Below are 288,358 nucleotides of genomic sequence, written 5' to 3'. Positions count from 1 at the left end.
ATCACCAAAATGTACCTGATGAACACGGACGTTAAAAATAACACCATTTGACAGCAGTTTAACAGCGCCACAGTGGGTCACGCCCATGTAGAACACATTTCAAAAAAAATTTAAAAATAGTTGTAGTCTTCGGAATTGAATGAATTATATATCTATTAAAAGGTAGTAGTCTGCAGATTCAGAAAACGCAAAAAAGTAAAAATTGAATTTTTCATGATTTTGAGCCTTTCCGGAGCCCCTTAAGGGTGTACGCAATTCTCAGTTCGCGAGTTCCATTCGCACCCGCCAATTTTATTTTATTTTCTTTTATTTTATTTTTTATCAGAGGTGAGCACATCGTTGCTCCCACGCGTTCTATGGATGCCTGCCACAGTATTCGTCGCAGCCCACACGTACAGAACATCTGCGGACTACGCATTTAGCACAGACAGTTTGGCAGCGGTGAAAGCTAACCGCTGCGGGACGCGACTGAGACACTTCTGCTGGCGTAACGGACCCTCTGAAAACTCTGTGCCGCAGCATTCGCACTGGTGAACGTGACGATAAACCGTCTGATCCGCTGTCCCGCGTCAGGTGGACTTTCGCCTGTGTCGTAAGAAGAGAATCATGTTCCACGGTCCAGTCAAAACTTCCTTGTATTGTGTTGAAATCATCTCAAGTTATCGGCCGCAAAACAATGTCTTATTGATACAACATTTCGGGAAGCTTCCCACTCGATAAACCGACGAATACAAAATGTGTCCAAACGCTGCCTCAATAGGACGCCTCGACACCGTTAATAATCTTAGAGGATTTCGTGGGTGAAATTCACAGAGGAAGGCTTCATTCTCGTATTCATAAACTGTGAATGGCAGATCTTGGCGTCTGAATAAAAACTTACCCGTTTCGGGCAGACAGCGTGGTATGGAAAGAATACATGTTTTTCCAGGAGGAGTGGTCAATACTCAGGAATATGACAGGAACGATCAATCGAGGAAAAAAATCTAGTAAAAGTGGGCTCTAAAAGCCGGCCGCTGTGACCGAGCGGTTCTACGCGCTTCAGTCCGGAACCGCGTTTAGCTACCGTCGCAGGTTCGAATCTTGCCTCGGGCATAGATGTGTGTGATGTCCTTAGGTTAGTTAGGTTTAAGTAGTTCTACGTCTAGGGGACTGATGACATCAGATGTTAAGTCACATTGTTCTCAGAGCCATTTGAACCATTTTGGGCTCTAAAATGGGTGCCTTAAGAGCAATGAGCACTTGTTCATTTTCAGTACTGTGAAACAAATCTCTTTTACTACAAGCTCTTTGCTGTCTATATTTTCTTATGAGGCAGTATGGACGAAAACAATAAACAATAATCTTGTAAACGTGGGCTGTAAAACCTTAAGAGCTATGGGCGCTTATTCAGTAGAAGAGATGTGTTCACAATAGTGAAGATGAACAGGTGCCCATGCACTTTGGAATCCTTGTTTACTAGACTTTTTTTCGTGTGTCTGTCCATACTATCACCTCTTAAAACACGGAAAGCAAAGAGCTTGCAGTAGAAGAGATTTGTTCAAATGGTTCAAATGAATCTGAGCACTATGGGATTTAACATCTGATGCCATCAGTTCCCTAGGCTTAGAAACTACTTAAACCTAACTAACCTAAGGACATCACACACCTCCAAGCCCGAGGCAGGAGTCGAACCTGCGACCGTGGCAGCGGCGCGGTTCCGGACTGAAGCTCCTAGAACCGCTCGGCCACAACGGCCGGTAAGAGATTTGTTTCACAGTATCGAAGATGAACAAGTGCTCATAGTTCTTAAGATATGCATTTTAGGGCCCATGTTTACTAGAATTTTTTGCTTCGAATGATCGTTCCTGTCGTATCCCTTTCTCCTAGAACACCCTGTATAAGCGGACCTTAGACGAATGGAAAATCATTCCAGAGACAATTGGTAAAATAAACTGGAAAAGGTAACACTATTGTGGTTCTGGGCTCAGAAACGAGCATCTCGGAAATAACGAAGCTGGTCGGCTGTTATCGCGCCAATGTCGTTAGCATTTATGGAAAGTGATTGAGGACGATGAAACTATGATTAGGTGACAAGGTGTTGGATGTCCACGCCTCATCACAGAACGTGGAGGTCGGAAGCTTACCCGTTCTGTATCAGTCCTGTGCACACTGGAGATCCAAGATTCGACCATGGATCAATGGAAACGTCTCTCTTGATCGGATGAATCACGTTTTTTGTTACATCAGGCCGATGGTCGTGTCCGTATTCGCGAACTGCTAGGGACTTCAGAAAGGAAGTTAGAATGTCGTCCCATGCTAAGAACATGGGGCAGTAACAGTGGAGCAACATCGGAATAGAGTATATTTCCGTGTTACCTGCAGACAGGGCTCTGCTGCAGTACGGGTAACAGTTGCATCACCGTGTGAGAGTGAAATGGCACGGCTACTGGAAAACGAACTCCAAAGTTGATGTACGCAGGACAGTACGGTTCTTCTGCGCAAAACGTCTAAATTGCACACTCATTCACCGTGAAATTCTGGCTGAATATTGACCAAATGCGATGTTGCTCCCAGCCGTAGCCAAATCATGTCAACAATTTGACCAGGTGTGCACGTATGTTGGTGATGCTGATCGGAAAATCGAGATGTTCCACCATGTGATTTCCATCTTTTCTGTAAGATGAAAGAACGTCTGGGGCGAATGAGAATTCCCTGCAGTGAGGATGTTCACACAACGGTTCTTGAATGGCTCCGTGAAAGAGGAGCCTATTATTATCATCGAGGAACTGAACTATTGGCGAAACGCTCCGGTTGTTGTTTACAGAGACCGGAGACTCTCTTGAAAAATAGTGTCACGTATCTGTGTCTCCTTGAAGTATAGTGCTGCATTCAGTGAAAGTTCCAAGGCCTGCCACAATAATGTGTAATTTATTTTTTGAAGACACCCTCGTACCTGCATCTCAGTGGTCAATAATATTACTGAAACACTTTTTTCGATGTTTTATGAAGCCAGAAGGACTGTCTGGCAAAGTAAAAATAATCAAAATCTTTACAGGATCAAATAGTTTCTATAATAAACCTATATGTGGTTCTCGAGGAAACGACATTACTCCGAACCACGCAAATAAGCTGTTTAAAAATTTTTCATTCCCTGTTCAGCACGAACGATCCTGGGGCTACGAATGAAATGACATGAAAGCTCAGCTTTCGAAAAATGAAAACGCTCCGTGAGCAGCAATAATTTCTGCACCTCGTAAGCCCGGTGAGAAGTTTGCTAATAAATAGGCAGCGGAATTAAGAAGCTGGCCGCCGAAGAGGATTCATACTGAATAATTACTTTGATCTCTTGAGGTTTACGACATTCACACATTGTACATCCAACGTAAAATCTCCGTCATCTTCTGCAAGTTTCTTGCGCTATTGTTCCATCAACTGCAACACTAGGTAGATCCTAGACTTGAATAGATGTCCCAACAATGGACCTGCCCCTACTCTTCTAAAACTGCCCTATAAACAACTTTCTTCGTCTTCCTCATGTTCTTCACCTGTCTAATCAGTTTCTAACGTCCGTGCAATAGAATACATTTGAAATATACACACATCAAAAATGTTTTGCGTCACTCCGGTTCCCAGAAATCCTGAACAATGAAGATGACTGTGGATGTTGTATCACAGACACAGTCCCTTTGACTGTTCAGAGATGTCACTGAACCCGTCCAAAGATGTAAACAACCATGCATGAGCAGCACCTCTTAGACGGAGGGATTCCAGCAGCCAGTCAGTTACAGTCATTCCATCAGGTAGGAGGTGCACGGCTTGTGTTGTCTGTAGTTCAATCGTGTCTATACAATTCGGTTGCATCCGCATTGTTACTTTGTGCCAGGAAGGTTCAAATGGTTCAAATGACTCGAAGCACTATGGGACTTAATATCTGAGGTCGTCAGTCCACTAGACTTAGAACTACTTAAACCTAACTAACTTGAGGACATCACACACATCAATGTGCGAGGCAGGATTCGAACCTGTGACAGTAGCAGCAGCGCGGTTCCGGACTGAAGCGCATAGAACCGCTCGGCCACAACGGCTGGCTGCCAGGAAGGGCTCTCAACAAGAGAAGTGTCCAGGCGTCTCGGAGTGAACGAAACCGACGTTGTTCGTACATGGAGGAGATACAGAGAGACAGGAACTGTCGATGACTTGCCTCGTTCAGGCCGCCCAAGGGCTACTACTGTAGTGGATGGCCGCTACCTACGGATTATGGCTCGGAGGAACCCTGACAGCAACGCCACCATGTTGATTAATGCTTTTCGTGCAGCCACAAGACGTCGTGTTACGACTCAAACAGTGCGCAGTAGGCTGCATGATGCGCAACTTCACTCCCGACGTCCATGGCGAGGTCCATCTTTGCAACCACGACATCATACAGCACGGTACTGATGGGCCAAACAACATACCGAATGGACCGCTCAGGATTGGCATCACGTTCTCTTCACCGATGAGTGTCGCATATGCCTCCAAGCAGACAATCTGCGGAGACGTGTCTGGAGGCAACCCGGTGAGGCTGAATGCCTTAGGCACACTGTCCAGCAAGTTCAGCAAGGTGGACGTTCCCTGCTGTTTTGGGGTGGCATTATGTGGGGCCGACGTACACAGCTGGTGGTCATGGAAGGCGCCGTAACGGCTGTATGATACCTGAATGCCATCCTCCGACCGATAGTGCAACCATATCGGCAGCATATTGGTGAGGCAATCGTCTTTATGGGCGACAATTGGCGCCTCCATCGTGCACATCTTGTAAATGATTTCCTTCAGGATAACAACATCGGTCGACTAGAGTGCACAGCATGTTCTCCAGACATGAATCCTATCGAACATGGCTGGGACAGATTGAAAAGGGCTGTTTATGCACGACGTGACCCACCAACCAGTCTAAGAGATCTACGCCGAATCGCCGTTGAGGAGTGGGACAGATGGTTCAGATGGTTCAAATGGCTCTGAGCACTATGGGACTTAACACCTGTGGTCATCAGTCCCCTAGAACTTAGAACTACTTAAACCTAACTAATCTAAGGACATCACACACATCCATGCCCGAGGCAGGATTCGAACCTGCGACCGTAGCAGTCGCGCGGTTCCGGACTGAGCGCCTAGAACCGCTAGACCACCGCGGCCGGCTGAGGAGTGGGACAATCTGGACCAACAGTGCCTTGATGAACTTGTGGATAGTGTGCCACGACGAATACAGGCATGCATCAACGCAAGAGGACGTGCTACTGGGTATTAGAGGTACCGTTGTGTACAGCAATCTGGACCACGACCTCTGAAGGTCTCGCTATGGCGATACAACATGCAATGTGTGGTTTTCATGAGCAATAAAAAGTTCGAAAATGATTTTTAAGTTGATCTCTATTCCAGTTTTCTGTAGGGGTCTTGAACTCTCGGAACCGAGGTGATGCAAACCTTGTTTTGATGTGTGTATATAGACATCATGTTTCACTCATGTACAGCGTCCTTACCTAGATGTACAGAACCTTGTTTTTCATGTTTGGTAATCCAGTACGTCGGACGGTTCAGACAGCCTCTCCAATTATCTGGAAACTAATTTATTTTTGTTTGTGTACTGTTACGGGAACGCTCTCAGCTTAACGGGACATGTGGGCATTGCACCAGTAATGTAGTAAAAACACAAGGGGATGGTATAATTAGTGTCTATTCTTCGTCGAAGAGTGTTCCGGAACGTTATGAGAAAGTGTGTGTTAGCAGCTGCCAAGTCTCATTAACGATTCAGCGTTCTAAGAGGCGGACGCATATGCATTACGTTTAGGTTAGGCGCCGCATATGAAATACGACGCATCCGCTGAGACCTTGACGACTTGCCCTTTCTAACACTTTCTTTCGCTTTCCTCCGAGTGAGTCGTATCGTTCGCAGAAATCTAGACGTCTGCTGGTCACACTGCTGCGTCTGCGTGTGCCTTCCGGTTGTAAATTAGTGGAAACTCTTTCGCAACCTTCCGCGATAGCACAAAGCAGTAAGCATAACGAAAAACTTCTGATATGATGCGCCAGTGTGTGCACCTTTTTGCAAGCGTCTTGGGCGATATGAGCCGGAAGTCTAATCTCTGTTCCCGTCTTTAGCGTCTCTTACAGATCCCGATACCTGTCCGTGCATGGCAGTGCATGGTACCAATATGTTCCTATTAGCCGTGCGTGAAAATGCGATTTTTCAGGTCATATCTCGAGGCTCTATTGATTACAGAAATAAGGGTTTAACTATTTTGGATATCCCTTGGCCTGGTGATCACTTGTACACCTATGGAAGAACAGGCATACTGTAGCTATTCTACAGTGCCGTCTCAAAATTTAAACATTACACTCTATCTCCAAACCAGGAAAATCGAGCAAATCAGTTCGTCTTTTTGCATTAGGTGTGCAGATGTGGTGTAGGATGACCTTAGGCGGCATATAAAAGCACAATCTCTCCAAGGGCTGTTCCTGAGAAAACCTCTAAAAACCATGATTTTTAGGTAAGAAAAGTACCAATTGTGGGGATGGCCACTTCCACAATCGCTATTCATGATAGAGTATCGAAATCCTTACCGTATGTTCTTAAGATGATATTCTCAGAAACTTCGAAACTTTTTTCGGTGTCATTTTCCGCTACCGAAATGCAGAGGTTTAGTGTTACCGTACTTATGCAGGAAGCAGCAAAAGTCGATTTTTAACTGTTTTGCCCCGTGCGCCGCAATTATTTAAATAACTAACCACATAAAATGGCTCAAATTTTAACAGTGTATTCTTTAGATATTTACTGGAAACGTCATAACCAAAAATCTATATGCGTTATCAAGATACAACCAAAAAGCTGTGATTATTGGGTACCAAAAGTACCAGTTGCGGGATGCCCACTTTTATAATTTCTGTTCATGGCAGACAGGCGGAAATTTTACGTGTGTTCGAAAGAAGATGTTCTTGGGGAACTTTGAAACTTTATTCGACATCATTATTCATTACCGAGATCCAGAGGTTCAAAGTTACCGTATTTATGCACATAATAGACGATCTCACGCGTGATTGTAGTTTTAACCGACATAGAGAATACATGAGAAGGATTCCATGGTAATCGCAAGGGTTCTAAGATCACAAATCTATATCTTTATTCAGCATTTTTTCCACCAATAAAATTTTGTGGCCCACTAGCTCTATATAATGCGCACGTCACGCTTGTAAAAATATTCTCGAAGTGTTGCTGCAGAGGCCAAGAATGGGTTGAAAAGGTTCTCAACATGCCTGGAAATAACTTTAAACGACAGCCAAAAATTATGTAAAACCGGAAAGATTGTAAATTCAGCAAAATATTTCTACTAACATTTTTACTCTTTTAAGACACAAACCATATGCTGAGCGTTTTCGATCTATTGTGATCGATGAGCGAAGTATCCACAAAAAATTTAAAGCAAACGGTTTTGTGTTAACGCTACACTATGCATACTTATTTGTTGTTTCTACGTGTCAAAGTACATAAATGTAAAAGAAGGGCACCAGCGGAAAACGCTCCTATCGGAGAACAAGAAAGGCGAATATTTTCTTCTTTAAAATACGCTGACGGAAAACCTGGGAACTAGCAGCGAACATATTCGCCCTTTTTTGTGCTGAAAGAGAGTAGCAGAAAGACAATGACGATGGAAGAGAGTGCTAATTTTTTTGGTAGATGAAACATCTCTTACGTCTCTAAAGGATTATGGGGCTCGCGTTTTGCCAGTTTAACGTCTCCTGGCTTCTTCTTGTGGCGCTACCTCAAAAAATGGGTTTATAAGATCAGGCCACAGACAACCATAGAACTAAGGAATAATATAACAACTAAGATTAACAACACCAGTGTTAACGCGCTCCGCAAATTGTGTCTCTCACGTACTAAAACGAGCTCGTGCATACGTTACTGAAAAGGGCAATCATTTCGGACATGTGATATAAGGAATTTGTGTGAGGTAATAAAATAATATACGTACCATAACCAGATACAAAGTGTCAAAAAAGTATTCCATATTTTGAGAGATGCTAATGTGGATCAAAATAAAGAAAAAAAGTCCAGAACCATGAGCTCTAACATGCATACCTTAAGGGCTATTAGCACTTGTTCATCTCCACTACACAAGTATTTTATTAAACAAATGCTCACAGCTCTTAAGGTATGCATGTTAGAGCCCACGGTTACTGGACATTTTTTTCCTCATATTGGTCTGTAGTATCATCTCTCAAAATATGGAATGCGTTTTTTAATGCCATGTATGTAGGTATCTCCATTCTGTACTTGCAGGGTGGTAAACGACGATATGGTAGTTACTTTCAGGTTGTAGTAACTGTTTACATATCGATAAGTTTCAGCGAAGGACAGCCAGTGGCTATAATAAGCGACGATGACCGATACCCGCTGTTGTGGACTCGAAAGTCAGCCATTCCTGAAGCTGGCAGAAAATTATCATGGAGTGCCGTTCGCATGAGGTTTCCTCTCTTTCACGGAGACCAGGTAATAATTCTACCTCTTATCTAAGAAGTCCCCTTGGCTATCTGTACACAGTTGCCAACGTTTCCGTAGGTCTTGGAATCAAGCAGGGAAATTTTCAACTCCGATGCTGGTAAACTCATTTGCCACAACTCGATGGATGTCTGCGATATCTTGATGAAGCTTTCCTTTCAGTCGCCTTTTCACTCGCGGAACAAGGAAAAATAACGAGACGAGAGGCTGGGCGAATATGGCGCATGTGGGATGGCAATAACAGAATATCCGGCTACATACTCGGTAACAGATAACGCAATACGGGATCTTGCATTGTCATGTAATAAGAGCCATCTCCGAGAATGCCACAAATCAGGGCGGTGAGGTCGAATTGCCTGTCGCAAACGTTTCAAGACTTCGATGTAAAGAGTTTGGTCCACTGTTTCACCTGGAGGAACATATTCATGGTGAACTTATCCCTTACTATCAAAGAATACGATGAACATTGTCTTTGTTCTCTAAAATTGTCGTTTGACTTTTTTCGAGGCTGAAATGATAATTAAATCAAAACCCTACACTGCCGACAGGCGTTGGTATACATCAACTGGGACAGTTGAAAGCGTGTGCCCGGCTGGGACTCGAACCCGGGATCTCCTGCTTACATGGCAGACGCTCTATCCATCTGAGCCACCGAGGGCAGAGGACAGTGCGACTGCAGGGACTTATCTCTTACACGCTCCCCGTGAGGCCCACATTCCCAACTTAATGTCCACACACTACATTTGTAGTGCCCCTGCCCACTACATTCATTACTCGCGGCAGACTATCTTACCGAGTCCCGTAAGTGTTCGGACAATCCGTGTGCATCCGCACAAAAGAAGGTCAATGGCCGGTTAGTCTTAACTATATGAAGATGGTATCTATTCTCTCGGACATGTCATATTTTTCGAGGCTGGTGATCCAGGACTTCGCCATTCAGTAATTTGACGCTTCGTGTGGGGATCATACTAACAGTACCAACTTTCATTCCCAGAAATAATCTTTGTCAGAAATATTGGATTACGTCTGGCTCTGTCCAGTAACTCAGCAGAAATTCTTCGTCTCTCATTTTTCTCTTCGTCCGTTAGTGTATGAGGGACGAGTTCTGCATTAAATTTCTGTTTCCCTAAATCTTCCCGTAAAATCTTATGACACACGTCACGGTTCATATTAAGTTCTTCTGATACCGCAGCACAATTACAACATGACGCTCTGGTCGCAGTAACCGCCTCACAAGCTCCAAGTTTGCATCGGTATGCGCTGTAGATGTGCGACCAGCTCTGAGATCGTCTTGCACTGAATCTCTGACTTCACGAGACCTTTTGTGCCACTCGGAAACACGACTCCTTGAAAGTGCCTCGCCTGCATATGCTTGCTTAATCGTTATCCATGTTTCACTAGGGGTTTTCTCGAGCTTAACGCAAAATTTAATGTTTACTCTTTGCTCACAATCACTGTGTCACCGTAATTAACGTGAATAGAATCGAAACAGTGACCTTCTAAGCACAGCCCTGTTGCCTGGTGAGTTTGCAGAGAGACATGACCAAGGTCATTTCAAGGAATCACACAAATGGCTTAAATGGCTCTGATCACTAAGGGACTTAACTTCTGAGGTCATCAGTCCCCTAGAACTTAGAACTACTTAAACCTAACTAATATAAGGACATCTCACACATCCATGCCCGAGGCAGGATTCGAACCTGCGACCGTAGCGGTCACACGGTTCCAGACTGCAGCGCCTAGAATCGCTTGATCCTCCGGCCGGCGACGCACACATACCACGTAACTTAAAAGCTTTTTTTTTTCTTTTTAGTGTTGCAAACTCGGAAAATAAAAAAAACTTTCCTGGAAATTTTCTGAAAAATAGGATTATTTACAACGTAACCAGTCACTCGTGTACCACTCGGAGTTTGCAATTCGACGATTTATTTAAAAGCATAACTCCATTATCGAGGAGAAATGGGCGCTCTACTGACTTGGTGTCTCTAATTCATTTGGTCACGATTAGCTGCCATACCTACTCTATGATATTTTTATGTACACATGGAATTGGGATATGAGAGATATAAATCGTAAAAAAAAGCTTTCAAAATTGATTAAGTACTGTGTAAAAGGGATGAAAAAGCTATTGCTTAATACTGTTACTTTGTAACGTTTCATTCATGTATTGTGGACGTCAGAGACATAAGCCACTCTAAGGTAACAGAATCCCTTTACTAATATGTTACAAGCTCAGGCCCTCATCTGGCGGCAGCTGGAAGGTAGGACTCGATCCATGGAGCTGGTGTCAGCGAAGTGTTGCAGTAAGACGTTGGCCGCTGCTACGATCAGTTGTTAAGTAGGCTGTTTAGGTTTTTATGTTGGTAACGCCACGTAGCGCTCTATATGAAAATCACTGACTGTGCTGTGTGAAGGCTGTGGTTGGTTTGCATTGTTGGAGTACATGCTACTGTAGTGTTGGGCAGTTGGCTGTTAACAGCGCGTAGCGTTGCGCAGTTGGAGGTGAGCCGCTAGCACTGGTGGATGTGGGGAGAGAAATGGCGGAGTTTTGAGAGCGGATAATCTGGACGTGTGTCCATCACTGACAGTAAATTTGTAAGACTGGATGTCATGAACTGATATATACATCATGACTTTTGAACACTATTAAGGTAAATACATTGTTTGTTCTCTATCAAAATCTTTCATTTGCTAACCATGCCTATCAGTAGTTAGTGCCTTCAGTAGTTTGAATCTTTTATTTAGCTGGCAGTAGTGGCGCTCGCTGTATTGCAGTAGTTCGAGTAACGAAGATTTTTGTGAGGTAAGTGATTGATGAAAGGTATAGATTATTGTTAGTCAGGGCCATTCTTTTGTAGGGATTTTTGAAAGTCAGATTGCGTTGCGCTAAAAATATTGTGTGTCAGTTTAGGATTGATCAGAATAGGCAAAGAGCGAAATGTGTGACTACGTTCAGTTCTACTCAGCTGTTTGATAATCAAATAACGTTAAGAGGTTTATCAGCACAGTAATTCATAAATTTTTCTAAGGGGACGTTTCACAGTTCGTCCAAGGTGTGGTACGGCCCAATATTGTAGACAATCTCAGCCAAAGGTCAACCAGCTTCAGAGCTGATGCAGCGCGCTTGCATTGCCCGCACAGTGCGGTAGGCTAAGTCCTGTCTGGTCATAGGCAAGTAATGGGCGCAGACGTCGTAGGCGCAAACCCTGGACCGTCAGTTGGCTGGCAGCGACGTGAGCTGGAGAGTACCCGAGTGGCTAGGTTTCTAGGAGGTCCGAAGTTCGACTCCTGACCTATCAGGCGGTTATTGGACCCTCTTTGCAGGCAGTTCTGGCATCATAATGAGAGCGCAGCAGTGACCTCAAAGCGGCGACCGACATTATGACAGTTGATGAGCCAGTACTTCCATGAACTTCCAGCCTGGCTGGATGGCAAGTATTTATTGACACCAGAGCAAGATTGTTGCGAGGTCGTGGCTGCACAAGTCAAGCACGCTCCGTGGCCAAGTGTAGGTTTTGCTGCGGGTCGGGGTCGATCGTTTGCGTTTTTTGTTATCGCTATCATTTAGTCCACCTACCTCGATAGCGATATCTCGTCACTCTTGCCGATATCTCTTCACTCTGTGGTAGCAGATACGTGCTAGGCAGTATAAAGCAGCGTTGATGAAACCACCACCTAATACGTACCACACACAGGCCGCATAACTCTAGTTGAAAGTCATTTCCTGAAAGTTCGTGATTAAAAATCGGGCGTTCGGGATCTTCAATCAACTTGCAGAAAAGCGTTTAAAATTAGATTAACTCTGTATTTTATTCATATTGAAACACATTAAATGGCTACTAAGTCCGTATTTAATACAGCAAAACGTTGTCATTCAAAGCTCACTGTCTGCATAACAACTATTCACACGAAAAGCAGTCAGAATTTTAGTAAGTCCGATCCGACTAATTTTCACGTTCTACCAGTCACAGACCCACAACTATTCACGAGTTAAACATTCGGTCGTTTCAGTAGTCTTCTTCGTAAGAGGTTCTCGCCAAAATATTCCGTACAGAACACGAAACACGCCACGCGGAGTTGTTACTACGACCAGAAAGTTCACATGCTCATATCTCTCAAACTATTTAATTTATAAACACCAAACTTTCATTAAAATGTTCGTAACTCCAATCGCTTCAGATACGATGTTCTCGGACGGAAATTAGCTCACAAGTTCCTCATCTTATAGAGCATTTTTAAGGAGCGATCTGACATCGCGTTATGCGTAGACCGGATAGCAAGCGACTCTTCTCGAGGTATGCTCCTATATGCCCAATCCTCTTTACGCGTTGTAACAGCTTAATTTTGATTGGCTGCTGATCTAAACGACCAGTCAGAACGTTCCTTCCAGATCATTCTCGCGGCACATCTTGCCTTGTCCAATCACTAATTTGATAATAATTAATGTCAGCAAAACTTCAAATTCTTGTATTTCGTTTAATCAAAATAAACGAACTGCGAAATATTGTTCAAATTGATAAAGTTATTCCGCCTCTAACTTCCATTCTGTCTACTTTTGTACAAAAGCAAGCACACACCGACATACGTCACCTGAATCGTGGTTGCAGCATAACTTTCCCACGGTTCGTTTGTACAAGGTTTTACGTAAAATGAAATATTAAATTTTAACGTATGTCCCACATACACTCTCTCAGTCATTCTCACGCACTCACACGGCAAAATATAATCGAACAATAATTTTGACCGATTTTTGTATTACGTAATGCACAGGGACTGTTGTTGTTGTCTGTTGTAGTCTTCAGTCCAGAGACTGGTTTGATGCAGCTCTCCATGCTACTCTATCCTGTGCAAGGTTCTTCATCTCCCAGTACCTACTGCAACCAACATTCTTCTGAATCTGTTTAGTGTATTCATCTGTTGGTCTCCCACTACAATTTTTACCCTCCACACTGCCCTCCAATACTAAATAGTGATCCCTTGATGCCTCAGAATATGCCCTACCATCCGATCCTTTCTTCTAGTCAACCTGTGCCACAAATTTCTCTTCTCTCCAATTCTATTCAATAACTCCTCATTAGTTATGTGATCTACCCATCTAATCTTCAACATTCTCATGTAGCACCACATTTCGAAAGCTTCTATTCTCTTCTCGTTTAAACTATTTATCGTCTATGTTTCACTTCCATACATGGCTACACTCCAAGTCTACAAATGCTAGAAAGTTAGGTTTGCCTTTCCTTAATCTATTTTCTAAGATAAGTCGTAGGGTCAGCATTGCATCACGTGTTCAACATTTCTACGGAATCCAAACTGATCTTCCCCGAGGTCGGCTTCTACCAGTTGTTCCACTCGTCTGTAAAGAATTCGTGTTAGTATTTTGCAGCAGTGGCTTGTTAAACTGATAGTTCGGTAATTTTCACATCTGTCAACACATGCTTTCTTTGGGATTGGAATTATTATATTCTTCTTGAAGTCTGAGGGTATTTCGCCTGTCTCATACATCTTGCTCACCAGATGGTAGAGTTTGTAAGGACTGGCTCTTGGGGCTGTCAGTAGTTCTAATGAGATGTTGTCTACTCCGGGGGCCTTGTTTCGACTTAGATTTGTCAGTGCTCTGTCAAACTCTTCACGCAGTATCATAGCTCTCATTTCATCTTCATCTACATTCTCTTCCATTTCTATGATGTCCGTAAGAACATCGCCCTTGTATAGACCCTCTACAGACTAGTTCCACCTTTCTGCTTTCCCTTCTTTGCTTAGAACTGGGTTTCCATCTGAGCTCTTGGTATTTATATAAGTGGTTCTCTTTTCTCCAAAGATCTCTTCAATTTTCCTGTAGGCAGTTTCTATCTTACCCCTAGTGAGATAAGCCTCTACATCCTTACATTTGTCCTCTTGCCATCCCTGCTTAGCCATTTTGCACTTCCTGTCGATCTCATTTTTGAGACGTTTGAATTCATTTTTGCCTGTTTCATTTACTGCATTTAAATATTTTCTCCTTTCATCAATTAAACCAAGGATTTCTATTAGACCTCGTCTTTTTACCTATTGATCCTCTGCTACCTTCACTATTTCGTCTCTCAAAGCTACCCATTCATCTTCTACTGTGTTTCTTTCCCCCATTCTTGTCAATCGTTCCCTAATGCTATCCCTTAAGCTCTCTACAACATCTGGTTCTTTCAGTTTATCCAGGTCCCATCTCCTCAAATTCCCACCTTTTTGCAGTTTCTTCAGTTTTAATCTACAGTTCATAACCAATAGATTGTGGTCAGAGTGCACATCTGCCCCTGGAACACATTCAAATGGCTCTGAGCACTATGGGACTTAACTTCTGAGGTCATCAGTCCCCTAGAACTTAGAACTACTTTAACCTAATTAACCTAAAGACATCACACACACCCATGTCCGAGGGAGGATTCGAACCTGCGACCGTAGCGGTCGCGGTTCCAGACTGTAGCGCTTAGAACCGCTCGGTCACCCCGCCCGGAAAAGTCTTACATTTTAAAACCTAGTTCCTGAATCACTGTCTTACCATTATATAATCTATCTGAAACCTGTCAGTATCTCCAGGCTTCTTCCAGGTATACAACCTTCTTTTATGATTCTTGAACCAAGTGTTAGCTGTGATTAAGTTATGCACGGGAACTAAAGTTTTTAAACGAATATTATAATTAATTGATTTTTATTCACTAATAACTTTGGAATGGCTTCAAATGATAATGAAAGTCAATCTGTTGTTGTTCATAACTTGGTTTTTTAAAAAAAACAAGCCTAGGTTTTTGGAGTTTTAGGTAATTCTCTTTATTTCCAGAACTACAATACATAAAAATCTGAAATTTTGACAGCATCATTCCATTAGTAACAAAAGGCTGTGTACCAAATTTGAACAAAATCGGATAATAACTAATATGGATTATTTAGATTCGTAGAGGGTATGAATCTTCGTATTGACTGAATGTTACGTCATGCAGTTCTCACGGCAGGCAGCGTCAGCAGTGCTGTGAGCAAAGCAAGAAAAAACATAGCCATCCTGCAGCCACTGTACTAGACGGCTGCGTGCCTTACTGTAACTAATGTCGTCTCGTCATAACTTGCTGTGTTACAGTTTCAGTAATCGTCTGGTCATTAACTGGCAAAAATACTGCAATGCCCAGTGAACAATGGGTTAGCGTTATTGCTGTAAGTGGCCCACTTTATGGCGTCAAGCCCATGGTCATTCTGCAAATTTTATAAATTGGTTGTGGTTAGGCCTGCTGTCGTTGCATAATGGCTAGTGATATTCCTATGCTGAGAGGTGATTTCCAGCATTTGTCGGAAGCATGAAGCAGCACTTTACAGAGGAGTGCTGTTACTGGGAGCAGGAAATGCAAAATAGAAGTGCCAGCAGTCCACTTATGAGGTTGATTGGCTGAAAGGCATGGATGTTAAAACAGTTTAGTTGATCAGCCAAGAACTCTTATAATTAGAAGTCAGCCAAAAGCTATCACTGGTGAAGGAGGTAAGTAGTGGGCCCTGTCGAGTGTAGACGTTGTTTTAAGAGCGCTGATTGCACACTATCGGATCAGAAGTATCTGGACACCTATTACTGGACATTAATAAGATGTGTATGCTCCCTTCACCTTCATGATGGCTTGGATTCTGCTGGGGCACTTTGAGTGATGTGTCTGAATATCTGTGGAGCTCATTCTCCCTCAGGAGTGAAAGCCGGGGAAGGTCGTGGTGTTGGATGCTCGGGTTAGGAGCGAAGTAATGTTCTAATTTATCCCAAAGGCGTTCTCATGGGTTCAGGTCGGGCGTTTGGGGAAGACAGTCCATTTCAGGAATGTTATTATCCACAAGAGATCGACTCACAGATGCTGTTTATCGTAGGGGGCTTTGTCATGGTGATAAAACAATCATCGTCTCCGAAGTGTTCCTCTGCTGTACACGACACACAATGCTGTAAATTGTGTTCGTATCCTTCCGCATTCAGCGTTATCTTAAGCTAGGTAAGAGGACCGCCACCTAACTATGAAAAACACACGCCCACACCTAACACAAATACCTTAGTACGTAACTGTTCACACTACACGGAGTATAGGGTGGTTGATCACTCGAAATTATCTGTTTCCAGTCATCCACTGACCAAGGGCGTCGTTCTTTACATCACGTCAAGCGTCACCTAGTATTCCTGTAGAAATTTGTGACTTGAAAGGAGCTGCTCAACTCATGAATCCCATTCTTTTAAACACCTCACGAACAGTCGTTGTCCTAGCTGTATAACTGATAGCACTGTGGAACTCACTAGTGATTCCTTCCGCATATTTTAAGCGATTTTTATGATGACCTTGCGCAATGCTAATCGGTCTTTGTCCGTTAGTACATGGAGTCTGGCTAGTCTTGGTTTAGCTTTGGTTGTTCTTCGCGTTCCCACTTCACAAACACATCACGAACAGTTCAGCTTTAGAGGGGTTCAAATGTCCCTTTAGTTTTTTTACACAAGGTATCCAATGACTAGTACCAGTTGGAAGTCACTGAACTCTTCTGACCGACCCGTCTGCTGACACTACCTCTGTATTGGAAACACGATACTTTCCTCGCCTTCTTTTATACTGGCGGCTCCGCCTCCATTTAGCGTTCATTTCCCGAATGACAGGATAATTTTGATCGGATTTATCAAGTCCGGAGTGAGTGTTCCTCAGAGACTAGTAATGTTTTCAGCCGGTACGAAAAGCTTTGAAAGAGTTCGCAAGTGCGTTAACGCGCCTACGCGTGGAATTCGTGTTATTTCCAGGCTTACAGGTCCGGTGTTACGATTTAGTGATGGAACACGTATTCGGTGGGAAGAGGCCTCCTATCAGACCATGGAGACACTTTTTAGCTGCAGGTGGTGTAAGTGAAGGCAATGATTTACATTTGTGCCGTTGGAAACACAAGGCTGTTGTTTTTTGTGTAATTCTAATACATTTTTGTACAGTTTTTAGGGTATTCCTGAGGTAGTTGCTAGTAACCAGCTGGAGTCAGTGCAGTGGATGTTATCACTGTACGTTTTACAGTCCAGTAGCATTGTCTGAGAGTGTTTCTGACAGTACTTGGGATGCTACACGGTATTTACTAATGATATAAGAGTAGCAACAATTTTAATCTTGTCTCGTGAGCCAAAATGAAGGTTTCTGCACTATTTAGGATTTCGTACCTCAGTGGTAAGAACGGAACGCTTACAGGATCACTTTATTGTCCATTCGACGGTATGTTTGACTGTCCGATTGTTAAGACCTCTTTTTCTCATGAACAGGTATAGGTATATTTTTTTTTTTTTTTTTTTTTTTTGGTCATCAGTCTACTGACTGGTTTGATGCGGCCCGCCACGAATTTCTTTCCTGTGCTAAACTCTTCATCTCAGAGTAGCACTTGCAACCTACGTCCTCAATTATTTGCTTGACGTATTCCAATCTCTGTCTACCTCTACAGTTTTTGCCCTCTACAGCTCCCTCTAGTACCATGGAAGTCATTCCCTCATGCCATTCTTTTCCATTCTTCTGTATATTATTCTTGTAAGCAGCTTCGATGCATGAGCTGTTAAGCTGATTGTGCGATAATTGTCGCACTTGTCAGCTCTTGTCGTCTTCGGAATTGTGTGGATCATGCTTTTCCGAAAGTCGGATGGAATATCGCCATACTCATATATTCTACACACCAACGTGAATAGTCGTTTTGTTGCCACTTCCCCCAATGATTTTAGAAATTCTGATGGAATGTTATCTATCCCTTCTGCCTTATTTGACCGTAAGTCCTCCAAAGCTCTTTTAAATTCCGATTCTAATACTGGATCCCCTATCTCTTCTAAATAGACTCCTGTTTCTTCTTCTATCACATCAGACAAATCTTCACCCTCATAGAGGCTTTCAATGTATTCTTTCCACCTATCTATAGGTATTAACCTGAAATAAATCACAAATACTAAAGTGTACGGTCCCTCGGCGGTGTGAAAAACTTAGTCTTCTAAGTCAATTCAGTTAAAACATAAGACCATTCATATCACTTTTTTGATGCAGACTCACACATCAAAAGCTATACGGTACTTTCCGTGGCTCTAGAATCATTATATTTGGAAAGAAGGAAGATTTGCAGTGCAAGTAAAGAAAAAGTCTGAAAATTGGTAATTTATAATTATACTACACACAAAATATTTTTTTGTCCGTCTGTTAAGACCCCTTTTCTCAGGTACGAGTAGAGGTATCACACTGAAATTTATGTCAGGTACTACAGTCTACGGTGTCTTGGCGGTATAAAGAATTTAAGCTTGTAAGTCAATGCAATCAAAAAATACGGCTACATACATCACATATTTTGATACCTGCAAACTCACTCATCAAAATCTGTAGATAAACTACCTATATATGACGGTACGATATAGCAGAGCCTTTCGTATTCCAGATTACGATGCAGTGTTCCTTCAGACAAGTGTCTACAACCTGCACCGTAATTTGGAATAACACAGGCACCGCAATATCGAATTTATCCACCGACAGAGGCAACCAACTCTCAAGTGAAGCGTCTCCCTTGTAAGGGAATATACACATGGTTGACGACATATGGGAGTACGGGTCTGGGCGTGAGTAGTGCTCGGATAGCCAAAAGCTAAGGCGACCGCCCGCTATAAGCGTGCGGCAAAATTTGTCGCTATCACCATCCCATTATACAGCTGGTGGTCATCCATATTCGAAACTGCGAATACATTTCATGCCTCTACGTATTTGTCGGTTCTGGTGGTCTAGCGGTAAGCGCTGAAACCGAAAGGTCGCGAGACCGAAACTCGGCCTGGCTACGGAGTTTTCAGTCTTCGTTTTGACCCAGCCTTCTCCTGTCAACGATGTGAGAAGTCAGCAGAAACAACACGGGTGTCGGATTCCATTATAAACTGTAAGACTCCTTTACCCGTTTGGATAACTGTGGTAGGTTAGGGACAGCCAAGTCGCGGAAGTGGCGTCCAATAGGAAGACGAGCACCAGGCAATTGAGCCACACGAACTCATTTTATTATCTACATACAAAATTAAGTTTGTACGGAGCCCAGAGAGTGCTAGACTAACTTACACTTCTCCGTTTTTTTTAAGAGTGATTTAATAGTGTAACAATGCAGAGAATCAATGACGTAACGAACGTTTAAACTTCTACTAGAATCTCCCGCTCAAATTCTGCCTTGTTTGTATTATAGCTTTTTTTTGTAAGGGCGCAGACGAAATGATGTGCCCTTTTCTGCTCCGTGTCTGCAGGTTAGACAGATGGATTTCCCTACAAAACCAGCTAGAAGCTGCAAGCCCAAGGCCAGGTAAAAGTTGTGACCGTCAGAGCAAGAGGTGTAAACTTCCCTAAGGAGACCGTGTGAACGTAGCGCCTGGCAGTTCACAAACTTATGCGGACAGCAGGTGTGCCATCTGGCGCCGAATTTTTTAGTAGAAGCTTCGCTGCCGCTTTAACTTTGAAACAGAGCCCACGCCGGCTATATATTTGTTTGTCTCCTCGGCAGCCCAGCTCCAAATCCTACATTAACACCCGTTTAACGATTGAGGAACGTTTCGGAGATTTGTGGTTGCTCTCAGTCGTTAGTTACAGACATTTCAGGAGAACCTCACTCTCCCAACATCGGGAATGGCCTACAAGCCGCTGTTGTAATGAAACGAGTTCCACTGGAGAATTTACGGGATGATACAGATGGGTTCTAACAGCTCCGGAAAGTTGTTCGCCTTTGAGAAATCAACATCGCACATAAAACGCTTACGGGATATCAGGTGCTACTTTAAATGTATGGTTACCTCACTCTTGGAGCTGTAAGATATACCTTCCGCCTGCAAGGACATATGTTTATGTATAAAAATGTTTCATAGAAATATTACTTCCGGGAAACTTGTCAGCCAAATGTCAGTGTTACGTCTTGCCACATTTGCTGACCGCTCTACACTCATGCTGTCTTTATTTGTAGACATTCCTTTATCAAGCCACCTGCCCTAATTGGTCTGACAGAATCAGCCATCAGATGGACCTATATGCAAATACGCGCCGGCCGAGGTGGCCGAGCGGTTCTAGGCGATACAGTCTTGAACCGCGCGACAGCTGCGGTCGCAGGTTCGAATCCTGCCTCGGGCATGGATGTGTGTGATGTCCTTAGGTTAGTTAGCTTTAAGTAGTTCTAAGTCTAGGGGACTGATCATCTCAGAAGTTAAGTCCCATAGTGCTCAGAGCCATTTGAACCATTTTGCAAATACGCTACGAAAAAGGCACAATTGCCGTTGTAGTATGTCATCTCTATCAAATGCCGTCATCAAAGTACCGAAGGAAAACATATATAGTTGCGTACATGCTACTAATATGGTGCTGCCTAAATCGGGAAGAATGACGTCACCCAGTCTCTTTCCATATGATGTACTGCGCTTGATTTCACGGAAGAGATTTGACGTTTACTGATCGTGTGGAACATCGCATGGTTAGATGTCGTGGTTGTTTACTTAAGGAGGTAACTGCCTTGGTTTTTGAGGTCATATAACTTTTATTGACTATCTTGTACAAAGAAGTGCCTTTGAAAATGACTCTGTTTTCGAACAGTGGTATAAATAATCAGCATTCTCAGTAAATATGCAGACTTTATTGAAATTATGTCTTCTTTCAAACAATTATGAATGCCTGCAGAACCAGACCGGAAAAAAATTTGATCGATCTTTCCAAAATATTGAATGGGTTTCGAGGCGTCCTACGGGCTCCACCACACGAGCAGTGGCTCAGCTGTGAAAGGGGCAATATCTCATTGGCTTGTTCCACTGCCGCACCACAGTTTTCACAATTAGTTACTTCCCGCCCGTTTTTTAGAACGGTGTTAGCTTACTTCCTCTCCAGTTATCAGTCGTTCTCCCTTCTCTCGAGACACGATTAAATACCATGGTGAGCCATAATATACTGAAATCTCCGAACGTGTTTAGAAGTACTACCGGTGTTTCGTCGGACCGAGTTCCTATATCGTTTCTCACATTTTTAGGGGCGATTTTTTCTCCTTCTTATAATTGACGTTGAGCTGATGGGAAATCATATAATGTTTTTTGAGGGACCCCTCAGTTTAACAATTTTTATAATATTCGTGCCGTATTTCATCAATATCCTTATTGCAAGTTAACAGTGTTCCAGAATTGGGGTTGGGTTGTTTTGGGGGAAGAGACCAAACTGCGAGGTCATCGGTCTCATCGGTTTAGGGATGGACGGGGAAGAAGGTCGGCCGTGCCCTTTCAAAGGAACCATCCCGGCATTTGCCTGGAGCGATTTAGGGAAATCACGGAAAACCGAAATCAGGATGTTTTATAGCCACAGCCTGGGGGATGTTTCTAGAATGAAATTTTCACCCTACAGCGGAGTGTGCGCTGATATGAAACTTCCTACCAATTTAAAACTGTGTGCCGAACCGAGACTCCGCAATATCCTTTCTTCCAGGAGTGCTAGTTCTGTAAGGTTCGCAGGAGAGCTTCTGTGAAGTTTGGAAGGTAGGAGACGAGGTACTGGCGGAATTAAAGCTGCGAGGACGGGGCGTGAGTCGTGCTTGGGTAGCTCAGTCGGTAGAGCACTTGCCCGCGAAAGGCAAAGGTTCCGAGTTCGAGTCTCGGTCCGGCACACAGTTTTAATCTGCCAGGAAGTTTCAACTCGCACAATGTTTCAGCTGTTGCAAGATGGAGGCACTGCTCGACTATCCTGCCTATCGCAAGCTAAGAGAGGATCCGACTGGCAAAATCCAGCCAACAGGCTGCAGATTCCCCAAGGCTGTACGGCGTACCCAAGATACACAAGGATGGGACTCCTCTTCGTCCAATAGTTGGGAACATTGGAGCTCCTACCTTTTTTTCTGGCCAAACATCTCATTACACTGTTGGGACCTCTCATAGGCAAGCGTGATCACCATATCAGGAATTCAGAGACTTCATAGGACGCCTTAAGACACTTAATCTACAAGTGTCGGATGTTTTGGTTAACTTTGACGCTGTATCTTTATTTACGAAAGTACCTCTGCAGGACTTGTTAGAGTTTGTCAGCAGCCAGTCTCAAAAAGACATTGTGACATTATTTAAACATGTGCTCATCTCAACTTATTTCTTATGCAGAGACCAGTATTTTGAACAAGCCATGGGAAGTCCTGTGTCTCCCATGGTGGCCAACTATATTATGAAAGACTCTGAGGAAAAAGCACTTCAGTCGGCAAGTGTCAAACCTTCCTGCTTCTATCGGTATGTAGACGATACTTTTGTGGTGTGGTCCCACGGGATAGAGACATTACCTGTGTTTCTCCGTCATCTGAACTCGCTCCATCCTAACATACAATTTACAATGGAAATGGAGAAGGATGGCATTTTACCATTCCTGGTAGTCATAGTCAGAGGAAAAGCTGATGGTACACTGGGACACAGCGTCTATAGCGCATTATCTCATACGGAACTAAATTTGCAGGCCACAAGTTGTCATCACCCTGCGCAATGCAGTACTGTCTTACGCTCTTTAGTTCAAACAGCACATGTGGTCTTAGATGCCGGCAGCCTGCCTGGTGATCTACAACACCTAAGAACTGAATTCCAACAGAATGGCTATTCCGATAGGCAGATACCCCATGCATTCCGTTCCAAGCAAATTCGGAGCAGGGATGGAAACGAAGATGCGGAGGCATCCACTCCAACACCGTCCTTGCCCTATTTTGAAGGCATGTCTTCAGGAATAGAACAAATCCTCAAAAGGCACGATATCAAGTGTGTTTCCGGCCACCAGCAAAACTGAGGAATTTATTATGCTCGGTCAAAGACGACCTTGGCTTCAGGAAATGTGGCATGTATGAAATCCCACGCCAATGTAGAAAATCTTATATTGGGCAGACATGCCGAACCATGCAAGAACGTTGCGTCGAACACCATCGTCATACACGCCTGGAACAACCTGATAAATCTGCAGTAACGGAGCATTGCCTGGATAAGGGATATCGTATGTTTTTCGAAAAGACTGAAATTTTATCCCCAGTGTCGTCTTTCTGGGACTGTGTTGTTAAGGAGGCCATACGTATACGTACGGCGTACAATCTTATTAACAGGGATGCAGGTTTTCAACTAAGTGCCGCCTGGAATCCAGCACTGGCTGCCATTAAATCAAAACATGGAAAATAAAAACTTCCGATTCGTCACGCGACGCAACGCACTAATGAGATTTGATTCAGCCTTTAATCGCAGGAGCGTCCGGCAGCACAGTCATTGCCCATAGCGCACGCGCGGATGCCCTTTCTGCGGCTCCCAGCAGGGGGCACCAGGAGCGCCGCTTTTTTCCAACTACGAGCGACTTCCCGCGCACGCGTATTACCCGCTCCTGGCATCATAAATTTCGACGCTGCCGCGCGATCATCATCAGTCGCGCCTTGCAGTAGTGACAGCAGCAGCTACCACCACCAGCTGATGTCGAGCAGCTACATCGATGAAATATTGTGCGAGTTAGACAATACGATACGGCGGCAAACCCGAGATGTGATTTTGCAACAGATACATCGGGAAAGCATGAAAAGTCACAAGTTTTTTCAAAGTTGAAGCTAATGATAATTACAACACAGGGTGAAAATTATTTCAACCGGCAGACTCTGGGAGGTTTCACGGGACATCAAAACAATTATTTCTCTCTAATGAACTTTTTTTAACCGGTAGTAGGAGTTTTCTCTAGATGGAAATTAATTAAACTCAAAAATCCTGGAATGTTCCGTAACACTTTTTCTAATGTGTTTTTCTGTGAGGCACTGTTTTATGAGGACATCAAATCTTACTTACAGGAGTAAAAAGTAACACAAACAATTTTTAAAACTTTGGTGCCAAGCAACAACAACATTAACACAACACATTTACTTCGTTTCAAAAACGCCTCCACTGACTTGTAAACGAAGATTACACCGGTGGGGCATGTTCTGTCTAACACGGTCAAAGACTGCAGCAGTGTCCTTAATTTCTCGTCCTGCTGCTACTATTTGAGCAACCAGATCCTCTTCTGATTCAACGGCGGTTTTGTAAACAAGGTTACACATTACCCCTTCCTCCTCCCCCTTAAAGTGTCCACAGTATGCCACGGGACAGGACCACCTCTGCCAAACCGCTTTTCTGGAAAGTGTCGGTTGAAGAATCGACGCACAAGACGACTGAAATGTGCCGACGCTTAATGATACTGGAACCCCAGGCTCTGTCTGTAGCGAGTGGCACACTATCCATCAATTCTGGCAATGCTCTGCCAAGGAACTTGCAATCCTAGACATGCACCTAGAACCGCATTTGATGAGCGCAGGTAAATGTGGCAGGTGTATTAGACTCACTCCAGAGATGTGAGCTGTGCGTGAGGTAGTCACCACCGCAACATACAGGGTGGAGAAAATAGAAGTGGCCCTGAGAACAGAGTTCCAGGGTACAAAGAAACATAGCAGAGGAAAGGAAATAGGAGTACAAACCTGGCTAAAGCATATGCTGAAAGTGACCACTGTTAATTTCTGGGCCCCAGCCAGCAAGTTGTTGAACGTGGACCAAAGCGGGACTGCTGTAATTGCTGCAGTCTCAACCGAGATGTTCTGCTTCAGTTCTTGAAGACTGTGCGGGTTGTTGCGATACACCTTATACTTGAGGGCTCCCCACACAAAGTAATCGCAAGCTGGTAGATCAAGTGCCCTGGGTGGCCACCTAAGGCCGCCACAAGACTGACCTCTGCTAACAATTCTGTCAGGCGTGAAGATTGTGTAAATGTTCTCCAAGGTTCGGTCAGCGCTGTAGGCAGTTGCTCCGTCCCGTTGAAGGTAACTGTAGATCTTTTCCTCCTCCGTCAGCGCTGTAACAAATGGTTTCGAAATGTTGGCAATGTAACGCGCTCATGTCAGCGTCTGACGAAAGAAGATGGGTCCAATAATGTAGCGTGCAGACACTGCACACCAAACGCGTAACCTTCTGATCATGCAATGGTGTTTCGTGGAAGTTATGCGGAGTCTCCGCTGCTCAGAACCTGTCATTCTGTGAGTTAAAATAACCACTCAGGTGAAACCAGGCTTCATCAGACATAAAGAACAGCTCCATGTCCAAGCCATTCTTCGTTATCTCTGTGAATAGCCATTCACAAAACTGGAGGCGACGAGGAGCATCTGCTGGTTTTAATGCATCACCAACAACCACTCGGCAGGGATGAGTGTACAGGTTCAGATGGAGTATTCGTCCGCAAGATCTACGTGATACGCTGGTCTCTTGCGACAGGTGTGGGTTGATTTGGTAGGATTATGAAACATTTTCTAGTGAACTGCAGCGTTTTCAGGTATGCGGGCATGTTTTAGAATGTTTTTTGACTTGCTCAAGACAGATTCTGTGAGTCACCATTTTCGTATGAAGCGTTGCATGGCACTCTTTGCTAGCAGTTTCAGCTTGTCAGCAAACAACTGCCCACATCGTTTCCACAACTTTGTTGTCATGTAGCTTTCCACAACGAACACCCTTCTGCTTCAATGTAAGTCGCATCGTTCCCTTAGCACTACTTCACATACACTGACACAGCCCGCACTACGGTCTGAACCCGTGTGGATCACGCCGCTGGCGTACACATAGTGTGCGCGTCATGGAGTGTCGTTGTATGCATACATTCACATCCAGTCGTATCCACTCGTCCGGGCCACTTTTCTTTGCCCCACCCTGTAGTGAGCACCAACCACAGCAGTGTACTCACCCCAGCTGTATCGCTCCATTAGTAAATAAGAACTATACTGGGGCAAGACGTACAAACTGAATGTGAATGTGAAACAGGTACCACAACTAAACAGTGAATTATGCCCTCTACCGGTGCAACAGTAACCGTTAAAACAGCAAATGAATCATGACGACTGAAGAGTGAATATGCCCTGTACCAGATTAAACTATGCTAACAGGAAATTATGACATTAGAGAAAAATATTTGTTTTTGTGTCCCGTGCAAGGTCTAGAGTTCAACCTGCGAATGTGCCCGTCAGAGAACTCTACATGTTCGAGGGGGGACCCAAAAGAAACCGGATTGTTGTCATAAAAAATTTATTGACGAACCTTTTTGCAAAATACTTCAGTCACCTTCAAAATACTCTCCATTATATGCGATGCACTTGTCAAGTCTCTTTTCCCACTGTTGGAAGCATGTTTGGAACTCTTCAAGTTTGATATTGTCCAGTGCCCTTTGCGAAGCTGTTTTTACGCTCCCCTTTTAGCCTTTTTTTTTTCATTCGTGGAAATAGGAAAAAGTCGCACGGGGCTAGGTCCGGCGGAAACGAAGCGTGGGAAACGACAGACCACCTCTGAGATGCCAGACAGTGGCTCAATCGTAAGGCCGTGTGCGCTGGAGCGTTGTCGTGATGCAGAAACCAGTCACCTGATCGCCAAAGTTCCGGGCGTTTCCTCCTCGCATCCTCTCGCAGACGCCTTAAAACATCCAAGTAAAAGTGCTGGTTAATAGTCTGGCCAGGGGGTACGAATTTCCAATGCACAATTCCACGAACACCAAAAAAGACAATGATCATCGTCTTCACATTTGACCTCACTTGCCTTGCTTTTTTTGGTGTGAGAGAGTTGAGAGTCCTTCACTGGCTTGACGCTTGCTTGGTTTCTGGGTCATACACGTAACACCAACTCTCATCCTCTGCAACGACTTTGTTCAAGAAGTTTGGATCATGTGCAATCTCTGGTTTCAAGTCCCGACACACATTTATGCGGATGGTGTTTTGCTGCTGTGTGAGAAGGCGCGGAACAAATTTAGCAGCAACACGTCTCACGTGCAAATCCCCGCTCAAAATCCACTGGCACGAGCTCCAACTGATTCCTGTCTCTGCTGAAATTTGGTTGATCGTTTGGCGACGATCCTCGTTGATCTTTTGGCGGACCTTTTCAATGTTCTCCTCATTTTGCGATGTTGAAAGGCGTCCAGAACGAGCTTGGTCTTCAACACACATCTCACCACGTTTAAAGCTCCCAAACCACTCGAAAACCTGTGTGCGGCTCATAGCGTCCTCCTGGAAAGCTTCCTGAAGCATTTGGTGTGTCTCCGTTGCAGTTTTTTCAAGCAGGAAACAAAATTTCACACACACTCTTTGTGTACCGTAACGACTTTGCAGAGGTGACACGCCAACAGTCAGAGAAACACAATACCACACTTGCACTTCAGCTCTACACTGACGCCGTCTGCACAGCTGTTTCATGTAGGTCTCTACTAACACCATAGCGTGAGAACACTGCACTACGCCTACGAGTGGTAGCGCCCTAGGAGTCCGGTTTCTTTTGGGTCCCCCCTCGTATGTGAAAGTTTCAAGGACCGCAGCCTCCTGTCATAGCTGAGTAGTGGCGTCAGTGCTGAGGACGTGTGACACGGTCCAGAACTGACAGAGCGAGGGGGGGAGGGGGGGTCTACGTGTCGACCACTCCCTGTCCACTGCCGCCGTTGTGAGAGGCCAGCCGGAGAAAGCCGCGGAAATTTCCGCGCAGGAGCACTTTTCAGTAACAGCCTTACGTAACAACTTTTACTCGGCATTTAATTGACGTCTGACGAGGTAGAATGCTGTCTGCTCTGATTAACTGCGATTGCCAACAGATAATTTGTGGGGCCGCTGTGCCTGTCTTGAGAAGTGGCTTGCTTCCCGCGTCTCACTCTCCACGCAGCGATGCTACGAAGTGTGCCCAGATGTCTCACGGGGTAAAATATTTGTCATCACCTTGAGCACCTCAGACACTGTAGAACTGGTGACCCTCCACCACTGACCCAGGTCATGACAATGAAGCTGTGTGTGTATGTGCCAGTCGCTTGTACATTGAAAGTTGTATGTAAGTTGTGTGCTGAAACTGTGCGTGACTGAATTTCTGGCTAATAATCTGAAAACTGTCTGGCTCCTAAATTCCGATTACAGATTCTGGTCTAGAATCGGCGTAGCTACCCTACTTATGAACATGAAGTTATTTGTGCCAATTACTTTTTATGAATGTGGCCGGCCAGTGTGGCCGAGCGGTTCTAGGCTCTTCAGCCTGGAACCGCGCGACCGTTACGGTCGCAGGTTCGAATCCAGCCTTGGGCATGGGTGTGTGTGATGTCCTTAGGTTACTTAGGTTTATGTAGTTCTAAGTTCTAGGGGACTGATGACCTCAGAAGTTAAGTCCCATAGTGCTCAGAGCCATTTGAACCATTTTTTTTAGGAATGTGATTTTAATTAATCTGAAATACATCTGACTGTCTGCAAATTAGATTCTATAAAAAGAATTATTCACAAAAATACTCAGACAGACTATCCGTTCGTAATTTAAATGTTCCCTTTTACAAAAACGCATCCGTTTAATTCACACGAAATGTCACCAGTTGAAAACTTTTCCCAGTATTCTTTCAAAATGTTCATTTAGGCCATACAATAACTTCATACCTTGCAGCAGATAATTTGACTCTGCTCTGGTCCCACAGCGAGAATGATGGTTTGAAATAAATCACTGCGTGGCAGTTTCTGCTTTTAAATTGCTGTTTTAGTAAATTAGTTTTTGATTCTCTTTTCAATATTATTAATTACTGTTCACAGAAGAGTAAGGTATGACAACACAAACTTTATCAAACACATTTTTCTCTAAATAGTTGGGATATGCTTTGTGAAATATTTATAAATTACACAAGGAAGTACTTTGAAATTATATTCAAAATGTAATCTGACATTAATATTTACTGCCAGCATGGTCTTTCCCTGCATTGCCATACACCATAATGTTTGCCTTTACGACAAATTTCCATACCAAAATTTCTTTTCTTGTATTCCAAATGCAATAGTATTTAACTAATCTTTGGTAAGAATAATTAGATTAGTGAACACATGACTGATAGTGCTCCCCGATTACAAGCATGCAGATATTACTGGACACAATGAAATCCTTGCACAGCAAAAATTATTGAACTTACGCTTGCAGCTAACAAACTCAAAATACATTGAAAAGCCAAAACATTATTAGCACAGCCCACCACGACGTTGGATGCCGCCTGGTGGCGTTGCGGGAACGTGACGCGGTAACAGAAATATGTAAACGGAGCAGACAAGGACAGGGGATCACATTAGCGAAGATATGGTCTGCAAATGGGGAAATCTATTGAGACAAGCGACTCTGACAAAGGGCAGATTATTGTTACGCAGAGCCTGTGAACAGGTAACTCGATAACGCCGAAGCTGGTAAAATGTTCACGTGCTACTGTCGTGAGCGTCCACGGAAAGAGGTAGGACAGTGAAGCTACCACAGGGCCCCAAATGGTTGGATGCCCACTACTCTTCACAGAAAGTGGGGTTCGGTGGCTCGTCTGCTCTGTAAAGAAGGCTAGATGGTGATCTGCGGCATTTCTGCCGAAAGAGCACAATGATGGTGCACAAGTGTTTCGGAGCACACCGTTCATTGTACTTTGTTGAACGTGGAGCTCCGCAGCAGACCACTCCTGCGAGTTTACACCTTGACCCAACGACAACGCCAGTTTCGTTTGCAGTGGGCACGGGACTATCGGGATTCGACCGATCAATGGAAACGTGTCGGCTCTTCGAGTGAATCAAAATTTTGGTACACTAATCCTAGAACTCTTCTTCAACTCTTCTTCAGTAAAGCATCTTAGCTTCTCTCTTACACCCCGTTAATCCATAATTTCATACCAGCCTCGTCCATCGAACTCTTGTGATGTACGTGAGCAACACCTGCAGGCATTTCAGAAGGTTTTGCACTTGAAAATGATTAATGAATTTAGTGCCGCCAGCATAAAATAAAGGACAAGAGCGCATTTTTTTTATTTTCCGATTGTTGTAAATTTACAACTTTAGCCCCTTTCATGGCAACGGCTCTGTTACTCGATACATCACATGTCAGAGGAGTTTCATCCATATTTGCTATTCGGCTTAGTTCCACACTGGTCTTCTTTCGATGTTGAATAATAAAGCGATGGAAAGATAGTATTTTCTCTTCACACTCTTGTGGCGCATTCTGAAATATTTCGAGTTTGGATCGCATGTTAAGTCAATGACGCTTCATAAACCTGAGCACCAACCTGCTACACCCTTCACGTCTGTTAATTTCCACAGCAGCGTTAGCTTAAGAGAGTACATTTGAATAATTTTTGTGTTAATTCTAATGCCATTTTGACGATCACCTTGAATCCATTTCTAGTTCTGATGATTTTGCATTCAGTCCTCTTTTTGCACATTTGGTCTTCTCATTTTTTTCAGTTTTTCTTTACTAGTTCTCCGATCGCGAATGCTTTTCCTGGTATCGGAGGGCCTAAATGCCGCACAGCTGCTCTGTTTCCAAGTTCTTCTGTGTGTGCTATTACTTTCAATTTATAACCCGCGTTATATGAATAACTTTTATGTTTTTCCATTACTAAACTACCTACTAAAAAAATATTGCACTGTTACCGATAACACAAATCACTTTCAACTCAAGTTCACTGGCACCGTAGACTGCAGTGAAGCATCATAGGCTAGGCCAGTGGGTCTCAACCTGGGGGTAATAATCCCCTGAGGGGTAAAATGAAATTTTGCAAAAGGTAAAAATTAATAAAAATTCGATTCTGTTTCAGTCACGAAACTAAATTATTTTCAAAAAATCATTACTTTTTTCACAATTTTGTAAGATTCTAATATTGATTATATAAGAATCAAGAATTACTTTTTCTCAGTTAGTACGAGGGTGAGTCAAATAGAAACCTTAAATTTGTAATAACAAATCGAAATTTCACGCCGTTATCCTGTAAGTTGGTAAGCGTGCTACAAATAGCGTGCAGAATGGCCTGTAGGTGGCAGAATAGTGCAGATGCACACATACCGTCGCAGTATCAGTATAAAGGTGGCCGCCCGACTTGCGGCTTGCACCAGGGAAGAACAGCGTTCTGTTATTCGGTTTTTGCGTAGTGAAGGTATGAAACCTATTGAATTTCGTCGACGAATGTAGGTTCAGTATGGTGATGCATGTTTGCCACTGCAGCAAGTCTACGAATGGAGTAGGAAGTTCGCAAATGGTGTGACTTCAGTGGAAGATGCTCCTCGTCCAGGTCAGGCACAACGAGTTGTGACTCCACAGAACATTGCAGCAGTTGAAGCCATAGTGAAGGAAAACCTCCGAGTGACACTGAATGACATTGAAGCATGTTTATAGATTAGTCATGGGTCAGCACACCACAGTGCTCCAGATTCACAAAGTGTCTGCAAGATGGGTGCCACGGTAGCTGATTCCTGAAATGAGAGAACGACGTGTTGATGGCTTGTGAAGAACTTCTTCGGCGCTTTGAACGAGAAGGTGATGGCTTCCTTGCAAGATGTGCTAAACGAAACTTCGTTTTGTAAAATGGTAAACGTCTCAGTTTTCCAGTTTTAACTGAAATATGCAGTTAATTTCTAACTCTTTAAATTAAGTTGGAAGCTACATGTTTGGTGACGCAACGATCGAGCGTCTTAAGCACTCTTCAGTTAATTATTTTATCATTGACAAAAAATCGAGACTGCGTGTTAATTCGAAGTCCGATTAACTTTCTACAAAGTTGTTTCCTTTGTCCGAATATTAGCTACGTACATGGTCATTCGTCACCAAGTACTTCATTACAGAGTCCGCATGGTTAGCTGGGTGGTAACGTGTTTGCCTCCCATGCAGGGGGCCCGGGTTGGAGATTTTCTCCGCTCGTGGACTGGGTGTTGTCACGTCCTCATCATCATTTCATCCTCATCACCGGCACACAAATCGGCCCAATGTGGCGTCGATTGAAATAAGACCGCTCGCATAGGGCTTCCCGGCCAACAATGCCGTACGATCATTTCATTTTTCACGTCTTTAACCAAATATGGCTATTTGATCAGAAGCTCATTTTTATCCATGTTTTAAGTCAATTACTATTATTTCATTTAAAGTAAAAACAACCAGAATTTACAACAGTTTTAGTTACAAATGAGAATAATTACACTTCTCTTTTTTAAGGTTTTTCGAGTGGATCCTTCAATTAAAAAATAAAAATTTGGTAGTGCAAAAAATTGTTAATGCCTAGACCGCAATTTTCATTATATAATTAAAGCTTGTTGATGGTCTCTGTTACTTTCAGCAACCAACTTCAGATTTGTCAACAGGTAGAGAGAAGTAGCATACGAAAGTTTTGTACAATACAGTAGGATACAAATGAATGTACGAGGGTTGTTCGTAAAATAAGGAACGATCGGTCACGAAATGGAAACCACAGTGAAAATCCGATGAAGTTTTGCACATGTGTGTTGGGCAGTGTCTCTAGTATGCCTATCGGTGACGCTACGTCGTTCTTTTCAGTTCTGAGCACACAGGGAGCACATAAAGATGCCTAGAACAATAGTCTCCCGCCAAGTACGAGGGCCTGGTGAGACATTTCTCCTGAAGTTATGCAGCCAATATTACATAACTGTCGTGCATTTTCTTCTTCAAGACAATTCCCAGCAGCATTCTGCAAGGGCAATGAAGGTGCTCCTCCATCGTTTTCAATTGGAAATGTTTGATTACGCACAATACAGCCCGTAATTGTCTCCCTCTGGGTTTCATCTCTGCTCACATGAACCGTTCGCTATGAAGACAACATTTTGGCACAGACAACGAACTATACACCCGCGTAGAGAATAGGCGGAAAGCACTGGTGGCTGCTTTCTATAACGAGAGGATTGGAAAGTTGGTAAACGCTACGACAAACGTCTAAGTCCACCGGCGACTATGGAGTAGCTCGAAGTTGTAGGTAACTGTTGCAAATAAAACGGTTCTGATTTTCACTGTGGTTTCCATTTCGCGACCGATAGTTCCTTACTCTCCGAATAACCCTCGTGTAACAGCTGAACAAAATATGGAAGGAGAACAAACTCCAATAGTAAAGGCTAACATGTAACAAATCCATTTAGTAGTGTTGTATAAGCAATATGTCATTGTTTTTGAGATCACTTACCATTCAGATAGCAAAAACGAGTCGTTTTCTTATTGTAGAGTGAGGGCCACAGGGTGTTTATAAATTAGGTATACAAAAGTAACCCTTAATTAAGATAACGGTCAGTAACTTACACAAGTGTTAATACAGCGTTGAATGCAGTATATCTTCAAGTTTTATTTATATATGTTCATTGCGGCTACCTTTTGTAACACGACAAATGCCCCACTGTAATCCGTTTCCTGCCAAACCCTATGAATCAAGTCTTGATGTATCGTGGTAGCTGGTTGTTTTATCCCTTGTTGCAGGTCCTCGACGTTCCCGGAAGCAGAGGAACAAACGCTCTTCTCTTTAATGTAGCCCCATATACAGAATTCCACTGCGGTTAAACCAGGTGATAGCGATAACCAGGATATTGTTCCACCACGTCAAATTCAAGTCGGCACATTCCTATGGAGAAAAGCAACGACTTCGTGGTGATAATCTGGTGGCACACGATCTTGCTATAAAATAAACTTCGTGCCCTTATCCTGTTGTAATTGAAGCATTACATAATGTTCATGCACGTCTAGGTATAATACGCCAGTTACAGTTGACTCGGAAAAAAAGAAAGGACCGTAAATCTTACTATGCTGAGCCGGCGTCCTATGTGATACGCAGGCAGCGTCGGTGAAACGATTGTACAAACTAATAACAGTTTGTCTTAGAGGTGGTGAATTGCAATATTTAATGCTTAACTGTCTCTAAACTGTAATGGAGGATTTCGATTCATTAAACGATAAACAACATTGTGTGCGCTCTGCATCGTTATGTTACTGCTTGATGAGTGTTGGAATAGCTCATTCGCGCGTGCCACCTGGCAGGAACGTCGGTAACAAACAGTGTTAGCTGGGAATAAAACTTTAAGGTATATTGAAGTCACGGCTGCAACAAACATTTCTGTAAGTTATTCACATTTTTCTCATTTGGAGGCTACTTTTGTGTAACTAATTTATAATCACAGTGTATTAATGTAGACGAGGAAAAAAAGTGGTTCTGATGTGGAAACCTAGCCGGAAGCCAATCAGTTTCTGCTAGGTAACAGCGTAAAAGATTTCTGCATTCTACTCTTTAAATAACATTAATAACCGAATGCCTTGTCCCTATTTACACGTTACTCTGTTGTACGAATAGGTGCATGCTTCTCAGTTTCTCCTCCGAAACCTGCAATATTAGATTCCAAAAAAGCTAAGCCAACAATCAAAGAGCTATCGACTGTGCTATTTTACTATCGAACATCGGAACAACGTTCATCCAACAACAGCTGTGCCTCCTGGCCTAGTGATAAAGTTCGCCAGGAACGAAACGCGATTCGGATGCCACGTCAAGCTGTAGGTCCCCTGGCCCCAGTAGGATCACTGGATTAGGTAAGGGACACGCAAATTGCCTAAGAGGCGTCCTGTTGAAAGAGATGCACCATGTTGACAGGCCACATGGAATTTTTATAATCCGACAACAACTCTCTAGATCTCCGACTGAGCAGGGAGATTTCTTCACGTTACATATACCTCGTTGCTCAAGTCCCGCAACCACGCGTTGCTACGTGCGTGTCATTGTGTCCACCATGGGAAAGGAAGAGCCCTAGTCTCAGTGGTCAGCGTGCTCCTCCGAAGCTGTCCATGGAGGGAGGAAGAGAACGATCTCCACATACCGAGCGGAACCGAAGGAAGCCACGTTTCACTTAGAAATCCAAAAGCGGAGGACGGGTATTGCCTGTTTCTGGGGAAAGCGTTTCTAGAGCGTGGCGCTATTGCGATCAGAAGGTTTCGGTCCAATAACAGACTTTTAGAAATCTGCGGCGGAATCACAACGGTCTCAAACCATCACTGCCTTCAGTTTTCTAATAGCATGTTTCGAGTTTGTAACGGACGTACCCCGGTTCGTAAGAGAAAGTGTTGAAAATATGTACTTCAGAAGGTAAGACACAAGGAACTTCGTTTGGTAGTATGCAGGATGACAATTAATTAGCACATTTACATTGAAAGGTTTGTGGTACTTTTTTTTCAGTTGTAGATACAAACCTACATTTGCGAAATTTATATGAGTAAGGTGCAAAAGTGGTCTACACAACAGCGAGCAGCAGTAGTGGAACTGCATTTCGCTAGCAATTACTCAGATATCTCTGCTCGAAGAAGATTTAGCGCTACGTTTGGTGAGCCTGCATGTTCTTCTCGAATTCATTTTTGTATTATTCTGAATCCCATAGAACCAGTGGTAGTGAAAATGCTGCTAAACATAAGCGTAGACACAGATCCGTTGTAGCTTTTTTTAAATTATTATTATTGCTTGTTGTTGTATGTAAACTGATTCCCCATTCTTGACTTTCGTTTGTGTCTGCGATGTAACGTGAACCTGAACAACACAAGTGGTGTGCGTAAGTAAACGGCATCTGAGAAAGGGAGTCACAAAACTCTTCTGAAACTGCAGAACTGAATCCCAATTCCACTTTCGCCAATAATAATTAGAAAGGATGTATTTGAAATTAGCTATTGTGTGAAATTCTGTATTGTACAATGGAGTGAATAGTGCTACAATACGTGACTACACAGTACTTGCCTTAAAATTCCAACACACAAAACTAACAGAATAAAAATTCTACATTTAATTACAAATCGAATTTTTGAAAGAATAAATGCTCAAAATTATTTTATTAAAATGCCCTGGAATTTCACCTACGAGGACTAAATAAAATCCTGAACACTAAACGACACTTACACGCTTACGTAACGCTGCATTGTAAGAATAAGATGGTCTGGCAAATTAAACTTTGCTGCTCGGAACCCGATAGTAATTTTGAAATGCAAATTTCGGCTGTGAATGATCTTACAGTGCCCTGATTGTGACGTTAAACGGGCCCTTTGTGACGATAAACGGGCCCTACAAATTTTTTATGACTGACCTTGTGGTAACGGAAACTCGGTACTGCTCGAACAGCGCAGCGGCAAACCATCTAAAGAAAAACCTTGTCATGTGTATTGCAAGGAAAAACAGCAGTGCAAAGCACGTCACGCTCTACTTTGAGTGACTGTGTTCTGCTCGGTGCAACGTGGCGGCACACAATAACAACAACAAAAAATTTTTTTTAGCAAATGGTGAAAGAAACTAAACTTACTGAATGATTGAAAAGAGGCTAGCATTCAAAACTGTATTATGAACCTCATTCCTTAACAATTACAACCATTTTCACAAAAATAACTTCTTATAAAAAAATGACGTTGCCATGAAATTACACTCATGTTCAGAAAAATCAGAGCATCTTGAACAACTAGAGACACGATATTCATATTCACCCAAAATGTGCAATACTATGTTCTGCAGAAATGATCAGCATTTGAACCATGTTGGCCCGCGGATCAAGATGGACATGGATATCACGGCGCAACTCCATCCACCGGTAAAATGTGCCTGCGGATCTCGTTGTCACCATTAACCGAAGGTAATGGATTAGTGTGTCTTGAGCAGGCGTGCAGGATGCCCTGCAGACGTATGCGCGGACCGTACCGTGATATCAGTGGGTTTGAAAGAGGGCGCATTACTGGCACGAGAGAATGTGACGCATCCATTCGGGAGATTGCTGCTCGTGTGGGACGAAGTGTTTCGGCAGTGCACGGGTGTATGCAGAATGCTTCACGGAAGGTCGTAGAATACGAGAGATGGATCAGGTCACACCATGCAGACGACTTGCCGAGAATATCCACACCTCATCCGAATGGTATTGCAGGACACAACTGTATTCTCCTCCTGGCGCGCAACAGTGGAACAGTGTAAGACATCGCACACCATCACGGGCGACAGTCCGTTTATTAGGGCATTGGTTATTTGCGCGTCGTCCACTTCTCCTCCTATCTTTGACGAATATGCAGAAACATGCTAGACGCCAATGGTGTCCCGAACGACGTCACTGGGAACGAGAACGGCATCAGATAGTGTTTAAGGACCAATTCAATTTCTGTTTGTCTGAAAATGATGACTGCATTTTGGCCCGCCGCAGTAACTGCATTCGCAAAAGACATACAGTGATACCAACACCGACTCAAAGGAAGGCCTCGGCGCTTGCTGGTGACGTCACGTCAGCTAGGCACGGCGAACGCCAGGTCTGTTGCAGGCATACTCATAATGTTGGTGTCTCCCTCCCTGAGACAGGAAAATGTGAAACTATTGCCCAACACACATTGTTCTGAGAGATTTCTGCAATCAATTAATTGTGCAATTCATTACACTTCTTAACAAATAGTGTTTTAAGGATTGACATACAAAAACAACTTAATGGTCCAGCAGCAACAGAATTCGTGCTTCTTTAGCTTATTTGTAAATCTGAGGAAGTTACGTTTGTACTGGGTTGCTTTTACAAGAAACTGTGAACATATTGGTGCTCTTCTTTAGGTATCTTGGTTGACTACGGGGTAAGGAGCACTGAATGTTAATGAAACATCTTGCGATTGTACACGTTGGGGGAGGGGATGGGGGACAGAAGAAGAAGCAAAAGAGAGATGCTTGTTTCATCAAATAAATTTTTTTTTATCTTATAAAGTTTCTCCTTTCAGTTGCAAGAGGGGAATATGTATCTTTTCTAATGTGCCTGTTTGAAAAAGTTTAAGCTCAGCGGTATTTTCGATGTATGAAGCTATTTTGTTTCCTGTTTAGAATTCCTTTAGTTGAAAACGACTGTAATCTAATGACTTGCAACAGTTGGACTTTTACACATATAAATTATTTCACATTTCCAGTGACGATGTCAAACGAAAATAAATAAATAAATAAAAGAAACGGGTTAATTGTAAGGGGGTTGGGGTAAGTTTCGATAACAAAATCGATCGAGTAAATATAGTTACTCGAATGTAAAATTTCCGAAGCTTGCAATGGGGCAAAGCATCTTCTCATATTGATCTACGTTTGTTTCGACAGGATTCAGTAATAGAGAACTATGATCTTCATTTGTAGCTTTACGATAGTAAGAAAAACTTTCATCTAAATAAAACTGCAGAATCCAAAACAATACGAAACATTTTGTCCAAAAATAAGAGATTTATAGTGATAAGCACGCCCAGGCGTTTCTGCCTGCAACAGACCTGGCGTTCGCCGTGCCTAGCTGACGTGACGTCACCAACAAGCGCCGAGGCCTTCCTTTGAGTCGGTGTTGGTGATACTCAACGGATTATGCTGTGGGGTACTACTGGGTACAACCACAAATCACAGATGATGCGTATCCAGGGCACTGTGACAATTGTGACCTACGTGAATGATATCCTGCGACCCGTAGCCATACGCTTTCTGCACAACGCCCCAGACGCCATTTTTCAGCAAGACAATGCACGACCACGTATTACTACACGAACACGTGCCTTCTTGGTATCAAAGTATGTCAGCCTTTTGCACTGGCCCACATGATCACCAGAACTGTCGCGAATCGAAAACGTGTGGAGTATGTTGGAACGACGGGTGCGACGCTGCAACCCATTGCTAGCCACGCAAATGAACTTTGGAACCAGGTGAAAGCAGCATGGACGGCTATACCACAGGACGCCATTCGCGCATAAACGCGTCATGCCATCACGCATGGTACAAGTTAGCGGGGCCCATGGCGGACCCTCTGCCTCCTAGACAGCAGGACACATACTGAACCGAGAGGAAAGAAATGCTAATCATTTCTGCAGAAAATACTAATGTACATATCCTGTGAATATGAGCATCATATCTCTAGTCGTTGAAGATGTTCTGATTTTTTTCTGAACAAGAGTGTAGTTAATGAAATTGTAAAGAGTGGCGATTCTGTAACTTTGAGACGAGTTATGTAAGCAGAGAACTTAGTTTAATCACGACTCAACAATCAAACTGACTGACCCGAACCAATAAAGGAAAAATGGTGCTAAATATTTGCCTATCTATTTCATTACAAATTTTGCGCGATCAAGCAATGTAAAGAGAACATTTCCTGCATGTTTTCACACTTGTCAAATCAATCTTTACAATATCATATTTCCAAAAAGCTACATCCCCTGCGTTTGCATCTCTGTGTTCTGCGGGTTACTTCTAGACCGCTCAGCCGCGTGACCAACACACCACTCTCTCACGTACTTCTCCCTGAATACTGCTACTGACAACCAAAGATCACATTGCTTGTAATCAGAATCTCTGTGGCGTAACGTATCGATTATTGAAGTTTTCTATCTGAAGAGTATCCATTCTACAGATATGAAGTATGCCACATCGAATACAAGGAGCGCTCAGATAGTTTTCATTGAATACCAAAAATAAGCTTGGAACCTTACACAGTACGCAATGAAGAAACCATTGAAAGGGTGAGAGATATAATCAGAAACAGCCAAAACAAATCCAAGAAGGCTGCCACAAGAAATTAGTGGCAACGGAGAAACAGAATGCGATATCCTGATACAAGATCTGAACTTGTTCCCTTATAAACTTTCGGTATCGCACAAGTTGAAACGAGCTGATTTTCACAATCGCTCTGCGCTGTGCAACACTTTGATTGGATATAATTTAGGCAGTCAGAATTTTGGAGTGAGTCATGTAATGACTGATGAAACAGACTTCCATTTAACCGGTTACGTGAATAAACAGAATGTGAAATTATGGACAGACCAACACTCATGGGCGATTCATGAAAGCCTTTTACACAGTACAAAAGCCACTGTACGGGGAGCATTAGCAAGGTCATGGATAATAGCTACACGTTTATTTTGGAAATGAGAATGGTGTTATTGTAAACGTTAATGGCGATCGTTATTGATAAATTGGATTGGACTGTTTGGGGGAAGAGACCTAACAGCGAGTTCATCGGTCTCATCGGATTAGGGAAGGACGCCGAAGGAAGTCGGCCGTGCCCTTTCATAGGAACCATCCCGTCATCTGCCTGGAGTGATTTAGGGAAATCACGGAAAACCTAAATCAGGATGGCTGGGCGCGGGATTGAACCGTCGTCCTCCAGAATGCGAGTCCAGTGTGCTAACCACTGCGCCACCTCGCCTGCTTAGAGAATTTGTTATTCCTGAATTACAACATCGGAATCCCAGTTTTGGGGACAACAAGTCACGCAAGTCTTGAAACAAGAAAATTCTTGTAATAGGCGCCTCCCAACCGAGTGATTTCGAGGTCTGGTGAAAATGAACGGCCTCCCCGTTCCCCACACTGAAATTCTCAAGTTGTTTTGAGGGGTTTATTTAAAGTCTATAGTCTATGGCACTAAACCAAGCAACTTTGAGAATGTGAAAGCAGCCAAGTAATGAATTTTACTTGGTGTCAAATGAAAAACTTGTAAAAGTTGTGGATGAAGAGTGAGTTCGCAGTCAGGAATGCATACAATTCACTGTAGAATACCTAATGTCTGTGTTTTCCAGAAAGTAGGAAATGTTTGTGATTTTTCTGCTTTTAGTGTCTCATATTACTAACCACTTATGTATTACAGCTGGAAGTTTAACACGGATAAAATTACTCTAAATATAAATGTGGTCATTAAATAATTTCCGCCCTGTATTAGTTTGAAACTTCATTTCACCTGGGTAAATGCATCTAACCATACATCTGTTACCGAGTTAACACTACAATTTGCTCAGTACATGACCTGTACATGATAATAATAAGGGAAGAAATAGGGTAACTCTCATTAATCACGAGATCCATCGTGGTAAATCAGGTTTTGGATGGCTGACTACTCCACGTGGCAAAGGAGGCAGGCATCTAACAGATGTTAAGCAGCCGCACGGACAACAACTTCAGAATCTGAAGCAGTATGTTAACAACAGCAACCCATCAATCCATAATAAACCAGTAGTAGCCGGAGACATTAATTACACACCAGAACAGTCCAATGGTCTACGGGAGAAAGCACTGACACCAAGATAACGGGGTGGGAAAGAAAACAACTCCACAGGAAACGTGCGAGTGACGTCGGACAGTATAATGTCGATCTGCGAGTATGGAACAACTGCTTGACGAAGATGGGGTTGCATGCAGAAGCTGGAGGATTTCTGATGGCGATACATCAGGTCACTGCGCTGAGGAACGGCCGAAAGGACACTCCAAAACAAAAAAAATTGAGAATAGCTTGTAAATATGTACATGTCCTGCACATGTACAGAGAAACAAAAGATTACAATTTCTGAATACTTGGATGGTTTATTGAAGACAAAGAGCTTCACGAACTGGGCAAGTCAATAACGTGTCCGTCCACCTCTGGCCCTTATTCAGGCAGTTATTGAAAGAGTTGCTGGATATTCTCCTGAGGGATGTAGTACCAAATTCTGTCCAATTGCGTATTTGATCGTCAAAATTCAGAGCTGATTGCAGGGACCTGTCCATCATCCCCTAAACGTTCTCTACTGGGGAGATTACTGGCGACCTCGTTAGCCAGCTTAGGGTATGGCAACCAAGAAGACAAGCAGTAGAAATCTCGCCGTGTGCGGGCAGGTATTATCTTGCTGCAATGTACATTCAGGTTGGCTTGTCATGAAGGGCAACGAAACGGGGCGTAGAATATCGTTGACATAAAGCTGTGCTATAAGAGTGCCGCGGATGACAGCCAAAGAGGTCCTCCGGTGAAAAGAAATGGCACCTTAGACCATCTCTCACAGTTGTCGGGTCGCAAGGAGGGCTACAGACAGCTTGGTATCCCACCATCGTCCAGGATGTCTCCAGACGCGTCTTCGGTTTGGAATCTCATTAGTGGAGTAGAACTTTCTTCAGTAATGAGTCCCACTTCGAACAGAGACCCGTGAATACGTGTCTGGAGGCCTTCCAGACCACGGTGGGATACCAACCTGAATATCGTCCGCCATACTGCCTGACAACCAGGAGTGTTGGTCTAGGGTGCCATTTATTTTCATACCGTTTGGTTGTATCGTTTGTTATTCTCCTAGGTTCACGATATCCACTGCTTTAGTTGTTTCAGTTATGTTCGTGGTTCATGCTCACTTCATTCTGTGTTTTACTTACCTTCATGATAACTCGCCTTCCACAGCTTGCTGCGTAGGTCATACCTATTAAATAAAAACAGTGTGTGCTACAGCTGAGCTCTTATCGTGCTGCTACATATACTTATGATTGTTCATTCGTTTCTGTGCGCCTGTCAGTGCTCCAGTAATGCTAAAAATGTATAAACCTATGGGTCCTGCTAGTCACTATAAACAAAAGTCCCTCGCTGGTTCTTCTCAAGTGGTTTTTCTTCTTCTCTTCACTAGGTTAGTCCTGAGCACTCATATAATTCACTCATCAATTAAGATAAAATTAAACTACTCTCTTTATTAGTATTCATACTTTTCCATGTGCCCCGAATACTTAGCTCTTATTGGCGTCAAGAATAATATTAGCAGTTTATCGATTCCTATTTCCATTCCTTTAAGGAGGCCCATTTTTTTCCCATCCTTTGTCCACTCATCTTGATCAACCCTTAGTAAAATACTTTGGAGGCCATAGACTCCTGATTCCTCTATTACTTAACCCAATCTGCAATAATCCCTGTACTATCTTGCCTGACAATTACATTTCCTCGTTTCTTATCTGCTAGTCATAAATGTATCGCAGTACCGTTTCCTTTTTATAACCCAGCGCCATTTGACACATAGATGTACTAATTTTTTCTTTAGTTTTGTGCTCCGACCTATAGTCTTACTTCCTTCTTACAATTTTTTTTCTTAGTATTACCTACACAAACATTGCTTCTGCTGTTGATTTTCTTCACGCTTTCCAACTGGAAGTACTTCTTCAGGTCACGATGTGCGTACAAACCTCGTAGCGAGATTGAATATTGTAACCCCCAAATACTCTAAAAATAAACAAAAAGTATACTCATACAAAAAAGCAGATAAAAATTTGCTTGACACCGTCCTGAGACACAATATCCACTACCTCCACTCCTTCCAAATTAACAATGTAAGTGTAGACCAAATGTGGCTTGAATTCAAAGAAATACTATCGACAGCAGTTGAGACATTTATACCAAAAAAATTAACATATACGGTGCTGATCATTCTCGGTACACAAAACGGGTCAGTACACCGCTGCAGAAACAACGAAAAAAAACGTGCCAAATCTAAACGAAAGCAAAATCTCCAAGATTGGCGAAGCTCGAAATTTAGCGCGAACTTCAGTTTGAGATGTTTATAATAGTTTCCACAACGAAACTTTGTCTCGAAACCTGGCAGAAAATCCAAAGAGATTCTTGTCGTATGTGGAGTATGCTAGTGGCAAAACATAATCAATGCATTCTCTGAGCAATAGCATACTCGAAGAGAGTGCTGCCGTAGTAGTTACTAAACACAGCCTTCCCATATGCGTTCACCAAAGAAGACGAAGTAACTATTCCAGAATTTGAATCAAGAACAGCTGCCAACATGAATAACGTAGAAGTAAATATCTTCGAAGGAGTGAAAGAACTTAAATCACTAAACAAAAGCAAGTCTCCCGGTCCAGATTTTATACTAGGTAAGTTTCTTTCAGGGTATGCTGATACAATAACTCCATACTTTACAATCATATTCAACCGTTCGCTGGAGGAAAGATCCGTACCCAAGGTAGTAGGAGTAATCCACTAAATTATCGTCGATATGCAGCAGGATTTTAGAACATATTTTGAGTTCGAACATTATAAATTACCTCGAAGAAAACGGTCCATTGACACACAGTCAACACGGATTTAGAAAACATCATTCTTGTGAAACACAACTAGCTCTTTAGTCACACGAAATGTTGAGTGCTATTGACAAGGGATTGTAAATTGATACTGTATTTCTGGATTTCCGGATGGCTTTTGACACTGTACTACACAAGCGGCTTGTAGTGAAATTCCGTGCCGGTTGGTGGCCGAGCGGTTCTAGGCGCTACAGTCTGGAACCACGAGACCGCTACCGTCGCAGGTTCCAATTCTGCCTTGGGCATGGATGTGTGTGATGTCCTTAGGTTAGTTAGGTTTAAGTAGTTCTAAGTTCTAGGGGACTGATGACCTCAGAAGTTAAGTCCCATAGTGCTAAGAGCCATTTGAACCATTTTTTTTGAAATTCCGTGGTTATGGAATATCGCCTCAGTTATGGTACTGGATTAATGTTTCCCGTCATAGAAGTCACAGTTCGTAGTAATTGCCGGAAAATCATCGAGTAAAACATAAGTGATTTCTGGTGTTCCCTAATGAAGTATTATAGGCCTATTGTTGTTCCTCATATATGTAAACGATTTGGGAGACAGTCTGAGCAGCCGTCATAGGCTGTTTGCAGATGACGCTGGGCTTTATCGACTAGTAAAGTCATCAGCGAACCAAAACAAATTGCAGAACGTTTCAGAAATGATATCCGTATGGTGCAAAAATTGGCTATTGACCCTAAATAGCTAAAAGTGTGAGGTCATCCACATGAATGCTAAAAGGAATCCGTTAAGTTTCGGTTACACGTAAATCAGTCAAATCTAAAGGCCGTAAATTCAACTAAATACCTTGGAATTATAATTACGAACAAATTCAATTGGAAGGAACACATAGAAAATGTTGTGGGGAAGGCTAACCAAAGACTGCGTTTTATTGGAAGGACACTTAGAAAATGTAACAGATCTACTAAAGAGACTGCCTACACTACACTTGTCCGTCCTCTTTTAGAGTACTGTTGCCGCGTTGTAGCATCCTTACCAGATAGAATTAACGGAGTACATCGAGAAAGTTCAAAGAAGAGCAGCACGTTTTGTACTATCGTGAAATAGGGGGGAGAGTGTCACTGAAATGATACAGGATTTGGGGTGGACGTCATTATTTATATATTATACTATTTTATACAGGCGTTGCCGACCGCAGCGACGTATTCTGCCTGTTTACGTATCTCTGTATTTTAATACACATGATTATACTAGTTTCTTTGTAAAAACAACACACACACAACAAACATGAAGCTCGAAAGCCAGTTAGCCAAAACACATAAATACTAATCACATCAACAATACAGAGAAGCTACCGAAAAGCAATTTGCTGGAAAACACAAATGAGCCTTCTGCTGGTGAATTACGACGAAACTAAACTCATCCCGCCACCAACAAACTCAACGACGTTACAGGATAGCTATATTAATGCGTTAGAATATATAGACGACATGACAGTCGGTGGCTCCATCCACTACGAGGTGGCAAAGTAAATCAAAAGAGATATATTCCATTGGATAAACTTCCAAGTAACATTATCACAGAGGATAGATGAGTTGGAAGACGAGCTTACATATAGTGCACACATGAAACTGTACAAACAAAACCGACATACACATTCAGAGTTTCACTTAACTGAAGTACATCACATCACACTACACAAGGGGCACACAAACCGGAATCATCATCACATGGAAAGCCCTAGGGCACACGTAAATGTCAGCAGTGCATCAGACCGTCATATTTGCATTAAGGAGCCACTTTCAATCCTGGCCAAAAGAAAACAAGGAATAGGTAAATACTTAGGGCCTGAATCAATAGACGCCGAAACATTCAGGCCACAACCAATGCAAAAACCATAATTACCAGAATCCAGGGCTATAAAAATAGCCAAATTAGATAAGGAAAAATTTGAGGAAAACATATGTGACATTTGCAATGAGGTCAACATTGCAACTAGAAATAAGCACAACTCCAAACATCAACTTAGAAGGAATAAGAAAAGAAAAGTTAAATAATCTTCTCTATTCTTAAGCAATGCGCGTTTTCAGTCAATCTGACACAAATCACCATCATCGCCCCACCACGCCTGCAAATATCTCCAACACCAGTGAAAAACATGTAAAAGCAAAAAGCATTCAAGAGCCGCGTGACAAAATAAAGCGTAACCGTGTGACGTCCCAAAGCGGTCTTAAAATGTCTCCCAATCAGCGACCAGTACCAAACCACAATCCATCTTGCATCACCTGAGAAACTGCAACAGAGTACAGCACCGGCAAGATGACAGCTACGCCTAATTATGATAATTTAGAATTTAACTTACTTTTAAGTAGACTAAAGAAAAAAGAGATACTGCAGACAGCACAGTGGTTGCTACCCAGGTTGCACCATCCAGAGGGTGATTCTCTCTGTGTGCCAGTAACAGAGCGGATAGACAGATTCTTCCTAAGGGCAGAAACACTCCTACAACAGCAAAGCCGCTGCTCGACTTCATGCTCCAGGTCTGCCTCCGCAGGTCAGAATCATTTGACTTGGACAAAATATATACAGAACATATAAGAGCACACGGACGAACATATTTCGATTACTCACAGACAGACAGTGAAACACCCAGAACACATAGACAGAAAATGAATATCTTACAACATAATACAAAAAATAGTACCACAGTTAGAGCGGAAATCCCTAAAACAGTACAAGACTTGCTGGCAGATAATGTAACTAACAGTGACCACAATGTCCTAACGAAAGCGTACTGTAACAAATTAACGGAAATTATCCAACAACACAACTTAGAAAACATCAATGGAGGTATCGATTACAGAGCACACGAACTAACACAGGTAATACAACATGCACAAAACACATCAATACCGACAGCAAAGAACAAAAAACGCACGCCAATATCATGGACCAACGAAATCACGGGACTCAAACAAGATGCCAGACGTAAACGAACGGAACCGGTCGCATCTTCTGACTTCCACATGTTCGGCCCAGTGAAGGATGGACTCAGGGAAGCAGAACGCGCATGATGTGGAGATTATTGTTGCAGCAAGACATTGGCTCCCATATCGAGCCACAGAGTGGTACCATGCGTGCAAAGTGGCGTAAGGCCGTGGCATTCAATAGAGGTTAGGTTGAAAAATAGGGTCTTGAAGCTAAAAGGATGGTGGAAAATATGGCGTGCTGGAATATTCGATATAAACAATCTGCTTCCAGAAAAACATGTGTTGATTACTTACTGAATGCCCGTCTTATTTTGTGAATTGCATTACACATAATGTATTGTCTAAGTCACATTGCATCTCGTTTCTTGTCAAACATAGTTTATTTTCTGTATTTTCAACCTTTTATTACATATGTGTGTTTATACTATCCTCCATGTAATACTCTTCATTTTACTTCGTTTTAATAAGAAAAACATTTGTGAATGCTTTCTCATTTTTACGGTAAGTTGCAGTTCCTATTCGTTTTGGTTGTGGGCGTTGTAATTATTTCAGTAGTAATCTATTCTCACAAATTTGAAAATTTGTTCAAATGGCTCTGAGGACTATGGGACTTAACTTTTGACGTCATTAGTCCCCTAGAACTTAGAACTACTTAAGCCCAACTAACCTAAGGACATCACATACGTCCATGCCCGAGGCAGGATTCGAACCTGCGACCGTAGCGGTCGTGCGGTTCTAGGCTGAAGCGCCTAGAACCGCTCGGCTACACCGGCCGGCCACAAACTTCAATCGTATTCTTTAATACACGAATCTCCCATAATATTTAACCTTTTTTGACAAAATTAATACAAACCATTACAAAACATTGTGTTACTCATTGGATTTGACACAGATAATATAAACTCACTCAAAAGGAATAGCAGACTCACTGTAGCCATTAGACATAAACACGAGTGTTACATTGTGACCTTTCTTTCAAACTATTCTGCTAGTTTAGTTTTCAGTAGGTAAAACTCTTTTTAAAATCAAACCCCAAGGCATCACAGCGGCACATTCTTTTCATTATATGCATTAGTTCTTCACAGTACGTTGGAGTGTTTCTTCGTTATATTGTTCTTTTACTCAACTAGCGATCAGCCACTTTACACAATAAACACTACAAAATACGCTCCAGGAAAGACTTAAAATGTAGCTAGCTGAAGGAAAAGAATATACCAGACTGAGATTCACTGGAATAAACCTTTGAAGACGTAATTCACTCACGAAAGAAGTAACTTTTAAAACAAATTATATGTAGAAGTGGAAAACGTTCACCGAAAGATCTCAAGTTTGTCGGGAGAAGCAATAGACAACATATCTCTTTTTGTATATAACTTATTTGTACCCAACATTTGAGAAGGTGGCCCACCTCACCTCTGTTAAAAATAATGAGAAAAATTAGAAAGGAAATAGTGTGTTAAGAAAGTTCTAAGTGCCAGATGAGGAAACTGATTGGTTCTAAGCGATAATAAGAAAGTTTTTGCTCCAAGTGCCGTTAGTACGAAGAAACTATGTTTTACTTGTGGTAATACATACAAGGGGCGATCGAAAAGTTACTGTTTGACGAAGTCGCTGCGGGGTATATGCAATGTAGAGCGACTCCAATGCGGATTCGTAAGTACACACGTGTAGGCAAAGGATTAGTGTGTCATTTGTATCTTTCCGACGTTCGTGCGGTAAAAACAGAAACGTTAACTACACTCATGCTCATAAATTAAGAATAATGCTGATACATGGTGAAACAACGCTCTGGTGGGCGGTTTGCGGGTTTAAATCACCTCGGGCTATGACCATGCGGTGCATTTGACCTGCTGTCGTCGCACGGTGGCGGTGGCAGCAGTCCGCATACGCAGAGGTGTGTTGGAGCCTGTCAGAGCACTGTGGAGCGAGTATGTGTGCAGACGTTTTCAGACGTGTTAATGGTGACTGTGTGTTGAAAATGGCTCAAAGAATACATATTGATGACGTTATGAGGGATAGAATACTACGGCGACTGGAGGCTGGTCAAACACAGCAGGTCGTAGCACGGGCCCTCCGTGTGCCACGAAGTGTGATTTCAAGATTATGGCAATGATTCCAGCAGACAGGAAACGTGTCCAGGCGCTACAGTACGGACGTCTACAGTGTACAACAACACAAGAAGACCGACATCTCACCATCAGTGCCCACAAAAGGCCAAGCAGTACGGCAGGTAGACTTGCTTGTGACCTTACCGTAGCCACTGGAACAGCTATCTCCAGACACACAGTCTACAGACAACTGAACAGACATGGTTTGTACATGGTCATTGGAACAGTGGTCCAAGATTATTTTCACGGACGAGTCCAGGTATAGTCTGAACAGTGATTTTCGCCAGGTTTTCATCTGGCTTGAATCAGTAACCAGATACCAACCCCTTAGTGTCCTCGAAAGGGACCTGTATGGAGATCGTGGTTTGATAGTGTCAAGTGGGATTATGATTGATGCACGTACACCCCTGCATGTCTTTGACAGAGGAACTGTAACAGGTCAGGTGTATCGGGACGTCATTTTGCACCAGTATGTCCGCCTTTTCAGGGGTGCCGTGGGTTCCACCTTCCTCCTGACGGATGCTAATGCACGGCCCCACCGAGCTGCCATCATGGAGGAATACCTTGAAACAAAAGATATCAGGCGAATGGCCTACCTGATCTCCAGACCTAAACCGCATCGAGCACGTCTGGGATGCTCTCTGTCGACGTATCGATGCACGTCTTCAAACCCCTACGAGACTTCAGGAGCTTCAGGAGGTACTGGTGCAAGAATAGGAGGCTATACCCCAGCAGCTGCTCGACCACCTGATCCAGAGTATGCCAACCCGTTGTGCAGCTTATGTACGTGTGCATGGTGATTATATCCCATATTGATGTCGGGGTACATGCGTAGTAAACAGTGGCGTTTTGTAGCACATGCGTTTCGGGTCGGTTTTCTCAACTTATCACCAATACCGTGGACTTACAGATTTGTGTCGTGTGTGTTCCCTTTGTGCCTACGCTCTTAGCGCCTGTTTTGTGTAGTGCAACGTTGTGTCGCACCACATTCTGCAATTATCCTTAATTTATGAGCAAAAGTGTATAACGACGTTATTACTAAATGCGTCCAAACAGGACCAACGTGTTGTTATTCTTTTCTTGGCTGCTGAAGAACGAACACCGGTAAGACACCCATCGGATAATGAATAATATGTAAGGGCAAAGAATTAAGGTGAATTGTCCGGCGAAACTGCGCCAGCGGGTGCTGCTGCTTTATTATAATGCACATCTCCGTATCACAAGTGTCGTAACGGAGAAGTTACACCAACATGGCACTCGAGCAACCGCCATATAGTCCCGATCTCTCCCAGTACCATTATTACGCGATTTGTCCCTTAAAATGGCCTTGAAGGGTCGACAATTCCTGTCGGACAAGGATTTGCGGTAGACAGTTACTGACCCGTACACACAGCAGGACTCGGTGTTTTTCCTCAACCTGGTGCTTCGGTGGGATGATTGCCTTAATGGTGACGGCAGTTCTGCCTGACTGGCAGGCCGATTTTAGAATGTACGGCTTTCGAACGGAGACTTCCTGATCGCCCCTTATACATGTACAGAAATAAGGTAATAACATTTTAACTTGTATAACGGTAGTCAACAAAAACCATTTCTCATTTTTAAAATTTTTTTTACAGGAGAATAAAAAATTAAATTCACGAAAAAAATCATTTCTGTTACTTACGCAACTCCATTCTTGGGCCAGATGTTGCAAAATTTACTCTGCAGTTCCCTGTACTGTTGAGGAAGAAATCACAACATTGTCAACAGGTTTTTCTATAAAAATTGATAGACACGATTGCTTTTTCAGAAGAAGAACGGCGTGGTATACATCGTCTACGGTCTTTCCTCTTTTGAATACGCTGTCATTTTTTCAATACTCTCTTTCAGAATGAGAACTTTTAATAGCTATTTGAGGAGAAGGGAGGAGGAGATTAATGTTTAACGTCCCGTCGACAACGAGGTCATTAGAAACGGAGCGCAAGCTCAGATTAGTGAAGGATGGGGAGGGAAATCAGCCGTGCCCTTTCAAAGTACCTCCCGGCATTCGCCTGAAGCGATTTAGGGAAATCTCGTAAAACCTACGTCACGATGGCCGGGCGCAGGGTTGAACCGTTGTCCTTCCCGAAAATAGCTTATTTAGATGGATGAGTGTGACACACTTTGATCGTACTGCATTTGGAGATCTTACACGCCTACATTAACAATCTTTAAAATGAAACTGCATTGGAATTATACGGAATGTGTTCATAGCTTTAGCTAACAAAACTCCTAAGGGAAGCACAGCCTGGCACAAAGACAGTGCACCTTCTAGTAATGCGTCTTTGAAGCATTTCTTCGTGATTTGACACCTGAAACAAGTCTAGGGACATGCAGAAGAGTATACGAGAACACAATATCTCTGAAAACACGTCTTTGAAAGAAAAAAAAAGCCCTTAGAACGTTTTTCATTCCATTCTGCAATTGTTCAACTGTCTCCGTACTGTTGGTAACCAATCTGGGATCCTTACCAGGAAGAAATTAACAGACGAACTAGAGAAGATATAAAGATTATGTTCATTTCCTCGCGGTCTCATTCCAATGCTAGAGCGTCCCGGAAAGGCCCCACGTAATTCAGAGGTGGACACTGCAACACTGACATTGAACATCACGGAGGAGATTAGTGTTAAAATTACAGGAGCTTACGTTTCAAGAAGAGTCGGACGATATATTATTTCGTCCCTAGCACATTTTGCAAATGGCCATCACGGTAAAATTAGAGAAACTGAGGCTCACCAGTGGCTTACCGTTAGTTGTTCCTCCCGCTCGCCATTCACAAATGGAGTAAGGAACGGACGCAACGACAGTGTTAGGTACAGTGCCCTCTGCAACACGCCATAAGTTGGGTTTGTGAAATATATACACTCTAAGACAAAAAATAAATAAATAAATAAAAATAAATAAAAAACGACGCACCAGGAAGGAATTATCTGGATAGAACGGAAATCTGCATCTACATCTACATCCATGCTCCGCAAGCCACCTGTCGGTGTGTAGCTGAGAGTACCTTGAGTACCTCTATCGGTTCTTCCTTCTATTCCAGTCTCGTATTGTCCGTGGAATAAAAGATCGTCGGTATGCATCTGTGTGGGCTCTAATCTCTCTGATTTTATCCTCATGTTCTCTTCGCGAGATATACGTAGGAGGAAGCAATATACTGCTTGAATCCTCGGTCAAGGTATGTTCCCGAAACTTCAACAAAAGCCTGTACCGAGCTACTGAGCGTCTCTCTTGCAGAGTCTTCCACTGGAGTTTATCTATCATCTCCGTAACGCTTTCGCGATTACTAAATGATCCTGTAACGAAGCGCGCTGCTCTCCGTTGGCTCTTCTCTATCTCTTCTATCAACCCTATCTGGTACGGATGCCACACCGGTGAGCTGTATTCAAAAAGTGGGCGAACAAGTGTACTGTAACCTACTTCCTTTGCTTTCGGACTGCATTTCCTTAGGGTTCTTCCAATGAATCTCAGTCTGGCATCTGCTTTACCGACGATTAATTTTATATGGTCATTCCATTTTAAATCACTCCTAATGCCTACTCCCAAATAATTTATGGAATTAACTGCTTCCAGTTGCTGACTTGCTATATTGTAGCTAAATGATAAAGGATCTTTCTTTCTACGTATTCGCAGCACATTACACTTGTCTACATTGAGAATCAATTGCCATTCCCTGCACCATGCGTCAATTCGTTGCAGATCCTCCTGCATTTCAGTACAATTTTCCTTTGCTAAAACCTCTCGATATACTACGGCATCATCCGTAAAAAGCCTCAGTGAACTGCTGATGTTATCCACAAGGTCATCGGTAGTTGTGTACATGTACAGACAAACAAATGATTACAATTTCAGGAAAACTGGAAAATTTGTTCAAGAGAGAGAGTCTTGCAAATTGAGCAAGTGAATAAAGCGTCGGTCCACCTCTGGCCTTTATGCAACGCCCACGCCTTATGGCGTGCGGCCGTCAGGTTGGTATCCCACTGCTGTCCGGGGCGTCTGCAGATTCATCTTCACTGGACATCGGAGCTCAGTTCGAACCGGGACCCATCACTGAAGACAGTTCTACTCGAGTCAATGAGATTCCAGGGCAAAGACGTATCTGGAGACGTCCTGGGCAGCAATTGGATGCCAACGGTCCCTCAACCAGGAGTGATGGTCTGGGGTGCAACTTCTTTTCAGACGAGTACCCTTATGGTTGCCATCTGCGGCACCTTTCAGCTCGTCGGTTCGTCAACGATATTCTACGTCTCGCTTTGTTTCCCTTCATGGCAAGCCACCCTGGACTTACACTTCAGCAAGATAATGTCCGCTTGCTGATGTCCAGAGTTTCTATTGCTTGTATTCGTGCTCTCTGGACATCAAGGTCGGATCTCTGTCCAGTTGAGTTCGGAGCAGTATGGACAGCGCCCTCCAACCACCTCAGGATTTTGACCATCTTACGCTACAGTTGGGCACAATTTGCGACGACATCCCGCAGGAGGATGTCCAGCAACTCTGCTAATCAATGCCAAGCCGAATAAGTGGCATACGGGCCAGAGGTGCACCAATGCGTTATTGACTTCCTAAATTTGTGAAGATCTTCCTCTTAAAATGTCGTGTGACTAGGGCCTCCCGCCAGGTAGACCGTTCGTCGGGTGCAAGTCTTTCGATTTGACGCCACTTCGGCGACTTGCGCGTCGATGGAGATGAGGGATGAAAATGATGATGCTCAGGACAACACAACACCCAGCCCCTGAGCGGAGAAAATCTCCGACCCAGCCGGAAATCGAGCCCGGGCCCTTAGGATTGACATTCTGTCGCGCTGACCACTCAGCTACCACAGGCGGGCCTCGTCTTCTCGAATAAAACTGATACTGTAATCATTTTGTTTGTCTACACATGGACTGTGCGGCTGGTCCCGGCGGAGGTTCGAGTCCTCCCTCGGGCATGGGTGTGTGTGTGTTTGTCCTTAGGATAATTTAGGTTCAGTAGTGTGTAAGCTTAGAGACTGATGACCTTAGCAGTTAAGTGCCAATAGATTTCACACACATTTGAACATTTTTGTCTGCACATGTAAATCGCTTCTAACAATTTCCGTCCTGTTGAGATAGTTTCTTTGTGCTGCTTTATTTTTTGTCTTAGAGCAAAGTAGGTGCAGATATGCACGTAACGTGGTATTAGAATGGGAAACTTATTGTATCCCTTATTTTAATCATTTGCCGTTCCGTGAACTATTGTTGTAGACATTCTTTCCATGAACAAATAACTTGGTATCCAATGTTCGTTAAGTGGATGAGAAAATAAACAAATTCCTTAACATAATTGATTTTTATGCACGGTGCTGGGTTGTTGTGGACTATATTCTGTGTTTTCTTTACTAAACTTTAGGAAATTGATAGAAACTAAACAATGCTCTTCTTTGGAAACGCCCTGCTCGGAATTTTTAAATGCCACACCACTCTCAGTTCAAAAATGGTTCAGATGGATCTAAGCACTATGGGACTTAACATCTGAGATCATCAGTCCCCCAGACTTAGAACTACTTAAACCTAAATAACATAAGGACATCACACACATCCATGCCCGAGGAAGGATTCGAACCTGCGACCGTAGCAGCAGCGCGGTTCCGGACTGAAGCGGTTAGAACGGCTCGGTTACAACGGCCGGCCACTTGCAGTTGTTAGTCAACAGGTATCTTTCTTTAAGGCTAAGAATACTAAAAGATTTCCTTCGTGGTTTTGCTCAGTGGGGTAGATGCAAGCGTAAAGAATTCCATCAAAGCACTGCGACTTAAGGGTGTTCAAATGGTTCAAATGGCTCTGGGCACTATGGGACTTAACAGCTATGGTCATCAGTCCCCTAGAACTTAGAACTACTTAAACCTAACTAACCTAAGGACATCACACAACACCCAGTCATCACGAGGCAGAGAAAATACCTGACCCTAAGGATGTCAGAACCTGTTTTTCATGTTGTAGCGTCTATTCCCGTTTTATGTATCTTTTGGTGTTCCGTGGCGTACTTTAATTGCTGCCAGCGTTCGCTATGTGCCCATAGTGATAGAAGAGCTGCCCGCTCTCCTCCTGGTTGCTTGAAGGGTGCCGTTATTTCCTACAAGTGGAATCGTGTACTTCGTCGTGTATCGTCTGAAAATTTGCTGACGGGGTTTGTGTACGATATTCTTTTGCTTTTCTTGCACTGTTGAAGGTTTGACCGGGTATGTTGAAAACCTACAGTATCAATATCGAAAAATATTTTTGTTTAGCAACAGTTGTGAAAATGTAATTTTTTTAGGCTATGTATGTGTTACACTTTCTGAATGACAAGTGGTGCATGCAGTAGAAAAGTTTCTGAAGAATAAACACTTTCCGTCTGCTTTTAAAGCTACGTTGCTGATTACTAAGTCTGTCAGTGGCCCAGGAAGGACTTCGACTTACACCCAGAAAAACATTGATCATACCCTGTATCCTCAAGGATCGTGCTCAGTGGCACCAGGGTGTAGTACTATGTGCACGAAGAGAGGCTATAGTGTTAGTGATTCATTTGTCATGATCATCGGCGAACAGATGGAGATCAGGAGACCTGCATGTGTACTCTCTGTTTTGGCTTTGTAAGCAGTAACTGTATTGACTGCAGAGGTGAACGGTATTTGCAAAATTCTTTCCAGGGTACAATCGGGCCCGCCGATGAGTTCATAATCATGCTGAATACCTTCAGCCATTTGAATACCGACGCCTCGTGGGCCAGAGGGAAGCTGGATGGGTTTATAGCAACACATGCTACACATATTGGGCACAATGTATCGTTAGTGTGTCGCCGCTTTCAATTATGGAATATTCCTACACCTGTAGACCAGGTTCTGGATATCTACACATCTGGCCATTAAAATTGCTACACCAAGAAGAAATGCAGATGATAAACGGGTATTCATTGAACAAATATATTATACCAGAACTCACATGTGATTGCATTTTCATGCACTTTGGGTGCATAGATCCTGAGAAATCAGTACCCAGAACAACCACCTCTGGCCGTAATAACGGCCTCGATACGCTTGGGCATTGAGTCAAACAGAGCTTGGATGGAATGTACAGGTACAGCTGCCCATGCAGCTTCAACACGACACCACAGTTCATCAGGAGTAGTGACTGGCGTATTATGACGAGCCAGTTGCTCGGCCACCATTGACTAGACGTTTTCAATTGGTAAGAGATCTGGAGAATGCGCTGGTCAGGGCAGCAGTCGAACATTTTCTGTATTCAGAAAGGCCCGTGCAGGACCTTCAACATGCGGTCGTGCATTGTCCTGCTGAAATGTAGGGTTTCGCAGGGATCGAATGAAGGGTAGAGCCACGGGTCGTAACACATCTGAGATGTAACGTCCACTGTTCAAAGTACCGTCAATGCGAACAAGAGGTGACCGAGACGTATAACCAATGTCACCTCATACCCTAACGCCGGGTGATACGCCAGTATGGCGATGACGAACACACGCTTCCAATGTGCGTTCACCGCGATGTCGCCAAACACGGATGCGACCATCATGATGCTGTAAACAGAACCTGGATTCATCTGAAAAAATGACGTTTTGCCATTCGTGCACCCAGGTTCGTCCTTGAGTACACCATCGCAGGCGCTCCTGCCTGTGATGCCGCGTCAAGGGCAACCGAGCCATGGTCTCCGAGCTGATAGTCCATGCTGCTGCAAACGTCGTCGAACTGTTCGTGCAGATGGTTGTTGTCTTGCAAACGTCCCCATCTGTTGACTCTGGGATCGAGGCGTGGCTGCACGATCCGTTACAGCCATGCGGATAAGATGCCTGTCGTCTCGACTGCTAGTGATACGAGGCCGTTGGGATCCATTCCGTATTACACTCCTGAACCCACCGATTCCATATTCTGCTAACAGTCATTGGATCTCGACCAACGCGAGCAGCAACGTCGCGATACGATAAACCGCAATCGCGACAGGCTACAATCCGACCTTTATCAAAGTCGGAAATGTGATGGTACGCATTTCTCCTCCTTACACGAGGCATCACAACAACGTTTCATCAGGCAACGCCGGTCATCTGCTGTTTTCGTGTGAATGCTCTCCCACGCCCGGGTTCCCGGGTTCGATTCCCGGCGGGGTCAGGGATGTTCTCTGCCTCGTGATGACTGGGTGTTGTGTGCTGTCCTTAGGTTAGTTAGGTTTAAGTAGTTCTAAGTTCTAGGGGACTGATGACCATAGATGTTAAGTCCCATAGTGCTCAGAGCCATTTGAATCATTTTTTTTTGTGAATGCTCTGAAAAGCTAATCATTTGCTATCACAGCATCTTCTTCCTATTGGTTAGATTTCGCGTCTGTATAACGTAATTTTCGTGGTGTCGCAATTTTAATGGCCGGTAGTGTACATGCTACAAAAACACATCAAAATCGACGCACTGTGCAAACAGCGGTGGTCGACCGAACATCATCGAGGGTGTCATCTGGGAGCACCTTCACACGTCTTGTGTCAACTGGACCACTGGGAACCGTCTACATGCAGAAGGACTAAGAACACTCTTGAATGTGGGCGGGCTACCACTGGCACCTCGACACCACCAATCATGGATACTCTGGTGTCGTAAAAGAGTTAACTGGAGATTGGAATGTCGCTATTTTGTCTTCAGTAAAGAGAGCAGGTTCTGTCCCTATGCGACTGATGGACGTATACGGGTACAGTGTGAACTTAATGAGCTGCCTATTGCAGTGTACATCGCACACGACACGCAGGTCCCATCCCAGTTTTCATGGTGGGCTGGCGGGTGGCATCAATTACAACTCGCGGTCACATTTCGTGATTCTGATGGACGAAGTAACCAGTGCTCGCTACATTACACAGGCTGTTATCACGGTGCCACTACCATTTATTTGACAGGAAGCTGATATGATTTTTCAGCAGGAAAACACACGACCACATACGACTACTACGACCCAATGTGCCCTTCGTGCTGTAAAACAACAACCGAAGCCAGCAGGATCACCAGATTTAGACATGTGAGTTCCATTTGGTCTGAATTTCTCATCATATCCTCCTACAATGATCAGTACCATGGAAGTTATTCCCTGATGTCTTAACACATACCCCATCACTCTGTCTGTTCGAATAGTCAGAGCTTTCCAGATATTCTTTTCCTCACACATTCTGCAGGTGACCTCCTCATTTCCAATCTTATCAGTCCACTTAATCAGCTGTGTGCTTCTATAATGTCACATCTCAGACATTTCGATTCTCTTTTATTCCGATTGTCCCACAGTCCATGCTGCACTTGCATACATTTCTGTTTTCCAGACGAAAATTTTCATATATTTCTACTTCAAATGAAGGCCTCTGTTTCATATTAATATTTATCGAGGAAGTCCCCTTTTCCTGTGCTAGACTGTTTCTTACATACTTCTAGCTCCGATCATCATGCGATATTTTGCTTCCAAGTTAGCAGAATTCCTTCACTTCTTGTACTAAGTGGTGCGTAATATTGGCATTACTTTTAATGCTGTTGTTGTGTCTGCTGCTCCTCATTACTTTAGTCTTTTTTTGATTTTCTGTCAGTCCATAAAACGTCCTTATTAGACTGTTCACTTCATTTTACATTTCCTGTAATTATTTCTTAATTTCACTCAGAATAATCAGTGTCATCAACGATTGTAATCATTGATATCGTTTCACCTCGGCTTTGACTTCCTCTCCTGTATCCTTGTTTTAGACTTTGTTTCTTTGATATACGGATTGAACAGCAAGGAGAGAAGGGCTGCATCTTCGCCTTATACCTTTTTTAATAGAGTGCTTCCCACTTGGTCTTCAGTTGTTACTGTTTGCTCTTGGTTCTTAAATCTGTTGTACAGTACATCTACTTCTTTGAGAATTTCGAAAATCTTACATCATTTTATTTTTCATAAACTTTTTCTACGTCGACAGATCCTGGGAAGGTGTCCTGACTTTTTTAAAGTCTTGCCTCCAGCAACGCCAGAACCTCGCCTCTGGTCATTTTACCATTCCTACAGCCAAACTGTATGACAGTTATGGGATGTTATTATAGTACTGATCGTGACCAAGAATAATCGATGCCGCAAAGCTATGGCCGCAATGTTCAAATAAAAGATACTAATTAATCTTATACTTGGATGTTTATAGCTAATCTTACTGCTGGACTGGTGTTACCAACTGCTTACAGTGTCTCTTGTGATAGTTTACTATATGCTTAATAGGAAACTGCTTGTGACTCTCTTGCGGAAGGGAAGTAATACGTACATAAAATTCAGTTCGGTGGTGCTTCTGGGCCAACCCGAGTTATTCCACGCAACTGCAAATACTGTGAATGACTTTAATATTAACAATAACAATGGTCTGTATTAGACGTTTCGCAGTCAGGTGACACGACAGGAGGTGCAGATGTCCTTGCTTTTCTCGTGAAATCTGAAATTTAAAACACAAAACAATCACGTTATATATAAAATGATTTACCACTAGCTCTCTCTGCATCACCAACTGCTGGCTTACCTTCTGGCCTGAAGAAAGATACGTGATAGTTCAGGAAAATTGGTATCCGTGCTGTAGTCATAAAAAGTGCAACATTACATGACATTACTCTCCCTAATCATAACGACTGCAAAGTGCAAACTCAGTCTTAAAAGTATTAGGATCTTAAAGCAGTGACAAGGATCCCAGGAACACAGCTTAGAATCTTCGATCAAGAAAATATAATTTCATTTAAACGATAATGATGCTCACAGTAACACCTCGAACATCCGTGAGTCGAACATGTCGTACAATAAAACGATCACCCAGTTCTAATTACAGGTTTCCTAATCAATAGCTGCCAGGGGCAACGAAAGATTGATTTTCAGTGTTTTTTGAAACGGTCCTACTGATTACTAGTTGGACCGTTACACTGAGAGCAACCAATACTTCAGTATCTTCTTTAATTTCCTACTCTGTAATAGAAAGGAAATGGGCAAGGGAACACTAATGAGTAGAAACAATTACGGAAGATCAGAGTATGAGACTTCCCTCATAATATCCTCTGATTTTAGTGCAGCTTGTGTCTGTCACGAAACTACATTATTTCTGAAAGATCATTATTGTTTTTACCACATAATTTTCTAAGGCTCTAATAACGATTACATGAATTTATCAGTAATTACTTTTTTTCCAGTGCCACCATTAAGGCATAACACGATATGGTGGAAGTTACGCTTGTGAAACGTGAGTATGGACAAAATCTTTTTCACTTAGTCTACCCACTACACAAGTGCTTTGTTTTTTTATGGCGGATCTATGACTAAAAGTGGAACAGACAGGTACCTATGCTAAGTACCTCATATGATAAATATCTCATGAAAATCTCTGCATTGTTTGAACTTCCTGCGTTGGACCGGAAATTGCTTCATTACTCACTTTGAAAGAGATAAATGAAAACAACAGTCTAATACAACAGAAACTACATAACGGCTACTGTAGTGCTGTAGAAATTATTGTTATTATTATTGTTATTGCTACTGACAGTGTCCAGACACAAAGCATTAGCAGCCTGAAATCTTCCAATTTCTAGCAATTCATATATAAGGAGTCCAGCACTCAAGTGATTTATGAACAGTAATTATAGCCCACATATTTTAACTTGGTTGATTTTAAACAGGGTGGAAGTTTTGGTTGAAACAAGTGTCGCTATGGAGGTGCATGGTGCAACTTTCTGTTCTGAGGAGTTGAAGGTAGTACTCGCAATGCACTGGAAGTTGCTTCAGCGCTTATTGTATCACAACAAATGAAACAGAAACACTCCAGTAAATATTTAAATATGTGGAAATAGAAGTTTTCCTATCATATCAGTGAAACAAGTAAGGACTGGAATGCACTCGTAGCATGTTTCTGACGTGCACTGTCAGCGAACGAACCAAATATAAAAGCGCTTGTTAGAAATAAGTTCAACCAGCCTTCTCACTCACTCATTAATTCTTGCTTTAACACGAGGGTTATTCAGAAAGTAAGGAACGATCGGTCGCGAAATAAAAAAAAAAAAAACAGTGAAAATCTCATGAAGCTTTGCACAGATGCATTTGGCACTGTGTCTCGTACACCCGTCGATCGCATCATGTCGCTCTTTCAGTTACGAACACACAGTGAGAAAGTAAATATGGCTAGAAATTAGCGTCTCCCACCAAGTATGACGGCCTGCCGAAGGATTTCGCCTGAAGCTATGCAATCCACATAACATAACTGTCATGCAGTTCGTTCTACGCGACAATTGTCGGCCGCACTCTGCAGGGGCAATGAAGATGCTGCTGCAACGTTTTCGATGGGGAGTGTTCGATCACCTACAATATAACCCGTAATTGGCTACCCCTGAAGTTCGTCTCTGCTCAAATGAACCACTGGCTATGACGACAATATTTTGACACAGAAAACGAGCTGCAGTCCAGAGTAGAAGAGTAGAAAACTGTCGAAAAGCACTGGCGGCTGTCTTCTATACCGAAGGAATTGAAAAGTTGGTACATCGCTACAACAGATGTCTAAGCCTGAGCGGCGACTGTGTAGAGAAGTAGCTGGAACGTGTAGCTAACCGTTGCAGGTAAAACAGTTTTGATTTTCAGTGTGGTTTTCATTTCGCGACCTATCGTTCCTTACTTTCCGAAAAGCCCTCGTAAAATACGTGCAAAACATAAAATTCATTTAGCTTCACTCATTTTAAACATGAAGCTATTCAAATAGAATCATTTTCCATGCTTAAGTTTAGATCAGCATTAATGTTGAGCTGGTGGTAGTATTAGCTAATATGTGACTGCACCCGTGAGTAATGGTCTCAGAAGGTTGGGAATCACTGCCCTAAGTGGTGCTAAGAAGGGAAGTACAAAAGGATATTCTAGTGTTAGGCGCAGAAGAGGGAACACGTACCAGGCTTCAAGAGAAGTAGACGCAAGTCTCTGATGTTAGCAGACTTCCGACTACTGCTGTTGGAGGAAATCAGCTGCTCATGGGCAACAGCGCTGACTCAGAGGCGCTGATCTGCGAGTTGTGTGTTAGTTTCGGTTAGGTATTGTTCATTCTGAGACCACGGTCTCGAAATGCAAACTTTTGTTCAAACAGTTTCGGTGGTATCATTAAATCCCTCATCTTAGAAAAAATATTCAAATGTGTGCGAGAGCTTAAGGGACCAAACTGCAGAGGTCATCGGTCGCTAGACTTACGCACTACTTAAACTAACCTGTGCTAAGAACAACACACACGCCCATGCCCGAAGGAGGACTCGAACCTCCGGCAGGAGAGGCCGCGCAGTCAGTGAAATGGTGCCTCTAACCGCGCGGCCACTACGAGCGGCTCCCTCATCTTGAGTTTTAGAATGAATTGAAAATTAGTTTTTTGTTTCCAGATACTTGCTATCGAAGAACTGCTGATGGGTGGCTTTGCATTCATGATTAACGTTCTCTTAGCTATAATACGGGTAACGGCCTTGCCACAGTGGATACACCGGTTCCCGTGAGATCACCGAAGTTAAGCGCTGTCGGGCGTGGCCGGCAATTGGATGGGTGACCATCCAGCCGCCATGCGCTGTTGCCATTTTTCGGGGTGTACTCAGCCTCGTGATGCCAATTGAGGAGCTACTCGAATAGTAGCGGCTCCGGTCAAAGAAAACCATCATAACGACCAGGAGAGCGGTGTGCTGACCACACGCCCCTCCTATCCGCATCCTCACCTGAGGATGATACGGCGGTCGGATGTTCCCGATGGGCCGCTTGCGGCCTGAAGACGGAGTGCTTTAGCTATAATACGATGATCCATCCAATTGTTTTTGGTTCTATCGGATTGTATGAGCCTTGTGCCCCCATTTATTAGACACGACGCACTTCAGTTACATTTGTCTCACCCTTTCGCCTTGTGGCCCATACACATCAGATTTTTGTGTGTTATATTAGTGGCCCCATTAGGAGATTAACGATAAATTGATTTTGTTTTATGCGTATGTCATTGCTACCTAAACTGTTACGACATCTGAAAAGGGATGAAAAACATTAGATGAGTGGAAGTAATATGAATGATGATGAATGATGATGATGTTTAGTTTGTGGGGCGCTCAACTGTGCGGTCATTAACGCCCATACAAAGCCCAAATTTTACAAGTCAAATTTTTATACAACCCAATCTAGCCACTGTGACGAATGATGATGATGATGATGATGATGAAATGATGAGGACAACACAAACACCCAGTCCCCAGGCAGAGAAAATCCCCAACCCGGCTGGGAATCGAACCTGGGACCCCGTGATCCAGAGGCAGCAACACCATAATATGAATGAGTCGTTTCCTTTTTGGAGGATGTATATTCCTCCTCCTGATCACTTAACTGAGTTGAAGAGTACCGGCACTTGCAATGGTATTTAGCTGCCAACATCAGATCAATTTTCGTTCAAATGGTTCAAATGACTCTGAGCACTATGGGACTTAATATCTAAGGTCATCAGTCCCCTAGAACTTAGAACTACTTAAACCTAACTAGCCTAAGGACATCAATCCATGCCCGAGGCAGGATTCGAACCTGCGACCGTAGCGGTCACGCGGTTTCAGACTGGAGCGTCTAGAACCGCTCGGCCACATGGCCGGCAGATCAATTTTACTCCTTGTAATTCAGAGCGTAGTAACCGACCCTGTCAGGATAGTTCACTTATACCGGTTGTCGCTCGTATGGGTCGTCAGGTGCATTTTCTCTTCACAGCTGCAGTCAGCCAACATACGACGCCCAGAATTGGCGGGAAGCGTCTGTTTGTTTCCAATTACAAACAACATGATTTTTGAAATGTAATTTTACGTGCTCGTTCGATAGAGCGTTCCGAAATTAGTCTAGTGGCTTATTCGCTTTGTCTGTATGTGCTAACAGGAACAGTAAAACGCGAAGAATTATCACTGCTCCAGCAGCAGCGACTGAGCAGCGCTGCTGCATTGCAGTAGCAGTCATAGTGGGCCAGGGCGGTGTTGTCGCTACTGGAGTACGCGTTTTACTGTCTCTCTTAATATACAGCGATGAAGGGAATATCGCACTAGACTAAAATGGGACCGCTCTGTCGAATGTGCTAGTAAAATTACACTTTAAAAATAATTTTGTTTCTAACAGGGAAAAACCGAAGCTTTCCATTGACGCTGCGTGAAAGACTTTACGACCTGTATTTGTTTGGGCTGAGTCCAGCTACACGATGCAAAAAAGAAACTGCAAATATCTGTCAAAATACTAGAGAAAATGCGTCTAACGACTCTTAGAACAGACACCTTGTATACAGCCCCCAACCCTCATGTTAAATATACGTTATACTTCATGTAAGTATTGGCTAAATTTAAAAATTTAAAATGCTGTCATAATCTAATGATTAATAGGTATAACACCAAGTTAAATGTTTCGCACAGTGGACAGTTGCTTTTTCTTAAAAGTGTGTATTTGTCTTCAGACAGGGTAACTCACAGCTTGCAAATCCCCAGACCATATTTATCCAGTATTTGAGAATGAGAGCATTTGGGGACTTCCAACAAACTTTTGCCATTTTTTGAAACTAGAAGGATATTTTCATGTGGTAAATGAGCTTTTAAAGAGTTAAAGTTTGCCGTATCTGGATATGTCAGATTAACTTTATTTGTCAAAACAAATTTGTCAGACTTTACTTGTACGTTTATCAAGGAAAATATCCAGCAACGCTACAGTATGTAATCTACTTTGCATGGGAGTGTTTGTGCGGAGTTAACTATCCTAAGGTCACTGATATATGCAAAACTTCTTTCTGACCGAACTACTGAGCTATCTGATCGGGAGTGGCAGAGAGGTACTTCCATACTGAAGGTACGGTACGAAAAAGGATTTAAGGTTGTTGAGATTAGCTCAGTTAACAACTCAGTTCGCTCGGATGGGAGGAGAAGCCTCACCTCCCACCACTCAACTCCACTGTACTCTGGTTTGAATTTCTGTACTAGTATGCATGGATTGGACAAAAATTTGGAACCGGCACATACTTGCATACTTGAAGATAAATGCAGATGCTAGCCGAGCCTGCATGTTGTACTGTTGTATTTGACAACGAACGGCACCCGTGGAACGACCTCAGTCGTGGCCAAAACAGTGTTCTGCGTAGTTGTGAGTGCGTTATGTTGGAGCTAAGAGAATTCCAACGAGGGCACATTTTTGGTGCTGGTGTGGTGGGCGCTCCGGTAACCAAGGTCTCCGAAGTGTTTGGTGTTTCAAGAGGCACCGTGTCGAAGATTCATACCACATACAGGAAAAGTGGAAAAACATAACCAAGCGGACAAAAATGTGTGTAGAGTGGTCGTGACAAGCGTTCACTGAAGAGGGCTGTGACGAAAAACAAAGGGACGCCAAACGCTAAAGTTACTGCAGAACTGAATGTTGTACACGCGAAATCTGTCGGCATCAAAACAACACGCAGAGTGCTTTAAAAGGTGGAAATTGAAGGGCAAGCTGGAATTTATAAACCACTCATTAGTTTCGGAAATGACTATAACGGAAAAAGAGAGCCAGAGTTGTAAAAGCTGCCCTCTAGAACAATGAAGTATGCCGTTTAGTCGGATGAGTCTCGTTTCACACTGTTTCCAACTTCTATCCGAGTTTACGTCCCAAGAGTGAAACATGGCTGGGTTTAGGTGATGATTTTGGCAGCTATACTGTGTCATCAAAAGTATCCGGACACCACCAAGCCGGCCGAAGTGGCCGTGCGGTTCTAGGCGCTGCAGTCTGGAACCGCGAGACCGCTACGGTCGCAGGTTCGAATCCTGCCTCGGGCATGGATGTGTGTGATGTCCTTAGGTTAGTTAGGTTTAAGTAGTTCTAAGTTCTAGGGGACTGATGACCACAGAAGTTGAGTCCCATAGTGCTCAGAGCCATTTGACACCCCCAAAACATATGTTTTTCATATTAGGTGCATTGTGCTGCCAGGTACTCCATATCAGCGACCTCAGTAGTCATTAGACATTGTGAGAGAGCAGAATGGGGCGCTCCGAGGAACTCACGGACTTCGAACGTAGTCAGGTGATTGGGTGTCACTTGTGTCATACGTCTGTACGCGAGATTTCCACACTCCTAAACATCCCTAGGTCCACTGTTTCCGATGTGATAGTGAAGTGCAAACGTGAAGTGACACGTACAGCACAAAAGCGTACAGGCCGAACTAGTCTGTGACTGACAGAGACTGCCGACAGCTGCAGAGAGTCGTCATGTGTAATAGCCAGACATCTGTCCGGACCATCACGCAAGAATTCGAAACTGCATCAGGATCCATTGCAAGTACTATGAAAGCTAGGCAGGTGGTGAGAAAACTTGAATTACATGGTCGAGTGGCTGTTTATAAGGCACACATCACGCCGATAAATACCAAACGACGCCTCGATGGTGTAAGGAGCGTAAACATTGGACAACTGAACAGTGGAAAAACGTTGTGTGGAGTGACGAATCACGGTACACAATGCGGCGATCCGATGCCATGGTATGGGTATGGCGAACGGCCAGTGAACGTCATCTGCCAGCGTGTGTAGTGCCAACAGCAAAATTCGGAGGCGGTGGTGTTATGTTGTGGTCGTGTTTTTCGTGGAGGGGGCTTGCACCCCTTGTTGTTTTGCGTGCCACTATCACAGCACAGGCCTGCATTGATGTTTTAAGCACCTTCTTGCTTCCCACTGTTAAAGAGCAATTCGGGGATGGCGATTGCATCTTTCAACACTATCGAGCACCTGTTCATAATGCACAGTCTGTGGCGGAGTGGTTACACGACAATAACATTAGTGTAATGGGCTGGCCTGCACGGAATCCTGACCTGAATCTAATAGAACACTTTTGGGATGTTTTGGAACGCCGACTTCGTGCCAGGCCTCACCGATCGACATCGATACCTATCCTCAGTGCAGCACTCCGTGAAGAATGATGTGCCATTTCCCAAGAAACCTCCCAACACCTGACTGAACGTAAGCCTGCGTAAGTGGAAGCTGTGATCAAGGCTAAGCCTGGGCCAACACCATACAGAATCCCAGCGTTACCGGTGGAGGGCGCCACGAAATTGTAAGTCATTTTCAGCCAGGTGTCCGGATACTTTTGATGACACAGTGTATTTCGTGGTATTCCTTGAGGATCATGATTACTCTGCAAGGCCGCATTACTGTCAAGGATTATGTGACTTTTTGTCAAATCAGGTCCATCCCATGGTACAATGGTTGTTCTCCAATGGCGGTGCTGTTTTCCAATAATATGGGGTCGCTGTTCACGTAGATTGCTTCGTCCAGGACTGGTTTTGTGAGCAAGAGAATGAAACATCTCAACTCCCCTGGCTTTGCAGTCTATCTGAACTTGCCATTATTTTACAGGGAGAATAGTACCAGATTCCCTTGAAAACCATGCAGGACCTGTATTTATCCATTCCGAGACGACTGGAAGACGTTTTGAGTGCCACACCGTATTACGTATGGTAATGGGTCGTGTTTTCGTTGTTTACATGTTTCTGTCCACCCCCTGTGGAACCTACCAGATGACTCACATTAGGTACTACTAGAGTCTCTAAATTCTTAACTACTGACTGTCAAGTACTTTATCTACACGGTACAACATTGCACTGCCACACAGAGACCTAATTGTGTGACATATGTGTCCTGTTTTAGGAGAACAATATGTATTTCAAGTAAAGTGTTATTGTTAATCTCTTGTTTTGTTTATTCTTTGGCGTGTATAATTTGTATTCCAGTTCTATACCGGTGACTAGGTCTGGTCATACTTTGGCACGACGTCTCCGTATTGTGTGTTAGAGACTTTGTTTGGTCAGTCTGTAAGCACCCATACAGCAAGTATGTTTCCCCACTGAAGTTTACATTCTCATATTTGGGTTGCGAAGTAAAGATATACAGTGCTGCATATTGGACATTCGATAAAGATTCGCAGATTCGATATTTTATCTACGAGGTTTGGAACTTAAATAGTGGCAACTATTTATTCACAACCGATACGGAAGAATTACATGTTTGCACCTGTTACTGTCCTTCAAAATAGTTTCCAGCGTTGTACTGAACCCGTTGCCAGCGATGTGGAAGGCGTGGTATACCGTTAGCAAAGCCTGTTCTGTTGGTGGTGCGAATGGGGCGGTCTAAAGTCATGGTGATTCTCGTGTACGACTGTGATGGTGTTATCCTAACGCAGTACGTTCCTCCACTGCAGACCGTCAATGCACAATATTACTATTCGTTTTTGGAGCATCACCTTCGACCAGCTTTGCGAAAGAAGCGGCGACACTTTCTGAGCAACCCACACATCATTTTGCACGACAATGCGCGGACGCATACAGTGCAAGCTGTGGCTCTCTGTTCGGTCGATGGGTGTGGATAGTACTGTACCATCCACCATACTCCCCGGACTTAGGTCCTTGTGACTTTGATTTGATTCCGAAGATGAAGGAACCACTTCGTGGCATTCGCTTCAGAACTGTTCCAGAGATTCTACAGGCAGTAGACAGCTCCATTTGCACCATCGACAGAACAGACTCTGCTAACGGTATACTACGCTTTCCACTTCGCTGGCAACGGGTTCTACACAGTGCTGGTGACTACTTTGAAGGACAGTAACAGGTGCAAACATGTAACTCTTTTGTATCGCTTGTGAATAAATAGTTGCCATTTTTTACGTTCCAATCCTCGTATTTTCTTATTTTTGTTTAGGGCTCAGTTTTGACTTATGAATATCAGAAAAGAATCTATTTGTGCTTTGGGACATTTTCGTGCAGTTTCTTCCCTAGCTTTTTAGTATTCCATAAAAGTCTCTTAATTATTATTATTCAAGTATGGACCCAGTAGCACCATGCAAATTACAATCCATCAATGCGAAGTTTGATGGTTGGCCTTTCTTTGTATCCAAATTTTTTTCATCCTTTCTGAATGAAATCTATTTCTTTCATCAGACCACGGTGTTCCAGACCGTTTTCTAATTTCCCTCTGACCAACTTTCCAATCAAATATCTTTTGTCTGAATGTTTTCCTATCTGAAAGGTCTGCCTGAGTTATACCGGCTGCTTTAATATCCTCCTTAATCGCAGCAATCCATATCATTGGCTCCGTTTTGGCCTTACTTCTATTTTCGTAGAGTTCTACTATTTGTTTTGTCAACCTAGTTTGTGCTTTTCTTTTAATGTGCCCGTAAAATTTAAGTCTTCATTTTCTCATGTCACGATGTACCGGGTGATCAAAAAATCAGTATAAATTTGAAAACTGAATAAATCACGGAATAATGTAGATAGAGAAGTAGAAATTGACTCACATGCTTGGAATGACATGGGGTTTTATTAGAACCAAAAAAATACAAAAGTTCCAAAAATGTCCGTAGATGGCACTTCATCTGATCAGAATAGCAATAATTAGCATAACAAAGTAAGATAAAGCAAAGATGATGTTCTTTACAGGAAATGCTCAATATGTCCACCATCATTCCTCAACAATAGCAGCAGTCGAGGAATAATGTTGTGAACAGCACTGTAAAGCATGTCCAGAGTTATGGTGAGGCATTGGCGTCGGATGTTGTCTTTCAGCATTCCTAAAGATGCCGGTGGATCACGATACACTTGCGACTTCAGGTAACCCCAAAGCCAATAATCGCACGGACTGAGGTCTGGGGACCCGGGATGCCAAGCATGACGAAAGTGGCGGCTGAGCACACGATCATCACCAAACGACGCGCGCAAGAGATCTTTCACGCGTCTAGCAATATGGGGTGGAACGCCATCCTGCATAAACATCGTACGTTCCAGTAGGTGTTTATCAGCCAGGCTGGGGATGATGCAATTCTGTAACATATCGGCGTACCTCTCACCCGTCACGGTAGCAGTTTTGCTGTCCAGCGCCATCTGTCGGACATTTTGTGAACTTCGTTTTTTTTTTTGGTTCGAATAAAACCCCATGTCATTCCAAGCATGTGTGTCAATTTTTACCTCTCTATCTACATTATTCCGTGGTTTATTAAGTTTTCAAATTTATACTGACTTTTTGATCACCCGTTATATCTGTGTATTCTTTTACTTCCTTATCACTTCTTAGCCTGTAAGATTCTCCATCAGTAACTTTAGGGCCTACTATTTTCCTAATAATATTTCTTTCTTAGTTTTGAATTTCTTCAATATCCCTCTTCCTATTTAAAATTAAATTTTCTGCTCCATAAAGACATTCAGGTTTGATTACCGTGTTGTACTGTGTAAGTTTACTGAATTTAGGAAGTGATTTTTTATTATAAATATTTTGTGTTAATCTGAATGCAGTTGCCATCTTTTGACAGCGAACTTTATTTGCAGCTTTTTCCAGACCGTTTTCTTGTATGATTTCTCCCAAGAATTTAAACTGAGATACTCTTTTTATTTTTCCATATTTCGTGTTCAAAAACTTTGGTGCCTGTTTGTTGCATGCCATGTATTTCGTTTTTTCGAATGATATTTGTGGTCCCACCTTTTCCGAGACTTCTTTAAGAATTTCAATGTTTTTTTGAGCTGTGGTAACATCCTTAGTTAAAAGTGCCAGATCATCTGCACCCCAAAGGCGAGCCATTCTACTCCAATATCACTTGTACCTAACCTGTTTGACTGGTCTATATTTTGAATCGACTTTGCTCTTAAATCTAATGATATTTTACCTCTTTGTGTTAGTACTAATAAGTTACAGTTGTAGCCTACAGCTTTCTTTATTACACTACCAGAAGATATTTGCACTTTCATTCTGTTAATTTCTATCCAGATAAATGAGTAATGTCTTTGAAACTTGCATTAGGAGTATGTGGTTTAAATAAAAAGACGAAAGTATTTTGTACATTACGTTTAATATGACAAATTCAAAACTATTACAACTACAACGTGAGTAATAAAATAATGAATAAATTCTTAACAATGCATGTAAAAGTTATTTACAATAAAAGGTACTCGTAAAATACTTGATACAGTATGTTTGGTATAGTAATACCACGTGAGACAGGAAAACTGTCCCTTATCAATACTCTACTTCCCGCAGTTCGAGACGAAATACGGAAATCCTCCTTGGCGATTACTGCTACAACAGAGGGGGAGAGTGGCGGGAGCGGAAAGGGTAGACTTTGTTATCTCAATCACCGGTGCCTGCGAATGCAGAATCAATAAATAAATAGTGGACAGAGGATAGTGAAAAGACGAGGGAGCTTACATCCTTGCTTTCCTGGCTCTATACAGGAAGAGTATGGGTAGTAAAGACAAAGAGGTGTGTTAGTTCCACTTGAAGAGTTACGGTTATTTGATGTTATGGGGCTGGCCGTATTCCTGAATTATAAGTTGTCTTCTTGAACTGCAGTACGTGCTCAAATTTGTTTCATTTTATTTCACAAAGAAACCGAGTGATAGTGAGGGATTAAGGAACCGTGTGGATTCAACTAGTGCCAGCAGCGGGCGATCTGGGGTAGACGACCGGAGTGAAACCAAAACAAGTGGAGTCGCCGGGCGTAGCGGAACAATACACGACCGCGGGCGCGGTGCGTGACATAACGCGCGGCCACTTTCTTCTGTGGCTTTCCTGGCGCTCCAGGCAGACCGCGACTCTAGAAGGCTGTGGGCTGGTCCGCCCAGCCCCCACGTGGTGGTCAGCGATGTAGCCGCTAGAAAGCGGACACACTTTCCGCTCACGAGCTGCCTATAGCGAACAGGTATCACGCGAATTGATGCTGGTACTTAGGTGCAGTGGACTGGTTGTTAGCTACCGTTAGTGGTGACTGTAGCCGCGGGTGCTACGCTTGCCCCGAAGAAGACGACAAGTGCCTTCGCAGAAACATTTAATGCCCCAGAAGAACTGCATAGAGTCTATAGACTGGGATGCTCCCTTAGGGAAACGCAGTCACCGTCTTGTCCTTCTTATTAGATATATATTTCAGCTTCATGTCACACTAGTCGTATCATCACCTGGTGCAATTCATTACCAACTCACCATATGATCCGTGACGAAAGAAAGAGAGGCGGAAAACATACCTAACTTTTATCCATTCCGGATGTAGAAACTGCAGCTGTGATGAATAAATCAATGATTTCTGAAAGCCATTATTAATCACAGTCGCAGTATTCCACATTCATTATGGATAAACGTTTTATTTCGCTACCTAACTAGGCCAGAGGAACAGTGAAAACTTACAGGAAGTGTAAACTGACGGCAATGAGAACAGTTCTCGTAATTAAATTCAATAAGCTATGTATCTTAGATAACGTTCCTCATAATTATGTTAGAGTTGTATTAGAGACCACAGTGAATCAATACAAGCAACCAGAAATGCAAATATGAAACCACATAGGTAAATGAAACTAAGTCCCACGACAAACAAAGAGCCTTACTCAACAAAGAATTTTGTGGCCTGAACCTAGATTTAAGAACTTGACAACTTTGAAAATTCTTAGCATAGTTCGGCAATCTATGCATAACGAAAAGCTAAAAATTTCACCCATTCGAAACATAAAGCTCTCACTACTGATCTGTTTGAAAAAAATCCACTAGATTTCAGCCAGTTTTTCCTGCTCAACAACATACATTACTTGTCAGCGTGGTTAATACAATAACCATTAATTTCCACAATAGGGAAGTAAGTTGCTAATTAAAGGGCGAGAACAACATCTAAAGGTGACTGGTTGCAGTCGTCACTGAAAATCTTCGGAAACAGGTCATTTAATGATGACTTGGCAGTGAATCGAAACAGGGAATTATACAGCCTTTGTGACCTACACCTGAAATATACAGAGAAATTATTTCTCTGAGGCTACTCACACGCAGATACGTTATTAGGCAATATTTTCACGGTCACGTGAAAAGCTTTCATCTGCCTTAGTTTATAAAGCTATCATCTGAAGGTACTTCGCACTGCTTTTGCAATTTGGTTGTGAAGGAGAGATGTTGTAAATGGCAATCTGCGGTTAGTAACACCAACAACCCTACGGAAGCCACTGCATCGAAATAGACTTTTTTTGGATGGGTCTTTTCTATTGTGAGACGAAATTCCATTTCGCAGTACTTGCAGCGTACTGTTTTCCAAATGGGATATTTTAACAAACAGTGTTTTTTATTTTCGAGTGAGACGTCAGTCATTGCATTTCACGCGGAACAGCTCTCCGGTGATATGAAGAATGTGCCATCCAAATTTACTATAGTCTAATTAAAATTAATTGTTAATCTACGCTTTACATCACGGACCTGAGAACTCAAGGTCGCGCACAAACTACCTTCTGTTGCCTACGCGCTACTACAAAATATTAGTTTATGCGTAGGGTTCGAGAAGTGCACAACGGTTGACACGCACTACATCCACGACTTGTTTCGATGTCCCCAAGCACCGATGTGAACCGTGAGTTTTGAAGGTGCAGGGAATTACTATGACTAAGCCTTAAGCGAATTCGAGCTGAAATGCTTCGTGACAACGCTACAGCGGCACTTGGAGGACGTAAATTAACAAATTTTAATTAGACTATAATACGGAGCTTCGGATGGGTGTCCAGTGATAATTCCCGTTGAAATTACATATTAGCCTATAATACGGTGTGCAACAGGCTAATTACGTTTAATTGCCCAATTTCGAAGAACGATATAAAGAATATACCAATTTTGCGCAATGTAGCTGGCCACTAGAGTGTTAAGACTGTGTTAACAAGTAACCTGACAGGTTGGAATCCACATCGGTTTCTTAAAGTGTTGATATTTGACGCTGTCATGGTTGGCCAGGGTATTTGGAGGATTTAAAGCTAAATTACAGAGGAGGGACTAGGTCGGGATGAGAATCAGGGAGGCTCTCTATACAAAGTAGCGCTGCTTTTCCCAGCTGACGTTCGCCGCTGTAGCCAGACGTTCTACTGACAGGATCCCTGGGCACCTTGAGAACGGAGCTCCAAACTGCGACCGCTGCCAGTCTGGAACAAATAAAAAGGAAAAAGTAAGCCAAATTTCTAAATTTTTGTCGTTTGAGTATTGAGCTGTCAAATTATTGAAACGCAAGGTGGTAAGATTTAGAAAAGTTTTGGCGCCGATGGTTACACAGGTTGAACCATTAATCTCGGTATCCGTATGCATAAAAAACCGGACAAATGCCAGTCGGACTCGCACTCGGAGTGTTCTGTACAAACTTAATTACGTATATAGATAATAGTAATAATAATGATAGTAGTAATAATTTCACGAGGCTCACTCAGTGGTCTGGTGCAGATCTTTCTACTGGACGCTAGTTGTGTGTCCATAAAAATGTTCAAATGTGCGTGAAATCTTAAGGGACTTAACTGCGAAGGTCATCAGTTCCTAAGCTTACACACTACTTAACCTAATTTATCCTAAGGACAAACACACACACCCATGCCCGAGGGAGGACTCGAACCTCTGCTGGGACCAGCCGCACAGTCCATGACTGCAGCGCCTTAGATGTGTGTCCCTACCTTATTCCAGTTATCCAACAGGGTAAAGGGGCCCTACAATTCGACGTGGAATCCGAAACCAGGTGTTGTTTCTGGCGACTCATCGAATAGTTGAGAGGTGAAGGCTAGGTTAAAATGAACACTGGAAAATCCCGCGTCCTTATAGTTTTCAGGCAGATCCATCACCGCTAGACCACCAGGCTCGACACGTATGTAGGTAGTTCATCCATAGGTTCTGATGAGTGAGTTTGCGAGTATCAAAATAATATGTGACAGTCATTGCCGTATTTATTGACTTGACGTAGAAGCTTAAATTATTTACACCACTGTAAACCTTGGTTCAAAATGGTTCAAATGGCTCTGAGCACTATGGGACTTAACATCTATGGTCATCAGTCCCCTAGAACTTGGAACTACTTAAACCTAACTAACCTAAGGACATCACACAACACCCAGCCATCACGAGGCAGAGAAAATCCCTGACCCCGCCGGGAATCGAACCCGGGAACCCGGGCGTGGGAAACGAGAACGCTACCGCACGACCACGAGATGCGGGCAGTAAACCTTGGTATTTGACATAAATTGCAGCTCGATAACTCTAACCATTACTGAGAAAAATGTGTATTCAGATACGACAATATCTTTTGATTGCATTGATTTATAAATTTAAATTTTGTACATCGCCAAAGAACAGCAGACGTTAATATTTGGCACAAATTTAAAAACGATGCCTGTAGCCGTTCCTGAGAAAAAGGAGTCTTAACAGTCGGAGAGACAGACAGACATACAGACAATAAAGTGATCCTATAATAATTCCGTTTTTATCGACTGAGGTACAGAAACCTAAAAATGGGCCGGCCGGGGTGGCCTAGCGGTTCTAGGCGCTTCAGTCTGGAACCGCGCGACCACTACGGTCGCAGGCTCGAATCCTGCCCCTGGCATGGATGTCTGTCATGTCCTTAGGTTAGTTAGGTATAAGTAGTTCTAAGTTCTAGGGGACTGATGACCTCAGCAGTTAAGTCCCATAGTGCTCAGAGCCATTTGAACCTAAAAATGGATGTACGTGCGCTTTTCCAGCATTGCTCTGCAACGGGTGGAACAATTTCAGCCAAACATTGTAGACAGCTGACTTAACACGAAAGACAATTAATTTTACATATATCTGTGCCGACGCTCGAATTAAGAGGTACGTGGCATGTAATCTATAACTCTGCAACGCTTTTAGTATCTTCAGGCAAATCAGTCGTCAGACTGGTTTGATGCGGCCCACCACAATTTCCGCTCCTTTGTCAACCTCTTCATCTTATAGTAGCAGTTATTCCCAGCATGCTCGATTATTTGTTGGATGCATTCCAATCTCTGTCTCCACGCACCTCTTTGCCCTCTACGGCTCCCTGATGTCATAACACAAGTCCTATCGTCATATCCTTTCTTCCAATAAATGTTTTCCAGGTATACCTTTCTCGTCAGTTCTACAGAGAACCTCCTGGTTTCTTATCAGTCGACTTAATTTTCAGCAACCTTCTGTAACACCACAATTCAAACGCTTCAGTTCTCTTCTGCAACTGCGTTTACATTTACATCTACATATCGAGGGAGATGACACAGTAGTTACCAGAATCGTCTCACGTTCGTGAGGACGACGGTTCAGATCCCCGTCCGGGCATCCACATTTAGCTTTCCCATGATTTCCCGAAATCGCTCGAAGCAAATGCCGGTATGGTTCCTTTGGAAAGAACATAGCGAATTTCCTTCGCCGTCCTGTCGTAATCCGATTTTGTGCTCCGTCTCCAATGATCTCACAGTCGACATGACGTTAAATTCTGATCTTCGTTCCTCCCATCTACGTATATACTCTACAAGCCGCCTGATGATGTGTGGCGAAGGATGTTTTGCTCTCCACTGTCACTTCCCCGATTCCCTGTTCCAGAGTCGAATAGTTCGCGGAAAGAACGATTTTTGGAAAGCCGCTATCTGAACCCGAATCTCTTTAATTTTACCTTCATGGTCTTTTCGTGAGGTATACGTAAGAGGAAGCAATTCTTCTAGGAATGTACGCTCTTGGAATTTTCGGAGTATACTATAGCATGACGCCCAACGCCTCCGTTGTAGTGCCTGCCACTGGAGTTGGATGAGGATTTCCGTGTTGCTTCCGTGGGGCAAAAATTGTACAGGCAAGCAGTGGCTTGACTTCAAGTGGATATTAGTTGCTGTAGGTATGCAGAGATAAAGAGACTTACACAGAATAAACTAGTGTGCAGAGCTGCATGACACTAGATTACAGACTAATGAACAGAACAGTAACATAGTTGATTCTTACCCATGACCGTCAAGTGTCGTTTTCTTTTGTGTACCTAAGGTATGACAACAAACACGTGGAAACAGATACTGGCGCGTAGAACGGCGGGAGTAACAGGTCCACTGTTGATATCAGACCTTCGTATTATCATAAACAATGGCTTGAGCTCTGACACCAAGTGAACGATGTACAGCTAGGCTTCAGTTCAAGACTCGGCCGCACTATCTGCTAGTGGCGAACGAAACCCCATTCCAAGCTCTACGCTCCTCTCCTCTCCCCACCCCTCTCCATCCGCTCAGCGGTCTTCGAACCAGCGACCACTGCGACGGCTGGAACTCATTACAGCACGTTAGTTAAATGCGAATCACCAGGACTAACTACACCATTCGACTGCGACTTGCGAATTTATATCGTAAGCTTAGCGGAAAATTTCGTAATTTAAGGCAGGACAACTTGGTTCTAGCAGCATTAAGGTTTCTCACATGCTGGCTGTGAATTCGTGGTAACGAAACTTTATATAGGCTAGTATCAGGAATGTTGCCACTACGCAGTCCAGTCACATTAATGTGACCAACACCTATGTTCGACGTCAACATGCAGTAACCACTCATAGACGACAGGTGGCAGCACTGCGACTTGAGGGTATAAAGGCTGTTACAAAAAGGTACGGCCAAAGTTTCAGGAAACATTCCTCACACACAAAGAAAGAAAATATGTTATGTGGACATGTGTCCGGAAACGCTTACTTTCCATGTTAGAGCTCATTTTATTACTTCTCTTCAAATCACATTAATCATAGAATGGAAACACACAGCAACAGAACGTATCAGCGTGACTTCAAACACTTTGTTATAGGAAATGTTCAAAATGTCCTCCGTTAGCGAGGATACATGCATCCACCCTCCGTCGCATGGAATCCCTGATGCGCTGATGCAGCCCTGGAGAATGGCGTATTGTATCACAGCCGTCCACAATACGAGCACGAAGAGTCTCTACATTTAGTACCGGGGTTGCGTAGACAAGAGCTTTCAAATGCCCCCATAAATGAAAGTCAAGAGGGTTGAGGTTAGGAGAGCGTGGAGGCCATGGAATTGGTCCGCCTCTACCAATCCATCGGTCATCGAATCTGTTGTTGAGAAGCGTACGAACACTTCGACTGACATGTGCAGGCGCTCCATCGTGCATGAACCACATGTTGTGTCTTACTTGTAAAGGCACATGTTCTAGCAGCACAGGTAGAGTATCCCGTACGAAATCATGGCGGTGAATCGAGGAGGTACAGCACATACTGACGAAACTAAAATGAGCTCTAACATGGATATTAAGCGTTTACGGACACATGTCCACATAAAATCTTTTCTTCATTTGTGTATGAGGAATGTTACCTGAAAGTTTGGCCGTACCTTTTTGTAACACCCTGTATACAGCGTGTCGGTGGGACACGGAAGACAGTGCAGTCCTTGTAATGTGGTAACTGTGCGATGTATCTGACGTCCAAAAGGATATGATCATTGGCTTTCGAGCGAAGGGAGAAAACATTTCCGACACGGCTAAGTCTGTAAATTGTTCGCTTGCTGCTGTGATTAAAGTACTCGTATACTGTGTGTGGCAAAACGGCGCTATCCAAAAACAGCGCCGAGTTAACTGTGGTGCACCACGGGTCATAGGTGACAGGGGTGAACGACGGCTGCGGTGATGGGTACGGGTGAACAGACGTGCAAATGTTGAAATACTAATCGTCAAGATGAACCAAGGGGCTACCTACAGTGGCTCCTCAAGGACCGTTTATCGAACGTTGCTGCGTATGGGCCTCTGCAGCGGACGCTTGGTTCATGCACGCATGCTGACTGCTGTTCATAAGCGACGAAGGCTGGAATTTGCATGCCAATACCGCAACTGAACGTCCACTGAGTGGTAATAGGTAGCCTTTAAGATGAATCACGTTTTATGCTTCATCGGACCGATGGTTGTTTGCGTGTAGAGCGTGAAACGTCTGAAGGCAAACACCCTGCAACCTGGAGTGAGTGTTGCAGGCATTCCCGGGGTGACCTCGTCGTTTTGGAAGACACAATGTATCAGCAAAGAACGCAACTATCCTTGGAAACCATGTCCACCCCTACACGCAGTTTCCTTTCCCTCGGCACCGGTATCTATCAGCAGGACAATGCAACGTGCCACGGAGCTCACAGTACCTGTGGTTCGAGGAGCACCAGCATGAGTTTACCGTACACCACTGGCCACGACACTTCCCGGATTAATACCCAATCGAGAATCTGTGTGGCTACCTCGATCAAGCTGTTCGCGCCATGGATCCTCAGCCGAGAAACACAGCGCAGATTTCTACGGCATTAGAGTCGACGTGGCCCCATATCCCTGTAGGTATCTTCCAGAATTCATTGACTTCTTCCTGACCCTCTTGCGCTGCAAAAGGTGGTTATCCAGGCTTGTGACAGGTGGCACCCCTGACCACGAAACTTCCCGGATCAGTGCCCAATCGAGACTCCGTGTGGCTGCCTCGATCAGGCTGTTCGCACCATGGATCCTCAGGCGAGAAACATAGCGTAGATTTTCGCAGCCCTGGAGTCGACGGGGCCCCATATCCCAGAAGATACCTTCAAGAAGGAATTCATTGACCTCCTTCCTACACCTCCCGCTCTGCAAAAGGTGATTATTCAGGTTTTTGACAGGTGGTCACATTAATGTCACTAGACTATATATAACATGGAGATCTGTCACGAAGGCGGGCAGCGTAGCGTTGCCAAGGAAATGTTGCTAGGCGTAGGACTGGTTCTCGAAGAGAGACAGTTGTGAGCCGACCGCAGTCGCCGTGCGGTTCTAGGAGCTTCAGTCTGGACTCGTGCGACCGCTACGGTCGCAGGTTCGTACCCGGCCTCGGGCATGGATGTGTGTGATGCCCTTAGGTTAGTTAGATTTAAGTAGTTCTAAGTTCTTGGGGACTGATGACCCAAGATGTTAAGTCCCATAGTACTCAGAGCCAGAGCCAGACAGCTGTGAATTGTTGCGGCGCTTCCCAGACTGCAGCAAGGAGTTGGTCACAAAAACAGCGCAAGGGCACATATTCCCCACATAAAACGTACTTTTGACTGCAAGTGAACGTTCTCTCTGCTCGTGACTAGTCTCTAGTGATTTGTGCAGTGCGTACCTGAATCGGTCCAGAAACAGCTGATGCGACTGGCGTAGTGACTAAGACTTTACGGAACAGTTCTCTCCGGCGACCTTGTATCGAGGTCACATTGGTCGAACTGTTGCGCAGCTCTGAATCATTCACGAGGAATGCTTTACATTTTAGCCCCCTGTCACCTTCGCCAAGGCCGTCCGTTCTTTACACATTTCGTTTTTTGTAGCTTTCACCGTTTTCACGGAAAACATCCGTAGCTGCAAGTGACCTCACAGAGAAGTAGGTAATCACTATAATGGTCGGATCTCAAAAATAAAAATGGTTTGTAAGGAGGTGCGACATAATATTACCAGCTTGTTTCTAGTTTGTTGCTTTTCTGATACCTTTAAAAGACTTGTACGACCCACAGTGTCCTTCTTCATGTAAATTATTATTTACATCACATGTTTGTCAAAAAATTTCTGTTCTAGCGAAACTTTCACTTGAACGACGCTCATCTTGCCGTCCTCCGTTTCTTATTGTATCGCGCATCAACATCTGCATGTCTGTAGTTTGCATTTGCAGTACCATAGCACTTCATTACTGTCGCTTCAGTAACCTATTTCTGTTCCTTCAACTACGATCCGCAACCTCACAGGATTTCGCATTCAAGAAAGTAACGTACCAAGTAAAAAAATTCACAAGCAAATTTGTTACCAGAGCAGGCAGTTGATTTTCTGCACACTTTATCCCATTAACTGTAAACCAAGGGTATTATAAAGCACCTACACTTTTTTGTTACCGGTTTCTTGCCGCCTATACTGCTCAGAATTTTTGTGTCATTAACAAAACCATCGGAACTGCTTTTAGTAACAGCCTCCGATCCACCGAAGCATTTTTCATCGATTTCCTCTGTAAACCAACAAACTGAGATTAGGTGTTTAACATAGGCCTATCTGTACATTATTTCTTACACTCTTATGTTGATTTTATTCCTGTACAGAGTCCGACTGCCCATTTCATGGTCCAATAGCCCTATTATCCAGAGCCGTCAGTACCTTAGATGGTATGTTGACGTAGCTTATAGACCGGAAAGAACATTCGTCAACATAATTAAGGAATCAGACGAGGTGACATTCACCCTGTAAAACGTTGTATCGTCGCAGAATCGGCATTTACGACGGACTTGCAGAATTATCCTACTGCCACGAACATACACCCGGTGTACGAATCACGAAGACAAAATACGAGAAGTAAGGGTTTGTACGGAAGCAGATACACAGTGCGTTTTGATTGACTACTTAACAGATGGGAGGAATGTTTATCACGACCGAAATGCCTCAGAACCAAGTGACACGACAACAAATGAGTCTGAAGTTTGAAGAAGGGAACAAGCGCCAAAAAACTGATTTTTTTCCACCGAACTTGTGTTAGCATACAGATGCGCATTGTGAGCTATAGAAAGGGAATGAAAACGATTTATGTGCCGCCTTAATAGGACTTAGAAATATTCGTTGGTTTGAAGAAGGGAACATACTCGTATCCCAATTTCGAGTGCGTCCACCCTTAACTCTTTGGTCACTCTAATATCTGATGTTGGTATCTGCTGCTCAGTTGCTTGAAACATTGTGTTTCCAGCACACAAGGATATTGTTTTGTGTTTCATGCCTGACGTCTGAGTCTAGATATTCTTCACTAAAAGTAAATGAACGATAGCTATAGATACAGTAACTATTCTAGCTGTTTTAAAAGCGTCTTAGTTTGGCGTTTCTAATATGATGCTGTGTCTTTTTGTCGTGGGCCTACACATAAGTTGTGTTGTGATCTTATTGCTAAAACGTCTTTATCCGCCTATGGAAGTGATATTGACTCCACAACAGTAAAAAATAAGAAAGACATATACACACATAAAAAAAAGCTTTGCCTCACCTCGTAACAACCTGTACGGAAAATTGGAATAGGAATCAACATAAGCATCATTTCCACCCTTTTTGTTGCTCATGAAAACCACACATTTCATCTTGTCCCACCATACAGCGAGACCTTCAGAGGTGGTGGTCCAGATTGCTGTACTGACCGATACCTCTAATACCCAGTAGCACGTCATCTTCCATTCATGCATGCCTGTATTCGTCGTGGCATACTATCCACAGGTTCATCAAGGCACTGTTGGTCCAGATCGTCCCACTCCTCAACGGCGATTCGGCGTAGATCACTCAGAGTGACGTTGTCCATAAACAGCTCTTTTCATTCTACCCGAGGCATGTTCGATATGGTTCATGTCTCGAGAACATGCTCGCCATTCTAGTCGAGCGATGTCGTTATCCTGAAGGAAGTCATTCACAAGATGCGCACGATGAGGGCGCGAATTGACGTCCATGAAGACGAATCCCTCGGCAATATGCTGCTGATACGATTGCACTAGCCGGCCGGTGTGGCCGTGCGGTTCTAGGCGCTTCAGTCTGGAACCGCCTGATCGCTATGGTCGCAGGTTCGAATCCTGCCTCTTGCATGGATGTGTGTGATGTCCTTAGGTTAGTTAGGTTTAAGTAGTTCTAAGTTCTAGGGGACTGATGACCATAGATGTTAAGACCCATAGTGCTCAGAGTCATTTGAACGGTTGCACTATCGGTCGGAGGACGGCATTCACTTATCGTACAGCCGACCACCAGCGATGTACGTCGGCCCCACATAATGCCACCCGAGAACAGCAGGGAACCTCCACCTTGCTGCACTCGCTGGAGAGTGTGTCTAAGGCATTCAGCCTCACCGGGTTACCTCCAAACACTTCTTCGACGACTGTCTGGTTGATGGCATATGCGACACTCATCGGTGAAGAGAACATGATGCCAATCCTGAGCGGTCCATTCGGCATTTTGTTGGGCCCAACTGTACTGCGCTGCATGGTGTCATGATTGCAAAGATGGACCTCGCCATGGACGTCGGGAGTGAAGTTGCGCATCATGCAGCTTATTGTGCACAGTCTGAGGCGTAACAAGACGACCTGTGGCTGCACGAAAAGCATTATTCAACATGGTGGGTTTGCTGTCAGGGTTCCTGCGAGCCATAATCTGTAGGTAGCGGTCATCACTGAAGTAGCAGCCGCTGGGCGGCCTCAGCGAGACATGTCATCGACAGTTCCTATCGCTCTGTATCTCCTCCATGTCCGAACAACATCGCTTTGGTTCACTCCGAGACGCTCGAACACTTCCGTTGTTGAGAACCCTTCCTGGCACAGAGTAACAATGCGGACGCGATCGAACCGCGGTATTGACCGTCTAGGCATGGTTGAATTACAGACAACGCGAGCCGTGTACCTTCTTCCTTGTGGAACGACAGTAACTGATCGTCTGTCGGGCCCCTCCGTCTAATCGGCGCTGTTCATGCACGGTTGTTTACATCTTTGGGCGGGTTTCGTGACATCTTTAAACAGTCAAAGAGACTGTGTCTGTGATACAAAATCCACAGTCAACGTTTACCTTCAGATATTCTGGGAACCAGAGTGATGCATAACTTTTTTTGATGTGTGTAGTTACAGTGGCACCCACAGGGAGTGGTGAGAGGGAGAGTGGAGGGTGAGGGAAGGGGCAATGAAGACATTTGTCCCTAGAATTAGTCAGTTCATTACTGGACCCTGTTTGCCAACTACTTGCGTGGTGTATTCATGTCCCCATCGCTCACTTAGGGCGTCATGGGAGATGTTTCCACTCCACACCTATGACGTCTCCTCCCGCTCTTCTCGCTGCACCAGCATCTTCGGTCCACGCCTTCTGAGGAAGTCGCAAAGGCTAGCGCATCTTTCACGGAACAAGGCAGCCCACATAAGACAGCATCATGACATTTTACCCTCTACTCCCATTTCGCCGGAACTGTGATCACTCCACCCTAACTACCACAAACCCTCCCTTTCTAGGCACCCGACTGCGGAGAGGTCTGGAGGCACAGTGGCCAGGCCTCAGTTACGACCCCTGTCCTCCGTGCCCTCGGGCTCCGCCGATGGACCGATGTATAGCCCCCATTGTTTCTTCTCTCTTCTTCCTTCCGTTATTTAAAAAAAAAAAAAACAAAAAAAAAACGTAATGCATATTTTTGTGATTTATGGAGTTGAAAGATGTAGATTCGCATCCCACTACATGTTAATAATTTTTTTCATCTTAACTTTGTTAACATATTTTGGAACTCTGTTATGAACATATGTTCCGCAACAGTAGATGTTATTCGAGATTTTCGTCTGATTAGAGAATGAAAGATGAAATAAACATTTGATTGTTTCTTTCTGAACGTGTGGTGATTTCTGAGTGTGGTTTTAGTTGGAAATCTAAGAGGTCAGCTTAAATTTCTGCAAGCGAAATGATGAGAAATAACAGTCGTATTCTTTCTCGTGACAAATATTTCAAGGTAGCATTTCATAAGTCTTCCTGCAAACCAACGGCAGTCGCGGTTGACATATCTCTTTCGCTAACGGCATACGTGAGCTGTTACCCATATTAGAGATGCCCGCATCGAACGCTGAAGAAAGTCGATAACAGTTCTTGGATCTGTCGATATTGCGTGTGACGTCAAAATGACGTTTTCAGAAAGTCTTGTGAAATGAAAGCTACTCTTTTCCGAATTACAGCTATCATAGGCACGTCACGAAACCACGGAACTTCCAAATGATACCAGAGATATGTCGTTGTCTATAATGGAAGAACTTTGGCAGCGGTGCTATATCCTCGGTGGTGCTCTTGATGCTGAAAGACAACACAGAAATAAACTGAGTCATCCGCCACCAAACGAAATAAGCATCACTGCCAATCTCCTTCCGCGATAGGCAGCGGTGAATGTATGGAATGTACTGAATGTATTCGGAAAACTAAAGTATCACACGGCCTTCAGAAAACTCCTAACGATGACGTCGCAGGAAGTCGTCGAATGCTTGAGGTTACATTGAAACCTGACGCAGTAAGAAATCCGTGAAGCATTTATTGAAGAATGTCGGTGCTAAAATTCCTCATAAACTAGCTCCTTTCAATACGCAGTTCTAACCACCTGTCGCTCCCGGAACCATGACTCATCGCTGAACCCTTAAGTCTGCCCTTCCTTGTAAACATAACCAACCGTATCTACCCGATCTCAAATGAATGCTCCATTTCGTCCTTTACTTGCCCAACTGGCATCCCACTTATATAACACCTACATCCCCCCTATCATTTCCTTCTCACGAAGACAATCCCTATACCTTTCTATGTAACCTTCTCTCCAACACTTCTTACATCCCAGTTCTTAAAGTTACTGGGAGCTCCCATCATACCATGCTCTTAATCAAGATAATGTTCGTCAGATTCCATCATCTCGTCATAAATATCAACACTTATTTTATCTTCTTGATTTTTTTGTGTTAATGTAAATGTTATAGTTCAGCGACTAAAGAGCGACAATTACACCGCTGGCAGTCTTCTTCCATCAGGGCACTGTACGTAACTGTTATGAAAAGAGCATTACATACCAAAGATCTGAAGGTCATGATCTTGAATCGCTTCGTGTGCATGGAATAAGAAGATTTGCCATCAAAACATTCCTACACAGTATTGAGGGCAAGTATGCAATGGTCGGTTACCTCTATAGGAAGTTTCATTATTATGTCATGAGGATGAAATGCTTGGATTATAAAGCTGATATTAATTCCGTGGACAGTGGTGAATTTGGAGCAGGCCCCTACGTACTGCTATCGAATGACACAATACTTCAATGGAAGAACCAACGATTTTTCGGGATAGCACTGGTATCTGTAGGGGAAATAATTTTTGTGCTATTTTAGGACAAGTGTTTTTGTGTTTATTTGCCGATCGTGATTCATTGCCACCAAAATCCAACAGGCTGGGCTAGATTAATAGTAACGATGAGGAAACATGAAACTTTGGAACAGAGTGTAACAGGTGAAAAAAGGGTGAAAGCTTTGTACTGTTTAACGTCTTAGAGGAAGTTCTGAATAAACGTTGCCTAGACCTATAACAGGTTACGAAAGCCATGCATGAAAAGGAAGAGGGTTGTTCTGTCAACATGGAGCACATATTAGCTGGTGCACAGAACGTACCTCCAGTCTTTCCTCCTGACGTCGGAAGCGCCTACCTGCAGTAGACACGCCACTCGCTAATGGGAGGGAAGTCACTAGATAGACAACAGGAATTAGAGATAACGAGATGTCCGCTAACGGTAAACGGTGTACGCGACGCAATCTGCAGGGGACAGCGTTGCGACAGCTTTGCGACGCCGCGTCCTTGCCGTGGCAGCGGCAGTACCAGCCTGCGGTTTCCGCCAGCCAGCCGCGCCTTGCTGGGCCGCCAGCTCCCCGCCTACGTCACCGCTGTGCAAGAAACAGGTTTCACGGCATTGCAGTCGTAACTAGAGCAGGACTACTGCAGCAGTTATTAAAGCACAACGCATACTATGCTATACGTTCCTTCAATTCTTGACACTGTGCAGAAAAACGAGCTCTGGCATGGAAGTGTGCTGGCTACAATTCTGTTCAAAATACACACGAATAAAAGAAATATATTCATACAGGTATCGACGAAAAACGCAAAACTGTAAACTATGGTGGCCGATAGATGAATGTATAACACTGCAGTGCAATTTGACCACTCAGCTGTTAAGGGTAGCTAACAGGGTTCAAATGGTTCAAATGGCTCTGAGCACTCTTGGACTTAACATCTGTGGTCATCAGTCCCTTAGAACTTAGAACTACTTAAACCTAACTAACCTAAGGACATCACAAACATCCATGCCCGAGGCAGGATTCGAACTTGCGACCGTAGCAGTCGCGCAGTTGCGGACTGATCGCCGAGAACCGCTAGAGTTAACAGGGGACACGTCGATACCATACCAGGGCATAAAGTCTTTTGCGACTTTCATTCCGTCTACTCAGCTGAAAAGTAATTATACCTCGCAGTCTGGTGCGTGAACAACATACGCAGATGTCAGCACTTGAGAGAGGACGTGTAGTTGGGCTCAAAAAAGTCGGTTGAAGTAATTAGCGAATCGCTCGACATTTTAATAGGAGCGATGCAATTATCCGTCGATCTGGCGGGAATGGGTGAACCATGGCCGAACACAGCGTCAAGAAGGAAGCGGTCGACCTAGAGACCGACAGAACGTGATGTCCGAGCAGTCATCAAAGAGGCACTCAGAGCCCCGGATTAATTATTATCATGGGGCCGACGTGCAACTACTGCGCGAGGTGGCGCAGTGGCTAGCACACTGGACTCGCATTCGGGAGGACGACGGTTCAATCCCGCGTCCGGCCATCCTGATTTAGGTTTTCCGTGATTTCCCTAAATCGCTCCAGGCAAATGCAGGGATGGTTTCTTTGAAAGGGCACGGCCGACTTCCTTCCCCGTCCTTCCCTAATCCGATGAGACCGATGACTTCGCTGTCTGGTCTCCTCCCCCAAATGACCCAACCCAACCCGACGTGCAACTGGTGCTCCTGTGATCACAAGGACCATTAAGAGCCGGCCCACAGAACGAGGGCTCCTTGCGCCGATTACCATTGACCTCGGTACGCCAATAAGCCAGTTTGCAGTGGCGTCAGCCACATTCGGCCTGTAATCTTATCGACTGGAGTAGAACTATCTTCAATGATGAGTCCCGCTTCGAACTGAGCCCCGACGACCAGCAAAGATGTGTCTGGAGACGCTCTGGGCAGCCGTGGCATATGACTCTGTCGTCCGCTATCCGGGCGGGCAGCTAGGAGTGATGGTCTGGGAGACCATTTCTTTTTGTAGCAGGACTCCTTTGGTTTTCATCCAAGGCATCCTTACAGCACAGCGGCACGATGACGATATTCTACGGTCTATTTGGCTAGCAAGGTCACCGGATCTCTCCTCAGTTATGAATGTTTCGAGCACTCCAACTAGCTCGGGATTTCGACTGTCTAACGCAGGACTTCCCAACCTTTTCAGCTTGCGGACCCCTTCTTCAGTCGAAAATCCATGGCGGACGCCTAGTCAGTCAAGAGCACAGTAACTTTAAATTTCAGAGCGAAACCCATGGAAACTGAAAGCTTCTTAATGCAAGTGCCATGTTCCCAATGTTCCCCCCCCCCCCCCCCCCCACCCCCCGAAGTATCAATAGTCTTTGGTTTATAGATGAATGAAAGCAACTTGAAATTAATGATCCAATTTGAATTCCCACTGTATCCAGACACTTACTAGTGGATTTACTCACTTTGTTCAAAACACTATAGTCTGATTAAAATTATGTAAAGTATTTCTTTGGTCGTCCTCCCTCCTCATTCATTTCAACTGGAAACCCTCCCTTGTTGTGAAGGCGATGGAGAAACTGCACCCTTCTTCAATGATCCTGACTTCAGCCACTGATCCATGTTAGAAGTAATAAACTGGTCAAAAATCGACTTATGAAATAGGTAGTGCACTGACAAAGCAAGTTTAACATTTAATGATGCCTGGGGCCGCATACGTGTCAGCGAGCGCTGTAATTGGTCGACAAAGCTCGCTCCGCGCATGCGTAAAAGGTTTCAGCGCATCTAGCGCCGTGAGCCGGAGCACAAACGACCCCCATATTGTTGCGAAACAGTCGATCAGAGAGGCCGCATTCTCCGGCACTAAACTGTGTATACGTTCTCACTTTTGAACCCCAAAGGCTGCTTGGGGATACGACCTGAAGTAAAAGTACACATGTTTTTCACTCGAAAAAAAATAGTGATGATTTTGATTTTCACATTTTTATTCAATAATTTTACTCATTTTTTTAGAGGATTTGGTGAAAGGTGGCCGCGGACCCCCTAGAATGAGCCGGCGGACCCCTAAGGGGTCCGTGGACCACAGGTTGGGAAGCCCTGATCTAACGCATCAGTTGGACAGAATTTAGCACGATATCCCTTAGGAGAACAAAATGGTTCAAATGGCTCTGAGCACTGTGGGACTCAACAGCTGTGGTCATAAGTCCCCTAGAACTTAGAACTACTTAAACCTAACTAACCTAGGGACATCACACACATCCATGCCCGAGGCAGGATTCGAACCTGCGACCGTAGCAGTCGCGCGGTTCCTGACTGAGGGCCTAGAACCGCTAGACCACCGCGGCCGGCTTTAGGAGAACATCCAACAGCTCTATCAATCAGTGCGAAGCCGAATTTTCATAGGGACAACAGGTGAATCAACGCGTTATCGACTCGCTGAAATTGTGAAGTTCTTCCTTTTGAATAAATCATTCAATTTTTCTGAAATTGTAATCACTTGTTTACTTCTACATGTACACTAGACCTACCGATTTCCGTTCCATACGGATAATTCCTTCGTCGAGCGCCGTGTTTTTTTTCTATTTAATTCTCGTCTTAGAATGTATAAATGAATGAGTAACCCATAACACCATATAGTAGGCACTTATTGTACGCCGATTACCTTGTTATAGCCACCCAGAGCACATATTTTGAATTGTGGAGAACACCCACACAAATACCCTTGAACATTTTTTCAGATACACAGAACAACTTAAACCAAATGGTAAGCTAGTCGCAAATTAAAGGTACTATGATCAGGTGTCGAACTGGATCCCTGTCAGACCACAAAGTATCTAGGAGTGACACTTGATAGATTCTTAATTTCAAGAAGCACTGCATGAACTAAACGTCAGAGGTTTCCACCAGGAACAATCTTCTACGGAAACTGAACGGATCACAATTGGGGGGGGGGGGGGGGGGGAGGTTGGGTGTAGCTAACTGGCAAGTATACGAAATTGTGCAGTGATTCTATGCTCTTTTGCGGCACAGCATGTAGGCCCAGTTTGGTATAATTCAGCACATGCCGAACAGGTGGAAGTAGCTCCCAATGGCACCTACAGAATCATAATAGGTTTCCTGAAATTCACTACAGTCGAATGGCTTTACCACCTCGCAGGAATAACACCACTTCCTCTTCGAAGAGAAATAGCTGCCACTGGCGTCAATAGGTTTATTTGGCAAGATGGGGCTACATTGATCTACATGACATTCAGTGAGATTGAAGAAGACCAGACTCGTCATCATATGCTTCAACGCCGACTGTGTCTAGCATCATGCACAGAAAATGAACTTCATCAACGAAGAGAAAGTGCATTGGAAGTGGCCAAGTTTTGGGAAAAAGTAATACACTGGTAGCTGTGTATAGTATGTATGTTTTTGATATGAGAAATAATAAAACTTAAATCTACATATACAGTAGCTCTTTGTTTAGTATTGTTTACAAAAGGCGAGCTCCCATCAGCATATTCTCAAAAACACAACTCCAATGGATTGTAGGTCTATGGCTCCATTATATACTTGACGCAATATGTACTTTATAGCCGGCCGCTGGTGGCCGAGCGGTTCTGGCGCTACAGTCTGGAACCGCGCGACCGCTACGGTCGCAGGTTCGAATCCTGCCTCGGGCATGGATGTGTGTGTTGTCCTTAGGTTAGTTAGGTTTAAGTAGTTCTACGTTCTAGGGGACTTATGACCTCAGCAGTTGTGTCCCATAGTGCTCAGAGCCATTTGAACCATTTTGTACTTTATAAACAAAACAAAAACATAGAATAATATTTGTTTACTTTTTTCAGTACGAACACTGTTACACGAGTGCGGTGCACTGAAATATCTCGCTGTCTCACTGTTGCCAACTCCACCCAAGACACAAACAATACAAAACACGCACTTCTGTAACTGTCAAAGCGTCTGCTAGATACACACGTCGATGTCGCTTTTAAGACTGTCGCAACAACTGCCCGAGTGCTGGCCTTCACCTGTGGCTGCTGTATTTATTCCAATGACTTGTGACGTCATTCCCATGACGACGAACAATACCTACGCCATAATTACGGTATGTCTTGGGATCAAATTAAGTTTTATGTAATTTTAAGCTATGTTGATGCCCAGCTATGCAGATTGTTCGGTGCTTCCAAAAGACATTGTGAATACCTCACAAAATGGCGATTCTGTTCGTATGAAAATCATGTTTATAACATATTTATTAATCCGGGATTTCGACTAAAAATATACAAAACAAAAATCACTATAAAAATGTCGATAGAAAAATCAAATATTGTTATCGTAATGTACGAGGGCCGTTCAGAAAGTAACCTCCGGTTGATTTAAAAAAATACACCAAGTTAAATAAAAATATTTTAATATATACATCTTACAACTACATCTTTGCACTATTTTTCTACATAGTCTCCATAGCGATTGAGGCACTTATCGTATCTCTTCACAAGCTTTGAAATTCCTTCTGCATAAAAATCACCCGCTTGTGCCTGGAGCCAGCCTGTGACCGCATCTTTGAGCTCTTCGTCGTCATCAAACCGCTGTGACCCGAGCCATTTCTTCAAATGCATGAAGAGGTGATAATCACTTGGCGCCAGGTCTGGGCTGTAAGGTGCATGGTTGATAACGTCCCACTTGAAGGACTCAAGAAGGGCCGTTGTTCTGCGAGCAGAGTGAGGACGGGCGTTATCGTGCAAAAAAACGATACCGGAAGTCAGCATACCACGGCGTTTGTTCTGTATAGCCCGTCGGAACTTTTTTATTGTTTCACAGTACACGTCTTGATTAATGGTCGTACCACGTTCCATGAATTCAACCAACAACACCCCTTTGGCATCCCAAAACACCGTTGCCATCAGTTTTCTGGCAGAAAAATCTTGCGAGGCTTTTCTTGGTTTGGTAGGCGAATTTGAATGTGCCCACATCTTTGATTGTTCTTTTGTCTCAGGGTTCACGTACTTAATCCAGGTTTCGTCACCGGTCACGATTCTGTTTAACAATGGTTCTCCTTCGTCCTCAAAATGTGACAGAAAGTCTAATGCAGAGGCCATTCTTTGAGTTTTGTGGTGGTCGGTAAGAATTTTGGGCACCCATCGTGCACAGAACTTACGGTAACCCAATCTTGCTGTCACTATCTCGTACAAGAGAGTCTTAGAAATCTGTGGAAAACCAGTAGACAACTCCGACATTGAGAAACGTCGATTTTCACAGACTTTTGCATCAACTGTCTGAACGAGTTCGTCAGTCACCAATGATGGTCTACCACTCCTCTCTTCATCATGAACGTTTTCTCGTCCACTTTTAAATAAACGTACCCATTCACGGACAACTCCTTCACTCATAACTCTTGGTCCGTACACGGCACAAAGCTCACGATGAATAGCTGCTGCAGAATATCCTTTGGCTGTAAAAAGCCTTATGACAGCACGCACTTCACATTTGGCGGGGTTTTCTATTGCAGCACACATTTCAAACTGCCACAAAAACTAAACTAGCGCAGGTACGACGTTCACTCGACCACGGCTTGATGCCGACTGACCTGTTGAGTGCGTGAACGCACAGATGGCGTCGCTACTCCCCCCACAACCCGCACTGTGACCAATCGGAGGTTACTTTCTGAACCGCCCTCGTATATCAAACTATTTCGTACGATCAGTGGATGACGAAACTTACGGAGGATTTTGTACAGGCGAAGTATTACGAAAGCGACGTGATGGGAGTTTGACAATCTATTTCGGAGGTTTTTATCGTCTTAATATCAATAAATCTTAAAGCACGTACTCAAAATTGTATTTCAAGAAGAACTAAATAAACCAAAGGTGTAGGAAAATCTATGTCTGACGTGTTTTCAGCGTTTTTAATCAAACAGCACTTTTATGCTCCAAAGAATGACTGGTGAACGAGATTAATATCAACATAACCTAAATTGGTCTGGAACAATTAAATGACTTTTTGTACTATCTCAAGTGAAGTGTTTATATGCTCCGCCCTGGTCGAGTTATGGTAGAAGTGAAAAAAGAAACAAACATAAGAAAAAACTTGTTTGAAAAGCGAAGACATTAATTTGAAAATTAGAAAATAACATTTTACGTATCAGATTACTCATATGTTTTCGTAAAGTTTGCTGCTAGAATGCAATGAATCTGGAATGTAATTGAAAAAAACCAACATCTACCACTTTTGTAATAAAAAGAAAATAATACGGAACTTGTAAAACTTTTTTCGTTTGTCTTGGATTTCACAATAGCAGATACTGCGCTGAGTTCCAGGAGTAGTAATTTCCCGTTCAAAGTACTAAAAAGTAGTCGTAGTTATACTGTGCAGAATGTTGTAGATAATGGTGAACTTGATTTTCTAATAATGACTTGCTACTGACGTTGAGGTATGTAATGTCAGCCATCTATTGTTGTACACAAGGACACGCGATTATTTTCATAGACTGAGGAACAATTGTTGCATGCAGATATCATCGTAATAAGATTCTTTTGCATTTTTCTAGGAAAATAATTAATTTGAAATAGGGGAATTATTTTTAAAAGTGGGAGACTGATTTGTGAAGTGGAACCAAATCTCAATCGGAAGTCGACGAGACACCGGCTATCGAAACTGAGATTTAACCGGGAAGCCAAACTGCGGAGGTTTCCCGGGATAAGAGTACTAACATGCTGTCGAAATTAGAGTAAACACATGGCCCAGTAATAGCTGTCGTTCAAAAAATGGCTCTGATCACTATGGGGCTTAACAGCTGAGGTCATCAGTCCCCCAGAACTTAGAACTACTTAAACCTAACTAACCTAAGGACATCACACACACATCCATGCCCGAGGCAGGATTCGAACCTGCGACCGTAGCGGACGCGTGGTTCCAGACTAAAGCGCCTAGAACCGCTCGGCCACTCTGGCCGGCATAGTTATCGTCCATGAACAGTAAGGTACTATAGAAAAGTTGAGAAAATTGATGTAATCGTCGCTGAGCAAATAAATTGGCTGTAGAACAAGCTTCGATTAACCAATAATATATGTCTATTTCGTCCATTGGACAAGATTTCGGGCGATATAGACATATATTGACAGCAAACGTGAAAGACATTTTTCGGAAGTCAAGTTTGAAGAGAAACATAAAGAAACAGTAAAAACGATCGATGATAAAACAGCCATTTCTGAACGAGTGCAAAACACGCTCATTTCGAAATGGTGTCGCGATCAGAAAGAACAAATCCATAGCGAATTCGGAACGACTTTGCATATTCATTTTTGTGGCACCAAGGCGCTTCATTGATAATAGTGAGAAGTGAGTGTTTCATTCGGGTTGTAATGTATTTGTAATTCGAAGAAATTGATGTTGTCACATGACTATTTGAGCAGATTATTTTTATAGCTATGAGAATTCTATGAAAAGTCGTAAACTGTATGTCCCGAGTCTTGTCAAAGAGTAATGAAAACCTGATTGTCTTCAACCATGTGCTGATGTTCTTAAAGAGTTTATTAGCTGCATTATCTGTATGGGGACTAGTGCTACTTTTTATTGTTATACTCGTATCGTCTGCTAAATGGACAAAATGTTCATATTCTGGCAATGCAAATGTCAACATGAAGTCCATGAAACGTCATAGCAACTGAGAATTATAGTTTCCTTGTCATATGTATGATGTACGAAAACTAATGATAAATTCTGTTGTCATTGGTAATACTTTCGTTAAAGTTCTGTCTGTATGACCTTTCATTAAGGTATGCTGAAATACGCGAATGGATAGCTCTTCTGCTTATTTATTCTTTTTGTACTGTCTGGTTTATTCAAGGTATTTAACTATCCTCCTCATGCGAGTTAATATACAATAAAATACTAATAATATTTTGATAATATATTCGTATGACTATTTCGAACTTCGGTTTTATACACTTCGTTTCTAAGAGTGCATGTTTTTTGAAAAACTTTAAAATACGTATCAGAGATAGAGCTGAATCCAATAATAACTCTGAAGTAGTACTTGATTTAGCTTCACAAGATTGTTGATTAAATTAAGACATAAAACAATATGGAGGCAATGCTGTTGAACATACTGCACGTTTATCAGCTTCTGAACTAGTGCACTTACGAGACAAGAGAGAGGTTAAAATGTGGCGGGCAATACCTTTTACATTCTACACTAAAGCCGGAAGAATGAAAACGGTGACCAGCGATTTTCATAATTCACGCGTGTAATTCTTTGGATATTATGGATCTGTGCGATTCTTACAATGCAAATTCCCGATTTAATATTTACGTGATACTACAAGCATTAATAATTCCGCGAAGCGATGTCAGTTAAAAGCAGCTCCGAATTTCACAAGACACTGTGCGGTCAGTTCCAATTCAGGGCGTAGGGGAGAAAATTTTAATTACAGGCAGTGCAGGAGACAGCTCGGTAATTTAGGCCCGTAAAGACAGAGTTAGGCGTGATGTAGGCCTGCGAAAAGCTCCCACGGCCAATTCTGGGCTTTCTCCACAACCTTCCCACTGAGCTTGCGCACGCTAATTTCTGCTTTTATGCCGTCTTCTCTGTCACATGTTTTTTTATTGCAAGACATATTGTGCCAGAGTTACTTATTCACTCATAATTTCCTGTACTGTCAGGTGATATAACATCAGTCTGCGTGGTTATCAGGTGACTGAAAATAAATATGTGCCCTTAACTTACGTTTTCAGGGTGATTTTAAAACTGTGTTAGTTCCTTATTCAAGAAGAATATAATGATTCCAATCCCAAAGAAAGCAGGTGTTGTCAGCTGTGAAAATTACAGACCTATCGGTTTAATAAGTCACGCTTGCAAAATACCAATACGAATTCTTTACAGGCGAATGGAAAAACTGGTAGAAGCCGACCTCGGAGAAGGTCAGTTTGGATTCCATAGAAATGTTGGAACACGCGAGGCAGTACTGACCCTACGACTTACCTTAAAAGATAAGTTAAGGAAAGGCAAACCTACGTTTCTAGCATTTGTAGACTTAGAGAAAACTTTTGACAATGTTGACTGGAATACTCTCTTTCAAATTCTGAAGGTGGTAGGGGTAAAATACAGGGAGCTTAAGGCTATTTACAATTTGTACAGAAACCAGATGGCAGTTGTAAGAGTCGAGTGGCACGAAAGGGAAGCAGTGGTTGAGAAGGGAATGAGACAGGGCTGCAGCCTACCCCGATGTTATTCAAGCTGTTTATTGAGCAAGCAGGAAAGAAAAATTTGAAGTAGGAATTAAAATCCCTGGAGAAGAAATAAAAACTTGGAGGTTTGCCGGCGACTCTGTAATTATGTCAGAGACAGCAAAGGGTCTGGAAGAACAGCCGAACGGAATGAACAGTGTTTTGAAAGGACGATATATGATGAGCATCTACAAAAGCAAAAGGAGGTTAGTGGAATGTAGTCGAACTAATCAGTGATGCTAAGGGTATTAGATTAGGAAATGGGACACCTGAAATAGTAAATGAGTTTTGCTACTTGGGGAACAAAATAACTGATGATGGTCGAAGTAGAGCGGATATAAAATGTTGATTAGTTATGGCAAGGTAAGCCTTTCAGAAGAACAGAAATTTGTTAACTTCGAGTATAGATTTAAGTGTCAGGAAGTCTTTTCTGAAAGTGTTTGTATGGAGTGTAGCCATGCATGGAAGTGAAACATCGACGATAAACAGTTTAGACAAGAAGAGAACAGAAACTTTCGAAATATGGTGCTATAGAAGGACGCTAAAGATAAGACGGGAAGATCACATAACTAATGAGGTGGTACTAAACAGAACAGGGGAGACGAGAAATTTGTGGCACAACCTGACTAGAAGAAGGGATCGGTTGGTAGGTCACGTTCCGAGGCAACAAGGGACCACCAAAAATGGTTCAACTGGCTCTAAACATTATGGGACTTAACATCTGAGGTCATCAGTCCCCTAGACTTAGAACTACTTAAACCTAACTAACCTAAGGAAATCGCACACGTCCATGCCCGAGGCAGGATTAGAACCTGCAACCGCAGCAGCCGCGTGGTTCCGGACTGAAGCGCCTAGAACCACTCGGTCACAGCGGCCGGCCAAGGGACCACCAATTTAGTACTGGAGGGAAGCGTGGAGGGAGACCAAGAGATGAATACACTAAGCACATTCAGAAGAAGTTGCAGTAGTTATTCGGAGATTAAGAGGCTTGCGCAGGATTAGAGTAGCATGGAGAGATGCATCAAAACCAGTCTCTGGGCTGAAGACCACAACAACAAATACAATAGTTTTCTTCTGTCACGTACACTTTATTCATAATAAAAATAAGGTTTCTTTTAATTGTAGTTGTAGGAATTTTATTCGGGCAGCAAGTTGGTTACACGAAGTGGCTTGCTTTTTATGTGAGTTGGTAAGCTTGGCATAGCAAAAGTATTTCATTTTAGTGTAAAGCTTTGGCCAAATCGAAAGCATTTTGTGGTTTAGAGTTAAAATATCTTGCACGAACCGCTTGTAGACCACAAAAAGTTATTGCTTCCACCTCTACATATCAGACTGCTTGATGAAGCAGTTTGTAAAGGTTCTTCCACAAGATGGATTCTTCTTTAAGTAGCTTTGTATGAAGACTTTCGTTCATTAGTCAATAAAATTTTAAACCTGGAATTTTTGTTGATCCCTTAAATTTAGATAAAGGAATTCCGTTTTGAGAATACAACGAACGTTAAAGAAAAAGATGCATTGACTGCCTTCAGGTCTGATGCTGAATACTTTCTAGGGATTAAAAACCGGACAAGTGCTAGTAGGACTCGCACTCTAAGGGTTCCGTACAAACTTAATTATGTACTGGGTGATCAAAAAGTCAGTATAAATTTGAAAACTGAGTAAATCACGGAATAATGTAGATAGAGAGGTACAAATTGAAACACATGCTTGGACTGACATGGGGTTTTATTAGAACCAAAAACATACAAAAGTTCCAAAAATGTCCGATAGATGGCGCTTCATCTGATCAGAATAGCAATAATTAGCATAACAAAGTAAGACAAAGCAAAGATGATGTTCTTTACAGGAAATGCTCAATATGTCCCCCATCATTCCTCAACAATAGCTGTAGTCGAGGAATAATGTTGTGAACAGCACTGTAAAGCATGTCTGGAGTTAAGGTGAGGCATTGGCTTCGGATGGTCTTTCAGCATCCCTAGAGATGTCGGTCGATCACGATACACTTGCGACTTCAGGTAACCCCAAAGCCAATAATCGCACTGACTGAGGTCTGGGGACTTTGGAGGCCAAGCAAGACGAAAGAGGCGGCTGAGGACACGATCATCACCAAACGACGCCATCTGTCGGAGGGGGTGAAGGAGATGGACAGAAACAGGGGTGAAAGGGGGGGGGGAAGGAATTAGACGTATATCCAATTCCCATACATGACAAAAACGTGTGGTTTCTATCTTCTTTCTTTTCCATATAACCAGACTGCGCCACATGGACATGTAAGCACGCGTACGCAAGCACGCACGCGCACGCACGCACACACACACACACACACACACACACACACACACACACACACAAGCTCCTCACGATGCTTACTGTTTCATAAGCTCTTTTCGGTTACCTCACTGGCTCGTCTCGCTTCTTTTTGTTCCTGCGGTTGTGGTTCTCCTGCTCCAAGACTCCACTTTTCCGCTTAATGTGTGAGGGACAGTTTTTTCCTTCCGCTGGCGGCGCGTCTGTGTTTACAACGAATCACGAAATTATCTGCCTCAGAGAACTCTCCGGCCACGGGCGTTTTCACCGGTCCAGCACCGTCAGCGGCCACCCACCGTGGTAACAGCAGCCCGCGCAAGCGAGACGGAGAGCGTGAAAAATGTTGCCGTCTTTCCGATCTGTCGCACTGTGGCTTGGCGAATTACAGCGAAAGGATTGTGCGTGGAGCACTAGTTAGCAGGAAACGGCAGTCGCGTCCTGTCTGCCTCATCTGTCTCGTATTACAATGTGGAAGGAAAAAAAGGACAAAATTAGGTTTCAACGTCGCGTCGACGACGAGATCATTAGGGTCAGAGGAACATTTTACAGTAGACAAGAATGGGGCAGATAAACGGCCGTGATCGAGTCAAAGTAATGATTCCTTAATTCGCCTTAGGTAATTTAGGGAAGCCTGAATTCTCGATGACGTTACGGAAATTTGTAGCGTATGTGATTTACCATTTGTTTTGATGCGAAAGGAACGAATGCTCCGTGAAGGACTTACTACTTCGGTTATGGGGGTGACGATGGTGACCAAAGGACTGTGTGACAAGCAATGTTCGATCAGTAGCGTGGTAGGAGATTTATTTACAGAAAAGGTTCAAATGGTTCAAATGGCTCCGAGCACTATTGGACTTCACTTCTGAGGTTATCAGTCCCCTAGAACTTAGAACTACTTCAGCCTAACTAACCTAAGGACATCACACATATCCATGCCCGAGGCAGGATTCGAACCTGCGACCGTAGCGGTCGCGCGGTTCCCGACTGTAGCGCCTAGAACCGCTCGGCCACTCGGGCCGGCTACAGGAAAGGAAAATTATATGAAGTCCAGTACGGAAGAAGCAGGTGAAAGAATGTGCGAGTCTCGAAACTTGTAATTGCAAGTTTCTGCTTCTAGATTTTATTCTACAGCTTGGCAAAACTACATGAGTCGGTCACATTAATGTGACCACCGCCTATGTTCGATACCAACGTGCAGTAATTACTCAGAGAGCGCAAGTGGCAGCACTAGAAGTGGAGGGTATACAAAGCTTGTCGTGGGGAGACGCTGCAGTCGTTGTCACAGTGTGGAATCGGAAAGATTTATCTGACGTCCAAAAGGGCATGATCACTGGCTTTCGGACCAATGGTGGAAGCATTTCCGAAACGGCTAAGGTTGTAAACTGTTCTCGCGCTGCCGTGCTTAAAAGTATACCACGCATGGCAAAATGGCGCTATTCAAAACCGACGCCGAGGTAAGTGTGGTTGTTGTGTACATAGTTTCGCGTAGTCAGCGCGTACATAACTTTCCCACTAGAGCGCACCCCGCTAAGCGGAACAGCGCAGGCGCAGCGCTCGTCCGTCTCCGCACTACGAGATGACGCTGTCTTAGAGACGGACCAAATTCTGCTTCCGCCGATCCGCGTACTAATACGTAACGCAGCCAATGAGATTGCTGCTATCGTAGAACCTTTTCTCCTCGCGGATCACACTCGCGCAGTGATACCTGAACGCTCGAGGTATTATAACGAGCGTACAGACCTTCGATTAGTCAGTCTGCATTAGTCTGCAGTCAAGTTTCAGTCTGCGCCTAATTAGATTATCATATTCCTGTACATAGCCATGAAGATAAATGTATAGACATTTTGTCAAGTATCAGAGATATGTGAGAATAAGATTAACGCACCAAGACCAAAGGAACTTCAGATTGTCAATTGTAAATAGCATCCAGAACCAAGTTAAGTTATTTTTATGCTTGTTATTATTTTAATAAATGTGTTTGAAAATTAATCAAGTTCTGTTTAAAGTTGGTCACCGTCAATCTGCTACTCTAAGCGTGCAAGTGGCATTTCTATCGTCTGACCTAAAGTCAAACACGCCACGATAAGACCACAAGACATATTGGCTCTGAGCACTATGGGACTCAACTGCTGTGGTCATCAGTCCCCTAGAACTTAGAACTACTTAAACCTAACTAACCTAAGACAGCACACACACCCATGCCCGAGGCAGGATTCGAACCTGCGACCATAGCAGCAGCGCGGCTCCGGACTGGAGCGCCTAGAACCGCACGACCACCGCGGCCGGCCGAGACATATTGCTGACACTCGCCTGCTTCGTTAGAGTGACAAGTCAAATAACCTGATGGTGTGTGTACCGAAGGTCTTACAGTAGACACACCACAGTGGTGCACCATGGTCGATAGATGACAGGGGTGAACGACAGCTGCGTTGATGTGTAAGGGCCATACACGTGTAGCTGTAGAGCAGATGAACTGAGGGGCTCCCAACAGTGTCTCTTCAACGATCATTCAACAACAGTGCTGTGGTATGGGCCTCTGCAACAGGTACCTAGTTCAGGCATCTATGCTGACTGCTCTTCGTCGGCGACAGTGGATGGAATTTTCACACCAGTACCTCAACCGGACGTCCACTGAGTAGCGAGAAATGGTCTTTTCAGGAGAACCACGTTTTATGCTTCATCGGAAGTGTCCATACCGGAGGAAGGAGCGTCATGGTCTCGGAAATGTTTTCGTGCATTCTCTGGCTGACCTCGTCATTGTTGAAGGAACAGTGGATTAACAAAGTATTTGTCTATCCTTGGGGAGCGCGTCTATCCCTATAAGCAGTTTGTCCTCGGCGCAATGGTATCTGACTACAGGACAATTGAATGGGTCACACAACTAGTAGGATGAATTACCATACTCTAACTCCCCTGGCCCGCATCTCGTGATCGTGCGGTAGCGTTCTCGCTTCCCACGCCCGGGTTCCCGGGTTCGATTCCCGGCGGGGTCAGGGATTTTCCCTGCCTCGTGATGGCTGGGTGTTGTGTGATGTCCTTCGGTTAGTTAGGTTTAAGTAGTTCTAAGTTCTAGGGGACTGATGACCACAGATGTTAAGTCCCGTAGTGCTCAGAGTCATAACTCCCCTGACTGGATTTAAATTCAGTCGAGAATCTGGAGGAACACATCAGTCGGGCTGTTTGCGCCATGGATCCATCTCAACGGGGAAACCTAGCGCAGCTGGCCAGAGCACTGGATGATGATGATGATGATGATGATGATGTTTGGTTTGTGGAGCGCTCAACTGCGTGGTTATCAGCGCCTGTACAAATGCCGAACCTTTGCTCAGCCCAATCTCGCCACTTGCATGATGATGATGAAATGATGAGGACAACACAGACACCCAGTCATCTCGAAACAAAGCACTGGAGTCAGCATGGCTCGACGTCCTTGTCAGTATCTTCCAGAACCTCAATGACTCTCTTCCTGCACGTCTCACAGTGGTTCGCGTAGCAGAAGGTGATGATTCAGGCTTTTGAATGGCGGTCACGTCAGTGTGACTGGACAATGTAAAACTAGCCCAGAAACTATTTCATGCACCCTAAGATAGGCAACACGATTTACGTCATATGGATCTGGTTCAAAATGGTTCAAATGGCTCTGAGCACTATGGGACTTAACATCTGAGGTCATCAGTCCCCTAGAACTTAGAACTACTTAAACCTAACTAATCTAAGGACATCACACACATCCTTGACCGAGGCAGGATTCGAACCTACGACCGTAGCAGCCGTGTGGTTCCAGACTGAAGCGCCTAGAACCGCTCGGCCACCGCGGCCGGCTATGGATCTGGGCAGATGATGTTACTTAGGTTGCCTACCTAAAGATGCGTGACGTATTTTCTGGGTCAGTTATGCCCATCTCTATTGAAGTAAGCGACTATTTATTAAATGATTGTGTTAAGGAAACTGAAACGCCTTTGGTTGTGAGCAGAAACAGAAATATGCTGAGCGTGGTACTTGACTTCCGGCATCTATAGAGCGTAGACGCAAGACGGGGTTTGCGGAACTTATGCTGAAAATGTACTTTACCCGCAGTTCAAATTGCAACACTTGGAAGGATAGAAATAACGAAATCTTACTTATTGTGGGAGAAACACATGATTAAATCTCTGTGCGGTTTGGCGGTTTGGCGGTTCTGGTATAGAGAGTTGCCACCTCTGGCAGCAAGACTTGCTTTAACCCAGCTGGGCATCGAGTCAAACTCATCTCGAGAGTCACGCTGGGCACTATAATTGACGAACGTATACCGGCATGTGATTCCATGCAGATTCAACTCCAGAGTCCATCAATAGTAGCGCGTGGCTTGTCTCTCGATAACTCGTGCCCAGATGTTTGCAATAGATGATCTGGAGAATGCCAAGGGAATATCTGAACGACCTCTGCATCGAGATAAGCTAGGACAGCACGTACAACATGTAGTCTTCCATTATCTCGTTGAAAGTTAGTGTTACAGAGTCCTCGAAGATACAACATAGCCATCAGAAGTGTAACGTTTGTTGTTCAAATTATCGGCTGTGCGAACCTGAAGTTACAGTATAGCGTAGCCACAGGCTCCCTATACCACAGAGTAAGGTGCTGGCTGCGAACGTAAATGTCGAATGCAATTTGGTGACGCTTGTACTCCTAGGAATCTCCACATGTGGATATGAAGGGCTTATTTCAATAGTGGTACAAGTCCATTACCGCCACTTTTCTGCTCATAATGCTTCTGCAATTAATGATTCAAACAAACAGAAAGAAAGGTTCATCTCTAGCAACAAGCCATATGATTGGATATTTCTGGTATCTCAACTTCATATTTTTCAGCGCCCATTTAACTTTAGGACTCTGTATCTCACAATGAACAAAAATGGACTTGTACCACTATTGAAATAAGCCCTTCATATATTCTTTTTACTGTAATACGCAGAAACGGAAGTCGTCTGAAAGGACGATTGCCACTCCTCTGACCATTGTCGTTGGGCACAATGCTGTCAGCACGCCTCACTAGCCGCGTCTGGGATTGACGCAACAATGATCGCCAGTCAGCGATGCTCCAGATGCCATCGCATTGACCATGCGGATAATTGTCATACTGAAAACAAGTCCATTTCCTGAGCCAAGATACTTGACAAGGCTGTACGAACCAACAAGGCCGGACAGACAACATGCATCTCCTCTGGGGTGCTGGTCACTGGGATCGTTGGAATACTGCATGGCACTGAGTAACGTTCTCATGAACCCTTGGATTAACATTAACATGACAATCGTGGGATCCCGAGCAACGCGAGAATCGACATCACGGAGCGATAAACTGCAGTCTCCATAGGCCAAGATCCTGCCGCTGTAGATTTCCGACGTAAGTTGGTAGATGTTTTTCCTTCTTATACGATTCATAACACGATCTTCTCACACGCTTCAGTCCGGAACCACGCTGCTGCTACGGTCGCAGGTTCGAATCCTGCCTCGGGCATGGATGTGTGTGATGTCCTTAGGTTAGTTAGGTTTAAGTAGTTCTAAGTCTAGGGGGACTGATGACCTCAGATGTTAAGTCCCATAGTGCTTAGAGCCATTTGAACCATTTCGACCTATTACATTAACACACCTCCGAGTGATTGTGTGTATGATCAGAGGTTAGTTTAACTGATGGTAATTTGTTGTTCCCGGCCACACACTGTGCAAGTGTACTAGTATTCTCTGTTATAAATTGACTTGATGAAATTAAATTTGTAACACAGTACGTGTTGGAAGCGTCACCCATGTACGAGGGTTGCCCAGAAAGTAATGCAGCGCATTTTTTCTCTTCAGCAATTCTTTACTGAAGATAATGAGAATTACACACGAAATAATGGTGTTTTATCTACGCACCCCATTTTTCCACGTAATCTCCATCCCATTCTATGGCCTTCCTCCAGCGCGAAACAAGGGCTTGTATGCCCTGTCGATACCAATCCTTGTCCTGGTGGCGGAGCCAGTACTTCTCTTCCTAAATCACCTCCTCCTGTCTTCAAAATGTCTTCCACGAATGGCATCCTTTAATGGCCCAAACAAGTGGAACTCCGAGGGAGATAGGTCAGGGCTGTAGGGGGCATGGTGTTACATTGTCCAACCGCGTTTTTTGATGTGTTCAGCAGTCCTCAGAACTGTGCATCCATACCTCCTTTGCTGATTGACAGGTGCAGAGCTAACTGCCGAGTCGTAATGCGTCTGTAGTCGTGAATGACAACATCGGTTCGCTGCAACATGTCAGGTGTGACAGCCCCGGATGGTCTCCCCAACCACTGCAAACTCTGGCGCTCCGTCGAACCGCCTTCTAATGACCTCTCCCTCCGTGCCCAGCGACTAACTGTACTTCTGTGGACAGCAGATGCTCCATAGACTTTGCACAAGTGTTTGTCAATATTCCCCACAGTTATTTCTCTGCAGTGAGAAATTCAATGATGGCACGTTGCTTGTAACGTACATCACCTACAGACGCCATTTTGAAACTGTCCTGCAGCTACGCTATCTGTCGGAAGTGACGGAAACTTGGCACGCTCACTCAGGAGATTTCAAATAATACATACGTAATGGTTCGCATTCGAAGCGTTGTTTTCTGCTGAGAAAAAAATGCGGTGCATTACTTTCTGGGTAACCCTCGTATATGAGTACGCCCTAGTCATATTTCACCTTGTAATTTACGAGTAATTTTAAGGCGTGATAAGCTCGTAATTTGTAAGTGTAGTCGCTTACGCTATAAGTTTATATTCCTTACATCTTAGGCATTCTCGTCTGTAGTCTTATTACTGTTCCCTTCTGATGTAGGTAGGTGTGGTAGGGTACTTTTGGCAGCGGACGACACATTCCTGTTCCATGGACCAGTTCTCTATCTGCTGCGGCGGCACTTCCGTAGTCGCACGATGTCTGAGTTGGCCCGTAATCTAGTGACTCTACCAGCCGCATCGTTTTGGCTCAGGTTAAGTTAAGTCCATCGCTTGATCCATGCCATGGTGGAGTGTCGCCAATTAATTGCGAACTATTAATTTATCCTGTTTGGTGAATTCAGTAAGCTCATGAGTTTTAAAGCGTGTTCTGCTAGCCCGAAGTTCCTCTTCACTTTACCTGCTCTTTAACTACTCGTTTAAACCTTGGACCCTTAAGGCTACTCCTGGATCATATTAAGTTTTAAGGCCTTTTACTTACGAATTTCAACTGTTGCATCTTTCCTTTCATCCACAATCATTAGCCAGCTCCTCTCATTGTGAAACTTGTCTGTTTGCTCCTTGTTGGCTGTGATAGCCGCCTGCTGCATTTTCCAGCTTAACTTGTATTTTGGGCAATCGTATACTTATTTAAGGATCATTGATAATGTTTCTGCTGGTGTGAAGCAGTTGGGAATCACATTTAAATTGCATGTTCACCCAGATTATCTTGAAACTGGACAGTTTTATATTTATTTAATGTTTTTGCTGGTGTGTACCATCTGGGAGTCACATTTAAATTGTATGCCTTCCAGCTTTTCTTGTATTTTGAGGGATTGTGTATTTTATTCATTAAGGCATTTTATTGAGGCTAATACATTGTTAAGGGCTTTCCAACAGTCACATTCAGTGAAGTGATTTTTTATCCTTTCTGCATTTTGGAACGGCGTTATCCGCTTGTTTAGCGTGTTATCCATTCTTGGGAATTGTTAGTACATTTAGAGGCAGTCATTTGTAATAAATTTTAGTGGTAAATCTCAGTTTATTAAACCAGCTTGCAGCCACGCCTAGTTGGTTTATTTGGAGACTGTATACAACTGGTTTCAAGCCGCGTTCTTAATGGTATAACTTTAAAATTTGTTATTGATGAACAGAGCTTGTTGAAGCTCCTTAAATTATTGTGAGGATTGTTATTCTTTTAACAAGGTTTTAAAATTGTAATTAATATATTGTCGTTAAGCAGTAAAATGTTTTCCATGAAACAGCAAATGACGAAATCTGTGGGTCCACCTTTCATGTGTTTTTCCCTAAAATTATCCCAACCCTTGTTATGAGGTATCAACACCCTTTTGGATAAATCACTTGGTTTCTGTACTACGAAAACGCTTCGCTGTTTCCGATTGCCCCCGAGTGGCCTTATACAGGGTGATCCATTGATAGTGACCGGGCCAAATGTCTCTCGAAATAAGCATCAAACGAAAAAACTACAAAGAACGAAACTCGTCTAGCTTGAAGGTGGAAACCAGATGGCGCTACGGTCGGCCCACTAGATGGCACTGCCATAGGTCAAACGGATATCAAATGCATTTTTGAAAATAGGAACCTCCACTTTTTATTATATTCCTGTAGTACGTAAAGAAATATGAATGTTTCAGTTGGACCACTTTTTTCGCTTTGTGATAGATGGCGCTGTAATAGTCACAAACAATAAATACGTGGTATCACGTAACTTTCCGCCTGTGTGGACGGTATTTGCTTCGTGATACATTACCCGTGCTAAAATGGACCGTTTACCAATTGCGGAAAAGGTCGATATCGTGTTGATGTATGGCTATTGTGACCAAAATGTCCAACAGCCGTGTTGTATGCATGCTGCTCGGTATCCTGGACGACATCATCCAAGTGTCCGGACCGTTCGCCGGACAGTTACGTTATTTAAGGAAACAGAGGTGTTTAGCCACATGTGAAACGTCAACCACGACCTGCAACAAATGATGATGCCCTAGTAGATGTTTTTGCTGCTGTTGCGGCTAATCCGCACATCAGTAGCAGACAAATTGCCCGAGAATCGGGAATCTCAAAAACGTCGATGTTGAGAATGCTACATCAACATCGACTGCACCCGTACCACATTTCTATGCACCAAGAATTGCATGGCGACGACTTTGAACGTCGTGTACAGTTCTACCACTGGGCACAAGAGAAATTACGGGACGATGACAGATCTTTTGCACGCGGTCAGCGCATTGTCAATGCATGTGCGAACATTACGGAAGGTTAACTACTCGCTGTTGAAAGGAATGTCGTTACACGTATTGCCAAATGCATAGAGGTTGAAGGACATCGATTTGATCATTTACTGCATTAATGTGGTATTTACAGGTAATCACGCTGTAACAGCGTGCGGTCTTAGAAATGATAAGTTCATAAAGGTACATGTATCACATTGGAAAAACCGGAATAAAATGTTCAAACGTACCTATGTTCTGTATTTTAATTTAAAAAACCTACCTGTTACCAAATGTTCGTCTAAAATTGTGAGCCATATGTTTGTGACTATTACATCCCCATCGATCACAAAGCGAAAAAAGTGGTCCAACTAAAACATTCATATTTCTTTACGTACTACACGAATATGTAACAAAAATGGGAGTTCCTATTTAAAGAAACGGAGGTGATATCCGTTTGATCTATGGCAGCGCCATCTAGCTGGCCAACCATAGCGCCATCTGGTTTCCCCCTTCAAGCTAGACAAGTTTCGTTGTTTGTAGTTTTTTCGTTTGACGCTTATTTCGTGAGATATTTGGCCCGGTCACGTTCAATGTACCACCCTGTACACCCTCCATTGCTAGTGCTGCCACCTGCCGTCTGTGAGCGGTTATTACACGTTGACGTCGAACATAGGTGGTGGTCACATTAATGTGACCGGGCCGTGTGCTCCATCTGATGTGCCAATTTTACAAATTCCATGCTACATTCTTGGTCTTGCATTTCTGATGAACAGTATTCTCTTTTACAGTTATTAGTACTCATAGGATCCGCATAGTGTAAGTGTATGAGAACAGCGTCACTGACGAATGCGTGTGTTCAACGTTCTTTCGTTAAACCAGATATAACAATCAACTGCAATGTAAATCTTCTACGTCTTGTTGTATTAACAGAGGCCTAATTCTGTTATAGTTTTCCATCTACAATTAGGCAGTTACAGAACGCAAGGGCACCGAATATGCGCCATCAGTTCATAACGAAGTCATTAAGAGCTTAAATAGTCGACAATGTGGTTCAGCCTTGCTCCTAATTTGCGTGGCCGCGTGCGGCATTCTTTGCGTGAGTCGACGCTCTCACTTTTCAAGGCTCTCTTACTGAACCGGTTTCTACGCACAATTTCTTTTTGCCAAGTATACAAACGAGTACGGTGGTGCCCCGCTTGTATATCTTTCCGGAACTTCGGGGCGGGCCAAACCCGGATTCAGTCAAAGTCATGGATTAAGGAAGTGCGGTCTGACACACGTGTTAAGTGTCAGTGTGGTTTCTCAAACTCCTTACAGCAAACACCGGACCGCTTTTCCATTATCTGTTCACGAACACACTACCAAGACTCTAGTAAACTACGAAAACATACAGAATAAGAAACACGCTCTAGTTGGTCGATCTGGAGGAGGGAACCAAACAACGAGGTCATTCGGCGCATCGGATTAAGGAAAGAGGCCGGCTGTGCCCTTTCAAAGGAACCACCCCGACATTTGCCTGAAGCGATTTAGGTTCAAATGGCTCTGAGCACTATGGGACTTAACATCTGTGATCATCAGTCCCCTAGAACTTACAACTACTTAAACCTAACTAACCTAAGGACTGAGCGCCTAGAACCGCTAGACCACCGCGGCCGGCGGCGATTTAGGAAACTCACGGAGAACCTAAATCAGGATGGCGCGACGCGGATTTGATCCGTCGTCCTCCAGATAGCGAGTCCAGTGTGTTAACCACTGCGCCACCTCGCTCGGTCACGTTCTAGTAACACACGGATAGCGTCGGTAACACGTGCCAACTGAACTGCCCAAATGTGCAAAGTATAAATTTGAAAAATACGCTGATGAGTTAACACCTTACGACTCCTGAACACCGTGAGCTACCGGATGGTTATAATTAAAATTCAGCTACTCACGGAGATCCAATTTGTGCAGTAATTACTGTATGGCTCCGAGACTTGGTAGATATTATGGTGCGTAAATATGGAACCGATTTATGCTGAAAAAAATAGTGCTAATTTTGGCCATCAGTGCAAATCTGGCACTTCACAACATGTAGTCTCCGGTGCTCATATTGAAGAAATTGCGTAGGCGGCGGTTAATAATAAGATAAATATTATACCTGTCTCACTTCTCTGACTTCCCCTGCCCACGTCCAGGTCCCAATCCATTATATATGGAAACACTTCGATACATCTTTCTTGCATTCGCTGCCTAAGATTCTCACCTGGTAGCCAAAATTGGAACTAATTTTTTTCCAGCGTAAACTGGTTCCGCATTAAAAGACTTTGAGCGTTGAATGGTAGTTCGAGCTAGACGCGTGGGACAATTCATTTCTAAAATCGTTAGGGAATACAATATTCCGAGATCAAGAGTGTGTGCGAGAATACCAAATTTCAGGTATTACATCCCATCAGGGACAACGCAGTGGCTGATGGCCTTCACTTAACGACCGACAGAAGTGGCATTTGCATAGAGTTGTCAGTGCTAACACACAGGCATGAAATAACAGCAGAAATCAATGTGGAACGTAAGACGAATGCATCCGTCAGGACAGTGTGGCCAAATTTGGCGTTAATGGGCAATGGCAACAGAGGACCCACCGGTTGGGCCCTAGACGACTGGAAAACCTTGGGCTGGTCAGATGAGTCCCGATTTTAGTTGGTAAGAGCTGATGGTAAGGTTCGAGTGTGGCGCAAACTTCAGGAAGCCATGGCCACAGTTTGTCGACGAGGCACTGTGCAAACTGGCTGTAGGTCTGTAATGGTGTGGGCTGTATTTACACGGAATGGACTGGTCCTCTGGCACAAATGAACCGATTATTGACTAGAAATTGTTATATTCGGGTAATTGGAGATCATTTGCTGACATTCATGGACTTCATATTCCCAAGCAACAGTGGAATTTTTATGGATGACAGTGCGCCATGTCACCGGACTATAACTAGTTCGCGACTGTTTTGAAGAACATTCTGGACAATTACAGCGAATGATTTCGCCACCCAAATCTGCCGACACGAATACCATCGAACATTTATGGGACATAATCGAGGGAATTACAGGAATACAGTAATGAAGTCCCTGACGAATGAAATAAAAAGGAAGTGCAGGGAAGCTAAATGGCTGCTGGAAATGTGAACAAATCGAAAAAGAAATGATTGTCGGAAAGATTGACTCAGTATACAGAAAAGTCAAAACAGTCTTCGCTGAAATAAAAAAACCACGATGGCAAGGTTAAGAGTGCAACTGGAATTCCAGTGTTAAATGTGAGAGAGCGGATAGCTGGAAAGAGTACACGGAAGGGCTCTCTGAGGGGGAAGATTTGTCTGATGTGATGGAAAAAGAAACAAGAGTAGATTTAGTAGTGACAGGGAATTCAGTATTAGAAACAGAATTTAAAAGAGCCTTGAAAGACTTAAAATCAAATAAGGCAGAAGGGATAGAAAAGATTCCATCAGAATTACTAAAATCATTGGAGAAAGTGTCAACAAAACGACTATTCACGTTGGTGTGTGGAATGTATGAGTCTGGCGAAATATCATCTGACTTTCGGGAAAATATCATCCGCACAATTCCGAAGACTGCAAGAGCTAGAATTATCGCATGATCAGCTGAACGGCTCATCCCCTCAAGTTGCTGTCAAGAATAATAAGCAGAAGAGTGGAAAAGAAAATTGAGGGTGTATTAAACGATGATCAGTTCGTCTTTATGAAACTCAGAGGCACCAGAGAGGCAATTCTGACGTTGTAATTGATAACGGAAGCAAGACTAAAGAAACCTCAAGACACTTTCATTGGATCTGTCAACCTGGCAAAAGCGTTCGACAATACCAAATGGTGCAAGATGTTCGAAATTCTGAGGAAAATGGGGATAAGCTATAGGGAGAGACAGGTAATATACCCGTACAACATGTAGAAAAGCCAAGAGGGAATAATAAGTGTGGAAGACCAAGAACAAAGTGCTGGAATTATGGAGGGTGTAAGACAGGTACGTAGTCTTCCCCCTCCCCCCCCCCCCCCCCCCCAACTGTTAGGTCTATACATCGAAGAAGCACTGATGGAAATAAAAGAAAGGTTCGGGAGCGGAATTGACGATGACATTGCTATCCTCGGTGAAAGTGAAGAAGAATTACAGGATCTGTTGAATGAAATGAACAGTCTAATGAGTACAGAATATGGATTAAGAGTAAATCGAAGAAAAACGAAAGTAATGAGGAGCAGCAGAAACGAGAACAACGAGGAACTTAGCATTAGGATTTATGGACACGAAGCAGATGAAGTTAAGGAATTCTACCACCTAGTCAGCAAAATAACCATTGATGGACGGAGCAAGGAGGACATCGAAAGCTGACTAGCACAAGCAAAAGGGCATTCCCAGCCAAGAGAAGTCTACCAGTATCAAACATCGTCATTAATATGAGGCGAAAATTTCTGAGTATGTATGTTTTGAGCACAGAATTGTATGGTAATGAAACATGGACTGCGGGAAAACAGGAACAGAAGAGAATGGAAGCATATGAGATATGGTGTAAGACATATGTTGAAAATTAGGTGGACTGATATGGTAAGGAATGAAGTGGTTCTGCGGAGAATCGAAGAGGAAAGGAGTGCGTGGAAAACACTGACAAGAAGAAGGGGCAGAATGGCAGCACAGTTGTTAAGACATCAGGGAGTAACTCCCATGGTACTAGAGGGAGCTGTAGAGGGTAAAAACTGTAGAGGAAGACAGAGACAGGAATACGCCCAGCAAATAATTGAGGATTCAGGTTGCAAGTGCCACTCGCTTATCAGGAGGTATCCCATGACTTTTACCACCTGCCAAGTTTCGCTGCCATACAATAATTACAGCTCACATTTTATCTCTGTGAGTAGCTCCATTGTAATTATAACCATTGCGTAGAACACTGCCTGTTGGAGTTGCCACTACGTAAAACGGTAAGGAAAATAAGCGCAGCAGAGACAAATGGGGAACAGTTTTTAGCAACGACACGGACCGAAAATGAAGAAATTCATTGACATAAGCGCCTTTGAGAAAGGGGAGATTGTTATGGCCCGGCGCCTTGGATTAAATATCTCAGAAACTGGGACGCTGGTCGATTGTTTGCATGCTGATGTCATGAGCATTTACGGAAAGTCGTTAAAGGGCGGTGAAACCATGAGTGGGCGACAGGGTGTTTGATGTCCATGGCTCATCACAGAACATGGAGGGATATGAGGCAATATGTGCCAGATCGAGAGTGTACAGTGCTGCTGCAGACACTAGTGGGTCGGAGCATACCATTCAGCAAAAATAGTTGAACGTGAGGTATGTAGCAGGTGACTTCTGCATATTCTTATATTGTCCCAACGACGTCATCTGTTACGATCGCATTGGGCAGGGTTTCATCGCGATTGTACCTTGAACCAATGCAAACGTGTAACTTGGTCGGATAAGTCATCTTTCTTGGTACACCAAGTCGATGCTCTGTCCGAATACGGCATCATACAGGTGAGAGGCTGTTTGAAACAGGCACCACGTCGTGGACAAAGCCCGATGGGGGCAATATTATGCTACAAAGGACATTCATCTGAACTTCCACCACCCTATGGTAGTAATCGGAGGCATCCTGGCAACTTTGGACTAAGCAGACATTATTGCATACCACCTACATCACTTCATGCTTGATGATTTTCCCAGTGGGGATGGAATTTCCAGTTGGATAACTGTCTCAGTCACAAGGCTAGAACAGTGCTGAAGTGATTCGAGCAGCATGATAGTGAACTCACATTTTGGCCACCAAATTCGCCTTGTCTGAACCCGATGGAACACATTCGGAACGTTATCGGCCTGCCGGCCCCTGTGATCGAGCAGTTCTAGGCGCTTCAGTCCGGAACTGCGCTGCTGCTACGGTCGCAGGTTCGAATCCTGCCTCGGGCATGGATGTGTGTGATGTCTTTAGGTTAGTTAGGTTTAAGTAGTTCTACGTCTTAGGGGACTGATGACCTCAGATGTTAAGTCCCATAGTGCTTAGAGCCATTTGAACCATTTGAGCTATCGGGCTCCAACTCCACGCGTTCAAACCATCGGCCCGTAGTTTACCGGAATGGTGTGACCGGTGCGTAGACATCTGAGGCCGCGTACTTCTCGAAACCTACCAAGGACTTATCGAAACAATACAACGCAGAGTCGCCAATGTATTGCGTACCAGAGGTGCACCAACACGCCATTAATAAGGCGGGCATAACGTCTAAGCTTATCTCTGTATATCATAATAACATTGGGTACGCCAGAAGTTTTGAAGAGGGAGCATGATTATCTACAGCATATAATTATGGCTAAGTTATTCCGACAGCGCTAATTCCCTCCATTACCGCTCTGCAACTTCGTGTTGCGAATCTAGTGAATACTCTATCACTGACAAGGTACTCTTAAATATTCTTCCTTACTGTCACAATTTCTGGTAACAGTCCTCAAACGCATTGTAAGGTGCTACCTTGTAAGGCAAAATCTCGTCGCATTATTCAGCATACAAATGTTGTCCTGATAATCACTTACACTGGTCTGAAAATACAACTGCAGTCTGGAAGAAAGTATCAACATCGCTTCATTCACAACATAAATACAAAAAAGTATATCCTTTCGAGTTTAAAAAGACGCTCGTAGAGCCACTAATACTCTCCATACTTGACTATGGTGATACTATTCTCGAAGGACTTCCACAGGAATGCTCACTCAGGCTAGAACTCGCGATGAATGCTTGTGTGCGACACATTTCTGACTTTCGCTATTTCGACCTTATCATTCCTGCCTATGAACAATAATTATGGCTGCCTGCCCACAAGCATAGAGACTATATTCTATTTTTTTCTTTATCCTTGCGCTTCCTCTTTACCTTCATCTTTTATACTAGTATCTGAACAGCACAGCAGAAATACTCGGTCTCAACAAAGTAAAATATTCTCTGTACCATCACAAAACACTGGCATGTTCTATAAATCATTTTCTGTATCAGGAACCCGACTTTGGAACGATATTTCTCAAAAAATCTGAGAAATTAAAGTCCTTCCAAACTTCAAAAGACAATTAAGGGCCCACCTAACACAATAGCCATCTCTCCTCTGTACTGCCGGCCGTGGTGGCCGAGCGGTTCTTGGCGCTTCAATCTGGAACCGCGCGACCGCTACGGTCGCAGGTTCGAATCCTGCCTCCGGCATGGATGTGTGTGATGTCCTTAGGTTAGTTAGGTTTAAGTAGTTCTAAGTTCTAGGGCACTGATGACCTCAGAAGTTAAGTCCCATAGTGCTCAGAGCCATTTGAACCATTTGAACCATCAGTCCCCTAGTGGGACATCACACACATCCATGCCCGAGGCAGGATTCGAACCTGCGACCGTAGCAGTCGCGCGGTTCAAGACTGAAGCGCCTAGAACCGCTCGGCCGCCGCGGCCGGCTTTTGTAGCATCATTGGTATGTGTTATTCCTGGTCTGATGTCAGAGAGGGACTTAAGGCCATAATCTGCTCAGGCTAAATAACCAATAAATAAACATAAGGGGAAATCCTCTGACATACAGACGAAACTAGTAGCTCCTACAAGAGCACTCTCGACGGACTGGACGCATACCTCAAACAACTATGGTCAAGACCCAGCTCATCAGGTAATTATTGGCGACAAAGCGGTGTCTTCTAGAAATTCAACAAATGCCTTCACTTATGTGATGACACGAAGATTCTGTCTACGCGGCGGATATCTTTCACGGCGCTGTTAATCCGCTGCTGGAATTAGAAACGTCATCAGATACTTAACTGTTACGGCAGCCCATCGTTAGAGGCTCCTAAATGATTTGTTACACCTTGGATTACACCCTGTGCGAGGACTGTGGAGCACTGTGAACGTTTTTTGTTTTTCTGTGTTGTTCATACTGCCGGAGCACCAAAAGTCAGTCATCCGTTAGCAGCGCAATCGTGTGATATAAGAGACAATAGGTCAACGACAGCAGTGTTGCAAAGTAGGAATGCGTCCTCCGTAACAGTCTGCTGTTGACATTCTGTTTCAAAATCGCTCCGGAATCCAAGTTTCGCCAGAGGACATGCTCTCTGGTTATGCAAAGCAGTTCCGCTTTGGTAGGTGGGAAGTCCGGTTTCATGTTTATTTCGCTCTAGGTCTTCTCGAGTGAAAGTGTTTCCTTCACTTCCTGGATCACAATGCCGTATATGATTTGCCACTTGGTGATATATTACGAAGAAAACGTGCTACGCATATTCGTCCACATAGGAAAATATTTCTTTTTCTTCCTTGTGTGTTAGATCTTTTGTTTTATCGTGTGTGTGTGTGTGTGTGTGTGTGTGTGTGTGTGAGAGAGAGAGAGAGAGAGAGAGAGAGAGAGAGAGAGAGAGAGAGAGCTCGTCATGAGTCTTACGACTGGTTTGATGCGGCCCGCCAAGACTGCCTCTCATGTGCTAACTTCTTGATCCCAGAGTAGCACTTGAACCCAACATTCTCAAATATTTGTTGAATTTATTCCAGTGTCTGTCTTCCGCTACAGATTTTACCCTTTACGGCTTTCTTTAATACCATAGCAGATATATTCAGAGGTCTTAACACATATCCTAGTGTCCCGCCTCTACTTCTTTTCAATGTTTTACATATGTTTCTCTCATCGCCAGTTCTGCGGAAAACTTCCTCATTTGTGAAATTATCAGTCTACCTGATTTTCAGCAGCCTTCTACAGCACCTCATGTTAAACTCTTGGATTCTCTTCCCATAAAAGGTTTCGTTAAAAATGTTGAAACTCGTGTTTAACTGGTACGAAAAGGAGCTCACCAGTCACTGTGGTCCAGTACTGAAATGGCAAGAGGTTTGCTGGAAGTGACGTCACTATTTTTTTTGTTTTGTTTTAGTTTCACTATTCTAAGTATTCTCTTGTACTTTCATTATAGAGGGTCAAGGGGTATCAGTGCAGATATGTCGTACCTTAATATGTACACACAGCAGTGTAATGACTGTTTTTTCTCTGTGTTGTCACAAACTTTACGACCTTACGCTTTCGTTTTATGTTATGGTCATAACTACACCACTAGGTGGACTATACCTGTCGGTATAGACTTAACGTTTGGTGTCCACGCGTCCATACTTCACACCTGACCTGCTACCCTGGGGAAAATAAGCATTAATGGCTTGCTCTTGTCACTCATACTTGGAGGTGATAACCTACATAAAACATACGACTTGTAAAGCCTACAATTACTAGCCTGCAAATGATGTAAAATCTGATGTAATGTTGTGCAGTATATCGCCCTCAATCACCAATAAAACCTTTAGAATTTACTGATGTCCAGACAACGCCCACAGTCATTGTTTTAAACATTTTTGCCAGCTTTTGTGGGACAAGTCTGATTTTTGTGCTTGAATGTGATGACTGGTTGTTTAATGTGGTCAGTTCATTTCTGTGGAATACGCCACTGTTATTCCTTTTAGTGATTGCCCGAACAGTCTACCTGATACATTGTTTACCACAATGACCCAATGACTGCGTACCTCCCTCCTAAGAGTTGTGCTAAAATGTATTTCGCTTCTAAACACCTAATTATCGGCCTATACATATTGCTTGAACTACAGCATTGTCTTCTTCTTCTTTTCTTCTTCTTCTGCCTTTCACATTTTCAGCTTATAGACCTAATCTGGTCTTTTCACTGGCAATCCAATGTCCCTCTCCTCTCGTTTTGTAAGCTGATCTCTGGAATACTTGTTTCTCCCTCTCGTTCCAGATGGTCCTTCAATTTTTGTTTATACACTTCTGTTTTGTCATTTATTGTAAAAATATTGAGTTCTTGTCTAGTGTATTCATTAGGTATCCTGTCCAACTTAATGCGACCTTTGATTAGCCCTAAAAATTTCATTTCAGCAACCTGAGTATGGCTATGTCTCACTGCCAAACAGGACAACGTGTGCAGCCATCACCTTATAAAATTTAATTTTTATGTATCTTCGTACATTTTAATGTTCTGTTCACAATGCAACGTATACACTAATATTTCTATAATTTAATATCTACATATCTCCATTGAAAGTAATATATCTCCCAAGGTAACTGAAGTGCTTGTTGTAGAACACGAAAAAATCCAATGTTTTCTTTTGTTATTGATCCCTGAGCCGTTTTTCACTTACACATATTTTTTTGCAGTCCAGAATCATCGAAACTCCTCATTGCCTAAATGCTGAAGAGAAAGCCACAGAAAGACCTCTGATCCAGCGTTATCGTTCTTTGGATGGTGCAGATCTATTTTGTCACGTCTTGGAAGACCAAGAAACTTAACTAATGTAGTAATTTAATGCGTAACTTGTTCTTAATACGGGAAGTAGTATCAGAAGTCTTGAAATTGGTTTTAATTCATGCAGGCGTTTTTTCATTTATATCGAAGTTGAAACTTGAGGATACTCGGTACTCAGTCTCTATTAAGGAAATAAGTTTTCTTGCAGACGCGGCGAAAAGTTTTAAGAGAGCGTGTGTTTGAAGACAGGAAGTCACATTGGCGTTTCACTGCTCGAAAAGTGGATCACATATGTAGCAGGCTAACACGAGTGCTGCATACATAAAGTGTGAAATATTCTGGCTCTGACAAATGCTCTCTTCTTACACTTTCTCCACCTCTCCAGAGAATACATTATATCCGTTGCAAAGACTTCGATGTTTGCTGGGAACACTTTTGTGTCCGTGTGTAGCTTCCAGATGAGAACTTAGCCTTGCCTTGTCACGCTACTAGGCAAAGAACAATGATAAAGGTTCTGTGTGTCGTTCGCGAGGGCTGCCAGTAGATGCAGGGATGAACGGAAATAACGAGATGTGTCTATGTTCCAAAAGGACGTGACGCTTCTTAGGGGGCAGGCTAATTTATTGAGTAGTCCTCCAGCAATAAAGTACTTTTTTTATCAAGGAATCTTGTTAGTACATTACAGCGCCTAGTCTGAGAATGAAGAGCTGGAAAACGAGAAAGTAGCATATATTTGTACATCTGAATTTGCGTTTACAAATAGATTCCAATAAATAATTCGCAGGCAAGTACTTGTTGGAGAGGTTGAGGTCACAATATACCATTTTTTGTACTTATCTTTCAGGTTCCTTTCAGGAATATCCCTTTGCTGAGAAAAATGATACTCTGTATAAATCGGCCTGATCTTTTTCTTACAGTTTCCCAACTCATATACTAACAAGGCAGCAGTAGGAAATCACGAAAGGAAGGTTAATGGTTAATGTCACCTCGACGCTGATGTACTGGATTTTGGGAAGGTTGAAGATTCGTTGTACAGTGCGTCTCGGATATTCGTTCTGTTATGTTCTTAGCTAGGTAACTTAGGAATATTTCGATTAGTAATTAACTGATGAAGTGTGTACTTTCAACATACGCATTTAATTTAGAGTTAAGCCTGTATATAAAGGTGTAAAACAAGAATTCGTAATAGGCGCTTATAAAGTGGGTCAGTTGTTTATTCTTTGAAATATCAACTTTTTGTTCACTTTTTGGCATCATCTGTTTATTTATTTATTTTTTATTTTTAATCAGGCCTCTTAGAAACGGTGATCCAGCCAAGAGTAACTTCCTGGCACATCAAAACTGTGTGCCGGGCCGAGACTCGAACTTGGGACCTTTGGCTTTCGCTGGCAAGTGCTCTCCCAACTGAGCTACCAAAGCACGACTCACGCACTGTCCTCACAGCTTTACTTCTGCCAGTACCTGGTCTCCTACCTTTCAAACTTTACAGAAGCTCTCCTGCAGAGTGAAAATCTCATTCTGGAAACATCCCCCAGGCTGTGGCTAAGCCATGTCTCCGCAATATCCTTTCTCTCAGGAGTGCTAGTTCTGCAAGTTTTGCAGAGCTACTGTAAAGTTTGGAAGGTAGGAGACGAGGTACTGGCAGAAGTAAAGCTGTGAGGACGGGGCGTGAGTCGTGCTTGGATAACTCAGTTGGTAGAGCACTTGCCCGCGAAAGGCAAAGGTCCCGAGTTCGAGTCTCGGCCCGGCACGCATTTTTGATCTGCCAGGAAGTTTCATATCAGCGCACATTCAGCCAAGAGTAGTTATACAGACAGATTTAAATGTTATTCTGAGATGAAATTTCTGTTAAAGACGCACGGTCTAAACACCAATTACCACTCATTTCAATGCCTCTACATCAATTAAGTGAGCTGAGAGTATGCGTAAGGAGCGACCACAGAAAACCAATTGGATGGTCAGCAAGTGTAGTCCACCCACAAATGAGATATCTTACAAATCTCTCCTGCAACCAGTATCAGGTAATCTAGGATCTAGGACTGATAGACCAAATAAAGAGGATCAAATAAAGACAGCGTGTTTCGTTACGAGTTCATTTAGTAAGCGTGAATGCATCTCTGAGTTGCTCAATCAAATCCAGTGGCAGACGCTGTAAGAGAGTCGTATATTGGTAACGCCGATAGGCTTGTGTATAGGAACGCTGTCTATTGGGAGTCGGGAAGGAACAGCACCAACGCTCACAGCTGTGTCGTATGTCTGTTAGACGTGTTCGACTTTAGGTCAGCGAATTTTGTGTGCGTCTCCCTTCACTATCGAGGCCGGAAAAGAGGAACAGCGAGGTGTAGGGTGGTTTTTGCCTACGGAAGATGTAAAGGAAGAGAAATTCATTCCTGAATGTTTACTGTGCCTGGCGAACATAGTATGTCATCTGCACGTATGTTTGCGTGGAATATACTCGTATTAATCCGAGAAGATCGGGCACTACTGAAAGACAGCTATCGGCCACGATAGTCTCATCGTTCATTACCCCTTATGCAACTGTTGCAGCGGAGGCTGCCATAAGAAATGATCGACACCGGATGGTGGAAGACATTCGGTTCATGTTAGGGATTAGTCACGGTACCGCTCACGCCATCTTTCCAGAGCATCTCAAGATCTGGAAAATCTTTGCGTAATGGGTTCCTGACAGCATGACGGAGGAGCCCAAGTTGACAAGTGTAATGTGCGGCGAATACATAGAAAGAAAGGTCCTATATCATTTAGCTACAGTATAGCAGATCAGCAACTGGAAGCAGTTAATTCCATAAATTATCTGGGAGTACGCATTAGGAGTGATTTAAAATGGAATGATCATATAAAGTTGATCGTCGGTAAAGCAGATGCCACACTGAGATTCATTGGAAGAATACTAAGGAAATGCAATCCGAAAACAAAGGAAGTAGCTTACAGTACGCTTGTTCGCCCACTGCTTGAATACTGCTCAGCAATGTGGGATCCGTACCAGATAGGGTTGATGCCAGAGATAGAGAAGATCCAACGGAGAGCAGCGCGCTTCGTTACAGGATCATTTAGTAATCGCGAAAGTGTTACGGAGATGATAGATAAACTCCAGTGGAAGACTCTGAAGGAGAAACGCTCAGTAGCTCGGTACGGGCTTTTGTTGAAGTTCCGAGAACATACCTTCACCGAGGAGTCAAGCAGTATATTGCTCCCTCGTACGTATATCTCGCGAAGAGACCATGAGGATAAAATCAGAGAGATTAGAGCCCACAATCTTTCTTTCCACGAACACTACGAGACTGGAATAGAAGGGAGAACCGATAGAGGTACTCAAGGTACCTTCCGCCACACACTGTCAGGTGGCTTGCGGAGTATGGATGTAGATGTAGATGTAGATGAACAGAATGTCGACATCACTGTAGCACCTGGAACGGCATCACGATAAAGAATGATGTTTCCTGTCCCGAGATAAAACAAGGTGTCTCATTTTGAGACGAGAGAGCAATCGTCAGGCCCAACAATGGACACACATGGATTCATCCCCTTCGAAAAATCCAAAGCCATGCACACAAGCTCCAGGAAAGTCATGGTGACCTTTTTCGTTGATTGCAAGGGATCGCTGCTCACTGGTTCTCTGGAGCATAATGCTACAATTAACGTAAAGCGGTATGTGGACACTTTGCAGAAACTGAAGCGCGCCGTAAAGTCTAAACGCTCAGGAACGTTGACGGCGGACATCATTCTGTTGCAGGATACTACACGTCCAGATGTCCCCATGGTCGTTTCGACTACGCTGCACACATTTTGCTGGGAAGCCCTTACACATCCTCTCCCAGTGTGATTTCCATATTTTTGGAACCTTGAAGAAAGGCATTCGCGGTCGTCGTTTGCGTTTGGGCGAAAAGGTGCACGCCTGGGTACAATCAGGACTCCATAAGTAACTGAAAACACTTTTCCATGAAGGCATTGACCGTCTTGTCTCACAGGGGGATAAACATTAACAGTTACGCCGATTACTTTCGATTTCATGAACAGTTTACGCACTTTTTTCCACCTGCATGGTTTTCAAATGTGTGCCACTTATATACAACGAGATGATAAAAGTCATGGGACAGCAATATGAACGTATTACAAAAAAATGTTCAAACGTGTGTGAAATCTTACGGGACTTAACTGCTAAGGTCATCAGTCCCTAAGCTTCACACCACTTAACCTAAATTATCCTAAGGACAAACACACACACCCATGCCCGAGGGAGGACTCGAAACTCCGTCGGGAGCAGCCACACAGTCCATGACTGCAGAGCGTTCGACCGCTCAGCTAATCAGGCGCGGCGAACGTATTACAGATGGCGGTAGTATAGCGTACACAAGGTATAAAAGGGCAGTGCATTGGCGGAGCTGCTATTTGTACTCAAATGATTCATGTGGAAAGGTTTCCCGCACGACGGGAATTAACAGATTTTATACGTGGATAGATAGTTGGAGCTAGAAGCATGGGACATTCCATTTCCAAAATCTTTAGGGAATTCAGTGTGCTCTGAGAATACCAAATATCAGGCATTGCCTCTCACCACAGACAACGTAGTGGCCAACGGGCTTCACTTAATGACCCAGAGCACCGGCGTTTGCGTCGTGTTGTCTGTGCTGACAAACAAGGAACGCTGCGTGAAATAACCATGGAAATCAACGTGGAACGGATGATGGAGGCATCCATTAGGACAGTGTTGCGAAATTTGGCGTTATCCGGCTTTGGCAGCAGACGATCGATGTGAGTGTCTGCTAATAGGACATTTTTATGGATGACAATGCACCACGTTGCCGCGCCACGGTGGTTCGCGATTGGTTTGAAGAACATTCTGGACAATTCGAGCGAACGATTTGGTCACCGAGACCGTTCGACGCAGGACATAGTCGAGACGTCAGTTCACGCATAAGGCGCGCGGGATTAGCCGAGCGGTCTGAGGCGCTGCAGCCATGGACTGTGCGGCGGGTCTCGGCGGAGGTTCGAGTCTTCCCTCGGGCATGGGTGTTTGTGTTTGTCCTTAGGATAATTTAGGTTAAGTAGTGTGTAAGCTTAGGGACTGATGACCTTAGCAGTTAAGTCGTATAATTAATTACTATTAAAAACAGTCTTGATCACGATTTATTTAACAAGGTGACCGGTTTCGACCACTACTGTGGTCATCTTCAGACCATTGAGTAGGAACCTCTTTGTCCAACAGAAAGAGGTTTATTTAACAAGGTGACCGGTTTCGACCACTACTGTGGTCATCTTCAGACCATTGAGTAGGAACCTGTTTGTCCAACAGAAAGAGGTTCCTACTCAATGGTCTGAAGATGACCACAGTAGTGGTCGAAAACGGTCTCCTTGTTAAATAAATCGTGATCAAGACTGTTTTTAATAGTAATTATTTATAAGACATTGATCACTGCTGTTCCCGTAATGCATTCATAAGTCGTATAAGATTTCACACACATTTCACAGTTCATGCATAAAATCCTACAGTGGCAATGTTTTCGCAATTATGAACGGCTATAGAGGCAGCATGCCTCAATATTTCTGCAGGAGATTTCCAACGACTTGTTGAGTCCATGCTGGGTCGATGTACTGCACTACACTGGGCAAAAGGAGGTCCGACACGATGTTATGAGGTACGCCATGACTTTTGTTCCCTCAGTGTGTTAGTAGTTTGGTCACAATCATACTGATTAAGCTTGAGAACAAAGTTAATTACGCCTGCAAGTTTGACAGAAATTTGAGACCTGGATTAGGGACAGGTCAGGAAGCTGTACCCGAGAGCATATGGCCCCAGGTGAGAACATTACAGTTTTACAAGTGGCAGAAGACGAGAGATGGTTACCTTTTAGAAGGCGATGTTGTGCCCCCGGAGGAAGGCCTCTATCTGACCGTGCGATAGGGACTCCCTGCCCGTAGGCGCAGCGGCTGCCGGGCCAGCAGGTGCGGCCACGTAGTAGTAGGTCTGTGGCGCCTGCTGCACCTGCGCCTGGCGGTACTGCTGCTGTCTCGCCGCAGCTGGCGCGGGCGCCGGCGGCGGCGTCGTCACCTCGTAGCGGGAGCGCTGTCGCTGCTGCGCGTACAGCTGCTGCGACTGGAGCAGCTGCTGGAAGTAGTGCTGCTGCTGCGACTGCTGCGGCGCCACGTACGGCTGGATGCTGGCGCGCAGGTTCAGCTCGCCGCCCTGCGTCTGCGGCAGCGTCTGGTACAGCACCGTGTTGTACTGGCCCGTCGACGGGTCGTACACCAGCTCCGACGAGTAGATCGGGTCCGAGCTCGCCGCTGGCGCCGCCGCCGCAGGTGGAACCTGCAGGAACACCATCTCGTTGTGATTATTGTTGTTGTTGCTATAGTTTCTCTGCAGGGGTGCTTGATCATCATCACCAAAGACAAAGAAATAAAATGCAGAAAATGCAGAAAAGTCTTTTGGTCTTCTCGTACAGGGTGGGCAAAGTAGAAGGTATGATCAAAAGGTTTCCGTCGGAAGCCGTCACTATAGCGTATATGCAACTCATTGCGACTCCGATGCGGGTATATAAGCACCGACATATAGGCAGGGGTTTGGCTCAAATGGCTCTGAGCACTATGGGACTCAACTGCTGAGGTCATTAGTCCCCTAGAACTTAGAACTAGTTAAACCTAACTAACCTAAGGACATCACAAACATCTATGCCCGAGGCAGGATTCGAACCTGCGACTGTAGCGGTCATGCGGTTCCAGACTGCAGCGCCTTTAACCGCACGGCCACTTCGGCCGGGCAGGGGTTTACTGTGGCCTTTGCAAGTAAGCGTTTTGGTCAAGATTTGTGAAACGGACCCAGAAAAGTCTAGTGCATCTCAAGGTAGGCAACCCAACTGACATAATCTGTCATGGATTTGTATGACGTAAGCTGGGTTGCCTATCCTAAGGTGCCTGAAATATTTTCTGGTCCAGACGTTGACCCATGCACGATTACAACGACAAATGGTTCCTCTAAGACCCCCCAGTTAAGCATAACCCTCATTGCCAAACGCCCACCTTTACTGAGAAATTTAAAAATGCATCTGTGTACAGACCCAATCCGGGACGAAGTCGTAGGCGATTAAAGGGCAGCAACGTCTTCGACAAACTCCAATGCCAGATGACCTACTATCAGACGCAAGAGTAGCAGTGAAGCCTCGAAAGAGCAGCAGCGTATCCAGAATGAGATTTTCACTCTGCAGCGGAGTGTGTGCTGATATGAAACTTCATGGCAGATTAAAACTGTGTGCCGGACCGAGATTCGAACTCGGGACCTTTGCCTTTCGCGGGCAAGTGCTCTACCACCTGAGCTACCCAAGCACGACTCACAACATGTCCTTACAGCTTCAATTCTGGCAGTACCTCGTATCCTGCCTTCCAAACTTTACAGAAGCTTTTCTGCCCTACCTTTGGAAGGTAGGAGACGAGATACTACCAGAATTGAAGCTGTAAGACGTGAGTCGTGCTTGGGTAGCTCAGGTGGTAGAGCAATTGCCCGCGAAAGGCAAAGATCCCGAGTTCGAGTCTTGGTCCAGCACACAGTTTTAATCTGCTAGGAAGTTTCAGCAGCAGCTTAGCTTGCCGGCAGACGCTTGGTATTCTCGTCACATGTTCCGCCTGTACAGGTTCACTTTCAAAGTGCTCAACAAAGGTGGGTGGGTGACACCGAGGGTTTTGCCGAACTAGGGTGTTTTAGAATGATCCTTTGCCGTTTTATTCACGCATTCGCCAATATCGCGCCCCCATCCCTCCCCACCCACGCACACACACCGTGGAAGGATGCGAAATAGGAGGGTTGGTAGAACATAAGCACCCTTTTCTGGTTTGAATCACTTTTAGATTTCATCTAATGGTTTCTAACAGTCTCTATTGATTCCAGCCTGTAAAAATTGAGGTCGCGCTGTGGTCCAAAGGGGTCAAATAGCGTTTAATAGGGATGCAGCCCGACAGTATACTTTGAGAAGGGTTGAAACGCCTGAGGATGTCAGTAGTGCCAAAGATTGTGAAGAACGTCTTCCTGTTGCTCATCGCACTGTGAACTGTTTTCGACAGCGAAATGTGTGGGAATCAACGCCCTGGAGAAAGGATGGTTTCATTGACGCCCTTTAAGCCACTCCCTGCGCCCTTTCCGTGAAGATTCTGAGAGGCGGCGTGTCTGGAATGTTTTCCTGAGGCACTCATAAGAAACCCGCATCGTTTCAACGCTGGGCGCCGCGATTCTGACCTCCATCAAAAAATGGTTGAAATGGCTCTGAGCACTATGGGACTTAAAGTCTGTGGTCATCAGTCCCCTAGAACTTAGAACTACTTAAACCTAACTAACCTAAGGACATCACACACATCCATGCCCGAGGCAGGATTCGAACCTGCGACCGTAGCAGTCGCGCGGTTCCGGACTGAGCGCCTAGAACCGCGAGACCACCGCGGCCGGCCTGACCTCCATCGCGGAGGCAGCAATAGAAGTGGTGAAATGTGAGGATGAGGGAGTGTACGTCCTTCAGAAAGTGCGACACGTTCTCGGTGGCTTTGGGAAGAACTTTGGCGATACTTGGCTGCAATGTGACGTCATTAACCCTTCTTACATGTCACATGAACTTCTGAGCTGTTGCCTTTTTTTCGCATGTGTCGGTAACTTGCTTTTTGAACGTCGTCGTGACCTAGGCTGACGTCGCAGGGCGCTACGCTATTGTACCATTGCACAGGAAGGTAGTATTTTTGAGCGAAATTTCAACCTTAAGGGTCGCAGTGGGTGGTAATTCCGGAGTTTCGAAGAAGTCATCCTTGAATTCCGCTGGGCAGTGTACTTGAAAGGTGTCCTTTATCATTGCGCTTGTGGGTTATCATGAAAGTGGCACCATTAATATGGTTGCATGTCACAGTTTTTATGTTACATATATTTCCACGCGTAATTGCACTCAACTTTCATGATATGACAAAGACATAAATTGTGCAGTCGTATACAAATAATAAAAGACAACTACAGGTCGTACCTAGTTATTTAAACATTTCATAGCATCTGTGGACAGAGTTTCAGGGACGGTAGTGAACTTAGTGTTGTAACGAGCAGACTGAAATACTCTGAGGTGACAAAAGCCACGGGATAGCGATATGCACATACACAGACGGCGGTAGTACCGTGTACAGAAAGTGTAAAACGGCAATGCATTGACGGAGCTGAAATTTGCACTCAGGGGATTCAAGTGAAAAGGTTTCCGACGTGCTTATGGCCGCACGAGGGGAATTAACAAATGTTGAACGTGGGCTGGTGGTTGGAGCTGAACGCATGGGACATTTCATTTCGGAAATCTTAGGGAATTCGTTATTCCGAGACCCACAATATCAACAGTGAGCCGAGAATACCAAATTTCAGGCATTACCGCTCACCACGGACAACGCAGTGGCCGGCGGCCTTCGCTTAACAACCGAGAGCAGCGGCGTTTGCTTAGAGTTGTCCGTGTCAACAGACAGACAACACCTCGTGAAATAACTGCAGAAATCAATGTGGGACGTACGACGAACGTAGCAGTCAGGACAGGGTGGCCTTAATTGGCTGTGGCAGTAGACATCCGACATGAGCGCCTTTACTAACAGCACGGCATCTCCTCTCCTGGGCTCATGACCATATCGGTTGGACCCTAGACGACTGGAAGACCGTGGCCCCGTTAGACGAGTGCCGACTTCAGCTCGTAAGAGCTGATGATGGGGTTCGAGCGTGGAGCACACCTCACGAAGCCATGCACCCAAGTTGTCAACAAGGCACTGTTCCAACTGAACCGATGGTTGGCTCGAAATGGTTCAGCTACTAGGGGGCGATTTGCAGCCAAACATGGACTCCATGTTCCCAAACAACTGTGGGATTTTTATTGATGACAATACCGGACACTCAGAACGCCTGACACGAACTTCGTCGAAAATTTATGGGACAAAACTGAGGGGTCAGTTCATGCAGAAAATACTGCACTTCAACACCTTCACAATTGTGGGCAGCTACAAAGGCAGCATGGCTCAATATCAACGCAGGGGCTTTCAGCGACTTGTTGATTCCATGACACGTGGAGCTGCTGTACTATATCGGGCAAAAGGACATCCGTCACGTTAATTAGCAGGTTCGCATGACTTCTGTCACCTCATGGTATATTTCTATGTTGTCCTTTCTGTTTGTGATTATCAGTTGATATATAATAAAACCTGGATCACTAGCACAATTAATATGGGTGCACATCACAGTTTTTGAATTACATATCTTTCAACCTACCATTGGACTCAACTTTCACTTTATTACCAAGACCGAAATTGTGCAATCGTACATAAATTTAAAAAAAGTGTTAGCTGCAGGACATATCTACACTACTGGCCATTAAAATTGCTACATCGCGAAGGTCACGTGCTAGAGACGCGAAATTTAACAGACAGGGAGAGGATGCTGTGATATGTGAATGACTAGCTTTTCAGAGCATTTACACAAGGTTGGCGCCGGTGGCGACACCTATAACGTGCTGACATGAAGAAAGTTTCCAACCAATTTCTCATACATAAACAGCAGTTGACCGGCGCTGCCTGGTGAAACGTTGTTGTGATGCCTCGTGTAAGGAGGAAAAATGCGTACCATCATGTTTCCGACTTTGATAAAGGTCGGATTGTAGCCCATCGCGATTGCGGTTTATCGTATCGCGACAGTGCTGCTCGCGGTGGTCGAGATCCAATGACTGTTAGCAGAGTATGGAATCGGTGGGTTCAGGAGGGTAATACGGAACGCCGTGCTGGATCCCAACGGCCTCGTATCACTAGCAGTTGAGATGACAGGCATCTTATCCACATGGCTGTAACGGATCGTGCAGTCACGTCTCGATCCCTGAGTCAACACATGGGGACGTTTGCTAGACAACAACCATCTGCACGAACAGTTCGACGACGTTTGCAGCAGCATGGACTATCAGCTCGGAGACCGTGACTGCGGTTACCCTTGACGCTGCATCACAGACAGGAGCACCTGCGATGGTGTAAACGACGAACCTGGGTGCAGGAATGACAAAACGTCATTTTTTCGGATGAATCCAGGTTCTGTTTACAGCATCATGATGGTCGCATCCGTGTTTGACGACATCGCGGTGAACGCACATTGGAAGCATGTATTCGTCATCTCCATACTGGCGTATCACCTGGCGTGATGGTATGGGGTGCCATTGGTTAGACGTCTCGGCCGGCCGCGGTGGTCTCGCGGTTCTAGGCGCGCAGTCCGGAACCGCGCGACTGGTACGGTCGCAGGTTCGGATCCTGCCTCGGGCATGTATGTGTGTGATGTCCTTAGGTTAGTTAGGTTTAAGTAGTTCTAAGTTCTAGGGGACTGATGACCACAGCTGTTAAGTCCCATAGTCCTCAGAGCCATTTGAACCATTTTTAGACGTCTCGGTCACCTCTTGTTCGCACTGACGACACTTTGAACAGTGGACGTTAAATTTCAGATGTGTTACGTACGACCTGTGGCTCTACCCTTCATTCGATCCCTGATCCCTGCGAAACCCTACATTTCAGTAGGATAATGCACGATCGCATGTTGCAGGTACGGGCCTTTCTGGATACAGAAAACGTTCGACTGCTGCCCTGGCCAGCACATTCTCCAGATCTCTCACCAACTGAAAGCGTCTGGTCAATGGTGGCCGAGGAACTGGCTCGTCACAATACGCCAGTCGCTACTCTTGATGAACTATGGTATCGTGTTGATGTTGCATGGGCACCTGTACACGCCACGCAAGCTGTGTTTGACTCTATGCCCAGGCGTATCAAGGCCGTTATTACGGCCAGATGTGGTTCTTCTGGGTACTGATTTCTCAGGATCTATGCACCCAAATTACGTGAAAATGCAATCACATGGCAGTTCTAGTATAATATACTTGTCCAATGAATACTCTTTTATCATCTGCATTTCTTCTTGGTGTAGCTATTTTAATAGCCAGTAGTGTAATTATGTAAACATTTCAACGCAGCTGTGGACCCATTTTCAATATTGTACCAGCAGAGTGAAATAAATTCAGTGTGTGTCCCAGGTTTCGGGTGCTGCATTTTTCTTCTTCTGAGAAGGCAATCCATCTCACCTTGCGTGCCTGTTGGACCACCTGCTGCGGCCTGGCGGTGGCTAGCTGCGCGTGCTGGATAGGTTGCACCCGCTGCGCCAGCGCGGCGGGGCTGACGGTGCGCGGCGTCGTGACGACGTTGTTCTCCAGCTGGAACTTGCGCAGCTCGTCGTCGAAGTCGACGTCGGCGGTGGCGGCGGCGGCCACCGTGCTGGACGGCTGGTACAGCGAAGTCGTCCTGCCGTACAGCTGCGCCTGGGAGTGAGCTGCCGTCGAGTAGGGCGACGCGGTGCTGGACTGGAAGACTGGCGGGGGGCGGGTGTACAGCTGCGTAGTGGTCGTCTGCGGGCGCGGCGTGGCCGTGGCAAGTAGCTGGGGTCGGTATGTGGTGGCCGGCAGCTGGCTGCGCACCGTCGACGGCGCCACAGCTGGGCGAGGGCGCGGCGTGATGCTGAGGGTAGAGAGGGCAGTTTACAACACGAGGCCATACACTCTCCAGCTGGCTCACAGACAGGTGGTTGATACAACTTTGTTACTCAGCACATGAAAAAACAACGTGTTGCATCGAAACGAAAATTCACTAGAGAAAACTAAAGTTATGAGACAGAACTGGTAGCCAGTTCTTACCTCACTTACAGGGCTATTCATGAGTACCTACATCTACATCTACATTTATGCTCCGCAAGCCACCCAATAGTGTGTGGCAGGGGGCACTTTAAGTACTACTGTCATTACCTCCCTTTCCTGTTCCAGTCGCGTATGGTTCGCGGGAAGAACGACTGCCGGAAAGCCTCCGTGCGCGCTCGAATCTCTCTAATTTTACATTTGTGATCTCCTCGGGAGGTATAAGTAGGGGGAAGCAATGTATTCGATACCTCATCCAAAAACACACCCTCTCGAAACCTGGACAGCAAGCTACACCGCGATGCAGAGTGCCTCGCTTGCAGAGTCTGCCACTTGAGTTTGCCAAACAACCCTGACACGAAACGCGACGCTCTTCTTTGGATCTTCTCCATATCCTCCGTCAACCCGATCTGGTACAGATCCCACACTGATGAGCAATACTCAAGTATAGGTCGAACGAGTGTTTTGTAAGTCACCTCCTTTGTTGATGGACTACATTTTCTAAGGACTCTCACAATGAATCTCAATCTGGCACCCGTCTTACCAACAATTAGTTTTGTATGATCATTCCACTTCAAATCGTTCCGCACGCATACTCCCAGATACCAGTGTTAGTTCCGCTATCATATAATCATACAATAAAGAATCCTTCTTTCTATGTATTCGCAATACATTACATTTGTCTATGTTAAGGGTCAGTTGCCACTCCCTGCACCAAGTGCCTATCCGCTGTAGATCTTCCCGCATTTCGCTACAATTTTGTAATGCTGCAACTTCTCTGTATACTACAGCATCATCCGCGAAAAGCCGCATGGAACTTCCGACACTATCTACTAAGTCATTTATATATATTGTGAAAAGCAATGGTCCCATAACACTCCCCTGTGGCACGCCAGAGGTTACTTTAACGTCTGTAGACGTCTCTCCATTGAGAACAACATGCTGTGTTCTGTTTGCTAAAAACTCTTCAATCCAGCCACACAGCTGGTCTGATATTCCGTAAGCTCTTACTTTGTTTATCAGGCAACAGTGCGGAACTGTATCGAACGCCTTCCGGGAGCCTACCTGGCAGCCTGTATCTAATATTTTCTGGAGTTTCAAAAGAAAATGTGCGTACACTATTACACATTCATAAGATACACATATATTAGTGGACAGAACATCTGTCCAAGGTTTTAACGTACTTCACACATGGTCAATGTGGTATCACGTATCGATACCACCCCACGGGCGTAACAGTTGGCAACGGAATTGCAAGTTTCCTGTCTGATGCCGACAGTGCTCATGGAGTATCTGGCGGACCCAGTTGGTGAGCGGCCACTGAGCCACGCCTCCACTGGCTCTAGACTACGAGCGTCCTCTGCCATTGCAATACAGGACTGCCTGTGGCAGACACTCAGCCCACTTGCTCTTGGAGCCTCGTCGCTATGATACTATCGGTCGTGCTTAGTACAGTGAGTCTCATGCTTGTTGTTACTGTGTGAGCTGCACTCTAATTCTTGCTGTATTATTTGTAATAAGTGTTATTTGTAATAAGTGTTTTGAAGAAATACGAGTTAATTAAATCTTCTGTGTGTTATGTTAACTTGTTCGCTAATCATTTCTGTTCTTGTCCATTGACGACAGTTGCCACACCACTCTGTAACCCACTTCTCTTTACCATTCTACATGAAATTGTGCATAACACTCTATACGGACAAACGTCAATATGTGTGTGCAGTTCATTTAATCTGCTGTCATGAAATGCCTGGGAAAGTATGACAGCGGTCCACTTTTTAGATCTGTTCACTGAGTTGCTGTCGCTAACTGCGAAATAATTCATCTGGCGATACATAACGAATGGTTTTTCTTCATGTTCTGTCATTCCTTCCCCTACTGAAACAATGGCAGGGCGCTTATTGTGAATCGACGCTTGGAGAGATGCTCTAGCCACAATGTGTTTCGTTTTTATTAGTGTCTTATAGTTTTCATACAGTAGTCTTTTGAAACCCAGAATGTACTTATGAATAACCCTGCATAAAAGTTCATGCAGTAAGATAACAGCTGGAGCTAATATCTTCCTCCTGTCAGAGGAGTGAGTGACAGATTGGAGAAGGTTAAAAGGGAAGGTTGCTCGGATGCTCGTCCTCAAAACTGAGCCCACTCATTCTGAGAATCTCAGTACCTGACCTTCCTCTCTAATTTTACCCAAATTATCCGGCTCTACTCCACAAGGTAAAGGTAAAGTTCCACGTTCTGGCCTTAGACGGGCCATGTCAGCCTCTGTCAGTGGCGTCATCGTATGTGGTTGAACGAACATGTGGTCAGCACACCGCTCTCCCCATCGTTGCCATGTGTCTTGACCTTAAAAACGCTCGTTTCGGTCGAGTAACTCGTAGTTGGTCTCGAGAGGCTGAGTGCACCCCGTACCAGTCCTTCCACAGGGAAAAGTACGTGGCAGTACTGCGTCAGCCATGCTGACCATTTAGGTGTGGAGGTGGACTCTGCTTCTTAACGAAGGAACTATTAGTTTTGAAGGGTAGGATAGAGTACGGTGTTTTTATATGTGTCTACTGGCAGTACCAAGCACTGTTTTGAGCACTCAGGCTGAAGGTGGGTGCCAGATCAGATTAAAATCCGGATATTTGTCTTTGATAGGCAATGTTTTTTAAGTGAACCACTTGTACTTACCTTCCAAATCTTTTCACAGTTTAACAAAATGACTCTCTGCTTCTACTTGCCTTTCAAATGACCATATGTACGTTAAGGGAGCGCCCGCATCTCGTGGTCGTGCGGTAGCGTTCTCGCTTCCCACGCCTGGGTTCCCGGGTTCGATTCCCGGCGGGGTCAGGGATTTTTTCTGCCTCGTGATGGCTGGGTGTTGTGTGATGTCCTTAGGTTAGTTAGGTTTAAGTAGTCCTAAGTTCTACGGGACTGATGACCATAGATGTTAAGTCCCATAGTGCTCAGAGTCATTTGAACCGTTAAGGGAGCGTCTCATAAAGATAGCTATCTGGGTTTAAGGAAGACGATTATACACAATTTCTACTAACATAGAGACGAATGTGAGGAAGAATTATGAGAGCTACAGATCTTAATGAACACAGTTTACTGAACACAGAAAATGCGTGGCTATAAAACAACGGGACTATTGCAGTAAAATATTTTATTTCAAAACTATACATATATAGCGATTTGAGAGAGGGGACCAAACAGTGGCGTCATCGGTCCCATCGGATTAGGGAAGGATGGGGGAATGAAGTCGGCCGTGCCCTTTCAAAGGAACCATTCCGGCATTTGCCTGAAGCGATTTAGTAAAAGGTAGTTCTTTTAATAAAAGGTGGGTTTCAGTACCAGTTTCCTGAAATTTCGTGTGAAACTTCTCGACTATTCGGTTCTCTGTTATTACACTTATGACTTTTCCGGCAAAACAAAATAGCAGCTCTTACTCAAACGAAGTCGACGGCCACACTGATCTGTCTGTAGACATCAGACATGTCGCATTCTACTTGGCAGTTCATCTTTGGCGCATGCATACTTACTCTGTGACAGCATCGGTCCACTATTTTATAGATACACCTCATATCCATTGAGAGAAAACCAAAAAAGAAAAAAAACAAGTACTGAGGAGCATCAGAAAACGGATTACCGACAAATTTAACATAAAAATTGGTGACCACATCGTGGATGATGAGAAAGAATTCTGCTACCTTGGGAACAAAATAACACATGATAGTTGAAGTAAGATGGATATAAGAAGCAGACTACCAACAGCTAAGAGAGTATTCCTCGGAAAGATATAGGTTTTAATTAGCGGAAGAAATTTCGTAGAATGCAAGTGTGAACACAGCATCTTGTATAAGTGAATCATGGACTGTGGTAAGCCGGAAAACATGGAAGTAGAAGCGTTTGAGACGTGGTGTTACAGAAGGATGCTTAAAAGTAAGTGCACTGCTGAAAAATGAGCAGGTCCTTCACAGAATCGGTAAGCAAAAGAATATATGGAAAACACTCACGACAAGGAGGGGCATAATCATACACCACATGTTAAGATATCAGGGAGTAGCTCCCATGGTAATGGAGCGAACCATGGTGGGAAAACAACCGCACAAGAAGACAGGATAATACAACCTTCGTCAAAGCCTGAAAGATAATATGCACGTGGAAGTCACCTGGATATACCGTGTTCTGATCTCCACTTGAAGAGTTTCTGAAACTTTAGAGACACCCAATGGAGATCATGTACTCGCGCCATTCTTCACCTTTAGGAAAGGCTACTTTGTGTACTGAAATTACTGAAAGTAAGCTGGCAGAAGGATGAAATTGTAATCAAAATATCCCATAAGCATGGAAGTGCTGGAATATCTTTTTGTTAGCATTCGGTCAGGGCGTCCATGCTGCAGCAATATGGAGATAATAATAATAATAATGTCGTGTGACGATTAGACGCCACTTCGGCGACTTGCGCGTCGATGGGGATGAAATGGTGATGATCAGGACAACACAACACCCAGTCCCTGAGCGGAGACAATCTCCGACCCAGCCGGGAATCGAATTTCCTAGAATGCAAGTATGATCACAGCATCGTGTATAAGTGAATCATGGACTGTGGTAAGCCCTTAGGACTGACAGTCCGTCGCGATGACCCCCATTTTTTTTTAAATCTCATTTTGTTCGTTATAGTTCGTTGCAATTGGTCGTGGCGGACGTCCCCTGACGCCCGTTGAAGTTCGTTATTGATCCATTCACTCAGTTGTTTTTATTACAGAGGTCATCTACCCCTCTGACCGAACACGCTGAGGTACCGTGCCGGCGACCACTCAGCTACCGGGGGCGGATAATATGGAGATGAAGCGTACCTGACGGCCTGCTGCGGCTGCGGGCGGTAGGCTATGGGAGCGGGCGTGGTGTACTGCTGGCTGTCGTACTGGTGGTACAGCGAGCTGGTGCTGGGGATGGAGTAGGCGGAGGCGGGCCTGGCCGTGTACAGCTGCTGCGGCTCGTCGTCCACCTCGTCCTCCACCGACTGGCCCAGCTGGTCCTGGCGGTAGTCGTTCTGGAACACCGTGGTCGTCGTCTGCGGGCGCGGCGGCGTCGCCACCGTCGGTCGCAGGGGACGCAGAGGTCTGATGGGAACCTGCAGGCAGCCAAAAGTGACTGTAATGGGATGTACGTAGTAGCTCGCGATGGCTATATTATTACTATTGTTAGTTATAAGTTGGCACAGTGGATAGGCCTTGAAAAACTGAAGACAGATCAATCGAGAAAACAGGAAGAAGTTGTGTGGAACTATGAAAAAAATAAGCAAAATATACAAACGGAGTAGTCCATGCGAAAGATAGGCAACATATAGGATAAATTAAGTGTAGGAGCGCCGTGGTCCCGTGGACAGCGTGAGCAGCTGCGAAACGAAAGGTCTTTCGTTCAAGCCTTCCCTCGAGTGAAAAGTTATTTTATTTTCAGACAATTTTAGAGTGGGAGTAGACGTGACTACCAATCCTCCAGGTTGTACACCTCTTGTGCAACCGTTAGATGTGTTTGGTTTTCGGCAAGTGAAATACTTTGTGAAAAGATTCTATGATTTTGCGAAGCTGCACAGGTACACAGAGCAGTACTGTTTACGTGATCATGTGTCAATTATCAAAGTTCAGGCACTCACACGTAATCAACTTCGCTCTCCAAAATTCCAGGACATGTTCAGATTTGCTTGGACATATGCAGGATTTGACGGTCTACACACGGAAAAATTTGAAAACGTTAAAAACATATGTTTTGACAGAGCACAGGTAAAACTGTGCGACTGTCAAACTGTTGCATTCATTTGTTGCAGTTTATGTGACAAACTCTTATGTTTTCATCACTTTTTTGGGAGTGATTATCACATCCACAAGAAAACCTAAACCGGGGAAGGTAGAAGAATCTTTTTACCCATTCGCCAAGTGTACAAGTTAGGTGGGACGACAACATATTCCTGTCATGTGACGCACATGCCGTCACCAGTGTCGTATAGATTATATCAGACGTGTTTTCCTGTGGAGGAACCGTTTGACCTATGACCTTGCGATCAAATGTTTTCGGTTCCAAATGGAGAGGCACGTCCATTCGTCTACTAATCGCACGGTTTTGCGGTGCGGTCGCAAAACACAGACACAAAACTTATTACAGTGAACAGAGACGTCAATGAACGAAGGGGCAGAATGTAAACTTTCCACTCGAGGGAAGACTTGAACCAAGGACCTCTCGTTCCGTATCCGCTCACGCTAACCACGGGACCACGGCGCTCCCGTGCTTACCCTATCCTTGATGTTGCCTAACTTGCGCATGGACTACTCAGTGTGTATATTTTGCTTATTTTTTTTCATAGTTCCACACAATTTCTTCCTGTTTTCTCGATTGATCTGTGTTCAGTTTTTCAAGGCCTATTCACTGTGCCAACTTATAACTAAATCTGAGGGGGGTGCGATGGGGAGGTTCCCTTGTCAGAATACACACTTTTTCTATCGTCATACCAAGCAGGTGCAGTTCAAATGTTCAAATGTGTGTGAAATCTTATGGGACTTAACTGCTAAGGTCATCAGTCCCTAAGCTTACACACTACTTAACCTAAATTATCCCAAGGACAAACACACACACACCCATGCCCGAGGAAGGACTCGAACCTCCGCCGGGACCAGCCGCACAGTCCATGACTGCAGCGCCCCTGACCACTCGGCTAATCCCGTGCGGCGCAGGTGCAGTATTATTGGGCTTTTTTGCCAGACCAACTGTCCACTCATCCGATTTCTGCCCAAAATTTTTCTGTTTGTTACCCCTTCTTCATTCAGGTCTGTTTTCACTACAACCATCCATTTTATCGTCTCAGTTCTCGCCTTACTGCAACTTTCGTAGAAACTGCAACCGGCTGGTTTACCAGGTCAATTCCATTCTTTTAATATGGCTACAGTGTTTTAGCCTGCATTTTTCCATATCTGTACAAACAATAGTATATTTTTTAATTAATTTATTTTTTCTTTGCCTGTACATACCTTGTCCAGCGTAATTTAGAATCACCTGTTCCTGATTATTTGTCTTTCTATCTTTTGGATTGCTTCAATATTTCCCTTAGTGATTGCAATCACTGTTTCACTCCTGTAGAGATACACCGGTTTCACGACTTTGTTGTAGTATCTCAGTATTGTATATTTGAGAAGCATTTCCTTTTGTAAATCTGACAACTATTCCCGTTTTGTGACAACGTATCTCATAACCAATCTTTTCCGGATCAGTCTTCTGAATAGTTTTCCGTAATTTGAACTGAAAAACTCTCAGTCTGACTAAAGTAGAACTTTTAGTATCAAATTGTTGCTAGACATGTATTTTGGCTTTTCTTTCCGTTGTTTCTTTACGAATTTTTGCTTGTTTTTATGATATTTAAATGGTCCGATATAGAATCGCCAGATCGTCTGCAGAAGCAATCTACTAGAACTTCGCAGTTGGATTGGTTCTTCGATTTTAAGTTTAGATTTTAGTTTCTGCTACTCTTAAAATTACTTTGTTGAAAAGTTATAAAAGGAGTGCTTCACTTTGTCTCAATCCTGTTTTAACTTCAAAATTTTCCGTAATTTCTGCTCTGAACTTTATATTTTGTACAATTTAGTGTTTCACTAGTAATTGCACTAGTTTGATGGTATAGACGTTCTTTCAGAACGCATTTCTTTCACCGTTATCTGCATATAGGCACAGTTGCACCACACAGTGCTAGTAGTTTCTTTTTTTATGATCTTCCATACATCTCCCATTCTCCCTCCGTGGGCTGGTTTTCTTTCCTAAGCTCACTTGGTTCCTGGTTTTATGGGATCCTCATACTCTGGCTGTACTATCGAACAGTTTACCTTTGAACTGAACAGAATCCTGTCTGCTACTTCCGCTGTTTCTGTCTGGGCTTTCTCGAGGTCTTTTTTAATTTGTTGAGCCGATAGTATATTCTTTAACGTTGAGATATACGTCATAATCTCGTGTGGAAGCCTTGTTATCGGGAGCCTTTGAACATGTAAATAAACTTTTCATCTTCATTTTCTAAGGCCTGCTACTAGGATGGAAAATTTAGTTTTTGCTTCACAAAATTCCAGTCTGTATTCGTCCTCCTTTTTTTATGGGCCAAGATTGTCGGTCATAATCCTTCACTCTTCGTTCAGAACGTTTCCCAGAGCGGTTTTTCTATCGAGAGTTATGCTCGTGTGCACAGCTGCAGATTTGGTCACTGTTTTGTAATGTCTAATATTTTATGTATGGACATGCACTTTTTTCATATGTTTTCTGTGTTCTCTCAAGAGCTCTCTTTTTTTCTGTAGCCGAGCTCTCTGTGCTTCGTTTTGTAGCCTCGTTCTTTCTGTAATCTCACCGAGATTCTTGAAGAGTCTGACCGTTTCGACTTGTCCGCACTTCCTGTTTGATTTAGGACTCATAAATTTAGTGTAGATGAGCTCAGTTGTTTCAAAAGAGGTTTGTAAGTGAGCCTGAGCGCATTCTCGTACGTCACTTTCACTTAACTTGTGAAACGTTGTTCGGCACTGGTGCTGCCTTACCTTGGGGATGTTCTCCTCGCCGCTGTCTTCTTCCTCCTCAGCCTGCTGGGGGTCGCGCCCCTCCGGGTTGTTGGGGTCGCACGGGTTTCCAGACACGTACGTGAACTCGCGCTTGTTGCCGTCCGGGTCCACGTAGCCGTACTTGCCGCGCACCACGCAGTCCGTGCCACGCGTCTCCTCTTTGAAGCTGCCGTCGGCCGCCTCGTAGCCAAACGTGAACGATCCGTCATCGTTCACCTGGACAGAACACAACAGGTTACATAGCAGCGTCGGCCTAGCTTACCTCTAACTGCTGTATAATGGTGACGGTGACAACAGAGAGGTGGAACAGATGCTGTCGTGCAACGTTATTCACTGCTGAAGATCAACATTATGAAGTCTTGTGGAACTAACCGAACGGAACGTAGGAATCCGATCTGTACAAATGAATTTATTTCGAGAAAAATATGTAGTTATGTTTCTACAGTCTAACAAGTATGTTTGCCTGGTCTAATATTCTCTTTTTACCAGGTTCTATCTAGAACTGTTCGATAAACATACTCGTATATTACGAGTCTGTGTAAGTACAGTGAAATGCTTGGAGTGCGTACTTATTTTGTTGGTTTCGACGACTTCTCTCCACCAGTTCAATGTTAATTGGGGTGCAGAATATTAATTGCTTCATTACAGAAATCCCTAGAGTCAATGTGAAAAACCGATGAATTCAATAACTTACACCAGCCCATAGTTTGCATTATGTCTTAATGTTTATATTCTTCCAGAACATTTGTACAATGCACAGCCCAAAGAAACTGACTTTACAGATCATGTACTCGAAATAACGGGAAAAAACTGCCACTCTACCACCACCCCCGAGCTCTTAGCTCTCACTGCTTACGCAGTTTCTTAAAAACACAAGTTCTTTCAAAGCATTGTTCAACAAAGGCACATTAACTGAGTTACAATTAAAATCGGTTGTTTCACAAGAAATTATAGTTACAGTTTTGAAGATAATAAATAACTGATTACAACAAATGTAATTTCTAAAAATGCTTTTCAAATTTAGTATCGAAATACTTCCTGAGAAATGTAACTAACAATATGTGATATAAAACAATTAATATGTCATTAATTATAACAGAAATTTCGTTCCTAACACATTTTGGAATACTTTTAATATTGCGGAAATAGATTCTGAGATTCAAATTTTACATAATAATTTTGTTTTGACCAAACGATCGAAATAATGGTTTGTTTATGTCAGAAAGTTCTAGAACTCGTAATTACACAATTGATTACAATGAATCTGAGTTGAGCTTTTATACAAACATGTATTGAGGCTGAACGTAACTTTCAGTACACCAGTTAGCCAGAAATATACCAAAACTAGTCTTCAAGTTTTATGAAATAATAGAATTTTGACAGTTAATTTCCCATTTAATGACTGAAATGATTTTAACTCTAATATTTCTATGTGATTATTGTCTGATATTTACACAAATTAAGTAATTAGTTTGTAAATTTCGTAAAACTGAGGATTACAATGAGATAATTGGCCACTAATAAAAAAAATCCTGTTAACTGTATTTAAATTAGCTGTAGTTGACTAAATGGGTGTGTTACATTTTATGTATTTCGTGTACAGCGTTATTTGTTGCAATACAGAGCACCAAAAGTTGTATTTTAACATTTGCTATACTGTGAAATGTTTATCGTATAATACGTAACAGCGTGGTACCGAATACTTCATATAAGGGTCCCCATAGTGTGTCCTATCACATTGGCCATTATCTGCAAAAAGTATATAAATAATCGTTTTATAAAATGAAAGACCTTTTTCTTGCTGCAGTCTATATTTATTCATGTGCCAGAGGTGTTTCGTCTTTTACAGTAAGACATTTTCAGTAGCTGTTTGTCTGGAATTATACAGTTTTGTTTTTATATGAGCTACTTACAGATTAGAAATTGGTTCTTAATTATTACATTAATAATTTACTAATTACAGTTGCTAGTTTTTCCGGCCGACATCTGCGTTTCCTCTCATCTAGTCATAGGTTAGAGGTCGCACTGTCATTTCACTTATAAAATAACGACACTTTTTTAGGCCACGAACTTTCTGTTTTGTAGCTGTCATATTTCGTAAGCAAACTGCTATGGGACACCGTTACTGGTCTGGCACTAACTGAACATTTTTGTTATGAGAAAAATGTGTGATTTGTGCCCTATGTATTACATGTAAATTATAAACGTAATTTACCGCCTGTTGTGGCGCCATTCCAATCCATTCGAATATTGTTTATTTAGTACACCGTGGGAAACCTCATGCTGTGGTAAAGCCAAACTCGAAACTATACTCTCTCAACAGTGAGAGCTGTAAGTACACCATTGTACCAGAGCCTCTTTACGGCTTGGGAAAAAACGTGAAGAGAAGTTCCGAAGCAATAATGTATTCACGATGGAAATTAAGAAGTAAAACAGCAGAAGAGAGAGAGAGAAATGCAAAATTTCACCATATTGAGTGACTGACTGTGAGTGAAGTCCCATTGTTGTGACAGGCCATGAATATGGGATGTACGATTCATATCGCATATTTGTCTAACTGGACGTAGCATATGGAACATCATAGTTAGCCATGTTTATGCTATTCACACTAATTTGCTTACCGTGTGTTTCAATTTTACTACTTTGTGTATATTCTTTTTAACATGCGTTTATACCCCTCCCAACTCAAGTGCCTATTTGTTGTCTGGTGTGATGTTTAAACACCATATCACGTACATATGTTTCCTTTTTATAACCGAGGGCTGACATACACTTCCCTCTGTCGCCTCCTTACCACTAGCGTCTCGCTGTTTCACTATAGTCTGCAGTCGGAGTCCTTACGTAGTTCACACTTTGCCTTAACTCACTGAAAAGATTGGTTTACTACATATATCTGACTATGCGTTTATATCCTATCTATTATGGATGACGCGTTACGTATCACAGAGTTTTATCTGTTTCGTATGTGCAACGCTAGAGGAACGCAGTTCTCCTCATCAGGTTAGTTTAGCCTACCAGCTTTTTAGACCGTAAGAAATAAACCTACGTACATACACCTTCTAATTAATATGTATATCAGCCTTTCTGGGTGATATACCCATTGAGTAGGCTATTTACTTTTCAGTGGCTAATACACTGTATGACAGTGGAGCACTTTATGTAGCCTTTTACAGTTTCAGTACTAGAATACTCTCCTGCTCATTACACGATGTTTCAAAAATACTTTTAAAACTTTGAAGACAATTTTCGTACACCAAACCAAGAAAAAAGCGTTACATAAACATACGTGCGAAAATCCTTCATTTTCGAGTTATTAATGAAAGTTGATGTTCAACCCCTTCCAGGTACAACCGAACAACTTCACTTATCTACAGGCCAGTTTGACTCATTGTATCCTAGATAGCGTTTTGATGCCATGGAGACTTGTTTGGATTCGTCATTCGTCTGTCTTCAACGTGCCCATTGTGTACATGTCCTTCAGGTAGTGAGTTAACTAAAAGTGCTTCGTTCAGATACGGCAGGATAACCATTTAGTGAGCAGGCAGACATGAATTTTATGTACGGCCGCGCGAATGGCGATGGACACGAGACTGCACGGATGTCCCAGAGGCCGAAGACAGCGGAGTCATCCAGCCTTTGGTGCTGTGTGTCGTCACGCTGCTGAGACAGGATCCATAGCACCACAGATTACTGACCGAGGAGACAGCGTATTGCTCGTACACCTGACCAGGAAGATCACGTTCTACGGGCTGTCGAAGAAGAGCCAGCCAGGTATGGAGCATGATGCAAGCGTATCATCTTCAACGTGTCCAGGACCTTCCGCCGATCAACCACCACGAGAGAACTTTTGCCGATGGTCTGTTGGACCAATCCGTAGTTTGTATCTTCAGTTTTGTTTACTTGTTTACAGGTAAGGCAAAGTTTGGAAGATATGAAGATGGTATCTGTTCTTTAGGACATGCCAGAAAGAAACCAAATTCATATAGATAAGGCTTACCAGCCAAAGCTCTTCTTCAATGCGGATGCACTCACATTGCTCAAACTCTCACGGGAATCGGTAGAACGACTGCCACGAATAACGAGTATAGTAGGCAGGGGCACTACAAATGTAGCGTGTGGACAGTAATTGGAAATGTGGGTCTCACGGGGAGCGTGCCAGAGATAAGACTTTGCAGTCGCACTACCCTCTGTTTCCCCGATGGCTCAGTCGGATAGGACGTTTGCCATGTAAGCAAGAGATACCCAGTTCGAGTCCTGGTTGGGGCACACATTTTCAACTGTTACCATTGATATTTATCAACGCCTGTAAGCAGCTAATGGTCAGGATTTCAATGTAACTTCAAGTCTGGAGGGGGTGGAATAACAAATTCCCACAACAGACCAGGTATGGGGCGACTGCAATCCTCATGCTACAGTACAGGTTAGATATCAGCGTCAATTTAAGATTAATGTGTAGGCGGGAATTGTAGGTGACTACCTGGTAGGGCCATATGTTTTCCGAGCAGGTGTTATAGGTGATGTCTAAAGGGATTTTATTTTCTCCAAGACATACTAGACGAAACATGTTGTTTAGGCATGGTGGAGCTCCAGTACACTTCAGTCTCAGTGTTCGAGATGCACTGGCTTGACAAATGGATAAGTATATCAACGGCCCACACATTTCCCGGCTTTAACTCTTTGGATTATTATCTCTGGGGCACCTTAAACAATTAGTCTATGCGGCAACCACCCCGATGGAACTTTATCGACGTGACACGAAAGCCTGCGAAACCGTTCGAAATGGTCAGTGAGTATTCGAAAGAGCGCGATAATCCATGATTCGACGAATTCATGCGTGTTTAGAAGCAAGAGGTCGACATTTCGAACATTTATTGTCAGTTTCTGTGTTGATGAGCACCAGTCAGCTGAAGTACAAACTTTCATTAAAAACTCGAAACGAACGAGTTTCGGACACATGTTGATCAAAACCTTTTTTTCTTGTTTTGATCTAAGAAAGCTGTTCCCAAAGTTTGCAAAAGAATTTTTGAAACAACTGTATGATGTAAACTGGTTCAATATAATTCTGTTAAGGATTGGTACGATAATGATATGTTAGCTGTATATATCTAGGGCGTGAACATGATGGATTGTATAAACGAAACCGGTTGCTATCAAATAAAACTACCGGGTAATTATAATTAAAGTTCGCTTACTGACGGAGGTCTAGTGTGTAATTACCGCATGGCAGTGAAACCTGGCTCTGAGCACTATGGGACTTAACATCTGAGGTCATCAGTCGCCTAGAACTTAGAACTACTTAAACCTAACTAACATAAGGACATCACACACATCCATGCCCGAGGCAGGATTCGAACCTGCGACCGTAGCAGTCGCGCGGTTCCGGACTACAGCGCCTAGAACCGCATGGCCACCGCGGCCGGCGCAGTGAAACCTGGTAGATGTGCTAACGCGTTAATGCGGAACCGATTTACGCTGGAAAACAAATTAATTCCAGTTGTGACCATCGGGAGCAAAGCAGGCTCTGTGCACTGTTTGTATGGCGGTATAACATACACACTGTCATTTGACAACGTAAGTGATCAGTATGGCTATCGACAAGAGAGACCGTGCGCTGCTAGTGAAACAGTTATAGTCCTGCATTGATAGAGTATCGCCGAGTGAAAGGCCTGGGGAGAGATGAGACGTCATTAAATCGTTTAAGGAAGGTGATAATGAAAACGTGGCACTTGACAGAGGAAGGCGTCCCATCCCGGTGGAAGTTATTGACGAGGTCGCTGTCATTGTAACTGACTACGCAGCATGTGGCGCTGGTAGTGCCAGTACTAATGCAGTGTCACGAGAATTGTCTGTCGCATGGTCAGCAGTACCGAAACTTTCGCGATCTGTTTTACACTGGTATCCGTACAAGATCCAGATGCAGCAGTAACTGAAACCTCATTACCTGCAGCAACGTTCTGTATTTGCTCTTCAGTTTCTGGCACGGATCGATGGCGATGACATGTGGCTGGGCAATATTCTGTGGAGTGACGTGGCACTTTTTACACTGCAGGATGCGGTGAGTACACAGAACTGACGAATTTGTGCCACTGTTACATTGCGTGTTGTACACGAAGAGTTGTTTGTATTTGCCGTATGTGGATTCACAAGCACCTTTATTCCCGGTCCTTTCTTATTTGAAGAGAATACATCCAGAGGGCCTGTCAGGTGTACCGTGACGTCTGCACGTTATCGAGACCTTCTTGTGCAAAATGTGATTGTTACTTCGGAAGATCGCAACTACGTGTGGAAACCACCGTTTTCACGCAAGATGGGCAACACCTCATGTCGCTTGCCCAGCGAAAGATGTGCTTAATGCAACAGTCCATGAACTTGTTACTGTCAGTTCCACAAGAAAGTGTACACCATAATTTTAAATGTAACGTCCGCAGGGTCATCTCTGGTAGTAATCTCGAATCTGTAATCACTACACTTTTGCACAGCGTAAAGATAAACAGTGTGAGAATTGAACATTTTGTTTTGTCGGTTGCAGTTTAAAATGAGTGCAAAATATCTGAAGTGTCACAAGGCTGTGTTCCTTGTAAATCGTCCAAAGGGATCAAAGATTTCATATGGAGCTGCTGCTAAAATTCTTAGAATGTCAGAGACATTTGTTTCGAAGTGGGTCAAAGGATGTTTAGAGATTGGAAACGTGGATGATTTACTTGGGTGAGGGCTAAGGTGCCAAACTATAATCCATAATGGCGGCGATTGGATTAACTATTAAGTAATTGTGCAATTAGTAATTACATGTATTTTAAGTAAACATATGTTTATATTAGTGTCTTTTATTTGATACACATAATGGCTTACACTTTCTTATGGAACTGACTGTATCTCCAGAAGTTTCCCGGATGCACGGCCTGCAAGATTACCGGAACTGCATCCGTGTGACTTTTGGCTCTGGGGATATACAAAAGAACGCGTTTTCCAGGGACACGTTCGGTCTCTGCCTCATCTGAAGACCAGTATAAGGGAACAAGTTGCTCAGGTAGTCTGTCGGTTGTGGGAATTTGTTATTCCACCTCTTCCAAATTTGAAATTACATTGAAATCCAGACCATTAGCTGTCGGTCGGTTGGGGCACAGCAGTGAGGAAGTCTCCGTGGCGCGTAGTCAGGCCGGAGCTGCTGGCGGCGTGCACACGCGGTTGGAGCTGTGAGGCGTTTCTTGCGAGGGTTACGAAGTTCGTCGCCCACCGATCCTGGACACTAAAATTGAGAGCTCACTTAACCTACTATCAAGCCTCAACTGCTATCACATCTCTTCGTTTGATCCTGGTTGTCGCTTTCTGGGAGATTCCCACAAGCAAAAACCAACGTGTGTGCAATGAAGTCGGCTAGTATTGCAGCGGTCTTCCTGTGTAGTTTTTATTTTAATTTAATTCATTCCTTCATTAATGGAGTGTACCAGAGGTATCTTCTGCCTTGTGGCCGTTGACGTTCCGGTGACCTGGCCTGGTCGTTGACGTAGTTTTCCTCGTGTTGATGGTGTCCAGCACAGAGTGTAGTTCGACAGCTGAGTTTTTGGTAGTTTTGGGCGTTTGTTCTGACTTGGTTGGATTGGGCACCAGTATCCAGAACATTGGGCTATTGACATCTTGTTGTCGTTGTGCTGGTCGGGTCGAGCAGAACTGATCTTGTTGGTTTGTTCGTCAGCTGGCTTTTGGTTGGGTTGCTTTCCTATTAAGAGGTTTTCGGTCTGGCTGCCTGTCTCACCTGAACGTGCGTTAGTGTTACTTCCCAGGCCGACCTTTGGAACCTTCTGAGCGCCGCTCCTTGTGTTTTACATAGTGATTTCCTTTTTAGTCTTAACTACTCTGTGTGGCGTTCAGCTGGGTTTTAGCTTATTAAAATTGCAAGGCTTTTGTTCTTAGGCCTTGAGCGGTAAAATTGTTTTCTGCATGGTGTGTGACTTTCAGCCGAGTTTCAATCTCTCTTAAATTCAAAATTCAAAATCCTTGTCTTGCCCTTAAGTCATAAGATTGTTATTCTTTAGTATGAGGTCTTCAGCCAAGTTTTACACGAAATATTTTAAGATAAGGCCGTCAGCCTTTTCAAATTTAAAGCTCTTCTTGGTTCAAATGGTTCAAATGGCTCTGAGCACTATGGGACTTATCAGCTGTGGTCATCAGTCCCCTAGAACTTAGAAATACTTAAACCTAACTAACCTAAGGACATCACACACATCCATGCCCGAGGCAGGATTCGAACCTGCGACCGTAGCAGTCGCGCGGTTCCGGACTGCGCGCCTAGAACCACGAGACCACCGCGGCCGGCCAAAGCTCTTATTCCTAGCCCTTAAGCCCTTAAACTGTTTTGTTGATACGTGGCTTTCAGCCGAGTTTTAATCTTTCTTAAATTAAAAATTAAAAATTCTTGTCTTGCCCTTAAGTCATAAGATTGTTATTCTTTATTATGAGGCCTTCAGCCGAGTTTTACACGAAATATTTTAAGATAAGGCCTTCAGCCTTCGAGCGGTTCTAGGCGCTTCAGTCTGGAACCGCGCGACCGCTTCGGTCGCAGGTCCGAATCCTGCCTCGGGCATGGATGTGTGTGATGTCCTTAGGTTAGTTAGGTTTAAGTAGTTCTAAGTTCTAGGGGACTGATGACCTCAGATGTTAAGTCCCATAGTGCTCAGAGCCATTTGAACCAACCTTCAGCCTTTTCAAATTGAAAGCTCTTCTTCCTAGGCCATAAGGCCTTAAATTGTTTTGTTGATATGTGGCCTTCAGCCGACGTTTCAGCCTATTTAGATTAAACATCGAAAATCTTTATCTCAGCCTTAAGCCGTAACACTGTTCTTGATTAATGTGAGGCCTTCAGCCGAGTTCTACGGGAAAAATTTAAGCTAAGGCTTTCAGCCTATTTATACTTAAAATAAAAAAAATTTAAGGAAGAGAAACCTCCACAAGAACTCCTGTACCTCTGTTCCTTGCTTAGGCCTTGTGCCTTGGATTTTCGATGTGGCCTTCAGCCGATGTAAATGAAATCAAAGGAGGTATTTCGTTAAAACCTTGAGGGTTTTTGATTCTTGCTTATGTGGCTCTGACCACTATGGGACTTAACGTCTGAGGTCATCAGTCCCCTAGAACTTAGAACAACTTAAACCTAACTAACCTAAGGACAGCACACACATCCATGCCCGAGGCAAGATTCGAACCTGCGACCGTAGCAGTCGCGCGGTTCCAGACTGAACCGCCTAGAACCGCTCGGCCACTCCGGCCGGCAGAGAAGTTTCGTTAAGGTATGAAATTATGTCTAAGATTTGTTGCAAGTCACTAAGTGCTCTCAATGTCCAAAACTGGATGACTAAAAGTATGGATATACGCGTGTCGTGGGCTACACTGCTTTTCCACCCCAGCTTCCACCCCTTTGAGACGTAGGAGGTTCTTCGCTCCACAGTGATTCCTTGCAGACAGTAAGAGATAGGTGTACCAACTTTGGTAGAAATCGGTCCAGTGGTTTAGGAAGAGATGTGGAATTTACGTACGTATATACGTACATTCGTTTTTATAATAGGAATGGGTTTTGGGAAGAAAATGCGTTCTTAAAGTTGTATTGTAGCGCCTAGAACCGCTCGGCCACCCCGACCGGCTTCTTGATAATGTGATTGTGTGTTTTAACAAATAAAGTTTATATCCTTAGTGCAACTGACAGTAACCTATTTTGGCCCCTTTCCATAAATATAACCTCATCCGCTCTGTTCCGCTAGCCGAGGGATTTCAAAACAAAAAATCGGTTATTTCAGAAACGGTTATTTTGAGTGGCGTTAACAGTCATGTTAGACTGGCGTGGAAAGAAACCGATGTAACTGATAACGAGTAGCTTCTGCGATAGCCGCCGTCCGTACCTTGGAGTAGTTGCGGATGGTCTGCACGGGCGGCTGCTTGGGCTCCTTGGTGCGTGGCGCGCCCGTGGCGGCCAGCGCCGCCCTGCTGCCGGCGGAGCCTCGGTAGCGCTGGGCAGCGACCGAGGGGTCGGTCTGGCGGCCGTACAGCCCGTTGTAGGGGTCGCTGGAGACCAGCACCACGCCCGCCTGCTCCGTCTCCACCTGCGTGGCCGCCGCCGCCGCCGGCTGCTGGTAGTACTGCGGGTCGTCGTCCTCGGCGGACACAGGCTGCGGCCGGTAGCGGCTCCTGCGGGCGTCCGCTGCCGAAACCACGCTCAGTAGCGCCGAGACTAGGGCCGCAGTCCACAGCAGCTTCTGCTGATAAATAGACCAGGGCGTGTTAATTCTACTGTGCAGGAAGGGTGTCATTCGACGCACATACACCAATACATCATTAAAGCCGTCACACCAGGAAGGACAGCAAGTAACGGACGCTTACTTCTTGTGTGTACACAGCATAAAACTTCAAGGAGATAATAATAATAATAATAACAATACACACACCATGAATGAATATATTCGAATGGGACATCTACATCTAAATCTACATCCATACCACACGGTGTGTGGCGGAGGGTACTTTGAGTACCTCTAACGGTTCTCCCTTCTATTCCAGTCTCCTATTGTTCGTGGAAAGAAAGATTGTCGGTATGCCTCTGTGTGGGCTCTAATCTCTCTTATTTTATCCTCATGGTCTCTTCGCGAGATATACGTAGGAGGGAGCAATATACTCCCGAATTAGATTTTCACTCTGCAGCGGAGTGTGCGCTGATATGAAACTTCCTGGCAGATTAAAACTGTGTGCCCGACCGAGACTCGAACTCGGGACCTTTGCCTTTCGCGCGCAAGTGCTCTAGCAACTGAGCTACCGAAGCACGACTCACGCCCGGTACTCACAGCTTTGCTAGAGAACTTGCCCGCGAAAGGCAAAGGTCCCGATTTCGAGTCTCGATCGGGCACACAGTTTTAATCTTCCAGGAAGTTTCGAGCAATATACTGTTTGACTCCTCGGTGATGGTATGTTCTCGAAACTTCAACAAAAGCCCGTACCGAGCTACTGAGCGTCTCTCCTGCAGAGTCTTCCACTGGAGTTTATCTATAGTCTCCGGAAGGCTTTCGCGATTACTAAATGATCCTGTAACGAAGCGCGCCGCTCTCCGTTGGATCTTCTCTATCTCTTCTATCAACCCTATCTGGTACGGATCCCACACTGCTGAGTAGTATTCAAGCAGTGGGTGAACAAGCGTACTGTAACCTACTTCCTTTGTTTTCCGATTGCATTTCCTTAGGATTCTTCCAATGAATCTCAGTCTGGCATCTGCTTTACGGACGATCAACTTTATATGATCATTAAATTTTAAATCACTCCTAATGCCTACTCCCACATAATTTATGGAATTGACTGCTTCCAGTTGCTGACCTGTTATATATTAGCTAAATGATAAAGCGTCTTTCTTTCTATGTATTCGGAGCGCATTACACTTGTCTATATTGAGATTCAATTGCCATTCCCTGCACCATGCGTCAATTCGTTGCAGATCCTCCTGCATTTCAGTACAATTTTCCATTGTTACAACCTCTCGATATACCACAGCATCATCCGCAAAAAGCTTCAGTGAAATTCCAGTGTTATCCACAAGGTCATCTACGTACATTGTGAACAGCAACGGTCCCACGACAGTCCCCTGCGGCACACCTGAAATCACTCTTACTTCGGAAGACTTCTCTCCATTGAGAATGACATGCTGCGTTCTGTTATTTAGGAACTCTTAAATCTAATCGCACAATTGGTCTGATAGTCCATGTGTTCTTACTTTGTTCATTAAACGACTTTGGGGAACTGTATCAAACGCCTTGCGGAAGTCAAGAAACACGGCATCTACCTGGGAACCCATGTCTATGGCCCTCTGACTCTCGTGGACGAACAGCGCGAGCTGGGTTTCACACGATCGTCTTTTTCAAAACCCATGCTGATTTCTACAAAGTAGATTCCTAGTCTCCAGAAAAGTCACTATACTCGAACATAATACGTGTTCCAAAATTCTACAACTGATCGACATTAGAGATATAGGTCTATAGTCCTACACATCTGTTCGACGTCCCTTCTTGGAAATGGGGATGACCTGTGCCCTTTTCCAATCCTTTGGAACGCTACGCTCTTCTAGAGACCTACGATACACCGCTGCAAGAAGAGGAGCAAGTTCCTTCGCGTACTCTGTGTAAAATCGAACTGGTGTCCCATCAGGTCCAGAACTTGGTAGATGTGATGTGCATGTACAAACAAGCAAATGATAATAATTTGAGAAAAAAAATGGTTGATTTATCGAAGAGAGAGAGCTTCACAAATTGAGCAAATTACTAACACGTTGAAGCATCTCAGACCCAATGAAGCAGTTATTACGCTTGGCATTGATTGACATAGTTGTTGGCTGTCATTCTGAGGGATATCGTGCCAAATTCTGCCCATTTACAGCATGAAATCGTCAAATTCTTGAGCTGGTTGGAGGGTCCTGCCGATGATGCTCGAAATGTTCTCAGTTGGGGAGAGATCCGGCGACATCGCTGGACGAATTAGGGTTTGGTAAGCACGAAGACAAGCAGTAGAAACTCTCGCCATGTGCGGATGGACATTATCTTGCTGGAATGTAAGCCCGGATGGCTTCCCAGGAACGGTAACGAAACGAGGCGTATAATATCATCGACGTTACCCTGTTCTGTAAGGATGACGGGATGACAACAGTTGTGACTGACAATTCGCAATTTTTCACAAACACAACTTTTATTGATGTAAGTTCACAAAGCTGATGACTGAGCAACAAACGAAAGGTAACAATAACGATGCCAGTAAAAGTCTCCTAATTGAGGCAAACGAAAGTTCACTTCTAATTTTCAACAAAGGTTCGTGGTAACACACACACTAGTAAGATTCCAATTCAGAGGTCGCAGTACACGAGGTCGGCATCCGGAATCAACTGAACATTGGGGTTGGTTCTAGCCCCTAAATAGCTGTCTCCAGGCACTCAGGTTCTCAGGTTTTGGCCTAGTGATACTTCCTGCAGGCAGTGGCCCGAGCTCCCCCTGCAGGAGGGTAGTGCTCGGAATGTCTGTTTCCATTATCTTGTATGTAAGTAGCCGTTGTTTACAAAAAAAAAAAAATGGCTCTGAGCACTATGGGACTTAACATCTGCGGTCATCAGTCCCCTAGAACTTAGAACTACTTAAACATAATTAACCTAAGGACACCACACACATCCATGCCCGAGGCAGGATTCGAACCTGCGACCGTAGCGGTCGCGCGGTTCCAGACTGCAGCGCCTAGAACCGCTCGGCCACTCCGGCCGGCCCATTGTTTACCTTGGTGCTTTTCGTACGCCTTGGACATAGACAACTTCGTCCTCTGCGGTGTAATATGAGTTGCCAGCCCTCAGGGGCTACCTTGGCTCTGGCATAACAACCATCAACAGCTACTGTTATGAAAAAAGAAATGTTACCCCAGACCATCACTCCTGACTGTCGAGCCATTAGGCAGACAGACTGGCAATCCACAGCTGTCTGGGCGTCTCCAGACACGTCCTCGACATGGAATCTCATTGACTGGAGTAGAATCATCTTCTGTGATGAGTCCCGCTTTGAACTGAGCTCTCATGACCAGCAAAGACATGCCTGGAGATGCCCCTGACACTCGCTCGCCATTCGGCCTCACAGCCAGGAGAGACGGTCTGAGATCTCATTTCATTTTATAGCAGGACCCTTTTGGTTGTCTTCTGCGGAACCTTGCAGCACAATGGTCTGCTGACGACGTTCTTTTTTCCCCGTGTTGTTGCCCTTCATGGCACGCCAACCTGGGCATACAATTCAGCAAGATAATGCCCGTCTGCAGGCGACGAGAGTTTCTACTGCTTGTCTTCGTTCTCGGTACCTTGGGCAGCAAGATCGCCGGATCTTTCCAGAACTGAGAAGGTTTGGTGTATTATCCCCAGGGTACTCCTACCAGCCGCCACTCAGGGACTGCGTGTTGTGTTGTCCTCATCATCATTTATTCCTCATCGACACCTCAAGTCGCCTAATGTGGCGTCAACTGAAAAGACTTGCAACTGGGCGGCCGAACGTCGCCAGGCGAGGACTCTGTGGCATCAATGCCGTACGATCATTTCATTTCATTCTTGAATAAATCATCTAATTTTTCTGCAATTGTGGTCATCTACTGATTTCCATCCCATTAGGATAATTCCTTATTGGTGCCTCGATCTTTTGTCTTTGAGTGTACATGATTAAATTTGCAGGCGATTTGCGGGTGTACAGGGTATGCAATGGTACACAGAGCTGCCCCCTCTAGCCGCAAAAATGACTGTAACCCGACTGGGAATCGAGTCGAACGGAGTCTGGATCACATATACAGGTGCGTCGTCCCAAGCTATTTAAAATTCACGGCAAGGTTCATCCATCGTCGCTATTGGTGACTGGTGGCGACCCAATCTCTCGTTAATCCATAAAGAAGTGTTTTTAAAGTGTGTGAATTCCACATAGTGTGCTGATGAGGCAGCAGTCGAACAGGCTAGGTACTTCAGCACAGCATGTACAACATGCAGTTTTGCTATATCTTTTAAAAAGATGACATCACTGAGAGCATGAAAATTGGATGCAGCCACTAGCCTTACCACATCAAATGTGTTACGAATGCAACAATGTAATGTTTTTTCTTAGGACCTCCACACTCGGATGCTGTACACAGAGATGAGGCTCTTCTTAAAAGACGTCGTAATATCGCTTATGTGTCCATTGTTATTGCTGGATCGCCTATTTGTGGTGCCGTGTCAAGAGAAACTATAGCAATGGTTTTCGTGCTATCATTGGTGTTACAGGTATGGTATACCACATGCTATGTAGATAGATGACCTGCTGCAAACAATCCTATTTCCTGACTAAAGTTACCTGACAAGGATGTATGATGCTGCATGACCAAGAGAACAATATGCGAATCTTTTCATGTACTAGCCACACGGAGACACTCAGATCGTGACTGGTTCCCCTGAACCCATCGATTCCATATTCACATGACAACCATGGGATACATAAAATCAATAGCAAAAAAGAAAAAAAATGACGGAACGATAAACCGAGATACCAATAGAGCAAGACCATGTCGTTGTAGAATACTTATATACAATGAGTAACGGGTGTAAGTGCAAATATTTTTACATGTGGTACTTTAAGGTACATAGTGTGTTGGTTGTTTTTTCTCTGGGTCGAACACTTTTCCCAGAAAAACATCACATAATTTACTGTCTGGTGTTTTCTGCGGGCTCGTAACTGCACTTCTAAGTGAGCTACGGTTGTTAGTACAAGTTAAACTGTTTCCGACCACGCTTCCTCAGTTCCACGCCTGACTTGCTGTCCGAGGAAATTTTCCAACCGATTTCTCATATACAAACAGCAGTTGACCGGCGTTGCCTGGTGAAACGTTGTTGTGATGCCTTATGTAAGGAGGAGAAATGCGTACCATCACGTTTCCGACTTTGATAAAGGTCGGATTATAGCCTATCGCGATTGCGGTTTATCGTATCGCGACATTGCTGCTCGCGTTGGTCGAGATCAAATGACTGTTAGCAGAATATGGAATCGGTTGTTTCAGGAGGGTAATACGGAACGCCTTGTTGGATCCCAAAGGCCTCGTATCACTAGCAGTCGAGATGACAGGCATCTTATGTGCATGGCTGTAACGGATGGTGCAGCCACGTCTCGATCCCTGAGTCAACAGATGGGGACGTTTGCAAGACAACAACCATATGCACGAACAGTTCCACGACGTTTGCATCAGCATGGACTATCAGCCCGGAGAACATGGCTGCGGTTACCCTCGACGCTGCATCACCGACAGGAGCGCCTGCGTGGTGTACTCAACGACTAACCTGGGTACACGAATGGCAAAACGTCATTTTTTCGGATGAATCCAGGTTCTGTTTACAGCATCATGATGGTCGCATCCGTGTTTGCTGACATCGCTGTGAACGCACATTGGATGCGTGTATTCGTCACCGCTATACTGGCGTATCACCCGGCCAGATGGTACGGGGTGCCATTGGTTACACGTCTCGGTCACCTCTTGTTCGCATTGACGGCACTTTGAACTTTTTCACCTATTTGGTTCAGTACCTCCTCGTTAATTGTTCGATGTACCTGTCTAAACTTCAGAATTCTTCCGTAACACCACATCTGAAAGGCATCTGTTCTCTTCTTGTTTGAAATGTTCACCGTTCACGTTTCACTTTGGTTCAAGACTACAACCGAGACGAATATCTTCAGACAAATTGATGACAAAAATTTTCTCTTTTTGGTGATGCTTTTTCACCATTGCTAGTGTGTGTTTTATGTTCTCTATATTCTCTTATCAGTAGTTTTGCAGACTTAATAGCTAAACGCATCTATTATCTTTAGCCTCTTATTTCATATCCTAGTTCCCTCAGCATCGCTTGATTTTATTCGACTACATTCCATTACCCATATTTTACACTGGTTAGTCCTCATCAGTCTCTTTCCAAGACGCTATTACTTCTTTCAACTGCTTTTACCAGTCCTTTGGCGTCTCTAACAAGATCACAGAGACAGTAGAAAACCAAAAGTTTTTATTTCTTCTCCCCGAATTTTAATTCCCTTTCCAGTATATCGCCTTGGTTTCGTTTGTTGCTTGGTAAATGTACAGATTGAACAAAATCGGGGATGGGCTACAACCCTGCCTCAGTCCATTCTCAACTACTGCTGCCCTTCCATATTCTACGAATCTCGAATGCGCAGTGTGGTTTATGTAGAAGTTGTGAATAAGCTTTCACTCCCTGTATTTTAACTCTGCTACCTTAGAAACTCTCAAATAAATCTATATGGTTCCACAGACCTTTCCAGTCTCCAACATCCTATAAATATCAAACTGAAGCAAAGAATGGAAATTTGTACCACGGTAAGGATTCGAACCCAAGTCTCCTAAGCACTAGGCAGATGCATTAACCAGTACGCCACCCCGTCACAGTGGTTTTGTACAACTGCACGGACTGCCCTAGTACGTCTCCCTGCTCAATCCAAATTCCAATTCACGCCTAAGCCTACAAGGTATTCCCGTTGCAGACGCTCTCCATTTGTACTGGAAGAGCACCTCAGCATCGAACGAAACACAGTTGGAGGAACTATATAATGCTGTTTGAGTTTAGGGAGTATACCATGTTGGCTTAGGCGTGAATGGGAATTTGGGTTGAGCAGGGAGGCGTGCTAGGGTACTCCATGCAGTTGTGAAAAATCACTGTGCCAGGTCGGCGTTAATGGTTAGCACATCTGCCTAGTGAGCCGAGTTCGAATCCCAGCCATGTTACAAATTTTCATTTGTCGCTTTAATCTGCGTTTATACATCTTAGAAATTTTTCCAGTTGGTCATTCGTGTGTGATGTGGCTGCACAGAAACTGAGTGGCTAGGTAGCCCAGTTACGTGACGCATGCTGGGCAGCGTGGTAATGCCCACTGCGGCCTTCGTTACAATGCGTCGTTAGGAGAAGGGCGTTGCCTGCGGTGAGTTGCGATGTTACGAGGAAGCAGCGCGTAGGAGTCGCGCCCGTTGCGTGAGCCGGCCAGTAACGACAGCCGGGCTGACTGCGCCGGCTCGCGCCGCGGACCACTTTCGCCTGGGCCGCTTCAGCGTGACGTCACGGCGCGGTGGTGATGAATGCACTGCCCCGCTCGCCATCACCACAGATGGCGGCCACGAAGGAGCGGCTGGAGGCGTACCGAAGGTCAGGCGCGGCGCTGACCGCCGGAAAGTGGCGGCTCCGCGTCCGGCGTGCCGTGTGGGATTTCCGTCCCATTTACTCTCCCAAAGGAACCGGCTGACTCTTTCCCACAGCGCCCACCGGTACCGGGCTGAGAGCCCTGAGGCGTCCACGGACAGCGAGAGTTCTGACAGGTGGAAGGGTCCGAAGGCAGTGCTTGTAATGAATAGGGAGGACCAGATTAGTGTTTAACGTCCCGTCGAAAATGAGGTCATAAGAGACGCAGCACAAGCTAGGATTATGGAAGGATGGGGAAGGAAATCAGCGGTGCATTTTTAGAGGAATAATCCCAGCATTTGCCTGAAGCAGTTTGGGTTCAAATGGTTTAAATGGCTCTGAGCACTATGGGACTTAACATCGGAGGTCATCAGTCCCTTAGAACTTAGAACTACACTACTAGCCATTCAAATTGCTACACCACGGAGATGACGTGCTACAGACACGAAATTTAACCGACGGAAGAAGATGCTGTCATATGCAAATGATTATCTTTTCAGAGCATTCACACAAGGTTGGCGCCGGTGGCAACACCTACAACGTGCTGACATCAGGAAAGTTTCCAACCGATTTCTCATACACAAACAGCAGTTGGACGCCGTTGCCTAGTGAAACGTTGTTGTGATGTCTCGTGTAAGAAGGAGAGATGCGTACCATCACGTTTCCGACGCCGGCCGCGGTGGCCGTGCGGTTCTAGGCGCTCCAGTCCGGAGCCGCGCTGCTGCTATGGTCGCAGGTTCGAATCCTGCCTTGGGCATGGGTGTGTGTGATGTCCTTAGGCTCGTTAGGTTTAAGTAGTTCTAAGCTCTAGGGGACTGATGACCACAGCAGTTGAGTCCCATAGTGCTCAGAGCCATTTGAACCATTTCGCTTCCGACTTTGATAAAGGTCGGATTATAGCCTATCGCGATTGCGGTTTACCGTATTGCGACATTGCTGCTCGCGTTGGTCGAGATCCAATGACTGTTAGCAGAATATGGAATCGGTGGGTTCAGGAGGGTAGTACGGAACGCCGTGCTGGATCCCAACGGCCTCGTATCACTAGCAGTCGAGATGACAGGCATCTTATCCGCATGGCTGTAACGGATCGTGCAGCCACGGCTGAGGCAACAGATGGGGACGTTTGCAAGACAACAACCATCTGCACCAACAGTTCGATGACGTTTGCAGCATCATGGACTATCAGGTCGGAGACCATGGCTGAGGTTACCCTTGACGCTGCATCACAGACAGGAGCGCCTGTGATGATGTACTCGAAGACGAACCTGGGTGCACGAATGGCAAAAGGTCATTTTTTCGGATGAATCCAGGTTCTGTTTACAGCATCATTATCATGATGGACGCATCCGTGTCTGGCGACATCGCGGTGAACACACATTGGAAGCGTGTATTCGTTATCGCCATACTGGAGTATAACCCTTGGTGATGGTATGGGGTGCCACTGGTTACACGTCTCGGTCACCTCTTGTTCGCATTGACGGCACTTTGAACAGTGGGCGTTACACTTCAGATGTGTTAAGACCCGTGGCTCTACCATTCATTCGATCCCTGCGAAACTCTACATTTCAGCACGGTAATGCACGACCGCATGTTGCAGGTCCTGTACGGGCCTTTCTGGATACGGAAAATGTTCGACTGCTGCCTTGGCCAGCTCATTCTCCAAGATCTCTCACCAACTGAAAACGTCTGGTCAATGGTGGCCGAGCAACTGGCTCGTCACAACACTCCAGTCACTACTCTTCATGAAGTGTGGCACCGTGTTGCAGCAGCATGGGCAGCTGTACCTGTACACGCCATGCAAGCTTGTTTGACCCAATGTCCAGGCGTATGAAGGCCGTTATTACGGCCAGAGGTGGTTGTTCTGGGTACTGATTTCTCAAGTTCTATGCACCCAAATTCCATAAAAATGTAATCACATGTCAGTTCTAGTATAATATATTTGTCCAATGAATACCCGTTTATCATCTGCAATTCTTCTTGGTGTAGCAGTTTTAATGGCCAGTAGTTTACTTAAACCTAAATAACCTAAGAACATCACACATATCCATGCCCGAGGCATGACTCGAACCTGCGACCTTAGCGGTCTCGCGGTTCCAGACTGAAGCGCCTAGAACCGCGCGGCCACACTGGCTGGCGAAGCAGTTTGGGGAAATCACGCAAAACATAAATCAGGATGGCCGGATGCGGGTTTGAACCGTCGTCCTCCCAAACGCGAGTCAAGTGTGCTGACCACTGCGCTACCTCGCTCGGTGCTTGTTTGCTTGTTATGTTACGTCGACCACAAACGTGGGTCGCTTCCTACACAGTGTACCGTATCTAATCAGAGGTTTCTGGACATCCATGTTTAATGCGGAATTGACGGCTATATGTCATGAGAGGCAGACGCACCACCAAAAATAAGAGGCAGTGAGTATAGTGTTGTCAGTAGGGAGAAGCAGAATGGGTCAGTCATGACAGCTCAGTGTCTTCAGACGTTAGAAGTCATTTGATATTACCTAGGCAACAAATGCATCACGGACATTTCAACCCTGCTACAGCTACTCAAGTCGAATGTTGCCGTTGTTATTCTGATGTGGAAATACGAAGAAAGAACCACATCTGAATCAAGACCAGCCAGACCTTATGTACTGACAGACAGGGACCGTCGAGCATTGTGGAGGGCTGATGTAAAAAAAATCTCATGAAATCAGCGAGAGAAATCAGTCTTCAGTTCCAGCAGTCCATCTAGCACAATGACTCTGTGTAAGGTGTTGGAAAGAATGTTGTACAATGGCTGAGCATCCCTTCATAAACCACACATTTCTGTTGTCAACTGAGATGATTGTAAAGAGCGACGATACTGGACCGTGGATAACTGGAAACGACTCATTTGGAGTGATGAATCACGGTATACGCTTGGCAATCCATTGGTAGAGTTTTGGGTTTGGCAGATGTCTGGAGAACGTTACATGCCATCATATGTGGTGCCAGGAGCTGAAGTATCGAGGAGATGGTGTTATGGTATGGGGATGTTTTCCATGGTTAAGATTGCACTTACGAAAACGTTAAATGCGGAAGTAGGTGTACACATTTTACAACATTGTGCACTGCATACGATAGAGGAACAACTCTGAGGTGGTGGTGGTTAGTGTTTAACGTCCCGTCGACAACGAGGTCATTAGAGACGGAGCGCAAGCTCGGGTTAGGGAAGGAGTGGGAAGGAAGTCGGCCGTGCCCTTTCAAAGGAACCATCCCGGCATTTGCCTGAAACGATTTAGGGAAATCACGGAAAACCTAAATCAGGATGGCCGGAGACGGGATTGAACCGTCGTCCTCCCGAATGCGAGTCCAGTGTGCTAACCACTGCGCCACCTCGCTCGGTGGCAACTCTGAGGCGATGACTGTATTAGCGTGACAAGGCAAACTGTCATAATGTAACATCTGTGAGGGAAAGGTTGTGCAGAGTAACATTCCTGAAATGGACTGTCCTGCCGGGCGTCCCGACCAGAACCTAATGGTACCACATTAGGATGGGTCAGAATATCGATTCTGATCTAGACCCCAACATCATTACATTGTCTGGTTCCTGCTCTCGAAGAAGACTGGATTGCCATTCCTCTACAGACATTTATACAGCGCACTGAAAACCTTCGCAGCATTCAAGCCTTCACAAAAGGAAAGGGTGGACTCACCCATCATTAATATCCACTAACAGGTGTCCAGATACTTTAGACGAGATAGTGTACATCGACACCTATACTACTCTGCAAACCACCTAATAATATATGGCAGAGCGTACCACCCTCACTCCCCCCCCCCCCCCCTCCTTCCCGCTTTTCACCCATTTTCCTGCTCCAATCGCGAGTCGTGCGCGGGAAGAAATGACAGTAAAACTCCGCATGTGCTGTAATATCTTTAGTTCATGGTCTTCTCGCGAGACATACGTAGGAGAGAGCAATGTGCTGGTATCCTTTCTGGCAGCGTAAACTCCCGAAATTTTAACAGTTAACCACTCTGTTATAGCACAATGCCTTTCTCGTAGCTTCTGCCACTGGAACTGGGTGAGCGTCTCCGCGCCGCTTTCACCCTTCTTAAACTAACCTGTGGCGAAGAACGCTGCACTTCTTTTCATCTCCTTTTTTCTCCCTCTACCTGGTAACGGATTCGAACCAATGAATATCAACTGTTGATCGAATGTGAGTTTTGTAAGCTACCTCCTTTGTAAGTAGACGCCCGCATCTCGTGGTCGTGCGGTAGCGTTCTCGCTTCCCACGCCCGGGTTCCCGGTTTCGATTCCCGGCGGGGTCAGGGATTTTCTCTGCCTCGTGATGGCTTGGTGTTGTGTGATGTCCTTAGGTTAGTTAGGTTTAAGTAGTTCTATGTTCTAGGGGACTGATGACCATAGCTGTTAAGTCCCATAGTGCTCAGAGCCATTTGAACCATTTTTTTGTAAGTAGACTACGTTTCCTAAGGATTCTTCTAAAGAATCTGCCTTACCTATAATAAGTTTTATGTGGTATCTCCACCTTAAATCGCTCTGGACGCATACTCCAAGATATTTGATGGGTGTGACAGCTTCAAACGCTGTTCGACAATCATGCAGTCATACAGAGACGGCTCGTTCCGGCTATTTGTGAGCAACGCATTACATTTGTTTATGTTGAGGGATGGCTGGCAATTCCTACACCAAGCGTCTATTCTTTGCAGATATTCCTGCATTCCACTAGAATTTTACAATGTTGCGACTTTTATGTATACAATATTACCATCGGCGAACAACCCCAAGGAGCTTCCGACGTTATCCACTACGTCAGTTGTACAGGATGTAACGAGACGTGCAGGTATTTCTATTGCAGATAATAACGGTGTACTGAACAACATCACATCAGTATTTACGGCATTTTCAGACTAATAATTACAGCCATTACAAGTCGTATAGTTTGAAGTTTGCTTGTATGTCCATATACTTGTGGCCAGAGCAAGCCATTAATGTTTATTTTCCCCTGCGCAGCAAGTCAGGTGTTGCAGTGCGGACAAATGGACGCAAAACGATAAGTCTATGCTCATAGGTGTAGTACACCTAGTGCTGCAGTTACGACCACGTGGAAAACATGAAGGAATAAAGTATATGAGTATTCGATGCAGAGAAAAAAACGATCAACACACCGATGTCCGTACATATTAAGATACCAAACAAAAATATCCGGACTTATACTCGTTACACCCTGTAAATAATGTGAACAGTAACGGTTCTGTAATACGCTCGAAGTTATGTTTATGTCTGACGACTCCTCTCCGTTAAGAATGACATACTATGTTCTATTTTAAGAAATTCTCCAATCTAACCACAAAGCTAGTGTGATATTTGGTGCACATTGTGTTCTTTAGGTGACAGTGTCGAAATATATCGAACACCCTCCATAATTTAAGAGACAGGCATCAACCTTGGGGCGGGCGCTTACTGCCTTCTTGATCTCGTGGGCAGACACAGTCAACTTCGTTAGGTACTATCCTTGTTCTCCGATTTCGTATTGATTCCTACAGAGGAAATTTCCGGTCTCCAGAAAGCTCATAATATGCGAGCATAAAATATGTTCTAACATTCTACGATAGTACCCGCTTCTTCCATTAGTAAAGTATGCCAGCTACACAAGAAGCGAGTCATATTCATTCTAACAGAGGGTTGGCAACAGTTGTGATTCCCTGTGAGGAGCCTCTGGATTCAGTCGTTGTCGGTGGCAAACTTCTCATGACACAACGAATAGAGCAGGGCGACTAGATTGCATGGATACAATCCTCAACGTTTCCAGCGATCTCAGAGATTTCTTAATGGGGTCCTAGGTCAGACACTTTTTAGGTCAGTCCTGAATCTATTGCATGCAAAAATTTCTAATTTTAACCATCGTCTGGAAGGACAATGTTGACGTACTTCGGCAGTTTGTCCCACACAGGATTTTTTTAGCCTGGAACCGAGAAGTACACTACTACCTTTAATTTGACTTCGGGTTGAAAAGATAGCGGCACTCCCTTTACGACTGTATGAGGAATACTTGTGGGTAGATCCATCCCTTAAGTCATAAGGTGACTGATACGCCCAAAGGCAATTCCTTCCTTCAGTCAGTCAAAAAATCGGCAGTTTGCTCCAAACTGTACAGTGCGAACGAGACACAGTCTTTGAAAGCTCCGAGCAATGTCTACATAGCATCTCGTAACAATGATCTAGTGACACTGTACCCTAAATCGGGAGACACGATATACGCTGCTATCTAGTATTCTAATCTGGAAAGCACTTCCGATTTGCATCAAAACTGTTGCCGAGGTCTGTATTCCAGTGTCAGAATCTTTCTATTTTTCTACTACTTTCAGGATAGATATTAGTTTGTGTTTATCACAGTTTTTTCTTGTCATTTTCAGAACTACAGGCGAGCTGTAGCGGATAAGTAATGATGATTTTCGTAGGAGTTCCAACTGTTCTTCACGATTCGACACGTATGACTTAAAAAGTTCCCCGAGTTGCATGTGCGGCCATGCTGAATAACTGCTAAAACGACATATACTTCCTTTCTTTTCGACAGAGAAGAGAAAGCGCTTCCCGACATGGTTGCGACTCTTAGGGTTTACATCCTTTGCATGGAGTACCGGCTGCAGTTGCTTAGTGACTGCAACATCCGGAGAATAACGACCGTCATTTCTAAACTGACTTCTATTTCGCTTTCCTCTACTAGCGTGACTTTGTGCATAACTTGAGCCTTGATGTATGCTCAAGCGAACAAATAACTTGAACGCATGTCTCAAGTCTTGTGGTAACCGCAATCTATTTTAGTTTATTACCGAGTAAGTCGCTTTTTGATGAACGTTTACAACACTGCGAATCCCCACAAATATTTCAGACACCTCAAAATAGTGTGTCATCGTTGCCATCGGCTTACCTTGGTTTGCGCTCATCCAGCTATAAAAAGTCCCATGGACTGCTTGAGAATTTCTTAAATAGTTTAATTTATCGCAATTATGTTTTTAATACGTGACAGTAGGCAGTCACGTGGATGTCAAGTGGATACGAGTATATGTAGGTATAGTTAACACACGTAGACTTCGCAAATAGCGATGTATTGTAAGGAAATCATTCTTTTTCTGGTCCTTACGTGCAGCTGACAATATCTCACTCAAAGAAGAGTGGTTTCCAATAGTCCCTGTACAACCGCTGAGAACTTTAATAGATCAAAACCGATAGTGTTGCTCCCAGCCTTCCAATAGTTACTCATACCTGGCAGGACTTAGCTTTGTAGTGCGGTATTTTGTCGACAGATGATACATATACATCAGGTTCCACGAGAACTGTGATCTTCCAATCGATATATTTCTTTAAAAAAATCTCTTATCAGGGAAAACTTTCATGCAGGCCTCGTCAGTTCAGTTGAACAAAAAATATCTACTTTTAGAATGAGTTACATAAAAATAAAGTAATATTTTAGGCGTTGGAAGGATTTAATTACTTACGAGCAAGATAAGGTACGTATTTTTAAATAAACTTTACTACATTCAGGAATCCCCATACCCCAGAACAAGAAAACTAAAACAATTCTTTTCTCCAAATTATGAAGCAACGCCAAATAGAGGGTTACAAATTTATTTCCACGGCTTTCACGGATTTTTAACAGCGTTCGAATTGCTTTAGAACTTTTGGGATATATAGCTTGTCAGTATTTTCAGAGGATGTATTCTCGGAAACAACCGGTAAATAAACAAATTTGTATACGAAAGGTGATGACAGAATCTAATATTCTCAGCTATGAGCCCTGTTATGCTATGGAGGCGAAATAATTCACGATAATTGTTTCGTGAACGCATGAAGCACCTTACAAAACACAGTATGTTAGGGGTATAAGTGCAGACATTTTTATTGCTGACTGAAGACAGTACAGTGAATAACATTACATCAGTATTTACTTCATTTGCAGACTAATAATTACAGCTGTCAGGAGTAGTATGTCGTCAGGTTGGTTAGTACCTCCAAGTACACGTGGCAAGTGCAAACCATTAATGCTCATTTTGCCCTGGGCAGCAGCTCAAGTATTGGAGTAGGGATGCGTTGACGCAAAGAAGGTTAGTATGAACTGACATACGTAGTCCAGTTAGTGGTGCAGTTACGATTGTACGGAAAACGTCAGGTAGTAAATTAAGTGATGTGTTAGACATAGAGGAAAAATAAGTGACACACTGAAATGCGTTCATGTTAAGGTGCCGATGATCACAATGTGTGCACATTATCCGTAACTCCCTGAAAATGGGGTGTTGAAGTATCGCTGGTTGCTTTTAGTGGACCACCTACTAGTTAAGTTGCTGAATTTTCTGTATTAATGCTTTCGACCTGAGCATAAACTCAGATTTTTTCTGTAATCTATAAATACTATTAAGCAAGTATTATATGTATAAATTAATTATTATATTGAATATAAACAACCACTGCAATATGCAGTGTTATTCATAAATACCTCCGTGGTTTCAAAAGACGACTGTGTGGAAACGGCAAGACATGGAGACAACTTACACACAGTGGATACATCATCTCTTCAAGTTTAGGTTCGTAATATACACCGTGCCGCAGTTGCACTTTGGGGTAGATGTATCGGAACATGGAGATAAATCATACACACCGTACTGTCGCACTGAATTAGTCCACGCCTGCAGAAAGGCGACCAAATGTGCATAGGTGGGCTGCTGTTACGCCCTCTCAGGCAATTCGTATCAGCGACTTCAGTAAATTACATGCACATATCGACGTTCCATCGCATCACGAACGGCGCCCGCACTGAACACGCGTAATGTGAATTACAAACTCGGAGAGACGCTATATACACTGATGTGTGTCATTTTTCTGTATGTCTTGATGTTTTCACAGACATCTTCCGAAACCCTAGAGGTACTAATGATTAACCCCGTATTCTTTAAATCAAAACGTTCAGACTGTTGAGCAAATATTAGAGATTCCTAGAGATAGCAAATGAATCATTACAAAGTAATGCTAAGACAAGAGTAAAGAAGAAGAAACTATATTGGCTTATTGCAAAACTACATCTGCCATGAGAGCGTGTCGCTGTCAGATCACATGAGGTCATCTCTTGTACACAAATGCGTCATCTTACAAAGTGAAATGAAAACTTCGTAGGATAAAATTCACAGTCTTTCGGAATCATTAATTTCCATCGAGCAGGTTCCATTTGGTTCATAGTGTCTGAAAACAGAATACAGAACTTTTTACTACGAATAGATGTTACCGTCCATGGTTGTGCGGTGGTAAGACACTGGACTGGCATTCGGGAGGCTGATGTCTCAAATCCCCTTTCAGACAATTCAGATTTAAGATTTCATGGTTTCCCAAAATCGCTTAAAGTAAGTGCTGCGGTGGTTCCTTTGAAAACAGCAAGGTCGGTTTCCATCCCTAACCTTACCTAGTGCCACAACCCTAAAAACTTTTAACTTCCGCATACCACTACAAAGTTCTTATTTTGGAGCAGAGCTATGTGACTCTACGAACGTATATAGCTTACAAACATGCAGATTGTGTTATTTCTATCTTTAGAATCATAGGATTTCAATGTAAGATTCATTTCATAGTTTGACTAAGATTACAGCAGGTGAGGCGTAATGTAAGAGATAAGGTGAGAGGAAGACAAGAGATGGTACAGTGAGTACCAGTTCTATGAGAAATTGTCCCAGTTTAGTACGAGGATAATCTGATTGGTTGCCGACTCAGAAACCAGTGGTAAATTTGTTAGTTTCTTATTAATATATTTGATGAAGTATAATTCAGATTTTATGGTCTGTCATGCTGAATACACTCCCAATAGCAAGCTTTAATCCACTTATTTCAAATCTCACTTTTACAACCATTTTGATTAATATTGGAGTAACGATATTCAGACGATGCACTTCGTGCACCTTCGGCTCCCGACAAAAGCGCGATAAGAAGCGAAGTGATTTGGGCTGTCTAGTCTGTCGGGAGCGAGAGGCTGAACGGTAAGCTTCGTGTTACCGGCCCCACGATTAAGATCTCGGATGCACGCTACACAACATTGTATTCAAGTAACGCGAATCTGTGCGCAAAACAGAGAAGAACAGGGTAACAGTGTATATAATTTTTTTTGTGAACATGATTTCTACACAACTTAATGAAACAGAATAGTTATTGATTCTAAAATGAACTGTGTAACTTGTGAGTCTATAGTCGAACATATGCAAAACGTCTTATCAGCATTTTATTACTTAATCTGTTTCGTGTGCCAATAAAGTTATTGGCATCCCTAATTTGGAACTTAACAGATTTAGTAGGATCGACAGCCTTAGCCACCTCACCAGTTATTTTACAGCCTCACCTGTAACCTGAGCTCTACATCTGCGCTGGGACAACATCTTCAGGAGATATCAGGTTAGTAAAGTGTAACAGAATATCTGTGTCCTATCCTGAGGCGGCAGAAGACGACTAGGTCTCTCGCATGTCCTTCATTTCCAATACCAATGGAGACAGTAACGTAGTTACATGGGACTTGTGGTAACACGGAGGAGGGTAAGCGACGGAAGAATTATGTGGTGTCTGAGTGTTGATTTGCGAATAGACTATCATCGTCATATTCAGTACTTAGCACGGTTAAGATTTGACTCCTGAAGGGAAGGAGTGACTGCTTCCTACATTCACAGGATGTTAGTAGCCACATGTGGGGAAACAGAACGAAGTCGCTCATCTGCGTTTCGTTGGGTGTCAGAGTTCAAACACGGCAGGGATTATGCTGAAAAAGGCAAAATCATTGGGCATCCAGCACCTGCACGCAAACCAAACAATTCCGAGCCTGTCAATGACGTGATAATGAGGCACAAGAGAATCACATTTGATGAACTTGAAAAGGCAGCAAGTCCATCGCAGGGAACGCTCCACACCATCATCCATGAGGATCTGAAAGTGAAGAAGGTGTGTGCACAATGGGTTCCCATTCCCTCACCACTGTGCAGGAAAAGAAGCGTGTGGAGGTATGCCAACAGTTGGGGCAACAGTACAGCGCAGATCCAGCAGAGTTCTTTGAGCGTCTGGTCACCGGCGACGAATAATGGCTCTTCCGCGAGACTCCAGAAAACAAAAGCCAGTGTCTGGAGTGGAAGGATACTGGCTTCCCTCGTCCCAAGAGGTCACGGCCGGGACTATTCGTGCAGAAATAAATGGCGAGTGCGTTCTGGAATCAGGAAGGGATACTGCTGGTAGATTGATTCCCTCCCAACAAGACCCTCAACACTGATCGGTGCTGCAGTTCACGACACCAAATCCGCCGACACATTGTACAACACCTCCATGAAAAATGAGGCCGTAGCATTCTGCTCCAGCATGTTCATGCGCGGTCACATGCCAGTCGCCACACTATTGCCACCGCCGGCCCCTGGTGGCCGAGCGGTTCTAGGCGCTACAGTCTGGAACTCGCGACCGTGACGGTCGCAGGTTCGAATCCTGCCTCGGGCATGGATGTGTGTGATGTCCTTAGGTTAGTTAGGTTCAAGTAGTTCTAAGTTCTAGGGAACTGATGACCTGAGATGTTAAGTCCCATAGTGCTCAGAGCCATTTGAACCATTTTTGAACTATTGCCACCGTGTGCGAACTAGGGTGAGTTGTGCAGCCACATCATCCACATTCTCCGGATCTGGCTTCTAGCGATTATGCCCTATTCGAAGCAATGAAAGAAGTCATGCAGGGTGAGAAGTTCACCCCATTGACAAATGTCATGCATTTTCTCACCAGTGGCGCAAGCCAAATACGGAAACCGCCAAAACGACGTTAAAAGTGTATAGACGCTAGCGAGGAATACCTGTAATATAACCAGCATTCGTTTGTTTAGTAAATGGTTCCTGTGAACACAAAAAAATGTGGTACCAAACATTTTTGAACGAGCCAAGTAAAATTCACTCCATGTTTCTGTCTCCATTCAGGCAGTACATGTTGCCTTAGTAAAGTGGATGAATCTTTTTGAAGCAGCCTGTATGTTTAGTGAAGAAAGTTAACCTTCTCGACACTATGTTAAAGAAGCTTTTCTTTTGGCTCTGAGAGCGTATGAAGTTCAAGGTCCACACACCGTGATATGAAAGCGACTAAAACAAGGCCTGAGTTGACGTTGGCGTGTCATAACCCACATTTGCCTCGGAACGACAGGACACAGAAACCCGTTCTCAATGTCAAGAGCAAGTGGCTCACGTGCACGAGCGCTCTAGTAAGTGTGTCGGAGGAAGCCGTGGCTGCTGACCACGAAGGCGGCTTACAGCGAAAGTCCCTCGCCTCTCCTTTCTAACGCCACTTTGGTCACGTCCGGTCTGGCCTAGCGTGTTAACGATTCACTGCGGCCACTCTTGCATTACAATGAGAGCACAGCTACGTAAATGGTGTCTCGCAAAAAAGTCGTGTGCTGAACACCTTTCCCTCGCAGCACTAGTTGCCCTACAGCGCCTAGGACCGAAAGAAGGAAAGGAATGTTAGAGTTTAACGTGTCGTCGACAGACAAGGTCATTAGTGACGGAGCAGAAGCACGAAATAGGAATGACGGGGAACGGGATCGGTCGAGCTCTTTTGAAGGAATTATCGCAACATTTGTCTTAAGTGGTTTAGCGAAACGTAAACAGCACTCACAGGTTAGACTTTAGGCCTGCTACGACTGGCTGACTGCTGCCTATAAGGCAGTATGAGGAGCGGTCTGTGTTCGTGAGACGCGTGAGCAGTATGATGCCAAGTCCTTATTGCCAGTAGATGAATCGTGAGGAAGCAACTCCTCATTTGGTATCACGGTGCTGTGGGGATCCCGTTCCAGGCCTCCCTCACTCAGAAAAAACCTGATCAGATACCAAGAATCTAACCAGAGTCCTCCCGCGTCGGAAACAGCGAAGCTAACCATTCATCTAAGGAAGCCGTCTAGTGATTTACGAAGATCTCAGAAAAAAAAGATTAAAACGGTGCCCCTGAGGAGCACTCGAACATGAAAGCTTACCTGTGAAGGAGGGCATGTATAGCGCATTCGGTAAGATACTGCCGGCGAAAATCAAGTGCCCAGGTTCGTGTTTTGGTCTGGCAAAGACATTTATCTGCTAGATATTTTCCAAACATCTCCTTCTCTGAATCTTTCTGGAACCTATATTTGGGTGGCCAGACGGAAATCTGAACTGGAACCCTCACGGATAGAGTCCAGCATCTTACGCTTGACGGGCAGAAACTCGGTATTCAGTCCGAGTGTTTTATGTTCGTTTTCACCTGAACATCGCGAGTGAGAGAGTCGTCAAAACGTTGTGACAATACGACACCGCTGCTCGACTGATAACACGAGGAGATTTAATTCGTCATAAATTTTAAATTATCACCTCAAAAAAGTTTAGTTACGCAATTAAATTTTGCTTGCTTAAAGACACTTTTTTTTCAGATGGTAATTATACATTTATAGATAGTCTGTCTTTATCCGTACCAGTACTCAGCAAACTCCTGTACAAGTGCGTGATGGAGGGTACCTTGTACACTGTTAGACACCCCCTCATTCCGTTTCCCGTCTCTTTCTCATATGGAGCGAGGGAAAAATGATTTTTCTGTATAAGCCTCAGTCTCGATGAAAACTTGAGATGGAAGAACTATATTTCTGAGCTGCTCAAACAAGTTAGTTCTGCAACTTCTGATACTCGTATAGTAGCTAGTTTTGGAAACATGAAACTCATGTCTCATGGTATGATTTTGAGAGGTAAATCATCACTTAAAAAGTGATGGTTGAACAAAAACGAGCAATCAGACTAATACGTGCTGTTAAGCCACTATCATCTTACAGACGTCTCTTTCAGGAGTTAAGCATTTTAACCGCACCTACAAAGCTTGAGAAGAATAGAGATGACCCCATCTACAACACCAGAACAAAATATGACTGTGACTCATCACTAAATATGTCAGTGCTTCAGAAATGAGTTCAACATGCAGCCTCAAAAATGTTTGATCTTCTTCCCAGTAACATATAAATTGTCCGACAGTTAGTAAATAAAATTTTAAATCGAACCTAAAATCATTTCGTCTATATAGCTCCTTCCATATCGTTGATGAATCCATTAAAAACCGCTAGCAGACCTAGCTGAAACAAGCTATCACTACTTGTTTGAGTAGTATTAAGCACCAATATATTCGTTAAAAACCATTCAAAAGCGAAGATCGCACAAAACATTTTTCATTCATCAAACCGGTTGCATGAGTCTTTGCTATCATCTTCAGGTCTTAAACATCTTTTTGCAGGTATAAGACCCAAAGATGATAGCAATGATAGCAAAGACTGTCGAAACTGGTTGTCATGAATAAAATATTTTTAGTGCGGTCTTTGCTTTTGAGTGGTTTTTAGCAATTAAAACGGATCGCTCTTCAACACTCTCACAATGAGAATGCAACCAATATATTTATTCTTATTATATTTAACCCAGCGTGCTATTTAGATTGCCAAATATGGTAACGACGCGGCCTTACTAACAAACAAATGACGCTCATTGTAAACTTACTCGTTCCACATCATGTCGACAAAAAGGTTCGCAAATTTTCTGTTTAAAATAAGCCAACTAATTATATTACGTCATTCGCAGTGACATTGGTCTCTTTAATATAAGAAATATGAACTATGCTTTCCTTTATCAGTCTCCAACGCTACGCATTGCTGAGCACATAACCAATATGTATATTACTAAAAGCGACTTGCTTATCCAACAGCTTCCAGGAACAACAAAAAACTGATCATCAGTCTTTCATATAATTATTGACTGAATTAAAAAATTTAAAATTCTGTCATAGTCTACTCATTAGGAGGCATGATCGTAAGTTGGAGATTTAATGCAGTAAGTGAAGTGCTTGATTTAGAAACTGTGTTCTGTGTTCTGTGCAGCCTAGCTGACGGTGCACCAATTACTCAAACTATATTCATCTTGTATTTGAGAATCTACAACTACGTACATACTCCGTAAGCCACTGTATATGCATGGCGGAGGATATCTTGTACCACTCTTACTCATTTCCTTTCCTATTCCACCCGAAAGTAGAGTGAGAGCACATTCGATTGAACCTTATTATTCATATACACATATAAGCAAAAGACTTAACTGCCAATATCTAGCAGAAACAAGAAAAAACGTGACACAATGAAAAAAATTGCTGATGAGTTGTACATAGCACATGCAATGAAGGAATGACATGAAAGAAGTAAGCGTGAGACTGGTACATTCCGCTACAGAGTAGCAGAAACCTAGACTGCTATTTACACGTGGTCCCACTAAAAGTCAGGAGAATACAGGGCCAAGACAGCAGGGGATCCGCTTGAGGGTGAGAGTCCAGTTTAGGGCACATTCCTCGACTATTATTACTGATTGATTAGACAGTTAACTTGCTACAGAAGTTACCAGTAATAATAAAGTTTTTCCAAATACTGGCATTAACGTGCGACACAATGCAGTGGAGGTTACAACTTGTGGAACGAATGTATGAACATATTTCTCATATAGTTCAGCTACTACACACAAACTTTAAACCATGCATCTCTGACAATTAAATTGAGACGTATGCATCACATTTGTTGATCTCATAAATATGCCTTCTCCGAGCTCTAGCAAGTTTCCGCAATAGACCAGAAATTTCTTCATTATTCACTTCGTAATAATAAACAAAGTAACTGACAGCAGAAAACAATAATAACTATGTAACGGTTACTGCACTGTTGTTGGGCGTACACCATATTATTATTACTATTATTATTATTGTTATTATTATTAAGTTGCAGTGATCCGATACATAGCATTGACGGCCTCAAGCCTTCCAATTTCTGCTAGATCAGAAATAAGGAGTATATCAATCTCGTGATTTACAAACTGTAGACCTAAGCATAGTGCACACATGTTAATTAGGTTGATTTTAAATGAATGCGCAGGTTATGGGTAAGGCATTTATGACTATGGAGAGGAGTGGTGCAGAGAAGGCATGTTCTGTAACAAGTATCTACCCCCAATGTGGATAGATAGCTATGTTTTCTGGGGAGCTGTAGATAGCACTCGCGAAGCACTAAGAATTGTTACATCATTCTGTGAAAAAGGTTAAAGATAAGCAGTAGTAGTTATCTCATGGATTCATTAGTTCGTGGTTTAATAAAACATCTACAAAAATTAAATATCGTATCTTTCGTTAGTTTAAAAGTGAAGTTTAAAAGTGAAATAATTCAGAGAAATTTTTTTTCGTTCTAAAGTTTAGTTGGGCGTTAATGCTAATGATGGTGAGGGTTAAGTGGGGTACTGGCTCATATCTGATTGCACTAAGGGGTAATGGTGTCAGAAAGACTAAGAACCACGGTCTTGTATATGCAAAAGTGATTGTAGCCAGTAATAGTCAACACAAGATCTCGTGATTTACCACCTCAGTTTATCTTGCATTAGTCCATCGACTACTAGTAAAGACGCATTTCACTTGCTCCTAATTTCATTTCTGATCATTGCTGCTGATCGAATGTAGCATAGGGAGAGCTTACACCTCCAAACATTTTGTCCAATGAATACTGAAATCTGAATGACCGAACTATCATCAACCACTTAAAATTCACCGTTGGAGGAAGGCCTGTTCCAACTTCTCCACGCAATTACGTTCAAGATACAAGCATTCATGTTACTACTGCACTTTTTCTAACGCACTTTTTCTTACCCAAACTCCATTCTGTCATCATTTAGGTATTTCCCTAGCTCTATATGTCCTGGCGATCTCTATTCCACGTTCATTAAAATTATACTTTACACCTTCCAATAACTAAACCACTGCGTCTGTTATTATGGTTACTTTCTTTACGAACTGCAGTTACGAGAGGGATTCGAACATGCGGAGTGTTATATTACATGAATAAATTTAATACTGAATGTGACTACAAGACTATCGCTTAAAAAACTAAGTAACAGTGCACCGGAATAAACAAGAGAGGACCTCCCTTTCAGAAGAATAAAATAACGATAAAGAAGCTGAAAAGTGTTACAACGCTTACCAGCGCACTGTGACAGTATAATGAGAACGTCACAGTAGGAGGAGGTAAGGTTTTTTCCCACTATTTGTCAGGAGCGTGAACGTATTGTTTCCTCGTGTCTGCATTACTTGACCTTTCACCTGCAACTGTTTGTCTTGTCAGCTCTGCGGCTGTCGTACACTTTATTTCTTATTAGCATTTTACTTTACTAGCTCCAAACTGTATACTTGAGATAGAGTAAAAGCTGTTATCTCATTGTACACTCTCTGTAACGATGTCGCTGACAAATTTTTATGGTCGATAGGTCGCACGCATACGATCAATTTTCTTTAAGCAATATACTCTTTACAGCTCTTCATTTATTATTTATGAGCACGAGTGAGGTTCATTCGCATGGTACGCAACGCACTACACCCAACTCAAAGTTAGTTGTTCTGCTCCGAAGCCAAGAGCTGTGAGGGCTGGTTACGAGTCCTGCCCCAATAGTTAAGTCAGTAAAAATATTGCCCACGAAAGCCAAAGTTCGCTTTAAATCGTTCCGTATGACTACTCCCAGATGTTTAACGCTTGTGATTGTTTCCATTGATTACTCTGAAATGGAGTAAGCGTACAAGAACAACGCTAATTTTGTTAATTTTTAGAAATGACATTTTACCGCCAGGATTTTTATTAAATTTAGAAGGAGGGCAAAATGAACCTGCACTGAGAAATATTTGACGCATTTTAAGATGGGCAAAATAACTTACATCATGCGCTTCCAATGTGGATGATATAAGTTGGGTTGCCTTCTTTGAGGTACGTGAAATGTTTCTGAGGGCTGGTTCATTTTGCCCACCTTGTGTTTATTCACTACGATTGCGATTTCCCCCTTTCATGTCATTATCAATTGACAGATCTAACTAGATAAATTGCTTACCTGAGGACCAGTTCAACTTCAATAGTACATTTTTTCCTCAAAATAAAAATTATATAGCTTTTTTAAAAAGATATTAGCTCTTCCTAACTCACGATGATGTGCATCGGTGCATAATCGTTCCTTTTTAAGAGGGCACTGTCCTCAAGTCAACCATGTTCACATATTCCATGTTTGTAATAAGGGAAGAGTATTTGTCACGTATATAAAAGTACGCAATACTTTACTATAAACAGTAATATTATGTCAAACCAGGTGTCTAAGGATAAATTCAATTAACCACTCACAAACACATTACTTGATGTAGTAATTACTAATGAGTCCATGTCAACTGCACACACATTTTTCACTGTGCGCCGATCATGTGTAACGCCTTACAACTGAAGTTATACGAGCGTTCTCGGAGATACTACAAAAAGTCCTGCCTGTAGTATCACAGATATATTTTCACCAATTATTATGTCATATTAGTTAAATACAATTTAAAATTTTCTTTGAAACTGGCATGTTTCTATGGAGTAAAGTGCTACTTTCTTCTATACAGGGTGTTTCAAAGTCTTTGCATCAAACATCTAAGGGTACAAATCACATCATCGAGAACAAATTCTGTTTGAAACAAAATGTTCGCCTACAGTTCCCAGCGACGCTAGGTGTGTTCTTAGTATTTTACTAGTTTACTACTTCTTAGTATTTTACTAGGCCTGCTACCCCATTTCAAACGGAATAATTGACTGGATTATAGGCAACACACAAGGCATACGCACACTGCAGCGTATCTATAGCCTGCCGCCCCTTGGGGGCATAAGATATAGAGGGACACCTAGCGCCGCTGTCAAGCATCAGCGAACAATGTGTCTCTAACAAAAGTTGTTCCCTGTGGCGTGATCTATCCCCCTTAGGCACTTGATACAAAGACTGTATAAACGACGGAGATTCTTCTATTATTGTGCATATGGAGTATGTCAATATGGCTGCACGAAGACAGTGTCCTCTTAAAAGGAACGACATGCATTTATGCACTGTGCAGTGAGGTAGGGAGAGCAACAATTTTAAGAATTTTTTTATGAGACAATACCTGGATTCCTTGTATTGCCCCAGTCTGTATTTATTCCGATCTTCTACTAGTCCATCTCCTCTTTCCCCCTTTCCCTGCCTGCATCTCCTCTTTACCCCCCCCCCCCCCCCCCCTCTGTTCATCTCCTCCATCCCCTTTCTGTGTCTACCTCCTCCACTCAACCCCAACTCTCTGCCCGTCACCTCTTGTTCGTCTCTCTGTGTATCTTCCCCTCCCCCTCTGCTGTCCATCTTCTCCTCCCCCTATCTCCTTCCATCTCCTCCTTCCCTCTCCCTGCTTGTTCATCACCGCTTCCCCTCTTCTTTGTCACGCTTACTGCAATAGGAGGCCGTTGGTTCTTACCCCCTTAGTGTTTCTTTCAGATAGAAAGTAGGACGTGCACCAGATTCGGTTGAAATCGTTCTGGCCGTTTTGGATGAGTTTTTTACCCATTGCTTTCCCCGCGTACGCACATGTCAAATACGACAGTAATCACAAAGTAAGGTCTCCTATTTTTTTACAAGTACATAGACCTGTTTATTTCTACAATGGTTTACATGAGTTTACAGCTTGAACATTTAGCTATTTTTTGACATAATCACCATTTCTGTCGATGCATTTTTGTAGACGCTGGGGCAGTTTTTGTGTGCCCACGTCATACCAGCTCGCCGCCATGCTGTTCAGAAAGTTATGAACCTCTTCTTTCACCTCGTCGTCGAAGCTGAATCGCTGGGACCACAATAAACGCTGTCATGTACTGTGAGACTCTGAAAAAACTCAAACGGACAATTCAGAACCGAAGAAGAGGAATGTTGAGCAAGGGCGTACACGTTCTCCATGACAACGCTCGCCCACACATCGCTCGGCAAACCGTTGCTCTCCTGCAACAGTTTCGGTGGAACATAATCACCCAGTTCTAACTTGGCGCCCAGTGACTATCACCTGTTCCCTAGGTTAAAAGAACATTTGGCCGGTAAGCGATTCAGATCCGACGAAGAGGTGAAAGAAGAGGTTCATAACTTTCTGAACAGCATGGCGGCGAAGTGGTATGACATGAGCATACAAAAACTGCCACAGCGTCTACAAAAATTCATCGACAGAAATGGTGATTATGTAGAAAAATAGCTAAATGTTCAAGCTGTAAACTGATGTAAACCATTGTAGAAATAAACAGGTCTACGTACTTATAAAAAAATAGGAGACCTTACTTTTGGGATTACCCTCGTGTATTTCACATATATTTAACACATTTCACAGTATTTTTACGCATTTCACTTGTATCTCTAGCGAATTTCGCCCTACAGTTTTATTTTTCTGAACTATGTACTGTACAACGATATAATTTCTCAGGTACATCCAGTGGTATATGTGGCTACGTCGTATGTGGCTACAGTTTGTAAAATGTGTTATGAATAGAGTTAGTAGCAACGAAGTAATAAATTAAGGGCCTTGCATGATGCGGCTGTTTTTCACGCATCTCATTATTTATGACGTCGTATCTCCTGAACTACATGACGTACAGCGATAAATTTTGCTGTTACTTTCAGTGGTATATGTGAATATTGTCTGGAAAATGTGTTGCGAATACAGTTGGTAGAAAAGAAGTAATGAATTAAAACACCATGCGGGAGATTTACTGCATGAACAGCGAAAATGTAGTAGCCGCTGAACTTCTTTCCTTTGATAATTTTGTGGGGATTTCGTTAAGGTTTGAAATTATGTCTAAGATTTATTGCAAGTCACTAAGTGATCTCATTCTCAAATACTGCATGACTAAAAGTGCCGGCCGGAGTGGCCGTGCGGTCCTAGGCGCTACAGTCTGGAACCGGGCGACCGCTACGGTCGCAGGTTCGAATCCTGCCTCGGGCATGGATGTGTGTGATGTCCTTAGGTTAGTTAGGTTTAGTTAGTTCTAAGTTCTAGGCGACTGATGACCTCACAAGTTAAGTCGCATAGTGCTCACAGCCATTTTTTTGACTAAAAGTACGGGTATTCGCACGTCGTGGGCTACACTGCTTTTTCACCCTCACTTCAACCCCTTTGATAGGTAGGTGGTACTTACCCCCAGAACGATTCTTTCCAGACAGTAAATGATACGTGTACCAACTTTGGTTGAAATCGATCCAGTGGTTTCGAGGGATATGTGAACCTTACATACGTATATACGTACATTCATTTTCATAATATGAATGGGTTTCGGGAGGAGTCTGCTTTCTTAAAGTTGTATTGGACAGTCAGCAATCTAAGTTGTTACAACTTTTACCTGATCGCGCCATAAAAGGCTGAAATCGATCCCCTGATGAATATGTACTGAAGAACCAAAGAAACTGGTACAGGCATGCGCATTTAAATACAGAGATATGTAAACAGGCCGAATACGCCTATACAACACAACAAGTGTCTGGAGCAGTTGTTAGATCGCTTACTGTCGTTACAATGGCAGGTTATCAAGATTTAAGTGAGTTTGAACGTGGTGTTATAGTCGGTGCACGAGCGATAGGACACAGCATCTCCGAGGCAGCGATGTAGTGCAGATTTTCCCGTACGACCATTTCACGAGTGTACCGCGAATATCAGGAATACGCTAAAAGATCAAATCACCGACATATCTGCGGCCGGAAAAATATCCTGCAAGAACAGTCCCAATGACGACTGAAGAGAATCGTTCGACTTGACAGAAGATATCGATATGTACCATTGATAACTACACGACACAAAGCTTTATGCCTCGCCTGGGGCCGTCAACACTGACATTGGACTGTTGATGACTGGGAACATGTTGCCTGGTCGAACGAGTCTCGTTCAGATTGTATCGACTGGATGGACGTGTACGAGTATGGAGACAACCTCATGAATCCATGGACTCCGCATGTTAACAGGGGACTGTTCAAGCTGGTAGAGGCTCTGTAATGCTGTGGGGCGTGTGCAATTGGTGTGATAAGGGATCCCTGATATATCTAAATACGACTCTTACGGGTCACTCATACGTAAGCATCCTGTTCGATCACCTACATCCATTCATGTCCATTGTGCATTCCGACTGACTTGGGCAATTCCAGCAGGACAATGCGACACCCCACACGTCCAGAATTGGTACAGAGTGTCTCCAGGAACACTCTTCTGAGTTTAAACACTTCCGCTGGCTACCAAACTCCCAAGACATGAACATTATTGCATATCTTTGATGTCTTGCAACGTGCTGTTCAGAAGAGATCTCCACTGCCTTGTACTCTTGTGAATTTATGGACAGCACTGCAGGATTCATGGTGTCGGTTCCCTCCAGCACTACTTCAGACATCAGTCGAGTAGAAGCTACGTCGTGTTGCGACACTTCGGGGTGCTCTCGGGGGTCCTGCACGATATTATACAGGTGTACCAGTTTCTTTGGCTCTTCGGTGTATATGTTGTACTTAATAGTCTAGGTGAAAGATGTTGTTCTTTCTAAAACATTGCAGAATTGTAGACGCAGGTAAACATTAAATAAACATTTTTTTACGTCATGGGCCGACTGCCAATCCCTGCACCAGCCATCGATCCTCGGCTGGCGTTCCTACACTTCAGCACAATTTTCTTGTGGCGAACCATTCAACGAAACAACTCTGTAAACGCCAGTGTCATCTGCGAACAGCCTCATGGAGCATCCGTATCCGACCGAAGTGCCTGTCTGCTTATGAGGAGACGCTTCTGGAGAGACTGCGGCCGTTGTTAAGTACTGCGGCAGCGCGTTTGGAAAGCGCCAGGTGCGGTGACGCAAGAGGGGAGCCGCCTGCGGAGCGGCCACTCCCGACCCTGTGCCAAGGACACGGCGAGCCACACCGCGCCCGAGCTCGCAGCCTCCGCTGGCCCACAGTCGTGAGAGAGCCAGCAACAATTGTTCGCGGGCCGCTCTGCTAACCACTCGCGCCGTTGCGAGGTCAGCGCGGCCAGGTCGTATAATCATTTTGCTTTTACTGGTCCTGTTTCCTGTTAGAAATTCAGGAGTTATCAGTGATACAACACTGGGAGCGAAAGGTTATCTACAGGGTGGAGAAAATAAACATGACCCAGAAAATACAAAGGACGATCAAAACGTTCCTGTTCGAAGAGCAGTCCAGAACCGGTATGCCACTCAGGCAACATCGCCGTGAGCATTGAGGCAATCATCCCACCAACACACCACGTTGAACGTACCCATTTGGTAAAACACCGGGTCGTGCTGCGCGGAGGTGTCTGTAACTGTCTGCTGCACATCCGCGTCCGACACGAATCGTCGAACCTTGAAAGTCTTTCTTAAGGGGCCGAAGGCGTGATGATCGCATGGGGAAACATCAGGACTGTAAATGTAGGGGGTGGGGGGGACGGGAGGGGGGCGGGTGGCTGGGGTGTCTCCCTCTTTATTCGTCCTCAGTGAACGAGGCTGGCCTCCACCATCGACCCGCGTCTTGTGTCGAATCGCGACCGGCACGAAACCTGGCACAACAATCCACGTGGTGGTTTTCGACAGACATACTGTCCCTTACACATTCTTAAATCTCCGTTGGATGTCTACCAGTGTTTGTACTTAACAGCCAAGAAAAGAATAAAGCACATTACTCCCCTTTGGAAGCATTTTGCTGTAACGTTGACACAGTTCGCGTTTCCGCACTTACCACAAGCACGTCGGAAAGACATAAATGCCACACTAATCCCTTGCCTACATGTCGGTGCTTATATACTTGCTTCGTAGACGTGGGTTGACTTACGGTGCAATAACGCTCTCCCACGGAAACATTTTGATCGCCCGTTATGTTTAATGCACCTTAAGATAGGCAACCAAACTTCCATCTTCTACACCTGGGGCGATGACGTAAGTTGGGTTGCCTGTCTTAAGGGGAATGTAATATTTCTGGGACAGGCTTATTTTGTCCATCTTGTGTTACTGAAACCAGACTGCACTCATGGGTGTCTAAGGACATGAAAGGGGGCTGTAACTGAGAAGGGAGTGAGATAGGTTATAGCCAATCTCCTAAGCTATTTGGTCTGTACACTGAGAAATCAGTAAAGTGAACCAAACAAAAACTTAGGGAGTTAAAGTACAAGGAGGAGAAATACAAATGTTACATCAGTGTGTGATAGCAACATGGGCGTAAATAGCCTGATACGCTGGGGCAGTCGGATCAAAGCCCAGGGGGTCCTGGAAACAAAGGGACCCTCCAGGCGCCCAGAAGAAAGAAAGGAAGGGGAAAAAATTGGAAAAATTAAAAGAGAAAGTAAAAATTGGAAAATACGGCTTGCAACGTTGTATGATCAGGATGTCTGACGCAGCTTGATGATAAACAAGTGTGTTCTGGAAGCAGTCCCGTAAATGCGAGCTGCTTGGATTTTAGTCCTATCAGGCTACGCCAACAGCTCACATACAGCTAACTGGAGTATGATGGGCAATAAGTTTCCATCATGTTGTGTAAGCAGTCTCCTTCCGAGACTGATTGCAGTCTCCTAGTGTCCTGTCAACGAACTGCAGTATGCAACCTGCTTCTGTACAGATTACTACATCATCCGCAAAAAATCAGAGGTTACTATAACATTATTTGCAAAGTCATTGACATACAACTGAACATTAAGGGTCCTACCACACTTGCCTAGGAAACTCTTGAAGTTACTTTTATATTTGTTTATGACTTTAGATTCAAGTTAAGCTATGCACTGCCTATCGATAAATCCAGAATCCAGTCACGAATCTCGTTTCATATATCATATTATCGTAAGTCCCTTAATTAGAATTTATTAATTTATGATTATTTGTCCTAAAAATGCAAGATGAGATTAATTTGGCATTTTATATAAGATATTTCATTAATAATTTTGTATATATGTAATTAAAAATCCTATAATTAGTGTGACAGTTGACTTACGGTATTTGCATAATTACGGCACTGCTCGATAACAAACATTGGCAGTAACTGCAATCTACATGAAGATTTCTAAGTTCTACCTTCTTGTAGCGATCAGAACTACTGTGGAAATAACACAGAATTTACTTGTGTTTGCATAAATTAATTTCATTATACGTCTCTAAATTTGTAGTTTCGCAGCTTCAACTGAAGTAGCTTTGACTAACAGACTTCTGCCTCTGATGGACCGGCTGGTTGTAAGAACGAGACCCTGGGTCTTTAAGTATAGCGCAGGCTGCAATTTAAGAACGAGATGGACCAATGGGAGAATAGCATCGTGTGGAGGAAGTTTCTAATTGAAAATATGCAATTTATCATAACTTTACATAAACGTATTTTTTTATTTTTTTATTTTTTTACCGATCGTGTGATAGATACTCTCTTCTTGGGCCGCATTGATGAAAAGCACCGTTGGCATTTTGTCCTGAGGAACGAATTAGTTAATGCTTAATATGCTTCTGTGAGCCACATTATTAGACACTATTTTGCGGTACAAAGACAGTCTCTTTGAGGTTTATGTGTATGATTTTCATTGAACAGTGTAGTCTGTGGTGGAGCATCGAAGCAAATCGAAAGCATTTAAGATTTGATTAGGTTAGTTTGAAACGTTCCAGAAACGAGAAATCAAAACCTGAACACTGGCCTCTAATGCACCTGCCTTTATGGGTCACGTTATTGAACAATTATTTAAATGTAAGCAATAATATTGTCACATAATTACTTTTTTCGTAAAGTTACATGATAGTTTCAGAACCAGCATAATTCCTGATCCTCGTTAAATCGATTATTTATTATCGTGAAACAGCAATATAAACTTTGATGCGGATTACTGTTGAGGAAACGACAAAAGAGTTTGAAAGTAATAAACTGCTATTGCACATACATGATTAGGTAAAGTGACTCGAAGTCTAAGAGGTCTGTAAATAAATAAGTGAACGCTGCCGAGGTAACAGGAAACATTTCTCATAGCGTATCAGCGCACGGCTGTTTGTCGACGCTGAACACTTTCTTTACTGTGTGGCCAGTTTCAAATTCTTCAGCCAGCTTAACTCTGGTCGATGTGCAGCTTAGTACAGACACGTTCGAGAGCTCCTCAGATAATTTCATTTCTTTTACGTCACGCGAAGCATTTCATTTCAATAAAAAGACAAAGCGCCGAAGATCACAGAAATCAGGGGAACCCTGTCGAGAAATGGAATTTTTGCTAACAGAATTTGGAAACGAATACAGAAATGCAGGTCGACCTATGAGTATGCGCCCAACGCCTTGTGCAGAAATGCGTGTCCCTTTCAGACAGAATAAAAAGGCAGCGCGGTGTCTCGCTAACAACGGAATTGTGAGTCACGCTTGGTGGCTTCGTGGTTGCCCTACTTAGACGACGGTCATTGTGGTCGTGAGGTGCGAAATCGAGTGTGCGATCGATCACACCTGAGCACCATTCTTAATTATCTCTCAGCGAAAGTGTTTAAAAAATGCGACACGTGGCTAGAATGATAATTTATCAATGGATCACGCAGTGTTTATCACAAAAACACAGTCTCTGGACAATTTGTGTTATTGGTTCGGGTTTTTGTGACATGTAAAGATGAAAATGTATATTTATAATGACGCTCAGGGTTTTTCCTGCTGGAACATATTCGAAATGAAACTCAAAACAGACAACTGTCTACATCCAGCAAACTTAAATGTAATAAAATCCACTGATTCCCCTGAAGATGGAAGCGTAAGCTCTCGAAACGCGTCGTGGGAGAAAATAAATAGTTATTGACACAGGTAAGGGTCTTAATTTATCTTTTACGATTGTCATTACTATAGAAGGGATGTGTTTGCACAGGTCAGTGAAACTACAACTATTAGCTCTGTTTAATAGCACAGACTGAACAGTCATGACGGGACAGATCGTTTCCTTTCGTGACGATTGAGAGGAAGCTGTACGTGTGAACGTGCAATACTGTCGCTAAAACAGGTAGTAGCACAGGAAAAAGTTCGAGGAAGCAATTCTGTCACTTGAAGAGGAAGTGACAGCAGTCAGTATCACGTCTTTCGTGACGCACGATTCGCAGATCGAAAAGAAAACGTCACGTTGACAGCAGCTTGTGACTTCCTGTATCCTGTACGACCTTTCTTCACATTTCTCTTATGAAAGAACTGCATAAAAAGGGAAAGGAGAAATCAGCTAAACTGGTACAGGCGAGTCGCTTAGCGGATGTCTTATTTCGTAACAAGTTTTTCTTGAATAAATCTAGTACTGCACAGATCAAAGTGGGTAGTCAGTCTATACATATTATTAAATGAAAGTTCTCCACCTCGATTTTCTGTCTGTGTATGAAGGCTTATCTCAGGAACTACTGTATGGATATTGGTATGGTTTTCACTAATAGATACGCTGATTCACAAGGAACTTTTGCCCATATAATTTGTTCCCGTTACGCCAGCCTAGTCGTCCGGATGTAGATACCCAGTGCTAGTCGTGTGAAGCCGGAGCGGGTCGCCAGCCAAGCACCTTTAACATTTTTCCCTGAGGAACGGATTTGTTAATGCTTAATACGCTTCTGCGAGCAACAGTGTTAGACACTGTGGTACAAAGATAGTTCTTTGAGGTTCTGTGTATGATTTTCATTGAACATTGTAGTCTGTGGTGAAGCATCGAAGCAAATCGAAAGCATTTGAAATTTGATTTGTTTATAGTTTATAGTCATTACTTTTATGTTATGGTTGTTCCTGCTGTAGCCTTCTATCCGAAGATTGGTTTCATGCAGCTTTCCATGCTAGACTGTGGTGTACAAATATCTTCAGCTCTACATAACTGCACCACTGAATAGATGCAGCAACCCACACACCCATTTGTAGAAAATCACTGCATTCATTCTTGGATCCTCCTCTACGGTTTTAAGTCTCAAAATTCCAATACCAAATTATCTGTTATCTAATGCTTCAGGATGTCTTCATTCTACCTGTGTCAAAAGTTCTTTTGCCCCCGAATGTATTCAGTACCTCTTTATCAGTTATATGATCTATCCATCACACAGTATGCAGGTAGCGTAACACCTAATTCGAAAAGATTCAATTCCTGTTTATCGTCCACGTTGCATTTGTATATAAGGCAACACTACAGACCAATATTTTCGGAGGCATAAAAGCACAAAATTTATATTCTTTCGTAACATTTTTCTCGCTGTAAGCAAACCTTTTCTTGACAGTGCCTGTTAGCATTTTGTATCCTCTTCTGTCGTCGTCTGTTGTTTTTCTGACAAAACTAGGTAATTATTTTATAGTTTTAATGTCTCATTTCGTCAGGTAATTCTACCACCATCACCTGACTTATTTCAACTACGATTCTATTACCCACTTATTACTGTGTCTGGCTTACATCTTATACTCTTTTCTTCAAGTCATTATCCATTTAGTCCAGCTGCTGTTCAAAGTACTTTGCCTTCACTGACAGAACTACTGTATCATCAGCAAAACTCGAAGTTACAATTTCTTTTTCCTGAACAGAAATTCCCTTTCCAAATTCCTTCTTGGTTTCCTTTAGTGCTTGCTCACCGTACAGATCGACTTAAGAGAGAGGTTGTAACTTTATCACATTTCTTTCTCGTCCACTATCGTCCTTCTACGTCTTTCGACTTTTATAATTGCAGTCCGATATCTGTGAAAGTTGTAGATAACATCTGCCCCTGTACTGTATCCGTGATAATTTCAGAAATTGAAAGAGTCCTACTAAAGATAACTAATACATTGGAAGAAAGTAAACCACATGTATCTGGTATGATAATCTAAAAGTTACGCAACAAGGAAAGCGTCCGCAACTCGTGGTCTAGTAGCGAGCGCTGTTGCCTCTGGATCACGGGGCCCCGGGTTCGGTTCCCGGCCGGGTTGGGGATTTTCTCTGCCCGGGGACTGGGTGTTTGTGGTGTCCTCACCATTTCATCATCATCATTCGTGACAGTGGCTAGATTAGATTGGTTAAAAAAATTGGATTGTGTAAAAATTGGGACTTTGTCGGGCGCTGATGATTGCGCAGTTGAGCGCATCACAAACCAAACATATCACCAAGGAAAGCAGCTTTATTACAATGCAACGTAATTAATCCACGAATTATATGGCAACTGTGGCGTCAGACGTCATACAAGTCCTTTTAAACAGAGCAACGCGAAGCGTCCTAACGGTCTAGACTTTTTTTTTTTTTAGGAGTGTTGTAAATCCCAATTTGACCATTCTTTGTCGGTTTACAGCAACCTTTAAGTGAATTAAATACTTTATTGGTTGCTGTCACAGAGATCTTGATTCTGTTATAGGAATCTGCTGAGGATTATTCCGAAGAGGAAAAGAACCCACCATTTTGAGGACTGAAGAGCTACTCGAATCACTAAACACAATTCACGATTCATAATCCGTAAAAATGGCGTGAATTACATAGTGAGCCATGCGAAATTAAAACCGCGAGTTATACCCACGACGTGCAGTATCCGTGAATTTGTGTTACTAGCGTATAGAACCACTCAGGTCCCGCTATGAAAAACTCAGGGTCAGGCGAATGTCGAATTTGATAAGCGTGCTAAGTTCCCGAGTCGGGAAGAGCGAAAGCGAGACAGCAACAATTTCTCCCTTGCTTCCGGTGAAATCGAAAGTTGACTTCCCAGTACAGGAGTAGCGTTCGACATACAGTGCGGCTGCACATGTCGCTGTCATTGAGATCATACAAAGTATTGTCTCTTTAGAAAATTTTTAAGGGTTTCTTGGCCAATTGTTATTGCTTGTTGGCTTCTGTCTCGGACTCTTCGGCCGACGTTTGTTTGATGATTTTTCGTCAACACGAGTGGCTGGCATTGTCAAAGCTTCACCCTCCATTCCTGGTGGTAGACTGGAATCGAGTTCACGGCTGAAAATCATATGTACCTGGCGCGCCCACGTCCGAGGGTTTTTCCGTGGTCATTTCCGGTGCAGTCCTCCTCTTGCTATCTGTAACTGTCGTTCGCTGCAGCACGGAAATCTAAGATTTGTTTACCTGGAGGCTTCCTTTTTTCTTATTGAAGCTGTTCTCGTGTTTCTGTATTTCTGTTGCTTCTCTGAACAACCGGGTGCGATAGCTCTTCTCCACAGCCTGAATTTCCCTGTCGGCGAATTTTACTATGTGGTCGGCCTCACACAGCGCGTGCATTGCCACTGCAGATTTCTCCACTGGTTTTACGTACTTTGATACTATTTGGTTCAATGGTCGCGTAAGTGTTTTGCGTTAGAAATCTAAGCATTCGGATTACGTATGAAGTTTACCCAGTAATAAAGTTATCACATGTGATAGGTCAGGTGTGTGTTGTTTATAAGGATTGCATGTAATAATGCTCGTAGGTACTTTAAACATAGATGTTTGATATGCAGTACAAGTAATGGTTACATACAGTCACCAGTCAGCATAAAATTATAGCACGTACTCAGTCAGGTTAAAGTCTTAAGGTTTCACTAGGATGCAAAAGTAAAAAGTCTCTTTTGAAAATTTTTCACAATTCAAATGTTACATTGAATATAAAAGTATCCCTTTCGCAAAGCGACAGTGAGTAGGGAAGACATAGAAGTTATAAGGTTACTGGATCGAGAGATACTGTAGAACGTCAATGGAGATCTAGTCTCGGCAGCAGGTGGATACGACCCGTGTTGACGAGCGTAGCGTTGGCCTGGGCGTCGTGAGTGGGGCTAGCGAGTGGTTTTCCTTGCGCTCGCATTCCGCTGTTCTGCTGCTGCGCCACGCCTCAAGGTGAGACAGCCCAGACTAGATCCTGAACGCGGCCTCTCCGTGACAGCGCGGTCAGCGCCAGTAAACAACGCCACCTCCGTGACTTACGGCCCTGTTTGCCCAGAAGGACCAGGCCTTAATACTGTGCACAGTGATGACTGCCAGCACCGTCACCTATCACCGTAGTACTAGCCCAGTCATTAAGACATTGGGCACTTGCTTGAGAGGAGCTGGCTCTAACTTCTAGCTGTGCCCTGTTAAATTGGATAATCAGCAACTGCCTGGAGGTGCCATTACACGGGCCTGCGCACTGTGACGACTCTCAGCCTCAAGGCTGCCACCATTCTACTGGACCAGTCACTTTGACGTTAGACACTTGTTTGAGAGGAGGTGGCTCTAACTCGTAGACTGCTCGTGCCGAATTGTGCCATCAGTGACTTCCCTAGAGGTGCCTCTGCATGACCACAACACAATGGTGACTCCCAGCCCCAAGGCTGCCTGCCACCTTACTACGAGGGTTGTCCAGAAAGTAAGGCTCAAATGGCTCTAAGCACTATGGGACTTAACATCTGAGGTCATCAGTCCCCTATAACTTAGAACTACTTAAACCTAACTAACCTGAGGACATCACACACATCCATGCCAGAGGCGGGAGTCGAACCTGCGACCGTAGCTGTCGCGCGGTTCCAGACTGAAGCGCCTAGAACCGCTCGGCCACACGGCCGGTCCAGGAAGTAAGTTCCGATCGCTCGCGAAATGGACACCACAGTGAAAAACAGATGAAGCTTTGAACAGATGTGTTGGGTAGTGTCTCTAGTATGACCGTCGGTCGCATCGAGACGCTCTTTTCAGTTGTGAGCGCACTGTGAGCGAGTAAAAGTGCCTAGAACAACGATGTCTCCCGCCAAGTAGGAGGGCCCGTTGAGAGGCTTCGCCGTAATGAATGCAGCCCACCTAACACAAGTGCCACTCTCTTCCTTCGTCATGGCAATTCTCAGCCGCACTCGGTAGGGGCAGTGAAGGCGCTCCTGCAGCCCTAATTGGTTCGTCCTGAGTATCATCTCTTTTCACATGAAACGCTAGATACGAAGACATCACTTGGGCGCAGGCTGCGCGCTATAGACCAGCGTAGAGAATTATCGGAAAGCACAGGCGGCTGCCTTATATGACGATGGTGTTGGGAATTTGGTATAACGCTCCGGCAAATGTCTAAGTCGGAGCGGCGACTATGTAGAGAAGTATATGGAAAGTGTAGCTAACTCTTGCAAATAAAATATTTCTGATTTTCACTGTGGTTTCCATTTAGTGACCGATCGGAACTTACTTTCTGGACAAATCTCGTATTTGTCCAGTCACTATGACGATAGACTCTTGTTTGAGAGGGGCTGGCTGTAACTTTTAGCCCAGTCATGATGAAATGGAAGATCAGTGGCTTATCTAGAGAAGCCTTTACACGGGCCTTATTTTACGACATCCGTTGCTATCAGTATTGCTGCAACGAGATCGCAATAGACGGCAATATTTCGGCATGGTATGGCAATATTTCTGATGTAGATGTGTTGACGATGTTGTCCACTAACGGTGGTGAAAATTTCGTATTCTCTCTTATCTACCGGGTCGCATTTTCTCTACTGTTTCCGCAGATATTTGCTATTTGGATTTTACAATCTTTTGCTGGAGCCAGCACAAAGAAGCACTGCTCGTCACGTCTTCATTATGACACCGACCGTCGACGGAAAGCGGCGGTTTGTTTTCCATTACAAACAAAATGATTTTTAAATCGGAATTTTACGTTCCCATTTGATAGAGCGATCCCAACTTAGTCCAATTCATTTTTCCTTTATCTCCATACGTGTTAACAGGAACAATATAACACGAGGAATAACTTGTACTTCAGAAGCGTCTCAGAAGTGGTGCTGCATGGCCGCAGCCGTCAGTTCGGGCCAGGGCGCTGCTAGAGTACTGGTTATTCCACGTGATTTGCTATCCATGTTAATACTCATCGATTAAACGGATATCCCAATAGAATAATTTGGGGCAGCTCTGTCGAATGAGCACGTAAAATTTTGTCTGTAAAGGGAAACAAAGCGACGCCTTCCATAAACAATGAGTGTCGCGTGAAAGATGAGATGAGCAAAAAATGGAAATGAACGTATGGGATCCTCGGCAGAGAGGCCCCATGTGGGGAAGTTCGGCCGCCAAGTGCAAGTCTTATTTCATTCGACGCCACATTGGGCGACTTGCGCGCCGGTGATGAGGATGAAATGATGATGACAACGCAACACCCAGTCCCCAAGGGGACAAAATTTCCAAGGCGGCCGGGAATCGAACCCGGACCCGCTTGCATGAGAGGTAAGCACGTTACCACCTTATTTTCTATTGTTCGACGCATTTGTTCAGGGCGGGAGTCCCATGACACCCGCTGAAGTTCATAGTTGATCCATCCACTCAGGTTTTTATTAGAGAGGACAGCTAACACCTTGAGCGAACACGCTTTCTTTTCTTTTTTTTTCCACTTTGTTCGGTGTTGTTCGTTGCGTTTGGTCTGGGCGGACGTCACAAGACATCCGTGCAAGATTCCTTTACTCAGTTTTTTCTTTTTTTTTTGTTGCAGAGGGCGAACAGCCCTCTGTCCGATCACGCTGAGCTACCGTGCCGGCACCCAGCTAAGCAGCCGAACATGCGATGAGCAATAATAGTTTTAGTAAAAAGTTCTCGTGTTTCCAGCAGCGTGAAGTGATTAAAATTACACGAAGTTTCGGCCAAACACTCCTTGGACATTGTCAAGCGGTATGCCCCTTACTCTAGCTACCGTATATGACGTCACTGGTGCTTGCAGTATCGCCATATATGGGCATACGTAGACTCAGCGTTCGATAAGCTCGTTCAACCGTGCGATCGCTGGATTCCAGGCCGTGCTAAGCTGCAGTCCACCATATCTCTTTGGGGTGTTGTCGGTGATTTTTATTTCAATGGCTTCATTAATTACACAATCTCAGAAGCCGGAACTGCGAGCAACGGATGTTTGGTCGTATTTTATTCGGGGACCGTTTTATAAAGCATGCTCTGATAAGCAGATTCCTCCTTGTAGGGAGGGGATAAAACCTCTCATGCTCCTTGCTGCATTGTTCCACAGTGGGTACATCTGTTCGATAACACGCTAAGTTTCACGTTGCGAAAGCGAAATTGCAAATATCTGCCGAAACATCAAAGATAATACGCCTGAGACCTAGGACAAACACACTGTATACATGTATATAACTAAATAAAAGTCGCCGGGCGCAGTTTCTGATAGTTGGTTGAGGCTAATTTCAGGACCTACAGCAGGGATTTTGTTACGACTTTTACTAATAGACTGATTCAAGAGGAACGCTCATGTATATAATTTGTATCTGCCACACTAGACAAGTCGCCTGGCCGCAGATATTTGGCTGAGAAAGGTCACTAATTGTCTATAAATACTTACCTCTCACTTCCAGCCCTGCTTGTTAAGTTTAGAAGCGCTGCAGAGCCAAGTCATAATAGGTACGGTTATATAATATAATGACCATTCAGTTCGAAAGATAGCGTGCGTACATAGATGCACTATACTTATGTGTTATCTACAGCAATGCAGAAGTGAGGTAACGAGACAACCATGATGAGTACATTTACGACCAGAGTCATAGAATGCAGAAAGTAATATCTGTACAGGCAAAGACCGCAATCTGAAAACGACACTGCCGCTGCTACAGTCGTAATAAAAGATCTGCTGTAGTGAGCAATAACTGTATTCTTAATAGGTTATTAAGACTTTTTATTTACGTGTTCTTCATGGCAGCAATTTACTAGCTCTCTTTTTATTACGGTCTTTTTAACATTGCTTTTCACGTCCAGTAACTCTGGTCGTAAATAGATCGCGTTTATGAAATTCTTAGTTCTATCATTGCAGTGAGAACCTCAATAAACATTTGATTGTTACTTCATACTATTCTAATGAACTCTTTGTCCTTTCGCGAAATCGTCGCAAATGTCTCGTACCGAGAGGCACATCGATGAGAAATGCACTTCAAAGAGTTACATCAAATTTCTCTATGAATCGTCAGTAGCCAATACCAGACGGATTATTGCCAATTTGGTTGTAGCCGGGGTATAGTCTTTCATACTCATATTGTTGTTATCAATAATCGGACGAAATGTCTTTAAATGAAATACTCAAAATTTTGTTTCAGTATTCTGGAAAAGGTATGTATTCAGCATTCGTTTAAGAGTTAAAGCCTCAGAAGCAGCTCGCTTATTTGCAAGGAATGCATCCATTAAGGCAGGTAACATTGCTGGGCTATATTGCCGGTAACATGCAATGTATATGGCACGTGTAATTGTACCTCAGGAGTCTACAGAACAGTACTAATACGATTGCTGCCCAGTGTAGTGATAACACAATGGACTTACATTCACGGGGATAAAGTAAAGCTTTCTGCAACCAGAAAACTAGTTTCAAATGCTTTTCTAAGCAATGACCTATTGGAAGTGTTACGCCCTTCTCTCCTCCAAACCACTGAAGTGACTTACAATGGTACAGGGGGACCTATGGTCTAAGAGTAATGCTTGAAACATGGTGCTAATTGACATTCTTAATTTTATCTACAATAATGACAGAAGCTGAAGAAAAGAATTAAGATTTGAGCCACAACCAGGACTTAAACCGAGGTCGCGTTGTTTACCAGACAGGTGTGATAGCCATTACACCACTTCAGCTGCACACCTAACCCAGCTACACTCACTACCCTAATCGAATGCCCTCCCTAACACAAACTGCGGTTCATGTCTTCAGCTTATTTTCCCCCTCTTAAATCGTCACTAATGCTGAGGTAGTCTGTGCAACTGTGTTGCCTATACTGCTGCAGTTGTGTAATAGCTAGCACCCCTGCCTAATAAGCAATAACACCTCGGTTCAATGGCACAGATTTAAATTCTTTTCTTCAGCCTTTATCATTGTCACATATACACTCCTGGAAATGGAAAAAAGAACACATTGACACCGGTGTGTCAGACCCACCATACTTGCTCCGGACACTGCGAGAGGGCTGTACAAGCAATGATCACACGCACGGCACAGCGGACACACCAGGAACCGCGGTGTTGGCCGTCGAATGGCGCTAGCTGCGCAGCATTTGTGCACCGCCGCCGTCAGTGTCAGCCAGTTTGCCGTGGCATACGGAGCTCCATCGCAGTCTTTAACACTGGTAGCATGCCGCGACAGCGTGGACGTGAACCGTATGTGCAGTTGACGGACTTTGAGCGAGGGCGTATAGTGGGCATGCGGGAGGCCGGGTGGACGTACCGCCGAATTGCTCAACACGTGGGGCGTGAGGTCTCCACAGTACATCGATGTTGTCGCCAGTGGTCGGCAGAAGGTGCACGTGCCCGTCGACCTGGGACCGGACCGCAGCGACGCACGGATGCACGCCAAGACCGTAGGATCCTACGCAGTGCCGTAGGGGACCGCACCGCCACTTCCCAGCAAATTAGGGACACTGTTGCTCCTGGGGTATCGGCGAGGACCATTTGCAACCGTCTCCATGAAGCTGGGCTACGGTCCCGCACACCGTTAGGCCGTCTTCCGCTCACGCCCCAACATCGTGCAGCCCGCCTCCAGTGGTGTCGCGACAGGCGTGAATGGAGGGACGAATGGAGACGTGTCGTCTTCAGCGATGAGAGTCGCTTCTGCCTTGGTGCCAATGATGGTCGTATGCGTGTTTGGCGCCGTGCAGGTGAGCGCCACAATCAGGACTGCATACGACCGAGGCACACAGGGCCAACACCCGGCATCATGGTGTGGGGAGCGATCTCCTACACTGGCCGTACACCACTGGTGATCGTCGAGGGGACACTGAATAGTGCACGGTACATCCAAACCGTCATCGAACCCATCGTTCTACCATTCCTAGACCGGCAAGGGAACTTGCTGTTCCAACAGGACAATGCACGTCCGCATGTATCCCGTGCCACCCAACGTGCTCTAGAAGGTGTAAGTCAACTACCCTGGCCAGCAAGATCTCCGGATCTGTCCCCCATTGAGCATGTTTGGGACTGGATGAAGCGTCGTCTCACGCGGTCTGCATGTCCAGCACGAACGCTGGTCCAACTGAGGCGCCAGGTGGAAATGGCATGGCAAGCCGTTCCACAGGACTACATCCAGCATCTCTACGATCGTCTCCATGGGAGAATAGCAGCCTGCATTGCTGCGAAAGGTGGATTCAAATGGCTCTGAGCACTATGGGACTTAACTTCCTTGGTCATCAGTCCCCTAGAACTTAGAACTACTTAAACCTAACTAACCTAAGGACATCACACACATCCATGCCCGAAACAGGATTCGAACCTGCGACCGTAGCAGTCGCGCGGTTCCGGACTGAGCGCCTTAACCGCGAGACCACCGCGGCCGGCTGCGAAAGGTGGATATACACTGTACTAGTGCCGACATTGTGCATGCTCTGTTGCCTGTGTCTATGTGCCTGTGGTTCTGTCAGTGTGATCATGTGATGTATCTGACCCCAGGAATGTGTCAATAAAGTTTCCCCTTCCTGGGACAATGAATTCACGGTGTTCTTATTTCAATTTCCAGGAGTGTATAATTGACACTCCAATGTCTCTAGGAGAATGTAATTATTTCAAATGCATTTTTAATGTGTAAAAATGATTGCCAAACAAGAAAAAAGCAACACATGACAGAAAAGAGTGCACTGATTTCACCTCCTCAAATCATCCTTCACTTCTTTTCGCGGGAAAGATGAAGTTATAATAAGTTTTAGTTTAACAGTTCTGGCTCTGTTCTTGGGCTCACTGAGTACTGGAGTACTGAGAGCTTTGAAGTTACAGAGCCACGCTATGGCAAGGTTATCTTTGGCTCTGGCTCCCGGTCTCCTATGAAACATCTGGCTGACAAATTCAGGTAGGCAAGCATTGTTTTTTCCTGTGTATTTATGCTGAGCACACCTCCCATAGCACAGACAAACTAATCAAGTTTCTCAATTGTGGAATATGTCACATATACTGATTGCTATGAAAGCCGAGAGAAGTTTCGGTTTCAAGTAATCCCTCAAGGACCTAAATTCTATCAGGAAAATGATTTATTTCTAAATGGCCACAACAATAAAATGGAATTAACATCACAGGGTAATAAATGCGTTTTATTCCCTTTTTTATATTTCTTTGTCCACTTAGTCATATTTCCTGTTTTCCTGTTCAGACAATATCGGATTGAAAGCCTCAACGCTGCATCTTGATGTACAATGATACGAGAATCGATGCACAGCAGACATGAACGTAGGGAAACTGCTCATCCTTTCATGTATCTGCATATGAAGGGGTTTATGGCAGAATGGTGTACGTCGATTTTGCTTATGTTGAGAAATTGAACTTTTTGTGTAACACAGCATAAAAAATCAGAAAAGCCTCATGGAAGTAGGTATGGAGTTATTGAGCCTAGTAAGGGATAGTCTTAACACTGGGACACAAATAAAATGTAGTAATTTATCACTGTAAGTATTTAAATGCCACGAATTTCACTTTGAATTAACAACACTTGGGCACAGTTAAGTGTAGTAACATTAATATTACCACCATAATCGTGCATAAATTGCACGAATTGCAGTTTTTTAATTAACATTAATATACATCTAAAGCTTTTCTGCAAAATAATAAAGGTAATAATGAAAAAAAGCTTTCCCATGATGGAACGGGAACTGTAATTTTGTTTCATGGAATTGTGGTGAAAGACAGACTTACTTCACTTTGCCATAACGTGTATCATACAAACCATTTCAAATTAGAACTTGGGGTGCTATCTGTGATGCTATTGTGCGTACCAAGACATACGAATACATCGCTTCGCCATAGAAAAGAGTTCAGTTTATGCTACTTAACACAGTACACAATTCATCTTCGTCAAGACATGAGTTACACTATTATGCCATATCTCTTCATAGATGAAGATTACACAGTTTCTTCTCGTTGCTTACTTCGTCGTTAGTTACGCCTCTCCTTGACGATGTGGATTGTTCCATCATTTGTATTATTTGATGATCGGTTGGGTGGAATTCATTAAACACAGTGGACTGAGATGCCACTATTACAGTATTATATCCTTTGCTGAAAGTTATTATTGAATTATACAAGTTACATGAGGAATGAAGTAGGAAGAAAAAAATCTCGACACTGAAGATGCTTTGGAATAAAGTGAACGGCGTATTGTCTACATACGGCTTTCATTATAGTCGCAAGAGACGGTATTACCGAATACTTGTACTGAACTGTAATGACAAAGTCATGCCACAAGATTCGAGTAAAACTTTCATCTATGCTTCCTTCTTGGATGACATTCCCTACCCTCGAATTACTGTTCAGTATTCTCTCGACACGCAGCCATAAAGTTCATTGCACTACTTGGCTTTGTTTCGAATACTTTCTCCGACCGGGCGTTTACGATCTACCACATGTAAAGGCTCCACATTAACTATTACCACGCTAGCGCGTTCAAAATAAGCCACCGTAAAACTCACTGACCATCGCAGAGAACGCAGGACTTTATCACACCTTACAGAGGTTGAATTTGTTCTTGTATCGATCGACACGTAGCAACGGTGACCTCACAAGATGCGTCTTGAAGCTCTACCAGCGTGATGGGTGCTAGATGAGGTTTTGAGATTGCAACTAGACGACGTCGTTTGTTTACCACAATATTTCGCTAGGTAACCATCATCAGGACAGTCTGCAACTTGTGGCAAGAAGTCGACTTTACCCGGTTGCAATCCTAAAACTTCATGGAACCTAATCAAATATTAGCAAATGATCTACCAGTCATCCTGCATCAGTGTGGAAACTAAAAGAAGAACGAACTGACGTCTGGATGACTACAAGTTGTCATTCAAGTAGCCTCCCATACTTCTCTCGAGACAAATAGTAGAATAGGGCAGTAATCGATTTCCTACATCATCTGTGTCCACCCATATACATGCTGTAACGGGCATAAGTCCAGATATTTCCGTTGGTTTACTGAACAACATTACATCAATATTTACGCCATCTGCAGAACAATAATTATAGCCATTACAAGTCGTATGTTTCTTGGTTGGTTACTATCTCCAAGTACACGAGGCAAGAGCAAGGCATTTATGGTTAATTTACCCCGTGCAGCAGGATCGTTGCTATTCACAATATACATAAATGACATTGTGGATAACATCGGAAGTTCGCTGAGGCTTTTTGTGGATGATGCTGTGGTATATCGATAGGTTATAAAAATGGAAAATTGTACTGAAATGCATGAGGATCTGACGAATTGACGCATGGTGCAGGGAATGGCAATTGAATCTCAATGTAGACAAGTGTAATGTGCTGCGAATACATAGAAAGAAGGATCCTTTACCATTCAGCTACAATATAGCAGGTCAGCATTACAAGTCGTATGTTTCTTGGTTGGTTACTATCTCCAAGTACACGAGGCAAGAGCAAGGCATTTATGGTTAATTTACCCCGTGCAGCAGGACCGTTGCTGTTCACAATATACATAAATGACATTGTGGATAACATCGGAAGTTCGCTGAGGCTTTTTGTGGATGATGCTGTGGTATATCGAGAGGTTATAAAAATGGAAAATTGTACTGAAATACATGAGGATCTGACGAATTGACGCATGGTGCAGGGAATGGCAATTGAATCTCAATGTAGACAAGTGTAATGTGCTGCGAATACATAGAAAGAAGGATCCTTTAACATTCAGCTACAATATAGCAGGTCAGCATCTGGAAGCAGTTAATTCCATAAATTATTTGGGAGTAGACATTAGGAGTGATTTAAAATGGAATGACCATATAAAATTAATCGTCGGTAAAGCAGATGCCAGACTGAGATTCACTGGAAGAATCCTAAGGAAATGCAATCCGAAAACAAAGGAAGCAGGTTACAGTACACTTCACTGGACTCGCATTCGGGAGGACGACGGTTCAATCCCGCGTCCGGCCGTCCTGATTTAGGTTTTCCGTGATTTCCCTAAATCGCTCCAGGCAAATGCCGGGATGGTTCCTTTCAAAGGGCACGGCCGACTTCCTTCCCCATCCTTCCCTAATCCGATGAGACCGATGACCTCGCTGTCTGGTCTCCTTCCCCAAACAACCCAACCCTACACTTGTTCGCCCACTCCTTGAATACTGCTCACCGGTGTGGGATCCGTACCAGATAGGGTTGATAGAAGAGATAGAGAAGATCCAACGGAGAGCAGTGCGCTTCGTTACAGGATCATTTAGTAATCGCGAAAGCGTTACGGAGATGACAGATAGACTCCAGTGGAAGACTCTGTAAGAGAGAAGCTCAGTAGCTCGGTACGGGCTTTTGTTGAAGTTTCGAGAACATACCTCCACCGAGGAGTCAAGAAGTATATTGCTCCCTCCTACGTATATCTCGCGAAGAGACCATGAGGATAAAATCAGAGAGATTAGACCCCACACAAAGGGATACCGACAATCTTTCTTTCCACGAACAATACGAGACTGGAATAGAAGGGAAAACCGAAAGAGGGACTCAAAGTACCCTCCGCCACACACCGTCAGGTGGCTTGCGGAGTTTGGATGTAGATGTAAAAATGTTGGGGAAGTGTGGATGCGAGAAAGCGAAACGGGTATATATACTGACAGGCGTAGCCCACTTAGTGGTGCAGTACGACCGCGCAGGAAATATCAGGTCGTAATGTTTGTGATGTATTTGTGGGAAGACTGTTCAATGCGGGAAAAAATAACCAACACAATGATGTGTGTACATACTGAGGCACCACAAATAAAATATCTGCATTTATACCTGTTACAACTAGCTTACCTCTGGCACCGAGGCTGATAAAGAGTTTTAGCAATAGCAGTTAGACTGCAAATGAATCTGAATGGCATGCCTCTCCCTAAAACTAATTTCCTACAGAAAATGGTACTTAACGTAATTACTCTCAGCAACTGAGACTGTGGAACGCATGTGGCTAACGAGACGGCGGCAAGGTTATGAAAGCCATCAGGGATGCGTGATCATCTGATCCGCCTCTGCCCTCCATCTGCCCTCTGATCTGGTTTGTTTGCTTTTTTTTTTGTGTGTACCTGGTCGGCCATATGACGCTGCGGCCTTGGACGAGTTCCAGCGAGAGGAGCGGCCAGCGGCATATTCGCTGAACGCTCAGAGACCGTTCTGAAGCCTTGAATCGCCAACGTGAGACGCGTAATTCCAGGTGCTGATCAGTCTGTCCCGGTCATTTAAACTGCCTTGCTGTAATTGCTCAGTTCTTTGGATTTGTCTAGAATACGGTGCTACCGACGACCCGGCAGGTATCGTGATATTTTTTACGTAGTTTTCTACACACACACACACACACACGCAAATTAAAATCTCACATGTATTTTACATATAGTGCATTCCAGCCATTGTCTCTTGCAGTTCTATTACACTTCAGCTGAGAAAGTTATGCTAACATTAAATAAAAGCTATACTCAGCCTGGAAGTCGGATTGAATACCGCAGTGCTCTACTGGGGATCGTTCATTCTACTGGATGTTGCACAAAATCTTCTTCGTATTCAGACCGCATCATATCAGAGTTAAAACTCAAGCACTTGAAGATTAAGACCATCCTGTTCATCGGGAGATGATTGTCTACCAGGAGCGAAGTACGAGTATTCTTCATTTCTAGTGGCGTTCAAGCGTGTAATTTTTGAGAGCATTTCCGGTGGAGGAAAAGTTAAGCAGTTGACGTTCGTGGAGTCACAAACACCTGCTATGTTCACCTCGACCGCCTACCATCATGGTATCAAGGGCTTATTTCAATAGGGGTACAAGTCCTTTTTTGTTCATATTGAGAAACAGCGTCCTAAAGTTAAATGAGCGTTGAAAAATGTGCAGTTGAGATACCAGAAATATTCCAGCATATGGCTTCTTGCTAGAGATGAACCTTTCTTTCTGTTTGTTTGGCTCATTAATTTCAGAAGCATTATACAGGGTGTTACAAAAAGGTACGGCCAAACTTTCAGGAAACATTCCTCACACAAAAAGAAAGAAAATATGTTATGTGGACATGTGTCCGGAAACGCTTACTTTCCATGTTAGAGCTAATTTTATTACTTCTCTTCAAATCACATTAATCATGGAATGGAAACACACAGCAACAGAACGTACCAGCGTCACTTCAAACACTTTGTTACAGGAAATGTTCAAAATGTCCTCCGTTAGCGAGGATACATGCATCCACGCTCCGTCGCATGGAATCCCTGATGAGCTGATGCAGCCGTGGAGAATGGCGTATTGTACCACAGCCGTCCACAATACGAGCACGAAGAGTTTCTACATTTGGTACTGGGGTTGCGTAGACAAGAGCTTTCAAATGCCCACATAAATGAAAGTCAAGAGGGTTGAGGTCAGGGAAGCCTGGAGGCAATGGAATTGGTCCGCCTCTACCAATCCATCGGTCACCGAATCTGTTGTTGAGAAGCGTACGAACTCTTCGACTGAAATGTGCAGGAGCTCCATCGTGCATGAACCACATGTTGTGTCGTACTTGTAAAGGGCACATGTTCTAGCAGCACAGGTAGAGTATCCCGTATGAAATCACGGTAACGTGCTCCATTGAGCGTAGGTGGAAGAACATGGGGCCCAATCAAGACATCACCAACAATGCTTGCCCAAATGTTCACAAAAAATCTGTGTTGATGGCGTGATTGCACAATTGCGTGCGGATTCTCGTCAGCCCACACATGTTGATTGTGAAAATTTACAATTTGATCACGTTGGAATGAAGCCTCATCCGTAAGAGAACAGTTGCACTGAAATGAGGATTGACACATTGTTGGATGAACCATTCGTAGAAGTGTACCCGTGGAGGCCAATCAGCTGCTGACAGTGCCTGCACTCGCTGTACATGGTACGGAAACAACTGGTTCTCCGGTAGCACTCTCCATACAGTGACGTGGGCAACGTTACCTTGTACAGCAGCAACTTCTCTGACGCTGACATTAGGGTTATCGTCAACTGCACGAAGAATTGTCTCGTCCGTTTCAGGTGTCCTCGTGGTTCTAGGTCTTTCCCAGTCGCGAGTCATAGGCTGGAATTTTCCGTGCTCCATAAGAGGCCGATCAATTGCTTCGAACGTCTTCCCGTCGGGACACCTTCGTTCTGGAAATCTGTCTCGATACAAACGTACCACGCCACGGCTATTGCCCCGTGCTAATCCATATATCAAATGGGCATCTGCCAACTCCGCATTTGTAAGCATTGCACTGACTGCAAAACCTGTTGATGCTACGTACTGATGTGCTTCATGCTAGCACTGTAGAGCAATGAGTCGCATGTCAACGCAAGCACCGAAGTCAACATTAGCTTCCTTCAATTGGGCCAACTGGCGGTGAATCGAGGAAGTACAGTACATACTGACGAAACTGAAATGAGCTCTAACATGGAACTTAAGCGTCTCCGGACACATGTCCACATAACATCTTTTCATTATTTGTGTGTGAGGAATGTTTCCTGAAAGTTTGGCCGTACCTTTTTGTAACACCGTGTAGACAGAAAAGTGGAGGTAATGGACTTGTACCACTATTGAAATAAGCCCTTCATATAAATGGTCTGAAGATGGTCATATTCTGACCGAAACCGGTAATAATTACAAATAAATATTTTATTGTTGTCAAAACTGTTTTTAATTCATTTTAAGGTTCAAGCTTGGTTGTGCTTCGAATTCTAACTTCTATTGGCGGTGCTGTCACCCGTTGGGCGGTATTCACACCCACAAGTGCATGAAATCGGCAGTGTGGTGGTATGCCCCCGACCTCCAACGGGCTGCAGTTGACGGGCGGAAAGGAAAAGGAGACCATTCTCAGCATCACTTACCCTCTTAAGAGTTGTTAGACAGAGCACAGACAATCTGTCATTGATCAACTGGGATACGAACTGAAACACATCAAAAATATGTTCAGGAACAACGCATGCAAACCATATCAAATAAGAGCTCCGTTTTCTGGTAAAAGTGGGCGCAAACGCATCCAGCCAACGCAAGAAGACAAATCCACAGCATTACTTCCATTCTGCGGTGTGACCACGAGCAAAACTAGGCGCGTATTAAGTAATTTTTTTTAACAGATCAGCATTCCGACCTCCGCGGAAAATTAAGGATTTGCTGTATCCATTGAAAGTGGATTTGAGAGTACCTGTTGTCCTCAGTGCTCCGTGTGAATGTGATAAAAATTACGTAAGGCGGACAATCCGCACTTCACCCGATTGTTGCACTGAAGAAAGACAGCACATCAAGTACACAAATCTTCAGAAATCAGCGCTAGTGGAACGTAGACTAACGGAAAGGCACAAAACCAACTATGAGGGCCGCGCGGGATTAGCCGAGCAGTCTTGCGCGCTGCAGTCATGGACGATTATAGACAAAGAAAAGTTGTATGAACTGCCGCTTCTAATGATTATTTCAATAAAAATTTGAGATGTGATGCCCTGAGCGTCAAGTGTTAAATAAAAAGTCTCCACTCATATTACTGCAAATAATAAGATAATGTAGGTTTGGAAGTAGGAAGACAGGGAAGAACAAGCTAGAAATTTATGAAAAGTGTATACAAAAACTGTGGCTGTGGCGATTAATTGGATAACTCAGGAGCCTGAGGTCTGAACGAAATACATGACGCTTAGGTTCTCAACAAAAAATTAGAAATAGATATGAAAGACACTAATGATACAAAAAAATACAAATTTGAAAACATAGCCTTGGTTCTGGTGGATTCTGACGTCTATGAAATGCCCAAATTTGTCGAGTCTGAGGACGTTTATCCACACAACCTATAATCTTTTAAGATTAAAAGTGTCAAACTAACTTGTTATTAACTACAATATAAATGACGCTGCTAATTAACCTTCACATAACGACTAAGAACCTCACTTAAGGGTTCCTCACTTTCGGGATTAATTACTGAAAGGCTTTGTTCTGTAATACTAAATAAATAGTTTAAATTGGTATGGAAGTCGCCAGTTACTGGTAACGAAATATTGTTGCCAGTTTTATCGCTGCAGCTTTGAAAGCAGAAAATATAAAATCTCTCTGTGACCACCTCCTGAAAACAAAACACTGTCGTCAATTTGTATTTCTGGTGCATCTGTTATTTAAACATTTCTTTACCACAATCGCTTTTGGATTTTATTTTTCTGTCGCTCTTTCATCACAATAAACGCAGCACACGCTACGAAGCAAAGAAGCGGATCCATAGCAAACTGCTTGCGCAATTAGGCAACGTGTGGAAAACGTGCGTGCGTACAAGCGTTCTTTCCCCAAATTTTTGTGGTTGCCCTTTTCTTCTCGTGCGTCTGCGAGAGCTCTCGAGGGAAGAGAATTCGTGTGGACATACCTTTGAGGAGATGGCTGACGCTTAAAGTGGTCTTCGTTCCCCTTTCGCTCCTCATTCGGGACACGGTGGGGGAGTGGGCATTCGCCGCATAGCAGATATCGCAGTTGATATGAAGATGTTTTCATATTCCAAACAAGCAGGATAAAACTATACTAGTTTAGTTCTTCCGCCGACCCTCAAAATCACTTTAAAAAATGACCGGTTTTTCCTTCAAGGGGCGCGGCGTTATCATTTCTCTATCCTACTACATTTGAGCTAGTACAGTGACCTGTTTCTAATGATCTTAGTATGTACTAGTGCATACACGTTACTTTACCCGTATAGACAGCTGTCTCTCAGCATCTACACCACTTTGTCTAAAAAGCGAAACAGCAATTGTGGAATTTGTGATAAATACACTCCTGGAAATGGAAAAAAGAACACATTGACACCGGTGTGTCAAACCCACCATACTTGCTCCGGACACTGCGAGAGGGCTGTACAAGCAATGATCACACGCACGGCACAGCGGACACACCAGGAACCGCGGTGTTGGCCGTCGAATGGCGCTAGCTGCGCAGCATTTGTGCACCGCCGCCGTCAGTGTCAGCCAGTTTGCCGTGGCATACGGAGCTCCATCGCAGTCTTTAACACTGGTAGCATGCCGCGACAGCGTGGACGTGAACCGTATGTGCAGTTGACGGACTTTGAGCGAGGGCGTATAGTGGGCATGCGGGAGGCCGGGTGGACGTACCGCCGAATTGCTCAACACGTGGGGCGTGAGGTCTCCACAGTACATCGATGTTGTCGCCAGTGGTCGGCGGAAGGTGCACGTGCCCGTCGACCTGGGACCGGACCGCAGCGACGCACGGATGCACGCCAAGACTGTAGGATCCTACGCAGTGCCGTAGGGGACCGCACCGCCACTTTCCAGCAAATTAGGGACACTGTTGCTCCTGGGGTATCGGCGAGGACCATTCGCAACCGTCTCCATGAAGCTGGGCTACGGTCCCGCACACCGTTAGGCCGTCTTCCGCTCACGCCCCAACATCGCGCAGCCCGCCTCCAGTGGTGTCGCGACAGGCGTGAATGGAGGGACGAATGGAGACGTGTCGTCTTCAGCGATGAGAGTCGCTTCTGCCTTGGTGCCAATGATGGTCGTATGCGTGTTTGGCGCCGTGCAGGTGAGCGCCACAATCAGGACTGCACACGAGCGAGGCACACAGGGCCAACACCCGGCATCATGGTGTGGGGAGCGATCTCCTACACTGGCCGTACACCACTGGTGATCCTCGAGGGGACACTGAATAGTGCACGGTACATCCAAACCGTCATCGAACCCATCGTTCTACCATTCCTAGACCGGCAAGGGAACTTGCTGTTCCAACAGGACAATGCACGTCCGCATGTATCCCGTGCCACCCAACGTGCTCTAGAAGGTGTAAGTCATCTATCCTGGCCAGCAAGATCTCCGGATCTGTCCCCCATTGAGCATGTTTGGGACTGGATGAAGCGTCGTCTCACGCGGTCTGCACGTCCAGCACGAACGCTGGTCCAACTGAGGCGCCAGGTGGAAATGGCATGGCAAGCCGTTCCACAGGACTACATCCAGCATCTCTACGATCGTCTCCATGGGAGAATAGCAGCCTGCATTGCTGCGAAAGGTGGATATACACTGTACTAGTGCCGACATTGTGCATGCTCTGTTGCCTGTGTCTATGTGCCTGTGGTTCTGTCAGTGTGATCATGTGATGTATCTGACCCCAGGAATGTGTCAATAAAGTTTCCCCTTCCTGGGACAATGAATTCACGGTGTTCTTATTTCAATTTCCAGAAGTGTATATGCGGTCAACAGTGCAACTGCTGTCGATTAAAAAATATGTCCTTCACTTCACGGGCCTTTTCGAGTCAGTTCGGTCATGATATAACATAACAACACGTAAATATTGTCAGTTGATGCAATCAGGAGACTGTGAGATATGCCACATTCTGGTGTGATTGAAAACGTCACTTCATAAGTCTGCAATTCGAATTGTTATCTTGTTTAAGAGCATTACGATGGAGTGTAGTCTCCTGCCTTTTCCTAGTTACACCAAAAATTGATGGTCGACAGTACGGAAAAGATAAAATGTTGCCCTACAGTTACAGGCGGTCGGTAAATGCGTTGTCCATCATAATCTTTGAAGTACCACTTCCTATGATTTACTAACATACCAGAATACATCTGTGGTTCTATTTATATCCTGCAAAACAGTCGATGAATTTGAGATACTGCAGAGAGATTGGGAGGAGGATAGCATATACGTGTGTAGTAGTTTACATCGCGGCGGATAGTCTTATATACATACACTGCTGTAGTGTGAAGATCAAGAGAGTAGTGCTTCAACACAAAAGATCATAAGGGAAGGATGCAGTCTTCTTCCCATGATGATTAATCTGCACACAGAAAAAGCAATGAAGGAAATGGAATAAAGTTCCAGGAGCAGGAATGAAATTCAGGTTGAAAGCGTGTCAGTGATAAGATATTCTGATGACGTTGCTATATTCACAGCAAGTGAAAAAGAATTTATGACGTATTAAATGGAAAGAACATTCTAATGAGCACAGAATGCGCATGGAGAGTAAAGTAAAGAGAGACGAAATTTACGAGCTTTACCAAAAATGACGTTAGCGATAAACTTAACATCAGAATTCAGGACTACGTAGTATATGAAGAGAAGGAATTCTATTACTTTGGAAGCAAAAGATCGCCTAAGAGTCGAAGCTAGGTGAGTTTACCTAAGAAGCAGATCAGCACAGGAAAAGAGGACATTCTTAATATGAACAAAGGCCTCAATTTGACGGAGAAATGTCTGAGGGCGTACAGTATTGTAAGGAAGCGAATCATGGACCATGGGAAACCGGGAAAAGAAGAGAATTGAAACGACTGAGATTTGATGCAGCAGAAGCATATTGATAGATAGGTGGACTGATAAGAAATGAGGAGGTTCTCCACAAAATCGGTGAGGAAAGAAATATGTGGAAAACAATGAATAGAAAAAGCGCGAGTTAGCAGAACATGTCTCAGGACATCAGGGAATAACTTTCACGGTACTAGAGTGATCTGTATAGAGTAAAAACTGTAGAGAAAGAGACTGGAATATACTCAACGAGTAATTTAGGATGTTTGATGTGGCCGCACCAAACGTGTCAGAATACAGGGACTTAGCGTAAATCGAAAAATGTGGGCAAGGTAACAACTGAAATCAGGTAAAATTTTCATATTGAATGTTGATATCCATTTATTTATTAGAATCGGTATTGAGTCTTTTTCTTGTTTTGTCGCTTCCCATAGGAGGTAGGGCTTAGCAAGTTATGTCACAGCAGCAAATGAAAAACAGGGCTCGTCACGCGAAGATATGACAAAACCGGCCTCCCGGGCACTGTAATAATTGCGACCACACCGCTCACTTGGGAAGCCGTAATCATAACGTAACCCGGGTGAAAGGCACCGTCTCTCTCTTGTGATAGCTCCGGAACCGTTGCTGTTGAAATGGAACGTAATTTTATAGACGCTCGTACCTTGATCTCTGCGTCGCACCACGAACTGCGCTCTGCTTTAACTTAACCGATGTGACGCCTCTCAAACGCAGTTATGACTCACCTGTTTGAACAAGATCTGTTCCGTGATGCAGAGAAGATAGAGAGGGTATTTCATTCGAGATTTCAAAAACTGTGATCTGTGATTGAGTTACGATACCCAGGCATCTTTGCCTCCACTAACAAATGCCAGTTCTGGCAGCCTTGGAACTCTTGATACAAGGTGATTGAAATCTCTTTCATTCTTTTGAGGGACGTGCGAAACTCAAATTATTGTCCAACTTGCCAAATTATTTTTAGTAGGCCTATGATTTCTGTAATTTATTTTATTCTCACTCCGAAACGATTTATTTCACAAACCCCATCCTTCTCGCCCAGTACTCCAAGTGAAAATCTCTGATGACATCATATTGACAACAGTGTGACTTTCCTTTCATTTTAAAACGAATGTCTGAAATGGAAACTATGAAAACTCGAGTTTTTGTATGTCCATCTCTGTGATTGGAGGCCTGGGGGACTTCGGCACTTCACTTATGTAAGAAAATGAAACATCTCCAGGCGTCGCAATTATGTCACTTATTGTATGGCTACCAGTTTCGGTGCTTCAGCGAGCCATCTTCAGACCTTAGCAGTTGATATGGGTTAACACCATCCGTATACATGAGGCATCAGTGGCCAATATCTATAAATAGTATTCACATACTACCTGTAACCGCAATGTTGTCTTTCCGACTATCAACTGCAGCGTTGCTGCAGAAATGGGACATTGATAGTTGATGGTTGAAGAGACAACATTGTATACAGATATGGATATAGTGTCTGTTCTTTCAGACATGTCCGCAAGAACAGACACCATATCCACATCAGTATATAGTTCTGGCTATACCGACTATGACCTTCTTCTTCTGTGCGGATGCACACATATTCCCCGAACTCTTACGGGACTTGGTAAGGATGTCTTCCACGAGTGACTGTGTTGGGATGGGACATTACGAATATAGTGTGTGGACATACAAGGTCAGAGTGTGGGTCCCGCGGGAGGCGTGCGCGAGATAGTCCCTGCAGTCGCCCTATCCACTGTGCCCTCGGTGGTTCAGATGGATAGAGCGTCTGCCATGTAAGCAGGAGATCCCGGGTTCGCGTGCCGATCGCGGCACACATTTTCGCCTGTCCCCGTTGATATATATCAACGCCCGTGAGCAGCTGACGGTATTAATATAATTCTTATTTCAAACAAAATTGTGGTTACAGGTAGTCTGCGAGAACCAGTTATAGATATTGACCACTAATGCATCATGTATATGGTTGGTGTTAACCACAGCTAAGGTCTAAAGATGATGCACTGAAGCATCGAAACTGGTAGTCATACAATAAGTGACTTCATAAGGACGGCTGTAGGTGTTTCGTTTTCTTACGTATAATCACTCGCGACAATGGCTATTCGTTATGTACGAATTGTGGTTTGGATAAATCCACGCTTTCTTGGATATAATTCCTACTTCATCAGAATATACCTGAAGCAACAGAAGGAACAGGAGACGGCCCCTTCGTTCGGCTTGTAATTAATTATCATACTCCCGCCCTAGTCTAGCTATACCTGCAGTGGTGCTAAAAGGGAGCAGTAGAGGGTAAAAGCTGTAGATGAAGACAGAAATTTCCATACATTCAACAAATAATTGATAACGTAGGTTACAAACAGTACTCTGAGATGAAGAGGTTGGCACAAGAGAGGAACTCGTTGCGGGCCGTTTCAAATCAGAAGGCTGATGACTCAAAATAAAACCAAAAGTTTATCTAGAGTGTTACACTACAGCTAGCCACGTTTTCTGTATCTATCTATGTTTTGTTACTGAACTTTTCTTTTCTAGAAATCTAGATTCACAGTTTTATTCTGTAATTCGCCTGGTCATAATCAGCGTCTTCTTTTAACTATTGTCGTCTACGCGAATAGAGTTGCTACGATTGCCGATAGCATTAATTGCAATACCACTTTCTATTCCTGAACCTCGTTCATATTTGTGCTATTCGGATTTAGTGAAGAAGTAAGACTTGGCAGGAGCTAATAAAAAATTTTGGCTGTTTTCTTCCTTACACTAGTGCCCTTTCATATGAAATTCCCAACGTATTTCGGACTACTAATTATCACCCTCCATGAAAACTCTAAACATTGTGCCTGTTCTATCGATGCTTATTCTAATTATTCTGACTTTTAGTTTTTCAGCGAAATTTTAAAATATGTTCTCCCCGTCCAAGTGTGAAACGCTATACGTTGTCCTCCGTGTTCTGGAAGTGACTAAGTCGAGTGGTGTGGCTCCTTCCTGTTTCTCAGTTATCTGTGTCGGGTTACTGTCTTGTTTAGAAATGTTGACTTCGCTACGCTACAGCGCTCCCTGTCTCAAGGTTCAGGAGATACTTCATCTGTTTTCTCCGTGGAGGCCTGTGCAGGTTGGTAGTCCCTTCCAGTAATTTCGCTGCCGCTCGTATCGCAATGACTCTGGCGAGAATCATTATGTAAGGGTAGGATTAGATGTGAAATCAACACTAAAGCTGTAAAAAACGAAAGTGAATGAATGAAACATGAACTGTGTGTGTCAGAGAGCAGGATCTCACGGCATGCTTTACGTTCTAAACCATTGTGGAGATGATGAGTAGGCAAACCGAAAACAAGAAGACGAAACCGGAAAGAGGTTAGCTTCAACCCGGAGAGGCGGTAGAATAATTCGTCGAAGATGCATACAATTTTGCTATTACTGAATATTCCTTCTATTTTATAAATTTGATAAAACAGTAATGAAAAGACTGAGGCACCTGCATAGCATTCGTAAGGAGGAGGTTCCTTATTTCTATCTTCATCAATTGTTTTCCATAGTTGTCCAACATCACTTCAAACGACATCGAATTAATTTCTGCAATAAACCCGAGCCATCACCAGCGCTACACCCAATCACTCTACACCTGACTGAGACAGTACATTGTCTTTGATGTTGATGATGTTGAACGGAGAGACGTTGAACGCTGGCATATTTACATCCTGTTTCACGACTTCACAAATGGTCACCAACAAATCATCATCCAGCCACTCAGGAACAACAGTCTCTTATGTAGTGTCACGATTTTGAGAACTACACTACAATGAACCGTGCAATGCCTTAGATCAACCATTGCTCCACCCTCAGTCTCCTCACTAGAAGGGTAATGTTGTAGAGGAGTGTAGAGGTACACAGATCTCCATACCATTAGTACCAGCGCCAACAGTTAAATCGCTACTTCTCCTTCCAAGGAAGATAGGAGGATTAGGGATTAACGTCCCGGCGAGATAAGGTCATTAAAGATGAAACAGAAGCTAGGCTTGGGAAACGAAACTGACAGTGCCCTTATTAACCATCCCAGATCTCACCTTAAGTGATTTACGGAAATCACGGACAATCTAAATCTAAAATATAAATCTCGGTGAACAGTTTCAACCGTCTTCGTCACTTTTCCAGTGTGTTACTACTATTCCACCTTACCCGGTGTCTTCTTCAAGAATATCTACATCAATTCTGTGCAAGGAACCTTACGGGCCGGCCGAAGTGGCCGTGCGGTTAAAGGCGCTGCAGTCTGGAACCGCAAGACCGCTACGGTCGCAGGTTCGAATCCTGCCTCGGGCATGGATGTTTGTGATGTCCTTAGGTTAGTTAGGTTTAACTAGTTCTAAGTTCTAGGGGACTAATGAACTCAGCAGTTGAGTCCCATAGTGCTCAGAGCCATTTGAACCATTTTTTTTGAACCTTACGGAGTGTAGTAGTGGGTGCTTCTGACACCACTTCATTTGGCTCCTTGGCGTTCCATTTACGAACAATAGGTGGGAACAACTGCCGTCGGTATACTCCGTAAGATCTCTAATTTCTTTGCCTTTCTCGTCGTGGGTATTTCCACGTGATCTGTAGGAATTTCAACAGTAAACCTCTGCTTGATACACGACGCCTCTCCCTGCCATCGTACTTTGTTGAGAATGCCCGTACCAAATGATCCCGTGGCGAAACGCGCCGCTCTTCATTGAATCTTCTCTGTCTCTGTTATTAATCCAACTTGGTAAGGGTCCTAGAGTGAATGATCAGCACTCAAGAATCGGTCGAATAACAGTTTTGTATGTCACATCTTTCGTGGATGAATTATATTTCCTGAAGGTTCTACCAATGACTCTCAGCCTGGTATCTATCTTTCCTACAGTTTGTTTTATGTGGTCATTGTCTTGGGATTCTGGGTGCTGGAGAGAATCCGCGCTATTGGGCCGCAGCGTGTACACTATTCGTTATTGGCGGACATGTGCGGCTTTGCGGAAAAATATTCCTGGACAGACGCTAGAAAACAGCGAGTCGGTGGTTAGTGTTCGTCTTGGACAGAGTTCGGAGCGCGCAGTAGGGACACTGAAACTGCGGTCCGAGAATAATTACGGAGAGCTCGTGATACTGTATTCTTGGCCCGCAATTGCGGATTTCTGCACAGAAACCTGTCCCAGGTTCACAGATGCCGTATTGAGTGTAAGAGGTCTTGATTAATCAACAGGTGTCGAGTCATGGTGCTCGCCTGGGGTTAACAAATTTTCAGACCAAATTACTCGTTGCTATTTGCGCTAAAAGGGCTTTGCTGTCTCGTTGGGGACCATTCAAAATCCAGTATATATGTGATGTATGTTCTTTCTGACACTGAGGTAATGGACCCTGGTCGGGAAACGACCGAGATGAAAGGCATAAGCGAAGATCTACGGCCGGCCGAAGTGGTCGAGCGGTTCTAGGCGCTACAGTCTGGAACCGCGCGACCGCTACGGTCGCAGGTTCGAATCCTGCCTCGGGCATGGATGTGTGTGATGTCCTTAGGTTAGTTAGATTTAAGTAGTTTTAAGTTCTAGGGGACTGATTACCTCAGAAGTTAAGTCCCATAGTGCTCAGAGCCATTTGAACCATTTTTGAAGATCTACGCAAGTTCTGCCTTAGCCTCGCGCAGCGCTCAAACTTGGGGGACCACAATTTACGAATCCTGATCATGACGTACACATTCTCGGTGTCGTTGAAGGCGAGGCTGGACAATGAATCCTTCAGTGCAGACACACGCCAGTCTCGAGCTCCTACGGGACCCGGAGAAATGCAGCGAGTAATGAGGATAATGGACAAGGGGCACTACGTCAGTAGTGTGGGGATATGTTGAGAATTTGGGTCTGACGAGAAGAGTGCTAGGGTAGCCCGTGGAGTTGCGATGATCATTGGGTTCGGATCACTTAGTGGTTAAGCCGACACGGTAGCTCAGCGTGTGCGGTCAGAGGGTTAGGTGGCCATTGCAATAAAAAACTGTGTGAATGGATCCACGACGAACTTGAACAGGTGTCATGGGACGTCTGCTGCGAACAAATACTACGAAATATAAAGAACAAAATGAGATTAAAGATTTAATCAGAGAACCTGCATCGTAAGCAGGAGACCCGGGTCTGAATGCCGGTCCGGCACAAATTTTCAACTTTCTCCATTGACATAAATCAATGCCTACTATGCGGCTGTCATTAATTCCTTTGTGTGAAAATCTAGTTGTTAAATTGATATGTATTGATTTTATAAACTAATTAGCACTCTTGAATATGTTCATTTTTTACTATGTTTTATTGAATAGACTATTGTGTTATTAAAAGAGTGTTTCTGTTGCATACCTCCCATTCATGTTAAAAACCAGTTTGTGTAAACTTCCATTTTAGGTTCTATAGTTATGGGCTTTGAAATGGCGTTATCCATTAAAATTGTGCACGTTAAAACTGCTAACTTCGATCTCAAAGGCGTGACTGGCTCACAATTAGTTTTCCTGGACCGCATAGCTTTTTGTTCGCAGGGGGGTTTGCACAGTTGCCATTCCATTGCTGAGTAGTGTCAGCTGAGATTTTACTCTAGGTTCTTTTGTCTGATAGCGATATCCACATGGCGGTAATACTGCGTACACAAGGCAAAAATGGCAGTGCATTGGCGAAGCTGTCATTTCTAGTGATGTTGGAAGGTGTTCGACGTGATTATGACTGCACGGTCCGCAGCTCGTGGTCTTCCGGTAGCGTTCTCGCTACCCGCGCGCGGTGTCCCGGGTTCGATTCCCGGTGGGGTTAGGGATTTTTTTCTGCCTCGTGATGACTGGGTGTTGTGTGTCTTCCATCATTATTTCATCATCATTGACTCGCAAGTCACAGACGTGGCGTCAGCTAAAAAGGACTTGCAATTTCGGCGGCCGAACACCTCGCATGGGGTCTCCCGGCCAACAATGCCGTACGAACATTTCATTTCATTTCATGACCGCACGACAGGAATTAGCAGACTTTGGAGGCATAATGGTAGTTAGAGCTAGACGAATGGGGCATTCAGTTTCGAAAATCGTTACGGAACTCAGTGTCAACAGCGTGCCGACAGTTCCAAATTTCAGGCATTACCTCTCACCACGGACAACGCAGTGGCCGATGGCCTTCACCTGACGACCGAGAACCAAGAGCAGCGCAATTTCCGTGGAATTGCTGCCGGTAACTGATAAGCCACACTACGTGAAATAATCGCAGAAAGAAATGTGGGACGTACGACGATCGTATTCGTTAGAATAGTGCGACGAAAGTTTGAGTTAACGGGCTATTGTAGCAGACGACCGATGCGAGTGATCTTGCTAACAGCACGACATCGCCTGCAGCGCTCCTCCTGGGCTCGTGACCATTTCGGTAGGACCTTAGGCGATAGCAGAGCCATGGCCTGGTAAAAAAAAAAAAAAAAAAAAAAAAAAGGTAAGAGTTGATCGTAGGGTTCGAGTGTGGCGCAGACCCCACGGAGCCATGGACCTAAGTTGTCAACAAGGCACTGTGCAAACTGACGGTGGCTCCATAATTATGTGAGCTGTGTTTGCACGCAATGGACTGGGTCCTTTGATCCATCTGAACAAATCACTGAGTGGAAATGGTTATGTTTGGGTATGTGGAGCCTATTTGCAGCGATGTACACGCTCCGAAAGTGTGGTATCGATAGTTACGATGCCACGGCGTAGGTGCAAGTTCGTAGGTTGGCACTACGACACCGACACCGACGACAGCGCCCTCTAGCCGGCGCTGTTCAGCTCTACGAGCGCCGCTGCAGATTCTCTCCATTTGATCAAGAGAAGATGGCCGGGACACTTGGCTTCGACTTCAGAGGGTGTTGGCTTGCTATAGAGACTTCGCACTACTTACGACGGGTCTAAAGCTTGCTCATCATTGCAAAGTGTCCGCCCGCGGTAGCTGAGAGACAGCCAACGTGGTGGCTCAGCGTGTTCGGTCAGAGAGCTGGTTGGCCTGTGTAATAAAAAAAAAAAAAACTGAGTGGAAGGATCAATAAACGAACTTGAACGGATGTCATGTGACGTCCGCAACGACCAAAGAGAACGATCAACAACGAACAAAATGGAAAAGAAAGAGTGGTCAGCGCAACGGCATGTCAATCGTAAGGGCCCGGGTTCGATTCCCGGCTGGGTCGGAGATTTTCTCCGCTCAGGGACTGGGTGTTGTGTTGTCCTAATCATCATCATTTCATCCCATCGACGCACAAGTCGCCGAAGTGGGGTCAAATCGAAAGACTTGCACCCGGCTAACGGTCTACCCGACTGGAGGCCCTAGTCACACGACATTATTATTACTGCAAAGTTATGTAACCATTTATTAACTTGTTTTTGCCTATAGTAAACATCAATAATTTTACGCGAAGTACCGGCGTGTTTTACCTTTTCCTGCTCCTACTCACTTCCTACATTCGGCCTACTCTTCAGTTTACAGGAGCAGACCCATGCGCCGCCTTCTAGGCGGGATACAAAAGAAAGAGCCGTGGAATTTTTATGGATGGCAATGCAGTATGTCAGAACATTGCGTACAAGTCGACTGGATGAATCCCATCGAACATTTATGGTTCATAACCGAGAGGTCAGTTTGTGCATAAGCCCTGCACTGGCTACACTTTCCCAATTATGGACGGCTGTAGAGGCAGGATGGCGCAGTATTTCTGCAGGGGAATTCTAAATTGTTTAGTCCATGCCACGTCGATTTGCTGCACTAAGCTGACCAACTCGAAGTCCGACACAATATTACGGTATCCCATGACTATTGTCACACCAGTATATTCCTTCGACTTCAGAAATATCGTGAGCAGCACCAGGTAGACACACTGACGCCAGAGGCTGAGAGACGGACGACAGACACCAGAGCTCGACAGCAGTCTCTTGCGTACAAAGAACTGAATGCTCTGGCAACCGAGTGGCCGCTGTCCTTGCAGCTTTTTCTCTCCTGTTCGCTCTCGGTCGACTCCATTCGCCGGTGACGGACACCGGTCAGCGCACAGAGCGGAAGTGAGGCAGAGTGTTTTATCGCGACGCCGGCAGGGCAGCGGCTGTTGCGTCAGAGCCGCCGTCTCGAGCGCCCCGTGTCCGGCGCCAGGTACGCGACGCTAGAAAGCCGCCTTCGCCGACCGCCTCGCTATCGTCGCCGTTCCATCGGCGAAGCCGCTTTTGGCCTCGAATTGCGCGCGTCCGCTCTCTCGCGCTGTCCCACATGTCCGGCCGCTCTAAAGGAGTGATGCGGGAGTCAGCGCCGCAGCGGCGGAGATCTCGCAGAAAGAAAACACACAACCATTTCAGACGCGAGGGCAACCGGGCGCCTTAAGGCGACGCGTTGCGCCTAAGGGAGTGACTGGTCGCATCTGAGCCAGATCGCGTTTCGCCGATCCAGAACTTTCTTCTTTGCGTGTATTTACGTTTTTTCTGCGTCGAGCTTCGGAAGATCAAGTGGGCGGATCCACCACCTGTCGCACTAGGCCCGACAAACAGGTCGAGTGAAAATGTTCCGGTTTAAAGTGTAACACTGTTTCATTGTAGAACATCGAACGATCTTTCAATGAACCTCTGTAGCTCGGCTGTAGTACATACTTATATGTAATGTAGGCTGCCTTCGCACGATGCGCTTGTTAGGCTTTTTCGAGAGATCCAAGTTCAAAATTTTATGCGCACGATGAATACCACACGGGAGTGTCAGTCTCCGGTGTGCGGCGTTAGCGTAACCGGCTACGGCGGTAGACTAGAAGCATTTCCGACCTTAATGAGTTCCAGCCTCGTCCTTTTTATCTAATATTCCACCAAACACCTGTGCCGCTGCAATGAATTATGTTCTTTCGTGTAGGGACAATAATAATAATAATAATAACTGTCGTACATCAGTGGCAAAATATAATCGAAGTGTAAGGGGCAATCGAAAATTTTCTGTTCGACGGCCACAAGTCGCCGCTTATACAGGGTAATTCTTATTAACGTTTAAAAACCCCGGAAGCGACGTAGATGAGTCAATTTAATGTAAGACACAGTGGGTCGCAAATGTAGGGAAATACCCCAAAAGTGGATCACAGATGTTGAACATGTGACGTCACCTGACGACGTACATGCAGCGACTGGACTCGACAATCCTACCCTCACCAGTAGGAGGCAGTGCTGCACATCACTTCACTAGGCTACTCTGTTTTCAAATACCTTTTGGACTTGTGATCTATTGTAAACATGGAAGCTACAAAATTATTATCCTCACTGTAACCAACCAAAGGCTGTTCTTATTTTGTGTTTCTTTCTTTTTGTCCTTTCTTTTTGTGTTTACAGACTTTATTTAGTAAAGAAAACATAGGTCATCTATTTGTAGCTACGTAATTCGGAAGTGTAGCCTACACTTATTTACTTGTGAAAATACGGAAGATTTTTTGCACTGTACTTCACAATAAACCAGAAGATACCGCGAGACCGCTAAGTCAATTAATACTCAATGTTAACACATAATTGCCTCGGTTGGAATGATCAGGTGTGACAAACCGATAGGCTCCACCGCTGCACGTCATTTCGTGACGTCCCATGTTCAACATTTGGCATTCACTTTTGGCGTATTTCTCGACATTTGTGGCTCAGTGTGTCTCATATTAAATCACTTGTCTCAGCATCGTCTACGTAGCTTTGGGAGCTTTAAACGTTAATAAGAAGCACCCTGTATACCGTGGATCACTCACACACACACACACACACACACACACACACACACACACACACACACACACACACATATATATATATATATATATATATATATATATATATATGCTCTAAAGTTGAAGTCGATGTTATCGTGCCAACTTATCAACTGGAAAATTATTGACGTCTGTGACTCAGCTGTGATGCTTCTCGCAGTTAATTTGCCTGACACGGTGTTTTTATATTAAAAGACGCCAACACTTATCGCAGTGTGCTACCATTAGTTGAATGTGTGGTTTGAGTACACGACTGTTTTTCGAATGTCATCAAACTTGTGCTTTAATATGCGAACGGAATTTTAGAAATTTGACTAATTGTTACTAAATTGATTTTTGTCTATTTTTACTTTTGTGAAAATGCTACGCTAAGGAAATTCTCGTGATTTCGTTAAGTGAGGATCGAAAAAACTTTCCGAATCAGTTTACTCAGATATGATTCAATATTGGATATATTGATCACTTTTATTGTTGCAAAGGAAGAACCGTTAATCAAGAGAAATCTCCTGCATTTACATTTGTTTTATTTGTCAAAATTAGAGAATATTAAGATGCTTGTTACGACTCTAGGCGGTTATCATTTAGAATAATGGCGCTGACCTCTGCACCAATGTTCCCCTATAATATTTGCATAAGAAATTAATTTTGCCAGTTCATGAATATAGGAGCTGGTGCACATAAAATTTGACAACACTTTTAATTAATATCTGATTATATTTAAGCTGAATATTACATGAAACGTTTTCGTGCCTCGTCACAAAAATGGCTTCTTACACTACGAAAAAAAACAAAAGGGAAGAGATCTTTTTGCATAAAAACAGAGATTGTAATTACATTCGCAGATCACATTAATTGATTACAAAGTCTTTGTTATTTTTCTGAGAAAAGATAATATTTATATCTTTGAAAGTTCACACAATAACATATTTCGTTACGACTTCAGCTTTGGTATATTTGTGAAGTTATTTAATATCATCTTTATCACGTTATGTGGCGTGTCGCCACTGTGCCCATATCGGAATCGTACTAGGTTCCATATACGCTGCAGCAAAGTCCTCAAACGGAAACGTTTTCATCGCCTCTCATATAGCAAGGAATCATTAAGAAAATATTATTAAATGAATTTTATTTATCGATGCAGTCATGCGTGTATTAAACAGTTATCGTAGTTTATTTATTCACCAATTAGTATACCACGTAATACAGTAAATTTAATATAGTTCGTTGGACATATACATATAACGTACCAAACTTAATTAGATCTGTTGCTGCAGGGAAATTGATGAATGGCCCATTGTAGACTCGACTTAGTATTCTTCGTTGTCATTGGTAGGCCGACAGTTATAAAAGCATGAAAAACATAGTACAGACTCACATCAACAACATTTCGCGGACGTTGCTGTCTTAACAGCCACATTTATTGTCTAGTAATGATATCAGAAAGCACACGTAATTAAAATTTTAAAAATGTCTTTGAACATCGATTTCTGTAAAACGTCTGACATGAGCATTGTACTAATAGCAGCACTGGTTGTGTCTCATTACGAAGGGAGTTCAAAAAGTAAGCTACACGTGTCGCCCCAGCTAAGACCATCGCGCAACAAGACTGGCGCATTGTCAGAGCAGAGAGTACATGTCCCATGTTTCCTGTAGACACGGTTCTGCTGCGGTACGGACGACAGATGCATCACAGTGTGGACTGAAATGGCGCAACAACTGGAAACGTATTCTGAATTTGAAGTACGCGGGCCAATACAATTCTTGTGGACAAAACGACTAAAGTGCACGCAAATTTGGCGCGAAATTGTGGCGCTTTATGGCCCAAATGCAACGTCGTGTGCAACCGTAATGAAATGGTGCCAACAATTCAACCCAGGTCGCGCAGACGTTCACCAACTAAAATCATTTGGTTTAAGACAAATCAATTTTTTCCATCAAGGTCTGTCACCGAAACGGTCTTTATTTGATACTTAATTGAAGTATACTTAATCCAACTGGTAGAATGAGAGTTCGCTCTGTCGTACTTCTAATTGTGATTCCAGAGTCTTTCCACTACACCACCATGCTTGGTGAAAGGGAGGAAGTTAGATTAGCACTTAACGACCAGTTGACGTTGAGGTCACTGCAGACCAAACACAAGCAGATGTCCTGGGTAAGGATATCAATAGTGGCCTTATGAAGGGAATCACTTCAGCATTTTATCCAAGCGACTAACTAAAGTACGAATATCCTAAAATTGAACAGCCGGATGGAGACATGAATGGCCTTCCTCCCAAGTGGAAATCCAGTTACTTAACCAATCTGCCATATGACTTGCTCGCATAAAATTAATCGTACACTACTGACCATTACGAAGGACAGGTGCAAGGCACAAACATGAAATTGGTATGACGTGTACTTCATCATTGACTATAATAGTGATGAGAATTTTACTACAACTGTGCCAAGTAATTTGGAGAATTTTACTACAACTGTGCCAAGTAATTTGGAGTAATGGTAGCTGCATTGTATATGCAGTGAAAGAGCGAAAAATGCGAATATGTTCCTGTTTATTTAAAAGACTGACTAAAACCTGGGTACCAGCTATCTCATTCTACCTTCCTTAACAAAATTTTTTCCCAAAACTTTTGGTATGCAATCATATTCGCGATTTTTTATGCTGACAGAGAAGGAGACAGCGTCAGTAGCAATGAGGAGGAAAAGTAATAAACACTGGAAGATAATAGCCAGTGGTTGTGTCATAGGAAGAACGAAGAATACTATGGCAGTATGAGGGGAAAAGAGGAACACAGTAGCAGTGAAACAGTTGTCAGTGACAAGAATGATAGGGAAAGAGTGAAGGAGACAGTGTCAGGGGGATGGGTGGGGTAGGGAAGAAAGAGAAAGTGGAAGTGGGAGAGAGCTAGTGATAATGAGAGAATATGTGATAATGACAACGAGGAAGAGAGAGATAGTGACAGTGAGAAGACAACAGCAGTAAGGAAGGAAGGTAGGAATGAGAATTAGCAATACGTGAGAGCAAGAGGGCATAGTGGCAATGAGCGAGATTGTAATAATAAGACAGAGTGAAGGGAATTGCGGCTGTGACACAGGAGACAGTAACAGAGACACACAAAGAGATAATGACAATGAATTGGGCTGAATGAGTGAGTGAAAAGGGCAACTGAGAGTAGACGCGTATGACCGACTTACAGCGATGGACTAGTGGGTGCAAGTGAGTTAAAGTTAGGGAATCTTGTAAGAGTTTGAGGTGAGCTGCATGTTAAAATAATCTGAAAATACCTTCGCATGCCAAAATTTCTGGGAAAATTTTTAAGTGCTGAGTAACGTAGAATGAGGCAGTTGATACTCCAATTTTCAGTCAGAACCTTCAAGTGAACAGGAAAATATGCGCTTTTTTGTGCTTCGATAGTGGCATTTTTCTGCTGACTGTGTTTTCTTCGCACGATACTGTACAAGTGCAGTGAGTAAGATTTCGTTATTTTATATCGTTCCTGATGCTGAGAAATTTTGGATAGTGCTGAGTGACTCCTTGTGAAACATTGACATCCACCGGGACGGTGGGGAATTTCTCTCAATGAGAATACAAGTTGCGTGCATAGAGGAAATGTGCGTTCCACGAAAGAGCTTGGTACAAACGGGGCTGCGCTCTTAAAGCGTGGAAAACTTTCGCGCAGAGTTACGGAGGCAGCGGTGACCTTGTGCGTACGCCACCGCCTTCCTCCACGTCGCCGCAGCCGGTTTTCGCTTTCAGCTCGCACGTACAAACACCGCGTGCGTCCGAAACGCCACCACAGTTACCAATATGCAGGTCGTAGGCTGGCTGTCGTATGTGCTCAGCAAATTTATCCAGTAAAGTACCAGGGAAGTTAAGTAATACTCGTGCTTTCAAGTATGGCTGCTGCAGCACTGCGATCGACAATCTACGCATGCGCGCTGAGTGCCTGCAGCAATTGTCATAACGGAAACATTCCTCCTTGTTTACGTTTGTTCATGCGTAATCAAACCGCCTCACATAACCGAAAATACCGCAGAGTGTGTAATGCGTAGAGTGACTTGTTTTCAGAGTGTAGAACACGTGAAAGCAGGCGAAATTCATTGGTAGTTAGATGATGTTTGTGGAGAAAACATTGTTAAGTGATGAAATGGTATGAAAAAGAATCAGAGCGGTTAAGGATGTCTGTACTAACGTTCATGATCACTTGCGAAGTGGATGACCATCTGCCGTCACTTAAGATGACGCAAAGAAAACAGACGTTTTGCAATTCCATTCTTATGTAATGGATTTCCTGAAGTTTCAAAGAGAGTTCTTACTACTCAGTGACAATGATGATGACGTCAAGGTGACTGGTTAACAATTCACACGGTGAACAGGTTTTTGAAATACATGTGTTAAAATTATTAAAATGAAACTGAATGAAGTCGACCGCTGTGGCCGAGAGGTTCTAGGTACTTCAGCCCGGAACCGCACCGCTTCTACGGTCGCAGATTCGAATCCTGCCTCGGGCATGGATGTGTGTGACGTCCTTAGGTTAGCTAGGTTTAAGTAGTTCTAAGTCTAGGGGACTGATGACCTCAAATGTTAAGTCCCACAGTGCTCGGAGCCATTTGAATTTTGAAACTGAATGAAATGCCCAATGATCCGCTGTAGCTGTATTTGTTCAATGATGAATGCCACGTCTGTGTTACGTCATGAACTGTACATTTACCGATTAAAATATGCTCTTGTCGGCCCATGTAGAGCAACAAAAGGCGCTCATAGGTGTTTCACAGGGACGCACTGGGACATGTAGTGACTAAAAGCGACACGTTCATATGTATTTACCACCAACACCCATCACTGACGGTGGTCTTTCTATCAGTTGACGATGTTTCTTTTTCATGAATTGAGGAGGGCTGAAAACTTTACGTAGCCACGCCAACTGTTACTCTGCGGCATTTTGTAACCTATGAGATAGCACAGGAGATGGCATTCCGGTCGATGGACAACCACGACATCGACGAGATCAGGGCACCCATCAGACGAGATACCATTTATTGTGTAGTCCCACATCCACAATCGCTGTATGGAACAGAGAAGACGCCTGTCAGACTCTCTGCAGTGGAAAGCCATAGAAAGAATTGAAGCTGGACAGTCCCAAACTGACGTGGCTCGATGGTTTAATGTGATCGTCCATTTGTTCCTGGGATGTAGCGACAGTTTTTAGAGACCGAAACTGTATCTCAAAGACCAAGGCAGAGTAGACAGAGTGTGACATCAAAGAGAGAGGACCGTTATTCGGCTGTAAGAGCACGATGGTACCGCCATAGTACTGCATGGCAACAGGCATCTGACCTCTCAGCATCCTCTGGCCGTGTTGTATCGAGGCGAAGGGTGTACAGAAGGCTCCGGCAGAGTGGCCTTTATTGTCGGCCACTTGCTCCAAGAGTATCTCTGATGTGTCTTCTCAGAAGGAAGCATCTTGAATGGAGTCGTCAATATGCCACCTGGACGGTCGAACATCGAACCAATGTTCTTTTCACAGATGAGTCCCAATGTGGTCTGGAGAGTGGTTCTCGACGGATTCGCATCTGGGGGGAACGTAGAACACGATTTCGGGACCCAAACTTTGCGGAAAGAGACCGGCATGGAGTAGGATCCTTAATGGCGTGGGCAGGGATCATGCTGACCGCTCGAACAGCTCTTCATGAAATAGTACGGGTGTATCGGTCAGGTTCAACTGCTGTCAGGTATCGTGACGAGATCTTGAGACCTAATGTGTGATTGTTGCGAGGTGCTGTGAGCTCCGACTTTGTTCTGTTCGACAATAATGCTCGACCTCTCAGAACGTGGGCGGTTGAAGTTTTCTTGGAAGCGGAAGATACTGCCTGCATGGCGTGGTCTGCTCGCTCTTCCGATATGAATCCGGTAGTGTATGACTGGGATGCACTGCGGAAATGGGTTACATCACGTCAGCATTCACCAACCACTCCCCAAGGTATATGAAGACAGTAACTGTTCTCAAAGAACAGATACTGTAGATGACCGTGCAGCTTTTCCCTGGAATAAATGATGACTAACTGAAACCCTCAGCTGCCGACAGGTGTTGTTGATATACCTCGATGTGGACTTGTGGACTTTTGTGCCCCGACCGCGAGATCCCGGGTTCGAGTCCCGGTCGGGGCACACATTTTCAGCTGTCCACATCGAGGTATATCAACAACACCTGTCGGCAGCTGAGGATTTCAGTTAGTCATCATTCACTCCCCAGGACTTGGGAGAAGCTCTGCAAGAAGAATGGCCGTTGTTGCCTCAACAAGAGATTGATGACATCATTCACAGCATGCCCTGCCGCTGTCAGGCCTGTGCTGCTGCCAGAGGTGGTCACACCCCATATTGAACACCTTAACCAGTTATTGGAATGTGTGTGCAAATAGGTTAAACTGGAAAAAAGCGAGGAACATTTTTATCTATCATCATGCACGTTGCAGTTGTTTACGTTCTGCATGCTTTACATTGCTTCTATTTTACTATCACCTGTTTATGCTGTTTTGTTGCAAAATAAATGCAGACATGCATTAATTTTGGACACATGTGTAGAAGTGCTTGTAGTCTCACTCCTAATCTGACGTTAATGAGGCCTATTGTCGAATCTGTACCCCTGCCTCTCAACGACTGGACAGGTAGCTGTGCCCTGCTGCGCACGGTAAGTTCGTTGCTTGGCTCGAGTTTCGCTACGAGCCAGCTGGCGGAACCGGAAGCAAGGTCACCTCTGGGCACGAAGCCAGCACGTTGTGGCTCGCTGTGGATCGAGTCCAGAAGCGAACGTGGCTGTATCGCTCGCCACGATGTTTGCAAACATAAGCAAGGCCGTCCCGTTCTGTGAGTGGTACGAGGGGCATTTTAAATCGGCAGAGCATATCTCTTTGCGCGGATCTTTTAATTCTCAGGCCGCGCGGGATTAGCCGAGCGGTCTCAGGCGCTGCAGTCATGGACTGTGGTGGTGGTGGTGGTGGTTAGTGTTAACGTCCCGTCGACAACGAGGTAATTAGAGACGGAGCGCAAGCTCGGGTTAGGGAAGGATTGGGAAGGAAATCGGCCGTGCCCTTTCGAAGGAACCATCCCGGCATTTGCCTGAAACGATTTAGGGAAATCACGGAAAACCTAAATCAGGATGGCTGGAGACGGGATTGAACCGTCGTCCTCCCGAATGCGAGTCCAGTGTGCTTACCACTGCGCCACCTCGCTCGGTCATGGACTGTGCGGCTGGTCCCGGCGGAGGTTCGAGTCCTCCCTCGGGCATGGGTATGTGTGTTTGTCCTTAGGATAATTTAGGTTAAGTAGTGTGTAAGCTTAGGGACTGATGACCTTAGCAGTTAAGTCCCATAAGATTTCACACACATTAATTCTCACACAGTGATACAAATGAAAAATTTAAGAGGTTTTTTTTCACTTTGGTCATCTCGCAAACTGTCGCCATCGATTCCTGAACTTACGTTACTCCGTCAGATAACATCTGTCCGCTGGAAGGACAAGTCAGACAAATCTGTGCGCTTAGACAGCGGGATGTGTGTTGATAGTGTGAAGCGCTGCCTACGCTATATCTTGTAATTTCTACTCGTTCGTTACCGTTGCTCGGACGAGCGCACCCAGAATCTGAGCTGTAGGTGGCAACTCTTCTTAGTCTCCTGATGAATGCAATAATTTTGACATTTCGCGACGTACAGCTCTGGGTATAATTGCTACTAGTCCATACCCGTTACATATTCTGCATTTCTCCAAACTGGTACTGACTTAAAAAGCCTGACTGCAGTTTTATTTCAAGCGGGTGGGGGTGGGGGAAGCGCCCCTTGCCTGCACATGCGCCTCGCTGGATGCATCCTTGATTCCTCGGGAGTCATTGATGAGCGCGGTAGTTCGTGGATTTCGCACAGATTTCAGGTTTATATTTTCTTTTTTTATTCGCGATTCATCCGCGCTGGGATCGCGTAGATTCCACTTTAGTGTAGTGACAATTACTTGCAGTTCATTAGTAAATTTTTTTGATTGATTCTAAAGCAGGGAACGCGATTATAAAAACAGAAGTTCGTCACTATACACAATAACTTTATACTATTTGACGCTCGTAGCTCCTCCCGTCTCTGCTTCACGCAACTGAATTTAACAGCTGAACAAACTGAAGGACATGATGATCGCTCAGGTAGCGAAGAAGGCTGTTACGATAGCATCGAGCGAGCGCACCTTAATGGCTACTCGCCACCCTGTGATGTTATTTCTTCTATTCAAACACAACTTCTACAACGATTCCTTCAGAGCGACCTTCGAAGATAGTAGTAACTAGTAGGCTAAGGTTTGCAGTGCTGACTGATTTATAGAAATTTGCAGGTTCCTCCAGAGTCCCCGGTTACATGAACGCTGACTTAAAGCTTCGTACCCTAGTTAGTAGTACTTTCAAGCGGATCGCAGGGGAAAATCTCTTTTTCTCATATGCTGAAGTATCTACTGCAGCACGAAAATTTAATGTTTGAATATTTTGTTTAGTTCAGAGAAATGTAATTACGGATATTCTGCGTTACATGTCCTCCTTTGTCCAAGCCCTTTCATTTAATTTAATCTCATTTATGAACCAAAGCTACTTGGAAGGAGCCACTACGTAATTCACAGAAAGTTGATAAGAAAATTTGAAAATAAAACAAAAATTATGAAGCAAAGTTATGATAGTATATATAATAAATAATAGGAATAGGTTACAGTAATAGACTCTAAACAATGGCGAGAATCTCCCGTACAGAATAAAAAGGTTGTAGTATGAGTGAAGGTTTTGATTTGTTAGATTTGAAAATTTTGCGAATTGCGCTCTAGTTCTGCTGGAAGCCTACTAAAAACAAACTCTGCATAATAGAGCGCATATCTCTAAGCAATATCTAAAGAAGAGTTATCCAAGTGCGAATGTGGCTACTCCTTTTTCATTAACAGTAAGTTCCGTGACGGAATACATGGATATTATAACAATGCTCGAACAAAGACCTGCAGGAACTGAAGTACTGATCCCGCAGATCCAAGTGAGATACCTTTCCTAGGCTAAGAATATTCCTTGTGAACTGAGAATATTCGCAACCCTAACGAAATCTCAGCATTCTGAAACAGATAATTGTTAAATTTCGGTCCTGGCGGTGATTTCGCATCGTTAAACGGTACTAATAGTCACTGGTTTGCTCGTTAAAAACTAAACATCCCTCTGCCCTTTTTTAGACCGCGTAATGGAAACTGAGTTGTGGTTCAGCAATATTCGTGCGAACTGTCTCGTGAGAATCCAGCAAGAAAACTAGACACGTGGCGCAACGACGCACGAAGCACGATTCGTGAAGGCGCTAACTTCTAAGGTGCGCCCCTCAATCACATCGGACACGGGATTTTTCCCGCGGCTGTCCGTGAGAGGCTTCGGGCCGCCCGTAACGAAGGTCCGTGGCAATTGGTAACAGCCGTAAGGCTTCACGGGATGCAATTACGAGCAATCTGCAAGCCGGGGTGATGGCCACTGTTTCCGAGCGAGGTCAGACGCTAGGATAAATTCTAGCGTCCGATTCCACTCGCCGGCTTTGACCAATAACGTCATCCCAAAGGCAAGGAGCTACGTAGAGCCAATCTTTGAAAACAGTGGATGATTTTAGTAAACAAAGGAATGTTGCATATGGTAAAATTATATTCACAATTCACACGACTATTTACTTAGTCACAAGTTATATCGAAACGTATCGAAAATGATGGAAATAAATAAGAGCAAAACAAATGAGAAATATGAATGCGAGAAATAAATTACTGTCGAAATTAAAGCGAGCAAGAAACACACAGAAAACCTGTAAATTCCATTACAGTATAGCGCCTGGTGAAGTCATAATACACTACTGGCCATTGAAATTGCTACACCGAGAAAAATTCAGATGATAAACGGGTATTCATTGGACAGATATATTATACTAGAACTGACATGTGATTACATTTTCACGCAATTTGGGTGCATAGACCCTGAGAAATCAGTACCCAGAACAACCACCTCTGGGCGTAATAACGGCCTTGATACGCCTGGGCATTGAGTCAAACAGAGCTTGGATGGCGTGTACAGGTACAGCTGCCCATGCAGCTTCAACACGATACCACAGTTCATCAAGAGTAGTGACTGGCGTATTTTGACGAGCCAGTTGCTTGGCCACCATTGACCAGACGTTTTCAATTGATGAGAGATCTGGAGAATGTGCCGGCCAGGGCAGCAGTCGAACACTTTCTGTATCCAGAAAGGCCCGTACAGGACCTGCAACATGCGGTCGTGCATTATCCTGCTGAAATGTAGGGTTTCGCAGGGATCGAATGAAGGGTAGAGCCACGGGTCGTAACACATCTGAAATGTAAGGTCCACTGTTCAAAGTTCCGTCACTGCGAACAAGAGGTGAATGAGACGTGTAACCAACGGTACCACGTACCATCATGCTGGGTGATACGCCCGTATGGCAATGACGAATACACGCTTCCAATGCGCGTTCACCGCGATGTCGCCAAACACGGATGCGACCATCATGATGCTGTAAACAGAACCTGGATTCATCCGAAAAAAAGACGTTTTGCCATTCGTGCACCCAGGTTCGTCGTTGAGTACACCATCGCAGGCGCTCGTGTCTGTGATGCAGCATCAAGGGTAACCGCAGCCATGGTCTCCGAGCTGATAGTCCATGCTGCTGCAAACGTCTTCGAACTGTTCGTGCAGATGGTTGTTGTCTTGCAAACGCGCCCATCTGTTGACTCAGGGATCGAGACGTGGCTGCACATCCGTTACAGCCATGCGGATAAGATGCCTGTCATCTCTACTGCTAGTGATACGAGGCCGTTGGGATCCAGCACGACGTTCCGTATTACCTCCTGAACCCACCGATTCCATATTCTGCTAACAGTCATAGGCTACAATCCAACCTTTATCAAAGTCGGAAACGTGATGGTACGCATTTCTTCTCCTTACATGAGACATGACAACAACGTTTCACCAGGCAACGTCGGTCATCTGCTGTTTGTGTATGAGAAATCGGTTGGAAACTTTCCTCATGTCAGCACGTTGTAGGTATCGCCACCGGCGCCAACCTTGTGTGAATGCTCTGAAAAGCTAATCATTTGCATATGACAGCATCTTCTTCCTGTCGGTTAAATTTCGCGTCTGTAGCACGACCTCTTCGTGATGTAGCAATTTTAATGGCCAGTAGTGAACTATAAAACAGCGTTAATTGATAATAATAATTGTACCGCAGTTGTACCGCAGGAAAGTGGGGTTTTGGGCAGGATGAAACTGAAATGTAATGCAACAACTGGAAAATGAAATTAACGATAACGTAAGTGAAATATTACTGCGATGTGAGGAAAAACCGACACAGAAATCGTTAAAAAAGCCACTACTCAAGTAACGAAAATGCACAAGAAGTAACAAATACTGGAATCGATAACTAGAACTGAACTACATACGTTAATTCTAGTTACCGATTCCAACACTTGTTACTTTTTCGCAGCAATTCAGGGAGCAATTACAAGAGTGAAATCGTATTACGTTTCAGTGCACATACCTGCTGCAAAAACAATCTAAATAATAAACCATGCAGTGGTTGAAGTCGGTAACTAGAATTAACCTCCTATACAGTTTAATTCTAGTTACCGGTTCCGATATTTGTTGTATTTCGCGGAAGTTTAGAGAGAAATTACAAATGCAGAAATACTGTTACATTTCAGTGTAGACAAGTGCCGCAAAACGATCTAAATATTGAACTATGGAATTGTTGGAATCAGTAATTAGAAAGGAAGAGGACCAGATTGATATTTAATGTCATTAGTGACGCAACACAAATTCGAATTAGGGAGGGATGACGAAGGAAAGTGGCCGTGCCCTTTCAAAGGAACCATCCCAGCATTTGCCTGAGATGATTTAGGTTCAAAAAATGGATCAAATGGCTCTGAGCACTATGGGACTCAACTTCTGAGTTCATTAGTCCCCTAGAACTTAGAACTAGTTAAACCTAACTAACCTAAGGACATCACACACATCCATGCCCGAGGCAGGATTCGAACCTGCGACCGTAGTGGTCTTGTGGTTCCAGACTGCAGCGCCTTTAACCGCACGGCCACTTCAGTCGGCGATGATTTAGGGAAATCACGGAAAACCTAAATCAAGATGGCCGGTCGCTGGTTTGAACTGTCGTCCTCCAGAATGTGAGTCCAGTGTGCTACCACTGCACCACCTCGCTAGGTCTCGGTAAATGCATCTGACTTATATAGCAGGTAAATTCTATTTACCGATTCCAGTCATGCAGTGATTTGGACGTGTGTGCAGTTAGTATGTGGACTGGATTTTTTGTAGGATTTCTAGAGTTCTTTTTAATCTCTGAACTACTACGAAAATGTAACAAATATTGTAGGTGTCTATTCCAAGTTTTTTTTTTCTTTTTCATAGTAGTGAAGAGAGTAATACTAATTGTAGGAATCCAATAACACTGTGGTGCACACACCTATTGCAAAAAGGGTGTAAATAACGAACCGTGGACTGGCTGGAATCTGCCAACTGGAATCAACCCATATAGTGCAGTTCTACTTGTTGTTGTTGTGGTCTTCAGTCCTGAGACTGGTTTGATGCAGCTCTCCATGCTACTCTATCCTGTGCAAGCTTTTTCATCTCCCAGTACCTACTGCAACCTACATCCTTCTGAATCTGCTTAGTGTATTCATCTCTTGGTCTCCCTCTACGATTTTTACCCTCCACGCTGCCCTCCAATACTAAATTGGTGATCCCTTGATGCCTCAGAACATGTCCTACCAACCGATCCCTTCTTCTGGTCAAGTTGTGCCACAAACTTCTCTTCTCCCCAATCCTATTCAATACTTCCTCATTAATTATGTGATCTACCCATCTAGTCTTCAGCATTCTTCTGTAGCACCACATTTCGAAAGCTTCTATTCTCTTCTTGTCCAAACTATTTATCGTCCATGTTTCACTTCCATACATGGCTACACTCCATACGAATACTTTCAGAAATGACTTCCTGACACTTAAATCTATACTGGATGTTAACAAATTTCTCTTCTTCAGAAACGCTTTCCTTGCCATTGCCAGCCTACATTTTATATCCTCTCTACTTCGACCATCATCAGTTATTTTGCTCCCCAAATAGCAAAACTCCTTTACTACTTTAAGTGCCTCATTTCCTAATCTAATTCCCTCAGCATCACCCGAATTAATTAGACTACATTCCATTATCCTTGTTTTGCTTTTGTTGATGTTCATCTTATATCCTCCTTTCAAGACACTGTCCATTCCATTCAACTGCTCTTGCAAGTCCTTTGCTGTCTCTGACAGAATTACAATGTCATCGGCGAACCTCAAAGTTTTTATTTCTTCTCCATGAATTTTAATACCTACTCCGAATTTTTCTTTTGTTTCCTTTACTGCTTGCTCAATATACAGATTGAACAACATCGGGGAGAGGCTACAACCCTGTCTTACTCCCTTCCCAACCACTGCTTCCCTTTTATGTCCCTCGACTCTTATAACTGCCATCTGGTTTCTGTACAAATTGTAAATAGCCTTTCGCTCCCTGTATTTTACCCCTGCCACCTTTAGAATTTGAAAGAGAGTATTCCAGTCAACATTGTCAAAAGCTTTCTCTAAGTCTACAAATGCTAGAAACGTAGGTTTGCCTTTCCTTAATCTTTCTTCTAAGATAAGTCGTAAGGTCAGTGCTGCCTCACGTGTTCCAGTGTTTCTACGGAATCCAAACTGATCTTCCCCGAGGTTGGCTTCTACTAGTTTTTCCATTCGTCTGTAAAGAATTCGTGTTAGTATTTTGCAGCTGTGACTTATTAAGCTGATAGTTCGGTAATTTTCACATCTGTCAACACCTGCTTTCTTTGGGATTGGAATTATTATATTCTTCTTGAAGTCTGAGGGTATTTCGCCTGTTTCATACATCTTGCTCACCAGATGGTAGAGTTTTGTCAGCACTGGCTCTCTCACGGCCGTCAGTAGTTCCAATGGAATATTGTCTACTCCGGGGGCCTTGTTTCGACTCAGGTCTTTCAGTGCTCTGTCAAACTCTTCACGCAGTATCATATCTCCCATTTCATCTTCATCTACATCCTCTTCTATTTCCATAATATTGTCCTCAAGTACATCGCCCTTGTATAGACCCTCTATATACTCCTTCCACCTTTCTGCTTTCCCTTCTTTGCTTAGAACTGGGTTTCCATCTGAGCTCTTGATATTCATACAAGTCGTTCTCTTATCTCCAAAGGTCTCTTTAATTTTCCTGTAGGCGGTATCTATCTTACCCCTAGTGAGATAGGCCTCTACATCCTTACATTTGTCCTCTAGCCATCCCTGCTTAGCCATTTTGCACTTCCTGTCGATCTCATTTTTGAGACGTTTGTATTCCTTTTTGCCTGTTTCACTTACTGCATTTTTATATTTTCTCCTTTCATCAATTAAATTCAATATTTCTTCAGTTACCCAAGGATTTCTACTAGCCCTCGTCTTTTTACCTGCTTGATCCTCTGCTGCCTTCACTACTTCATTCCTCAAAGCTACCCATTCTTCTTCTACTGTATTTATTTCCCCCATTCCTGTCAATTGCTCCCTTATGCTCTCCCTGAATCTCTGTACAACCTCTGGTTCTTTTAGTTTATCCAGGTCCCATCTCCTTAAATTCCCACCTTTTTGCAGTTTCTTCAGTTTTAATCTACAGGTCATAACCAATAGATTGTGGTCAGAGTCCACATCTGCCCCTGGAAATGTCTTACAATTTAAAACCTGGTTCCTAAATCTCTGTCTTACCATTATATAATCTATCTGATACCTTTTAGTATCTCCAGGGTTCTTCCATGTATACAACCTTCTTTCATGATTCTTAAACCAAGTGTTAGTTATGATTATGTTGTGCTCTGTGCAAAATTCGACCAGGCGGCTTCCTCTTTCATTTCTGTCCCCCAATCCATATTCACCTACTATGTTTCCTTCTCTCCCTTTTCCTACACTCGAATTCCAGTCACCCATGACTATTAAATTTTCGTCTCCCTTCACAATCTGAATAATTTCTTTTATTTCATCATACATTTCTTCAATTTCTTCGTCATCTGCAGAGCTAGTTGGCATAGTTCTACTTAACGATTCTAATATTTGTTACTTTTTTCAGACGTTCAGAGACTATTAGAAATACAGAAATCCTATTATATTTCAGAGCACACACCTGCTGCAAAAACGACCTAAATAATGAACCATGGAGTGGATTCTGTAACTACGTAGATCTGACCTATAAGCCTAAAACGATTCCGAAATCTTACTTCCTTGTGAATTTTCCTTACTTGTGTGCTGGCTTTTCTTGTGTTGTTTCTCCAAATTTCATGCTACTGCCGTTTTTATGTTTCTTGTATGTTATTATTAATTACATTTTCCTTTTGTTGTCTTACATTTTAGTTTCTCCCGCCCGTATCTCGCGTTAGTTCCTTTAGATTCAATAAATATTATTAAACATTAAAACAATTTCACTCAATTACGACTTTGTCATGCGCTATACTGCAATAGATTTCAAGGTTCTTATTGGTTTTTTTACTGAGGTAAATTAATAATTCTCTTTTTTTGTTTTTGTTTATTTTCATTCCTTTCAATGCTTTACGACATAATTCGTGAGTAATAAATCTATCACATGAACTGGGATTGTAATTTTGTCGTATTCTACATTCGTTTGTTTAGGAATATGATCCCTTGCTTTCAAAGATGAAGTCTATGTAGAGTTATTGCCTTTGGTATGACGTCATGGTTCAAAGCCGACGGGCGGAATCGGACACTAGAATTGACCCAACCCTTTAATCCCCAGGTGTATGCTCCCCAATTTCTATTGCGTTCTTTTTATTTTCTGCTTTACACGAATTAATAACTCTGGTTTCCTTAGCTGTGTGTACTGTACCTATGTGAAGACTGTGAAATAATTTTAAATTATTGTTCCAAGATTTTATATTGCCATTTCTCTTTATATAAGTTTTACGTTTGCATCAAGCTGTTGGCCGTATGGTTTAATAAACTAAAACCAATTAATAAAAAAGTTCGTCGGCACTGGCAGAGATTTTTTCTACTTGCATGAGGCATAACACAAGCTTATGGCAAACAGCATCCAGAGGCGATTTATGAATGAGAAATCCGCTACGTAATCTTACGTTAAACACAGTACAGAATGTAGGTGGCATTTCTCCTACATACTTTGTGAGTCTGCGCTGATATGCTAACCATTTGCGTGTCGAAGCAGATAGTACACTTCCTACGATCTTCACGTTCGTTGCATGCCGTCTCCATGGTGCTGCAGTTTTAATGTCCATCTGTGTACAGTTACCAGAGCTTGACGAGGCAAGAAGCGCTGAGAAATTCTCCTTTCTTTGAACGAGACATTGAGGTTGGCGAAGGGCGTCGCTTCTGCTAAGGAGGGGAGCAAGAACTGCTGATCTTTTGCTGGTAACGCCCTGTGACCGTCGTTACAAGGTGAAGGACACCCGACCGCTCGCTTCCGAAATTCTATCCTGTACAGGACGCACGGTACTGACGATGAATCCGACGTTATTTACTAGTGAAAGTCCGGATGCCACGAAGTTACCGGCTGAATATTCACAGGAGTCAAAGACGGCGGCACGGAAGGCGCCAATTGAAGGAGATCTGTAAAATCACGGATTACCTTTCCCGTCTCCTATAAGCGGACAAACCACTTTATGCAGCCCGCGTCATTTCCGCCGTTCATTAGACTGAGTTTCCTTCCGGCGACATCGTTAACAACCGTGAGAAAGCGAAAGTCGTATACCGAAAATGCGCGCCAGATGTTAAATCGACTTTGTGGGAGGGAATGCAGTTTTGTGGCACACGGCATGAAATGCTTTCACTTCAAACAGCTTGAGCGACAGATTAATTTCCTTATAGCACGACTATATGCGCGTAGTGACAAACTTTCACTTTATCAACAATTTTTTTTAAATCGCCAGTTTACGCTGTCAAATTAAGTTCAAGAAATCTGGGACATGTAGTGAATGATTAGCAGGAAGTACAATCAGTGGCATTTGTCGTGAAATCTTATTATTACACTCCCTGACAGAAAAAACTGAAGCGCCAAGAAGGAAAGGAGGAAAAGGGAAACTTCATGGGCCCAGGCTGATGGCGTATGTGGTGCTAGTTCGGTGATTACACAATCGAGTCTAACTTGGCAGTATAAGCCTACTTAACGGAATGACGTTGCATCTTCCCTGGTCTGGACGCATGCACTGATTCGGTTGTGATGGGGTGTCAGAAAGCGGTTGTACCCTCACCTGACACAAGCTTGTCCACACAGCTTTTGTAACTGGTCCCTGATTTCCTGGAAGCAGGCGCACGGACCGAGTTGACTTCTGAGCTGTTCCCACAAATGTTCTGTCGGGGAGAGACCTGGAAATCTTACTGGTCACGGGAGAACCTCAACAGCACGCAGACATTTCATAGAAACACGTGTCATGCGAAGACGCGCATTGTCCTGTTGAAAAATGGTTCCTTGAATCACTATCAACCGGGTCCTGAAGTCCTACGTCGAGGCTGCTGCTAGACTCCGATTGCGGTGACACAGAACGTAGTAAGGCGTCCATTACTCTTTCTCACATGGAAGGCGCAGACGATTGATCCGTACCCCAATAAAGGAAAGTTGCACTTGTCTCACCAATACTTAAGAAAGGAAATAGTAATACTTCACTGAATTACAGACCCGTATCACTAATTTAGATCTGCAGTAGGATTTTGGTGTGTACACTGCTTTCGAACATTATGAATTACCTCGACGAAAACGATTCAATGACAAATAGTCAGCATGCAATCAGAAAATATGGTTTTCTAAAACAACTCACTCATTACTAGCATGAAGTAATATTTCTAAATTTCCGGAAGGTTTTTGTCACCGTTGCTCACAAGTGACCTCTAACCACACTGTGTGCCTACGAAGTATCCTCTCAGTTGGGCGACTAGATTCGTGATTTCCTGGCAGAAAAATCACATTTCGCAGTTACTGAGGGAAAGTCATCGAGTCAAACAGAAGAAATACGTAACGTTTCGCAAGAAAGTGTTGCAGGCTCCCTGCTGTTCCTGATCAGCACAAATGATTTAGGAGACAATCTGAGCAGCCCTCTTAGATTGTTTGCAGAAGATGACGTCATTTACAACCTAGCAAAATCATCAGAAGATCGAAACCAACTGCAATTCGACAAGATCTGTAGAGTTAGAAAAGTGGCAATTAATTCGAAATAACGAAAAGAGAGAAGTAATCCACTGAGTACTTAAGGAATTCATTAAATTTCGGTTATGCGATAAATCACAGATATCCGAAGGCTCTGAACTGAACTAAATACTACGGATTACAGTTACGAATAAATTAAACTACAATGATCACATAGATTGTGGGGTGGTGAAAGCTAACCAGAGATTGCGAATTATTGACAAATACTAAGAAGACGCAGCAGGTCAACTAAAGAGACTGTCAACACTACGCCTTTCCGTCCTCTTCTTGAGCACTGCTGCGCGGTGTGGGACCCGAATCAGATAGCAATGACGGATCACATCGAAAGAGTTCAAAGAATGACAGCTCGTTTTGTGTTATCCGAAAAGAGGGGGCAGAGTGTCACGGATGTGATACGCTAGTCGTGGTGGCCGCCATTTTAAAAAAGGCGTTTTTCGTTGCAGAAGGACTTTTTCACGAAATTTCAATCACCAAGTTTCTTCTCCGAATGCGAAAATATTTTGCTGGTTCCCACAATTACCATTGCAACAAAAGAGAGAAATCAGAGCTCTCGCACAAAATTTAAGTGTTTGTTTCTCTCTCGTGCTGTTCTAGAGTGTAACGGTAGGGAAATAGCGTGAAGGTAGATCGATTGATCCTCCGCTAGGCACGTAACAGAGTAGTCATGATGTAGATGTAGATACGACCGCAACCTTGATAACAAGGTTACCTGCCCTAACGTCCCGTACAATCTAACGTAGAACCACTGTCACATCCGAATGTACCAGAAATACTGCTCGATTCGAGCAGCCGGGCAAATGGATCTCCACAACGAGGTCTCTTTCAAATTCTGTCACTTGCTGATAACGCTATCTCACACGTATACGCGGAATCTCAGTGTCCTTCACAGTGGTCACTCATCTTATATAACCTGCCAGGCCTGATAACAACAATGAACGTGCTAGTCGTTCTACCTGCCACAGAGAATTGCAACTCTAACCACTATTTACGTAACCTGCGAAGCTGCAACGTGTACGAAGTTATACTGACATCTGAGCATGTCTTCTGGGCGCTTTACTTTTTTTGTCGGGCAGTGTATTTCGTTGTATACCGCGAAACTGACATGAGGTGCTCCTCCACCCCAGCCTCCCCCCACCCCCACCCTCCTCTCCATCCTCGAGAACGAGTGCATGCTTTTGAGATGCCTGGTGATTTGCTCGGAACAACTGTGGTGCACAATGCAAGTAGGCGGTGCGTGGCAGTGAAATCCGACGCGTTTGCTGGAAATGTGTCAGCGACGAGTATCAGCGGAGGTTGGCGGCCCGTGGTTCGCTGTTGCGAGCCCACTGCATTGTTCTCACTGCGCTGGGCACCCGCGCCTTGAGCGGCTCTGTTGAAACCGCACACCGCCGGAAGCGACGCCTTCCGTCCACTGCAGGCGCTCTGCAGAGCCCGTACTCCCACAAGGAGTGCCTCTGACTAGACAAATGCCAAATATGCCTTTCTTCAGTCGAGTCGCAATATCGCGTCGTGTACCGCTCAGCATTTTTTACATGCACTACTAATTCCCGCGTCTCGATGACTGCGTTTAAAATTAGCGTGTGTACAGACAAAACGTTCACAAAGTATTCACTGATCAGATTTGCTCGCCAGATGTTTCACAGTGGACGGGGGCCAACATGAGTAGTCAAGTCCTCGCCTCGAACGTCAGCCTTCTGATTGCTGTACGCGGGCCCCTGTTGGTGGTTCAGACTGTAGAGTCGCTGGCGGCTAACCTGTCTACAAGCTGCTGCGACTTCGCCAGCGTGGGTGTACTAACAGCGTATGAAGTAAGGAACTGTGAAACATATGGCGAGCAACGCTAATCAGTGAATACCTTGTGAACATTTCGACCTTACCCACACTAGTTATAAATGCAGTTTCTAACTGGAAGATTATTAATTCGGTAAGTCTGAAAATCTTTCACCTTCTTAGAGTCTACCACATACACTATGATCAAAAGTAGCCAGACACCTGACTGAAAATGACTTACAAGCTCATGGCGCCCTCCATCGGTAATGCTGGAATTCTAGAGGGTGTTGGCCCACCCTTAGCTTTGATGACAGCTTCCACTCTCTCAGGTATACGTTCAATCCGGTGCAGGTAGGTTTCTTGGGGAATGGCAGCCCATTCTTCACGGAGTGCCGCACTGAGGAGAGGTATCGACGTCGGCCGGTGAGGCCTGGCACGAAGTCGGCGTTCCAAAACATCCCAAAGGTATGCTAGTATCGTGCAACCATTCCTCCACAGGCCGTGTACTATGAACAGGTGCTCGATCGTGTTGAAAGACGCAATCACCATCCCCGAATTGCTCTTCAACAGTGGGAAGCAATAAGGTGCTTAAAACATCAATGTAGGCCTGTACTGGGATAATGCCACGCAAAACAACAAGGGGTGCTAGGCCCCTCCATGAAAAACACGACCACACCACACCACCACCGCCTCCGAATTTTGCTGTTGGCACTACACACGCTGGCAGATGTCGTTCACCGGGCATTCGCCATACCCACACCCTGCTGTCGGATCGTCACAAGGTGTACCGTGACTCGTCACTCCATACATCGTTTTTCCACTGTTCGATCATCCCATGTTTACGCTTCTTACACCGAGCGAGGCGTCGATCGGCACTTATCGGCGTGATGTGTGGTCTATGAGCAGCCGCTCGACCATGAAATCCAAGTTTTCTCACCTCCCGCCTAACAGTCATAGTACTTGCAGTGGATCCTGATGCAGTTTGCAATTCCTGTGTGATGGTCTGGACAGATGTCTGCCTATTACACATTACGACCCTCTTCGACTGTCGACGGTCTCTGTCACTCAACAGACGAGGTCGGCCTGTACGCTTTTGTGCTGTACGTGTCCCTTCACTTTTCCACTTCACTACCACATCGGGAACAGTGGACCTACGGATGTTTAGGAGTGTCGAAACCCCGCAGACGTATGACAGATGTACGACACAAGTGACACCCAATCACCTGACCAAATTCGAAGTCCGAGACTTCTGCATAGCGCCCCATTCTGCTCTCTCACTATATCTATTGACTAGTGAGGTCGCTGACATGGAGTAGGTGGCAACACAATGCACCTAATATGAAAAACCTAGGTTTTTGGGGGTGTCCGGATACTTTTGACCACGTATTGTAGCTTGTGTGTTCACAATGCTCTAAGACTAATTTCGCTCCAGCCATAAAAGTAACTTCAGCCCTGTGCCTATGGTGGCTTGAACTAACAGTTGTAAACAACAGATGTGCCTTCGACAAGTCATCTGTGGGCAGGCAGTGGAAGTAGAGAAAGTGCGGCCGTAGTGTCTGAACATTGTTGTGTCACAAAATCACAATGGAGCAACATCTCTTAATGAAGTGTTTAAGACATTTCCCAGAATATTTAAAGAAGGGAAAAGTGTGTGCAGAGTTTGTCCGCACACCCTGACCCTGAAAAAAATAACGACGCGTGGACAGCTGCCGCGACTTGTTGAAATGAAAATGCGGACGTTTTTGTCAGAAAGAAGTCACTACTGAGGAGACCTGGCACTGTCAATACAAACCTACTAAAACGAAAAGTGCAGAAATTCACTTGAGCCGACCGCGCTGGCCGTGCGGTTCTAGGCGCTGCAGTCCAGAACCGCAGGACTGCTACGGTCGCAGGTTCGAATCCTGCCTCGGGCATGGATGTGTGTGATGTCCTTAGGTTAGTTAGGTTTAAGTAGTTCTAAGTTCTAGGGGACTGATGACCTAAGATGTTAAGTCCCCTAGTGCTCAGAGCCATTTGAACCATTTTTTTTTTAATTCACTTGAAGCGCCAACGCCTTGACGACATAGCCGACATTCAAGAAAATGTGAGGCGCGAGTTGAATATCCCAAATATCCCAAAGGGGGACTTTTTGGACAGATATGTATGGTTGTATGTACTTTCAGTGCGTTGTGGCCAAGTGTGGGTGGCGCTGGGGGAAGAGAATATCTCCACCATGGCACCTCATATGTGGTAGTGTTGACACTGGAACAAGTTTTTTTTCATTTTAATATAAGTAATGCATGCAATAATGTATCATATTCGACACTTGTTTTCCTCCGTATACAATCTACAGTCAAATTCATGTTTTCTGTAAATATATTACGTGTGTGCAATGATGTGTCACAGCGACTTACTTTAGCGCCAAACATTTATCATATACTGTGCAAATAAAGTATTGCCACACACCTCACTGGGAAATAACGCACAACTAGACGATCAGATATCAAAACATGCCAGAACAGGCAGCTAAAAATCGGAATAAATCCTCGAAACGCGACATTGTTTTGGAAATAAAACACCATCCATAAAGTGATTCGTACAAGGGAGGCATTTAGACATGAGAAATAACCCCACGTTTCTATGTGAGGAGGACGCTTTTTGGGGCAATTCTACAATATTGAACGTCTCAACCATAACAAATTTTGCGTGACTATGACGCGATGGAGAAACATTAAATAATTTCTAATCTGTGGTTCAAATGGCTCCAAGCACTATGGGACGTAACATCTGAGGTCATCAGTCCCCTAGACTTAGAACTACTTAAACCTAACTAACCTAAGGACATCACACACACCCATGTCCGAGGCAGGATTCGAACCTACGACTGTAACAGCAGCAAGGCCACAGCAACCGGCTTCTAATGTATGAGCCTTCTATAAACTATGCTGTGAATTATTGACACAAACTCATAGCTACTACAAAAGAAGAGTCCACATCTTTCTAAATATCCCCCAATTTTTAGAAGAGTTCAATTTAACTATGGGGTTCGCTACAAATCGCAGCTAGAGTGGGACAGAGCCAGCCCAAACATAATGGTTAGTCGAGGCGACGAGCAAGCAAGGGTGCAGCATTCGCGTGCCGGCATCTCTGCGATCCAGAACGAAACAATTGCAGCCTTCCGAAGAGCTCGCCCACAGATGGCCGGCGGAAAGGTCAGCTGCCGCTTGTGTGCCCTGCTAGGAATTCTTGTGCGTGTCTCTTGGAAACGTAATTTCCAGCGCATAATTGGAACGGCTTCACGCACGGAGAACCAACTCCTTCCGAAGCTACGTATAAGGGGCAGTCGAATGAAAACGAAACCGATGAAAAAGATGTAAGTAAAGTGTTCGTTATTTCAAAACCAATCATCTTTACTGTTAAAACGTTAATGCCACTGTGAGACAAGACGGTTAATGCCTTAATGGAAAAATGCATACGGAACGATGACTGTATCCAGGCGCCTGTTCGTCCAAAGCAATTGACAGCCAAGAATGTCTCTATTCAGGGCTCCAAAAATGTGGAAATCGGATGGCGAAAGATCGGAACTGTATGGGCGATATGTAAGGGCTGCACAGCGAAACTTTTGCAGTCTAGCCGGAACGACCTTGGCACGATGTGGGCGAGCATTGGAGAGCAACAGAATGATGCCGTCCGTCAGAATTCCTGGGCGTTAAGGACTTGATGCCGCGTTTCAATTTTATGGAGAGTATTCATGTATCACCGTGCGTTAATTGTGGCGCCGCGTTCCAGAAACTCAATGAGCAGCGATCCCTGCAGTCTAAGAAAAGGAACATCATTACTTTCCCGGAGCTGCCGTGCGGGGCTTCGGATTTTTTCAGTGGGTGTGAATACATGAGCTTCCACTCTTAGTTCTGATGCTTGCTTTCCGGTTCAAAATGATGACACCATGTTTCATCCCCCGCGACATAACAGGACGAGGAACGATGCTCCTTAACATGATACCGTTCAAGATGGTGCAGTGACGTCGACATTCTGTTCAACTTCTACAGTTTCGTTAGGCTGTGGAAAACCAACTGCGCACAGATTTTCCGGAACTCCAAATTCTCTGTCCTGATGGCGTGAGTGGTGCCATGGCTGATGCCCAACATGAGGTGGATGAAATTTACTGGCAGATTAAAACTGTGTGCCGGACCGAGACTCGAACTCGGGACCCGAGTTCGAGTCTCGGTCCAGCACACAGTTTTAATCTGCCAGGAAATTTCATATCAGCGCACACTCCGCTACAGAGTGAAAATCTCATTCATGAGGTGGATGTCTTACACCAGCCGCCGTCGATCGTTTTTGACGACAGCATTCACAGCAGCAATGACAGAATGGGTAGTGACACGACGTGCCTGTCGTGGCCGACTGCAGTCTTTCAGTGACACCCCGCCGAAATTGTTTATTCCACGCAAACACATGAGCACGTGACGTAGTTTTCGCCACACACACGGTAACGATATGGGTATGAATTTCCCCTCCTGAGACTCCTTTCTCAGTAAAAAACTGCACCACACTTAGCTGTTGCCGGCCGGGGTGGCCGAGCGGTTCTAGGCGCTACAGCCTGGAACCGCGGGACCGCTACTGCCGCAGGTTCAAATCCTGCCTCGGGCATGGATGTGTGTGATGTACTTAGGTTAGTTAGGTTTAAGTAGTTCTAACTTCTAGGGGACTGATGACCTCAGAAGTTAAGTCCCTTAGTTCTCAGAGCCATTTGAACGATTTGGACTAAGCTGTTGCTCTTTCCTGGCCACTGAACGCACACACGACACACTGATCTCACGTCGAGCACATCTAACAGACAAATGGTGCGGCGTTGAACTTTCCTGGTCATCCCTCCTCATTCCAATAGAGGGAACTTCTGGGAGCACTCCTACCTGCGTTAACAGCTTCCGTGCCTTACTTCGGTATATGGTCTATCTCATTCTAGCTGACTGCTCCTTATACGTCCCGAAAGCTCACAGGTATTGCTTTGTGAAGAAAAAATAAGTAAAAAATAAAAAAGATGTTAAGTAATATGGCCTCAGTCTTCTCTCACGGTTTCATTCGCGTTCGTGCTCCACGGAAACTTGGAAAATCTCATGAAGTAAAATGTTACGAGGACCTGTTGCAGTTATCACAGTTCGAAGGAACTGGCAGGCAAAAGATTCGAACTTAACGCCAGTTGGGGGTGCATTATTATTCCAGTTTTGTCTTATAGCTAGAGCCAGTAGAGAAGAAATGTCTTGCGAATTGCATGGCAGTTAATAAATGTTACTGTTCATCTGCATCTACGTCACTCTACATTTACATATATACACCGCAAGTAGCGTGCAGGCGTAAGATACATTAAAAAAAATGGTTCAAATGGCTCTGAGCACTATGGGACTTAACTTCTGAGGTCATCAGTCCCCTAGAACTTAGAACTACTTAAACCTAACTAACCTAAGGACATCACACACATCCATGTCCGAGGCAGGATTCGAACCTGCTACCGTAGCGGTCACGCGGTTCCAGCCTGTAGCGCCTAGAACCGCTCGGCCACCCCGGCCGGCTAAGATACATCATTTCGATTTTATTTCCAACTGTCCTATTTCACAGGCGCATAACGCCAGGGAATATTTACTTTCCCTTTGGATATGCCCTAATTTCGGTTATATTATTCTCGTGATATATATTGACTAGATACTCCAGGGAATATCACGAAAACGTTCACCAGACATGACGCTTCCCCCTTGTTCGCTTTTAGCCATTTCTCGCCATACACACAAACGGCGGTCTGTCCGATTAAGCGTAGAAAGTTATTCATCCGAGAAGACCACCTGTCACCACTCAGTGGACGTCCAGCTTCGGTAATGGCGAGCAAATTCCAGCCTTCGTCGTCGATGAATAGCAGTCAGCCTGGATGCATGAACTAGGAGCTACTGCGGAGGCCCATACGGAGCAACGTTCGCTGAACGTTCGTTGAAGAAACACTGTTCGTAGCCTCATGGTCCATCTGGGCAGTCAGTTGCTCAAAGTTGCACGTTTATCCGCCCGTAGACTTTTTCACAGCCATCGTCTGGTCTTGTCGTCTAAGGCCCGTGGTGCACCAAGTTGCCTCGGGGTCAGTTTTGGATAACGCCATTTTACCACGCACAGATTAATTTATCCACATCGGCACGCGAACAGTTTACAAACTTAGCCGTTTTAGAAATAAGTGCACCCTTGAACCCGAAGGCCAGCGTCATTCCCTTTTGGACGTCTGATAACTCGCTCCGTTTTTGCATTACAACAACGAATGCATTGTTTTCCGCGTTCCCTCAATATCCTTCATATATTCTCCATGGCTAGTGCTGCCACCTGACGTCCGTTAGTGGTTATTGCACGTTGAGGGTTGGGTTGGGTTGTTTGGGGGAAGAGACCAAACAGCGAGGTCATCGGTCTCATCGGATTATGGAAGGATGGGGAAGGAAGTCGGCCGTGCCCTTTCAAAGGAACCATCCCGGCATTTGCCTGGAGCGATTTAGGGGAATCACGGAAAACCTAAATCAGGATGGCAGGACGCGGGATTGAACCGTTGTCCTCCCGAATGTGAGTCCAGTCTGCTAACCACTGCGCCACCTCGCTCGGTGCACGTTGACATCGAACATAGGCGGTGGTCACATTAATGTGACTGGACCGTGTAGTACAGTATATACACTACTGGCCATTAAAACTGCTACACCAAGAAGAAATGCAGATGATAAACGGGTATTCATTGGACAAATATATTATATTAGAACTGACATGTGATTACATTTTCACGCAATTTGGGTGCATAGATCCTGAGAAATCAGTACCCAGAACAACCACCTCTGGGCGTAATAACGGCCTTGATACGCCTGGGCATTGAGTCAAACAGACCTTGGATGGCGTGTACAGGTACACCTGCCCATGCAGCTTCAACACGATAACACATTTCATCACGAGTAGTGACTGGCTTATTGTGACGAGCCAGTTGCTCGGCCACCATTGACCAGACTTTTCAATTGGTGAGAGATCTGGAGAATGTGCTGACCAGGGCAGCAGTCGAACATTTTCTGTGTCCAGAAAGGCCCGCGCAGGACAGGCAGCATGCGGTCGTGCATTATCCTGCTGAAATGTAGGGTTTCGAAGAGATCGAATGAAGGGTAGAGCCACGGGTCGTAACACATCTGAAATGTAACGTCCACTGTCCAAAGTGCCGTCTATACGAACAAGAGGTGACCGAGACGTGTAACCAATGGCAACCCACACCATCACGCCGGGTGATACGCCAGTATGGCGATGACGAATACACGCTTCCAATGTGCGTTCACCGCGATGTTCGCCAAACACAGATGCGACCATCATGATGCTGTAAACAGAACCTGGATTCATCCGAAAAAAATGACGTTTTGCCATTCGTGCACCCAGGTTCATCGTTGAGTACAGCATCGCAGTCGCTCCTGTCTGTGATGCAGCGTCAAGGGTAACTGCAGCCATGGTTTCCGAGCTGATAGTCCATGCTGGTGCTAACGTCGTCAAGCTGTTCGTGCAGATGGTTGTTGTCGTGCAAAAGCCCCCATCTGTTGACTCAGGGATCGAGACGTGGCTGCACGATCCGTTACAGCCATGCGGATAAGATATGTGTCATCTCGCCTGCTAGTGATACGATGCCATTGGGATCCGGCACGACGTTTCGTATTACCCTCCGGAACCCACCGATTCCATATTCTGCTAACAGTCATTGGATCTCGACCGACGCGAGTAGCAATGTCGCGATACGATAAACCGCAATCGCGATAGGCTACAATCCGACCTTAATCAAAGTCATAAACGTGATGGTACGTATTTCTCCTCCTTAGACGAACCATCACAACAACGTTTCACCAGGCAACGCCGGTCAACTGCTGTTTGTGTATGAAAAATCGGGCCCGCATCTCGTGGTCGTGCGGTAGCGTTCTCGCTTCCCACGCCCGGGTTCCCGGGTTCGATTCCCGGCGGGGTCAGGGATTTTCTCTGCCTCGTGATGGCTGGGTGTTGTGTGCTGTCCTTAGGTTAGTTAGGTTTAAGTAGTTCTAAGTTATAGGGGACTGATGACCATAGATGTTAAGTCCCATAGTGCTCAGAGCCATTTGAACCATTTTTGAAAAATCGGTTGGAAACGTTCCTCATGCCAGCACGTTGTAGGTGTCGCCACCGGCCCCAACCTTGTGTGAATGCTCTGAAAAGCTAATCATTTGCATATGACAGCATCTTCTTCCTGCCGGTTAATTTTCGCGTCTGTAGCATGTCATCTTCGTGGTGCAGCAATTTTAATGGCCTGTAGTGTAATTTGGGGCTGCCGCGCCTCAGAGTGACTACCGAGTCGATCTTGGACTCCCAGTGTATCCAAGACCTGGTGCAAGTGCTAGAAGGATGAAATGTGGACGCGTCGACGGGCGCTGGCTTGTTAGCAGCCGGTCCATACGCGAGGCGGTGTGCCAGGTGAAATGCCCTCGTTTGCGATGCGGGGCAGCGTCTGCGGAGCCTGTGGTACGCCTCGCCTCACTTTCCTTCCCGGAGGCGTCAGTGACCTGCCGCAGCCGCAGCGGCGGCAGCAGCTGTTGTACCGCGGCTGTCTGTGGGACCGGGCACTGGGAAGGGAACGCCCATTGTCCGCGCGGGCCGCTTGCGACGCACGCCGGCCTCAGGTTCCCGCACGCATTTCGCACCGCCGGCCCCAGTCCCACATTACAGCGTCGCGTGCGAACCGTCCAATTTCCGAAGCGCCTTCTGACGACGGAAAGTAAAAGCACGCGAGTCTAGCGAACCGCGTGCAGCTGCAGCTGTAACCGTGCACGGCAAAAACCTCGAACAAAAACGAAGTTACCAGCAAGTGATTCCTGCTTTATATTTGTGCTGCTCGAAACTCTCCCTAGTTATCGTTGTGTGCCAGTTCGCTGGTCGTCGAACGGGCCGTGACAAGTCTCGGGACTACAGGGTGGCAAAATAAAACTGATCTGGAAAATATTAAAAGCATTTTAAGAAAGGCAACCAAACTGAACAATATCTGCACCTGGGGTAGACGATGTTAGTTGGCTTTCCTGTGTTAAGGGGCACGAGATACGAGGACTATTTGGAAAGTAAGTTCCGACCGATTGTGAAACGGAAACCACAGTGAAAATCAAAAACGCATTACTTGCAACAGTGAGCCACAACTTTCAGCTACTTCTCAACCATATTCGCCGAGTCAGAAATTTATCGTATGTGGTACCAACCTTCCAGTACTCCTTTCGTAGAAGGTAACCACCTGTGATTTCCACCAATTTCCTACGCTGGTCTCCATCTCGTTTTCTGTGGCAAAATGTTGTCTTCATAGTCAGCGATTATTGTGTGCGAAGAGACGAAAATCAGAGGGAGCTAAGTCCAATCTGTATGGTGGTGATCAAATACTTCCCATCGCAAACGCTGCAGGAGCGTCTTCGTTGTACCTGCAGTAAGCGGCCGTGAATTATGATGAAGAAGGAAGGACATGACAGTTATTTTATGTGCGCTTCATCAAATCAAGCGGAACCCCTCACCAGGACTTCACACTTGGCAGAAGACACTATTTTGTGGGCATCTTTACAAGCGCACTGTGCACTCAGAAATGAAAAGTGCGATGTTTTGCATGCTAGAGACACTGCGCAACAAGTCAGCGCAAAACTTCACCTGATTTTCGCTGCGGTTTTAATTTCGCGATCGATCAGAGATTTTTAAGAAAAATAGGTATCGTATTTTCAGAATGGACGTCTCACTGTGCAGCGGAGTGTGCGCTGTACTGAAAATTCCTGGCTTATTACAGCTGTGTGTCGGACCGGAACTCGAAAACGCCGGCCGCTGTGGTCGAGCGGTTCCCGGCGCTTCACTCCAGAACCACGCGGCTGCTACGGTCGCAGGTTCAAATCTTGCCTCGGGCATGGATGTGTTTGCTGTCCTTGAGTTAGTTAGGTTTAAGTAGTTCTACGTTCTAGGGGAGTGATGACCTCAGATGTTAAGTCCCAAAGTGCTCAGAGCCATTTGAACCAATTTTTTAAGTGACATAGTGCTTAGAGCCATTCGAACCATTTTTGACTCGAAAACGGAACACTGCTTTTCGCGGCAATGTTTCTACTGGTTGAACTAAGCAAACGCGACTCACATCCTTCCCTCACAGCTACGCGTCTCCCAGTACCACTTTCCCACTTTAGTACAGATTTCAGGTAACTTATGTTGCATACCTTGCTGAATTGGTACTCATCTGGAAGGAAGAAGGATGTTGTAGGGAAATAGCTTAGCCACAGTCTAAGGGACTGTGTCCAGAATGGATCATGCCTGGGTAACTCAGTTAGCGCATTGCTTCGCTAAAGGCAAGGTTCCAAGTCGCTTCACAGCTGTAATCTGACAGGAAGTGTCTGTAAGTTTTCGCAGCGGATAGAACACTGCCTCATCCTTCGGGAGTGAGCCTTGGACAGCAATGTCAAGAAGATGGCCATAAACAATGGTAACGGACACATGGTAGGTGATGTGCTGCATTCATGTCAGTTAATACACCACGATAAACAGAGAAATGGCAGCTCTATTTCTAATTTGAGACTCTCACTAATGACAACTTTGTCAGGATGTGTGCTTGTAACAGTGGTATGTGCCAGAAACAGGGCTCCCAGTAGTAGTAATGTGTGTTACGTTCGTGGTAGGTAAATGGTTTTCAGAAGAAATTTGTACAAATCCGAGGATGATGTGGATGACTACCATCCATACAAAGATCCTGAATATATTCCTGAATGGAAATTCTCTTCAAAAGTTGTTGCTAATCAGTAAGGGCCGTTAGAAACATATCCCTACATAAGCGACTTTTCATTTGGCGCCCCACCTCCTACCTTTAGATTTTCCTCGTACACTTCCATCTCTGTCAGTTTTTGGTGCTTGCTGTGATACTCCCTGCACACAAATGTTCATCGTTTGTATCGCTTGTGGCGTAAACTGGCCCCTACTAATCTGGAAAACGTGAATAATTCCTTAAAGAAGTAAACAATGTTATGTTGTACCCCTTCCGATGTAGTAGGATTGAAGTCGAAAAAGAACTGTAGTTGCACTTGCACGCTTGGTGATGTTTCGTATTTAGGTGGGCACATTTTATACTGCTACAGTTGCGTTCCATGCACTTCACTTCAGGAAAACTTCACACAAGTTGGCTTCATAGACATTTTACTTTGATTTCATCTCTTTTGAATTCAGCACTAACTTTTTGTGTGTTAATTTGTTTTTCTTGTTGTTTATGAGTCTGTTCAGAAACTTTGCATTGACGAGGTCGTGAACTTCACAAACGACACGAGAAACAAATGAAACACAAACACACAGGGCTGAATACGTAACACGTGAAATCACAAAGTTTCTATGACTACTACCTTTATGAGTTTTACAGAAGTGAAGTTAAGTGGATAGAACGAAAATTCACCAAAAGAAAAAATGAGGGAAAAACTTGTCTAGTGTAAAACATGTAGATAGATAATAAACACCGTAGTTGATCGTGTACAAAAAACACAAGAAAACAGTTTTTAATCTATAATTAAAAAAACCTAGAAACGTGTTAAGTAGATTGAATCTGCAGAACCATCACCGATGATGCTTTGTTAATGGAAGCGAAACGGGCCTTGTGGAAACTCACTTAAATTGTAGTATATTTGAGACGGAAAAAAACTCTGTGTAAGTGTGGCTTATGCGTTATAATGGACGTACTATGCGTTACATGTTATGTAACTTATCAACAACGAGACCTTACCATTGAAATTCTAGATTGCCTGCACAAGCGCCTTGGCGTTCGCAACCCGCAGCACGGCCTAGACCCACGCCTCCGTTCACTCCTCGCTGGCCACCCGCCACGTTCCGTCATTTACATCACAATGCTGCGCACGGACAATGGCGGCCTCCTTACTCTCAGCCTGGTCCTTTGTGGCCAAGGCCAATTTAAGGCCCAGCATCCTTTTTAATTCGTCTGCGTCTCCAAATATGTACAAAATTACTCCCTGTTTTCTGACGACGACCACCATATCGTTCAAGCTAAAAATTACAGTACACATTCATGTGTAGTTACATTAACACCTATAATTCGTGCCCTATCATAAATTAGACCAATGTTACGTGATTCGGCAGCAGTGTACTGGTAAAATGAGGTGGGGTAAAGCAGATCGAAGACACTGTACTAAATCGCTGCCATTTTGATGACAAGAGAGAGATACACAGATACTGAAACGTATTTTGACGCCTATGGGCTGTTTGTTTGTTATCTGTCTCGTAAGCAACACGAGAAACGAAAGTTGCGGCTTCGATAAGCGATTATCGTCGTAGGATGCCTATACAGATTTGTGATTTCAACGAAACCAAAATGTTGCAGCACCCACAGGAGCCTAACTACATGTATTTTCCTGTCGAATTGTATCAAAGCAATAAGGTATCAGAAATGTACCCGAATCTTTCATCAGTATAGGTTATCTTTTCGCTATTGTGCCAAATACGATCTTTTCCTAATTTCAGATGTTAAGTGGATCATGCCCCGAAAATATATACAGAGGCTTGGAGCAGAGGTAAAAAGGAATTAGAATGAAACTTTTTTTGCACGAAGGAGTGAGAAAAGTGAATATCAATTAAACTGCCGTATGAAAAGTGTTTGAAACTAATTATGACACAGGAGACAGTGTTCTCATCTCTTTCATAGTGTCAAGTGAGGTAGATGCTACGAAGGAAAAAGATTGGAGGCAGGTAAAGCCACTGCAGTAATCATTTTTTAAGGAAGAAGAGGATACGAATTAGACACATTTTGTGTACGCTAGTGTTGCTAACATTCAAACAGCTTCCTTACGAAACATAACTAAAAGGTAAAGGCGAACGTGAAAATTTGAGTAGGGGCCAATATTCTTAGGCATCAAAGCGATCAATGTGGAGAAGACAGAATTACCGCATTGCTATATGTGATGCGAAAACATTGCTATGTTGTTGGCCTTATGTTCACGTTCTGAAGAGTACCGGTAGTAGTCATCTCACTATGTCTTCAGTTGTAACTTTAATATCGAAGACATTTTTTATTTAAATTTTTAGCATTATTTCTTCCAGAAAGTCTTACAGCCTGCCTCTTTACACATTGGATGTGGTAAAGCGTTTTAAACACGAAAATATATAGGTGATCCACTTCAACCTAAGTAGCAGTGAAAAGCGGATGAGAATTGTAGAATTTTTTTGTTAGTTACCGTGTCCTGTAAAAATATAATTTTGGGGGCATCTTTAAGATAATGCCAGATTTTTTATAGATTCTCATTAATCATCAGTGTAATAATTTTGTAACAAAACTTCAAATTTTGATCAACTTTACCCCAGTTTGCGGGAAGGAAATGAATTGAATAGAATTCTTTCATCTCTGAGGCAAAAGTAATCTCAACCACTCCAAACTGGTTCAGTCCCATCTATATCTTTCTACGTCTACAATTTGCAAGCCTCATTACTGTGTGTGGTGCAGGATATTTTGTATGCCATCGTTACTTTCCCCTTTCCTGCTACTGTCGGGAATGGTTCGCAGCATAACGTTTGCTCCTATGTCTCCGCGTAAGCTCACAGGTCATATTAAGAAGGAGTAAGCAATATACTGGTCGACTCTTCTAGCACTCTGAACTTTAACAGTAAACCATACTGTGATGCAGAATGCATCACTTGCAGCGTCTGCCACTAGAATTGGCTGAACACCTGGGTAACACTTTCATGCTTACTAGATGAACCTGTAACGAAACGTGCTGCTCTTCTTTGGGTCCTCTATCATTCCTATCTGGTACGGATCCGAGACTGACGAGCAATATTCAAATATTGGTCGAACGATCTATCTCCTTTCTGGATTGGCTATACATCCAGACGATTCTTGCAGTGGATCTGTCTGGTGTCTACCTTACCTTTGAATAGTTTTATGTGGTTGTCCATTTTAAATCGTTCGTATACTCCTAGATATGTAATGAATGTGAGTGCTTCTATTGATTGTTCTGCAGTCGTGTAACGACGCTATAATGGATCTAGATGTTTATTTATGCGCAGTGTATTACTTTCGTTTATATCGTGGCTCAACTGGCAATTCCTGCACCTTGCGTCGATCTTCTGCAGGTCTTCCGGGATTTCTCTAAAGTTTTCTAGTGTTGCGACTTCTATGTATACAGCAGTGTAACCAGTGAAAAACCTCACGGAAATTCCGACAGTATCCAGTAACTCACTTATACGAGGGCGTGGCGAGGATTAATGCATCAGAATTTTTTATGTAAAAACCCTTACAGCTTTTTGAAACTTCCTGGCACATTAAAACTGTGTGCTGGACCGAGACTCGAACTCGGGACCTTTGCCTTTCGGGGGCAAGTGCTCTACCAACTTAGCTACCCGAGCACGACTCACTCCCCGTCCTCACAGCTTCACTTCTGACAGTACCTCGTCTCCAACCTTCCAAACTTTACAGAAGCTCTCCTGTGAACCATGCACAACTAGGACTCCTGAAAGAAAGTATATTGCGGAGACATCGCTTAGCCACAGCCTGGGGGATGTTTCCAGGATGAAATTTGCACTCATTCTGCTTACAGCTTTTTAATTATGACAAATATTATTATCATTATACTTCTTCATTCTTCTCAACACTGTTACCTTGACGACAAACACATTTCTTCTAACGAGAGATTAGTTTACTGATACCGTCACTGAGAATGTTTGACTTTGTTGACGGAGCCACAACCTCACATCTGCAACCACCGCTTTATCATCAAAATGAAGTCCTTTAAGGTGTTCCTTAAGCTTTGGAAACAGACGAAAATCAGATGGGGTGAAGCCGGTATTGTATGCACGATGATCGGTGACAGGGAGCCCAAGCAGTTAGCTTGTTCCAGATGTCGTAGCGCTCGTATATGGTCTGGCATTGTGATATTGAAGGAGAGGGTCCTCCACGTATGGAAAAACTCTTTGAATTCGAAAATTGATTACAGCGAGCGGTTTCTCACGCACCGCCATAGTTACGTTACCTACCGCCACGTTACACGTTATAATAGTAGCAGAGGGTTGCAATTATGTAGGCAAGGAGGATAAAAAAGGTAGAATGTTAGTAAGGTTCGTTTTATTTAAACAGCTGTCAGAGTTCTCCGTAGAAAGTTCTGAGGCTATGCATTTCAGCAAGCCTTCGTATTATGGAATTTAATTATCCCGTAACCCTTTCTTGGGGTATGCCAGACGCTACTTTTATGTCTGACGTTTTCTCTCCTTTGAAAATGTGCTGTGCTCTGTTGGCTAGAAAAACGTTGTTAAAAAAAGATGTTAATACAGAGTATCAGTTGTATTACAGTGTTAGTGGTCTGCTGCTTAATACAGTCAGATCGATTAAATATGTCGTAGCAACGACGCAAAACTACATGAAATGGAACAACCAAGCAAATTCGGTTGTTGTGAAGGCGAGTGCTTAGCTCTGCTTTATTGGGAAAATTCTACGAAATTGTAAATTTTCTGTAAGGGAAACTGCATACACAATACTTGTATGATCCATTATTCAGTACTGCTCGAATGTTTAGCATTCACATCGTTACAGTCACAACTGAAGGGAGGGAAAAACGACTATGTCCTTCCGTATAAACACTTATTTCTCTTATCTTGTCTTTGCGTGATGTATGTTGGTGGTATTAGGTTCGTTCTACAATCTGTCACAAATGCCGGTTCCTTAAATTTTCACAATAGTGTTGCGCCAAAAGAACGTTTTCCCTCCATGGATTCCCAATCGAGTTCACACAGCATTTCAGTAATACTCCCATCTTCATCGAACCTACTGGTAAGAAATCTAACAGCAGGCTTCTCAACTGCAACAATGTCTTTCTTTAATCCGATCTGGTGGGGAACTCAAATACTCGAGCAGTTCTCAAGAATGGGTAGAATGGGCCTCAAAAGTTTTCTATACGTAGTCATGAAGTTGAGCTACACTCCTCTAAAATTCTCCCCGTAAACCAAAGTCGACAATTCGCCTACCCTACAACCGCCACTACGTCTTCATTCCATTTCAAGTCGCTTTGAACGCCATTAATAATATTGTATTCGAACATTATAGGATTGTTTTTAATACCCTTCTCTATTAATTTATATTTTTCTGTATTTATAGCACGCTGCCATTCATCACACCAAACAGAAATTCTTACCAGTTCATCCTGTATCTTCCCAGTCACCCAACGTACAATACAGTGCACAGTCGTCAGCCTACAGCCGCAGATTGCTGCTCATCCTGTACGTCAGGTCGTTTATTTACATAACAATATCGGTCCTAGCACACGTCGCTGTGGCTTCCCTAACGATATTCTTGTCTCTGATGAACACTCGCTGTCCTGTAGAACGTACTTTCTATTACTTAACAAATAGTCGAGCCACTGACGTATCTGAGAACCTATTCCGTATGCTCGGACCTTGGTTAACAGCCTACAGTGTGGCACTGTGTCGGACGCTTTGCCCTTCATCTATGGTTCTCAGGATGTAGTGCGAGAAAAGGGCAATCTGAGTTTCGGACAGTCCACTGTAAGTGCTAAATGCCGCAAGCGTTTTCTCGGACTTCCAAGGGCACTCCTGACTCTTCCAGTTCGGCTGGCAGAGTCCGAAAAAGGGCCGCGGCATATGTGGCGAATGGAGCCTGCTTATGGGGGTACAGGTTTCCTCTCAACGCCAGACACAGTTAAACACCCAGTGCAATGAGTATGCGACGCGTAGCAAGATTCCACAGCGATGGTAATATTCCATATAGGCATATCCTACAAATACGTTTGACAATAATTTCCTTCACTAAATCGCGAATTTTACTTGCAACGGTTCCATCACGATACTTCGTCACTAAAACAGTGCACGGAGCAATAAGTAGATGTCATCATGTGGCGATTCTGATGATATATCACGTGCGTATTTTAGATATTGTACAAAATAAAAAATCTTACTATGTTCCCTACATAACGTAGACAAGAAAAGCTCTGTAAACACATAACGAGCGATTGCTGTATGTTAGTAGGGCTAAACTTTACGTTGCCCGAATTCATTATCATCAAAGCTACACTTAGTGGCCAGTTATTCGATACATTGTCGCTTGTGAATAAGTGACAGTCGACGAAACGTTCCTAGTGAATCAGGGATGGACCATTAGACGACGGGCGGCAGAGCGTGAACTAGCAATTATGAATGGAGTCCACTAAACCGTCATCACCTGGAAAACTGTTCCAATTACGCAAAAATGTCGCTGCACGCCCAGTGAAACAGTCTAATTATTATTAACGTTGTTATGTAAATCGGCTGTTCTTTCTCACTAGCCCTTAATTTGCCTTACCGTAGTTGGGTACTTTCACTTACTGTTGTGTCTCTTCTAACGCGAGACAACATGTATTTCAGGTTAGCTGTCCGTTTAATGCTCTCTATTTCCTAACGAAAAGTGCCATGCGCGCCATTTACAACACACGTTCGACGCATAAGAGCCAAAGGTGACACCTGAGTTCATAATTAATCAACAGAAGAGACTGAACTGCCGCTATACAGGAGGATTCAAAAGGTTACGCTCTTTTTAAATGAGGTGACAGAGAATTCAAAAGCAACAATTTTGGAATATGAACTTTAATATTGGTATAGATCCTGAGCCAATGAAGGATTTGGAATGTCAGAAACATTCAGAACAGCCGGCCGAAGTGGCCGTGCGGTTAAAGGCGCTGCAGTCTGGAACCGCAAGACCGCTACGGTCGCAGGTTCGAATCCTGCCTCGGGCATGGATGTTTGTGATGTCCTTAGGTTAGTTAGGTTTAACTAGTTCTAAGTTCTAGGGGACTAATGACCTCAGCAGTTGAGTCCCATAGTGCTCAGAGCCATTTGAACCAACATTCAGAACAATCAGTGCACACGCGCTTTAATTTCGCCAAAGTCAATGCAGTGTCTACTCAGAACTGTCGTACATTACAGAAGGTGTTCAAACAGGCGACAAACACATTCAACACTGGAATGACATCTTTGTGGAAAATTCTGGCACCCTCTACCAAGCGCGACATCCAGCGCAAGAACCTCATCAGACACTGCAAGTATCCTGGTAAGAAGTGTTGCTACATCGGGAACTTGTGACGCGTACATGAGACTTTTGATGTACCCCTTCCCTCCCCCCACCCCCAAAAAATCATAATGCATCAGATCAGGGGAGCTATACAGTTCTACTTCCCTTCCAATCCAGGCTTGGGATATGTGCCACCGTTTACGTCAAGTATTTGCACGGAAAACTTTTCAGTGCTCCTTCTAGTTGCAACCAAGCGTACGTATACGGAAATAGTACATTATCTTTCCTGTACCTCGATTGTCCTTGTTGTACCTCACATTCCAAAGACTTCACTGATTCAGGATTACTTCTAACACCACAACCGTCTGGTCCAAAGTTGCTGAATTTCGGCTCCTGTGTCAGTTACTTCAATTTGTGCACATCTTTTTGGATAACTCTATATTACTGTTGCCTGTTTACATTTCATCAAGAAAAGGCCACCGGTTTCATTCAAATCAGTGTAGAGTCTACGAGTTCTTGCACGGTACACTACTGCGCAGTTTGAAATACTTACAAAGTGGTAAGCAATGATACAATGAAAACTGTTGCGACCTGTGAGTACGCGTGTAGACGTCTGTTCTGTAGCAAGTCATTCGAGGTCTGAAAGAGAGTGCCTTGTAAGCTTCAATACACAGCGCAGAGTTTTGCTTACGTCACTGCGTGAAAATCCCGTCACCTTCTATGAACATCAACGGGGTAATGCTGTTACCACTGAACTCGCTAATTATCAAGTAGCTGTAACACTGACATGTAGAAAGCTAGGAGACGTTCAACTGAGCTGACGATTTTTGTAAACGGTACAGAGTTATAAACGTAACGATTGTATTACGATCAACAAAATGTTACCTTGCTGAGAGGGACCTGGGTGAACGGCAAACTGTATATCCGGGAGGAAAGTTCGACGCTTTACGACAAATCTAAACAAGCTATCTATTTGTACGCCACCTGAACAAAGCTCTACGTAGAGCTGACTACGTAGCTTGGCGACATCGTAGAAGACACTGTTCACAACTTTCTTCAAGGTGATACCACGGAATGCGTGAAAGACACATTCCTTTCACGTACTCAATACATCACATAACCGATACAGAAATAATTGACACAAATATTTCTCTTGTCAGTTTCTGTTCCCGTGAGAAGCATTCCCCTCAACATAAACTGTATAAATAATTGGAAAAGCCCTCTTTATCCTAATCGTTGATCGACAAGAAGAAAACTTCACCAAACGTAAAACTAATCATAAAAGCAACACAAATCATAACACGTTCGAAATTGAGCACCCTCGTATTTGAAATACAGCATACCTAATTTTGGTTCATACCCAGGTCGGTAAAGACACAATTACTTGCTAACATTTAAAGCAGGTGAAAAATTTACGACAGTGAACCTGAGACAAATACACATTTTCGAGATCAAGACGAAATATTACGTGATGATAAACCTGTAACTAGGGAACTTGTGGCAAAAAATGCATATGAATAGAATTAATTTTTGTGAAAGAGTTTTAACTAAAGGGCAGGTCGCTACCTTGCGAGATAGATGACTATTAACGACCGCTGTTCTAACAGTCGTCTATATAGACGTGCAACAGTAATCAGGCCACTTGTGATGGAGTTCAACAGTTGTCTTAAGAATTTCCGGAATAGACCACCGTCCTTGCCTGAGTGTGATGTGACACGCATTTAAATTTGTGTATACTCAATTGCTTTTTTGTTTTTCCATCTCCGCCTGAGAATGACAACACCTAATCAGTTAAACTACCGTACACTCAGAACTAAGTCTATACAACTCAATAAAAGTTGACACACAAGACTTTCGTGCCTTTTGATATAACGTTTGTTAAGTGCTTCTGTAAATCAGTGGTAAAATACAGTTTACGTATTCAGAAGTTTTGGGTACGAGATTAGCGTGAATAATTTGAAAGATGTGTTGATTGAAATAAAGCTTACAGTCAGTATTAGCACAATGTTGCAGTTCATTGCATTTCAACACACTGAAATACTTGTAGATTTTACAAAATCTTTGCTCGATCCTAGAAATATTATCAGTCACTTATTACTTTTTTGCCTCTGGCCATACTTGTTGACGTAAACATTTCCGAGTTCAATCGTGGTTTGGAGTCCACGATCGATTGTAGTTCGCCGTATAAATATAAATCAGTTCAAAGATCAGAGAAAGACAACGTCAAACCGGCTCCAACAGGATCATGACTAGTAAAGCTCTGTAGTATTCAAACTAAACTTCCAGTTGATGACAGGTTTAATTAGGAACGTAAAAGAACATACCTCAAGTTACATATTAGAGTCACATCAACGAAGTGGTCGCTAGGAATATAATACTTAGGCGAATAAGCGGCCTCGTGATTGGAGGAACTGCCCTAATATTCCTGTGAAATGATGTACAGACAACGTATAAAATCTAGAGTTCTGCGACCATCAGTGGAGTTAAACGCGTTTCCTACCGAATGCAAGTCATGTCCGTGAATCACTGCCGGTAAAAATTGCGTTTCGGACCACTTCCATTTTGCATTTCTTTACAGTTTACGTACGATTTACGTTCGTAATCTGCATCAAGATACTCGTCGAAGACTCTTCTGTTATATAATATAGGTTTACTGAAGACATTTACTAAAACCATTGATATCCATCGACGTGACAACGGTTTTAACAAAAAAGAATAAAGCCACAAGGCAAGGGGATCCTGGATTTCCGTGCTGCAGCGAACGACCATTGCAGGTAGCCCTCAGAGTTTGGAACGGCAATTATATGTAATCTCCAATCCTCCAAAATCAATAGAGAGTGAATCGTCGACAACACCAGCCACTCGTGTTGGCGAAACGTCACAAAAATCAATAAATAAACTTTAGCCGAAGATCCCGTGACGAAAGCTAGTAGCCAACACATCAACAAGTGATAACGTAGACATCGGGCTACGCTACAGTTCAATCTGTTACCACATACTTCTTTTCGCAGTGATATTCGTTGTTGTTGCCAACGCACGACCAAGTCATCACCTTCTATCCTAACCTAGACCTCGAGCTACGATGCGTGGAGTCTATAATATATTCTAGCCCCACTGAAAATGCTCGGAAATCTTCCGCTGGTGACAGATACCCACTGGAACATTTTAATCTCGTTTTGTATTATGACGTAGTCACACGCCAAACACATTTCTAAATCATACTGCAACTGCGAGAGTCTATGGTACTATACTGGTAAAAATCGTTTGAACTGAGTTAAGTTGATTCTCTCCAGGACGAAACGCTGCCTCGTCGCTGACACAACTTCATTCTGGTGGTTGAACACGGTTTACATGTTAGTCTGTGAATGTCACTTCCACGATTGTTATTATTTTCTTTATACGACACAGGCTGCAAAAGAATTTGACAACTGCGTGAACACTGGACGAGACGTACCTGAGTTCGCTGCCTCATGGTGAGTCGTAGGAGAGCGCGTCGAGAGTCTGGAGCGAGCGGCGTCGAGTCCGCGGCAGACAGTGCAGTAGTGGCGCGCGCGACTGGCGGTCGCTTTATAAGGCCGCCGCGCACACAGTGAGAGCGGCCCCGGGCCGAGCGTTACGCGCCCCGCTTCGGCCGGCATACCCGCCGTTGGTGGTGACTCCTCCCTTCGGTGGGTCCGACGCTCAGTCTTGGCATCAACCGTATGCAAACAACGACGCCATTATTACGACTGCAGAGCTTGCTGTCATCTTGTCCTAAAACACTGGTCCGATTTCAACGAAACTTGGTACGTATACCACTTGCTGTCAGAAAAGAAACGCTGTGGCGGTGATAACCACCTATCAACTAAATGGGTGCCAACGTCCTTGGCGCAGTGGTAACACCGGTTCCCGTTACATCACTCAAGTTAAGCGCTGTCGGGGTTGGCTAGAGGTTGGATGGGTGATGGTTCGAGTCTACCGAGCACTGTTGGCAAGTGGGGTGCATTCATCGCTTGTCAAGCCAACTAAGGCGCTAACTGACTGAGACGTTGCGACTCCGGTCACGAAAACTGACAACAGCTGGGAGAACGGTGTGCTAACCACATACCCCTCCATATCCGAATCCTGTGGCGCCTATCGTCGAGGAAGACGCGGCGGTCGGTCGGTCCGTTGGGCGTTCCCAGGCGTGTTTGTACGGGAAGTTTATCAGATGAGTGGGGGTGAAAAAGAATTGTAGCTCACGACGCGCGTGTACCCAGACCTTACTCATCGAGTATTTGAGACTGAGAGCGGTTAACGACTTGCAACAAACTTTACATATAATTTCAGACTTTTACGAAACATTTATCGCTAACAATTCTCACAAAATGAGGAAAGCAAAAAAGTTAATCGCTTACCACGTTTTTGATGATCATGCGTAAAACTGCTGCATGAGGCAAGACGTTTCAGTTCACTACTTCTGTAATACTATTGCATTCACGACACATTTTGCCGACAGTATTCACGTATGCCACTGAACGTACCTGCAAAATAATATCATTGTCCAACGTATAGTTCAGGAGATACGAGGTCATAAATAGTAAGCTGCGTAAAAACTGACACATAGTACATGACGTTTAAATTTATTACTTCCTTGTTAATAATTCTATTCGCAACACATTCCGGAGACAGTATGCAAATGTCTCTGATTATACCTACAAAATTATATCATTGTACGATACATTGCTCAGAAGACAAGACGTCATAAACTTTGAACTGCGTAAAAACGGAACTGCAGTGGGAAATTCGGTTGAGATACAGGTGAAATATGTGTACAAATGTGTGTGAAATGTGTTAGATACAAGTAAATGCATGCGACAGGTGCGTATGCGGGAAAAACTGTGGGTAAAAAGCTCCTCGTAAACCTCTAGATCGAATTCAGCTAATCTTGGTACACATATTACTTACTATCTGGAAAGAAATTCTGTGAGAGGGAGAACCTGCAGACTTTCTATTTGGGTGAGAGTGATAATGTGGGGAGAGAACGAGTGAGGAAGAGATCGATAGACAGAGAGGGAGCAAGAGGAGATGGAGACAGTTGTGGGGGAGGAGGAGATGGAGAGATAGGGGGGGAAAGGGAAACGGACAGAGAAAGGGAAGAGGAGATGGACAAGAAGAGGGTTGAGAAGGAGATGAACAGAGCGATGGGATGGCGGAGATGGACGATGGAAGAAAAGAGTAGGAGATGGACAGTGGAAGGGAGAGGAGGAGATGGACAGGGAGAGAGCGGAGAAGTAGACGGACGAAGACACACACACATTCACAGAGAGAGAGAGAGAGAGAGAGAGAGAGAGAGAGAGGAGGAGGAGGAGGAGGAGGAGGAGGGAGAGGGAGGGAGGGAGAGGGAGAGAGAGAGAGAGAGAAGACAAGATAGAGGCGGAGAGGACGGTACAGAAGAAGCAGAAAATGAACTTAGAAGGAGGAGGAGGGGATAGACAGAGGGGAAGGAGCATATGGATAGAGCGACTGGGAGGAGCAGATGGACATAGAGAGGGGGAGTAACAAATGGACAGACAGAGGGGCAAGATGAGATTAACAGAAGGTGGAGGATGGAAGACGTGGACAGAGAGAGGAGAATGAGATGGATAGAGTAGGGTGGCGGATGAGATGGACAGTGGGAGAGGAAAGGACCAGATGGACGAATAGAACTGGAATAAATACATAAGCTGGCAACAACAAGGTACTCAGTCAGTAAGCTGTAACGTAAGCCGTCTTCCACTGCCTGACAAAAAGGTGATGCATCCAGAAAACATGGTCTGATGTCAATGTAACTTCGTATATGTACAGACCGTTGATGGGTATGAAAATGATTGGAGCACCAATTCTCTGTGGCGGACTGGACGACCACCAGAGTGCATTAGTGTTGTGCATGTTTAGTATTGTTACCAGGCCTGGAAGAATATATGAGGGGGGCAAACACAGCAAGATGCGGCATACTCGTATGAGACTGTTTTAGCAGCGCCTGAGATTGTTTGAAAAGCGCTTCATTGTGCGTATCCTTTTGGTCGCAGTGTACAAATTCACATTTGTGCCGTATTCGGATGTGACAGGGATCCGACGTTGGACTGTATGGGGACGTAAGCATTAGCATACCCGTTGTGAAGGTTGCTGTCGAACACTCTTGACCACCACAAGGGAGGGATCGCACATCAAGCACGTTGTAACTACATTTGCGCCTGCCATCCGAGAACAAGTGATGGACTTCCTGCAACGTTGTGGGTCATGTCATACCTTTGGGCTGAGACTAGAAAGTAGCTAGACTGTCCCATGTACAGGCTGCCGTTAACATCACAATACAAACATCTGTGTTTGGACTGATGTCATGACCGAGATGTATGGACTGCTGATGAACAGATTCGCACTGTGTTCAGTAATGAATCGCGGTTCTACACTATCTCAGATGACCTACGTCAGCGGGTATATCGGTGACATGCGGAGACATCCATTACTTTTAGAGGCACAGCTGTGTTAGTCCCGGCGTCATGACATTCAGCAACATCGACTATGACTTCAGTTCACGGCAGGTAGCGATTGAGGGAACTCTGGCATGTGCTACCTCTTATGCAGCTGTACCGTGCAGCCATTTTTCAACAGGATTAATTTCGTTCACACTCGGTGTGGATCTCTAAGAACTGTCATCGTGGTGCTGGGGTACTCATGGCTATGAAGATCAGCACATCTGTCCCCAGTAGAACTTGAGTGGGACAGCTCTATCCTAGTGTCAGTATCGACGATATCGAGGACCAGTGCAACAGGCGAGGATACAACGGCTCTGTGACACCCTTTCGAACCGAATCAGTGCGTGCATCCAGGCCATAGTGGAACGCCATAGTGATAAGTGGGCTCGTACTGGCCAATTCTTTGTAACTACGACTCAGTTTTAGAATCACTGAAATAACATCGCATACTCTCCTAATATGTGACATTTCATTTCGTTTCCTCCTTCCCTTATGGGTGCTTCATTTTTTTCCATCAGGATGTATATGAAGAGAGAAATACGCCGATCATCCAGAACATTATGACCACGACCTAACAGCCGGTATGTCCACATTTGGCACAGATAGCAGCAGCGGCATGTCGTAAGATGGAAGTAATGAGGCGTTGGTAGATCGCCAGAGGGTGTTAGCACCACACCTGTCCATACAAGTCACCTAATTCCCGAAAATCCGTGGAGGGGGTCGAAGAACTCTGATGCCACATTCAATCACATTCCAAATATGTTCGTTAAGGTTCAGATCTGGAGAGTTGGGGGTGGGGGGCAGCACATCAATTGGAACTCGCCACTATATTTCCCAACCACTCCACACTTCTGGGCTTCTGACATGGCGCATTATCTTGTTGAAAAATCTAACTGCTGTCGGGAAAAATGATAGTCATGAAGGGTTGATTGGTTGATGCTGTAGAGGTGACGAAACAGCGAGGTCGTCGGTCCCATTCGATTAGGGAAGAATTGGGGAGGAAATCGGCCGTGCCCTTCCAAAGGAACCTTCCCAGCATTTGTCTGAAGCGATTTAGGGATATCACGGAAAACCTAAATCAGGATGGCCGGATGCGGGTTTGAACCGTCGTCCTCCCGAATGCGATTTCAGTGTGCTAACCACTGCGCCACCTCGCTCGGTGTCATGAAGGTGAGTACGTGGTCTGCAACCAGTGTACGATACTCCTTGGCCATCATGGTGCCTTGCACGAGCTCCACTGGATTCATGGATGTCTACGTGGATGTTCCCCAGAACATACTGGAGCAGTCAATAGCTTGTCTCTGTCCCGCAGTACAGATATCAAGGAGCTGCTTCCCTGGAAGACGGCAGATTCGCGCCTTCCCATAGGCATGATGAAGAAAGTGTAGGGATTCATCAGACATTGCAACTCTCTGCCTCTGCGCCAACGTCCAGTGGCGATGGTCAAGTGCCCATTTCAGTCGTATTTGCCGATGTCGTGGTGTTAACATTGGCACAGCACTCCTCGAACACCCGACGAGTCGTGAAGTTTCCGGAATGCCCCAGGCCATCACAATCTGCCTTCGGTCAAATTCAGATACATCGACCGCCTTCCGCATTCTACATACGGACAGCGCACTCACTGATACTTCGTGCACAGCGCAAGCGTCTGACTAGTACCCATTCCTCGCCAGGTGACGCTGCTATCGCCTGGACGGGTTTATATCGATAGTAGGTCGGTGATCATAATATTATGGCTGAGCAGCGTGTAAGCACGCGGGACCAAAAATTACCCCCCCCCCCCCAGGAGACGTCACGCTAATACCGTGTAATACCAACTCTAGGCTTGATAATATCATCAGTTATGCTGGCAAGAGATTCCACTTTCCTCAGGTATGTCCTCTCCAGCTGAAGACACTAATCGATGACCCCCCCAGGAGACGTGACGCTAATACCGTGTAACACCAACTCTAGGCTTGATAATATCATCAGTTATGCTGGCAAGAGATTCCACTTTCCTCAGGTATGTCCTCTCCAGCTGAAGACACTAATCGATGACCGCATATCGTAGCGCTACCAAATTGCAGCACGTTGACTGCTACGGAAAATTCAACCGTTGCCCCAAGTAGTCCCACGCATCCGCTTTGGGACTAAGATCGGACGATTTAAAAGAGCAGGCGAAGTACATTAGAGTGTCTGAGTCTTCTACATGCCGGGAACATATGCGTGTAGCCCTGTGAACGCAGCCATTACCGTATTGGAAGATGGGACTGTCCATAACATAAAAGCAATGCATATAAAAAGGAACGTTGTTTCAGGTAGATTGTCAACACAGACATTGGACAGTTACGTAGTAAGTACTACATGACGGGTTGAAACGACCATCATACCGAATGTTTCTCTCTGGCGGGAATCACACACTGCATGTCCGAGCTTTGTGAAATGCGTGCAAGTGTGACGTAATGGAAGTTTGGGTCGACCATGCGCGTAAAGCGGGAAATCCGGATTCGAATCCCAGTCCAGCACAAATTTTCGTGTGACACCAATAAAAAGTGCAGCTGATGTGACTTTAGATTTGCAATTTTCGCGTCAAATTTCATAATATTGAAGGCAACCTGGATGAAAGAGCACAAGAGAGGGTACGAAGAACACACACAAAAAAGTTACAGTACCACCTTTGACGTTAAGTACACCGTTCGCAAACTGCAGATTAAAAAGCAGCGTTGGATTGTCGGTGCATTCGGCGGTTTGCGTCATTATTTTATGAAGCAAAATCGTTGGACCACACTACACATCCTCAATTTTAGTGTTGTTTGGTCCATTCATGGCGTACAGCTTGAAGTACTGCTGTAAGCACCGGCCTTTTTTTTGGGATGTATGCGACTCCAAACGTCCACTTCGAACCGTTCCCTTCGCTGTCTTCGCTCGGAGACTTACTGAGAAGGACCTGAATTCACTGACAATAGAAGTTTCTGTTGGGTTTGAAATCGACTGTCGTTGACACGTCTCTAGTCCCTGTTGGTTAGAATCTTTTTACGACCACCGCTCTTGCATCTAGCTACATGACTGATTATGACAGTTCGTTCGACGGTCCACTATGATATACCAACAAATCGGGCAACTTCATTCACAGTTGTGGCCACATCGAAAAACTTTAGCTCTTTTGTGTCTGTCACGTCTGCACGTCGACCCATCGTGCTACATTGATTCGGTATAACCGACTGTCACAAACAAACCGCTTCACTGCCATGACTTACGACAGCGGTGGGATATCACATGAATATCCTATATCAGCTCTAAAACACATGTAGTGCTTCACCGAGCAAAGTGGCGCAGTGGTTAACGCAATGGACTCGCTTTCGGGAGGACGGCAGTTCAAATCTGCGTCCGGTTATCCCGATTTAGGTTTTCCACTCCGCCAAATCAACCAACCAACCAAACTACAGTGCTTCATTGCGACCCGTGTTTTCTTGCAAAGTGGGTGATCAATATTTTTTCCGGTGAACTTATCGGTATTCTGTCTGATTCTAAATCTGCAATCACTTTACTTAAAAGGTTCAGGAAAACACACTTAAACTATTTCACAGCCTATTTCATGGTGGTCAATATAGAAAAAACCATTCGCGGTTGGTGGTCCAGTAAATAAGAAGTGAACAATATGAGAAAGACTAAATGTGCAAATAAAGCACTGAACGCACATTGGCCAAAACTAGGAAGTGACGCATTGAAATGGATTCATGGCATTGGAATCAATACAAAATTGATTCACATACACGCTCGTAAACTAGCGCTACAGTGGAACTTAACAAACTTTAAGGGTGGAGTTGGTTGGTGCTACCGGTGTATGAAGCGTAATGGACTAAGCACGCGAACCAAACCCAAAATATCTCAGAAAACGAAACAAGAGTATGAAGAGAAAACGTCATCTTTCCTTCTCTTTGTTATTCAACATCTACAGAAAACCAGTGTGGAAATGGATCAAATATTGAATATTGACGAAACTTCTCTGACATTCGATGTATCAAGTAACAAAAATATACTAAAACTGAACTGTAAAAACAAGTGGACATGAAAAAATGCACTACATGGTCCCCTTTCATGTTGTGCTGATGCTACTAAACTTAACACAATGATCGTTTTCACCAATTCTAAAACCTTCTGAAATTCCGCCAGGTGTTGTTCACGTACATGACAAGGATTGGATGGACAAGCCTGGTATCAAATTATGGATTAACAGAGTATGGGAGAGAAGGGAAGCTGCTTTATTGAAGAGGAGATCTCTTCTTGTGCTAGATCAGTTTAGCAGTCACTTGAAAAATTCTGTGAATGAGGAATTGTGAAATACAGAGCTTGCTGTTATTCCGGGAGCACGTGCTTCACAATTGCAACCTCTTCATGTCTTGTTCAACAAACCATTTGTAGTGTAGATGAGAGAGGAATTAAATAAATGGATGATGGATGAAACCCAATCTGAATTCACGCCGAAGCAAGCTTTAAAGCGACCTATAATCAAACAAATGTGTCAGTGGATAAAACAGTCGTGGTCTAGAGTAAGAGAAGACATTGTTGTTAAATTTTTCAAGAAGTGCGCATAGGGAGCACTCTCGATGACGGTGAAGACCTTGTTATATATGAAGTGGACAACGACGACGAAGAAGAGGAAGAGGAAGAAGAAGAAGAAGAAGAAGAAGAAAGCTCAGGTGACGATTTCAGGGATTTTAAAGTTCAGTTCGGTTCTATAAACCAAGAATTTTTTTAGTCTGGCTTTGGAATCTAATAATAAAAATGGTGAAAAGATATTTTTTAAAAATGCTTAAAAATTAAGGTGCGTCTTACTGACCGTAGCGTCTTATAGTTCGTAAAATACGGCACCAATATACCAGCTAACAAAACAGTTGACGCTCTTGTGAAGAGATTTAGGGCAGAAGCTACACTATGGGGTCAAAAGTATCCGAACACCTGGCTGAAAATGACTTACAAGTTCCTGTCGCCCTCCATCGGTAATGCCTTTAGCCTTGGTGACAGCTTCCACTCTCGCAGGTATACGTTCAATTAGGTGTTGGAAGGTTTCTTGGGGAATGGCAGCCAATTCTTCACGTAGTGCTGCACTGAGCAGAGGTATCGATGTCGGTGGGTGAGGCCTGGCACGAAGTCGGCTTTCTAAAACACCCCAAAGGGTATCAATTGCCGATGACCAAATAATTATTCACAAGACAGAAAACAATCTGCAATTTACAACACGTTACCTAAATCAAATATGTATTATAATTGATAATTATCAATCATCTAAACATTTCAGTAACAACCTAAAGTAATGGCCTTCAAAGGGACATTTTCAGTACGCTCCAAAATAGTACTAGACAGACAATCAATAGAACAGGTGTCACATTTTCATCTGTTAGGATGCGATATTAGCTATCATTATGAAAACTATATCTGTGATAAATTACATAATTTTGAAAAGATATGTGGAAAAGCAGAACAGTGGATGTCAAGACAAGGGAGAAAACAAAGTTAAGATTTTGCAAAGGAACAGCTCCCCTTATTATAACATGTGGAAGCGAACCTTGGTCATTAGCTAAGAAGATAAAAGACTACAGTATGCTGAATGGCTCTGAGCACTATGCGACTTAACATCTGAGCTCATCAGTCTCCTAGAACTTAGAACTACTTAAACCTAACTAACCTAAGGACATCACACACATCCATGCCCGAGGCAGGATTCGAACCTGCGACCGTAGCGGTCGCGCGGTTCCAGACTGAAGCGCCTAGAACCGCTCGGCCACACCGGCCGGCTACAGTAGGCTGAAATGAAATTTTTAAGGAAAGATGAGCATTTGGCGTTATTGGCCGGGAGGCCCCTTTCGGGGCAGGTCAGGCCGCCTTGGTGCAGGTCTTGTTACATTCGACGCCACATTGGGCGACCTGCGCGCCGGATGGGGATGAATTGATGATGAAGACAACACAACACCCAGTCCCTGAGCGGAGACAATCTCCGACCCAGCCGGGAATGGAATCCGGGCCCGTAGAACGTCAATCCGTCATGCTGACCACTCAGCTGTCGGGGCGGACTTAAGGAAAGATAAAGGCAGTTCCTTCGGTGATCAAATACGAAACGTTATTACGAGGGAAGAGCTTGATATATACTATATAAATGTAAAGCACGCATAAAATAGAAACGACAGTAAAAAGAGTGGCGGAAGACAGATTAGTTAAAGAAGTAATCAACTATAAACCAGTAGGAAAGAGACATGTAAGACGACTAAGGCTCCAGTGAAGACGGAACAGGCTGTCAGTCTTCTCAATGAAGTGAAGAAGAAGATCTCTGGGAAAACATGGCTACAAGTCTTCCTTTTATATAACCAAATTTTTCTTTCTTTTTTAAATAATAATATATTACAAAATTTTACAAAGTTCAATCTGAACATATGCATACTATCTATTCAGATATTCGTACATGGTGTAGAAGGTGTTAACATGCAGGAATGATTTCAATTTGTTTTTAAAATATTCCTGATCTGCTAGCACCTTCAATTATCACTGGAGGTGATCAAATACTTTTATCACTGCATACTTTGCGTTTTCTGTACAAAAAGTTATAGTGTAGACAGTGGAGGCTATTTTTATTCCTGGTGCTATATTTATGAAAGCTACTATTACTTTCAAAATGTACCTGATGCTTTATGTTCATATGAGCGTGATTACTCGGCTAGGCTGTTGATTGCCTAATTTTATTTAACGGATGACTACATGTAGTTAGACTATATGTATCGAAGCAGTGTAGCGTTAGTTATTTCTAAAACATTGTACACTTAACTAGCTGGTGGACTACAAAGTACAAGGAAAGAGGTACTTGTGGAGAAACAAGAAGAGCGCCTCGTGCTGCAACATAGTTGGTGGCTATTACATTCAACAGTTGACAACACTGTTCAAAACGTATCACTAAATAAAAGTGTGTTCATTTCCTAGTGCAGTGAAAACAAAATTTCTTACGACAGTAAGTAGAACAAAAGCTGAAAAGGGGACATAGAACACATGTACATCAGAATCTACGAAATTTAGAAATTTAAGCTTCTACAACATCACAGGAAGGCAGAAAGTTCCAGAACTGTTTATAACTTCAACATATAACGTTCAAAATGTAAAGCAAAATAGTATATATATATATATATATATATATATATATATATATATATATATATATATATATATATATATATAAAGGGGTCCCTGAAGATGTCTCGCAAATTATAAAGGCGAAACGCATATGGCACGAAAAATATGTTTTATTCGATTTTGAGTAGACACAGACAAAGTAATAATTATAAAAATCGTATTACACACAACTGAGAGGCAGAAGGACAGTAAAATTTCAGAAAGTGTTCGTGGCTGAGCCTTATTTATGACCAGGGATGGTGAGTTTTGGTACAGGCAATCGCGACCCCAAAGCGTAGCGAGAACACAGAACTGTAGTTATTTACGTAGCATGCCCGTTCCTATCGTCAATAACTTTTGAACGTGACTATTCAAGTTTTATGCTATAGAACCTCTCTCAATAACGTAACCAAAATAAAGTCAGATTGCCGAACTATTGTCGGAACGGCCCCGTAGTTGCGGATGACTTTTCAGTAAGATGTATTATACTAATATGCCAGCAAGCCAATTAAAAGTAATTTCGTGTAAGAGTGACAAGGGCTGTTTCTAATCTCGGGTACCCGATCGACTGCAAAATACAATTATAATGAGACGTAACTATTTGTATAAACAATACTTGCATTTATGGAGTATCACTTGAAATCTTGTGCAAAATTATGGCATCTAATAATGGAGAGGGAGGAAACTTAGTTTAGTCGTTTATTCCCATTTCATAAGAGTAAGTTGAGCTTTACTCAGTATACAGGGTGGTCCATTGATCGTGATCGGGCCAAATATCTCACGAAATAAGCGTCAAACGAAAAAACTACAAAGATCGAAACTTGTCTAGAGCTTGAAGGGGGAAACCGGATGGCGCTATGGTTGGCCTGCTAGATGGCGCTGCCATAGGTCAAATGGATATCAACTGCGTTTTTTGAAATAGGAACCCCCATTTTTATTACATATTCGTGTAGTACGTAAAGATATATCAATGTTTTAGTTGGACCTCTTTTTTCGCTTTCTGATAGATGGAACTGTAAAAGCCAATTATCCTTCCTCCGATAATGCCGCACCGTACATTAACCCGCCAAGGTCGCTGATGTTCCACTTGTCGCAGCCATCGTGGATTTCCCGTTGCCCAATAGTGCATATTATGCCGGTTTACGTTACCGTTGTTAGTGAATGACGCTTCGTCGCTAAATAGAACGCGTGCAAAAAATCTGTCATCGTCCCGTAATTTCTGTTGTGCCCAGTGGCAGAACTGCACACGACGTTCAAAGTCGTCGCCATGCAATTCCTAGTGCATAGAAATATGGTACGGGTGCAATCGATGTTGATGTAGCATTCTCAACACCGACGTTTTTGAGATTTCCGATTCTCGCGCAATTTGTCTGCTACTGATGTGCGGATTAGCCACGACAGCAGCTAAAGCACCTACTTGGGCATCATCATTTGTTGCAGGTCGTGGTTGCCGTTTCACATGTGGCTGAACACTTCCTGTTTCCTTAAATAACGTACTATCCGGCGAACGGTCCGGACGCTTGGATGATGTCGTACAGTATACCGAGCAACATACATAACACACGCCCGTTGGGCATTTTGATCACAATAGCCATACATCAACATGATATCGACATTTTCCGCAATTGGTAAACGGTCCATTTTAACACGGGTAATGTATCACGAAGCAAATACCGTCCGCACTGGCGGAATGTTACGTGATACCACGTACTTATACGTTTGTGACTATTACAGCGCCATTTATCACAAAGCGAAAAAAGTGGTCCAACTAAAACATTCATATTTCTTTAGGTACTACACGAATATGTAATTAAAAATGGGGGTTCCTGTTTTAAAAAACGCAGTTGATAGCCGTTTGACCTATGGCAGCGCCATCTAGCGGGCCAACCATAGCGCCATCTGGTTTCCCCCTTCAAGCTAGACGAGTTTCGTTCTTTGTAGTCATTTCATTTGATGCTTATTTCGTGAGATATTTGGCCCGGTCACTATCAATGGACCACCCTGTATAGAATATATAACTCTTTATGCCTTTAGCGCGTAATCTATGACCATTCTAGAATTATCATTATCCGAATTACGTCTATTGGTTGGTTTATCAGACCTATGCTCCACTCTTCTCGTTGTTATTCATTTCGTTTGAGAATACGGTAGAAATAATCCTTAACGTTATATCATACGCAACACAAAGTTAAGAAGAAATTAAGATAGAAGTTCAATCTTGGCAGGGAATTCTGTTTTCAGGGCCGGGAGTGATTTCTTATACCTCGTTTCTCTTCACCTTCCGTCTTTTGGAAGCTAACAAACTGCCTGTTGCCTTTTGTACCGGGTTCTTCGGACGACTTTCGTTTCATGATTTTTCTGACGTTTCACCAGCACGAGTGGCTGGCATTATCAAACCTTCAGCCTCCAATGCTGGTGGAGGACTTGAGTTGAGCACGATGTCGTTTCCGCAGCGATAACGGCCGTTCGCTCCAGAACGGGATTCCAGGATCCGTTCACCTTGAGCCTTTCTTCTTTCTTGTAGAAGCTTTTGTCATGTCTGCGTATTTCTAAAGCGTATCTAAACAAGCAGGTATGACAGCTCTTCTCTCAGCAAGAACTTCCGTGTCGGCGAATTTCACTATATGGTCGGTCACACACAGCGAGTGCTCAGTCACGGCCGATTTCTCCACCTGCCGCAACCTGCAATGCTACTTACGTTCGGTGATCGTGGTGTTGAGTGATCGTCCAGGCACTCCATCACAGACTTTTCCACATGTACGTGGTATACGGTATATTCATGACATTGCAAGTGGGTCCCTTTTCTCGTTTTCCGACCTGAGACACTATTATATCTTCTCTGTCAGGTTATAAATAGTCTTTACACATTGTTTCCGCAATATATGGCCGACTTTGTCAGTCACTCTGGGAATGCATGGCAGAAAGGCTGCACCCGACATTTCTTTCTCCGATGAGCCACTTCCACGAGTGTTTGATTCTGTAACAACTGGTGGAGTACCCATTGCTCCTCAAAGCGCTTTTCAGGTGATGCATCTCGCGTCTGAGGTGCTGAGCCTCACATACTTGTATCGCTCGCGTTACAAGCCTATTAATCATGCCTATCTTTTCTGGCTCGCGTGGTAACTTGACATTTTTTTGCAGGTATTGAACCCTGTGTGTTGGTTTTTGAAACACGCTTTGGCCCCTGATTTTTACCATCTCTCGTGACAAACACACCTAGAATTGTAACTGTTGGTCTTTTTCTACCCCCATGCTCAATTTTATGTTGGCATGGAAGCTGTTCAGATGTCTTAGGAAGTTCCCGAGCTGTTCCTCACCACGCCGAGCGGGGTAGACGTGCGGTCTGAGGCGTCTTGTCACGGTCCGCGCGGCTCCTCCGTCGGAGGTTCGAGTCCTCCCTCGGGTATGGGTGTGTGTGTCGTCTTTAGCGTAAGTTAGTTTAAGTTTGATTACGTAGTATGTAAACTTAGGGACCGATGACCTCAGCAGTTTGCTCCCATAAGACCTTACCACAAATTTCTAATTTCCTCACCATGACACCACACAACGAAAATGTCGCCGACGTATGTGTACTACACTTTAAATTTACAAGGTGCTAAGTCCAATGTCTATGTTTAGCAGTGTTCCATGAAGAAGTTGGCCACCACTGGACTAGGTAGACTACCAATGGCTACGCCTTCCAGCTGTTCGAAGGACCAACAGCCACCCTTTCTATACGTGCTGGTCGCGAGGGATGGTGAAAACCTGGAACAGAGTGTGTATTGTAAATCGTCACTCACGGACTGATACCTGCATTAACTGTCAAGTCACCTGAGCCAGAAAAGAGGCATGATTTATACGCTTGTAATGCAAGCGAGACGAATACGTGAAACGAAGCTCTTCAGACGCGAGGTGCAACACCTGGAAAGTGTTCTGAGGAGGGAGTTACGTGAGAAGTGTCACAGAATCAAAGAATCGGTGAAGTGAGACATCGGAAAAAGAAATGTCGAGGTGGCCTTTCTGCCATACTTTCCCAGAGTGACTGACAGATTCGGCCGTATATTGAACAAACACGACGTAAAGACTATTTATAAACCGTCAAAGAAGATCAATGGTGTATTTGTTCGGCAAAGGAGAAAAGAGATCTTTTGTAAAGGCCTCGTCGCTACTGCTATGGGCGCCGACTTGCCACTGTTGTTACGGTAGACCGAGCTTGTGAGTTCGTGAAACGGCTTCTGGTGCAGTACACCGCTAAGACAGTTGCTCCCTGCCACTATTACACAGCTATGCCCCACGATCAGGCAACAGGATAGGGGAACAAAGACTCTGAAACAGTCCAACAAATTAGCAACGAAGTCACACAAACGAGTTATAAGGTTTGCTTATCTTTGCGAGTAGTTCAATACTGAAATCTGCAACAGTGCTTGTGATGTAACACATAGTGTCGGAAGTTCCATGCGGCTTTTCGCGGATGATGCTGTAGTATGCAGAGAAGTTGCAGCATTAGAAAGTTTTAGCGAAATGCAGGAAGATCTGCAGCGGATAGGCACTTGGTGCAGGGAGTGGCAACTGACCCTTAACATAGACAAATGTAATGCGTTGCGAATACATAGAAAGAAGGATCCATAATTGTATGATTATATGATAGCGGAACAAACACTGGTAGCAGTTACGTCTGTAAAATATCTGAGAGTATGCGTACGGAACGATTTGAAGTGGAATGATCATATAAAATTAATTGTTGGTAAGGCCGGTGCGAGGTTGAGATTCATTGCGAGAGACCTTAGAAAATGTAGTCCATCAACAAAGGAGGTGGCTTACAAAACACTTGTTGAGTATTGCCCTTCACTGTGGGATCCGTACCAGGTCGGGTTGACAGAGGAGATATAGAAGATCCAAAGAAGAGCGGCGCGTTTCGTGTCAGGGTTATTTGGTAAGCGTGATAGCGTTACGGAGATGTTTAGCACACTCAAGTGGCAGACTCTGCAAGAGAGGCGCTCTGCATCGCGGTGTAGCTTGCTGTCCAGGTTTCGAGAGGGTGCGTTTCTGGATGAGGTATCGAATATATTGCTTCCCCCTACTTATACCTCCCGAGAAGATCACGAATGTAAAATTAGAGAGATTCGATCGCGCACAGAGGCTTTTCGGCAGTCGTTCTTCCCGCGAACCGTACGTGACTGGAACAGGAAAGGGAGGCAATGACAGTGGCACGTAAAGTGCCCTCCGCTACACATCGTTGGGTGGCTTGCGGAGTATAAATGCAGATGTAGATGTAGAAAAAAGGCCCTCAATGGCTAAGTGCAAATAATCGCAGGTAAACTTCACAGTAAATAACAAATGCAATTTACAACTGCCTGTTCACTTCTAAGAGTTCACTAAACGAAGTTCCCTGTCTAATTCAGCCCTAGACGATGATCTATAACCAAGTGGGCGAGAGCTGCTCTTCTGTCTTCCGAGTAGGGTTCTGTTCGTTGCCGTTCGGTCATTGGCGGACTGTACTCCGGCAATTGGTCGAGGCGAAGTCGATATCTTCATACTAAGCGCCGCCCCTGGCGCTGATGGGACTCGTGCAAATGACCAGTCTCTATGCCACTGGCACCAGCTTTCATCTTTGTGTCCGTGATGCTTTTGCCCTGGCTGTGTCTTGTTCGGACGACACATTAGGATCCACTTGCAATGTCGGGAACATACCGCATACCACGTAAGTACAGAAAAATGTATGGTGGATTGCCTGGACAATCACACAACAGCAGGATCACCGAACATAAGCGGCACTGGAGGCTGCGGTAGGTGGCGAAGTCGGCCGTGGCGTAGCACGCACGCACTGTGTGAGACCAACCACATAGTGAAATTCGCCGACATGGAAGTTCTTCCTGTAGAGAAGAGTTATCACACCTGCTTGTTCAGAGAAGCTTTAGAAATACACTAACATGACACTAGCTTCCACATGAAAGAAGAAAGCCCCAGAGTGAACGGATCCTGAATTCCTGTGCTGCAGCGAATGACAGTTGATCGCATGAAAGAAGAAAGCCCCAGAGTGAACGGATCCTGGATTCCTGTGCTGCAGCGAATGACAGTTGATCGCAACGGAAACGACCGCGGGAAAGCCCTCTCACGTTGGCGCACCACCTTTATACACTCCTGGAAATGGAAAAAAGAACACATTGACACCGGTGTGTCAGACCCACCATACTTGCTCTGGACACTGCGAGAGGGCTGTACAAGCAATGATCACACGCACGGCACAGCGGACACACCAGGAACCGCGGTGTTGGCCGTCGAATGGCGCTAGCTGCGCAGCATTTGTGCACCGCCGCCGTCAGTGTCAGCCAGTTTGCCGTGGCATACGGAGCTCCATCGCAGTCTTTAACACTGGTAGCATGCCGCGACAGCGTGGACGTGAACCGTATGTGCAGTTGACGGACTTTGAGCGAGGGCGTATAGTGGGCATGCGGGAGGCCGGGTGGACGTACCGCCGAATTGCTCAACACGTGGGGCGTGAGGTCTCCACAGTACATCGATGTTGTCGCCAGTGGTCGGCGGAAGGTGCACGTGCCCGTCGACCTGGGACCGGACCGCAGCGACGCACGGATGCACACCAAGACCGTAGGATCCTACGCAGTGCCGTAGGGGACCGCACCGCCACTTCCCAGCAAATTAGGGACACTGTTGCTCCTGGGGTATCGGCGAGGACCATTCGCAACCGTCTCCATGAAGCTGGGCTACGGTCCCGCACACCGTTAGGCCGTCTTCCGCTCACGCCCCAACATCGTGCAGCCCGCCTCCAGTGGTGTCGCGACAGGCGTGAATGGAGGGACGAATGGAGACGTGTCGTCTTCAGCGATGAGAGTCGCTTCTGCCTTGGTGCCAATGATGGTCGTATGCGTGTTTGGCGCCGTGCAGGTGAGCGCCACAATCAGGACTGCATACGACCGAGGCACACAGGGCCAACACCCGGCATCATGGTGTGGGGAGCGATCTCCTACACTGGCCGTACACCACTGGTGATCGTCGAGGGGACACTGAATAGTGCACGGTACATCCAAACCGTCATCGAACCCATCGTTCTACCATTCCTAGACCGGCAAGGGAACTTGCTGTTCCAACAGGACAATGCACGTCCGCATGTATCCCGTGCCACCCAACGTGCTCTAGAAGGTGTAAGTCAACTACCCTGGCCAGCAAGATCTCCGGATCTGTCCCCCATTGAGCATGTTTGGGACTGGATGAAGCGTCGTCTCACGCGGTCTGCACGTCCAGCACGAACGCTGGTCCAACTGAGGCGCCAGGTGGAAATGGCATGGCAAGCCGTTCCACAGGACTACATCCAGCATCTCTACGATCGTCTCCATGGGAGAATAGCAGCCTGCATTGCTGCGAAAGGTGGATATACACTGTACTAGTGCCGACATTGTGCATGCTCTGTTGCCTGTGTCTATGTGCCTGTGGTTCTGTCAGTGTGATCATGTGATGTATCTGACCCCAGGAATGTGTCAATAAAGTTTCCCCTTCCTGGGACAATGAATTCACGGTGTTCTTATTTCAATTTCCAGGAGTGTATAATCTGCAGCGACGAGCTCGACTCCATTCCATCACCAACAATGGAGGCTGAAGGTTTGTTTTAGTTAAAACGCCTTAACATATACATAAACTACTGAAACATTGCCGATATTCCACATAAGATAAACTGTAGTGAAATTATTTAGCGTTACATACGGTACAAAAGCAAAAATACGTGTGATGCGTCTACTTAAGTTTGCATCGAGACATGTTCCTTTCCTCGTATCTTCGCCCTGCTGTACGATAAATTACAAACACGACGCACGTATTGACCATTATGTCAAAACTCTAAAGGTAACGTAGTTATATCAGTTTATCCCCATTTCTTACAACTGTTTTTTTATCAGTAAATAAGCAACTGTTTACATGTCCTTTGTGCTCGCCGCCATTTTGCGACTCTAAAGAGACTGCAGTGATACAATATACAGTATCGCCAGTCTAGTAATATATGTCTGTGATACCAGGCACTGAACTGTATCTTTGCAGTAACTCTGCCATAAGTAGTACGCGAAAATAATCAAACACTGGAAGTTGGAATGTAATATCTAACATTCAAGTGTAATGCAGGCCCAGGATTCAGTGAAATGAATGCGGGAATGTTTCCAAAAGAGTTCCCCCAAATTTGATGGTAGAACATAATCCAAACGCACCTAACTAAGACGATCCTCGTCTCCTATGTTTGATATGTTACTGTGCTGGCATGCCATCCTAACTGTAGAATTGATTACTCTATGACTGAATGAAGCGCTGTTTTGCAACCATGCAGTTGAAAGGTCCCGACACTTGATGAAGACATCTTCCCGACCGTGAAATACTACAGTTTGTTCCCTCTCCCCCTTGTGCTCCCGAGTCTATTGCAGTCATTTTGCTGTGTACAGCTGAGTATAGTCTCACAAAGCCATGGTGGGTAAACTACTATTATTTTACTTGTGGAACAGCGGAGAGTGGCGTCCTTTTGGGAATCATGGACTGATGTCGGGCAGGTGTACTACGGCCAAATTTACTCTGTGCTGGGGGTTGGAATCGTTCCTCTCTGAATTCCATAAAGTTAGTAAAGAGAAGCAACAGATAACAGACTGGGAAATGTATTTCACCAATGTTATGTGAAGGCTCAAATCCGTTATGACTGTAAAACAGCGCTGAAACTACCTATGCCCCAACGCAACGCTACGATTCACGTAGAACAGCCTGACAACCAAACAAACGCAGGTCATGGAGTTCTTGCTGAAACCGCAGTGTTTTCCGTTGCAGTCAACGATGCTAAACCTGTGATCTTTTGACTTACAAACGCTGTGCTTTAAAAGCAGCAGGAATAAAATACAGAGAATAAAAGGTTATTTACGAGTTGGTACAGAAACAAGACTGCAGTTTTAAGTGCCGAAGGACATGAAAAGGAAGCAGTGGTTGAGAATGGAGTCAGACTTGGTTGTAGTGTATCCCTATCATTATTCAGTCTTTACGCTGCGCATGCAGTAAAGTAAACCAATGCGAAATCTGAAAATTAAATTAAATTTCAGAGAGAAGAAATAAAAAGTTTGAGGTTTGCCGATGATATAATTCTGTCAGAGACGCAAAAGACTTGGAAGACCGACTGAACGGATAGGACAGTGTCTCAAAAACAGATTATAAGATGAACATCGACAAAGGTAAAACAAAGATAGTGGAATGTAGTGGAGTTAAGTCAGGAGGTGCTATGGGACAAAGATTATATAAATGTGTGGTGTCTGCTCTATCGTAGATGTCCGAAAGAACAGACATCACGTGGAATCCGCAGCTTTGATAGATTACATATACATTTAAGTTGGCGGGGAGGGGGAGCAGGAGGGGAAAGGAAAGGGGAGGGAACATCAAGGAATAATCAGTTTGATAATGGAGGGAAATGTGAGACGCGGGGTTCAAAAATTGTAGAGGAAAATCAAGGGACGAATACAGTAAGTAGACTAAGTGGTTGCAGTGGTTATTGAGAAATGAAGAGGCTTGCTAAAGATAAACTAGCTTGGACTGTAACATCAAATCAATCTTTGAACTGGATACCACAGCTACGACATTTTGCACATCAGACGTACGGACTGATGTCGGGCAGTTATACTACAGCCAAGTTTACTCTGTGCTGCTAGTTGAAAGCGGCACGCACGAAGAAAGGTTTCTTTATGAAAAGTACTATACTGTTATCAAAAGAAGTTAAGGAACTGAAGACATCCGTAAGGGCGGACCAAAACATTGTATGGAAGTGCAACGAGGACCATTGGAAATGTGCAGAAGGAGAAACTGAAAGATATAAAACACCATGCTATCGAATAATGCTAAAAATGAAGTGGACCGATGAAGTACGAAATGCAGAGACACTGAAAAGAACAATATATCTGTGGATGGCCCGTACCAAAAGAAGGGGAAGTAAGCGTATTTGTTACAGCATCCACGAGTAGTTAACTTGGTACTGGGATGGGCTGTAGGCGGGGAACATGTGGAAAACCAAGTTTAGAATGTGCAGTAAAGATTAGCGCAGGACAGGAGTAGATGGAGGAAAGCATCAAACCAGCCGAAATATTTTTCTAAAGAAAGACTGAAGTAAGCAGATTCCAGCAGGGTCCCATACTGCCCACCCCCTTCCCCCCTCCGACGCCGCCTTTTTGTGGTCGCTGTAGGCAACGGTTACTGCACAGGAAAAAGAGTTGACCTTGAGTGGACCGCCTTCACGTCGACGCTCGCCCATTGTCTCACTGTGTCTACAGACGTGTGGCATACATTAAGTGGCCACAATAGGCTCTGGAGTCCGTAGGCAGTTTACTCATTAAGGTCACAAAGCGACATCTATTTGTATGGGCTAATTATCCTCAGTACTCCTGAAGTAAGTACTTCCCACTGCGTGGGCATGCTTCATAAGCAAACTGTAGAGGCATATAACAGCACATCAACATGCAATACGAAAAATACGCCACATAGCGCGACAGCTATGCTTCTTGCTGCGTATGAATTAAAGAGTCGACAGTTACTGTCTATGCTGACCAGTGCATGGAAACGTTAGGATCCGCCACTGTGTTAAAATTGCTCTGCGAATAAATTCAAAAGCAGACTTCGATGTGAGTTTGTATTCTCCTCTCAGTCTTTCATACACTGTATTCGATTTGTTGATGATGTAGTACTCTCAGTTTATTCTGAAAAGGTCATGAACAAAATGTTAAAAATTTTGTCTGCTGTCTTGTACTATCGAAAATTGAAAATAGTCGCGAACTAGTGATAGTTAAGTTGAAAGAAGTAATAAGGGAAACGTTAAGATAGGAAATAAAATACTAATGCAAGAAAATGGATTTTGTTACTTGGAAAGTACAATAAAACATGACAGCAAAAGTATAATGCATATCAAAAGGAGAAATGCAGTGATTAAACAAACATTCAGAAATGAGATCAATTTATTAACAAAAAACCACTTTAATACATAAACAAGAAAGATATATATTTCAAAAAATATTTCAAGTTACGGTTGTGAAGGGCGGGAACAAAAAAAATGTAAAACAATAGAGATGTGCATATCGAGAAGAGCCAAAAAACATCATAAACTGAAAGTAAATCTAATGAACAAAAACTGAAATAAATTAGAGAGAAAAGGACATTGATTAAAATCATACAGTGCAGAAAACAAAATTAGTTGGACACCTAATTCGACAAAACACCTTCATAAATTATTTTGGAAGAAACTACACTGGGGAAAGAATCATGAGGAGGAACCAGAACACCCATATTACAAACCGTTATCTGTGGAATGAATTGTTGCAGCTAACAATCGACTGGTACTGATGGTAGAAAGGAATTGCTACATCAGCAAGGCGTTCTCTTTAGTGTGTGATGATGATGACTACTAGATCATTTTAACGAGAAACTTTGACTTAAAATCTGAAAAGCAAACATAACAATAACGTTTCTCTCCTGTTTTGCTTTTTTGTAATTCCTATTAAAACTGCTGTTAAGAATATTGTTCTTAGGATCGTATGATACGCACATTATTTGTCGCTTCTCTTGGTGACCCTGGCGCTTAACAACGACAATGATTTTTACCTTTTATTATGGTTTCTCCACTTTTGACAGGCAGACGATGTAAAACTTTGTTTCCCTTTGGGAGAGACCACCTTGTAAAAGCATGTGAGCGGAGAGGCTTGCGTGTTTGCAACAAACTGAAGGTTATGACGGCTGTACTTCAGCAACTGACAGGGTGTCCCATGCCGAATCAGTACAAGAGTGTCCCTCAACGCCACATGTCTCCACTGTCAGTTCCCACAGTCCTTTCCCCGTCACCCAAATACCCAACCCAAGATGTGGTGCAATCCATGTTGAGGGGTGCGTGGCACATGGGAAGGGTTAACAGGCGACCTCCCTAAGTAATTAGCCTTGCACCGTGTGGCGTTCCGTGGCATAAAGGAAAGAAAACAGAAACGTTAGATAGACAACAGTTTTTATCTGTTAAGGTGGCAGGCAGACAGTAACGAGCAACAGAGAGAAATTCGTACACCTTTCTAAGATTTTCTTAAATCTATAATACTAAATAAAGACAAGTCTCGTTTAACTATCTTTTTAATATATATTTTGCATATAAACATATATAATCATAATACTACTACACCCTGAGAGTTCCATGCTTAATTATGTTACCAAAAATCTCCGAAAGTCCTCGACAAATTTACTTCAAATTTTTACACAATACACTAATAAACAATATTCTAATGAACGTTTGGACGAACATAGGATGCATATTTTCCAATATGTTGGTAAAAATCACGAAAAGTTCTTAATCGATTTACTTCAAATTTTTACACAATATGCTTATAATTCTTTTATTAGCAAAATTCTTGGAAAGTTCGTGACCCATGTACTGGAAATATTTAGACAATACTCTGATAAACGCTTGGATGGACATAGGCAACGATAGGGCGTCTAACCATTGCACAAATATCGTATATATATATATATATATATATATATATATATATATATATATATTCTTTTAAACAATATATATAGTCAGTGTGTGTCCAGATATTTATTACAGTATCATGAACAAATCTGAAGTGAACTGGTCAAGAACATTTCGAGATTGGTACTACGCTTACCCTTTATACAGGGTGATTCAAAAAGAATACCACAACTTTAAAAATGTGTATTTAATGAAAGAAACATAATATAACCTTCTGTTATACATCATTACAAAGAGTATTTAAAAAGGTTTTTTTTTCACTCAAAAACAAGTTCAGAGATGTTCAATATGGCCCCCTCCAGACACTCGAGCAATATCAACCCGATACTCCAACTCGTTCCACACTCTCTGTAGCATATCAGGCGTAACAGTTTGGATAGCTGCTGTTATTTCTCGTCTCAAATCATCAATGGTGGCTGGGAGAGGTGGCCGAAACACCATATCCTTAACATACCCCCATAAGAAAAAATCACAGGGGGTAAGATCAGGGCTTCTTGGAGGCCAGTGATGAAGTGCTCTGTCACGGGCTGCCTGGCGGCCGATCCATCGCCTCGGGTAGTTGACGTTCAGGTAGTTACGGACAGATAAGTGCCAATGTGGTTGATTGTGGAATTTGCAGCTCTCTGCTAGCTCTGCGAGTCGATTTTCCTGGGCTGCGAACAAATGCTTGCTGGATGCGTGCTACATTTTCATCACTCGTTCTCGGCCGTCCAGAACTTTTCCCTTTGCACAAACACCCATTCTCTGTAAACTGTTTATACCAACGTTTAATACATCACCTATCAGGAGGTTTAACACCATACTTCGTTCGAAATGCACGCTGAACAACTGTCGTCGATTCACTTCTGCCGTACTCAATAACACAAAAGCTTTCTGTTGAGCGGTCGCCATCTTAGCATCAACTGAAGCTGACGCCTAGTCAACAGTGCCTCAAGCGAACAAATGTACAACTAAATGAAACTTTATAGCTTCCTTAATTCGCCGACAGATAGCCTTAGCTGTGCCTTTTGTCGTTGCAGAGTTTTATATTCCTAAAGTTGTGGTATTCTTTTTAAATCACCCTGTATACAGGGTGATGTTTTCCGCCATGTACAAACTGTAGGGATTGATCGGTGGGAGTATATGGAACAAAAATGGTCTAATGAACTTATGTCCGGAAGTGCATCGTTTTCATACTAGAGGCAATTTATTCAATCATACCTTGTTACAGAGACTGTGTCTAATACGCGCTGTACCATACCGCCACAGTTACAGTATGCATGGTTTCCTCCTAGATGGTGCTACTGTCCCTCATTCGTCATACCCTAACGCCCTCTTCTGTCATAGTAATTGGTAATGTTGTGCCCGATTCACTCCTCTTGGTGACTCGCTTTGTAGTGGACTCAATACTGTGTTGTACACAATGCTTTCGTATTCGAACCGAGAGTTTGCCGACATGATATTTACTTATGGAAAGCAAAATGGCAACGGGCGGCGAGCAGCAGGGCTGTATCAGAAGACCTATCCCCGCCGACAACAGCCACAGCATTCAATGTTTACAACAGTGTTTCGCCGTTTTTCTGGGATAGGATCGTTTCAAGAAGCAGGAAATCATGAAGGACGTACCCGAAATGTTCGGACACCAGATTTGGAGGAATATGTGACTGTGGAACGCAACTGCCGTGTCAGTACCAGGCAGTTGGCCCGCTAGTAAAGGGTAAGCCAGACGACTGTGTGGAACATTCTTACAGCGTGTGCAGGGCTTACTAACGACAGACGTTCCACATCTGGATCAGTTTTGTCATCGGTTTCTTCAAAAGGTAACCACGATTCCGGGATTTCTGTCATCCATCCCATTCACAGATGAGGCAAGCTTTACGCGGAGTTGTATCTTCAACTCGCATAACAGTCATCTGTGGGATATTATGCAGAATCCCCAAGGTATGGTGACAGCAAATCATGAGCATCGGTGCAGCCAGAATATGTGGGTCGGGATAATTGGCTACCGTATTTTGGGACCAATCTTCCCTCCACGTCTCCTAACAGGCCGGAACTGTCGGAGTTTCTTGCTGCCGACTTTGCCTCCCCTACTGGAGGAAGTGCCATTATTGACTGTAAGGGTTATGTGGCTGCTACATGATGGTGCTCCAGCCCACTTCACCGTTAACGTCCGGACGCATCTCAATCGTGTCTTCTCTGGTCGATAGATCGGACGAGGGGGTCCAGTTGCGTGGCCTACTCGTTCAACAGATCTCAACCCGTGCGATTTTTGATTAAGGGGTCATCTCAAACGTATCGAGTATCCAGAGCCCATTCCGGATGTGAAGACACTGGAGTAGCGTACTCATGCTGCCTTTGACATTGTTCGGATGCAGCATGTGCGATGTGAACCTGTAACACAGAACAGGGTACGGTGCGTACACGCATGCGTTGAGGCACATGGATACCATATTCATCACATATTGTAACTGTGGATGTATGGTACAGAGCGTATCAGACCGCAGTTTCTATAACAATGTATGATTGAATAAATTGCCTCTAGCATGGAAACCAAGCACTTACTGCCGTAAGTTCATTAGACCCTTTTTTCCATATCCTCTCATCGATCGATCCCTAGAGTTTGTACACGGTGTAAAACATCACCCTATACACAAACCGGTAAAAGAGCACAAATCTCGAAATGTTCTTGACCAGTTCACTTCAAATTTGTTCATAAAACTGTAATAAATATCTGGACATGGACTGACTATATGTATATTGTTTAAAAGAATACATATATGTGCACCATTTGTGCAATGGTTTAGACACCCTTCTATTGTAGTTAAAACTGACTGCGAAAATATTAATGAAACTATACATTTTGATAGCGCAGAATTTTCCTTCTTGCGTTTAGTATTAGCAGAAAATCTGCAAATTGTTTAAAAGAATATATTTTTTATGTATTATACACTCCTGGAAATGGAAAAAAGAACACATTGACACCGGTGTGTCAGACCCACCATACTTGCTCCGGACACTGCGAGAGGGCTGTACAAGCAATGATCACACGCACGGCACAGCGGACACACCAGGAACCGCGGTGTTGGCCGTCGAATGGCGCTAGCTGCGCAGCATTTGTGCACCGCCGCCGTCAGTGTCAGCCAGTTTGCCGTGGCATACGGAGCTCCATTGCAGTCTTTAACACTGGTAGCATGCCGCGACAGCGTGGACGTGAACCGTATGTGCAGTTGACGGACTTTGAGCGAGGGCGTATAGTGGGCATGCGGGAGGCCGGGTGGACGTACCGCCGAATTGCTCAACACGTGGGGCGTGAGGTCTCCACAGTACATCGATGTTGTCGCCAGTGGTCGGCGGAAGGTGCACGTGCCCGTCGACCTGCGACCGGACCGCAGCGACGCACGGATGCACGCCAAGACCGTAGGATCCTACGCAGTGCCGTAGGAGACCGCACCGCCACTTCCCAGCAAATTAGGGACACTGTTGCTCCTGGGGTATCGGCGAGGACCATTCGCAACCGTCTCCATGAAGCTGGGCTACGGTCCCGCACACCGTAAGGCCGTCTTCCGCTCACGCCCCAACATCGTGCAGCCCGCCTCCAGTGGTGTCGCGACAGGCGTGAATGGAGGGACGAATGGAGACGTGTCGTCTTCAGCGATGAGAGTCGCTTCTGCCTTGGTGCCAATGATGGTCGTATGCGTGTTTGGCGCCGTGCAGGTGAGCGCCACAATCAGGACTGCATACAACCGAGGCACACAGGGCCAACACCCGGCATCATGGTGTGGGGAGCGATCTCCTACACTGGCCGTACACCACTGGTGATCGTCGAGGGGACACTGAATAGTGCACGGTACATCCAAACCGTCATCGAACCCATCGTTCTACCATTCCTAGACCGGCAAGGGAACTTGCTGTTCCAACAGGACAATGCATGTCCGCATGTATCCCGTGCCACCCAACGTGCTCTAGAAGGTGTAAGTCAACTACCCTGGCCAGCAAGATCTCCGGATCTGTCCCCCATTGAGCATGTTTGGGACTGGATGAAGCGTCGTCTCACACGGTCTGCACGTCCAGCACGAACGCTGGTCCAACTGAGGCGCCAGGTGGAAATGGCATGGCAAGCCGTTCCACAGGACTACATCCAGCATCTCTACGATCGTCTCCATGGGAGAATAGCAGCCTGCATCGCTGCGAAAGGTGGATATACAATGTACTAGTGCCGACATTGTGCATGCTCTGTTGCCTGTGTCTATGTGCCTGTGGTTCTGTCAGTGTGATCATGTGATGTATCTGACCCCAGGAATGTGTCAATAAAGTTTCCCCTTCCTGGGACAATGAATTCACAGTGTTCTTATTTCAATTTCCAGGAGTGTATAATACTTTTACAGTCAGTTTTAGCTACGATAGTAGGGCTTCTAAAACATTGCACAAATTGTTTCTCTCATGTATATTCTTTCTCCTTACACATAATTTTAAACAAAAATTGTATAGACAACAATGTGCTGTTTTGTTTTCTTTCTCGCACATGGTTTTAACAGAAAACAGGGAAGTAGTTCATACTCGTAGCTTATTGACTTATGATTAGAATGATAGTATGAAATCGGAATTGTCCGCAACCTTTCCTACACATTCGCAGATTAAAACTCTGCAAAATACTGCCATTGAAGCTACAATCCTAATGTATCCGGTAGCTGGATAGGTCTCAATCATATCCCGCATACCGATGTCACCTACTCATTTTAAGCGAATTCACCTCCCAAACAAGGTTTCGTTTGCAGTAATAATAAACAAGACTCAAGGTCAGAGGAAGGGTAGAAGAGGAAATGGACAGAAAGGGGGAGGAGGAAATGGAAATAGAGAAGGCAAGCAGGAGGTGGACAGAGTGATAGGGAAGGGGAAAGAGAGAGATAGCGGAAGGAGGTTATGGGCAGAACGAGACGGCGTAGGAATAGGAGACGAAGCAGGAGAAGGCGGAGGGGAAAATGGACAGAGAGAGGGGCCAGAAGGAGATTAGGACATATATCCAATTCCTATACGCAATTGCAAAGGGTAGCTGGGTTATCTAGAGTTTCTGTAAAAGCAGAACTACAAACGTTGAATAATGAAAATAATGACATTCCAGAAGCAATGCCAGTTGAGATGTATGTCATTCAACATATGAAGGATGGGCGGGCACCTGGACATACTGGTTCTTCAAATCAACTCCCCCGAAAGAGTTTTACACATACATCACTATATGCAGTGTATTTTTATTTTTATTGCTGCTTTGTTTATTTTAAATCGTAAACCACTTTCTGAATTCTTTTTTGCCCAGGAAATCGCTCACTTTGTAGTCGAGGTAAAAGTAACCTACATTATCGGACCGAGCGAAATGGTACAGTGGTCTGCACGCTGGCCTCGCATACGGGAGGACCACGGTTCAACTCCGCGACCGGCCATCCAGATTTAGATTTTCCGTGATTTCCCTAAACCGCTCCAGCACCAAAATGTCTGGACGATTCATTCGAAAGGGAAAGGCCGATCTCTTTCTCATTCTTGAAACATTCCAAGCTTGGCGCCGTCTGTTATGACCTCGATATCGACGGGACATCAAACCCTAATCTTCCATTGCAATCTCAGCGTAGTTCACTGGAGCGTGTTGTGTGTCGAATCGTGAAGTAGACAATGTAGCTTGTGTATACGGTTCAGTGTGTCACGGAAGGTCATTTCAACCTAAGATCACTCACACATTTTCATTTTTCGGCAAATATGGTTGTCAGCGAGTGAAGTTTCCCGCCAAATTGGCGTAGACCACAACGACGTCGTTCAACACTCAGCTGCTTTCGTTGGACATAAAGCACTGAAGATCCGCTTTGTCGTGGTCGCCGCAATCAAGAATACCAGCTGTTGAGCAAAACGTCTCGCAATTACCACGAAGACAATCAAATTGAGCCACGCCTTGTGACAAACGTAAATGACAGTGTCAACCCAGACAGTAGGCAACTATACGAAACGGTCAGCAACGTTGTGTGCCAAGAACGGTCACAAGGGAACACCTGAAATTGAGCCTGGGTTAAAGATGTCGGGCTCTCTTCAGCTATAACGGAAGGTGCAGAAACTGTCTTACGCCCAGTCATCGTTAAGTGTGATTCTGGAGGAACCCAGGTACCAATGCACGTGTCAGGCATGAAATTCCTAATGTTAGTTAGATCCAGAGATGGTACGACGTACACGGACAACGTGTTTTTTTCTCTACAGGTAAAGATGACCAAGGAGTCACGAAACGAGTAACTCAGGCTGGAAGACTGACGTCTTGTTTAAACATACTCCTTTGCAGTATAGAAATAGCATAGAAGTGGAAATATGTTATCTATGAAGCCCTAATTAAAATTTCATTTTTATAAGAGGCAGAGACATGTAAAGTTACAGAGAATAAGAGGAAGTTGGGGGCCAGACGCTCTTTGGGAATATCGACAAGAGACAAAATACTTTTCAAATAAGTTCTGTTAAGAATGGAATCAAGACAGTTAATAGACGATCAGTGGAACGATAGAGATTCCTGGAAACTAGGTATCTGGCAACGCCGGAATGTTTTCTAATATGGTGCAGCCAAAGAAAACGGGGCAGGTGCAAAAATACAGTAAGAAAACGGTTTATTATTTCAAAAGTCATCACCGTGACTGTTAACATATCAATCCCATTGTGAGACAAGACTATCAATGGCTTCATGAAAAAATGTACCCAGGCGTGCATTTCGTCGTTTGAAGCAAATAGACGGCCACGAATGTCTTTATGCAGGACTCCAAAAATATGGGCTCGGACGGGGCGGGACTATATGGATAATGTGTTAGGCCTTCCGAACGAAACATCTGCAGCGTAGCAGAAACAACCTTGGCAACAACTCTCCCGATTTGTAAAGATTTACAAGGAAGTCCACTTTCGAACAGACTGCCTTTATTTTGCATATTTCCTTGTTTTTCATTTCACAGGATACTCGTCCTTATGGTACCGCACCTGAGTCGGCAAAAACAGAACGCTTATAGCATTACTTTGCGGTCTGTCTGTGTGAGTGTCTGTCTGTCCGTCTACTAAGACTCGTTTTTCTGAGGAAGGAGTGTAAGTATCAAGCTGAAAACTATGTCAATGCTAAGGTCTACGGTGCATTACTGCTGTGAAAAGTTCAAGCTTCTAAGTCAGTGCAGTCAAAAGATACGGACATTTATGTCACATATTTTGATACTCGCAAACTCACTCATCAGAATCTATAGTGTGCTTGCCGTTGACCTAGAATCATAAAAATTATCAGAAAGCAAGGTTTCATTGCATAAGTAAAGGAAAATTCCTAAATTTGCTAATTTGTAATAACATCGCCGAAAAAATTTTTTTGTCGTTTTTTGCCCGCCCATCTGTCTGTCCATCTGTTAAAACCCCTTTTTCTCAGGAACGGATACAGGTATGAAGAAGAAATTTATGTCAAATACTAGGGTATTCGGTCCTCTAACAGTATAAAACTCGCTAAATCATTCATCAGTTCCTATAGATGACCTATATATACGCACAATTAAGTTTATACGAAACCCTCAGTCCTACCCTCAGTGGTCCGTTTCTTCTTCTTCTTCTTCTTCTTCTTCTTCTCTTCTTTTAATTCATCTTGTAGAATCTTTCACTTCCTGATTTCCTTGAATTTAAGTCCGGGTACACTATCTAACCAAAAGTATATGCATACCTACTAGTGGACATTAATACAGGATGTATCAATCCTTCGCCATTATGACGTCTTGAAGTCTGCTGCTCAGTGTCCAACATAACTGGTTTACGCAGGATACCTGTCCAACCATCAACTCATTTTCTTGGAATAGTGAATGGCTGTAGTCTCCCTGACCTCCAATAATGTAAGAAAATGAAACATCTACAGCCGTCCTTATGATGTCATTTACTGTATGGCTAACAGTTTCGGCTCTTCAGTGCACCATCTTCAGGCCTAAGCCGATGCTGAAGGGGTTAACACCATCCGTATACACGATGCATCAGTGGCCATCATAACTGGTTTACGCAGAGTAACTATAACTATGATGTTGTTTCT

The 288,358-nt window shown here is 44.1% G+C and overlaps 1 protein-coding gene and 1 pseudogene across 2 annotated transcripts; one reads left to right on the top strand and one right to left on the bottom strand.

Moving 5' to 3' along the window:
* Positions 1 to 62,626: 62,626 nt before the first annotated feature.
* On the top strand, positions 62,627 to 62,743 carry LOC124778304 (annotated as a pseudogene).
* An 11,220-nt stretch (positions 62,744 to 73,963) lies between these two features.
* Positions 73,964 to 257,741, bottom strand: LOC124776621 (E1A-binding protein p400-like). Of its 2 annotated transcripts, none has more exons than XM_047251708.1 (7): positions 257,660 to 257,741; positions 148,624 to 148,980; positions 138,716 to 138,952; positions 135,011 to 135,288; positions 129,570 to 129,999; positions 123,323 to 123,784; positions 73,964 to 74,092 (listed from the first exon to the last, which is right to left on the bottom strand). In XM_047251708.1, the coding sequence occupies exons 1-6, from the start codon at positions 257,675 to 257,677 to the stop codon at positions 123,326 to 123,328; spliced, it is 1,779 nt and encodes a 592-aa protein (XP_047107664.1). In that variant the 5' UTR covers positions 257,678 to 257,741; the 3' UTR covers positions 73,964 to 74,092; positions 123,323 to 123,325. The 2 variants fall into 2 exon arrangements, with proteins under 2 accessions (XP_047107664.1, XP_047107665.1); XM_047251709.1 differs by having other exon boundaries at positions 148,624 to 148,977; positions 257,660 to 257,739.
* Between the last annotated feature and the right edge of the window lie 30,617 nt (positions 257,742 to 288,358).

This window comes from Schistocerca piceifrons, chromosome 2 (assembly GCF_021461385.2).
Source record: "Schistocerca piceifrons isolate TAMUIC-IGC-003096 chromosome 2, iqSchPice1.1, whole genome shotgun sequence".
Taxonomy (NCBI): domain Eukaryota; kingdom Metazoa; phylum Arthropoda; class Insecta; order Orthoptera; family Acrididae; genus Schistocerca; species Schistocerca piceifrons.
This window is presented reverse-complemented; position numbering and strand designations above follow the sequence as displayed.

What these genes read in the sequence shown, in the direction of transcription:
- LOC124776621 (XM_047251708.1), bottom strand. An exon ending in GCGAGGAGAACATCCCCAAG is followed by an intron (nt 135,289 to 138,715) that starts GTAAGGCAGCAC and finishes GGCTGCCTGCAG; the next exon opens with GTTCCCATCAGACCTCTGCG. An exon ending in TGGTCCAACAGGCACGCAAG is followed by an intron (nt 123,785 to 129,569) that starts GTGAGATGGATT and finishes GTGTTCCTGCAG; the next exon opens with GTTCCACCTGCGGCGGCGGC.